General features: G+C 32.4%; 3 protein-coding genes and 4 long non-coding RNA genes across 11 annotated transcripts in view; 4 read left to right on the top strand and 3 right to left on the bottom strand.

The window, feature by feature from the left end:
- Positions 1–49,988: 49,988 nt before the first annotated feature.
- On the bottom strand, positions 49,989–55,995 carry LOC143075850 (uncharacterized). Its single transcript, XR_012978434.1, has 3 exons — positions 55,239–55,995; positions 52,850–52,933; positions 49,989–52,089 (listed from the first exon to the last, which is right to left on the bottom strand). It is a non-coding gene; the product is annotated as an uncharacterized LOC143075850 (long non-coding RNA).
- Positions 55,996–64,245: 8,250 nt separating this feature from the next.
- Positions 64,246–65,882, top strand: LOC143074523 (uncharacterized). The gene is made up of 2 exons (XR_012977908.1): positions 64,246–64,328; positions 64,998–65,882. It is a non-coding gene; the product is annotated as an uncharacterized LOC143074523 (long non-coding RNA).
- Positions 65,883–90,867: 24,985 nt separating this feature from the next.
- On the top strand, positions 90,868–95,907 carry LOC143075847 (uncharacterized). Its single transcript, XM_076251425.1, has 3 exons — positions 90,868–92,376; positions 95,214–95,275; positions 95,690–95,907. The coding sequence occupies exon 1, from the start codon at positions 91,037–91,039 to the stop codon at positions 92,363–92,365; it is 1,329 nt and encodes a 442-aa protein (XP_076107540.1). The 5' UTR covers positions 90,868–91,036; the 3' UTR covers positions 92,366–92,376; positions 95,214–95,275; positions 95,690–95,907.
- Positions 95,908–98,618: 2,711 nt separating this feature from the next.
- Positions 98,619–118,564, bottom strand: LOC143075846 (uncharacterized). The gene is made up of 4 exons (XR_012978433.1): positions 118,392–118,564; positions 110,550–110,639; positions 100,451–100,923; positions 98,619–99,367 (listed from the first exon to the last, which is right to left on the bottom strand). It is a non-coding gene; the product is annotated as an uncharacterized LOC143075846 (long non-coding RNA).
- A 6,596-nt stretch (positions 118,565–125,160) lies between these two features.
- LOC143075845 (G patch domain-containing protein 3-like) lies at positions 125,161–133,683 on the top strand. Its single transcript, XM_076251424.1, has 5 exons — positions 125,161–125,569; positions 129,890–130,443; positions 131,059–131,233; positions 131,989–132,349; positions 133,434–133,683. Exons 1-5 carry the CDS (start codon positions 125,194–125,196, stop codon positions 133,624–133,626), a joined length of 1,659 nt encoding a protein of 552 aa, XP_076107539.1. The 5' UTR covers positions 125,161–125,193; the 3' UTR covers positions 133,627–133,683.
- Positions 133,684–137,165: 3,482 nt separating this feature from the next.
- On the bottom strand, positions 137,166–231,719 carry LOC143075843 (calcium/calmodulin-dependent protein kinase kinase 1-like). 5 transcript variants are annotated; one of them, XM_076251420.1, is made up of 18 exons: positions 231,650–231,719; positions 229,249–229,309; positions 217,064–217,160; positions 164,795–165,365; positions 161,861–161,914; positions 156,930–156,981; positions 156,152–156,313; positions 154,104–154,125; positions 151,503–151,591; positions 149,298–149,371; positions 148,418–148,517; positions 147,715–147,740; positions 147,376–147,429; positions 145,913–145,986; positions 145,259–145,346; positions 143,868–143,996; positions 142,361–142,485; positions 137,166–140,707 (listed from the first exon to the last, which is right to left on the bottom strand). In XM_076251420.1, the coding sequence occupies exons 2-18, from the start codon at positions 229,256–229,258 to the stop codon at positions 140,659–140,661; spliced, it is 1,776 nt and encodes a 591-aa protein (XP_076107535.1). In that variant the 5' UTR covers positions 229,259–229,309; positions 231,650–231,719; the 3' UTR covers positions 137,166–140,658. The 5 variants fall into 5 exon arrangements, with proteins under 5 accessions (XP_076107535.1, XP_076107536.1, XP_076107533.1 ...); XM_076251421.1 differs by lacking the exons at positions 217,064–217,160; positions 229,249–229,309; positions 231,650–231,719 and adding an exon at positions 202,309–202,465; XM_076251418.1 differs by lacking the exons at positions 217,064–217,160; positions 229,249–229,309; positions 231,650–231,719 and adding an exon at positions 188,563–188,687.
- Positions 231,720–281,255: 49,536 nt separating this feature from the next.
- LOC143075844 (uncharacterized) overlaps positions 281,256–288,358 on the top strand; it is a 13,941-nt gene continuing 6,838 nt past the window's right edge. Inside the window, exons 1-5 of the long non-coding RNA XR_012978432.1 lie at positions 281,256–281,438; positions 282,691–282,732; positions 283,224–283,262; positions 283,834–283,872; positions 284,198–284,231. This is a non-coding gene — a long non-coding RNA (uncharacterized LOC143075844). The remainder of the gene's footprint in view (positions 281,439–282,690; positions 282,733–283,223; positions 283,263–283,833; positions 283,873–284,197; positions 284,232–288,358) is intronic.

The raw sequence follows: 288,358 nt of genomic DNA, 5'->3' as shown, positions 1-288,358 counted from the left end.
TTGGCCACAGTACCACTGGTGTTACAGGATAAATCATCTGACTGTGATATATTTACTCTGACGCCTTTTCTTTTGTTCAAGGTATCATTATTGTTACAGGATAAATCATCTGACTGTGATAGATTGACTCTGACACTATGTCTATAGGTCACGGTATCCTTATTGTTACAGGATAAATCATCTGACTGTGATATACTGACTCTGACAGTATGTCTATAGGTCACAGTATCATTATTGTTACAGGATAAATCATCTGACTGTGATAGATTGGCTCTCACACTATGTATATTGGCCAAAGTACCATTGTTGGTACAAGATAAATCATCTGACTGTGATAGATTTACTCTGACACCATTTCTATTGGTCAAGGTATCATTATTGTTACAGGATAAATCATCGGACTCTGATAGATTGATTCTGACACTATGTCTATAGGTCACAGTATCATTATTGTTACAGGATAAATCATCTGACTGTGATAGATTGACTCTGACACCATTTCTTTAGGTCACAGTATCATTATTATTACAGGATAAATCATCTGACTGTGATAGATTGACTCTGACACCACGTCTATAGGCCACAGTACCATTTTTGTTACAGGATAAATCATCTGACTGTGATAGATTGACTCTGACAGTATGTCTATAGGTCACAGTACCCTTTTTGTTACAGGATAAATCATCTGACTGTGATATATTGACTCTGACAGTATGTCTATAGGTCACAGTATCATTATTGTTACAGGATAAATCATCTGACTGTGATAGATTGACTCTGACAGTATGTCTATAGGTCACAGTACCCTTTTTGTTACAGGATAAATCATCTGACTGTGATATATTGACTCTGACAGTATGTCTATAGGTCACAGTATCATTATTGTTACAGGATAAATCATCTGACTGTGATAGATTGACTCTGACAGTATGTCTATAGGTCACAGTACCCTTTTTGTTACAGGATAAATCATCTGACTGTGATAGATTGTCTCTGACATCATGTCTATAGGTGAGAGTATCATTATTGTTACAGGATAAATCACATGACTGTGATAGATTAACTCTGACATCATGTCTATGGGTCACAGTATCATTATTGTTACAGGAGATATCATCTGACTGTAATAGATTGACTCTGACACTATGTCTATTGGCCACAGTACCACTGGTGTTACAGGATAAATCATCTGACTGTGATATATTTACTCTGACGCCATTTCTTTTGGTCAAGGTATCATTATTGTTACAGGATAAAACATCTGACTGTGATAGATTGACTCTGACACCATTTCTATTGGTCAAGGTATCATTATTGTTAACAGAATAAATCATCTGACTGTGATAGATTGACTTTGACATCATGTCTATAGGTCACAGTATCATTATTCATACGGGATAAATCATCTGACTGTGATAGATTGACTCTTACACCATGTCTATAGGTCACAGTTTCATTATTATTACGGGATAAATCATCTGACTGTGATAAATTGACTCTGACACTATGTCTATAGGCCACAGTACCATTATTGCTACAGGATAAATCACCTGACTGTGATAGATTGACTCTGACACCACGTCTATAGGCCACAGTGCCATTTGTGTTACAGGATAAATCATCTGATTGTGATGGATTGACTATGACACCATGTCTATAGGCCACAGTACCATTTTTGTTACAGGATAAATCATCTGACTGCGATAGATTGACTCTGACACTATGTCTATAGGTCAAAGTATCATTATTGTTACAGGATAAATCATCTGACTGTGATAGATTGATTCTGACAACTATGTCTATGGGTCACATTATCATCATTGTTACAGGATAAATCGTCTGACTGTGATAGATTGACTCTGACATCATGTCTATAGGTGACAGTATCATTACCGTTACAGGATAAATCATCTGACTGTGATTGATTGACTCTGACACTATGTCTATTGGCCACAGTACCACTAGTGGTACAGGATAAATCATCTGACTGTGACAGATTTACTCTGACGCTATTTCTATTGGTCACAGTATCATTATTATTACAGGATAAATCATCTGACTGTGATAGATTGGCTCTCACACTATGTATATTGGCCAAAGTACCATTGTTGGTACAAGATAAATCATCTGACTGTGATAGATTTACTCTGACACCATTTCTATTGGTCAAGGTATCATTATTGTTACAGGATAAATCATCGGACTCTGATAGATTGATTCTGACACTATGTCTATAGGTCACAGTATCATTATTGTTACAGGATAAATCATCTGACTGTGATAGATTGACTCTGACACCATTTCTTTAGGTCACAGTATCATTATTATTACAGGATAAATCATCTGACTGTGATAGATTGACTCTGACACCACGTCTATAGGCCACAGTACCATTTTTGTTACAGGATAAATCATCTGACTGTGATAGATTGACTCTGACAGTATGTCTATAGGTCACAGTACCCTTTTTGTTACAGGATAAATCATCTGACTGTGATATATTGACTCTGACAGTATGTCTATAGGTCACAGTATCATTATTGTTACAGGATAAATCATCTGACTGTGATAGATTGACTCTGACAGTATGTCTATAGGTCACAGTACCCTTTTTGTTACAGGATAAATCATCTGACTGTGATATATTGACTCTGACAGTATGTCTATAGGTCACAGTATCATTATTGTTACAGGATAAATCATCTGACTGTGATAGATTGACTCTGACAGTATGTCTATAGGTCACAGTACCCTTTTTGTTACAGGATAAATCATCTGACTGTGATAGATTGTCTCTGACATCATGTCTATAGGTGAGAGTATCATTATTGTTACAGGATAAATCACATGACTGTGATAGATTAACTCTGACATCATGTCTATGGGTCACAGTATCATTATTGTTACAGGAGATATCATCTGACTGTAATAGATTGACTCTGACACTATGTCTATTGGCCACAGTACCACTGGTGTTACAGGATAAATCATCTGACTGTGATATATTTACTCTGACGCCATTTCTTTTGGTCAAGGTATCATTATTGTTACAGGATAAAACATCTGACTGTGATAGATTGACTCTGACACCATTTCTATTGGTCAAGGTATCATTATTGTTAACAGAATAAATCATCTGACTGTGATAGATTGACTCTGACATCATGTCTATAGGTCACAGTATCATTATTCATACGGGATAAATCATCTGACTGTGATAGATTGACTCTTACACCATGTCTATAGGTCACAGTTTCATTATTATTACGGGATAAATCATCTGACTGTGATAAATTGACTCTGACACTATGTCTATAGGCCACAGTACCATTATTGCTACAGGATAAATCACCTGACTGTGATAGATTGACTCTGACACCACGTCTATAGGCCACAGTGCCATTTGTGTTACAGGATAAATCATCTGATTGTGATGGATTGACTATGACACCATGTCTATAGGCCACAGTACCATTTTTGTTACAGGATAAATCATCTGACTGCGATAGATTGACTCTGACACTATGTCTATAGGTCAAAGTATCATTATTGTTACAGGATAAATCATCTGACTGTGATAGATTGATTCTGACAACTATGTCTATGGGTCACATTATCATCATTGTTACAGGATAAATCGTCTGACTGTGATAGATTGACTCTGACATCATGTCTATAGGTGACAGTATCATTACCGTTACAGGATAAATCATCTGACTGTGATTGATTGACTCTGACACTATGTCTATTGGCCACAGTACCACTAGTGGTACAGGATAAATCATCTGACTGTGACAGATTTACTCTGACGCTATTTCTATTGGTCACAGTATCATTACTGTTATAGGATAAATCATCTGACTGTGATAGATTGACTCTGACACCATGTATATAGGTCACAGTATCATTACTGTTACGGGATAAATAATCTGACTGTGATGGATTGAGTCTGATACCATGTCTATATATAGGTCACAGTATCATTATTATTACGGGATAAATCATCTGACTGTGATAGATTGACTCTGACAACATTTCTATTGGTCAAGGTATCATTATTGAAACAGGATAAATCATCGGACTGTGATAGATTGATTCTGACACTATGTCTATAGGTAACAGTATCATTAGTGTTATATGATAAATCATCTGACTGTGATAGATTGTCTCTGACACCACGTCTATAGGCCACAGTGCCATTTGTGTTACAGGATAAATCATCTGACTGCGATAGATTGACTCTGACACTATGTCTATAGGTCAAAGAATCATTATTGTTACAGGATAAATCATCTGACTGTGATAAATTGATTCTGACAACTATGTCTATGGGTCACATTATCATCATTGTTACAGGATAAATCGTCTGACCGTGATAGATTGACTCTGACATCATGTCTATAGGTGACAGTATGATTACCGTTACAGGATAAATCATGTGACTGTGATGGATTGACTCTGACACTATGTCCATTGGCCACAGTACCACTAGTGGTACAGGATAAATCATATGACTGTGACAGATTTACTCTGACGCCATTTCTATTGGTCAAGGTATCATTACTGTTATATGATACATCATCTGACTGTGATAGATTGACTCTGATACCATGTATATAGGTCACAGTATCATTATTGTTACGGGATAAATAATTTGACTGTGATGGATTGAGTCTGACACCATGTCTATAGGTCACAGTATCATTATTATTACGGGATAAATCATCTGACTGTGATAGATTGACTCTGACACCATTTCTATTGGTCAAAGTATCATTATTGTTACAGGATAAATCATCGGACTGTGATAGATTGATTCTGACACTATGTCTATAGGTCACAGTATCATTAGTGTTATATGATAAATCATCTGACTGTGATAGATTGTCTCTGACATCATGTGTGTAGGTGACAGTATCATTATTGTTACAGGATAAATCATCTGACTGTGATAGATTAACTCTGACACCATGTTTATAGGTCACAGTATCATTATTGTTACAGGATATATCATCTGACTGTGATAGATTGACTCTGACACTATGTCTGTTGGGCACAGTACCACTAGTAGTACAGGATTAATCATCTGACTGTGATAGATTTACTCTGACGCATTTTCTATTGGTCAAGGTATCATTATTGTTACAGGATAAATCATCTGACTGTGATAGATTGACTCTGATACCATGCCTATAGGTAACAGTATCATTATTGTTACGGGATAAATAATCTCACTGTGATAGATTGACTCTGACACTATGTCTATAGGCCACAGTATCCTTATTGTTACAGGAAAAATCATCTGACTGTGAAAGATTGACTCTGACACTATGTCTTTAGGTCAAACTATCATTATTATTACGGGGTCAATCATCTGACTGTGATAGATTGACTCTAACACCACGTCTATAGGCCACAGTACCATTTTTGTTACAGGATAAATCATCTGACTGTGATAGATTGACTCTGACACTATGTCTATAGGTCACAGTATCCTTATTGTTACAGGATAAATCATCTGACTGTTATAGATTGACTCTGACACTATGTCTATAGGCCACAGTATCCTTATTGTTACAGGAAAAATCATCTGACTGTGATAGATTGATTCTGACACTATGTCTTTAGCTCAAAGTATCATTATTGTTACAGGATAAATCATCTGACTGTGATAGATTGACAATGACACCACGTCTATAGGCCACAGTACCATTTTTGTTACAGGATAAATCATCTGACTGTGATAGATTGACTCTGACACTATGTCTATAGGTCACAGTATCCTTATTGTTACAGGATAAATCATCTGACTGTTATATTTTGACTCTGACACTATGTCTGTTGGCCACAGTACCACTAGTAGTACAGGATAAATCATCTGACTGTGATAGATTTACTCTGACGCCATTTCTATTGGTCAAGGTATCATTATTGTTACAGGATAAATCATCTGACTGTGATAGATTGACTCTGATACCATGCCTATAGGTAACAGTATCATTATTGTTACGGGATAAATAATCTCACTGTGATAGATTGACTCTGACACTATTTCTATAGGCCACAGTATCCTTATTGTTACAGGAAAAATCATCTGACTGTGATAGATTGACTCTGACACTATGTCTTTAGGTCAAAGTATCATTATTATTACAGGAAAAATCATCTGACTGTGATAGATTGATTCTGACACTATGTCTTTAGGTCAAAGTATCATTATTGCTAAAGGATAAATCATCTGACTGTGATAGATTGACTCTGACAGTATGTCTATAGGTCACAGTATCATTATTGTTACAGGATAAATCATCTGACAGTGATAGATTGACTCTGACACTTTGTATATTGGTCATAGTATCATTATTGTTACAGGGTAAATCATCTGACTGTGATAGATTGTCTCTGACATCATGTCTATAGGTGACAGTATCATTATTGTTACAGGATAAATCATCTGACTGTGATAGATTAACTCTGACATCATGTCTTTAGGTCACAGTATCATTATTGGTACAGGAGATATCATCTGACTGTAATAGATTGACTCTGACACTATGTATATTGGCCAAAGTACCATTATTGGTACAGGATAAATCATCTGACTGTAATAGGTTTACTCTGACGCCATTTCTTTTGATCAAGGCATCATTATTGTTACGGGATAAATCATCTGACTGTGATAGATTGACTCTGACACCACGTCTATAGGCCACAGTACCATTTTTGTTACAGGATAAATCATCTGACAGTGATAGATTGACTCTGACACTATGTCTATAGGTCACGGTATCCTTATTGTTACAGGATATATCATCTGACTGTGATATATTGACTCTGACAGTATGTCTATAGGTCACAGTATCATTATTGTTACAGGATATCTCATCTGACTGTGATAGATTGACTCTCACACTATGTATATTGGCCAAAGTACCATTATTGGTACAAGATAAATCATCTGACTGTGATAGATTTACTCTGACACCATTTCTATTGGTCAAGGTATCATTATTGTTACAGGATAAATCATCGGACTGTGATAGATTGATTCTGACACTATGTCTATAGGTCACAGTATCATTATTGTTACAGGATAAATCATATGACTGTGATAGATTGTCTCTGACACCATGTCTATAGGTGACAGTATCATTATTGTTACATGATAAATCATATGACTGTACATATGATAGATTGACTCTGACGCCATGTCTATAGGTCACAGTATCATTATTGTTACATGATAAATCATCTGACTGTGATATATTGACTCTGACAGTATGTCTATAGGTCACAGTATCATTATTGTTACAGGATAAATCATCTGACTGTGATAGATTGACTCTCACACTATGTATATTGGCCAAAGTACCATTATTGGTACAAGATAAATCATCTGACTGTGATAGATTAACTCTGACACCATTTCTATTGGTCAAGGTATCATTATCTGTTACAGGATAAATCATCGGACTGTGATAGATTGATTCTGACTCTATGTCTATAGGTCACAGTATCATTATTGTTACAGGATAAATCATATGACTGTGATAGATTGTCTCTGACATCATGTCTATAGGTGACAGCATCATTATTGTTACATGATAAATCATATGACTGTGATAGATTGACTCTGACGCCATGTCTATAGGTCACAGTATCATTATTGTTACATGATATATCATCTGACTGTGATAGATTGACTCTGACACTATGTCTATAATTCACAGTATCATTATTGTTACATGATATATCATCTGACTGTGATAGATTGACTCTGACACTATGTCTATTGGCCACAGTACCACTAGTGGTACAGGATAAATCATCTGACTGTGATATATTTACTTTGACGCCTTTTCTTTTATTCAAGGTATCATTATTGTTACAGGATAAATCATCTGACTGTGATAGATTGACTCTGACACCATGTCTATAGGTCACAGTGTCATTATTGATACGGGATAAATCATCTGACTGTGATAGATTGACTCTTACACCATGTCTATAGGTCACAGTTTCATTATTATTACGGGATAAATCATCTGAATGTGATAAATTGACTTTGACACTATGTCTATAGGCCACAGTATCATTATTGCAACAGGATAAATCACCTGACTGTGATAGATTGACTATGACACCACGTCTATAGGCCACAGTGCCATTTTTGTTACAGAATAAATCATTTGATTGTGATGGATTGACTATGACACCATATCTATAGGCCACAGTACCATTTTTGTTACAGGATGAATCATCTGACTGCGATAGATTGACTCTGACACTATGTCTATAGGTCAAAGTATCATTATTGTTACAGGATAAATCATCTGACTGTGATAGATTGATTCTGACAACTATGTCTATGGGTCACATTATCATCATTGTTACAGGATAAATCGTCTGACTGTCATAGATTGACTCTGACATCATGTCTATATGTGACAGTATCATTACCGTTACAGGATAAATCATCTGACTGTGATTGATTGACTCTGACACTATGTCTATTGGCCACAGTACCACTAGTGGTACAGGATAAATCATCTGACTGTGACAGATTTACTCTGACGCCATTTCTATTCGTCAAGGTATCATTACTGTTATAGGATAAATCATCTGACTGTGATAGATTGACTCTGACACCATGTCTATAGGTTACAGTATCATTATTGTTACAGGATACATCACATGACTGTGATAGATTAACTCTGACATCATGTCTATAGGTCACATTATCAATATTGTTACAGGAGATAGATTGACTCTGACACTATGTCTATTGACCACAGTACCACTGGTGGTACAGGATAAATCATCTGACTGTAATAGGTTTACTCTGACGCCATTTCTTTTGTTCAAGGCATCATTATTGTTACAGGATAAATCATCGGACTGTGATAGATTGACTCTGACACCATGTCTATAGGTCACAGTATCATTATTTTTCCGGGATAAATTATCTGACTGTGATAGATTGACTCTTACACCATGTCTATAGGTCACAGTATCATTATTATTACGGGATAAATCATCTGACTGTGATAAATTGACTCTGACACTATGTCTATAGGCCACAGTACCATTATTGCTACAGAATAAATCACCTGACTGTGATCGATTGACTATGACACGATGTCTATAGGCCACAGTACCATTTTTTATAAAGGATAAATCATCTGACTGTGATAGATTGACTCTGACACTATGTCTATTGACCACAGTACCACTGGTGGTACAGGATAAATCATCTGACTGTAATAGGTTTACTCTGACGCCATTTCTTTTGGTCAAGGCATCATTATTGTTACAGGATAAATCATCGGACTGTGATAGATTGACTCTGACACCATGTCTATAGGTCACAGTATCATTATTTTTCCGGGATAAATCATCTGACTGTGATAGATTGACTCTTACACCATGTCTATAGGTCACAGTATCATTATTATTACGGGATAAATCATCTGACTGTGATAAATTGACTCTGACACTATGTCTATTGGCCACAGTACCATTATTGCTACAGAATAAATCACCTGACTGTGATCGATTGACTATGACACCATGTCTATAGGCCACAGTACCATTTTTTATAAAGGATAAATCATCTGACTGTGATAGATTGACTCTGACAATATGTCTATAGGTCAAAGTATCATTATTGTTACAGGATAAATCATCTGACTGTGATAGACTGATTCTTACACTATGTCTATAACTCACAGTATCATCATTGTTACAGGATATATCATCTGACTGTGATAGATTGATTCTGACACTATGTCTTTAGGTCACAGAATCATCATTGTTACAGGATAAATCATCTGACTATGATAAATTGACTCTGACACCATGTCTATAGGTCACAGAATCATTATTGTTACGGGATATATAATCTGACTGTGATAGATTGACTCTGACACCATTTCTATTGGTCAAGGTATCATTATTGTTACAGGATAAATCATCTGACTGTGATAGATTGACTCTGACACCATGTCTATAGGTCATAGTATCATTATTGTTACGGGATAAATAATCTGACTGTGATAGATTGACTCTGACACCATGTCTATAGGTCACAGTATCATTATTCTTATAGGATAAACCATCTGACTGTGATAGATTGTCTCTGACATCATGTCTATAGGTGACAGTATCATTATTGTTACGGGATAAATCATCTGACTGTGATAGATTGACGTTTACACCATGTCTATAGGTGACAGTATCATTATTATTACGGGATAAATCATCTCACTGTGATAAATTGACTCTGACACTATGTCTATAGGCCACAGTACCATTATTGCTACAGAATAAATCACTTGACTGTGATAGATTGACTCTGACACCACATCTATAGGCCACAGTGCCATTTTTGTTACAGGATAAATCATCTTATTATGCAATAAAACCAATTATATCAAGCATGTTTGAATAGATAGACCATCTTACATCATAGTACTATCTTACTACACAATAAAAATCAATTATACCAAGCATGATTCAATAGATAGACCATCTAACATCATAGTACTATCTTACTACACCAGAAAAACCAATTATATCAAGCATGTTTCAATAGATAGACCATCTAACATTATAGTACTATCTTACTACATCATGAAAACCAATTATACCAAGGCTATTTCAATACGTAGACCATCTAACATCATAGCCCTATCTTACTAAACAATAAAAACAAATTATACCAAGCATGTTTCAATAGATAGACAATATAACATCATAGTACTATCTTATTAGACAATACAAACCAATTATACCAAGCATGTTTCAAAAGATAGACCATCTAAAATCATAGAACTATCTTACTTCGCATTAAAAACCAATTATACCAAACATTTTACAATAGATAGACAATATAACATCGTAATACTATCTTACTACACCATAAAACCAATTATATCAAGCATGCATCTATAGATACACAGTCGAACATCATAGTGCTATGTTAATACACAATAAATAGTTGATTGTGTTCGACTAGGATGTCACAATTTCCTGAATAGAGTTTTACAAGGGCATGACTGGGGTGTTATATGAAGACATTATAAAAAAAGGTGTGATAGATACAATAGAACAATTATTACAAAGATAGGATGTCTATATGTATTATATAGTTGATTGTGTATGACTGGGATGTCCCAAATGCCTGACTAAGGTGCTATGAGGGCATGACTGAGGTGATAGATGAAGAAATTATAAATGAAGGTGTGATTGATACAATAGAACAATTATTAAAAAGATATGATGTCTGTATGTATTATATAGTTGATTGTGTATGACTGGGATGTCACAAATGCCTGACTAGGGTGTTAAAAGGGCATGAGTGGGGTGTTAGATAGGACATTATAAAAAAATATGTGATAGATCCAATAGAACAATTATTACAAGGATATGATGTCTATATGTATCATATAGTTGATTGTGTTCAACTAGGATGTCACAAATGCGTGACTAGGGTGTTACAAGGGCATGACTTGGATGTTAGATGAAGACATTATAAATGAAGGTGTGGTCGATACAATAGAACAATTATTACAAAGATATGATGTCTGAATGTATTAAATAGTTGATTGTGTACGACTAGGATGTCCCAAATGCCTGATTAGGGTGTTACAAGGGCATGAGTGGGATGTTAGATGAAGACATTATAAATGAAGGTGTGATTGATACAATAGAACAATTATTAAAAAGATATGATGTCTGAATGTATTATATAGTTGATTGTGTATGACTGGGATGTCACAAATGCCTGACTAGGGTGTTAAAAGGGCATGAGTGGGGTGTAAGATAGGACATTATAAAAAAAAAATGTGATAGGTCCAATAGAACAATTATTACAAGGATATGATGTCTGTATGCATCATATAGTTGATTGTGTTCGACTAGGATGTCACAAATGCCTGACTAGGGTGTTACAAGGGCATGACTGGGATGTTAGATGAAGACATTATCAATGAAGGTGTAATAGATACAATAGAACAATTATTACAAAGATATGATGTCTGAATGTATTAAATAGTTGATTGTGTACGACTAGGATGTCCAAAATGCCCGACTAGGGTGTTACAAGGGCATGACTGGGATGTTAGATGAACACATTATAAATGAAGGTGTGATAGATACAATAGAACAATTATTACAAGGATATGATGTCTGTATGTATTATATAGTTGATTGTGTATGACTGGGATGTCCCAAATGCCTGACTAGGGTGTTACAAGGGCATGACTGGGGTGTTAATTGAAGACATTATAAATGAAGGTGTGATAGATACAATAGAACAATTATTACAACGATATGATTTCTGAATGTATTATATAGTTGATTGTGTATGACTAGGATGTCCCAAATGCCTGATTAGGGTGTTACAAGAGCATGACTGGGGTGTTAGATGAAGACATTATAAATGAAGGTGTGATAGATACAATAGAACAATTATTACAAAGGTATGATGTCTGAATGTATTATATAGTTGATTGTGTACGATTAGGATGTCACAAATGCCTGACTAGGGTGTTACAAGGGCATGACTGGGGTGTTATATGAAGACATTATAAAAGAAGGTGTGATAGATACAATAGAACAATTATTACAAAGATATGATGTCTGTATGTATTATATAGTTGATTGTGTATGACTGGGATGTCCCAAATGCCTGACTAGGGTGCTATGAGGGCATGACTGGGGTGTTAGCTGAAGACATTATAAATGAAGGTGTGATCGATACAATAGAACAATTAATACAAAGATATGATGTCTGTATGTATTATATAGTTGAATGTGTACGACTAGGAGACACACATGCCTGACTAGGGTGTTAAAAGGGCATGAGTGGGGTGTTAGATAGGACATTATAAAAAATGTGTGATAGATACAATAGAACAATTATTACAAAGATATGATGTCTGTATGTATTATATAGTTGATTGTGTATGACTGGAATGTCGCAAATGCCTGACTAGGGTGCTATGAGGGCATGACTGGGGTGTTAGTTGAAGACATTATCAATGCAGGTGTGATCGATACAATAGAACAATTATTACAAAGATATGATGTCTGTATGTATTATATAGTTGATTGTGTATGACTGGGATGTCCCAAATGCCTGATTAGGGTGTTACAAGGGCATGACTGTTGTGTTAGATGAAGACATTATCAATGAAGGTGTGATAGATACAATAGAACAATTATTACAAAGATATGATGTCTGAATGTATTATATAGTTGATTGTGTACGACTAGGATGTCACAAATTCCTGACTAGGGTGTTATGAGGGCATGACTGGGGTGTTATATGAAGACATTATAAAAGAATGTGGGATAGATACAATAGAACAATTATTACAAAGATATGATGTCTGTTTGTATTATTTAGTTGATTGTGTATGACTGAGATGTCCCAAATGCCTGACTAGGGTGCTATGAGGGCATGACTGGGGTGTTAGATGAAGACATTATAAATGAAGTTGTGATCGATACAATAGAACAATGATTACAAAGATTAGATGTCTGTATGTAATATATAGTTGATTGTGTATGACTGTGATGTCCAAAATGACTGACTAGGGTGCTATGAGGGCATGACTGGGGTGTTAGATGAAGACATTATAAATGAATGTGTGATAGATACAATAGAACAATTATTACAAAGATATGATGTCTGAATGTATTATATAGTTGATTGTGTATGACTGGGATGTCCCAAATGCCATATTAGGGTGTTACAAGGGCATGACTGGGGTGTTAGATGAAGACATTATAAATGAAGGTGTGATAGATACAATAGAACAATTATTACAAAGACATGATGTCTGAATGTATTATATAGTTGATTGTGTACGACTAGGATGTCACAAATTCCTGACTAGGGTGTTACAAGGGCATGACTGGGGTTTTATATGAAGACATTATAAAAGAATGTGGGATAGATACAATAGAACAATTATTACAAAGATATGATGTCTGTATGTATTATATAGTTGATTGTGTATGACTGGGATGTCCCAAATGCCTGACTAGGGTGCTATGAGGGCATGACTGGGGTATTAGATGAAGACATTATAAATGAAGGTGTGATTGATACAATAGAACAATGATTACAAAGATATGATGTCTGTATGTATTATATAGTTGATTGTGTACGACTAGGATGTCACAAATTCCTGACTAGGGTGTTACAAGGGCATGACTGGGGTGTTATATGAAGACATTATAAAAGAATGTCGGATAGATACAATAGAATTATTATTACAAAGATATGATGTCTGTATGTATTATATAGTTGATTGTGTATGACTGGGATGTCCCAAATGCCTGACTAGGGTGCTATGAGGGCATGACTGGGGTATTAGATGAAGACATTATAAATGAAGGTGTGATTGATACAATAGAACAATGATTACAAAGATATGATGTCTGTTTATATTATTTAGTTGATTGTGTATGACTGGGATGTCACAAATGCCTGACAAGGGTGCTATGAGGGCATGACTGGGGTGTTAGATGAAGACATTATAAATGAAGTTGTGATCGATACAATAGAACAATGATTACAAAGATTAGATGTCTGTATGTAATATATAGTTGATTGTGTATGACTGTGATGTCCAAAATGCCTGACTAGGGTGCTATGAGGGCATGACTGGGGTGTTAGATGAAGACATTATCAATGAATGTGTGATAGATACAATAGAACAATTATTACAAATATATGATGTCTGTATGTATTATATAGTTGATTGTGTATGACTGGGATGTCCAAAATGACAGATTAGGGTGTTACAAGGGCATGACTGGGGTGTTATATCAAGACATTATAAAAGTATGTGTGATAGATACAATAGAACAATTATTACAAAGATATGATGTCTGTATGTATTATATAGTTGATTGTGTATGACTGGGATGTCCCAAATGCCTGCCTAGGGTGCTATGATGGCATGACTGGGGTGTTAGATGAAGACATTATAAATGAAGGTGTGATCGATACAATATAACAAAGATTACAAAGATTAGATGTCTGTATGTAATATATAGTTGATTGTGTATGACTGTGATGTCCAATATGCCTGACTAGGGTGCTATGAGGGCATGACTGGGGTGTTAGATGAAGACATTATAAATGAATGTGTGATAGATACAATAGAACAATTATTACAAAGATATGATGTCTGAATGTATTATATAGTTGATTGTGTATGACTGGGATGTCCCAAATGCCTGATTAGGGTGTTACAAGGGCATGACTGGGGTGTTAGATGAAGACATTATAAATGAAGGTGTGATAGATACAATAGAACAATTATTACAAAGATATGATGTCTGAATGTATTATATAGTTGATTGTGTACGACTAGGATGTCACAAATTCCTGACTAGGGTGTTACAAGGGCATGTCTGGGGTGTTATATGAAGACATTATAAAAGAATGTGGGATAGATACAATAGAACAATTATTACAAAGATATGATGTCTGTATGTATTATATAGTTGATTGTGTATGACTGGGATGTCCCAAATGCCTGACTAGGGTGCTATGAGGGCATGACTGGGGTGTTAGATGAAGAAATTATAAATGAAGGTGTGATTGATACAATAGAACAATGATTATAAAGATGTGATGTCTGTATGTATTATATAGTTGATTGTGTATGACTGGGATGTCCCAAATGCCTGACTAGGGTGCTATGAAGGCATGACTGGGGTCTTAGATGAAGACATTATAAATGAATGTGTGATAAATACAATAGAACAATTATTACAAAGATATGATGTCTGTATGTATTATATAGTTGATTGTGTATGACTGGGATGTCCCAAATGACAGATTAGGGTGTTACAAGGGCATGACTGGGGTGTTATATGAAGACATTATAAAAGTATGTGTGATAGATACAATAGAACAATTATTACAAAGATATGATGTCTGTATGTATTATATAGTTGATTGTGTATGACTGGGATGTCCCAAATGCCTGACTAGGGTGCTATGAGGGCATGACTTGGTTGTTAGATGAAGACATTATAAATGAAGGTGTGATCGGTACAATAGAACAATTATTACAAAGATATGATGTCTGAATGTATTATATAGTTGATTGTGTACGACTAGGATGTCACAAATTCCTGACTAGGGTGTTATAAGGGCATGACTGGGGTGTTATATGAAGACATTATAAAAGAATGTGGGATAGATACAATAGAACAATTATTACAAAGATATGATGTCTGTATGTATTATATAGTTCATTGTGAATGACTGGGATGTCCCAAATGCCTGACTAGGGTGCTATTAGGGCATGACTGGGGTGTTAGATGAAAACATTATAAATGAAGGTGTGATCGATACAATAGAACAATGATTACAAAGATTAGATGTCTATATGTAATATATAGTTGATTGTGTATGACTGTGATGTCCAAAATGCCTGACTAGGGTGCTATGAGGGCATGACTGGGGTGTTAGATGAAGACATTATAAATGAAGGTGTGATCGATACAATAGAACAAAGATTACAAAGATTAGATGTCTGTATGTAATATATAGTTGATTGTGTATGACTGTGATGTCTAATATGCCTGACTAGGGTGCTATGAGGGCATGACTGGGGTGTTAGATGAAGACATTATAAATGAATGTGTGATAGATACAATAGAACAATTATTACAAAGATATGATGTCTGAATGTATTATATAGTTGATTGTGTATGACTGGGATGTCCCAAATGCCTGATTAGGGTGTTACAAGGGCATGACTGGGGTGTTAGATGAAGACATTATAAATGAAGGTGTGATAGATACAATAGAACAATAATTACAAAGATATGATGTCTGAATGTATTATATAGTTGATTGTGTACGACTAGAATGTCACAAATTCCTGACTAGGGTGTTACAAGCGCATGACTGGGGTGTTATATGAAGACATTATAAAAGAATGTGGGATAGATACAATAGAACAATTATTACAAAGATATGATGTCTGTATGTATTATATAGTTGATTGTGTATGACTACGATGTCCCAAATGCCTGACTAGGGTGCTATGAGGGCATGACTGGGGTGTTAAATGAAGACATTATAAATGAAGGTGTGATTGATACAATAGAACAATGATTACAAAGATATGATGTCTGTATGTATTATATAGTTGATTGTGTATGACTGGGATGTCCAAAATGCCTGACTAGGGTGTTAAAAGGGCATGAGTGAGGTGTTAGATAGGACATTATCAAAAAAAATGTGTGATAGATACAATAGAACAATTATTACAAACATATGATGTCTGTATGTATTATACAGTTGATTGTGTATGACTGGAATGTCGCAAATGCCTGACTAGGGTGCTATGAGGGCATGACTGGGGTGTTAGTTGAAGACATTATCAATGCAGGTGTGATCGATACAATAGAACAATTATTACAAAGATATGATGTCTGTATGTATTATATAGTTGATTGTGTATGACTGGGATGTCCCAAATGCCTGACTAGGGTGTTACAAGGGCATGACTGGGGTGTTAGATGAAGACATTATCAATGAAGGTGTGATAGATACAATAGAACAATTACTACAAAGATATGATGTCTGAATGTATTATATAGTTGATTGTGTACGCCTAGGATGTCACAAATTCCTGACTAGGGTGTTATGAGGGCATGACTGGGGTGTTATATGAAGATATTATAAAAGAATGTGGGATAGATACAATAGAACATTTATTACAAAGATATGATGTCTGTATGTATTATATAGTTGATTGTGTATGACTGGGATGTCCCAAATGCCTGACTAGGGTGCTATGAGGGCATGACTGTGGTGTTAGATGAAGACATTATAAATGAAGGTATGATCGGTATAATAGAACAATTATAACAAAGATATGATGTTTGTATGTATTATATAGTTGATTGTGTATGACTGGGATGTCCCAAATGCCTGACTAGGGTGTTACAAGGGCATGACCGGGTTGTTAGATAGGACATTATAAAAAAAATGTGTGATAGATACAATAGAACAATTATTACAAAGATATGATGTCTGTATGTATTATATAGTTGATTGTGTATGACTGGGATGTCCCAAATGCCTCATTAGGGTGCTATGAGGGCATGACTGGGGTGTTAGATGAAGACATTATAAATGAAGGTGTGATAGATACAATAGAACAATTATTACAAAGATATGATGTCTGTATGTATTATATAGTTGATTGTGTTTGACTGGGATGTCCCAAATGCCTGATTAGGGTGTTACAAGGGCATGACTGGGGTGCCAGATGAAGACAATATAAATGAATGTGTGATAGATACAATAGAACAATTATTACAAAGATATGATGTCTGTATGTATTATATAGTTGATTGTGTATGACTGGGATGTCCCAAATGCCTGATTAGGGTGCTATGAGGGCATGACTGGGGTGTTAGTTTAAGACATTATCAATGAAGGTGTGATCGATACAATAGAACAATGATTACAAAGATATGATGTCTGAATGTATTATATAGTTGCTTTTGTATTACTAGGATGTCCCAAATGCCTGATTAGGGTGTTACAAGGGCATGACTGGGGTGTTACATGAAGACATTATAAATGAAGGTGTGATGGATACAATAGAACAATTATTACAAAGATATGATGTCTGTATGTATTATATAGTTGATTGTGTACGACTAGGAGTCACAAATGCCTGACTATGGTGTTAATAGGGCATGAGTGGGGTGTTTGATAGGACATTATTAATGAAGGTGTTATCGGTACAATAGAACAATTATTACAAAGATATGATGTCTGTATGTATTATATAGTTGATTGTGTGCGACTAGGAGTCACAAATGCCTGACTAGGGTGTTAAAAGGGCATGAGTGGGGTGTTAGATAGGACATTATAAAAAAAATGTGTGATAGATACAATAGAACAATTATTTCAAAGATATGATGTCTGTATGTATTATATAGTTGATTGTGTATGACTGGGATGTCGCAAATGCCTGACTAGGGTGTTATGAGGGCATGACTGGGGTGTTAGTTGAAGACATTACCAATGCAGGTGTGATCGATACAATAGAACAATTATTACAAAGATATGATGTCTGTGTGTATTATATAGTTGATTGTGTATGACTGGGATGTCCCAAATGTCTCATAAGGGTGCTATGAGGGCATGACTGGGGTGTTAGATGAAGACATTATAAATGAAGGTGTGATAGATACAATAGAACAATTATTACAAAGATATGATGTCTGTATGTATTATATAGTTGATTGTGTTTGACTGGGATGTCCCAAATGCCTGATTAGGGTGTTACAAGGGCATGACTGGGGTGCTAGATGAAGACATTATAAATGAATGTGTGATAGATACAATAGAACAATTATTACAAAGATATGATGTCTGTATGTATTATATAGTTGATTGTGTATGACTGGGATGTCCCAAATGCCAGATTAAGGAGTTACAATGGCATGACTGGGGTGTTAGATGAAGACATTATAAATGAAGGTGTGATAGATACGATAGAACAATTATTACAAAGGTATGATGTCTGAATGTATTATATAGTTGATTGTGTACGACTAGGATGTCACAAATTCCTGACTAGGGTGTTACAAGGGCATGACTGGGGTGTTATATGAAGACATTATAAGAAAATGTGGGATTGATACAATAGAACAATTATTACAAAGATATGATGTCTGTATGTATTATATAGTTGATTGTGTATGACTGGGATGTCCCAAATACCTGACTAGGGTGCTATGAGGGCATGACTGGGGTGTTAGATGAAGACATTATAAATGAAGGTGTGATCGATACAATAGAACAATGATTACAAAGATATGATGTCTGTATGTATTATATAGTTGATTGTATACGACTAAGAGTCACAAATGCCTGACTTGGGTGTTAAAAGGGCATGAGTGGGGTGTTAGATAGGACATTATGAAAAAATGTGTGATAGATACAATAGAACAACTATTACAAGGATAGGATGTCTGTATGTATTATATAGTTGATTGTGTATGACTGGGATGTCCCAAATGCCTCATTAGGGTGCTATGAGGGCATGACTGGGTGTTAGATGAAGACATTATAAATGAAGGTGTGATAGATACAATAGAACAATTATTACAAAGATATGATGTCTGTATGTATTATATAGTTGATTGTGTATGACTGGGATGTCCCAAATGCCTGATTAAGGAGTTACAAGGGCATGACTGGGGTGTTAGATGAAGACATTATAAATGAAGGTGTGATAGATACGATAGAACAATTATTACAAAGGTATGATGTCTGAATGTATTATATAGTTGATTGTGTACGACTAGGATGTCACAAATTCCTGACTAGGGTGTTACAAGGGCATGACTGGGGTGTTATATGAAGACATTATAAAAGAATGTGGGAATGATACAATAGAACAATTATTAAAAAGATATGATGTCTGTATGTATTATATAGTTGATTGTGTATGACTTGGATATCCCAAATGCCTCACAAGGGTGCTATGAGGGCATGACTGGGGTGTTAGATGAAGACATTATAAATGGAGGTGTGATCGATACAATAGAACAACGATTACAAAGATATGATGTCTGTATGTATTATATAGTTGATTGTATACGACTAAGAGTCACAAATGCCTGACTAGGGTGTTAAAAGGGCATGAGTGGGGTGTTAGATAGGACATTATAAAAAAATGTGTGATAGATACAATAGAACAACTATTACAAGGATAGGATGTCTGTATGTATTATATAGTTGGTTGTGTATAACTGAGATGTCCCAAATGCCTGATTAGGGTGTTACAAAGGCATGACTAGGGTGTTAGATGAAGACATTATAAATGAAGGTGTGATAGATACAATAGAACAATGATTACAAAGATATGATGTCTGAATGTATTATATAGTTGATTGTGTATGACTGGGATGTCCCAAATGCCTGATTAGGGTGTTACAAGGGCATGACTGGGTTGTTAAATTAAGACATTATAAATGAAGGTGTGATAGATACAATAGAACAATTATTACAAAGGTATGATGTCTGAATGTATTATATAGTTGATTGTGTACGACTAGGATGTCACAAATGCCTGACTAGGGTGTTACAAAGGCATGACTGGGGTGTTATATGAAGACATTATAAAAGAATGTGGGATTGATACAATAGAACAATTATTACAAAGATATGATGTCTGTATGTATTATATAGTTGATTGTGTATGACTGGGATGTCCCAAATGCCTGATTAGGGTGCTATGAGGGCATGACTGGGGTGTTAGATGAAGACATTATAAATGAAGGTGTGATAGATACAATAGAACAATGATTACAAAGATATGATGTCTGTATGTATTATATAGTTGATTGTATACGACTAAGAGTCACAAATGCCTGACTAGGGTGTTAAAAGGGCATGAGTGGGGTGTTAGATAGGACATTATAAAAAAAATGTGTGATAGATACAATAGAACAATTATTACAAGGATAGGATGTCTGTATGTATTATATAGTTGGTTGTGTATGACTGAGATGTCCCAAATGCCTGATTAGGGTTTTACAAGGGCATGCCTAGGGTGTTAGATGAAGACATTATAAATGAAGGTGTGATAGATACAATAGAACAATTATTACAACGATATGATGTCTGTATGTATTATATAGTTGATTGTGTATGACTGGGATGTCCCAAATGCCTGATTAGGGTGTTACAAGGGCATGACTGGGGTGTTAGATGAAGACATTATAAATGAAGGTGTGATAGATACAATAGAACAATTATTACAAAGGTATGATGTCTGAATGTATTATATAGTTGATTGTGTACGACTAGTATGTCACAAATTCCTGACTAGGGTGTTACAAGGGCATGACTGGGGTGTTATATGAATACATTATAAAAGGAGGTGTGATAGATACAATAGAACAATTATTACAAAGATATGATGTCTGTTTTTACTATATAGTTGATTGTGTATGACTGGGATGTCCCAAATGCCTGACTAGGGTGCTATGAGGGCATGACTGGGGTGTTAGATGAAGACATTATAAATGAAGGTGTGATCGATACAATAGAACAATTAATACAAAGATATGATGTCTGTATGTATTATATAGTTGAATGTGTACGACTAGGAGTCACAAATGCCTGACTAGGGTGTTAAAATGGCATGAGTGGGGTGTTAGATAGGACATTATAAAAAAAACAGTGTGATAGATACAATAGAACAATTATTACAAAGATATGATGTCTGTATGTATTATATAGTTGATTGTGTATGACTGGGATGTCCCAAATGCCTGACTAGGGTGCTATGAGGGCATGACTGGGGTGTTAGTTGAAGACATTATCAATGAAGGTGTGATCGATACAATAGAACAATTTTACAAAGATATGATGTCTGTATGTATTATATAGTTGATTGTGTATGACTGGGATATCCCAAATGCCTGATTAGGGTGTTACAAGGGCATGACTGGGGTGTTAGATGAAGACATTATAAATGAAGGTGTGATAGATACAATAGAACAATTATTACAAAGATATGATGTCTGTATGTGTTATATAGTTGATTGTGTATGACTGGGATGTCCCAAATGCCTGATTAGGGTGTAACAAGGGCATGACTGGGGTGTTAGATGAAGACATTATAAATGAAGGTGTGATAGATACAATAGAACAATTATTACAAAGATATGATGTCTGTATGTATTATATAGTTGATTGTGTACGACTAGGATATACAAATGCCTGACTAGGGTGTTAAAAGGGCATGAGTGGGGTGTTAGATAGGACATTATAAAAAAAATGTTTGATAGATACAATAGAACAATTATTACAAAGATATGATGTCTATATGTATTATATAGTTGATTGTGTATGACTGGGATGTCCTAAATGCCTGACTAGGGTGCTATGAGGGCATGACTGGGGTGTTAGATGAAGACATTATAAATGAAGGTGTGATCGATACAATAGAACAATTATTACAAAGATATGATGTCTGTATGTATTATATAGTTGATTGTGTACGACTAGAAGTCACAAATGCCTGACTAGGGTGTAAAAAGGGCATGAGTGGGGTGTTAGATAGGACATTATAAAAAAAATGTGTGATAGATACAATAGAACAATTATTACAACGATATGATGTCTGTATTTATTATATAGTTGATTGTCTATGACTTGGATGTCCCAAATGCCTGATTAGGGTGTTACAAGGGTATGACTGGGGTGTTAGATGAAGACATTATAAATGAAGGTGTGATAGATACAATAGAACAATTATTACAAAGATATGATTGTCTGAATGTTTTAAATGGTTGATTGTGTACGACTGGGATGTCCCAAATGCCTGATTAGGGTGTTGTAAGGGATGACTGGGATGTTAGATGAAGACATCATAAATGAAGGTGTGATAGATACAATAGAACAATTATTACAAAGATATGATGTCTGTATGTATTAAATGGTTGATTGTATATGACTGGGATGTCCCAAATGCCTTACTAGGGTGCTATGAGGGCATGACTGGGGTGTTAGATGAAGACATTATAAATGAAGGTGTGATAGATACAATAGAACAGTTATTACAAAGATATGATGTCTTTATGGATTATCAAGTTGATTGTGTATGACTAGGATGTCACAAATGCCAGACTAGGGTGTTTTATCATATTTTAAACTAGATACCCCAATGATGATTGTGGTCAAGTTTGGTTTAATTCGGCCCAGTAGTTTCAGAGGAGAAGATTTTTGTAAAAGTTAACGACGACGGACGACGACAACGACGGACGACGGACGCCAAGTGATGGGAAAAGCTCACTTGGCCCTTTAGGTGAGCTAAAAAAGAGACATAGGGATCCTACATTCTGACGTTGTCATCCACAACTACTGACCATGTGGTTAAGGTTTTTTGAATTATAATGACTTTCTTAAACTGTCCTGAATTTCTGCCAAACTGGGACAGAAACTTGTTAATGACCATAAGATAGTATCTAGGAGTAAATTTGAAAAAAAAATATCCTGTTTTTTTTTCATATTTAACTAAAGTGAACATATATTTTTCTGCCACGAAGCATTTCATTCACTCACCTGTTTAGGATCATAAAAATATCAAGAATAAAATTTTGTAAATTTTTTTCATTTTTTCCGTATTTTTTTCCTTATAAATCGACTTAGTTTTTCTCCTAGGAAACATAACATTCACTCTGCGTTTAAAGTCTTTAAACTTTTAATAATTTTCTAAAACTATCTTGTAATTATACCGGACTTGGCCAAAAGCTTGTTTATGATCCGTAGCTATTACCTAGCAGAACATTTTTGTTCCTGGTTTGCTGTATTTTACTTATAAATTGACTTAGTTTTTCTTCCAGTTAGCATTACATACAGTCTTCAGTTAAAAGTTTTTAAAACATTTATTTGATTCAAAATCTATCCTGAATTTTTACCAAACTTCTTACAATCAAAAGATACCCTATAGCTGTTTATTTTATTTTTTTGGGGTGGGGGTTATTTTCGCTTTTTTTTGGAGAGCATACTTTTGTTATTTTTTTAATTCTTTATTGAAAAGCACTTTACACCCATATGGGCCAATGGCTTAAAACATGATACATAATATACAATTTACATATATAAAACAATGAAAATAAACAATGTAGACACTTTGAACTATACTCCTTGTCTTTCTTTAAATCAATATATATATATATATAAGAGATTCAAATTATATCAAGGACTCCCTGTCCTCGGTCTTAGTGACTTTTTTAAGAAGGAGCCTAATTTGCAAGTGTCCTGTTTTGTTTCAGGATTGAGGATATGTTTTAATTTATCTATATCATTTAAGTTATTATATTTATTTTCATTTAATAGTTATAGTGTCTGTCGGTTGGTCAATAACAGTATAAGCTTAGTTTTGTACAACATAAACAGCTAGAAGCTCTAAAGAGCCTGTGTCTCTCACCTGTATTGACTGATGCTTTGGAAATCATGTAAAATAAGGTTAAAATCATAGTTTATAGTATTAGATATAATAATATCTAAGATAATAGCTAAAAACTGCAAAATTTCGGTACAAGTAATAGCTTTTCTCAAAAAGCTTGTCCCTTTTTCTCGCTTATTGCGCTGTAAAATGATTTTTAATTTTGTACACTCATAGGACAAAAGTGAGTTCTCATTCCAAAACTGTTCTACCATTTTACTAAAATCGATATGTACAAAAATATATTACTAATTCTAAAATGACGTGTTTCTTTCACTTTGTATACAAAAAATCTATACTTATGATATACATAATAATGGCTGTAACAATATACTTCCCATGTAAATCCACATTAATTGGGACATATTTGCAAACCCTTTGCCGATTTAATTGTTTTAAAAATTGAAATTAAATAAAGATACAATAACTTTTATTATTGCACCCCAACAGGTGACGTATTGTTATTCAACGTTTCTTTTTATTTTTTTTTATGTCACCCTGACGGAAAAATTGTTATTGTACGATTCTTTTTTTAATTTTTATTATTGAACACGTTTTTGTCCAGACTATTTCTCGGAATTGTATGGACCAATTATGATGGAACTTTACTATAATGTTAACCCTCTTGATGCCAGATTTAAAAAAAAAGTTTAATTGAGATATAATATAAATGATTAAAGACCGTGCACTCTTAATCTAGATGTTTGAAGCAAGCATAGGTCATCATATATACGTCTTAAAATTTCAAAGTGTCGGCATTTCACAAAAATTAACGCAATTGAGCTAATTTTTGATGCATCTGAAAGATAATGTAAAAGCCTTTAAGGATAATACCATAATTCAATGAACAAATAAGTTTTTTTCATAGAAAAATATATCATTAAAGTTTATGTATGCAGGGAAATGCATACTTAAACCCCGTGCCTACTTTGGTGAAATGCTGACTTATACGTAATTAAGAAATGTATCGGTTGTTCTAAAAATAGAATAATCTAAAAATATGCAATTCTACTTTCTACTTACAATATAGTATCTGTGTAAGACGATGATAATCCAACATCTTTTCGCCCTAGGGACCAAACTGAGCATATTATTGGTCTATACAAGGTGTCATTTTCATCGTAAAGGCCTTGGCTAACTTTATGGGTAGTTGCCTTTATGTTGGTCTTCTAGGCTTTTATGATGGTTTATCGTGTTTTCCGCTTAATAAAGCACGTATTTATATTGAAAAACACATGTTAAAGTTAGCCAAGGCCTTTACGGTGGAAATGACACCTTGTAAAGACCAATAATATAGTCAGTTTGGTCCCTAGGGTGAAAAGATCCGGGGTTGGTATGGTCAATACTGGAGTCTGGATTTTAAAATTGGGGATACGGGTCGATTAAACATTTGGTTGGCCTATGTTCCCATATTTTAGTATAAATACAGATTCAGGCATGTAGTAGACACCCTAAGCATTAGTTTGAGCTAGAATATACTCCAATGGCATGCCTGGGCGGCGCTGGGGGAAGATTTTCACTCTTATGGGTAGTTGCCTTTATGTTGGTTTTCTAGACCTTTATGATGGTTTACCGTGTTTTCCGCTTAATGAAGCACCTATTTATATTGAAAAAAAAAACATGTGAAAGTTAGCCAAAGCCTTTGCGATGAAAATGACACCTTGAATAGACCAATAATATGTTCTGTTTGGTCCCTAGGGTGAAAAGATCCGGGGTTGGTACGGTCAATATTGGCGTCTGGCTATCAAAATTGGGGGTAAGGGTCGATTAAATATTTTTTTGGCTTACGGTCACATATTTGAGTATAGGTAAAGATTCAACCATGTAGTAGACACCCTAAGCTTTAGTCTGAACTATACTATTCCCCTATGCCTTACCTAAGCGGTGCTGGAGGGAGATTTTAACTCTTGTCGGTAGTTGCCTTTATGTTGGTTTTCTAAGCTTTTATGATGGTTTAATGTGTTTTCGGCTAAATGAAGCACCTATTTATTTTGAAAACACATGTTATAGATAGTCAAGGCCTTTACAATGAAAATGACACCTTGTATAGACCAATAATATGCTCAGTTTGGTCCCTAGGGTGAAAAATTCCTGGGTTGGTATGACCAATATTGGCGTCAAGCTATCCAAATTGGGGGTAAAGGTCGAATAAATATTTTGTTGGCCTACGTCCACATATTTTAGTATAAATAAAGATTTAGGCATGTAGTAGCCACCCTTAGCATTAGTTTGAGCTATAATATACCCCAATGGCATGCCTGGGCGGTGCTGGGGGAAGATTTTCACTCTTATGGGTAGTTGCCTTTACGTTGGTCTTCTAGGCTTTTATGATGGTTTATCGTGTTTTCCGCTTAATGAAGCACGTATTAATATTGAAAAACACATGTTAAATTTAGCCAAGGCCTTTACGATGGAAATGACACCTTGTATAGACCAATAATATGCTCACTTTGGTCCCTAGGGTGAAAAGATCCGGGGTTGGTATGGTCAATATTTGCGTCTGGATTTTAAAATTGGGGGTAAGGGTCGATTAAACATTTTGTTGGCCTATGTCCACATTTTTTAGGATAAAGAAAGATTCAGGCATGTAGTAGACACCCTGAACATTAGTTTGAACTAGAATATACCCCAATGGCACACCTGCGCGGTGCTGGAGGAAAATTTTAACTCTTATGGGTAGTTGCCTCTATGTTGGTTTTCTAGGATTTTATGATGGTTTATCGGGTTTTCTGCTTAATGAAGCACCTATTTAAATTGAAAAAAACATGATGAAGCTAGCCAAGGCCTTTACGATGAAAATGACACCTTGAATAGACCAATAATATGCTCAGTTTGGTCCCTAGGGTGAAAAGTTCCGGGGTTGGTACGGTCAATATTGGCGTCTGGCTATCAAAATTTGGCGTAAGGGTCGATTAAATATTTTTTTGGCTTACGGTCACATATTTGAGTATAGGTAAAGATTCGAGTATGTAGTAGACACCCTAAGCTTTAGTCTGAGCTATACTATACCCCTATGCCTTGCCTAAGCGGTGCTGGGGGGAGATTTTAACTCTTGTGGGTAGTTGCCTTTATGTTGTTTTTTAGGCTTTTATGATGGTTTAATGTGTTTTTGGCTAAACGAAGCACCTATTTATGTTGGAAACACATGTTATAATTAGCAAAGGCTTTAACGATAAAAATGACACCTTGTATAGACCAATAATATGCTCAGTTTTGCCCCTAGGGTGAAAAAATCCTTGGTTGGTATGGTCAATATTGGCGTCTGGATATTAAAATTGAGGGTAGAGGCCGGTTAAATATTTTTTTGGCCTATGTCCACATATTTCAGTATAAATACAGATTCGGGCATGTAGTAGACACCCTTAGCATTAGTTTGAGCTAAAATATTCCCAAATTGCATGCCTGGGCGGTGCTAAGGGAAGGTTTACACTCTATGTGTAGTTGCCTTTTTGTTGGTTTTTCCAGGCTTTTATGATGGTTTCATGTGTATTCCGGTGAAGGAAGCACCTATTTCTGTTGGAAACACATCTTAAAGTTAGTCAAGGCCTTGACGATGAAAATGACACCTAGAATAGACCAATAATATGTTCAGTTTGGTCCCTAGGGCGAAAAGATATGGGGTTGGTATGGTCAATACTGGCGTCTGGATATTAAAATTGGGGGTAGGGGTCGATTAAATATTTTGTTGGCCTATGTTCCGATATTTAAGTATAAATACAGATTCAGGCATGTAGTAGACACCCTAAGCATTAGTTTGAGCTAGAATATAACCCTATGGCAAGCCTGGGCGGCGCTGGGGGGAGATTTTCACTCTGATGGATAGTTGCCTTTATGTTGGTTTTCTAGACTTTTATGACGCTTTATCGTGATTTCCGCTTAATGAAACACCTATTTATGTTGGAAAACACATGTGAAAGTTAGCCAAGGCCTTTACGATGGAAATGACACCTTGAAACGACCAATAATATGCTCAATTTGGTCCCTAGGGTTAAACGATCCGCGGTAAGCATGGTCAATATTGGCGTCTTAATATTAAAATTGGTTGGTAGGGTTCGATTAAATATTTTTGTTGGCTTACATTGACATATTTTCTTATAAGTAAAGGTTCAGGAATTTAGTAAACACTCTTAGCATTCGTTTGAGCTATAATATACCCCAATGGCATGCCTGTGCGGTGCTGGGGGAGATTTTTACTCTGATGGGTAGTTGCCTTTATGTTGCTTTTCTTGGCTTTTATGATGATTTATCGTGTTTTTCGCTTAATGAAGCACCTATTTAGGTTGGAAAACACATCTTAAAGTTAGCCAAGAACTTTTTGATGAAAATGACACCTTGTATAAACCAATAATATGATCAGTTTGGTCCCTAGGGTTAAAAGATCCGGGTTAGTATGGTCAATAATGGCGTCTGGCCTTCCAAATAAGGGCAAGGGTCGATTAAACATTTTGTTGGCCTCCGTCCACATATTTTAGTGTAAATAAAGATTCTGGCATGTAGAAGACTCCCTTAGCATTAGTTTGAGCTATAATATATACCCAACAGCATGCCTGGGCGGTGCTTGTGGAAGATTTTCACTCTTATGGGTAGTTGCCTTTATGTTGGTTTTCTAAGCTTTTATGATGGTTTATCGTGTTTTCCGCTTAATGAAGCACCTACTTATATTGAAAAACACATGTTAAAGTTAGCAAAGGCTTTTAAAATGAAAATGACACCTTGAATAGATCAAAAATATGCTCAGTTTGGTCCCTAGGGTGAAAAGATCCCGGGTAAATATTGCCAATAATGGCGTCAGGCTGTCCAAATTGGGGGTAAGGGTCGATTAAACATTTTGTTGGCCTCTGTCCACATATCTTAGTATAAATACAGATTCTGGCATGTAGTAGACACCCTAAGCATTAGTTTGAGCTAGAATATACTCCAATGGAATGCCTGGGCGGTGCTGGGGGAAGATTTTCACTCTTATGGGTAGTTGCCTTTATTTTGGTTTTCTAGGCTTTTATGATGCTTTATCGTGATTTCCGCTTAATGAAGCACCGATTTATATTGAAAAACACATGTTAAGGTTAGCCAAGGCCTTTGCAATGAAAACAACACCTTGTATAGACCAATAATATGCTCAGTTTGGTCCCTAGGGTGAAACGATCCGCGGTAAGTATGGTCAATATTGGCGTCTTAATATTAAAATTGGTTGGTAGGGTTCGATTAAATATTTTTGTTGGCTTACATTGACATACACTACAAACTGCTCAGAGTCTGAATTGACCAGTTTTTGTGCTCGACCAGTAAAATCGAGAACACATTTTACTTGAATAGTCTCGACATTGTCTCGACTGTACTTAACTGTACTTAAGTGTACTCGACTAGGTCTCGACTTTACTTAATTAGTCTGATTCAGTACTTGATGATCTTTGTGTAGTCTGAAATGGTCTTGACCAAGGCTCGACCTGTCTCGACCTGTCTTGACTAGTCTCGACCTGTCTCGACGAGTCTTGACCTTCAAATTTAGTTTTGACTGGTGAAAATCAGCCCATCTAACTAAATTAAATATTGATCTTACAAAATTCAAGCTTATTAGGTAGTTTGATTTATTGCTGTCAAATGAAAGAATTTAATTTTACAACAGGTAAAAATAAAAATTATTATATAAATTCAGATAGGCATCTTTATTTTTTTTTTTAGCTTTTTCAAATCATCTTGGATTTTCATCAAACTATGCAGCTATTTCAGAGATATATTAAGCTTACTGAATCCCATGTCATTTACTTTTTTGTTGTATTGCTGTAAAATTTAAGAATTAAAATAATCTTGGTAAAAAAAGCTAGGATTTGCAATTCGGACAAAATAGAGATAGTACACTTTAATTTTTTTAATAACTTTTTTCAAATCAACTTGGATTTTCATCAAACTATGTAGCTATCTTAGATATATATTAAGCTTACTAAATCCCTGGTCATTTTTTTTTTTTTTTGTATTGCTGTCAAAATCAAGAATTAAATTAATCTAGGTAAAAAAAAATAGAATTTTCAGTTCGGACAAAATAGAGATAGTACACTTTAATTTTTTTAATAACTTTTTCAAATCAACTTGGATTTCCATCAAACTATGTAGCTATCTTACATATATATTAAGCTTACTGAATCCCAGGCCATTTTATTTTTTGTTGTATTGCTGTCAAATTCAAGAATTAAATTAATCTAGGTAAAAATAGCTAGAATTTGCAGTTCGGATGAAATAGAGATCGTACACTTTAATTTTTTTAATAACTTTTTCAAATCAACTTGGATGTTCATCAAACTATACAGCTGTCTTACATATATAATAAGCTTACTGAATCCTGTATCAATTAGTTATTTGTCGTATTGCTGTAAAATTTAACAATTAAAGTTATCTTGGTAAAAAAAAGCTAGGATTTGCAATTCGGTCAAAATAGAGATAGTACACTTTAATTTTTTTAATAACTTTTTCAAATCAACTTGGATTTTCATCAAATTATGTAACTATCTTAGATATATATTAAGCTTACTAAATCCCTGGTCATTTTTTTTTGTATTGCTGTCAAAATCAAGAATTAAATTAATCTAGGTAAAAAAAAATAGAATTTGCAGTTCGGACAAAATAGAGATAATACACTTTAATTTTTTTAATAACTTTTTCAAATCAACTTGGATTTTCATCAAATTATGTAGCTATCTTAGATATATATTAAGCTTACTAAATCCCAGGTCATTTTGTTTTTGTCTTGCTGTCAAAATCAAGAATTATATTAATCTAGGTAAAAAAAAATAGAATTTGCAGTTCGGACAAAATAGAGATAATACACTTTAACTTTTTTAATAACTTTTTCAAATCAACTTGGATTTTTATCAAACTATGTAGCTATCTTAGATATATATTAAGCTTACTAAATCCCTGGTCATTTTTTTTTTTTTTGTATTGCTGTCAAAATCAAGAATTAAATTAATCTAGGTAAAAAAAAATAGAATTTTCAGTTCGGACAAAATAGAGATAGTACACTTTAATTTTTTTAATAACTTTTTCAAATCAACTTGGATTTCCATCAAACTATGTAGCTATCTTACATATATATTAAGCTTACTGAATCCCAGGTCATTTTATTTTTTGTTGTATTGCTGTCAAATTCAAGAATTAAATTAATCTAGGTAAAAATAGCTAGAATTTGCAGTTCGGATGAAATAGAGATCGTACACTTTAATTTTTTTAATAACTTTTTCAAATCAACTTGGATGTTCATCAAACTATACAGCTGTCTTACATATATATTAAGCTTACTGAATCCTGTATCAATTAGTTATTTGTTGTATTGCTGTAAAATTTAACAATCAAAGTTATCTTGGTAAAAAAAAGCTAGGATTTGCAATTCGGTCAAAATAGAGATAGTACACTTTAATTTTTTTAATAACTTTTTCAAATCAACTTGGATTTTCATCAAATTATGTAACTATCTTAGATATATATTAAGCTTACTAAATCCCTGGTCATTTTTTTTTTGTATTGCTGTCAAAATCAAGAATTAAATTAATCTAGGTAAAAAAAAATAGAATTTGCAGTTCGGACAAAATAGAGATAATACACTTTAATTTTTTTAATAACTTTTTCAAATCAACTTGGATTTTCATCAAACCATGTAGCTAATTTAGATATATATTAAGCTTACTGATTCCCAGGTCATTTTATTTTTTGTTGTATTGCTGTCAAATTCAAGAATTAAAGTTATCTTGGTAAAAAAAAAGCTAGGATTTGCAATTCGGTCAAAATAGAGATAGTACACTTTAATTTTTTTAATAACTTTTTCAAATCAACTTGGATTTTCATCAAATTATGTAGCTATCTTAGATATATATTAAGCTTACTAAATCCCTGGTCATTTTGTTTTTGTCCTGCTGTCAAAATCAAGAATTATATTAATCTAGGTAAAAAAAAATAGAATTTGCAGTTCGGACAAAATAGAGATAATACACTTTAATTTTTTTAATAACTTTTTCAAATCAACTTGGATTTTTATCAAACTATGTAGCTATCTTAGATATATATTAAGCTTACTAAATCCCTGGTCATTTTTTTTTTTTTTGTATTGCTGTCAAAATCAAGAATTAAATTAATCTAGGTAAAAAAAAATAGAATTTTCAGTTCGGACAAAATAGAGATAGTACACTTTAATTTTTTTAATAACTTTTTCAAATCAACTTGGATTTCCATCAAACTATGTAGCTATCTTACATATATATTAAGCTTACTAAACCCCTGGTCATTTTGTTTTTGTCTTGCTGTCAAAATCAAGAATTATATTAATCTAGGTAAAAAAAAATAGAATTTTCAGTTCGGACAAAATAGAGATAATACACTTTAATTTTTTTAATAACTTTTTCAAATCAACTTGGATTTTTATCAAACTATGTAGCTATCTTAGATATATATTAAGCTTACTAAATCCCTGGTCATTTTTTTTTTTTTTTTTTGTATTGCTGTCAAAATCAAGAATTAAATTAATCTAGGTAAAAAAAAATAGAATTTTCAGTTCGGACAAAATAGAGATAGTACACTTTAATTTTTTTAATAACTTTTTCAAATCAACTTGGATTTCCATCAAACTATGTAGCTATCTTACATATATATTAAGCTTACTGAATCCCAGGTCATTTTATTTTTTGTTGTATTGCTGTCAAATTCAAGAATTAAATTAATCTAGGTAAAAATAGCTAGAATTTGCAGTTCGGATGAAATAGAGATCGTACACTTTAATTTTTTTAATAAATTTTTCAAATCAACTTGGATGTTCATCAAACTATACAGCTGTCTTACATATATATTAAGCTTACTGAATCCTGTATCAATTAGTTATTTGTTGTATTGCTGTAAAATTTAACAATTAAAGTTATCTTGGTAAAAAAAAGCTAGGATTTGCAATTCGGTCAAAATAGAGATAGTACACTTTAATTTTTTTAATAACTTTTTCAAATCAACTTGGATTTTCATCAAATTATGTAACTATCTTAGATATATATTAAGCTTACTAAATCCCTGGTCATTTTTTTTTTTTTGTATTGCTGTCAAAATCAAGAATTAAATTAATCTAGGTAAAAAAAAATAGAATTTGCAGTTCAGACAAAATAGAGATAATACACTTTAATTTTTTTAATAACTTTTTCAAATCAACTTGGATTTTCATCAAACCATGTAGCTAATTTAGATATATATTAAGCTTACTGATTCCCAGGTCATTTTATTTTTTGTTGTATTGCTGTCAAATTCAAGAATTAAAGTTATCTTGGTAAAAAAAAAGCTAGGATTTGCAATTCGGTCAAAATAGAGATAGTACACTTTAATTTTTTTAATAACTTTTTCAAATCAACTTGGATTTTCATCAAATTATGTAGCTATCTTAGATATATATTAAGCTTACTAAATCCCTGGTCATTTTGTTTTTGTCTTGCTGTCAAAATCAAGAATTATATTAATCTAGGTAAAAAAAAATAGAATTTGCAGTTCGGACAAAATAGAGATAATACACTTTAATTTTTTTAATAACTTTTTCAAATCAACTTGGATTTTTATCAAACTATGTAGCTATCTTAGATATATATTAAGCTTACTAAATCCCTGGTCATTTTGTTTTTGTCTTGCTGTCAAAATCAAGAATTATATTAATCTAGGTAAAAAAAAATAGAATTTGCAGTTCGGACAAAATAGAGATAATACACTTTAATTTTTTTAATAACTTTTTCAAATCAACTTGGATGTTCATCAAACTATGCAGCTATCTTACATATATATTAAGCTTACTGAATCCTGTATCAATTAGTTATTGGTTGTATTGCTGTAAAATTTAAGAATTAAAGTTATCTTGGTAAAAAAAAAGCTAGGATTTGCAATTCGGTCAAAATAGAGATAGTACACTTTAATTTTTTTAATAACTTTTTCAAATCAACTTGGATTTTCATCAAACTCTACAACTATCTTTGCAATATATTGATCTTACTAAATCATAGGTTGTTATTCAGTTTTGTGTATTTCTGTCAAATTTAATTAATCTAGGTAAAAAAGCTGCGATATTAAAAATACATCTTTCCTCATTATTTGGGAAAAAGTATATATAATTATTTAATAATTTATTCCTTTTAATATATATTATATAAATATATCAAATAGTGATGAAACATTAAAGAAATTATTAAAATAGTTTTTCTGATTTGTGGTGATTTAAAAAGCAATACCTTTTGCTTGGGGCAAACTTATTAAAAAGATCACATCTACCAGTGTTTTAAATTCTAAATAACATTAATCAAAGTTGCAACATCCTGTTAAATCTAAATCGCAAGGCTTTTTTAATTTACTAGATAAGTAATACACGAGTTTAAGAAAAGAAGGGCTTTCTTTTTACCTGTAAAACTCACATGTACTGATGTAATTAAACCATGTATAGTGCCATGTCATTAAATTTGACCAAAATAATATTTTAAGATTTGATTTAAATAAAGTTTTACTGTAACTTTGAAACACATTTCTTTTTTTAAAAGGTTATCAAGGATTGTTATGAAAGTTCATGATATTAAATTTTTGTTTTAACAAAAAAAAGGTGTTTATTTGGTTTAAGCTGATTTGAAAAAAATTATGAAGTCTTAAAAAAGACACTTTTTTTTTGTTGTTAAAACAAAAATTTAATATCATTTAATATATCAGGAAAGATATATTTCTAATACCGTAGCTTTTTGACCTAGATCAATTAAATTCTTAAATTTGACAGAAGTACACAAAACTAAATAAAAACCTATGAATCAGTAAGATCAATATATGGCAAAGATAGTTGTAGAGTTTGATGAACATCCAAGTTGAATTGAAAAAGTTGTGAAAAAAATTAAAGTGTTCTATTTTTTTTACCTGGATTAATTTAATTTTTAAATTTTATAGCAATACAACAAAAAACTAAATTACATGGGATTCAGTAAGCTTGATATATATCTGAAATAGCTGCATAGTTTGATGAAAATCCAAGTTGATTTGAAAAAGTTATAAAAAAAATTAAAGATGCCTATCTGAATTTATATAATAATTTTTATTTTTACCTATTGTAAAATTAAATTCTTTCATTTGACAGCAATAAATCAAACTACCTTATAAGCTTGAATTTTGTAAGATCAATATTTAATTTAGTTAGATGGGCTGATTTACACCAGTCAAAACTAAATTTGAAGGTCAAGACTTGTCGAGACAGGTCGAGACAGGTTGAGCCTTGGTCAAGACCATTTCAGACTACACAAAGATCATCAAGTACTGAATCAGACTAATTAAGTAAAGTCGAGACCTAGTCGAGTACACTTAAGTACAGTTAAGTACAGTCGAGACGATGTCGAGACTAGTCAAGTAAAATGTGTGCTCGATTTTACTGGTCGAGCACAAAAACTGGTCTATTCAGACTCTGAGCAGTTTGTAGTGATATTTTATTATAAGTAAAGGTTCAGGCATGTAGTAGACACTCTTAGCATTCGTTTGAGCTATAATATACCCCAATGGCATGCCTGTGTGGTGCCTGGGGGGAGAGATTTTTACTCTGATGGGTAGTTGCCTTTATGTTGGTTTTCTTGGCTTTTATGATGATTTATCGTGTTTTTTGCTTAATGAAGCACCTATTTATGTTGGGAAACACATCTTAAAGTTAGCCAAGGCCTTTATGATGAAAATCACACCTTGTATAAACCAATAATATGATCAGTTTGGTCCCTAAGGTGAAAAGTTCCGGGGTTGATATGGTCAATATTGGCGTCTGGCTATCCAAATTGGGGGTAAGGGGTCGATTAAATATTTGTTTGGCCTATGTTCCGATATTTTAGTATAAATACAGATTCAGGCATGAAGTAGACACCCTAAGCATTAGTTTGAGCTAGAATATAACCCTATGGCATGCCTGGGCGGCGCTGGGGAAGATTTTCACTCTTATGGATAGTTGCCTTTATGTTGGTTTTCTAGACTTTTATGATGCTTTATCGTGATTTCCGCTTAATGAAGCACCTATTTATATTGAAATACACATGTTAAAGTTAGCCAAGGCCTTCGCAATGGAAACAACACCTTGTATAGACCAATAATATCCTCAGTTTGGTCCCGAGGGTGAAACGATCCGGGATTGATATAGTCAATATTGGCGTCTGGCTATCCAAATTTGGGGTAGGGGTCGATTAAATAATTTTTTGGCTTACGTTCACATATTTTGTTATAAGTAAAGATTCGAGCATGTAGTAGACACCCTTAACATTAGTTTGAGCTATAATATACCCAAATGGCATGCCTGGGCGGTGCTGGGGGGAGATTTTCACTCTTATGGGTAGTTGCCTTTCTCTTGGTTTTCTAGGCTTTTACAATGGTTAATCGTCTTTTTGGCTTAATGAAGCACCTATTTAAATAAAAAAAAAACACATGTCAAAGTTACCCAGGACCTTTACGATGAAAATGACACCTTGTATATACCAATGATATGCTCAGTTTGGTTCCTAGGGTGAAAAGATCCAGGGTCAATATTGTCAATAATGGCATCAGGCTGTCCAAATTGGGGGTAAGGGTCGATTTAACATTTTGTTAGCCTACGGCCACATATCTTAGTATATATAAAGATTCAGGCATGAAGTAGACACCCTGAGCAGTAGTTTGAGCAAGAATATACCCAAATGGCATGCCTGGGCGGTGCTGGGGGAGAGATTTTCACTCTTATGGGTAGTTGCCTTTATGTTGGTTTTCCAGGCTTTTATGATGGTTTATCGTGTTTTCCGCTAAATGAAGCACCTATTTATATTGAAAAACACATGTTAAAATCAGCCAAGGCCTTTACGATGAAAATGACACCTTGTATAGACCAATTATATTCTCAGTTTGGTCCCTAGGGTGAAAAAATCCAGGTTTCGTATGGTCAATATTGGTGTCAGGCTATTCAAATTGGGGGTAAGGGTCGAATAAACATTTTGTTGGCTTACGTTCACATATTTTCGTATAAATACAGATTCAGGCATGTAGTAGACACCCTAAACCTTAGTTTTACGCTGAAATAATCCCAAATGGCATGCCTGGGCGGTGCTAGGGGAAAGTTTTCACTCTATGGGTAGTTGCCTTAATGTTGGTTTTCCAGGCTTTTATGATGGTTTAATGTGTTTTCCGCTAAATAAAGCACCTATTTATGTTGGAAACACATCTTAGAGTTGGCGAAGGCCTTTACGATGAAAATGACATCTTGTGCAGACCAATAATATGATCAGTTTGGTCCCTAGGGTGAAAAGATCCGGGGTTGGTATGGTCAATAATGGCGTCAGGCTATCCAAATTGGGGGTAAGGGTGGAATAAACATTTTGTTGGCCTACGTCCACATATTTTAGTAAAAATAAAGACTCAGGCATGTAGTAGACACCCTAAATATTAGTTTGAGCTAGAATATACCCCAATGGCATGCCTGGGCGGTGCTGGGGGAAGATTTGAATTCTTATGTGTAGTTGCCTTTCTTTCGGTTTTCTAGGCTTTTTGATGGTTTATCGTGTTTTCCGCTTAATGAAGCACCTATTTTTATTGAAAAACACATGTTAAAGTTAGCCAAGGCCTTTACGATGAAAATAACACCTTGTATAGACCAATAATATGTTCAGTTTGGTCCCTAGGGTGAAAAGATCCGGGGTTGGTATGGTCAACAATTGCGCCAGGCTATCCAAATTGGGGGTAAGGGTCGAATAAACATTTTGTTGGCCTACGTCCACACATTTTAGTATAAATAAAGATTCAGGCATGTAGTAGACACCCTAAGCATTAGTTTGAGCTAGAAAATACCCCAATGGCATGCCTGGGCGGTGCTGGGGGAAGATTTGAATTCTTATGTGTAGTTGCCTTTCTTTTGGTTTTCTAGGCTTTTTTTGATGGTTTATCGTGTTTTCCGCTAAATGAAGCACCTATTTATATTGAAAAACACATGTTAAAATCAGCCAAGGCCTTTACGATGAAAATGACACCTTGTATAGACCAATTATATTCTCAGTTTGGTCCCTAGGGTGAAAAAATCCAGGTTTCGTATGGTCAATATTGGTGTCAGGCTATTCAAATTGGGGGTAAGGGTCGAATAAACATTTTGTTGGCTTACGTTCACATATTTTCGTATAAATACAGATTCAGGCATGTAGTGGACACCCTAAACCTTAGTTTTACGCTAAAATAATCCCAAATGGCATGCCTGGGCGGTGCTAGGGGAAAGTTTTTACTCTATGGGTAGTTGCCTTTATGTTGGTTTTCCAGGCTTTTATGATGGTTTAATGTGTTTTCCGCTAAATGAAGCAGCTATTTATGTTGGAAACACATCTTAGAGTTGGCGAAGGCCTTTACGATGAAAATGACATCTTGTACAGACCAATAATATGATCAGTTTGGTACCTAGGGTGAAAAGATCCGGGGTTGGTATGGTCAATAATGGCGTCAGGCTATCCAAATTGGGGGTAAGGGTCGAATAAACATTTTGTTGGCCTACGTCCACATATTTTAGTAAAAATAAAGACTCAGGCATGTAGTAGACACCCTAAATATTAGTTTGAGCTAGAATATACCCCAATGGCATGCCTGGGCGGTGCTGGGGGAAGATTTGAATTCTTATGTGTAGTTGCCTTTCTTTCGGTTTTCTAGGCTTTTTTGATGGTTTATCGTGTTTTCCGCTTAATGATGCACCTATTTTTATTGAAAAACACATGTTAAAGTTAGCCAAGGCCTTTACGATGAAAATAACACCTTGTATAGACCAATAATATGTTCAGTTTGGTCCCTAGGGTGAAAAGATCCGCGGTTGGTATGGTCAATAATTGCGCCAGGCTATCCAAATTGGGGGTAAGGGTCGAATAAACATTTTGTTGGCCTACGTCCACACATTTTAGTATAAATAAAGATTCAGGCATGTAGTAGACACCCTAAGCATTAGTTTGAGCTAGAAAATACCCCAATGGCATGCCTGGGCGGTGCTGGGGGAAGATTTGAATTCTTATGTGTAGTTGCCTTTCTTTTGGTTTTCTAGGCTTTTTTTGATGGTTTATCGTGTTTTCCGCTTAATGAAGCACCTATTTTTATTGAAAAACACATGTTAAAGTTAGTCAAGGCCTTTACGATGAAAATGACACCTTGTATATTCCAATAATATGCTCAGTTTCGTCCCTAGGGTGAAAGGATCCAGGGTAAGTATGATCAATAATGGCGTCAGGCTATCGAATTTGGGGGTAAGGGTCGATTAAAGATTTTGTTGGCCTACGGCCACATATTTTAGTATATATAAAGATGCAGGCATGAAGTAGACACCCTAAGCATTAGTTTGAGCTAGAATATAGCCCAATGGAATGCCTAGGCGGTGCTGGGGGAAGATTTTCACTCTTATGGGTAGTTGCCTTTATTTTGGTTTTACAGGCTTTTATGACGGTTTATCGTGTTATCCGCTTAATGAAGCACCTATTTATATTGAAAAACACATGTTAAAGTTAGCCAAGGCCTTTACGATGAAAATGACACATTGTATAGACCAAAAATATGCTCAGTTTTGTCCTTAGGGTGAAAAGATCCAGGGTAAGTATGGTCAATATTGGCGTCTTGATATTAAAATTGGTTTACATAAGAGTCAAACAACTGGATTAACACATAGAAACAGTAATATGTCCACATGAAAACCTGTCAGATAGAAAGTCAGAATGCCACTTAGTCATCAAAATTGAAAAAAAGGTGTGTAATGCTTATTTTGACCATATAATTCCAAAATTGGTAATTTGTGCAGAATTTCTAATAAGTGAAAGTTTAAATCCTTTAGTTTCTTTCTATTTGACAAATTGACACCGTCAAATCATTCAGGGAAGTTGCCAAAGTACAGATTCTATATTTACTGATTTCACCTCTTAAAAAAGAAAAAATTGACCAATCTTTATAAAACTAGTTATGACCAAAGCTTAGTTACTTATGAGACTGCTTACAAATTTCATGACAATAGGATATATATTACATACAATATGTTAAATTTTAAATTTAATTTGCGTGTTAAATTTAGACGTTAAATTGGAAAATTTCAACTATCAACATTTGGGAGTTTAAAAATTAAAATGTTGCAAAAAAAAATACTTCTTAAATGCTTAATATATAATATATCAAATATCAAAAGCAAAAAAGGACTCATTTGAGTAATCAGAGGTAGCACAATTATTCAAAAGTCAAACTTATATGAGCCTGTGGTTTAAAATTAAGGTTTTCCAATAAAAGGGTGTCTTACATAAAGATAAAGTATTTTCCAGCAATTTTAAATTTTAGGAGTATTTAAAAAAAAGAAAGAAATGAGGCATATAACATATCATATTAGTTTTAAAGGGTGTTAGGCCAAGAAAGACTGCAAAATATTTATTATTTTTGACATGTTTGGTTCAGTGATTTTGTAAGCAGTTAATTTATAAATATATGATTTTTTTTTATAATAAACACATAGTTTTTGATTAAACTAAAGTTTCATATTATCATCGTCTTACGCAGTTACTCTATTGTAAATAGAAAGTAGAGTTGCGTATTTTTAGATTATTCTATTTTTAGAACAACCAATACACAGAAGAGCACTATTTATAAATTCCGTACAAGTCAGCATTTCACCAAAGTAGGCACGGGGTTTAAGTGTGCATTTCCCTGCATACATAAACTTTAACGATGTATTTTTCTATGAAAAACTTATTTGTTCATTAAATTATGGTATTATTCTAAAAGGTTTTTACATTATCTTTCAGATGCACCAAAATTAGCTCAATTGCGTTTATTTTAGTGAAATGCCGACACTTCGAAATTTGAAGATGTATATATATGATGACCTATGCGCTTGCTTCAAACATATAACTTAAGTTTGCACGCACGCAAGCATGCATATATAAAGTACGAAAACATTGATATGATCACATGTGGGGAAGAATTTAAAACTCTTCAACACTACCTGTCAATTAATAACATTCAATTGTATAAAAGAAACCCAGAATATATGCATGCTTTAGAAAATAGAAGACTATAGATGTAAGGGGACGGGTTTAAATTACATGTACATTATGTAGAAATGAGACAATTCTCCACAAGAGACCAGATGACCTAGAAATAAACAACTAAAGGTCACCCCGAGCAGCATTTAACAATGAGCAAAGCCCATACCGCTTAGTCAGTTATAATATATAAATGTACATTATGTATAACGTTTGTTACAATGCAAATATTTTTATAATATAGCCGTCTAGGTTTTTAAAACGCGTATCATATGTAGAACAAGATTGTATGATTAAAAAATTAATGCTTATTTTAATAATTTGATTGAGTTGTAAAAGTGTTGACTGGAGCATAACTTGTACGAAGCGGTTCGTTCGAAAAATATTCACACGATCAACAATATAAAATCCCCCTTCTCTTTTCCCGTCAAAAAAATATACATAAAGAAGCATTCATTTCTTAAAACTATATTTCTATGCTAATAAGACAAAACAAAAAGTTGGATCAAGTTTTTCTTTTATATACCAGTGCACTTTTTTTGCAGCACGTATCAATTCGAATTTAACATATTATTTTGATATTCCTTATGTATTAATTCAATTTCAGACAAACTACTCGTAATTTCTTGAAAGTTTTTAATTACATTTCATTTTTTTCTACAAAATTTTAATATAACTTCCTTGCCAACAGAACTGCCGTTTTGTTTGTTTATTAACAAAGACTTCCGAAAAGAAATGTTATTCTTATCCTTAATATATACGCTGACTTTAACGACCTTATACTTGTTTAAATACAAAATCAAGAGATGTTCCGGTGATTGCGACTTAAGTAGTAATTTAACAATATTTTTTTTTTTAAATTGTATAAGAAGGCACAAAATTTAAAGTAGGCACGTATACATTTTGGAGGCCGAGTTTACACATTTCCCGATTTTTTATTGAGTTTAAAGTAACATATTTATCTTAAATTGTTATAAAAAACATATTGTACGTCCAAACAATATTAATATAACATCAAGATTTTCGATAATAACCGATTTCTTAAATTCTTTGAAAATGCTGAATCATGCTTACTTTAGTAGCTGTTTTAACGCATCGGGACTTTGGTAGCAATTAGTTAGTATATATATATATATATATATATATATATATATATATATATGTAGTTATAACACTAAATAATTCAAATTTGATGATTATATATGTAATGTATGCTGAATGCATCTGTCATGTCTATCCCATCCAACTTGATATAAAGGATACAACAGATACAGATACGTCTGCCTCATATCCTCTGACTGACATCTAGAGAAATTGATAATGAGGGTCGGTTGAAAACAACCCTTTTCGACAAAAGAGATGATTTAAGCTTCCCTTTTGTAAACTTTTCATTTCTATGTAGCAACATTCCATCAGCGCCACCATACAGATTTTATATCTGCCAGTGGATAAGATATTCCAGGGCTTAAATTTCTTATCATGTTTCCTTTTAGTGTTTCTGCTCACAAGGAAACTCTTTAAGTTTTAACCAAGATTTCCAAGTGGTTACGTTAAAATCATCTTTCCAAAAGATACCATCACGAGTTATTTATCTGTTATGGAGTATCCGTTTCACAATTGACAAGTAATATGTTCAATCTGGCATAACGACAATCCTAAAACATTTCCCCCGAATCTGACCTATCGAGTTGAACTTATTACTGAATTTGTACTAACAGGAGTCACACGACAGGTACCACTTGGGGTGCGAAATTTGCTCACACTTCCGAAGCATATTGAGTCCACCCCCTCCCCACCAGTGAATAAGAACAAGATATAAAATAGTCACTCGGCATATTGAATAGTAAATGGTTAACGCGTCAGAGACTAGGTGAAAGGAATTAACATAGATACAAAGATATAAAGAGATGTAGTAGAATTGCATACGAGACCAAAAATAAAATGACAGAAGATAACGAATAGCTAAAGGTCATCAAACGGTCTTCGGCAATGACAACACACATACCGTATAGTATGTATAAAGTCAAAACATTTTTTTTTTAATACATATGATGAAAATAAACAAATAACAACTACCGAATTACAGGGTCTTGACATAGGAAAGACACAGAACGAATGGGGCTTGGTTAAACATATATTTTTTTTGTAATTGTAGAAAATGTTGATTTAAATCCAAAATGTGTGTTGCAACAGTTTTGCTATCAATAAGCCTTAACAATTGAGTGGTAATTAGCTCTCAAATAGTTGCCACCAATAAAATTTCCTGAAATATTGTTTCATCTTGCAGATGAGATAGAACATATTGTTTGAGCATATTAAGGGATGATGATGACGATTTTGAGAAAAATTGATAAACCACAGCACCGGCATTTTCAAATATAATATTGAATCTAGTATGTGCAAATCTTTTCAATCTACAAGTTTTTCCTTTCGAAAAGTGATAAGTTTTAAAATCTTCTGGGCAGCCATACGATACGTTAACACCAGACACCAAAGCACTGCAAACAGTACGTATGCATCTAACAGCTGCACTGTCATTGTCAGATCTACTTGAAAATATGGGAAGCTGACTTTTTCCAAGTTTACCAGTGCCATCCGTTATAATTTTCTCATATTCTTTTAAAGCTTTATTAACACTATCACCCATATTCGCCAAAATGTGCAAGTGACAGATAAAATTGGTATATTTCAACCATTTTGTTTTCTTGTTCAATTTTCTGAAATTGTGTCCCAGTTACTTTCAAATTCAAAAATTCACTCCTCATTTTAACAAATTCATCATAGGAATTTTTATTAACAGATGTTGATCAGACATCATATTTTTAATACTGAGCATTAATATTGCATAATTTTCGTTGAGATCTCCTTTTGATTGTGACACTAAATTCGCTATCTCCAAACAAATGTCTTTAATTGTTTCGACCTTAATTTGTGTGTCACCTCGTACGTTTTCATTCAAAGATAACGATAAGTTTTCATGGTTAGTTGTCATTTGGAAGCCCAAAAAGTGTCGCTGTGCGTCAGATGTACCATGAAAACGTTATGTGTTTGCATTTTGACTGTGTAACAATGCTTTACCAATTTGCATGTTTGCTAGTAAGTTAGATTCCAAAATCATTTGAAGATTCTGACGGAAATTTCAGTTCATCTACCCCCAATCAATGCTTTACACTGAGTTGATAGTTTGGCCGATATGTTTAATTCCTACACCAAAAGAATGCAAATCTTGAATAATTTGATGGACAGCTGGAAGATTATTCCCATCGGAAAATGTATTAATAGAAATTTGATCATCAAGAAAAACAGTTACCTGTCCCGTTAAACTAGCAATGTTCCTGTATCTTTCGGAAACTTCTTTTTGGAGTTTTGATTTCAGTTGTTTTTGTCCCGAGTCGTTTTGTTTTAATTCATTATTTTGTCTCTTATAGCAAGTTAAGTTTTTCGTTTTTGAATAACAGTTGGGTACGTCACAATTTTTTTATTTTTTCAATCATACTCTTCTATACATTTTCTCTCAATAATAATTCAATGGTCTTTCTATTACTCAACAACCACTTTGGAGCAATTTTCCTAAAGACTTTCCGTGTGTGTGTTTTCAACAATCACAAAACTGCATACAAACCAAATTGTAGCTTACAATTATACCCTCAAACCACCGAGGATTAAAGAAGCACATGTCCCTTTTGTCATAATTGAACAGTTACAGCTAATGTGAATTGATACGAAGCAGTTATTTTAATCTTTTCATTCTTTTTCTTCCTATGTAACCTTTTTGGTCCATGATGGTTATAATTCTATTTGATATTTGTGATTGATCTTTCCTGATGGAGATACATTTTTTGTAAATCCAGGACAGCATTCCGGAGATATGATATTAATAAAGTGCCATATTCGTTTTCCACCTTGGATTTCCTAACGACGAAACTATTTCCAAATGATTATTTTCATTTGCCATGTCTATTGCTTTTTTCCGTTAATTCCTCGGTCGGCATCGTGTTCGAGAAGTAATGTTGCGACATCAAAGAAACCAAACTGACAAGCTAACAAGAGAGGTGTCGCATCATCTACTTTACCTATGTTGATAATGGCATTTTTGTCCAATAAGAGTTCAATGATTTGAATGCCATTTTTAAAACAAGACATATGCAACGGCGAAGCTCCCCCAATGATCTCAAGTACTTTATCTGGTTCTTGTTTCACATATTCATCAACAACAGGTGGGTAATTATCTGTAAACCAATTCAACCAAAATGTTATCTCTTCTTCCATTGTCCAAACCTCCACCATTTCCATCTTATTTCTTATTGTCTCGATTTTATAGAGACTAATGTTACAATTTGCTGAACTGTAAAGAAGTATCTTCAATACCTGTATGTTTTGATTAGTAGATAAGGCTAAAAGTAACGGAGTTGAACCATTAAACATTTGATTATTGATTAATCTCGATGTTGCATTAATAAATTTGCTACACCTACATTGATATCATTGTAACACCGTGAGGAATGTATTGGTGTCATCTCTGTGCCTCCAGATTTGTTGATATCTCCCACAAAACTTAATAGTTTTTCTATCATTTGTTTATTACTTACCGTACACGCTAAACTAGCTGGAGTCAAATTACTATTACTTTCAGCTTTATCAACTCCTTGTTTTAAAATCCAAGGAAAAAAATTGGTATATTCTTGGCGACAACATACTTTTAAGCAGCTTAAAAGGATCCCGTTATAACTCTGTGTCATCTTGGCAAGTTTTTCCCGTTCTGCTGAATCACGAAGCGCTAAATCAGTTAATAAGGCGTTCCTAAACTTTTCACTCTTCATATTATTATTAACAACAAACACTTTTCTTAATTTCTCTTTTGACCAGTCTTTGACAAGCCGGTTTAAATACAATTCTTATTTATCGTATGGAATTATAATGATATACTCGTCTATATCTCTATCCTGCTCATCAAGTATTTTGTTTCAGAGAAACCGTTCTTGGATCAAACTACTAACTGCGTGTTCAACAAGACAACTGAACATTTTGGTACTGCAGTAAGAAATCAGAAAATCAAAAAATTTATCATGGACTGTTTGGTACAAATTTCTTTCTTTCTTTAGATACGTATCTACTAGTGTATCCAATTCTTTGATTTTGACTCTAGAAGTTCCTTCGTTCAACCCACACGCTTCGCAAACATTATCTATGATAACACGGACAGTGGGATCATTGTTTGTAAGATATTTCTCTTCTAATTCTTTCTTATAAATTACACAAAGTGATAAAGCACATATCTTACATTTGCCATCTTCTCCTTGACAGTAACGACTGTCAAGCTCGTTCTCGAATACTAAAAAGGGTTTACTTAAGAATTTATTGATACCGACATTTTCTTGCCGACTACTAAAAAAGCAAAATAGAGGAAAAAACGTCAAAAGGACAATTCTCAACTATTTCATATCCTTTCCACCCAAATGAGCTGAGGCTATTTTCATACGTTTAGACTTTGATTACTGAAAGGTAGTTGAACTCATATCACAAGATTTGCAAGATTTAAATGGGACTAAAACACTAAATTTCTTATCTTTATAAACCACTGATCTACAAGACACAACCAATTTACAATCATCTGATTATATGTTTTCAACAACACCAAGTAATTGTTTCCAGCTGTCAATCATCTTTTGAGTAGCTGTAAAATTACCACAAATGTCATCAACAACAAACACTGTTTGTTTTCCAGGCTGGTAGAATTGTCTGATATCTGTTGGGACTGTTATAGGAATGACAGAATATCCTTTGACTTCAATCTTTAGCGTAACGTGCCTTGTGATCGCCGTTTTGCCTATCCCCGGGCTTCCAACAACAATTACACAGTTTTCATTTTCCAGACAATTTAATACAAATTAACAGCTATTGTGGGAACAGTTATAAAAGGATTAGTCATTACTCTATATATATACATGGGTTCAATGGGGTGAAGTTGAATTTATCACTTTGTAAATGTAAAGACGCCATCATGAATTTGTTGACCGTTATGGAATATCCATTTCAATGACGATATCAGATACTTATGCAAGAAATGACATGTTTACTGTTAAATTTATTTTTTAGCATTTTTACAGGCAAATTATTCTCACAAGAATTTTACGTGAATTTGAATCTATTTGAATTCCACGTGAAATTTTATTTTAGCTTAATCCTAAGACCTTATTGCGAATTTTCAGTATATTATCTTAAATACACTAATTCTTATCTTGAAAATTAAAGAATTTACAACATCATTTGCAAAACATTAATTATGCAATACTGCTTTGGTTTTTAAGTAAGGTGCAATTTTTGATAACATTACTTAATATTTAAGTAGAATCTATATCAAATTATAATATATCATTAGTCAATAGTTTAATTACAGCGGAAATGTGGACAAACCAGTGAGTGTAAGCTCTATTGATTTTTTATGCAAAGCCTAAAAATGTTTATCGCATGAGATTTTTAGTTTCAACTTGTATTATTGTCCTTATATTTAAATAACATGACACTTTTTCTTGTTATGACTTCAATTTACTAATTGTATCACGAAGTTTTCATTATACCTTTTATGTAAAGTAAAATTGATAAATAAATGCGAATACATTTTCTTGCAATTCAGTCGACTATGAGAAAATGTTTACCTCTAATATTCCTCCAAATCACCTCGGCTTGTTCGTTTATCAAACTGTCTATGTTCCTTTGGAGTGTTGAAACATTCCCCTGCACTATAATGAAAAACATACAATATTTCAATCAAAATGTAAAGACAACGGTAGAGGTTTAATAAACATTCATAGGTAACAATACGAGGCTGGCGTCTTGAAAGAAACTGTTTATGAAGAAAGAAAAGAAGTTAGTAGTATCCTTCAATTTTTACTTTCCGCTATATAGATGACGTTATAATACTAAATAATTCAAATTTGATGACTATATATGTATTGTATGCTGAATGCATCTATCATGTTTATCCCATCCGACTTGATATAAAGGATACAACAGATACAGATACGTCTGCCTCATATCCTCTGACTTACATCTATCGAAATTGATAATGAGGGTCGGTTGAAAACAGCCCTTTTCGACAAAAGAGATGATTTTAGCTTCCCTATTGTAAACTAAAGGTCATCAAACGGTCTTCGGCAATGACAACACACATACCGTATAGTATGTATAAAGTTACATTAATTTTTTATTACATATGATGGATATGAACAAATAACAAATACCGAATTACAGGGTCTTGACATAGGACAGACACAGAACGAATGGGCTGTCAATTGAAGTGGTTTAACTAAATTAAAACACATATAACACATGTGAACAAACACTGAACGAATTGCCTTGATATATGACACAATTAATGTAAATACAAAAACAATATAATAACGGGTGAATACATAAAGGCAACAGTAGTATACCGCTGTGAGATATTATTAATAAATAATTTCAGAATGTCAAACATAATCTTGATCAAAATGCCGCCAAATAAAATATTAAACACAGGTAAATGAAAATAAGTTTGTTGTAAGGTAAACAGTATAAATGGAGAAGTTATACAGATTTAGAAAATGACGATGACAGACACTTAAATTTATCATATATTTCAGTGTTTTTCTCTTCTGTAAAAAAAAGTATGAAAGGTTGCAGATTGCAGAACTATTTTCTACGATGATTGTCGTCAATAACAAATATAGATATATTTTAAAGTCGTCTGAAGGAATATTGATAAGAAATATCACACATATGTTCTTTTTATATGGAAATAAACTTAATACTCATGACCCATGAAAACGACGTATTAAAGGTTCGGGAAATAAGTAATCGAATAAAAGTATTCGATTATTTTCCGGCTTCAATTTATATGACTACTAAGTTGTATGTGAATCAATGAAAAGGCAACCTACTGTTTAAACGTAGACTATCTAGGTCTCGGTAAAAAAGTTCAATATTCATTCTCCACCTAGGATTTCCTAACAAAGAAACTATCTCCAAATGATTATTTTGTTTTGCCATATCTTTTGCTTTTTTTCCATCATTTCTTCTAATTTCCCGGTCGGCATCGTGTTCAAGCAGTATTGTTGCAACATCAGCGAAACCAAACTGACAAGCTAACAAAAGAGGTGTCGCACCATCTTCTTTACCTATGTTGATGATGGAATTTCTGTCCAATAAAAGTTCAATGATTTGAATGTCATTTTTAAAACAAGCCATGTGCAGTGGTGTAGCTCCCCCTATGATCTCAAGTATTTTGTCTGGTTCTTGTTTAACATATTCATCAACAACAGGTAAGCAGTTATCTGTAAACCAATTCGACCAAAATGCCATCTCTTCTTCCATTGTCCAAACCTCTACCAATTCCATCTTATTCCTAATCGTCTTACTGTCGTAGAGACCAATGTTACAATTCGCAGAACTGTAAAGAAGTATCTTCAGTACTTGTATATTTTGATTAGTAGATAAAGCTAAAAGAAACGGAGTTGAACCATTGAACATTTGATTGTTGATGCAGGATCGATGTTCCGTTAATAAATTTACTACACCTACTTTGAGATCATTGTAACAGCGTGAGGAATGTATTGGTGTCATTTCTGTGCTTCCTGATTTGTTGATTTCTGCCCCTAAACTTAATAGTTTATCTATCATTTCTTTATTATTTACTAAACACGCTGAACTAGCTGGTGTCAAATTACTATTACTTTGAGCTTCGGCAACACCTTGTTTTAAAATCCACGGTAAAAAATTGGTATATTCTTGGCGACAACAGACTTCTAAGCAACTTATAAGTGTCCCGTTATACATCTGTGTCATGTTGGCAAGTTGTTCCTGTTCTGCTAAATCACGCTGCGCTAAATCAGTTAGTAATGCGTCCCTAAATTTTTCATTCTTCATATTAATATTTTCAACAAACACTTTTCTTAATTTCTCTTTTGACCAGTCTTTGACAAGCCTGTTTAAATACAATGATAATTTATCGTCTGGAATTATAATGATAAACTCGTCTATATCTCTATCCTCCTTATCAAGTATTTTGTTCCAGAGAAACCGTTCATTGATCAAACTACTAACTGCGTGTTCAACAAGACAACTGAACATTTTGGTACTGCAGTAATAAACCAGAAAATCAAAAAACTTATCATGGACTGTTTGGTACATATTTCTTTCTTTCTTTAGATACGAATCTACAAGTGTTTCCAATTCTTCTTTGATTTTAACTCTGGAAGTTCCTATGTTCAACCCACATGCTTCGCAAACATTATCTATGATAACACGGACAGTGGGATCATTGGTTGTAAGGTGTTTCTCCTCTAATTCATTCTTATAAATAACACAAAGTGATAAAGCACATATCTTACACTTGCCATCTTCTCCTTGACAATAAAGGCTGTCAAGCTCGTCCTTAAATACTGAAAAGGGATTACTAAAGAATTTTTTGATATCGACGTTTTCTTGTCTACTACAAAGAAAGCACAAAAGAGGAAAGAAGTCATAGGGACACTTCTGAGCTATTTCATACCCAAGTTGGCCCAAGTGAACTGAGGCTATTTGCATTCGTTCAGACCTCGATAACTGTAATTCAGTTGAACTCATATTACAAGATTTGCAAGATTTAAATGGGACTAAGACACTAAATTTCTTATCTTTATAAACTACTGATCTACAAGACACAACCACTTTACACTTATCCCTGTTTTCTGTTAATATTCTTTCAACAACACCAAGTAACTGTTTCCAGCTGTCAATCATATTTTGATTAGCTGTAAAATTACCACAAATGTCATCAACAACAAAAATTGTTGGTTTTCCAGCCTGGTAAAAGTCTCTTATATCTGTTGGAACTGTTATTGGAATGACAGTATATCCTAAGCCTTCCATCTTTAACGCAACGTGTCTTGTGATAGCCGTTTTGCCTATCCCCGGGCTTCCGACAACAGTTACGCAGTTTTCATTTTTCAGACAATTTAATACAAATTGAACCGCTCTTGTGGGTACAAACTTATCATCATCTTGCTTCCATTTGTGTAATTCCTTTTCAATTTGATCTATAGAATAAATGGCTAACAGTTATAAAAGGATTAATCATTACTCAATATACGTACATGGGTTCAATGTGGTGAAGTTGAATTTATCACTTTGTAAATTTAAAGACGCCATCATGAATTTGTTGACCGTTATGGAATATCCATTTCACAGTTGATATCAGATACTACAATCATGATTTTGTTGTTAAATTGATATAGCTAACAAATAAAATTGTCAAAACGATTTATTGTATTATGCAAGGAATTACATGTTTACTATTAACTTAATTTCTTAACATCTATGCAGGCAAATTTTTCTCCCATGAATTTCACGTGAACTTAAATTCATTTGAATCCCACGTGAAACTTAATTTTAGCTTAATCCTAAGACCTTATTGTGAATTTTCAGTAAATGATTGGCAATGTAATATAAGTAATGGGCAATTTTTGATAACATTACTTAATATTTAAGTAAAATCTATACCAAATTAAAATATATCACTAGTAAACAGTTTTATTACAACGGAAATGTGGACAAACCAGTGAGTGTTAGCTTTATTGAATTTTTATGTCAAGCCTAAAAATGTTTGTCGCATAAAATTTTTAGTTTCGACTTGTATTATTGCCCATATATTTAAATAACATGAAACGTTTTTGGTTTTGACTTCAATTTACTAATTGTATCACGAAGTTTTTATTATACCTTTTATGTAAAGTAAAATTAATAAATAAATGCGAATACATTCTCTTGCAATTCAGTCGACTATGAGAAAATGTTTACCTCTAATATTCCTCCGAATCACCTCGTCTTGTTCCATTGTTACACTGTCTATTCTCCTTTGAAGTGTTGAAACATTCCCCTGCACTATAATGAAAAACATACAAAATTTCAATCAAAATGTAAAGACAACGGTAGATGTTTAATATACATTCATATGTAACAATACGAGGCTGTCGTCTTGAAAGAAACTGTTTATGAAGAAAGAAAAGAAGTTAGTAGTATCCTTCAAATTTTACTTTCCGCTATATAGATGAAGTTATAACACTAAATAATTCAAATTTGATGACTATATATGTATTGTATGCTGAATGCATCTATCATGTTTATCCCATCCGACTTGATATAAAGGATACAACAGATACAGATACATCTGTCTCATATCCTCACTTACATCTAGAGAAATTGATAATGAGGGTCGGTTGAAAACAGCCCTTTTCGACAAAAGAGATGATTTTAGCTTCCCTATTGTAAACTTTCCATTTCTATGTAGCAACATTCCAGCAGCGCCACCATACAGATTTTATATCGGCCAGTGGATAAGATATTCCAGGGATTAAATTTCTAATCATGTTTCCCTTTAATGTTGCTGCTCACAAGGAAACTCTCTAACCAAGATTTCGAAGTGGTTACGTTGAAATCATTCCTTCCAAAAGACGTCATCACGAGTTATTTATCTGTTATGGGGTATCCGTTTCACAATTGACAAGTAATATGTTCAAACTGGCATAACAACAATCCTAGAACATTTTCCCCGAATCTGACCTATCGAGTTAAACTTATAATTCATTTGTACTAACAGGATTCACACGACAGGTACCACTTGGGGTGCGAAATTTTCTTACACTTCCGGAGAATATTGAGTCCACCCCCTCCCCACCAGCTAAAAGTGAATAAGAACAAGAAATAAAATAGTCACTCGGCATACTGAATAGTAAATGTTTAACGCGTCAAAGACTAGGTGAAAGGAATTTACATAGATACAAAGATATAAAGAGATGTAGTAGAATTGCATACGAGACCAAACATAAAATGACAGAAGTTAACGAATAGCTAAAGGTCATCAAACGGTCTTCGGCAATGACAACACACAGACCGTATAGTATGTATAAAGTCACATTAATTTTTTATTACATATTGTAACGTGATCGAGGGGAGGTCAACACCGACACAGCCGGACGGACATAGCCATCTATGGCACGACAATATATCCTGTGGTAAATTCCCAGTAATTAAATAATACGGTATTGATATATACAAGTTTTTTAACAAATGTACATAACTTCAGACACATTGACAAAGTTTAAACATATAAACTTTAAATACAAGTCCTTCAGAATCTAACTGATTCAAGACTTCAAGGAATACACATCCTTACATTATCACAGCTGATACACAATCTGCTAGTCGCTTGACCAACTGACCTTATCATAGAGTTTAATTACTTCATCTCTAGACAAACAAATCGGCATAGCTAATTTTATTACCCTACACACCAGGACATCGTTTCTGGTCTTAATCACATCTGACAGTTCAACTTTAACTGCAGATAATAAACTAGCAACTTGTCAAATTAGCCTTGCGTCATTAATTTTCTCTGTACACAAAATAATCAGTTATAAAATCAAACTAACTAGAGGTCAATATTTACAAAATATTAAAATATTACAATATGATGGATATGAACAAATAACAACTACCGAATTACAGGGTCTTGACATAGGACAGACACAGAACGAATGGGTTGTCAATTGAAGTGGCTTAACTAAATTGAAACACATATAACACATGTGAACAAACACTGAACGAATTACCTTAATATATGACACAATTAATGTAAATACAAAAACAATATAATAACGGGTGAATACATAAAGGCAACCGCTGTGAGATATTATTAATAAATAATTTCAGAATGTCAAACATAATCTTGATCAAAATGCCGCCAAATAAAATATTAAACACAGGTAAATGAAAATAAGTTTGTTGTAAGGTAAACAGTATAAATGGAGAAGTTACACAGATTTAGAAAATGACGATGACAGACACTTAAATTTATCATATATTTCAGTGTTTTTCTCTACCCTTGCGATTTTTTTTCTGTAAAAAAAAGTATTAAAGGTTCGGTAAACACGATTGCAGAACTATTTTCTACGATGATTGTCGTCAATAACAAATATAGATATATGTAAAAGTCGTCTGAGGGAATATTGGTAAGAAATATCACACATATGTTCTTTTTATATGGAAATAAACTTAATACTCATGACCCATGAAAACGACGTATGAAATGTTCGGGAAATAAGTAATCGAATAAAAGAATTCGATTATTTTCCGGTTTCAATTTATATGACTACTAAGTTGTATATGAATCAATCAAAAGGTAACCTACTGTTTAAACGTAGACTATCTAGGTCCCGGTAAACTTCAGCAACGCTCATGGAAAGTTGTGCCTCGTGTTCAGCTAATTCGTTTAATCGTTTGAGATATCGTTGTTCTGTATCTTTGTCTATACAACAAGTTTCAGCAATCTCTATTTTTGACACAAATTCTTTTTCAGGCTTCGAAAGATATGACTCAAGCCTGCTTGCAATTCTCTGAAATGTAGAAAAATATTTGGCTAATTCAGAGTCTTGGACATTTGTGTTTCCTCTGTGAACTATCTCATTTCTTATTCGCCTAATTCGTTCAACGTCATCGCCTATTGTTATCTCAGAGGCAGATGGTGGCGTTTTATTATCCCAGCCTTGGGTTGGACTTGGCACTATGTTTAGATTTCTAATTATCTTGTACATAAGCGGCACATCACAATCATGATACGAGTTCTCTCGAACAGTTCTGATAATCTTCCATTCATATGCTTTTAAGTTTTTTAATAAGAAGGTGTTGGTATTGATGTGAGATTCCAACAGATGTGGAGGCTCTTTTATCAATAAGAGTTCTCGAAGCATATCCGGTAACTCATTTTGAGAAGCTAGTCCTAATCGTGCATAGTTGGCTATTGTTGATGACGTACTTACAATCGATGAGAAGATTTGCGTTGCCATAGTATGGAGTGCAGATGCAAATTTGTCTGTAGAACTTTGTTTAGAAAATGTATACAATGAGTTGATCACATGTTTTCTTCCTGTTTCATATCATTAACATATCATTAACATATCTACAAAATAAAGTTGTTTTTTTATCTGTTTTCACGAAATGTTTAAGAGTGATTGTGCTCATACATTCACAAAACTAAGGTCTATAACTAATACTGAAAGTAATACTTTTGCAAAAGACTTTGTCGATCTAATATTTCAGTGGAATGAAACTTATAATTTAAGCTGATCTTTGATCTATAAATGTAATGTAAATAACAAATTTATGGAGCGGGTTACCACGTTTTAATAGAACCAATCTTTTATCTCGCTGTACAATTTTAGTGAGATCTCAACCCTCTCCTATATCTCTAGCCAATGTAGAATAAACAAACACACATCATTGTATACAATGGTGTTATACGAAAAAAACATAAGACATCTACCAAAGATCAATGAACAATATAAATATTTTGACCAAATCTACTTTAAACCGCTTATAGGTTGCACTTTGTAAATACAGCTGTTTCTCAAAACACGCCTCTTTTGGGGTGTAATTGAATATTCATAGAAAATTCATTTGGTTTACATACTGGTTCCCAGTTATGCTCTCTGTGTTCCATATCGCAGAGACAGAACTTGGGAATGTTACCAATAAATAAACACGTGTATATTGTTTACATTTAAATCTGTGGTAACCTTTCATTCGAGGTAGGGTTAGTTAAGAAAATTAGTGTAAGTTTAAACTCTGAGAAGTTCAGGGCATATAAACGTTGAAAATATGCCGCACAGCCCTATATTTTGACCTTTGAAAAAAATTGTGGTGCATATGAACTTTCAATTCTAGGATAAGATTTTTTTCAAAACTTCATAGTAAAAGTGGTACAGTTTTAGCCGTAAAAGAAGTTCCTATGGGAAATTGCATTGTCAATATTTACAGAAATGCAACCTATAATAAGTCCAATCAGTCAACCACAGAATGACTTTGTGTTACAAAATGTTTATTTCATTAGTTTCATATTATATAATAATGATGTAGATATGTTTTACCTATAAATAAACCGTGCATGTCAAACGAAAAAAATGTGTGTATAAAGGACAATTTAATGCAAAATGATATAAATAAATTTGGTGTTTTTACTATCTTCTGATTGGTTACAATTATTAGTTTTATATTCAATGTTGTTAAGTTTGTTGGTGACACCCCCACTCTGATGTTGTGTATTCATACGCTAACATGTGTGTACGTTGTTATTGTTAATATAAATGATATAAAAGTTCTTTGAGCCTTATTTTTGATAGAAATTTATTTATAATGAATGGCAATAATTTATTTTGATTTTATTGAACCATAAAACTAATTTTGGACTCTTCACATTTTACATAATCCGAAAATAGATAATAGCCATTCATTAAATAAAATATAATATATACAAAAGAATTATATAGATATAAGAAGATGGGGTATGAGTTCTACTGAGACAACTCTCCATCCAAGTCAGAATTTTGTAAAAGTAATGTACTCATATTCATCTGAATAGAAGTATTATTAAACATCAAGTACGTCATACGCATGCGTCGTTGACGTTAATCTCGTCGGTGATGATTGAATCAAACTCAATAATTCCAATCGTTTCCATAATTTAAAACCCAAGAAGTGTTAAATTTTAGTTTTACATGATTTATCGAGTATCATAAGAATTTAAAAAAAATTATACATAAGATACCTGTAAAGTGTTGTTGCATTAAAAAATGTTCCTCCACATTTCCTTTTACATTAATTTTTGTTGTGTTTTTTGCTGTTGTCATGACAGGATATTGGACGTATCTTACCGTTGAAATAAACAAAGCACATTAATAATAAGTAATTATGAATCAAAACTCAATAACTTAAATCACATAATCATACTTTGAAACAATTTAAATGACAGTAGAACAAAGTGAATTATAACATGTAACATGTGCATTCACTCTTCAATAAACACGTATGTATGTGTCTTTAAAACAGTTCAATGTTATAATTTAATAATTAACAATGAACAAAACGTTATTTGTTTGAAAATATATGTCTTTATATATTATTTTTTTTTATTAATTTTAAATTCTTAGCGCTTCTTTTACTATCGAACAAAAATTGTGAAATGGAATTTTTGTACTGGAAGATCATGTTGATTGCGTAAAATCTAAATATGTTTTTTTTTTCTAAAACAAATCTAGTTGATTTCTTTTTAACAAGTATGTTTGGATGCGGTGCAAATTATTTTTTCTTCGTTTATCATGAAATCGCGAATAAGCTATCTATTCGTGTTTGCACTGACCATTTCCTTTCTAACATAGAAACGGATAAAGACAGACTTTTTCGGCACTATTTTTTACAAACACCTATTTTTTGAAAATAAAGGATATCTTTTTAAACAATTAACGGAACCATATATATTATTTGTTTATTTAGGCTCGGGATAAAATTCGACTATAATAGCCAAGGCCATGTCACTAGGATAACAAATATATGGCTTGCATGAATTATTTCGATTCTAATACTAGTAAGACAAAAACGGTAATTAAAAAATCTTAGGTAAAGAAAAGTGTACCGTATGTCTTTTACTTTACCATAAATATCAAATAAATATATGTCTTGCATGAATAATGTAACTGGGATAACAAATATATGGCTTGCATGAATTATTTCGATTCTAATACTAGTTAGACAAAAACGGTAATTAAAAAATCTGAGGCAAAGAAAAGTGTACCGTATGTCTTTTACTTTACCATAAATATCAAATAAATATATGTCTTGCATGAATAATTCCTTGAATAACCTCTAGAAATAATGTGTTGAATCCTTATAATTCAAAAACCAAACATGCGTTTCGTTGTGTACTATTTAACCGTCAAATTTACAGTTTAACTGCCGTAATTCAAGTGTGAGCTGACATGGTCACTTGCCGAAATCCGTAAACGTTATAATAGAATAGAAAATAAAATAAAACAGCACTTACCTCAGAAGTCCATTCAAACGCAATAGTATCCGAATTAAGAGCGTACATGTATATGTAAAGGAATAATCTTTCGTATTTCGTCATATTATCAAACATTTCGTTTTACATTTCAATATTAACACAACGAAATCGGTATAGTGTTAACAAATGTGTTACGATTTATGTGAATGAATGTTGGAGCTAAATTGTAACAGTGATATGTGGATCTCTAAGTCATATCAGACAAACATATTACGTTGAACTTCATAGTAACTTTTCTCATTTATTTTTACACCTTTTTTTAATCTCTCGTTTTCTAAGTCTTTGCTTATTCCACCAACAGCGAATGTATAAAACGTCTGTCCGCCTTGAATCTTCTCAGTTTTTGTATGTTATAGTTTGAAATCAGTGTCATCTAAAAAGACAAAAGATCTTTTGGAGGTCAGATATGAAGCTACTTTCTGTTCTATAATGTATGTTCCATATAAATAGTAGAAGATATAAGCAAGCAAAATCAAGGGAATTGTGCAAATGATGATACAAGCATGAAAATTAGCACGAAGCATCATTATTATATACATTTTAAGAAAAAACTGCTGGCCATAAAAAAAAAAAAATTTCAAGATGGCCACCACCTTTTCTAAAATAGCTGTTTTTTCAAGATTGAAATACTTATTTTTCTGGAAAACGTTTTCTTTGACAGTCTTGAAGTAAAAAAAAATATCAGGTTTGGTGGATTCCTTCTTTACATCTGACTATTTGGCATGTTATGGATTTGCGCATGCGTGAACATGTTACAAAATTCACACACAAACATTTGAGCTATTTATTACATGCTTAGCGCTTTTGAGTTTTTAATGATGTTATGAATTTGTTTGATGACGTTTTGTTAGGTTATGATATACATACGTTAAACAATTTTGCGCATGCGCAAACTATTTATAAATAAATAAAGAATAACAAGCACTACAGGTGCACAATGATGGAAATCGTAGGTCTTCTAACAGATGAAGATTTGAATTTCTTAAACATATCTTGGTCGTCATTCATTCTTCTAAGCATCTAGGCTCTTCTGTTCGAAAATAAAGTGTTACTTCTTTGACGCCACTGTTTAAAACAATAACTTTCAGTTGCAATGGTCAAGCATTCGATGGATAAGGTGAAAAAGGTGATTAAGTTTCTAAATATCGGGCAAACATTAATTATAGCTGCAGATAAACCCTTTGGTATTGGCTATGCAATTTCAGTTGGAATGGCCAGATTTGTTTATCGTCATGTTTGGTGGATTGTCCATGGCTTGTTTTAAAATTCTGAGTGATATATTGCGTGATAGTGGATGGACATGTGCCCTCACTGAAGCCGATATTGCAACACCTAGAATGGTCAAATGTTCAAATGTAATTAAGAATGGACACGCGCATCAGATAATTGCATGTGGTTTGCTTGAAATGATAATGCTAGTCGTTATGAAAGCGTAAACACAGAAAATATAGTTCATGGCTCTGTGACGTTCAAGTATGTGATCAACGGGTGTAAGGAAAGAGAGTCATATCGACCACAGTTTAATTTCTAGCGTTCAATAATGAATTACGAAATTCATGTGCCTTCAGTAGAACGCTCATATCACGAGTCAGATATCGTACTTTACAAACAGTCCATATCAAGCATGATACCAATCTTGTTCTTGACCGTGTAAAGTATTCAAGATATGGATTCCCTTCACAAACATCACCCACAGGTTGCAATAAAATTTGTAAATGGTAATTTTTACTGTACGTAAGAACAGCAAGTTGATTTCTTATATTCCATATGATCAGGCACAAACACAGAATAATGAGTCGTGAACGGCGATGTTGGTACCATGCGTTTAATCAAAGATCCTTTCGACACCACGGGTGGTAGCTGGAGCAGAAGTCAGTAGACTGGTAGATGAATTTGAAAGATTAAGTGGTTTGAGTCCATTTCTAGAAGAGTCGTCAGATTTGTACAAAATGAACTCCTTTAAGGAAATTGTTGATTCAGAAGTAGGTAAGATATGTATATAAACTCCAAGATATTGGATCCAAACAATATGATCTTTTGGAGCAAATATGAAACGAAGAGAATCTGCTTTTTTAACCAGATGAAAAAGAACGTTTCCATATAAAAGCCGTAAAATTAAACTGGAAACTTCTTTGTCAAAAAACAAAGCTAGAGAACCTAAACACGGATTGGGATCTTTTTTCTAGACTTTCCATTTCTTCTTTAGCCATTAAAACCAAACTGCCTCTCCGTCTTTGTGTCAGGATGAGGTATTAAATCGCAGCAATTGGGTATACTTGAAACATTCTGCGATTTGCCATTAAGTGATCATAATTCTGACGCATTTATCGTTGGTGTGGCAGCAATGGTTAATATATTGCCACCATTCGTGGCAAAACATATTTGATGATTATGCAAATGATATCATACTGCCTTACATAAAATCTTCCTTCGATAAGTATCCAAGAGTAGACATCGATTTGATGTTTACTAAATTCATTATTTAAAGGCTGGAACGAAAACAAAATGCAAAGTACTGGTGCTAGACGAAAAGTTGTTGGTTCTGGTAGAACGACAAGGGTTTGGAGTAGTTTTCTTTGTGAAGATGATAACAAAACGGAATTGTTCAAGTTTCTTTCCGACAGAATTGCTTCTTTAGAGACTAATGAATATGGTTATGCTACTCAAGGTGAAAAAAATCTTTGCAATTTCAATACGGATACCTCCCAGATATCCCCTTGTAACCATAAAAAAAGCAGATACACAAATGATTGTCCATGATAAGCATGCTGCTGTAATTTAAGTTTTATCAAAACTTGCATTGGATTATACTTATTACACAGCTTTTAAAAGATTTACGAAATGTGACCAATTGGATATGAAGCCATTTGCAAAATGAGCGGTGGCCATATTGAAAAAATGTTTTTTTTTATGGCCAGCAGCTGATTTTCTTTTAATATCATTTAATCCATCCATGCCAAATTTCATGCTTGTATCCCGATTTGCACAATTATGTCCATAATATATCCCACTAAAATAGTAAGGTAATCATAGAATAAATGGAACTAAGCACCATACCTTCTATTGGTATTGTAATAACGTTAGTCTTTTGTCTATGTGGGTTAGTCCTGGAATTAGATCTGTCTACATTCCTTGTTACCAAGATAATAGTACTAGTTTCAATAAACAAGAATTCTCCAATTACACTTAGTAAATACCACAAGAAATTGACTTCAAATAAATGTAAAATAAATATTACCCTTTTGCATAGTTTTTCGTTGTTTTTATGCCGTCACACAACCGTCCCTGGTTAGAGGATGGTTTGCGTCTACAAGCATGTTGACCTCCGCCATATACTATGTGTGTCTATCCCTAGTCAGATGTCAGATTGTTTAGGGTAACCATTGGTTCATGTCTGTCGTATTATTTGTCTTGGTAAATTGGTTTGTTGACAATAATTCATAGGGGCATGATTTGTTTTAATTTTACCACGAGTTGGACCTTTGTGCTATAAATATTTTACCATGAGCAATTTTTCTTATATGTAGAAATTATTAACTAACAACACATTTTATCGTCGCTTGTTTATGTTTCTTTGTTTTGATGACTTTTGGTTTCACAATGGTGGATCTCCCCGTAAATTCTTACGTTATCATTTAATGGCGTCGAGTAGCTCATTCATTAAAAACATTATATGACGTGGGAGTATAGCGGATCAGCCCAAGATATATTAATATTTTACCACGGGTGTGTACTCATCGCTTTTGAAGAACGTTGTATTTGATTATAAATTGTACTTTATCTCTTTATTTTTATAATGAAAACCAGGATTTTAAGCGTCTACAAAGAAAAATAATCATGTATTGTTAACCAGTTTCTAGTTTGATAATTGCGTGCCGTGTGCAGAATGTCGCATTCATAAAAAATCTCGCAAACGACTGTCGTCCAATTATAACACTCGTTACATTGTTCTTTGGTATAATTAGAATACGAAATAAACCATAATTATCTGGAAAATGAGATAACGGATTATCTGAAATTCAAATAATTAATTATCTGCAGATAAATTAGGATTATCTGAAATTCGTTCTGATAAACCAATATTTTCTTAATATTTTAAAATAAACCGGGATTTTCTCCAGATAATGATTTTTTTGTATTTTCTGAGATAAACTAGGATTTTCTCAAATTTGAATTAAGCTGTGATAATTTTAGTTTATCTGAGATAAACCTAGTTTATCTGAGATAATCTAAGATTAATTAATACATATAATAAAAGTTGATCAGGTGTGCCATACACATGCTCCCGAATACAACCAATTTTATTTAATACGCACCTGTTCTGCGTTTAACGAATAAATAATGAATTCTTATTATTGTAAATTGTCAAATAATATGAATACATGTTTTTGTTATGTGTGCTGGCTGGTAAAATAAATCTGGCGTTTTGCATTGTGCCGATTTTTCTTACCATTTGCGCCGATTTTTTTACAGGTAAATTACAGGTGAATGTTATTTTTCATTTATTATTATTGACCTCTTAGTTTTTTTTGTGAATTATCTTTGAAACTGATATTTGAAGTAAGAAAAACAGTAAAATTATGACCATGACCTGTGCAATTAAAGCAGATAGATGGCGTCACAAAAGTTTGATTAAGTGATTGATTGTTTGTGTTTATAAAGACGCTAAGAATCAGAAAAGCTACTGCAACAGGCTATGCAGTTGTTTGGAAATAAGGATATTTTCAATAACGTGTTACAATCCTTGCAAATACAATAAATTTAAAAATACACATAAAGAACATTGAACACCATGTTCCTACTACATTATTTACATATGGAATATAGAAATTAAGAACTTTTACTCTGTCTATATATACGAAAATTATATCCCATATGCAGGTGAAGATTGTATATTGCTACTAACGTGGGAAAATTGATAATTTCAAAATTAAACTCGTCTCGGCGCTTGTCATAGTCTAGATTTCGGTACTGAGATAACCGCTTATATTAAAGTCGATGTATAACACGCGCTAGTCTAAAAACGAGGCGGAGGAACCGTGTCAAAGCAATAGATATAAACGACAAATAATTGTTACAACACAAAATTTGCCTATTTTATATATATATATTTTCAATAGTAATCAATTGTAAAACTTTTATATGAAAACAAATGGGCTCTTTAAATGGATGTCGTATTCGCATCAGTCGAATACTATTTTACATGCATATCCTAGAACACTAATTCTTTTGACCTTTTGCGTGGATTAATGTGTTATCCTTTTTAAGACAGTACAATGTATATGGTAAGTATTTCCTGTAAGTTTTAATCACCATTTATTATCTACATTAAAAATTTACAGAATTAGATAAGAACAAAAGTTATAAAGGGAACAGCATTATCAGGTTAGTTTTATAACTTCTTTGTGGGTTTAATGGTATCTTATTTGTTAGTATATCATCTAAAGGTAAAAGCAAGAAAAAAATACTTATCTAGGTACTATGTGAATTTTTTTTTTCTAAATCTTTGTTAAACAGTATTAAATTGATCTTGGATGCCAAATTATTTAAAACGTTTAGTACTGTCAACATAGACATTTGCATTTAGATTTAACTTTTTAGCAGGAAACGCATATAAAGGGTTCGTCTATTAGATGTGTCATGCATTATTATATTTCTATAATTTACTTTTGGATATCATCGTTTTGTTTATCAGCCTATAGACATAATTTTATCATGTGACCTCGACGTCATCAAGAATTAAATTATAAGAACAGACTGTAATATTTTGTCTGCCTATTCGAAATAACATTAAAAAAAAATGTGGTGATCACTTTAAATAACCCGCTACGCGGGTTATGCAGTGTGCACCATATTTTTGATGTTATTTCTTCATAGACAGAAAAAATATTACAGTCATTCTTTAAATATACTTTGAATTTTAAGTATAACGTATTTGATCGACAAAGTAATTTAAAAATTGATATACTCGTCTCGCTCTTTTCATAACTCGTTTTGCCTTCGTGATATACATCTTAAGTGACTTGAAAACTATATTATGCTTACTTGTTTCAGAAAATGGGAAATTCTATGAATATAACAAATACTTCAGATACTACTATCAGAGTTCTTGTCGCACCAGATCCTGAATGGAAAATTTCTGATATATTTGTTGGAGCAAACTCTTTTACCGTTGGAAAATATGACGAGATTCATACTCTGAAAGACCTTTGGACTGTATGGAACAATATCATCGGACTTAAAGACTTTGAAAACAAATACGACATGGTGTCTCAAGTCAAATCGCTTTTTGATAAATATGGAATACAGGTTGGACAAGGAAAGATGTGTAAAATGTATGATTCTGAAGTTTTAAATGTTGTTGATGACATAAAACCAGAAGCATGGTCTGCAATGAAAGACACTCTTGAAGTTGCAGTTGCAGTGTTCGTTGATGACTGTAACGGTAGTTCAAAGCTTGTTTATTATCAATCAGCAAGCAACTTATCTTGGAAAGTTTACAACAAGTATATAACGCGAATCATACATGGTACAATGTGGGAAGATGGGACAAATTATCATGACTTCAAAAAGATGCTACGGAAGTAAAAGAAAGATGTCTTGATGCTTTGATATCTGCTACTCTTAATTAACTCGTAATAAAAAGAACAATAAACAGTTTACATGGTATATATTAAACAAATGCTTTTAAGGCGATGTTTGGAGATATTAGATTATAAGCAAAACAGTGCAACTTTATTCCTTTGTTTATTCATTTTAAATTGTTGTTTCGATCTGAATATATTCGTTTTGGTTGACACCAATTATTACTAATTAGAGATTCATGCACTTGTGGATCGGTCATTATCAAACAAACATGCAAAACTATGTTATTTGGTCTTTTTAAGTCACAGAAATGAAAATATATTAAAATAACACTTGCATATGTAAGATATGAAATTTTGTGTAACACTATATACAGTTTACAGTATGAAGTGTTATAAAAACATCCTTAATGTTTTCTTAAACCCTTGGATATAGCCAGAATTAACTGTTATGTTTAATTATAAATCCTTTCAGACCTGACATAAAACTATAATTTATATCATTTGTTATTAGTATTTATCAATAGTCATTGCATTTTGATACATACAAACAATTTTTATACGCCCGTCAAAATTTTGACGGGACGTATTATGGTATACAAATGTCCGGTGTCCGTCCGTCCGTCTGTCCGTCTGTCTGTCCGGCGTAAACATGTCGCACCGTAACTTGAGAACGACTTATCCAAATTTCATGAAACTTAACATAGTTGTTTCTTATGATGGTCAAATGATCTGTATACTTTTTGGTGAAAATAAATTAAAACTTTTTGAGTTACGGCACTTTGTAACTAAAACAAGGGTGTGTTTTTTTTTTCACATGTCGCACCGTATCTCAAAAACAATTCTTGATTATGGCTTTAAACTTTAAACACTTCTTAGTTATATTAATCTTAATATCTGTAAACTTTTTGGTGATGATTCAAAATTTTATTTTTGAGTTATTAAGTATTTTGTAAAAAAGGGGGAGGGTTTTTTTTACATGTCGCACCATATCTCATAAACGATTTATGATTATTGCTTAAAACTTTACACATGTCTTTGTTATATTAATCTAAAGATCTTTATACTTTTTGGTGATGATTCAAAATTTCATTTTGAGTTATTGAGTATTTTGTAAAAAAGGGGGAGGGTTTTTTTTACATGTTGTGCCGTATCTCAAAACCAATTCATGATTATTGCTTAAAACTTTACACACTTCTTTGTTATATTAATTTAAAGATCTGTATACTTTTTGTTGATGATTCAAAACTTTATTTTGGAGTTATTGGGTATTTTGTTAAACAGGGGAGGGTTTTTTTACATGTCGCGCCGTATCTCAAAAACAATTTATGATTATTGCTTAAAACTTTACAAACTTCTTTGTTATATTAATCGAAAGATCTGTATACTTTTTGGTTTTGATTCAAAATTTTATTTAAGTGATATTTAGTTTTTTGTAAAAAAAAAAAACAGGGTTAGGGGTTTCACATGTCCCGCCGTGTCTCAAAAACAATATATGGTTATTGCTTAAAACTTTCTCAGAAACTATTGATGATTATTGCATAAAACTTCCACACAAGACGTCGGGCGTATCATGTGCTCATGGCGCAGCTGTTTATTAATGATTTGGGAGGTGTATGTTGGTTTTATAATAAAAAATGTCAGTCAATGGTGTAACCAAAAGACAAATTGGTAGGGTAAGAGTTATCTTTCTCAATATTTCAGCATTTACAATAGTTTCTCCCTTGGCAATGTTACCTGTAAGCATGTTATGCCAAAGAAAACAAACATTTATGTTGAAAATTTAGTGAAAAGATCTTTAAATTAAGTAAAAGCTATATCGTAATTGGAAATAGTGTCCATGGTGTATCCTTTATAAAAATCATTTTCCAAAAGATTTCCTGAACTCTGATTTATGAAAAGATAAACATGCACCAGAAACAACTATAAAATAGGGGAATGGAACACTTATTTTGTAACTAAATTTTAAAAATACACCTGTAAATCAATAGTATTTATACTGTCAATGGTGAGACAACTTTAATAAAATAACACCACTGACCAGTTTAGTAACACCACCGAATATATTATGACAATCAGCATTGTGTGTGTTTCTTTCATGTTTAACAAGCGAAACATCATATTATTTATGAAAAACAATACTTATTTAACAATGTTTTAACAATATCATGTATTACATATACAAGGTTTTCCAAAACTTGTGTATGCTGGTAACACCAATGACACTATTTAGTAACACTATTGACATTTTTAGTTATTGATGTTATGTTGCATAATTTGAGATTTTTTAGGCTATGAATTATATTTTTTCTTTTTCTTTTGCCCTGTGTTCTTGGTTTTGTGTTCAGTACTTATTAAAAGTAAAGGACAAGGTATGATAAGGGCCGTTTCTGGCCCCCCTTTTTTCCAAATTTTTAAACTTTGAAGTTGAAACCCATCACGCCTGTGTTATGAACTACAGTATATGATCGTCCATGTAGAACCTTATTTTTAGGTGTTATGTACTCAAATATGTTCAAACTGAGACCTTGAAAAGCCCTAAACGACGAAAAGTGTAAAAAATCTACAATTTCGTCATGTTCGGAGACAAAATTTGACATCAGCGCCAACGTAGACCATCTTGAAATTTTCAACCATCAACTGTAGTCTTCTGTATCTTTCACATAATAAAATATCATGGTGGTCTACGTTGGCGCTCATGTCTAAATTTTGAAAAATAATCCGATTGTTTACATATTTTGACAAGTCATTATAGTACGTCAAAGTGAACGGCACGCGTACGAATTTATTCCGGGATTCATAATTGATCAGAATATCACGTACGGATTGTTTTATGTCGTATCCAGTCATCAAGACATGTCACTCTCTTTAAAAGAAATATGTTGTGAGTGAAATTAGACCCATAATGATCAAAATAGTCTAACACTTTGCAGCCAAATACAGAGTTGTGTCCCCTGAAATATGGTGAATTAATTTTTATTAATTTTAATTTTCAAATATTCAACGAAATCTTACAAAACTCTTTTTGTAGTTCTGAAGAAAATTATTTCATCAAAACGTATATATTTTGCACTTTGAAGTTTTCTATTTAACCATGTACAGAAAAATAGATTTATGTATCATATCCATTTCGTGCACATGTCTGTTACCATAAGGGTTAGAACCTGCACATGTGCATTGTCCATAATTAAGTAGTTATTTGAACAGAGAAATAAGAATATTTAAATCACTTGTTGTTAGACAAAACTCTGCGTACTGTACTAAGGTAATACGTTATGAATGTACACATGGTACAGTTAGTATTAATTCCAAAGTATGAATTGTAATTGTAAATATGATTCCAGGTAAAGAGCAGTTGATACTGATATTAAGTTAACTACACTTATACTATACTGTAAATTATGTATTTCCAGCCTATTCATATATCGGTACACTAATAATTTTTCTTATATATGTGTCAGAGCACTCTTTTGACAAGATGTAATCATGAAATAAAAGTACACATGTAGCATTCAATTGACTCAGATCCTATATGGATTATCAAATAAAATATATGCTATAGCGAAATTACTTTTAACATATTTTACTTGCATAAATACAAATTGGATAAGACCCATGGCAAACAAACTTATAAAGTATGCGCGAAAAAACATGTGTATTTGTTTGCCATTTCGAATGTGTATTTTGTTTTGAGTTCTATGTAAGTGACAAAATTTCATGCCAAACCTATACCGATTCCTGGAGTGCACTGGTACTTATTATCTAGCTGTTTAATGTACATGTAAACCATGTCCTCTTAATTCTATTTCACATTTCCCCTCCCCTCACGGGACAAAATTTCGAGCACGTTCGTTAATTTAGATCTGTCCGTCCGTCCATTCGTCCGTTCGTCTGTTTCTGTCCGGACATATACGTCTAGCTATCTCCTTCATTTTTTTACCTAAAAGCTTTTTATTTATAATAGAGGTGTGTATATCTACAGGGTTTGGATTTTTTTATAAAATTTTCTTTAAATGTCCGGTATTTTTGATACAAGTTATATATATAAAGACTGGGTTATCCTCCTACAGTTTTTGAGATACAGCTTTAATACCTAATAGGTTTATTGTACACATAATTGAAGCATGTATTGCCATCGGATTTTTATTATTCTTCAAATATTCTAAAAATGTCAGATTTTTGGACTTAGTCAATACTTCTTGCTACTTAAAAAACAATTTGGGTAGTTGTTGAATGTTCACCAAAAACGGTAGTTGAACTTGTTTTCCCTCTCACTTGCTATTGAAGGCACAACTTGCGCTACTAGTACTATAGTTTAATCATGTTAATGTCCCTAATGCAATAAATAAGATGTGTTTAGTAACTTCAAATATTTATTCAATACCGGAAAGGTTGAACTTGGTGAATATTACAGCCGATTTCATTGATTGTGAAGTCAAAGGTAATATGTTTAGTTAGCTTGCTTGTTAGATGAACCATAAAGTCATTGTTAGGTCAGGTTAACTACTCTCCTTTAAGAATATATATTAGTCCAGCAGATTACCAATCTATCTGTCTGATGGACTATGCTACTTGAAAGGAGGGTAGTAAACCTGACATAATAATGACTTCACGGTTCAGCTAACAAGCAAGCTTACCAAAGATTTTTACCTTTCGCTTCACACTTCATGAAATCGGCTGTAAATCTTGAAAGTTGAAACCTTTTGGCTGGACATTCAGTCCTGCAAGTGAAGACATTCAGAATGAAAATAATAAATAGATCAACATTGAAAGGAGAAATTAAGGTTGAAAACGTGTTCACCCGCACGAGTGGGGATCGAACTCACAACCTCAGTGTTGACTGGCTAGTGATTACAGAAGTAACTACTTAGATCACTCGGCCACCGAGAACCTTTAATGAAGTACGTATGTCTACGTTTCTAATCAAATTCGAATGTTTTGGGGTTTCATGAAATACTACTTACCAACAACTGTTTCTTTAAAAATAAAAAGCATAACATTTTGGATAAGATAAGAAGATGTGGTATGATTGCACATGATACTATACACCGGCGATCAATGTGCTTATTTCAGGATATATATCGTAGAAATAATATATTTTTAGAGAAGCTTGAAGATGTTCATGCACCTTTCATCTACATATCTTAATGAATTTTTAACGTCTTAAGCCCTGACCTCATCGAAAACATTGAATTTCAGTCTTTAAAATATTGTGTTAAGTGTTCAAAAGTTCACAGTGTACGATTCTTTAAGTGACAAACAATGACATTGTACAGGCTATGCATATTTACTATACATACTGTATAAATCTGATACTGAATCTTCAATAGTAGTTTTAATCCATTTGCGTTTTTTTAATGAACCGGAAATCATCATGTAAATGTGAAATGCTATATTCATAACTTCAACTATTATTTATGAATTATAAGTGTGCCACTTCTTATATAACTTAAAGGTTTTTTTTCAAATGATGCCCCAGTTATGGGCATTATGTTTTCTGGTCGGTACGTCCGTCTGTTCGTTCGTCCGTTCGTCCATCTGTCCCGCTTCATGTTAAAGTTTTTGGTCGAGGTAGTTTTTGATGAAGTTGAAGTCCAATCAACATGAAATTTAGTACACATGTTCTTCATCTTTTATATAAGCTTTGGTTTTTTCAAATATTTAGGCCACGAGCATCAGTGAAGAGACATGTATTGTCGAAATGCGCATCTGGTGCAGGAAAATTGGTACCGTTAATGTTATTCTCTATAATATGATATTTCTAATTTTAATGCCAAATTAGAGATGTTGCCCCATTTTCACGGTATACTTTACTGGGGACACATTCTTGTTTATTTTACCTATTAACTTGTTAATGTTTATACTTACTAATTATTATGTGACACTATTATTTGTATTTATCCTTTTTTTTTAATAAACCGACCATTTCCATGATAGCTATCTTTTATTTAATACTAAAATTGAGAATGAAATGGGGAATGTGTCAAAGAGACAACAACCCGACCATAGAGCAGACAACAACCGAAGGCCACCAATGGGTCTTCAATGCTGCGAGAAACTTCCGCACCCTGAGGCATCTTTCAGCTGACCCCCAAACAAATATGTATACTAGTTCAGTAATAATTGACGTCATACTAAACTCCGAATTACACACAAGAAAATAAAATTAAAAATCATACAACACTTACAAAGGTCAGAGGCTCCTGACTTGGGACATGCGCAAAAATGCGGCGGGGTTAAACATTTGTTTTTTTTTTTAGATCTCAACCCTATTTTGGTAACAACATATGATTTAATATTTACATCATTAAGATGTAATAATAATGCCAAAAACCTACTTGTGTTTACAAAAAAAAAATATTATTTAACCGTTGCTAAGCACTATTTTGGTTGCTAATCGTTTCATCAGCATGATATACAATTGACTAGCTTTCATTTCTTACTGCTAATTATTCTTGCATGTATTAACCAATCTAACCTGATTTTACTCTAATTTGTACAATTAAAAATCAAAAGGTTTTTTTGTAGTTCAATTTAATTTCTATCTTTTTCGGTTGTTACTAAGCAACTGTTAGGTTGCTATGGTCAATTTTATTTTCTTGAAAAAAAATAATTATGACTCAGACATCATATATATGAAAGAAAAATCATTTACAGTAGCTTAATCTTTAAATATTGCTATATTTATACCTCCTATGGCCGAAATTACAAATTTTTGAACCGTTGCTAGGCAAACATTTTGTTGCTAGGTTGTTGCTAAGCATTTTTTTAAACTGAAATTGAAGTGACTTTTTATTTGCAAACTTAAGTAAGTGTTAAGCAAACAATATTATTTTGAATTATGCTAATGTGTAATGAGAAAGCAATGCATATGTGATAATTTGGCTATTTATTTAAACCGTTGCTAGGCAACCATCCTTTCACCGGAACATAAAAAAATCATAGTTTTGAATAGTTTCTACACTAAGGCTATCAATGATGCATATATAAACTTATTTGGGAAGGGGGCCAAAAACGCCTCTTATCATACCTTGTCCTTTGAAATGTGTTGTCAATGGTGATACTTTTGTGTCATTAGAGTTACTAAAGGGTCGGTGGTGTTACTATATAAAAATGCAATAATTCTTATTTTTTATTAACAAATGAAAGTGTTTTCAGATTGTATACGGAGGATTCAATTTGGCATTATCTAATTATTCTGTCTTCAACATTTTACATATATTCCGTTTAATGGTATTTTTTAATATAAAAAAACGGCAATAATAAGGACAGCTTTTATACGTCAATTTATTCTGAAATTTATGTTTAAATAGAATGCATAGCTATATGAATAATGTCAATTAGTAGTAATTTAAACCTTAACAACAAATTGGAACAGTTGTTTGATATTTAACAATAATGTTTAGTACCTAAATGCATGTTTTAAATTGGTAACACCATTGACACGATTCTAAAATTGTTAAAAAAATTGAAGGAACTCTTCATTTTTCCCACTGCATATTTCTGAATATAGTTGCTACCATACTATAGAATAGAGGGACACATTTAAATGTTTTAAACAATAACATCATTTTTCCAAATATTCCCTGATCGAAATTTGCATGTTTTTTTTATAATGACCCGTATATTCTCTATTTTGTGATTTTAAACATTGATTTTTTTTGTTATATTTTTTGATTTTCTTCGGGGGTTTTTTTTTTTAATGATTATTTGTTCTTCATTGAACATCGAAATAATTTGCTGAATGTGTAGTACCCCCATCGCGAGAGAATATATGATTCAAGTAAAAAAGCGTATATTTCTTGTATATTCAGGACAATTATTTGTGTTGTCGTATTAACATACATCTTCTGTGTACTTGGCCGATTATATTATAAAGACTAATAAGCTGAACCGAAGATTTTATTTGGTGGTTTACAGAACAACTATCACAAAAACACGAGTCTACTATACAAACAAATTTTTCCCGTTATGAGTTTGAACCTATGACCTTTTGAACTAGTTATAAGTACACAAGTAGGATACTATCGATTTTATAAATAGGCAGGGGAATTCCGGTTAATGTACTTGAAACAAGGATCTCATTCAAGGATATTTTGTAAATCTAAAAAAAAGATATGTTGGTTTTACTTGAATCTCTACAAACCGAGTGGACATTCAACGAGACTTGCGTATTTAAAGATCAAGGCGGTCCATATAGCGTTGTTGTACAGCCATAAATCGTAGTTGACTTCTGCAATGAGATTAAAAAACAATAATTTTAGATTGCATAGTTATAATCATTTATCGGCCTTGGTGGCCAATTGGTCTAATTAGTCCACTAATTGAATCACTAGACTGCCGAAGGTTGATGGTTTGTACCACTGGTTTGATGCCACTGCTGGTGGACGGTCATTTTTATAAATTTTCTGTTTACAAAACTTTGAATTTTTCGAGAGTAAAAAAAGCCGTATTTTGCACAACTTTTGGGAATTTTGGATCCTCAATGCTCTTCAACTTTGTACTTGTTTGGTTTTATAACTATTTTGACATGAGCGTCACTGATGAGTCTTATGAGACGAAACGCACGTCTGGCGTACTAAATTATAATCGTGGTACCTTTGATAACTATTTACACCACTGGGTCGATGCCACTGCTGGTGGACGTTTTGTCCCCGACGGTATCACCAGCCCAGTCCCCGATGGTATCACCATTCCAGTAGTCAGCACTTCGGTGTTGACATGAATATTAATTATGTGGTCATTTTTATAAATTTTCTGTTTATAAAACTTTGAATTTTTCGAAAAACTAAGGATTTTCTTATCCCAGGCATCCATTACCTTAACCGTTTTTGGCACAACTTTTGGGAATTTTGGATCCTCAATGCTCTTCAACTTTGTACTTGTTTGGTTTTATTTTGATATGAGCGTCACTGATGAGTCTTATGTAGACGAAACGCGCGTTTGGCGTACTAAATTATAATCCTGGTACCTTTGATAACTATTGTAGCTTGCATGTAGTTCTTTTTGAGTCTTTGTGTCTCAAAATGTTTTCAATGTCCAGATCCGAGAATGAGCAGAATGTTGAGGCGGCCGCCATATTTTCCAGAGGTAAACAATAATAATTGAAATGATAATAATAATTCTGTACACTAACTTTCGAGAAAAAACATAGATACGAAATGTGAACTATCTTTACAATTCTTTTGTAAATTGGTACACTGTTCACTAAATTTCGTGAAAAAAATCCATAGATACGAAATGTTTATTCTTTTGTTTTTGTATCTCTTCGATTCAAAACTCTACCAACGATAGCTTCAGGTAAGTTTAGTTATAACCAGTTAAACACCCCGTCTCAAGGTGCATTTGTGGAATAATATTGTTCCTTAAATTTGAAACGACGATCGCGGCCTCTTCTCCCCGATTGTGACCTACCGAGTTCGACTGATCGTCTGCATGGTTTGTTTTTACCTGAACAACATATGAATGTCATATGCGGAGCAGGATTCCTTACCCTTCCAGGGCAGGCATCTAAGATTATCCTCATCTTATTGCTCGGTCTTTACGTTTTAAGTGTTGTGGTTTGTATATTATCTATTATTATATATATATTGTTTTTGTATCTCTTCGATTCAAAACTCTACCAACGATAGCTTCAGGTAAGTTTAGTTATAACCAGTTAAACACCCGTCTCAAGGTGCATTTGTGGAATGATATTGTTCCTTAAATTTGAAACGACGATCGCGGCCTCTTCTCCCCGATTGTGACCTACCGAGTTCGACTGATCGTCTGCATGGTTTGTTTTTACCTGAACAACATATGAATGTCATATGCGGAGCAGGATTCCTTACCCTTCCAGGGCAGGCATCTAAGATTATCCTCATCTTATTGCTCGGTCTTTACGTTTTAAGTGTTGTGGTTTGTATATTATATATTATTATATTATTTTCTTCCGCATGGCGTTGTTAGTTCGTTTTTGATTTATGAGTTAGAGTGTCCCGTTGGTATTTTTTGACTCTCTTATATTGTCTGAAAAATCAGTTGGGCGAATTCTGAAGCCTCTTGCACGTGTCATATAAGCAGGAGATTTTAGGATTTTACTTCTCTTAAGAGATTATTTTGGGAAAAAAAATGTTTCCAGTTTTGGGAGAAAAAAACAATTTGCTTTTTACCCTGAGAAAATAAAATTATTTGTTTCACCCTCAGCTGCCACTATATGTAATGCTAAAATTGAAAGAAAAAAAAATGTTTTCGACTTGTCGCCAAAAAAATAGATTGGTTTTCGACGAAGGGGATAAAAAATTTGTTTGGAAAAAAAATCCAAACATATTTACAACGTATCGAAAATTTTCAGTAAACCAAACTTTTATTATAGTTTATCTGCTTTCATAGTTGTTGGAACAGGCTTACTAATTTTAACAAAAGTCACGAAAGTACAATGCCAGGTAAGACAATTCTATTTCGTGTACAAGTAACTGAGTTCTAGACATTTTATATATATAATGTACACGTATATTTTACTAACTTTGTTCAATTACAAAAAGTTTATGCATTGTCGGTCAGCAATCGGAGTGATATATCAGAGAAGTTCTTGATTTTAGAAAATGCAATTATATTCAGTTCTCATCATTATTTCTAATTTGCGATACCAGTACCACGTTGTACCTCCATGTTTATCTCAAACGAAAAGATAACAAAATGTTTATTTTTAATTTTATTCTTCTTTAAAATAACCAGACTCAACTTTAAAATACGGCTTTTTGTAATTTCCAGTTAAAACAGGAAATCCGACATATTATAGATATTAAGACGATGTGGGATTATAGCCAATGAGACAAATCTTCATTTAAGTCGCAGTGCATAAATAGTTAAAATTACAGGTCCAAGTTCGGACTTCAAATCAAAGCATTATCTTTTCGTAGAAATCCCGAAAGGCTACGAAAAGATCTGTAATAGTTATAGATATGTATACATGTTATATGGATAGTTTTATTATGAAACATTTTTTTTCGGAAATCGACCGACAAATGATTTTTTTTTAAATAATATAATTTCAAGTTATGTTAGCATGGATAGAATACCACATTAAAGACGTCTTGTCTCGAATTTAAAATACCCCAGGAAACTTATTTTTATTTTAAAAAGGATAACATGTGAATTGCATTCTGTTTATTATACCTTCGTTTTCTAAAGGGATTCAGTATTATACAAAAAGGGGTGTCAGTCCGTCCGTTCGTATGCCCTTCTGTCCAACTTTTGTATCCGTTACTGCTCATGAACCGCTGGAGAGAAAGTACGGAATCTATATCTTATGGTGTATTTTTGCACCATCTATTTCATTTGCTATCGTAATGATTTTCGGTGTTTTCTATAGCTAAACCAAAGATTTTACGAGGAGCGTCGAAGGGTACCATTATGTGAGTTTGACTCGTAATATCTCTAGTAGTTATGATATTTCGGCTACAGTAAATGACATCTTGATAAGATTCTGGTTATGTGTCTTCGGGGCAGTTTAATTTAGAACTTTCGGAAATATCCTAAACAGTGTTAACAGACCTATAAGGATTTACTTTTATACATTGTGACTTGGATGGAGAGTTGTCTCATTAGCACTTATACCACATCTTCTTATTGTCTATTAACTCGCTGGGAGGTTCAGCTCCTTGTAAAATATGGCCAATATGATATGAAAAAGTGCTAACAGCAAATCAGAAAGAAGACACTGACTCCCTAGCCAATAGTGTGAGTGATGTATAGCCAGTTAAGGTCGTTAAAAACTTCCATTATCTTATGACAATCCGCCTGTATTTAATTTTAAAACATTTTAAAAGGAGAGAAGTCATTTCAAAGACTCGAAATCTTCGGTTTATCTTTTTTCACCTTGTTCACCGTTTTATAAATTGAAGCACTTGAAATGATAAAGAATAAAAAAGTATTTTCTCTTTCAAGTTTTAAAGATAACCACTTTACATACATAAGATACTAGTAAAATACATAAAATAGCAAAATTACTGTCGTCCATTTTGAATAGTTGAAATGCTAAAGTTATATTCGGATTGCTATTCAGTTTCTATGCCCCCATCCACTTTCTTTTCATTCATATCAGCTGATCGTTGCAGTAAATGTATGCATGTGATATTAGTCGCTGTACAATTGGCCTTTTATGAAATAAAATATAAAACAGCGGTTTAATCTTGTGTCTCTTTTTGTTGTTGTATACAAAGTATTGTTTATCTGTTTTGAATGATAAACGTCTTCCCTTTTATTTTAGGCGGAATTCATCCAGTAGGTCCGAGTACACAGTTATTTCGTAGTGCATTTCCTTTAGACAATAAATGGAAATAAAAAAAATCCCACCTGCGCTTTCTCCATAATATTTTTACAGTGTGTTGTACTACTTTTTGGACAAATTATATCAAAATTATAGAAAACTTCATCAGCTCTAACTCAAAATATGGACAATTTTATGTGAAGGGGGGCTTGAAATCTTTTGACAGCTTCCGAAATGCTAATTTTTGACCTTTTTCAACTGGACCAAATCACTACTTTACATTATAATTCATGAATCAAATTTTTTTACAGTGTAATTTTATCCCCCTTCTTGCTATTTCAGGCATAAAACATAAATAAATAAATTTGGAAGGGGTATAAACAAAATTGACAAGTAACACACTGTCCACACTAGGGACTATATTCAACGAAAATCAAGGGACGATAACTGTGTACTCGGACCAGTAGGAAATCCATCATCTAAACCAATGTATCAACCGCCACCACCATCCCCACCTTAGAATGTTCCAGTTAGTGATAAAAGAGGGACGCAAAATACCGGACCCAAAACTGTTCACACTTGCAATTGATAGTAGAGTCCAGAAATTACTCTTAAAAAATGTACATTTATAATATAGTGCCATGCATAGATGTTCTTACTAATAATCATATTGAAAAAGAGTGAAACTTTTATTCCATGTCGGCAAATACTTATAAATCTATCAAATTATTATTTTTCTGATGTAATTATTATTCAAAGTATGGTTTGACAAAATTTGACTGCCTGTATCAACTTGCATAATAACGTAATGTTATTGATAAAAAAAAAAATCTGTTCGAATCCTTTTATGTTTTATTTATAAATTCACACTTGTTTAAGATGATCGACTTAATTTGTATAATTTAATACCATATTTACTCCGCATTCATTTTTTTAACGTTTTTTGGTAGAATGATGCGTCATTTTCAGTTGTTGTTGTTACAACTTTGTTTAAAAAAAAAAAAGAATGCCCAACCAAATTATTACAAATAATTGTTTTATGAAGCGAGAGAACAAAAAAAAAACGGCGTTCATCCTTCATCAGTATGTTCATCCGCCCGACTGTTCGTCTTGTCTCTGACGTGTTCAATTCCTGGCAGGTTTTTATAAAACTTATAGGTTTATATCAGCAATGCCTTGAACAAGTTCAAAAAGCAGTGCCGACTAACTTCTTCTAAAATAATTACAAACTTATGCCCCTTTGAACATTTTATATCGACACTTGCATTGTTAGCGCTCTCATCTGCAAACCCTTGCAAGTATTTCATGAAATTTATATCATAGGTTTCTATCAGCAATATCTCGGACAAATTTGAAAATCAGTGACGATCAAATATTTTGAAGAGTGTGATACTATTTGGAAATATTATTTCTATGAAAAATTGTATTGTTAGTGCACTTACTTACACCCCCTCCTTTAAACGCAAAAACAAAATCATTTTTGCATTAAACCGTCCAAGAACTCTTTTGTCTCGCTCCGATCGGCATTTCTATGACGGGGAATTCTAATGATAAATGAAAAGAAAATAGCGCTTTATTCTTTTACAACGCGTTCTGGTGTATATAGAGGATGACTTTTTACCAAGGTGTCAAAGCATACAAAGGAGATAACTATGTTGGTCGCATCTATTCCACCAGAGACCAAACAATGAAGATGTTAACATTTATAGAGCACTATTCGGCATTAGACAAGGAGCCATAAAATCCTGTCATGCCAAGAGAAAGAAAAGAAAAGAAAAAAAAACAACGGCAATATATATATGCTAAAAACAATTAATAAAGGAACAAATTTAGACAGACATCATACAACAATAACTACTCCCTAGCGAGCTCCGGGCTTGGGACTGAAATGATGAAGCTGGGTAAAAACCGTGTTATGTTGTTATATGTCACTATTGTTTCAGATAATGGTGAAGGTTAGCACCTATTTAAACGTTTAAACCCGCTGCAATCTTTTGCACCTGTCCTCAGTCAGGAATATGAAGTTCAGTAGTTGTCGTTTGTTGGTGTGGTTCATAAGTGTTTCTCATTTCTTGTTTGTTTTATACACCATATATACAATAACAATCAAAAACCAAGGAGTAAACAAAGACTCACAAAACCAAAAGACATTTACATCAACAGTTATAAATAATAAATAAGAAACAACACAAACTCCACTAAAAACAGGGAGTGAAATCAGGTGCTCCGGAAGGGTAAGCATTTGTTTGTTTGATTTTCCCGTTTGAATGGTTTTACACTAGTCAATTTTGGGGCCCTTCATAGCTTGCAGTTCGGTGTGAGCCATGGCTCCGTATTGAAGACCGTACGTTAACATATAATGGTTTACATTTATGAATTGTGACTTTGATGACGAGTTGTCCCATTGACACTCATACCACATCTTCTTATATATATTAAATAAATTAAAGATCTTCTCTCATCTGATCATCACTAGAGCTACCATAAATCCAAAGGATAATAAAGAAAATTCTGTATGATTGCTAATGATACGCCCTTTCACAAGAGATCAAATACACAGAAAAGGAACACGTATAAAAGTTTAAAAAAAACATGGAACACAATACCGAGCTTTCGTGTTTATCATGTTTTCCCTGATAGAAGGTTGACGCTATTGAGCCATTGTTTATAATGGTGAAATTGAAGTCACCTTTAGAAAATTGTACTGAGGTCATGATGATTTTTTGGCCGTTATGGAATATCTGTTTTACAGATAGTCATGGATGTCATATGGTCTAAACCACAATATCGTCCTATTTTCTTGGGTGTTGCTAAACGGCGGAAACGAAAAACGGAACGGAAACGGAAAGAAACATTAATATAGACGGAATTTAAGGATGGAAATAAAGAACTATGAAAATCAGTAGATCTTGTCTTGCTGATAATTTTTGCTATTAAAAGTTTCTATCTATTTATCATATATTTCAACATAACAGGTAAACATGCAAGTGAAAAAAATCGTAATATAAGGTCGATAACTCCTATAAGAAATCATTTTACCGTGTTCATGTGAATAGACATTAGGTAGAGCTCAACTTTCTAATAAAATTGAGAATAAAAACTGGGAATATGTCAAAGAGGCAACAACCAGACCAAAGAGCAGACAACATCCGAAGGCTGTTATATAAATGAGATTAAATTAAAAAAATATACAAAACTTTCCTGACTTGGGGCAGGCACAAAATGCGGCGGGGTTAAACATGTTTTGTGAGATCCCAACCCTTCCCTTATACATCTAGCCATAGTAGAAAAAAGAAATACATATTAAGCAATACACACAGCGGTAAAACTAAATTTAAGCCATGTCAGCTTACTTGGCAGACAGGCAGGGTTATCCAAAACAGTTTTTAAACTAGATACACAAATGGTAGTTGTTGCAAACTTTATCCAAAACTATCAGGCGACTCCCTAAAATACATAATTTTATGTTCAATAACATTTGGCCCAGTAGTTTCAGAGACTGAGAAGTTTTGTAAAAGTTAACAAAGACGAAATTGGACGACGAACGCCAAGTGACGAGAAAAGCTCACTTAGCAGGGCCAGGTCAGATAAAAAAAAAAGTCTCTCAAAGTATACCACTAAAGACTAAAGCAGGTTTTAGTACCAGCAGAAAACGACCACGACAGAGCAAAAAACATTAAATGAACATTTCACTATAATTGTATCAACTAAGAAGACCTAAATATGTACCACTAAATAAACCGTTACATCCAAAATGGGAAGACATAATAACTTCAGTATGGGCGAGAACAAAATTAGAAAATGGATGCAATACATAAAAAGTATGAGGGCCAAAAGAAATAGGTCATAGAATGTAAAAAACAAAATAGTCTTAAAAAATATAAATGAATTAGCAGCTATCATAATATTATTCTATAATTTCTCAACAATCATCAATACCAGCTTGGTACCTGATGAATAGACAACAGGAGACATTTGTGCATTTCCGCTAATTAAGTATCTCAAACATGCATTCTCTGCAAGATGCTACAACACATAGTATAGTCAAACATAATACCGTCTAGATTAGTATAATATCATCAATGCTTTACGTCTTAGGTGCATGATTTTTTTAATCAGTTGTTAGTGGCTTTGAACTAGCTGTCAGTTAACTGCGAGTACTCGCAGATCTGTACCTAGTGTCTTTTTGTTATTGGGATGTAACAGTACCCGGCCACGTTTACTTGTATTTGTGTCTATCCTAGTGTCTTTTTGTTATTGGGATGTAACAGTACCCGGCCACGCCCACTTGTATTTGTGTCTATCCTAGTGTCTTTTTGTTATTGGGATGTAACAGTATCCGGCCACGTCCACTTGTATTTGTGTCTATCCTAGTGTCTTTTTGTTATTGGGATGTAACAGTACCCGGCCACGCCCACTTGTATTTGTGTCTATCCTAGTGTCTTTTTGTTATTGGGATGTAACAGTATCCGGCCACGTCCACTTGTATTTGTGTCTATCCTAGTGTCTTTTTGTTATTGGGATGTAACAGTACCCGGCCACGTCCACTTGTATTTGTGTCTATCTGATGAGTTAAGCCTTTTCAACTGATTTTTATAGTTCGTTCTTAAGTTGTTATGCTATACCACTGTCCCAGGTTAGAGGAGGGTTGGGATCCTGCTAACATGTTCAACCCCGACACGTTCTGTGTATGTGCCTGTCCCAAGTCAGGAGCCTGTAATTTACTAGTTGTCGTTTGTTTATGTGTAACATATTTCTTTTTCGTTCATTATTTTGTACATAAATAAGGCCGTTAGTTTTCTCGTTTGAAATGTTTTAAATTGTCATTTCGGGGCCTTTTGAAGCTGACTATGTGGTATGGGCTTTGCTCATTGTTGAAGGCCGTACGCAAGCAAAATGTCGTGGTAAATTGAACAACATCAAACAGGTCCAACATGCCTCGTGGTATATCAAGGAACTGTTCTGGGTCAGGTGTTATTTAGTAAATGATATTAGTGATATTTTGGAAAAACTTATGTACGGCCAGTAGAAACATCCAAACGATCAGATGCGTAGTGTGAAATAAAGTATCATTCCATCATAAAAAACAACAGAGCAGAATGAATTTTCAGTTGTCTTGACATAGCACCAAAATCATAAAAGACTACCAATATAAGTAACTTTCAAATTTCAATATTGCTTTTGTGTGAATGAATATGAATACATGTCTATGTTAACGGGTGTCACTTGTGAAGCTGGATCTATTTTCCTTCTGGAGCAGCTGAAATCACCCCAAGTTTTCTGTGGGGCTCGTGTTGCTCAGCTTTTAGCTTATATGTTGTATTTTCAATTTGTGTGCAATTGTTGGTCTATTTGTCTTTTGGTCTTTTTGTACATTTTTCTTGTTTATTCATGGCGTTGACGGTTTGTTTTCGGCTTCTGAGTTTGAATAACCCTTTGGTATTTTTCGCCTATCTTTGTATGTTTTCTGCTACTCTGAATGAGTGACACTATTTTCAATTGTAATATTATGAAACAAAATTCACGTCTGCTTGAGACGAATTGAATTTTCAAAGGAGAATTACGCGGTATACTATTTTAAGCAGCGTAGACAATTTGATTTTGAAAACCTTAGGACATTGACGTTAAGGGCACTGTGCAAATCGTATATATCCATGTAGGCTACTGATTGTTCGCCGCTTTTTGCACATCAATTCGTTTTTATTGATTTACATTCTAGAAGATACAATGTTTTTCTTATGTTAATACCAAACAGCATACTTCAATATTTAAAATCAGTCTCATTATCTCCTGGTAATTATTTCAATACTTTTTGCTTTAAAATCTTTTATTTTAGATTTATTCCTCATGCAATAAAACATGCTTATGTAGATAAAATACCCACAAAGAAAAGATGTTAAATCTTTCTGTTTCCGTTTTCCTTTTCCGTTCCGTTTTCCGTTCACGTTTTCCGTTCCGTTTTCCGTTTCCGCCGTTTAGCAACACCCTATTTTCTTCGATTCTGCCATCAACGAATGCAAATTGTCACTGGATTTGCACTTATTATTAGCAACACAAAGGTTGCAACGCGTAAAGCAGGATAATTTTACCTTCCTTGATCGCCTGATATAACTCTCGCGTTTTGTCGGTTTTCCCTTGACTTATGGTTTATGACTGTCCCCTCAGTGACATCTACTTCTCGACTAAAAACATGGTTGACACGAGATTGTTATGATACTTACATTTATCTTTCATTGTTATATTTAGATTGGTTTATTTGCGGTATATTGATTTCCTGAATTTTGACGTTTTTTGTTTTTTGTTTTGTTTTGCATAAGTATGACCAGACTCAAGCTAGCGACCAATCCTAGCGACCACTAAAGAACACAATAAGAATCAACTTGTCAAAGAATCATAATGTGGTATATGAGAAAACCACAAAACGACATATTGAAACAACGTTCTGTTAAAAATAAAATATGGCTACCAATACTAGTGGGAGATATTATGGACATAATTGTGCAAATCGTGATACAAGCATGAAATTTGGTACATGGTTGGATTAAATGATATTAAAAAAAAATCAGCTGCTGGCCATAAAAAAAACCCACATTTTTCAAGATGGCCACCGCTCATTTTGCAAATGGCGTCATATCAATTGGTCACATTTCGTAAATCTTTTGAAAGCTGTGTAATAGGTATAATCCTATGTAAATTTTGATAAAACTTAAATAACAGTTCCTAAAGTACAAAAAAACCAATACCTACATGAACAAGAAAGTGACTTCCGGTCCCAAAATGGCGGCAAAACGTTGAAAATGTTAATTTTATCATTTCTATCAACTTAACAAGAGATTTCACTGACTTTGTTAAGTTCAAATGCATATATAGTTTGTTTACAAAGACAGGTTGCTTATCTCCTAATTATCTGACAGTTACAAATACGCCAACCTGTACACGGAAGGCCAGAACGGTAGCATTTAAAGTTACCAACACAGCTGAATTTCTTGCATCTGCATTTAAAAAAATCATGATACGAGAATCAGCGGAAATTGTCATTGTTTTTTTTTACCCAACTCCTGTGTTCATGACTCGGTATATGAACCTGTCGAATACATAAATCCGGACGAGCCCAAACATGTCCACCTTGATATGCTTCTGTTTTTATGTGCCCAAGAAGATTAAAATCGATTGAAGGAAGTCGCGGCCTTATGATGCTATTCCGCCTACCACAGTTAATGATAATGATTTTGAGGTAGGCGGAATAGCATCATTACGCCGCTGCTACCTTGCAAACGATTTTAATCGTGCCTCCTTCACAGCAAACGGTGATGTTTCCGTGCATGATGCAAACAACTACTTCTATGATGTCATACAATTCGGGCAAAAACGTCCGTTAAATCTGATAATATTTCCAATGTCTGCCATGCTGACCTCTTCAATTTTCGATGACGTGCCGACACAGTGTCACACCCACTTAATTCATAGAAGAAGGAAAAATTGCTACACGAAGGCCAAACGCATTTGATATGACATATACAGGAAGCCATCGAATGTCTTTATTCCTTCAAAAACCTATCCACAATTTGTCCACACCTAATATTGCCAGTACTTTGCCTTTTGTTTTCGTCCAAGCCTTTAAATAATTAATTTAGTAAACATCAAATCATGTCTACTCTTGGATACTTATCGAAGGAAGATTTTATGTACGGCAGTATGGTATCATTTGCATAATCATCAAATATGTGTGCCCCAAGTGGTGGCAATACATTAACCATTGCTGCCACACCTACGATAAATGCGTCAGAATTTTGATCAGTTGATGGCAAATCGCAGAATGTTTCAAGTATACCCATTTGCTGCGATTGAATACGTCATCCTCACACAAAGACGAAGGGACAGTTCGGTTTTGATGGCTAAAGAAGAAATGAAAAGTCTAGAAAAGAGATCCCAATCAGTGTTCAGGTTCTCTAGCTTTGTTTTTTGACAAAGAAATTTCCAGTTTCATTTTACTGCTTTTATATGGAAACGTTCTTTTTCATCTGATTAAAAAAGCAGATTCTCTTCGTTTCATATTTGCTTCAAAAGATCGTCCTGTTTGGACCCAATATCTTGGAGTTTATATACAAATCTTACCTACATTACTTCTGAATCAACAAATTCCTTAAAAGAGTACATTTTGTACAAATTTGACGACTCTTCTAGAAATGGAGTTCGAAACTCGTTGATAACTTTAGAAAGCCTTTTAAGAGTCTTCATGCCTTTGTTCATCTGTTGTAAAATGACTCAAACCACTGAATCTTTCAAATTCATCTACCAGTCTACTGACTTCTGCTCCAGCTACTAGTACCATCCATCGTCTCGAAATGATCTTTGATTAACCGTATGGTACCAACATCGCCGTTCACGACTCATTATTCTGTGTTTGTGCCTGATCATTTGTAATATAAAGAATCAACTTGCTGGTCTTACAGTAAAAATTACCATTTACAAATTTAATTGCAACCTGTGGGTAATGTTTGTGAAGAGAATCGATATCTTGCATAATTTACACGGTCAAGACTAAGATTGGTATCATGCTTGATATGGACTGTTTGTAAAGTACGATATCTGACTCGTGATACGAGCGTACTACTGAAGGCACATAAAGTGCGTAATTCATAATTGAACGCCAGAAATTAAACTATGGTCGATATGACTCTCTTTCCTTACATCCGTTGATCACATACTTGAACATCATTTTCTGTGTTTACGCTTTCATAACGACTAGCATTATAAATTCAAGCAAACCACATGCAGTTATCTGATGTGCATGTTCATTCCTAATTACATTTGAACATACTTGAAAAGCATCTGCCATTCTAGGTGTTGCAATATCAGCTTCAGTGAGAGCACATTACCATCCACTATCACGCAAAATATAACTCAGAATTTTAAAACAAGCCATGGACAATCCACCAAACATGACGATAAACTTATGTTCTCCGTACAAATCTGGCCATTCCAACTGAAATTGCTTAGCCAATACCAAAGGTTTTATCTGCAGCTTTAATTGAAGTTTGCCCGATATTTAGAAACTTAACCACGTTTTTCACATTATCCATCGAATGCTTGATCATTGCAACTGAAAGTGCGTGTTTTCAAACAGTGGCGTCAAATAAGTAACTCGTTATATTCGAACAGAAGAGCCTATATGCTTAGAGGGATGAATGACGACCAAGATATGTTAAAGAAATTCAAATCGTTATCTGTTAGAATAACTACGATTTCCATCATTGTGCCCCTGTAGTGCGTGTAATTCGTTTTTAATTTATAAATAGTTTGCGCATGCGCGAAATTGTTTAACGCATGTGTATCATAACCTTAAAAAACGTCATCAAACTAATTCATAACATCATTAAAAACTCAAAAGCGCTAAGCATGTAATAAATAGTTCAAATGTTTGTGTGTGAATTTGGAGCATTTTCACGCATGCGCAAACCCTGAAAATGTCAAATATTCATATTAAGTATATTCGTTACATGTAAAGAAGGTATCCACCCAATCTGATAATATTTTTTACTTAAAGAAGGTCGAAGAAAACGTTTTCCAGAAAAATAAGTATTTCAATCTTGAAAAAACAGCCATTTTAGAAAAGGTGGTGGCCATCTTGAAAAAATGAAATTTTCTTATGGCCAGCAGTTTTTTCTTAAAATGTACATAATAATGATGCTTCGTGCTAATTTTCATGCTTGTATCATCATTTGCACAATTCCCTTGATTTTGCTTGCTAATATCTTCCACTATACGGTTTATATTGTTTTTTAACCTTTAAATAACTAGAGATATCCATCATATCAAGTCAGAAGGGACACTACAACATCTATGTCGTATGTAGCCTAATGTACTGACTAGTTTGTTTGCTAAATGTCAGCATCAATATAGATCAGTAAAGGGAGAACGTCCCAGAAAATCGTAAAAGGTCAAAATATCGTAATTCAATAGAAAAACTAAGGAGATAGGGTATCTTTAATCAGCAAATGCACAGCGAAAAATACACAGAAAGCAAAGGAACAATCTTTTTTTAGCGAACGATTTTTATTCCCCTAAATAAACACATACTTTATGTTATTATACAGTGGCGGATCCATGGCGGGGAGGGGGGGGGGGTTGGAACCCCCGTTTTTTTTTACGATCAATGCATTTGATTGGGAGCATATAGTTGGACCCCCCCCCCTTTTTACTCTGGGTTGGGAACCCCCCTTTTTTAAATGGCTGGATCCGCCACTGAAATTTATATATGTATTTATAGAATGGAAAGTGCGCTCCTCTACGTATTTTACTCTATAGGTAATGGCATATAATATATTTTGAGGTCTTCTTTACGTTTTCTCGGTTTTCCAAACTCTTAACCGAGATGGTAAACAAAAATCAAGGATTGCAAATAAACTATTGAAAACGGATAGTACATCCCCCAATCACATAATAGTTATATACGAGTAATTTAAGGATACGAAATGAGAATAAAAAGTAAACAAATTGAATTAGAAAAAAAAACAGTGGTTGTCTATGATGATTTGCTCGCACAATTATTTTTCATATTCAGAGAACCGTAAATGGTTTTAAAAAGAACATATTTTAATAAACATGTGTACCTAGTTTCAACTTGATCTGACTACAATGTCATCTTAGATTCAATCTAATACAGTATAAATGGATGGATACACGGAAAAACGAACGAACGAACAAACCTACAGATCAGATAACATTACGGTCTTTACTGTTGTAGGCGTAGCATATAATAACTATTTAATATGAGTTGACTTAAACTTGTTCCTGTGTACAATGTATAAGCTTTCAAATAAACGAAATAAGAAATATCTTATGTTCGAAAGAATTACCAATACTGGCTTTCTATACATTCGGCATCCTCAAATGGTCCGAGTACACAGTTATCGTCCTTTGATTTTTCGTTGTCAGTACACAGTTATCGTCCTTTGATTAGTCCTTTGTGTGGACAGTGTGTTAATTTCCATTTTTTTATACCCTTTCCAAATGTATTTCTTCATGTTTTATGCCTTTATAGCAAGTAAAGGGGATTAAAGCACACTGTAAAAAAAAATTGGGTCATGAATTTTAAAGTAAAGTAGTGATTTGGTCCGGTTAATTAGAAAAGGTTAACAAATAGCACATCGGAAGCTTTCAAAAGATTTCAGGACCCCATTATTAAACATAAAATTGTCCATATTTGGAGTTAGAGCCAAGGAATTTTTCTTTAATATTTGGATGTTATTGAGAAAGTGTAGGTGGGATTCTATTCCCAGAAGGGTTTAACCCCCAAAAAATCATTTCAGGGCCCTGCTCTGATTTATTGCCTGTCATTTGAGCCATGTCCGGTGGCGGACTTTACCGTATGGGGCTTGCGAGGCTTGCCGAAAGAATGTACGTTGGACACGAAAAAAATAACATCGCCACTAGGTGTGGGAAAAAACTTTGCCGTAGGGAACTGTACAGAAAGACTCAAAAATGAGCCCATACCCATAACTGTATAGGTACATCAGACTTTGGATGGCCAGTGTCAGGTGCACTTTCCCACCCAGGGATTGATACGAGTTGAAGATATGAATAATAGCTTTCTATCTAACCACCTGCGGTCAAGAACTTTGCCGTAGGGGGATGGGAGTAAAGCGACTGCTGCCACCACCCATAATGGACCAACATGAGAAATTGAGTATGTTGTTGTCAGCTTCCGGTGCACTTTCCCACATGGGCATTTTCTTGAATGAAGGGGTCTGGGACAAGCTTTCGATCCAACTAGGTGTGGGAAAAACCTTGCCGTAGGGAACTGTACAGAAAGACTGAAAAATGAGCCCATACCCATAACTGTAAAGGTACCTCAGACTTTGGATGGCCAGTGAAGCTTACAACCCAATACCCAATTTCTCATTTTGTCCATTACGGGTGGTGGCAACAGTGGCTTTACTGCCACCCCTCTACGGCAAAGTTCTTGACCGCAGGTGGTTATAAGGATAGCTTTTATCCATATCTTCAACTCGTATCAATTTCAGGGTGGGAGAGTGCACGTGAAGACTTCACTGTCCATATAAAGTCTGAGGTACCTATACAGTAATTGGTATGGGCTCATGTTTTCACTCTTTCTGTACAGTTCCCTACGGCAAAGTTTTTACCCACACCTAGTGGAATTGAAAGCTTGTCCCAGACCCTTTTATTCATGAAATTGCCCTGGTGGGAAAGTGCACCAGAAATATAACATTAATTTCTGGACCTATGGCTGGTATTGCTATGAAAATACGGAAAGTCAAAAAGAAAATAGCTAATTAAACATGTAAAAATAACATTGATGTTTTATAAACCATTTTTGAAGGCTAAATTAGTAATCAGCTGTCTGAAAATGAATTTTATTGCACAACAACTTTCATATATAAAAAATCCATCGGGGCCAAAATGCGAAACCAAACTCCTAACTGTGTATTGCTGTCTTCTGGACCCCCAGAAATTCCAGAAAAAAAACAGGTACTAAACCAACTATACAACGGGGGAAATATGCCCTGTTTTTTATTAATTTTTTTCTGATTATTATTCAACACGGGTCTTTGGTGATCCTAAATGAATACGCTTTCATTTGATACCAAAATGAACTAAATATTATACTTATTGACAAAGATTTATAAATATGCCTAGTAACTATTTTGTTTGATATATGTACTACTTTGTATATTCTCTTGATCGGGCCGATATGGTAATTTTTTATAAATGTAATAGGACTAGATTGTTTCCCTTTTCAGTTATTAATTATTTTCGACTGTTTTTTTTTTATTTGCTTATCATATTATATTTTCATTTTACTCATTCTAATTGAATATATTTAATAATTGAACAAGACTGACATTCCAGATCCTTTATTTATTTGACGTGTGTTATAATTTTGTAATGTTATTTACTTTTGCTTACCATTTTTTTAATACTTATTTAGATGAAATAATAATAATAATATTATTACGATGTATCTGACAGTGCAAGGGCTGTATAGCCAGTCAAGGTCGTTAAAAACTTCCATTTGTTGATGTATCTGATAATTATACGTCAGAAAAACTCATAAGATATAACATTGCAATTGCCTTCATTTATGAACTCTAATCGAGCTGTTTAAAGTAAAACCACTCAGGTGAGAAAAACAGCTCACCTGTGTACTATATAAACATACGTGTCACTTAAATACTCGCTTTCAATTTTAGCTCGCAGTCGAGATGTTCGGTAAGATTTAATGTTGAAAAAATAATATGGCTCAAACTCAATTAAACTCGCCCAGTTCTAGAGGGAAACATACTCCTTCTCGAGATTTGTTAGAAGATTTAGACTACTTGTCTGATGTTCAATCTCAAGATGAAGTTGAACTGTTTGCCGATGGTCAGTTTAGTGACCTTAGTGACTTTGAACATACCAATGAGGGTGTTGTTTCTAATGCCGATGAGGGCAATACTTATATGGGCAATTCAAGTGCCACAAAAGACAAACACAATGCCAAACAGGGCAAACAAAGTGCCAATAAGGGCAAACTTATTGCCAATAAGGGCAAATTGAGTGCCAATAAGGGCAAAACTCATCCACAATCAGACGATGGGGCGTCTGGGTTAGATGGTGAAAGTGACGAGAGGGCCACACGTAACTGGTTGCCGGATAAAAGAAATCCAGTCGAATCATCTTCTTCCGGTAAACGAAAACATGTGGAGGTGAACACAGATTCTGGTGATGAATCGGAACAGGAGACCGAGAATTCCTCCTCGGATAGTGGGGAAAGTTCAGATAATGATAATCTTTTTGATCCGTCTGAAATTTTGAAGAAAGATACCAAGGTACCGGGTAAAATTTCCAGATACATTGAGAAGTATGCCAATCAGGGCATCACAAAGAATGTTAGGTTAGAAGTCACAAAGAACTGTAACATACCTATAAGTAAAAAGCTCGCTTCCAAAGAAACGGATAGATATATAAAGAAACTATTTCGTAAGAAATTTAATCAAACTTTGAATGCCAAGAAAGAACGTTCTATTATTAACTCTGAAAACAGAATTTTAGATGCTACTGGTCCCTTAGCAATTTTATGGACAGAAGCAGAGAAAGCTAAGAAACGTGATCGTGGCTTGAATCCAGTAGATGTCATTGACATTGTACAGAGAGCATTAGTTTTGATTGGGAACGCTCACTATGTTTACTTAACTGATCGTCGTAGGTCTATGCTTGGTAGAGTATTACCAGAATGTCTAGATTTATTAACAGATAAAGATGGCAAGAAAGCGCTGTTAAAAAGCTCTAATGAACTATTTGGCCGTAAGTTCAGAAAATTGCTCACCGAAGAAAGCAAAGACAACAGGGAATTGTTTAGCTTGCTGCAAACAGTACGCCGTTCCAAAAACAAAGCATCTAGATTTGGAAATGGTAACTTCAGTGGTGGTCATGGAAATGGTGGCCGTGGCAATAACCAGTATTTTCGGCTCGAGCCCCCAAACAACCAGAATCAGCAGTTTGGGGGCCGAGGCAGGGGCAGAGGCAGAGGTCAGTCAAGATCGACACCAGGGATCCCAAGGAAGGGGTTCAATCCCAAGAATTAGACATACAACAGGTAAAGGTTCAAGAATTAGATTTTTTCCCCATTTCAACAGACCGTTTTGCTCATTTTCCTGTAGGGGGGAGAACAAAACTTTTTGTCCAGAACTGGGGTTGTTTGACATCAGATCCTTGGGTCTTAGATACAGTTCAGGGTCTAAAACTAGAATTCTGTCAAATACCGCCAAGACAAATTCAGTGCCCAAAACTATTTTTCGACAAAGAGAAAACAGCATTGATCAATCAAGAAATTCTATCATTGTTAGACAAAAAAGCAATATGTCAGGTATCCCAAAGTCAGAGGTATTTTCTAAGTCATCTTTTCTTGGTCGAGAAAAAAGGGGGAGGACACCGTCCTGTAATAAATTTAAAGCAGTTGAACAATTATTTGATATACAATCATTTCAAAATGGAAGGGATTCATTCGGTAAAAGATTTAATCCAAAAATCAGACTGGATGATAAAAATAGATCTGACGGATGCATATTTGACCGTCCCAGTGTTAAAACAACATCAAAAATATGTCCAGTTTCAATGGCAGGGAAAGACCTATCAATTTCAGGTACTTCCCTTTGGAATTTCAGTCGCCCCACTAGTATTCACAAAATTAATGAAAGTCCCAGCAAGTTTTCTAAGACGACTGGGTATACGTCTAGTGGTTTACTTGGACGATATCTTAATATTGAACCAATCAAAAGAGAAATGTCAGTTAGAAGCACAACTTACAGTAAGGCTTCTTCAAAGTTTAGGATTTCTAATAAACGAAAAGAAATCAGTTTTTGTCCTCTCAACAAATGCTTTTTCTAGGATTTCTAGTGAACTCGGTAGATATGAGTCTGTCCCTTCCAACCCCAAAAATTCAAAAAATACAAAAATTATGCAAGGAGGTAAAAAATTCAGTAAAAATAACAGTGAAAAAACTATCAGAATTAATAGGAAATCTGACAGCTTCAATTCAAGCAATTTTTCCAGCCCCACTACATTACAGACATTTACAGGTAGAAAAAAATCAAAGGCTCAACCAGACTCTCAGTTACAATTCAGAACTAGTCCTATCTCAAAAAGCTCAAAACGAATTAAACTGGTGGATACACCAGTTAATTCATTGGAATGGGAGGTCTCTAATTTCCATCCAACCATCTGTAATCATCCAAACAGATGCAAGCAATGTGGGATGGGGAGCAGTAATGAACAAAGTATCAATAGGGGGTCCTTGGTTACAATCAGAAAAAAGTTTCCATATAAATGCCCTAGAATTAATAGCAGTGACTCATGCAGTCAAATCTTTCTTAAAAGACAGACACAATTTACAGGTGTTGATTCAGACGGACAACATAACAACAATGACTTATATCAACAAAATGGGAGGGACGGTGTCCAAAGTTTGCAACAAACTAGCCCTAGAGCTTTGGACATGGTGTCTCCAGAAAGACATAGTGCTAAAAGCAGATTTCATCCCAGGTCGAGAGAATCTAATTGCAGATTGGGAGTCCAGACATCATTCAGACTCCAGCAATTGGAAACTTCATTCAAAGGTTTTCAATTCTTTAATGAAGCAGACAATGACCTGCAACATAGATCTTTTCGCAGATCGGTCCAACAATCAACTTCAAACATACATAAGCTGGCTTCCCGATCCAGGAGCATTAGCGTTCAATGCTCTCCTACATCCTTGGACGAGTTTCAAGGCTTACGCCTTCCCCCCTTTCTGCTTGATAGCTCAATGTCTGAAAAAAATAAAAGCAGAGAAAACAACTGTAGTTCTGATAACTCCTGCTTGGATGGCACAGCCATGGTATGCAATATTGCTGGAAATGTCAATACAACATCCAATTCTGTTGCCGACATTTCCAGGTCTACTACAGTCGTATCAAGGGGAACCTCACCCAATGATTCAAAACAAATCGCTTCAACTAGTCGGGTGGCTTGTCTCAGGAGATCATATCAAACAATGTCAATATCAGAGGAAGTTAAAAAACTTTTGCTCAGCTCCTGGGGGAAAGGAACTCAGAAATCTTACGATTCGGCCTGGAATAAGTGGGTTAGCTGGTGTTTGGAACGGGAAGTTGATCCCTTTTCAGCACCTCTAACTGCTGTTCTAGACTTCTTGGCATGGATGTTTCAAAAGGGTTTTCAATACAGAACAGTTAATGTCCATAGATCTGCAATATCCTCTATTCTTCCTCATATTGATGGGCAACCAGTGGGACAGACACAATTAGTTAAGAAATTAATGAAGGGCATTTTGAGGGAAAATCCACCTTTACCTAAATATCAAGAAATGTGGGACATTGATATTGTTCTGAAGTTTCTCCTTTCTCAATCTGTTAACCCTGATTTGGATCTTAAAACATTAACCAAGAAATTAACAATTCTTTTAGCGATAGCTGCTCCGAAAAGATCTTCTGAAATTGCTAGACTTGATATAAGATTCATGCAAATAAACAATGAAGGGGCTAAATTTCAGCTCCCAGGTTTATCAAAAACTCAATCTGATTGTAATTCAAAAGAAATATTTTATCCGAAATTTGAGGACAATCTTAAATTATGTGTAGTTGATTGTTTACAAGCTTATTTGAAACGTTCTGTAGATTTTCGAGAGGTGGATATGTCTAAGCCAAATCCATTACTTAGAACTTTAGTTAAGCCACATAAAGGTGCCTCGTCTAATACTATAGCTAACTGGATTAAGGATATTATGAAGTTAGCCGGTATTGATACAACTAAGTTTAAGGCTCATTCAACTAGAGGGTCCTCAACTAGTAAAGCTAAAGGTCAAGGAGTTTCTATATCAGAGATTTTGAAAATAGCTGATTGGTCAAATGCTTTAACTTTTAAAAAATTCTATTTCAGACCATTGCAGGAGGATAGTTCAAATGATCAGTTTTCAAAGAAAGTCTTGAGTTTACCTTCAGGTATGTTAATAATTATGTTTAACGCTTTGAACGTGCAATGTTATATCTTATGAGTTTTTCTGACGTATAATTATAGATTTCATGAGGACGCGAAGCGTCCAATATGAAATATAGATTATACTAAGAAAATGATTAAGATATAACATTGCAATTTCCCTCCCACCCAATACCCATTTAGATAATATTTGACGTGGATTAATACAAAGAGTCAATGTATAAGAGACTACTCATGACCAGAACTATATAAAATTATATACAAGATACACTATATATCATATATATATACACACACACACACACACACACACAAATCAAGATCCTTATATGAAATTGTGTAGTAATGATGATGTAACAATTGAATTGATAATATTAATTATGAAGAACAAGTTTATTATCATTCAACTTTATTTTCAGATACATCATCCATGGAGTCCTAGCAGTCAGAGAGATTGTGGTGATTGACTTTTGAACTGTAATTTACCCATGCGGGATATAATGTGGAAGAAACACTATGTTAAATTTCTTGTCAACAGAACTTTTATAGATTGCAATAGAGACATGCTAAAGTTTTGCAATACATTTTTTATATGTTAAAGATATATATTGTTGACATATTAAATGGTGAAACAGTATTCTTTTTATTAATCATATATAAAAGGAAAGGAAATTTGTACCAGCACTGGAAGTAGCAGCATAATTATACATTTCTTGTTTCAATATCTATGGTTTAGAGTTGTCATGGCTTATTATTGTTTTTGGTACATGTATGTTGATGTTTATAAAGGAGATCCTTATGTTTAGAAGTTCTGCTCGCAATTGAAAGCGAGTATTTAAGTGACACGTATGTTTATATAGTACACAGGTGAGCTGTTTTTCTCACCTGAGTGGTTTTACTTTAAACAGCTCGATTAGAGTTCATAAATGAAGGCAATTGCAATGTTATATCTTAATCATTTTCTTAGTATAATCTATATTTCATATTGGACGCTTCGCGTCCTCATGAAATCTATAATTTTACAGATTTGAAACTGAAAGATTGCAGACGTATCCTTTAAAGACAAAAAAAAAGATTGCAGATGTATCTATACGTATAACATATAAAATGTTATTTTAAATATATATGTTGAACGATTGAATAAAGATAAAATAAAAACAAATTGATACACAAAATCAACGAGATATATTTGAAACTTACCCCAATTACATTTGAGAAGATAAGAAAGAAGAGTCACACAACATTAGTTTTTGTCATTAAATCAGTATTTTTTCTTCACATTGCATTGTGTAATTGATAAAAAAAAAACGAATAATTTATCTAAAAAGAATGTATTGAATAAGGAATAATGTATAAAATGTTATCTGTTAGACAACTTATTACTCTTTTGTCTTTATCGGTCACTTTATTAATAACATGCTACATAATGTCTGAATAAAGGTTGAAACGAGAAAAAAATAAAAGTTGTATCATCACAGAAGAAATTTACTTAAGAGTTTAAACAGTCAAGTTGACCTTATCATGCTATTACAGTATAAAACTATTCTGTATGAATACTTGTGTGATGCAAGATGTGTGAGAAATGTTTTTGAGAAACTCTTTTTAAAGAACAACATTGTTGTACTAGAAACCGAAGGATTCATAACATTTATTTTCTAATTTTCGTGTTGATTATTTATGTCATTATACTTAAAACATTCTTGTGATATTTTTGAGTAATATGTAATATATCTGTTGTATATAAATGTTGAATTAAAGATTTTAAAAAAAATGCATCTCATTCTGGCTGAACGTAGTTTAAATGTTTTGACTTGATGAATGTTGCATTGAATAAATTTTGTTTTTTCTTTCTTATTATATTTTTATTTGTTTTACTGCTTTCAGTATTATCTGAAGTGCCTTGGACTATACCCATTATACTGTTTCGAGAACCACTCCCCTTAAACCTAAATGGTTTTGAGGAAATACTCGATATTTTTCTAGTTCCTTGTTCACTTAAACATTTTATTTATCTCACCGTAAGTTGACATTTGAACGGCTGTACTTAGATTTTTTTTTATTCTGTTTTACAATACTTACGAATATGATCCGAACCATATCAATATTTGGACCATATGCGTGCGGTCATGACCATATGCGTATACTCATATGATCTGACCGTACGCGTACGATTGGACCATATTAGTATTATACTCGTTTTATTATCAACAGGCCGGACCATATGAGGTAATTGGACCATAAAGGGTTTTTTTTAATATATAATCTGGAAACAGTATATCTAGTTAAAACAAAAATCTCAATTTGAAATTAATGTATAATACCGTATGTAATATAAAGTCTTCAAAAACTGAATAACTGATTTAGAATATTAGCCTCCAGCAAGCAAGCAAGCACTCTACTCATGTTTATTTTTTGGAATCCAAAATAAAATTAAAACAAAATTAATAGGTGTTTCCTTTTCAATGTTTCCTTTCCAAAGTATATTAAGTATGTATTTTTTCTATCAATAGCGATACATCACGTATTAAATATTAGTATAACGTTGTAGTATAATGTAGTTTTCAGACATATCTCGAAATGGTTCTGTTATGTGTTTAGGCTCAGTGTTAACTTAAGTGGTCGATAGAATTGGTCGCTAGCTTGATAGGTCGCCGCTGGAATTGGTCGCTAGCTTGAGTCTGGATAAGTATGCATAGGTTTTTGTTTCACGATTTCCGTTGCAATTACATAGTTAACAAAAATGTCAGGCCTTAATCGGCAAAGAGTGACATACATGCTCAGTGTGATTAAACATATATATGGGATTTTTTACGCGTCCCTTAATATACTTATCCGTTAAAGTGTGTACACATCAGTTCAACCAGAAGTTACTCCACGTAAATAACTCTATCAATCCTTGACGTCATTAAATATATTTGTTCAAGCCATCTTCCATGGAGTGTTTATACTTTGGTATATACTTTATTTCAAATTGTAAAACTGTTCAAAAAACACACGACTTTTGTGACAAAATGATTTAATGAAGGAATGCATACAAAATATTTTGATCACATGCAGCTAGTGGTTGACGGGAATGGTGTAATTGATCACGTGCAGCTAGTGGTTGACGGGGGTGTTGTTATTGATCATGTGCAGCTACTTGTTAACAGAAATGGTGTTATTGATCACGTGCAGCTATTGGTTGACGGGAATAGTGTTATTGATCACGTGCAGTTGTGGTTCATAGGAATGGTTTTATTAGATTTCATTGATGTTCCACTGCCATTCATTTGACTATTATTTATTTCTGATTTGATTGCTGTTATGTACCTATCACGATTTTTCTGATGAGAATAATATTCGGAGAAATTCGATGCAATGATCGCAATTGGCATTGCTAGTAGCAACAATCCACATACAGCACAGACGACACCCACTAAATAGCCAATCGTTGTTGACGGAACATAGTCACCGTATCCAACCGTCGTCATTGTGATAACAGACCACCACATGCAAATTTGAATACTATCAAATCCATCGTTAGCATGAATTTCTGCGTAGTATATGAGTGTAGAAAAAATCATTGTTGCCATTCCAAACGATATCAATAGTAAACATAGTTCTTTCATACTTCCTTTTATCGTCATTATCAATACCCGTAATGTACTTATTTGCCTCTCTAACCGCAGAAAAAGAACCAATCGCATCATGTTTACCGCTTTACATACGAAATACAACTCCCTTGTAGACGAATTAGCGGCAAGGTGTCCCTTAGCAAACTCCAGACCAAATGATATCCACATGCAAACTACTAAGAGACCATTTATAAGATTAAGTGGTCTTTTTAGGAAATTAACCTTTTGAGGACAAAATGAAAAATGAAGGGTCCACTCTATTGTAAATACAAGTAAGCAGAAAATTTCTAGTGCAAATAATGTCGGTATAGGATCCATTAAGATCAACTGTTTTAATTTTAAGCTAGCGCCACTTTTGATAAAAGGATAATCCTCTGGAGTTACAGCAGATAGGTATAATGTCGTCCTTAGTGAAGGCGTAGTCCACAAACAATAAACTACAGCACTCATTAAAAGAACTACCATGTAAAACCCATGCCATACCTAAAATAAAACTGTATGTTAAAATAAAAATTAAATGACAATAATCAAATACAATTCTTGCTTTTCATGCTACAACTTGATTTTTGACTTTGTGAACATCGCTTTACAGGGGCGGATGCAGGAATTTTCGAAAGGGGGGTGCTAACCCAGGGCAAAGGAGGGGTGCAGGGGGGGTGCAAAACATATGTCCCGATACAAATGCATTGATCGGCAAAAATAAAGGGGGGTGCGCACCCCCGGAACCCCCCCCCCCTGGATCCGCCACTGCTTTACCCAACCCACCTAATTAAACGTAACGATTTGTATAAAGTAACAGTAAAAAGAAACACCAAAACACAAACATAGGTTCAAATATCTCATTGTAAGTTTTTTGTTTATAAATTTCAATAAATATATGATATTGTTGACATGTTAGAAAATAAAGATACAGTGTCTAAATAAAATTTAAAACAATATGAGAGCTACATAGTGCGACGTTATTCGCAGTTAATAAATATAATGACGTGAACGATTTTAGATATCTGATAGCATATTAAGTCATTAACGTACTCATTTCAGCCGTAACACCAAAACAGAAAAAAATGTCATAGAATAAATAACTACTTTTTATCGGTAGTGCTAATTTTGAAGATATGTTCACCCTCTAAAAATTACATTTCTCTCGGCCAATGCCCGCGGGAAATATGAATTGCATGTCTTATCTGAGATCATCTTCATAGCTCCCTTACATAATTAGTGAAATAAATAAAATATGTTTTCATTTTTGTGTCTGAATAAACAAAGTGGATATTTCATAATTTTAGAAATCATCTATTTTATGATTTCTTTACATGACAACACTGACCCGATTGTAGGCTTGGTTTTACTTTTTTATGCGATCTTAAAATTGAGAATGGATATAGGGAAAGAGTCAAAGAGACAACAACCCGATCAAAAAGCAGAAAACAGTGGAATGCCATCAATGAGTCTTCAATACAGTGATACTTTATCGAATATCAGAATGTCCTACCTATAGAGTAGGTACCCGTCAAAATATTATAAACTCCGAAGTCACAAGAAGGGTAATATGAAATAGTATAATACCTTGGCATGTATTGATGACCCAGGTTGATCAAACATCAGCCATGCTTTGATTTTCCAACTGGTCTCTGTTTGTAAAGTCTCTGTGTACTCATACGCTCGTTTTATCTCCTCGATCATCCCTTGGTCTTCTTCAACTTGATAAAAAGTTCGCAAACAACATTCGGAAACTTTCTGATGAGGAATTTTCCAATACGTCATTTCCTCTTTCATGACCGCTCCACATACATTTTTAGGAATGTGTAATTTTCCCATTACATATAAATTAATAATAGAATTGAAGACATCCGGGTCCCTGTCAAAGAAATACTCATCTCTTGCCACGTCATAAAACTTTGAGTTCTTATCAAGAGACGATAGTCGAGTGTTAGGAATATTTCTCAACGTTGACGAAATTACCTCAAAACGTCTTCCTCTGACATTGAGTTTTATTTTTTCAAAGTTCAAATGTCGTCGATGATGCTCCATTTCTACATCTGTGGAGAGAAAAGAAAAGCTAAAGTTAACAAGTTTAACATTACTATCCATGTTTTTTTTCTTTTCTAAGTATCAAAATTAAAATGGAATATGCTTTCACGTCACCAGTCTACCATAACAGGTCTTTGATTAATGCGTCGATACAAATACTTATACAGCTTGTTTGTCGACACCATAACCTTAACATTTGACACTGGTCATTAATTTGCATTAAATAATCGATATATCTTTCAATAAGTATACATTCACTTCGTGTACTATACATTTCTTAAATGGTATTACAGTATCAAAAATATTTTAATAAAATTGCAAACTGTAATTGCCAAAAGAAATGAATAAAAAAAACGTGTATTCTGACTGACAATAGGGTGCCATATCCGTCCAGTAGTTATTGCTTTTTGTACAGACAAGATTTTAAATGGTGCATTGTAGTTGTTGCAATATTGCAATTTTAAAAAAAAGTATAAAGAATAACTTCAACTTATGTTTCAACTCCTTCAAAAATAAACTCATCATGGATACCAGGATAGAAATTTTATATTGCGCCAGACGCGCGTTTCGTATACAAAGGACTCAGCAGTGATATTCGAATCAAACGATGTGAAAAAGGGTCATATAAAGTATGAAAAACTATGGTTGTCATGTTGTATGATAAGCTGAAATATTGTCGTTATTTGTCTCTCTTGTAATGTTTCACATTTTGTTATCCACTACCTTTTGCAAATTTCTATACGGTTCATCGTAAAGGGAGGGGAGGAGGGGTCCTGATCCCGAAATCCCTGGCTTAAAAACATGAAATCTTGAGGTCCCGAATTTAAATAAATTTAAATCCCGACATCCCGAAATTCGAAAAAAAGAATTCACAGATCCCGAAAGGGTTAATCCCGAAATTCGAAAAAAAGTATTCACGGATCCCGAAAGGGCTAATCCCGAAATCCCAAGCCAAAAACACCCGCTCCCGGAGTCCCGATTAAGATCCTATCCCCCCTCATCGTATATATTGAGAGTTGCGGTCGCTCTCTAAAAGTTCAAGAGTACGGCTTGTGATAATTGTCTGAGGGGTCAGTAGGTGATTTGTTGCAAGACGCAATATCTGCCCCTATCAAACATACATACGTTTTCTTGTATCAATTCAAATATATCTCCATTTATCTGTATTTCAAAGTCTAGCTATTGTCTTAATTTTTAATTAAAATCTCGCCCTTAAAACAAGTTGCATCACTCAAGTATCAATCGATAAATTAATCAAATGCGTGTCAATATAAAAGTATAAATCATATAACTGTTCTTAAACTACAGATAATTTTAAAATTCAGTTTATTGACACTTAAAGTTCAAAATAAATCTGAAGTCAGACATTGTTTGCTGAAACACAACATTGGCAAAATGTAAAATAATAAAACTCCTATGATAATTCTAATCAAAAAGTCCCTAAGCAAATGGCAAAATCAAAAGCTCAAACACATTAAACGAATGGATAACAGCTGTCATATTCATGACTTGGTACAGGTATTTTTGTATGTAGAAAGGCTTCAAATATGTCATGGTTATCAACGGTATTACGGATTGTTCGTTGTATTACATATAAGTACCCATATGTTCCTGATTCGTTAATATTATAATTTAGGAGACATCATAAAACATCTTAATAACGACAGAAGGCTCCAAGACTTCCTCTTAGAAACAAGTAAATTTTCAAAACATATTTTCTTGTTATTCAAAAATGAACAAAATGTTTACACTTTTATAGGAATTTGCAAATGGAAAATAGAATGCTGTGTTTGAACAACAGTGATTTACCCGAATGTATTGGACACAGACAGAAAGTGTGACGGTCATCTGTCCAACTATGTGTTGGATACAAATGAGTGAGCCTTTAATTTTTGACTACTTCTGCGAACAACTATATTAAAGTAGTCGTTGACTGTTAAGGTTTATAAGAATTGTTTTAAAACTGACCAGTTTAAGCACATTTACTCAAACTCTTAGGATGACGAATGATTAAATTGAAAATTTATAGTTCGTTGAATATTACGAAAGTAGATTGGAACAGATAACGCGAATGGAAAAAAAAGTTAATTCAGATATCTACTTTCTCAAAGATACGGACTGTATGAAATATTTTCTAATGAAGAATATCATCTAAAAACTGTGCTTGCTAGCTCTGTTACATTTCAATCAGCAATGACCAAAGCAATGAGGTGACATTTTGCATGCATTCCCTTTCAACAACAGACATAAATAGTAATATTATATTTATCAACTCGATCAAGAATAAATTCGTATTAATTACTCCGTACATGGAAGTATTATATTGACAGGAACTCCAACGAAAAATTAGCACATTCCCATCCCACTGATTTCTTTAAGAAAATAAAAGGTTCGGACTCAGTTTGTCAAGTACGTGATAACTTCTTTGTGGGGTATCTGTGATGCCGCCTTCACCTGTTCTTTTAACTGAAGCTGGTCTTATCACGTGATTTGATATCGAGTGTCTTATCTACCTACCAATGTAAATAAACATGGAAACGCCCGTGGTTATTTGTGAATCGCCACATGAATAACAACACCTGTTTCTGTTCAATAAATGAAGAACAACGCTGAAAAGATCGAAAAAATTGGTCCATATTTAACAGAATGACATAAGAAAATTTACTGCATTCGGAAAGAGGGCAAGCTTATTTTTAGTTTTGTTGAGTATGTTTTAATCATTGGAACTTGGAAATCGGGAAATATCCGATTATGAAAATTACATTATTCTGAAGTAGAGTCTTTGCAGAAAATAATGTGATGCGCTTGTAGTGTGCCAGATGGTGCCAGATAACTCAAATTTTAAGTTAAAGAATGTAAACTTTTATCGAGTGTTACACAAATATTTTTGGTTTTCTCTATCGTAAAATGTTATTAACTTATTTATCAAATACACAAATATATCAAGAAACAGAAACATAAATTGCTTAGCATACGATGTAAGATGTTTTAGAACTGTAAAAGCTTTTAAACACATAAATAAATTCTAAATTGGTTTCCATGATAAAAAGAAAATAAACTGCTTAGGCCCATCATGGTGATCGTTCTTTAAATGCATCCAGAAATATTAAAAGCCATCCGTAAAAATAAGTCTGTCAGACGTCAGATCGAGTAATCTCGGACTAGGTTGAATGTTTAAGGTTGTTTACAACTTTGGAATTATCATAAAAAGTGTAACAATTCATCTGCATGTCTCGTAACCTGATATTGCTATGTAGAGGTCATCACATGCGTGTAATTATTAACCTCTTTTAGTCTTTAAAACATATTTGATAAATAAGTTAATAACATTTTACGATAGAGAAAACCAAAAATATTTGTGTAACACTCGATAAAAGTTTACAATCTTTAACTTAAAATTTGAGTTATCTGGCACCATCTGGCACACTACAAGCGCATCACATTATTTTCTGCAAAGACTCTACTTCAGAATAATGTAATTTTCATAATCGGATATTTCCCGATTTCCAAGTTCCAATGATTAAAACATACTCAACAAAATTAAAAATAAGCTTGCCCTCTTTCCGAATGCAGTAAATTTTCTTATGTCATTCTGTTAAATATGGACCAATTTTTTCGATCTTTTCAGCGTTGTTCTTCATTTATTGAACAGAAACAGGTGTTGTTATTCATGTGGCGATTCACAAATAACCACGGGAGTTTCCGTGTTTATTTACATTGGTAGGTAGATAAGACACTCGATATCAAATCACGTGATAAGACCAGCTTCAGTTAAAAGAACAGGCGAAGGCGGCATCACAGATATCCCACAAAGGAGTTATCACGTACTTGACAAACTGAGTCCGAACCTTTTATTTTCTTAAAGAAATCAGTGGGATGGGAATGTGCTAATTTTTCGTTGGAGTTCCTGTCAATATAATACTTCCATGGTAGTACTAAGATATACTTTTCTTGAGAAAAAACTTCCCAAAATAGTATTTCGTATTATCAATTTTATGATAATGTCATTTAAAGAACTTTGATTTTTTCTAGCAATATTGTCAATGATATCTTATGCACGTACTACTAATTAAATACTTAATCCTTCAATTATATAAGTGGTCATCGGGTAGTGGAAATATCCAATATCGTCCAATTCATGATCTTGTTACTGGAAAAGTTATACCTGTATTTGCGCGGTAGTTTTATTCAAATCAACCTTTCCCCTGAGTTTTAAAATAATTATACACATAATTATTGGGTTTAAGTATTATCGTACAAATGCATTTCCCTAATATACTGGGAATGCACTTTTTATATTGTCCCGGAATGTCTGATTGATCATTATGTACACACCTTATGTATTTTGCGAAGTTACTTAACATGTAAAGCTAACTTGCTTAATTTGGTATTCAGATCTTACTTTAATCACAGCACTTAGACAAATCCCGCCTTGATATTCACGAGGAAAATGGCCGCCGACCTTTTAACAGTAATTTATTTTCTACACATGATTGGACATATGATCGTGACACATCCTGCCTTTTGTTTGCAAAATCCTTCAAGAACACTTTTCATCCATTAGAAGCTTCAGTAGTCAGGTTAATGTACCTATATATTTATTCATGAACTTCATTTTCCATTTATTTTGTTTTCAACTGTAATGTTAGGTGCACTTTTAAAAGGGAATTTGAATATGTTGTCACATAAAGTCCTATTTCAACTCCATTTTTTTTTTTTTTTTTTACAAACGATTGTTTTTTTCATGAAAGTTCTATGCTAATATAGGCAATTTTGTCCAACTCCAGCTTAGAAAATAGCACGGTGTGGAGTATCGGCTCTTGCCGAATAACTAGTAATATAAACCACACAATAACTCGTATACAACAATTCAAAAGAGAAAAACAACGGCATAATTTATAAACAATATACGAAAACTAATATCAATACAGCAAAAAACAAAAGACATTGCCTGAACACCATTCCCGTTACACCATCGCACTTTAGCGTGTAAACCAACGTCTTTAAGCGTGTCATATACCATCGCACTTTAGCGTGGCATACCATCGCACTTTAGTGTATCATCTGATCGCATTGAAAAAACAAACAACCATCGCACTTCAGCGTCTGACACCATCGCACTTTAGCGTAGACCATCGCACTTTAGCGTGACCATCGTACTTTAGAGTACCATCGCACTTTAGAGTCCTAAATATATGATATTTAAGTCATATACAATATAGAACAAACAAAAACTTTATTTTTTAAATGATTAATGACTTAAAATTGAATTACTTTTTCACTAATTTGTTTTCTTCAAAAAATATGTTTTCCAAATTGTATGTCTTTTAAGAATGGTATCTTACTTTTATAGTGGATGGCTTTCAAGTTGTTCTTTGCGAGTGACACTGATGGGTCTGATGTAGACGAAAACTGAGTCTGATATAAGAAATGTTAAAGCTTAACTGAGTATTTTAAACACGGCTTACAGGTTTATATAAAAGATAACTGTTGATCAAATGTCAATTTTGAGTGGTTAAAAAAAACATCTGGCCGTGAGTATAAACATTTAAGCAACCTTTCTCTCTATAGTTAAAATCAGTCGGAGTTTTGAAATTATAATAATCTCTGACTGAAAACAATAAAAAATGAATGGAATGGTGCCAATCTATTTCCGTATCACTGTTTAAATTATCTTAAAATTCAAAATGGCCGTTCAAGACTACAATGTATTTACTAGTGACGAATTTAAAAAAAAAAATTCCTGCTAAAAAAGACACAATAATTTGGTAAACTTAAGTAGAAGTCCAAAGATTTATTAATGTTAAGTTAATATAAATAAATCTATGGACGTCTTTTTAAGTTGACCAAATTATTGTTACTTTTTTTGGCAGGAAATACAGAGTTAAAAAAATAAATCTGTGGACATCTACCTAATTTGACCAACTTATTGTTACTTTTTTGGCAGGCAATACATAATAGATGTATATCTAAGTCACTTTTATTTGCATTCATTTAAAAATTCGTCACTAGTAAATACATGGTAGTCTTGAAGGGTCATTTTTAATAGTATCTGAACCTAAATACGTTAAATCTTGTAAAGAGCTTATGTTAATTTCTGAAATGTTCTTGTTGTTTATTCAGTATTAATTGTTGAGACCTTTTGTTATAGACAATTTAGTACTGGTCGGTACGTTTTAAGACAATTCAGTGCATACAATGTATATGTTTTCTAGTACAGGTAAACAAAAACATTTAAATAAACACTGAACAGATCTTAATTTCTACAAGACAATTGTCTGAAAAGTACTGAATTTACAGTAGTGGATAAGTCTGACAATTGATCGAATTACTGGAGACTGAATGATTAAGTGTTAAGTTTTTTAAGAAGTTAGAGCTTTTACAGGTGAGCGCGTTATGGTCTTTTCAGCTTAAAATTGGTTTACAAGTTCAAGATATCATTTATCTGTGTTCATGCAAAATCAAGTAGCTCTCATCCAAGAGACCGTTAAAGTCAAAAGTGGTAAACAGAACAGGCAAAATTATAGGCTTATTAACCATGTTAACCTAAACAAAGTGTGTCAATAAATTTGTATACTGAGCAACTTCATGAATTTAATTTCTTTTGAACAAAATAAAATAAGGTGATGTGAGATATTTACAAACGAGATAACTAATTATAGACCACCTTACGACCTCCGTTCAAAAATTAATCTTTATAGTCACATGTATATGAAAGGTCGCGAAAATGATTAATAAAAAACATCATGGGCAATACGAAACCCGACTTAATACAACAACAAAAGTCTTCACAGAAATGTATGTCGAAAGTTCCATTGATATATTTCCCAACTGTCTTTGTGATGCTAATTGTTGCAGGTGTCATATTGATATCAATTTCCGTCTACCCTCTGTTAGTTTACTGTTTTATATTTGTTTTTAATGTATCTTTCTAATCCAACATGTATGAAAATGTATAAGTAAGCGCATGAGCAATTCCGACAAGGACAGTTTATATTATCAACGTATAGATTTCAAGTGCACAATGTAATAGGTTTACCATATAATCATGCTAATTGTGTATTAATTTTCTTTTTAACAGAAACTTTCATGGCATATTATACTATTCAAGTGATCTTGCTATGAATATAATTGTCGGATTAAACTCGAATTAGAAGAAAACAGAGGGATTTGTTTTTTACTGTTTTCCTTCGGAAAATGCAGAGGAAATATTATTTATTTCCGTAGTCTAACGTTGTCAAGTCTTGTAATGTCAGCCAAAAATAAACAAAGAATGACATTTAGAATAAAATGTAAATTCACAAATAAACCTGCACAGAAATCGAATCCATTCGAAAGGCAGATTAAGTTTTATAGATTTGTGCACTGTTAGGTAAGCCTATTTACAACAGATACTGTAAGTATTTAAGGAAAACAGGTATAAACCAGAGTTAAATGTTAAATGCTGTCACATTGATACATTGCCATCCTACTAGAGTATGTTTTTATAATCTCATATTTAAACAATTATAAACGCAAACAGCAATCCTTGACACAACAATTAAGATCAACGTAGAAAGATCTTGATATTGTTTTCTGAACAATTGTCAAGAAAGAGATACAGTAAAATCAGAAGTCGAAGAACTTCAAAAAGTTAAACAAAAAAATACTGAACTACCAGGCAATTCGCCGTTTCAGAATCTAATGCATCCTGGGTAATATTTTCAAAAGTGTACACCAAAACGTCGTGATTGGTTAAAAATGTCATAAACAATGGAAATTCAACCAATGACGTGACGTTATTTTAATTTTTGGGTACGAACAATGAAATTCCCCATGATTCTTTAGACTCTTAAACGGCCAATTCAAAACAGGAGGAGTCCATGAAAACAGACAAAAATTAAACACTTCAATCACGAAACAAGTGAAAAACAACTGACATACTTCTGACTTTATTCAAGCATTTTCCGAAGAAAATGGTTGGTGGGTTTTAAATACTGTATAGCTAGCGTAACCTCCCACTTGAATGATAATTGTTTATAGATCCTCTTTATTGACACACGTTGTGAGCAACCCAAGTATTCAGAATAGATTATTGTGACAATAATTGGGATCAGCTACCAAAACGATGTAAACAGTTATTTTACATTTGTCATTTCGGGGCCTTTTTAGCTGACTATGCGGTATGGGGCTTTGCTCGTTGCTGAATGCCGTACGGTGGCCTATAGTTATTAATACATGTGTCATTTGGTCTCTTGGGTAGAGTTGTCTCATTGACAATCACACTACAGACATTCAACACAACTGACTTAAAAGTTCAAACAAACATACAACTAAATCTAACAACAACGCCAATACCATGACAAAAAGGAAAACCACAGAAAATAATAATGACTCAGCCCTACAAAAACGGCGGTGATCTCAGATGTCTGTTCCGTTATAACTCCATGCATACCATGTGCATCAACACATCCTATAAAAAAATCGTATCTAAGCAGGAAAAAAATTACTTCAACATAAGTTGGTTTTCTAATACTTCTCATCAAACGTCCATTATCGTCATTGATATTCTTACGCATCTTATGAAATTATGTTGTTATTTTCTCAATGTATCCGATAAATCATGTAGCTAGTTGTATGCCTTGCATATAACCAGACAGTTCCAAACTCATATATATTCCACTCTCAACGAATTTCATAACTTGTAGAAAGTCAAGTATATTGATCCCGAGCATCCCTGAAGTTCATGAACTGGCTCAGTATTGTACTGGTGCGTTTCATATTATCATTTTCATAGTTCTAGATCTGACCATGAAGCTGATTGTCGAAGATGTAGCTGAGCGTGATATGTGATTCATTTCACAAAAGAATATGGATATATATACTTTAGTTGTATATTAGCATATGGTAATGCAAGTTACTATACAGAAAAACGCCTATGACTATACAAAAATGAAATTGGGCATATGTAATAATACATCATATCAGTAAGATGTAAAACTGTGAATGTGTTCAAAATCAGAAATTATTTCAAGAAAGCAAAAGGTTATAAAAATATGAATTAATTTTTAAAGAGAAATTTTTTCGCACCTGTCCCTTCGTACTGAATTTAAACAGAAGATGTCAAGGTTAGGTTACCACTCACTTGATGTGTTTGTGTCTCTCTGAACCACATTTTTTCGATGTATCTTTTACAAAAAAAAATAGATATTGCCCTGCATTTGAAAGCTATATATTTTTCCATAAATTTTTTTCTGTCTTGTTTTGTTGTTGTTGTTTTTTTTAGGTTTAACGAAACAGAATGGTTTTTTTTTTCTCCCACTCTCACCTGCCCCACCCCAACCATCACCTCTATCTCTTTTATCTTGTGCTGCCAACAACAATATTAATTAAAATTTAATCCGCTTGAGAACGGACATCCATTGTGTTTTCAAAAATAGTTAAATTTGGCAAAATTTGCATTACTAAAGTCCTCAACAGTAATATTAATACTCAACAATATTTTAACTTTATGGAAATATGTAAAATTTGCTGGAATAGGTATAGTATATAGATTCTTTAATAATCAAATTCGCGCAAATTGTAATCCAATTCTGATTTATACCTGTTGAATGACAACAAACCAAAGGGCTATCTATATCAATATAATACTTACCCTGTTTTGCAAATGCAGTGTTAACATCACAGGTAAAATATAAGTATCTTTCCTATTTGTATCGTCATGTCTGCATCTTTAGTAAACACACTAAAAAAATACATATGTTGCATACTGAAGTCAATATATTAATAATTTTAAAAAGCATTAATGTTATTTCACAGATGATAAGTAAAAGCAACTAATTGTTGATCATTTACTTTCCTAAGTGAGAATTTTTACAAATAGAATTAGTTTTATTATTGACTTAAATCTGCGCGTAACATTTTTATATTAAACAAGAATTTCTGCAATTTTGTAATTTCATTGTGATGAAAATGTATTTTACGCTGTATTTAGTCTAAAGCTTGATATTAGCACAGTATATGCGCATGGTATTACGTTTTGAAATGGGTATTCCTTGAAGTATTAATTCAGATAATGCATAGGAAAAACACGTATAAGATAGATGAAAATAAGTGGCTGTTGTTTATTGATATGGTTCATAAGGTTTTTCGTTTTTAATATAATTTTTTTTTTTGGGGGGGGGGGGGGGGGCAGTATTTATAATTTTTAACTTTTTATACCTTGGATGGAGAATTGTCTCATTTGGCAGTCATATATATTAGCATTTAAAATAAAAACAGCACCTTATCGGTATCATTACAGTTTGTTCAAAATGGTATTTTGCATCTATAATTATTCACAGTCAAATTATTAGTATCCTTTGTGAGAAGAAACTGATGACAATTCCGGAGCAACTTCATCCATGTTTTTGTGAGTTTCGTGTCGATTAGTCGTTAGTTTTCTATGCAATGTTTCGTGGACTGTTATTTGTATACTCGTCGTATTTTTGTTTGGGTGATGTTTGGTTTTATACGACATATTATTATTGCCTCGTGGATTCTACTCCCTCTTTTTATACATCTAAACCTGTGGAGTTTATACAATGTAAATAAAACATTTATTTCTGTACTTTAACATTTGTACTCTAAACAACAAAACAGAGCAATTTTGTTATACAATTATAGAGTTATAATGTTAACATTCCAACGTGTATACGAAACGTTCGATGTCGTTAGTAAATTGTTTCCTGAACATATGCGCTTTCTCATTAGAATGTTGAAAGAGATTATTGAATACAAGTAGATCCTCATAATATGATTTTTTACAAATGTTTATCTTTTGACTTCAGTTTACATCACGGTAAAGTTATATTCTAAGAATGCTGACTTTATATGTTTTATTTTAGTTTAAATTCTTACCAATTAAGCTTTTTTACGGAAGCCTGTTTTGAAAAGTAATTGGAATCGATTATATGTCATTTCACCGTTTCAGAATCTAATACATTCTGGGTATTATTTTCAAAATTGTACACCAAAACGTCCTGATTGGTTAAAAGTGTTATAAACAATGGAAATTTAACCAATGAAGTGACGTTATTTTCATTTTGGGATACGAACAATGAAATTTCCCATGATTCTTTAGATTCTGAAACGGCCAATTGGCTTTAGTAAGGACTTTGAATGAAACTGTAAAATATGAAATGTGAAATTTACAACCTTATTGCAATAGATAAATGACTTATCGTCCTGTATTTAACAGCAGAATTGGACCGGCATACTTAGAACCGCACGAAGCAGTAACTTTTTTATTCGAATTTGTTTAAGCTCAGTTTTTCGTCTGTCAAAACTATATTTTATATTTAAGTACAATTATAAGTTTAACTGTAAACCTTAAGATTAAGAAATCTTTAAAAAATGTGGATTTTTCTTTGAGTTATATTCTCCATGCAAAAATACAAGTGAAATGAGATCTTGAAAAAAGGGTGTTTTTTTTTTTTAAAGAATCGTTCATCAGAGGGGATATTAAACTGCGAGTATGTCCCCGTTATTTAGTATAACTAACACATGTGAAATAAAACAAAATGTTAATATGGCACGGATAAATAACAATCAACAGTACTTTACCGATACTTAGACCTCTCAATTTACAAATCCAATATAAATATATTAATCTAAAAACATTAAAAAAGAAATGATAATTGCATTATTTCCATATGAAAGACTAAGATTGAGTATTCTAACAACAGATGTAGTTGGACAAAGATTAAATTTGTTTTATCCTGAGGTTTTTGTTTTGAAATTGTTCATTATAAATGTAAGTCATATTTTCCTCTAATTTGTTTTAGTAAATATGCATCTGGCAATGAGTCTGGTTCTGTAAAATTGTTGCTTTGATTTAAATTTTTGAATTTCAGTTATGTTAAAGCAAAAATTAAAAAAGAAACATATTTTCTAAATTGAATTTAATAAGGACTGCTCAAAACTGATTATTTGAACGCCACTGATTTAGAAGAACCGAAACAGTGTGAGAGCTATATGAACATACACAGAAGAACAGATACTGTATTAGTATAAACTGAAAATGTAAAACAAACCAAAAATGCAAGAGGTGCAAAAGTACAAACTGATCGATTAACAAACTAAGAACAAAGCTTAAATAAACAATTGACACATTGAATAAAAGGCAATAGTTGAAAGTGTTTCTTTCCGCTTATTGTATTTTACTCCAATTTCTTACCCAATTGCTATTTGTTCTATCAAACGAAACTATTCAAATGGTCAGAAATGTTAATCAGGTCCTGTGGAGAACTACAACAAAGGCTTTAAACAGATAAACTAACGCAATTTTGTCATCTTACGAGACTTTAATTCTATTACATCATGGCTATTATGAAAGTGTTGCCTAATGTTCAATAGTAATTGTGGTATGTCATTTGAAAGGAAAGTACTAAAGACTCAAAACTGTCCAATTTAAATTATTGAACTAGTTCATTTAAAGCTTTGTATTTCTATACGTGATTGAAATCTGTCTTTAAAGTAAAAGATAAATTACCCTGGTCAATATACTTTAAGCTTAAATATTTCTCATAAATATTGTAAGTGAGACAAGAGAGTCTAGAATATATATTTCTGAAAAAGGTGTTTGAGATTTAGATTATCTCTTTATTTATACATAAAGTACCTCCTCAAAAATTTTACTGCGCAATTTTTGTTTAAATTCAAGTTGATTCTTATAAATATAGAAGACGTTTTTAACAGAAAAGTAAGAACACTTGTCATTTGCATAGCAATTACAGAATTGCCATCCCAAAATTTGAAAACTTAGTTAAAAAGATATATGTATAGAAAACTTAGGAATGCAAGTGTTAAAAGATTGTATGTGTGCTTATTTACTGTTCGCTGTGATGACTTGACTGTTGTTCTTCTACAGTAGTTAAATAAACTTTCTTATCAGTTGAATAGTTTGACATAATAAAACATAGTACAATGAACAGAGTTCATAATGAACTGCAGTAGGTAGAGAAAAACAAGTGTATTCGAGTCAAAGTTATTTCTGTGTAAAAGAGGGACGAAAGATACCAAAGGGACAGTCAAACTCATAAATCTAAAACAAACTGACAACGCCATGGCTAAAAATGAAAAAGACAAACAGAAAAACAATAGTACACATGACACAACATAAATAAACCAGATAAAAAAACCTGAGGTAAACGCGTATAATCTTCAACAGATCACGGTTAGATGCTTCGGAAGGAAAAGACAATCCTAATACGAAAGACGTCAATTATTCAGCACATGATAGTTTAAACTTTTTTTTCATAAACAGTACAAATTTTCGTGCACCAGATGCGGATTTCGACAATTAGTGTCTTGTCAGTGATGCTCGATTCCAAAATATAACTTTTTCTTTAGTTTATGTGTTGTATTTTGACGAAATGTTACATTTTATACCAATTTTGTAATTATAGAATATTATATTAAATAAATGATTCAAAATAACTTGTTTTGTATTTACAATGACGCCATTTCATTTTTTTTTTTTTATTCTTTCTCCTTCGTAAATTAGTCACATTAAAATTCAACATGTGTTAATATTTGTATTTTTATCTAACCATATGCAGAGAGTGACATTAACACTAACCAAAAACAAACAATTAAATCCCTTTACTCATGGATTATGCTTTCTGAAACCGATAAAGTTAATAACATGCAGTTCAGTAATATTTTAGTCTTGACATTCACATACAATACTATGGTAGCATTTGTTGTCGTCAGCGATATTATTTAATAAATCATATTGTATTTGCATCAAGAAAACATTAACTTATATCTAAACATTATCAATCGATAAATAAAAGCCTTATAATAATCACCGACAATAAGAACATTTAATAGCCATCTCGCTTTCAATAGCATAGAGAAATTTCTAGTTATATTCTTAATTTACAATAATTTTTCGACAAATGAAAAAACTATCATGCAAAACATTTTTAAATTGAAATTTAAAGAATAATAGTGTTAATAGATTTTTAATCAATAACTCAGATTTTATTGGAAACAAGAAAATTTTAGTTTTGCTTTTAAACTTCTTTATAAAATCAGTAACATATTTCCTGGAAACGTTCAATAGTCCTGTGTTTCTTGTTTGTTTTTTTTTTTTTTTTTTTTTTTAAATTAAAACGTTTCTATTCACACAAGACCTCACGTGCAGTAAAAGAATCTAATGGTATCTTAGTTGAAATAAGGGATCTACCATTTGATTTTAGGGGGAGGGGCAAGGATGAAATTTTAAAAAAGGCAGGACAAGAGTTTTGAGTAAAAAAGGCAGGATGAGACTCTATGAAAAAATAAATGTATGATGATAATTTATATAAGAAAGGTCAAGATACACTATTAAAAAAAAGGGAGGAAGGGAAAGAGTGAAAAATTAAAAGACAGGACAAAGATTACAACTAAATAAATGCTGGACAAAATATTTTATCTTACCGTCACCCCCCTCCAAAAAAAAAATACAAAATCCCCCAATCCCCCATATGAATCAGATGGTAGCGCCCTAATAACGAACTGTTCATATATTTAGTTGATAGAACTCATATATTTAGTGTATATTATTCTTACATTTAATGTATATTAGTTCCAGTTTGTATATGCTTCCCTGCTCAAACCGTTAACAAAATATCTATTGTTACGTAAGCAGTTAGGATCTTATAGATTTTTCCCTAGGATCGAAACCACTAGATGTAATTGTTTTCCGATGTGAAAATAATCATGTTAATAATAAGGCGTCCATATTGTAATAATTTTTCATGGAGTGATTTTGTCATTATTCAACTTATAGTATTTTGTTTTGAATATTTCCTGAAGTGGTTTTTCCATGTTGATCTTAAAAACACAGTGAGGAATTGCTCCATAAAATAAAATCCAAGAAGTAGTTAATATGTAGTATTGATATATAAGCCTTACTTTACTTTCAGTTCAATGCCTAAAAACTTAATCGTTGCGCAACTACTTATTAAACTCGACGTTGTTTTATTGATTCGTTGTCACATGCATTTAGATTGACCAAAATAAACAATTTCGGTCCAAAATTAGGCAAAATCATCAGATTTAATGTTATCACATTCGGTTTCATATGACAAAGGGTCGAAAAAGAAAATCGTTTGAATTTGAAATTAATCCTACATCGCATTGCAGAAAAAAAAATTAACCCGCGACCAAAGATATTGGGGCGTTTGTACTGAACAAGATGCAACTGGCTTTGTCAGTTTATTTTCGATTTGTGAGTTTGACTGTTCCTCTGGTATCTTTCGCCCCTCTTTTCTGTAACCATACCATGTATTTCTTTATTTGAAAAAAGATATAAAGTTTGCACATGTTTCACATTGTAAACTCAACAAAGGTTCATAGGGGAATTCAATTGCGGTATTATAATCTGGTATACTATTAATTGTAGAAATTACAAGAACCAAAAAATTACCTGTTTAGGGGTAAATATTTTCAGTTGAATAAAGTCGAATTTTGTAGTCGAAAATAGCAATTTGAACCAACAAAAAACTAAATTCAGAGCCAATCATAAAACTTTAATATGATTTTAGCGTTGAATTTATTTTATTGTAAGAACTTCCATCAAAGTACAGACTTCATGTTCGTCCACTAAAGTGCATTGTAATATTTCTTTCGAGATACACAAATACAAATCTATTTTTGGTCAACAGAAACAGATGGTCCGGGTTATGGTTCAATTGTCGTTATCACTATCTTGTACTCTTTCCTTGATCCCCAAATGACCCTTATCATTAGTTGCACACTAACCAAGAGACATATGAAGTCTTTGACTAGTAAAATATGATTTGTTTATTCGTCACAAGCACCGGATATTAAATCATGTATTTGTGGAGATTGCATCGCTTAATCTTTTGTTTTAATGTTGTGTAACACAAAACACAAATTTAATATCAAGTACCAGTACAAATGTAATGAAAAAACCTTTAGAATTACCTTATGTATTAAGGTGTTATCCCGATAAGAAATATTAAGTGCAGAGAGGCCAGTAGTTCGCTATTATAAGCGTCTTTTGATATGCATGCAAAATCATGTTCAATTGCGCAAATACAAAATTTAAATCCTGATCTTTATGATATGTTTATTTATATATTAGAACAAAAATAATGTTAATATTTTTTTTTTTTTTTTTTTTTTTTATTATTATTATTTTTATTACTCTTAACATTAAATAGTTCCATGTGATAAATTGGCAGAGGATACTAAAGGGACAATTAAAAAATGTGTTAAATGTAAAATAACAAAAATAGCAAACTCCGAGGAAATTCAAAACAGAAAGTACCTAATCAAATGCCAAAATCCAAAGCTGAAACACATCAAATGAACGGATGACAAGTGTCATATTCGTAAAATTTTATTGTGAGTATTCTTCTCATGCTGAGAATATTTTCATATACATTGTATTTGACCATACTTTGGTCTTCCATATGTTTGAATCAAAACGTAGTTTACAAGGTTTCTCAAATAAAATGCTTCGAATACAAACAACCCGTTTGGAGGAAATGTTGATGCTATTTGTGAATATGAATGGTTTATGTTCATTGATTATGATAGAGAACTTATGAGTTTTCATCCCTCAAACAAATATGTAAAACCGAAAATTGAAAAATTGAAAAAAAAACATATTTCGTAAGAAGAGAAGGAGGTGAAAATATTGATATATTTCAATGAGTTAAAGAAGATGTTCCTCTGCATGAAATTAAGTCGTTATCTTGTTTGATTTTCATTTTCTGACAAAACTTCAGTCGACAAAACAATTTATATTTTATATAACAATAAGGTAATTGATGTAGATTCCTATGATTTGCATAAAACAAAGAGGTATATTTGACTTTTTTTTTAAATTTCGAATTAGAGATTTTCGCTTTTATAGTTATTCTAATATGAAATGCCAAAAAGTACACGTTTTGGTGATAACACGATATTTGTTATGGTGCTGAAACTTTTATTGCGGCAAACAATTACTATAGCATGGTTATATTTTTTGAGTTTCTTGTTTGTTTGTATATTTGTTTTGTTCTGTTTTTTTTTCAAATTTTAATCGTGATGATTTTATTCATTGAAAGTATTTTACAGTAAAGTTAAAAAAAAAGGTAGAACCTTTTTTTTTAATGAAGCTGTATGCAAAATATCCATAGTATAGAACAACATTTGAATATAGGAATTTTAAACGTAAATGTGCACAAATTTAATGTATAAATGCGACAACACAGTTTATAGTGTGTCTCTTGTTACCTTCGCCCTTATGTTATTTAAAAAAGCTAATCATGCATCTTATAGGGTACAACGGAGAAAATATTATTATCCGATCATTTAAATAAACACGCATATCATTACTTAATAAAATCTATAAAACTAATATTATCAACGCTGTGCCAAACTTATGAAATTTAAAGACAATATAGTGAAAAATTCAAAGAAAAAAAGAGAAAAATTGTAAAATAAAAAAACTTACCACGTGGTTCCGAATGATATTTGAATACTTAAAGACACCAAAATAATACAAAATAAACAAAGCCGGAACACAAACGATGATGTCTCGTCGGTAAATGAATAGTACCACCTGTTACCTTCGATTACTCTGCATCAGTGAATATACCAAGTGAAGCCAATGTGACGTTCATAACAGATTTATAAGATAACACTTTCGTTAAACAGTCGATATTATGTGTATCTTATTAACCAGAAAATAATTAATCATCTACGTCTGGTTAATAACTTTAAAATGATTATAAAATATCAAAAACAAGATACTTTAAAAAAGAATATCCAATAATTGATATACGCCCCTTTTATTACTTGCGTTCTCGTAATCGATCTCTGAAATTGGCATGCATGTAAGTGATAGATATATGTAGTGCAAAAATTGATAGCATAATGATAATCAAACCAAAAAAAACGTCTCATCCCGATGCACGATAAGGATTTCAAAATCCCTACATGTACATTCAATTCTAGCCATTGCCATGTAGTGCTGTACATACATGTGGTTGACTTTAACATACGACAATGGATGTTCAAGAAAAAACTACATATGCATGGCTTAACTATATCCGGTTTCTAATCTAGGACGTGAGACAGGCGATTCGTCTACGCAAGACTCACAAATGTTGTTTTCCTTTAAAAATTAAAATTAGAAAAAAACACGTTTGAATGTCAAATCTATTACGGTCTGGAATTTTGTATCCTCGATGCTCTTCAAATTTGTACTTGTTTGGCTTTATAAATATTTCGTCACTGATGAGTCTTGTGTAGACAAAACGCGCGTCTGGCGTACTAAATTATAATCCCGATACCTTTGATAACTATTAAAGGGCAAATAAAAAACGAACGATTTTCAAACTCATCAAAGACATCAGGTTCTAATTTCGGATGCCAGACGCATGAATCGACTACGGGAGACTAATAGTGTATTTCTTTAAACTGTTGGAATTTCAAATCTATAACGATGTTAAAGCGTATTTATTATAAACCACATTTTATGAACACACAATGTTTGAACTTGTCAAAGATTTCTGGTTTCTCGTCTATGAAGCCAGACGCATGATTCATCTACGCAAGACTCAACAATGGTGATCTTATAAAAACCGTTGAAAGTCAAATTTATTTAGAATTTAAGAGCAATGTAAACCACAAATCAAGAACAAACGATGTTTATAATTAACAGGTAAACAAGTAAAACATAACAGGTTTCAAATCTATGACGCCTGACGCTCGAGCTGTCTACGCAAGACTCTTCGTCGGTGCTCAAATCATAATCGTTGGAAAGCCAAACCAGTAACGAAGTTAAAGAGCATTTTAAACTAAAAATTACAACAAAAAAAAATAGAAGAAGAAAACGTCGTTTATCAGTAGTCAATATACGAAAAAGACTGCATCAATGAAATCATTTCATGGCAGCACAGGGTGCTGACTATCAGGTGTTATATTACAAATGATGCTAGACTGAGGAAGACTGAGAAAGACAATACACAAACGATACATATATGTGTTCTGTAATTGTCTACATCATTGTCTTGATTGATAATGAATTGTTTGATTGGCAATCATACCGCATTTCCGTGTTTATATATCGATTGAAACTAGACAGTTGTAAAAACATATCAAACAGTGACAGAGTCCTGTAAAGTCTAACATAGCATGTTGTAGTTTATTGGCACAGATGGTTATTTATGACATACCTTTCAAGCTAAATATATAAGTCTTCAAATTCAAAATGCTAATACCTCTAACAGTATTATGGTCAGTTTCACATTCATTGTTTGAAATGATTGGTTAAGGGATTGCTCCAATTTTCTTACTAAGAACTGTTCAACGTATGTCTGGCGAACTCAATTATAAACTGATATCTTTGGTGAGTTACTTGTGTTCCACTTCTGCGAAGTAGTATTACGATCGTACAAACTGATGTAGTATGTGTATTTTCAAGTTGATACGAAATTTCGAGAATTGCACATTTCGTTCTTAGAGAATTTATTTGGTAAAAGGCAGCTTTTACAACAAAGAGTTTCTATTGGATAAATTGATGTTATCTCTTTGAAAGTTTAAAAAAGGATTAAATCATGAATTTGCTGATTGTTTTTGAATTTCTGTGTTGAAGATGGCAACGAACTCATACCGGCATTTTCCTCTTCCTTGTCAACAATCGTTTCCTTCGTTTTACATTAATTGTATGAAATCTCCAAATTAAACCGACTTGTCACTGGGTCATTGATTGTCCTGATTCAAATGACAATGTAGTACGAACCCACAGAAAAAAATATTCTTTTTTGTGCGTGTTTTTGCGTTACTCTATCATTAGTTATCTGTCATTTTTGTGGACTGCTTTGTCATTTTTCATCTTTTATCTTTCAGCCATGCATGGTATTGTGTGCGTTTTCTGACTCTTAGTTGTTGCTTGTCCCAATGATATTTTCAAAAGTTTTAGCTCACTTGGCGTCTGTCGTCATTATCGTGGTCGAGTTAAACTTTTTCTGCCATATTCTTATTTAAAACCAAATTTTGAGTAAAGCTATCAAATTTTTCCGAGACAACATTAATGTACGCCACGGTTTGACAATAAAGTTTATCGACATTTTGTCCTACGTTTAAATGGTCAAAAATTGTGGCCACCTTTTCACCACATACTTATTACTGTACTTTTATGAATCACAGTTTATGAACAAACTCAATAAAGACACACTAAAGTGTATTTAATTGATAAAAGGACAATTTTGCGTTTCATATTGTTAATTTTCCTTTTGTGGACGGTTAAGTTTGTTTGGCTATGGATGTTTCTAGAATGACGTTTTGGATTTAAATGAACACAATCTATGTAGAATTGGTATATTATCAAGTCAAGTATTTCGTTACCACAAATTACTTAAAACCTTTAACTTACTCTACATTTTCTATTATTGACATAAAGATTTGGTTTTGAGGTTTGGCTGTACCTGTACATGTGTATTTATCTTATTGCAAACGGGAGAGCTCGTCCAAATTTTTACTTTGATACTGTCTTCCGGGTCCATACACACAGGAGTAGAACCTGTAACCAAATGACCAGCCCTGTAAAGGTGTATTTCTAAAACATCAATTGTTTCAGTAAATATAATGATAATGAGTATGTATTGCATAGTTGATAAATAGACAATTATGCGTTCCCTATTGTTGATTTTCCTGTTATGGACGGTTTAGTTTGTCTGGCAGCAACTTACATGTTGTTTCTTGTGTACTATTATGTGTTTGTTTGTTTTTTTTTTTCATTGTTAGCCATTGCGTTGTCAGTCTAATTTCGATTTATGAGTTTGACTGTTACTCTGGTATCTTTCGCCCCTCTTTTGCAACATGTATAATTTGTAATAGTTGAATAAAACAAAAGTTGTATAACTGTTTCATAATTATGTCTTTTTAAGCCTTATATAGGAGTCGATTTTATTATAAGCAATCCTTTTATTAAAATGTGTCACATTCTATGAATAAATGTGTTCTAAAAGGATACCAATCTAACACTGTTATTGATGTTTGAATAGTGTGTTTGTCTTTGGACTAACTTTTAGTAATTGTTTGTACTCTCAGGTCTGTAATTTATGTTTTTTGTGTTTTTCTTAGCGTGATTTGTTTTCGGTGCTTGGTATCAGTTTGATGAGTTAATTCATTCTGAACTGATTTGTATAGTTTGTTCTGATGGTGTACTTTAATATCACAGTCCCGGATTAAGGGCATAGTTTGGCATTGGCAAAAATGTTCAATCTGGTCACCCTCTGTATCTGGCTCTTCCATGGTGTACTTTAGTGATTGTCGTTTGTTGTTTTCATCATATTTATTTTTCGTTTATTGATTTATACATAATCTAGTCATTTCCTTCCTCGTTTTAACTGTTTTACAATTGTCATTTCGGGGCCTTTTACAAATATGTGCGTTATGCCGGGTCGAATGGTTTCTCTGATTTAATTGATGTCAGTAAAAATAGAGACTCGGGAAAATTTCTTGCATTAATTAGTGATTTTTTTTTTAAATGTATGTGTTTTGATCTTCTTGAGTGGTGCTTATTACTTCCATCTTCATTGACAGTGGTCCTGATAGTGTTATTAAAAGCAAGCAGAAGATATCATAAATGACTGCGATTTATTGAATCTTGTAGGGTTATTCGGTGGATTTGCTATTTCCTATATTAATTGTTGGTTGCAAAAAAAATCGCAAAGGAGAAGAATAGAAGCGTATCACTGGGAATTTAAGAAAGTTGCTTAATTATAACTTCTCTCCACTTTAGATCTTGGATATGGAACTTTTAATTTCAAAGAAAACAAAAAACAAAAAAAATACATGATCTCAAGAATGGCAAGCCAAAAAGAAAAAAAATCATAAAAAAGGTCATAGTAATACCTTACTTTTAAGACAGTCAAATATGTTTAATTTTAAACCAGGAATTTGTTAGACAGCTTATCATATAAAATACGCTAGTACCGTAGTAAAGATATCGAGATGAAAGTATGGTGATAAGTATGATGAATTTGCAATTAGGGGTTTATGACGATCCCTATGACATCATCTTCAGTCATTGTTTCTTTATTTATAATATTAAAAAACGAAATTTGAATTTCACGAAAATCAATGTAGATAAAAGAAAACGCCAAGAAGTCGAATGTAACTACAGAAAGAATAACCATTAAAGTACTCAGTACTACCGTTCTGAAAAAAAAATCTATAAAAAAAAACGTGAAAAGAATTTATATCAAATTCTGTTTCGAGAATCTAGATATAGTTGTTGTCAATAAAATTATCAAATTAATATTAATAATTTTGCACTAGCTTTAAATTGTGTTTCCTTTGTTCCGTTTTAATTTAAAATCTGCACAGCATGTCAGACTTGTAATTATTAGCATGCATGTAACATTTATCAATTCTTATAATTTCTTGAAGACAATAAATGAACTAGAAGCAATTAATTCGAAACAATTAAACAGTTTCTGGCATAATAGACATTGTGTTTATGTATAATTACTTTATATGTAACTATGTTACATTAGATTCTGTAAATTTGATTGGTTGACAACAATCGTAAAGCACTAGCTTCTATATCAATTTTTATTTCCATATAAGCGATACTTATAACAGGAACATATGTAAGACATATATATGTTGTGTACAAGATGTAAGTTTGTACAAATTATAATTTGTACAGGGTTTTTGTACAAGTTATAAGCTTTTTGACACCTACCTTCTTGTAACAGGTGATACAGGTTAATCTTAGTAAAATGTACCAGTGTAATGTTTTAAATTCAAAAAAATATTCTTCGACCTAACATTTAGTGATATTCTTCTTGTCTTCAAACTGCAAATGAGGATACATGAATAGTTTAAATTCTAATTTTATTATTTTCCATATACCATATTCATATCCATACAAAATCTTTGTGTGGTTGAATCAATGCTCATTATTAGACTGTATCATGAAGTTGTGAAAATATGACACAAATATGCCAAGCAAAAGACTCTGTGCTTGCATCATCCATTTTTGTTCAGCAGGTCATAAACACTGATAACTTGTACAAAAAATCTGTACAAATTATAATTTGTACAACATTACAACTTGTACACAACATATATACTGTTTCCAGTTTATACTCACAGCTAGGGACTCGCGCGATCGGTTAGCAGATTGAAATTTTGTTTATGAATGTTTTTCGATGTTTTTTTTTTGTATTACCTGTCTATTTGTAATTACATCATTAACAATTCAATTAAATACTTTATTGTCATATAAACTTTACAGTTGTTGGCATATAACAAAAACAAATGAAGACAATAACTAGGTACTTGTTTCTTTGTCTTTTCTAGCAATGTGTAGTTTACTATATATATCCATATTCGTATACTAGTACTGAAAAATTATAGGATTTTTCAGTATACGGATATGGATAGTAAACTGCACATTGCTAGAAAACAAAGAAATAGCTATGCCAACGTTAATAATGTTATACAAATAGACAGTTAATAATACGTACGATCTTTTTTTTTTAAACATTGATAAACAAAATTTTAATCTGCTTACCGATCGCGCGAGTCCCTAGCTGTGAGTATTTATAAGTTGATAACTGGTACACATGATAGTGCTACGTCATTTTCAATGTTCAGATGAATACACTAAATGTTCTCAAAAACATATATCCAATCGATGATCAGTAATCTGCCGATATTTTCCATTCTATCGCACACTCTTATATTGATGGATGTACATCACTGTGACATTTATAAGCTTTAACGTCATACCGTCGGCCAAATAATTTTATACTAGTACTATTTTTCCCGTAGTAAATCCGTTATTCTTTTTTGTTTTTCATTAATTTCCATATTTTCGTGTTTACAGCATATTTTGAACATAAATATAGTAGTACTAGAAATAATTTGTATTCGCTATTTACTATGATCTACTATCAATTCCAAGTTTATTAACCAATGATTTGAGATAGTAAACTTGGAATTATCTGCATATATTCCTCCGGTTTCTGAGGAGCACTTCAGTCCTAAGGATTTTCAATTCAATGAAATTTACAAGGAAGAACTTGTAGCAAATCTTAACTTATTGAGCACCGCCACCTATAAATGTAACTTATTTAGCACCACCACCTATAAATGTAATGTTCACCAGAGACATATCTGTTTTGATACACATGATACATTAAGTAAACTTAATTTTCGCATATCCGGATTTTCTCTCATTTCATCTCCGTTTCAGATCTAAATATTATCGCCAAAGGGGATTTCCAAAGTCAAAAATGGAGACGAACCAAAACAACGAAATTGTATATGGAATTGTTAACAATATTCCAGGAACATATCATTCCTCAGATTTACGGAACTTTTTCTCACAGTTCATAGAAACAAATGGGTTTCATTGTTTCCACTTCAGACACCGACCAGAAAAACAAATGCTTCCCAAATCTGCAGATAAAGATATGATAAAAAACGATGTAAAGACGTTCTGTTGTGTGTTTCGTACAACCCCTGTTCGTTTAGATAACTTGATCAAAATGTACAACAGAAAACATTGGTTAGATAAAAACGGAGATTCGATATCACAAGTGTGCTACATCTCTAAAATTTCTGTATCCCAAACTACCAAAGCCTTTGCCTTGGGATTTAAGCCTGGAGGTATAAAAATTATCAGATCTATATAAATGTTTTGTTGTTAGTACAAGTACAGCTGACGCCTTTGAAATTATTTACACATTTTGATTCATTCAAAGATAAGAAAATATGTACAATTATCATCATCATCATTATACAAGACGTAGGCATAGAATTCATGTACAATATTAATTTGATCTAAAATTGAGAAATGGGGAATGTGTCAAAGAGACAACAACCCGACCATAGAGCAGACAACAGCCGATCTAGTTTTAATTTACATTTACAAAATGTAAACATTGTTATACAATGTACATTGTAAATATAAATTGTATTTATTCTACATGTACATGTACTTTATTAACATGTTTAAAATATTAACTTATTATTTTCATTCTTCAGACTTACACACATGACACATGTAGCTAGGGTTGCCTTGGTCTGATTTTCTTAAAATACATGTACATGCAAGTTGTTTTGGTCTTAAAGGAAAAATTTTCTGTGCCAGTTGTACTAAAATTAAAGTGCTCTTCACATAATTATATAAATATATATATACATGATCATGATGATATACATGTACATGATATTGTCGTGTCATATGTTTTCATATGTCATACATGTATGTATTCGTATCAACCACATTTTGTCGGTTTTGACTGCATATGCATACATTGTTCCGTGTTTTTCGGTTTCTATATTTAGAACAACAACACCATTACAACTTGACAAATTTAAAACATATTCAACGTCGCTTTTTAAAGACGTTAGAACAAATTTGATAAGACTGACCTATTTAGCCATTTTTATTTAATGTCAAAAATATGCATCACTAGAATAGTTGTGGAAAAAAATTCTGAAGGGTTGAAATAAAGTCCATATATGTTTTTTGCCTGTCAGACACCTGATCTTCAAGACATGTGACTGTCATGTGTTTTTTTGGCCGTTTTAATTACAAACCAGCGAGTTGAAATTGACAGGGTTCTTATATAAAATGGTTGTTCAAAATCTAATTATTCAATATTTTATTGACAATTCTTTTTGGTGGAAGAAGACGTCAAGTCTTCTGAAGACCTATGGGACCGACTTTAAACTCATTGAGCCTCCGTATGCCGCATTCATTTCTGTGTATATGTGAAGAAGCCTGTAGAACCATGACCTAAACATAAATAGTCTCTGAAAGCGTAAACTTTATGCAATACTATTTTATCAATCATGATTATTTTCATAAATTTACATTTGATTATTTAAAGAAATAAAATTATAACAATTACGATTTTAGATAAGAGATTCTACTCAGACATGCTGTGATCTATTTATAGCCAAATTAGTTTACCTGTGTGAAAATGTAAATAATTTGTTTACTAAACAAGTAAAGACAAACTATGGATGGAAGATAATAATTTACATAAATATTTCAGGACATTTGATTGATTTTAATAAATATAGGATTTAAAAACTGCAAGTGGAAACAAATTTAATCATTAACTACATAATCAGCTGATAATTTTTCTCGCAAACATCGTGGTGATGTAACTGATAAAAATCACTCCATCAATCCTCCAGCCCTTTCACATATTAAGCAATAGATCTACTTATTATTGTAGAATATTCATTGAATATACATTCATCGTCTAATTGAATATATCGGGTAATTGGATGTATATTTAGCTGAAATTTTGGGTATCCGATTGTCCGGAGTCTACTGTACTACCATAAACATGATAAAGATAGTAAATAGTATTTTTTTTCACTAATTTATTGACATAATACTGGTTGTAACATATTTTATATTTTTGTATTCAGGTTGGGACCCCCCCCCAATTATGAGTGGTGTTCCTTAAATAAGGGACTGTTCCTAAAACAAGGGGTCATTTTACTGTTGAAAAAAAAGAAAGAACATTTTTAAGATTTTTTTATTAAACTCAAAAGTGGAAAAATTCTTATATTTGGAACAACTTTTCTAAATGAGGGGTCAAGTTAATAAAGAAGATATAAGTTTAGAAACAACAGAAAATTCTTTTGACATATTTTGACCATTTAGTACTTATAGATGCATAGTTCTTGGGGGAAAGTTTCATCAAATAATATGAATAAAAATGTGCTCATTTTTTACAGTGGGTTGTAATGTTCTTCCAATAAGGTTGCCCCTCATTTGGAGTGTTGTTCCCAACCTGTTAAAGGTCCATCTTTGTGTGCATAATTCAAAATTGGAAATTTCAACAAGCATCTAATATTCTTACGCAAGAAAATAAACACTGATCTGCTAGCTTCATCTCTTCTATCGATTTAATAACTAGAATCATGCAAACAGACTTAAGAAAAAGGCATGTAAGTTCATCATACAAATATGACACTTTTTCTAGACAATCCAGATCGTGCAAAATACTTCGCTTAAAATTGTAACCTTAAAATTGTTGTTGTGCACTAAAAACCCCTATGGGAACTTTCAAAAGTTTGCGGGTATGTAACAAGCCTTACTATTTTTATGCTCCATTTATGGGCATTATGTTTTCTGGTCTGTCCGTTCGTCCTGCTTCTGGTTATAAAGTTTATGGTCGAGGTAGTTTTTGATGAAGTTGAAATCCAATCAACTTGAAACTTAGTGCACATGTGTTCCTTATGATATGATCTTCTTAATTTTACTGCCAATTTAAAGATTTTACCTAATTTTCACAGTCCACTGAACATAGAAAATGATTGTACGGATGGGAAGTCCATGTACTTATGACCTTTTCTTGTTTGAAGAAAAAAAAATACATCATAAAATTCATAACGATAATGGATCAAAGCAGCCTTGGTAAGTGGGGCTGCTTTTGTGGTAATTCAGGTTACCTTTTATTCACCTTCTTCCACCTCAGAGCTATCAGCTCTTTGATTATACATCCTTGATACATGAAGATGAATACAGTCTTAACTTTTTATATTTAATCCTAAATTTTGAAAACTGCTTTTTATTTTAGAAGAAAAAAAATGTATTTTGTACAAACCAGGTGCCAATCTGAAATTAATCAAAATCTAACAATTTCAGCACATGAAACACCAACCTAAAACTATTTAGTAGTAATTTTTAGCACTGAAAAGTATTAAATAACTTTTTTTATGATTCAAGTGATCACCAGAACCACGACTTTAGAAAATATTCATTTCTGGATTTTATAGTCATTTCCTGTCCGTTTACTGTCTACTGATCCCATTTTTATTTCATACGAAAACATATGACGCCGTTTTTTTGACATACAAAAATCGCAAAGTAATCGGAAACAGTAAAAAATCGTAGTAAGCCTTGACAAAAAAACTAGATACCTACATATAAAATCAATCTACAGCCTACAGGACATGCTTTTTAAATTTGAGTAAACCCCTGAATAAAAACTCTACAGTGAAAACCGTAAGTAGTGAAAATTGTTATTAGTACGAAAAAACATCAAACGATATATTTACATGTTTTGTAAAAACATTTCCAGTTAACAAAGCAACATGACCAGATGGTGCTAACATGGTTAACCGTTAAGCTGCATGTACACGTATACTATCACTTTTGATTTGTGAGGTCAAATACTGTTTATGTTCCATGAGTACAATATGCTCTCATATGACTAAAATAATGTTCAAGGATCCAAATTAGTGCTTTTAATGTTCGTAAACAACAATGTACTGTACCTGTAGACATGATAGAAAAATGTAACAGGCAAAACTGTAAATAAAAACATTGAACACAATACACAGTACATTTTAATTTTACTTCATGTGATTGGCTGTTATTTTCCCTGTTTTCAATCTAAACAAAGTCCAATATCAGCTAAAAAAACATGGCTGCTAGTACATCTTACCAATGACATGTACATACAGGGGTCGAATTTAGGGCTGGTCCGGTGGTCGGAGACCAGTAGAATTTGCATATGACCAGTAGATTTTGTCAGCTGGTGGTCCGGCAGACCAGTAGAAATTTTCCGATAAAAATCACTGATTGCTTCGCAATTTACCTGCGACATCATTTACGAGGGATACTAAGTATTACAGTTGATAAAGTTGTCAAATGCATGTCATTTTTGCATGACCAGTAGATTTGGAGCCGGACCAGTAGATTTTCAGTCCACTGGCCCGGCTGGCCAGTACACAAAAAAGCTTAAATTCGACCCCTATGTACATATATACATTTTTGTAAATGCATACATGTAGTGTTTTAAGTGGAAAAACCCTATTTTTTATTATACATGTACATGTACATCACATACATTTACATCATGTACATCGTCTATGCATTTTCTCAGTACATGTAGTTATATACATTGTACATGTACAAGCTAAACTTTTTAATATTTCATTTTCATATCTTTACAGATGCAGATCCGTTATATAAAAATAGAGCAGAAACAAAACAAATTCCTACAGATAGAGAAGACTTTACTGATGCTGATTTATCAAAACTACCAGAGTTACATCCCCCTGATGTGATGCCAAATGGCAATGTTGGCACACCGACCAAAGTATTTTTAGAACTTATCCAGCAATGTAGACTCCCCCCTGTGGTCATAAAAAAACTTGGGTTGACCTTTCCTAAAACAAGGACAAATAAGAAGTATGGAGATGTTCCATTTGATTATGGGAGAGAAATTGTTGAAACAGATTTTTCAGATGAAAGTGTGACATGTATATCAGGTCAAGGTCATAAACTTTTAAGTGAGGGAGAATTTCAAAAAGATGATGTGAACAATATTGCTGGACCATCTCAAAATACTTCAGAAAATGGAGAAAGTCTTAAACAGACAAAGCAAGAAGAAAAATGTGATAAAAAGAAGTCAGACAGACATTGGAGACGTGACCCAGAAACAAAGAAGAGAATGAAAGAAAAGATAGAAGAAAAAATGATTGCTGAATCAGATCACTCAGAAGGGGTAGGGAACACAATTTTAACAAGATATGGAAAAAACCTAGCAAACATTATGACAATGTACATTTGTATAAAAAATGACAGCAGACAATTTGTCTTGAATTGCATGCCAGGTTTTAAAATGACAAATGAAATTAAAGATGATACATTTTGTAAAAAAATCAGAAATAAGATGTTGTCATCAGTGATCTTATATCCAAACAATGATCATTAAAAGTCTTGTCTCATCAGATTGATACTAAGCACTTAAACAACTTACAAAAACATGAAAAAGGAAAAAAAAATTAGTACTGATGTAAAAGAACCATATTATATCTTTTCCATTTTTCTTTAAAAATTGGCATTTAATGATTGTTTACCATGTATAATATAATAATACATTAAATTTACATTTCTGTAATTTACTTTTTACTGAATATGATGAAATAATCTGATTTCCTTTCCATGCTACATACATGTATGTATATGTTACAGTGCCTAACAGATAAACATTGCCTACTCCATCTCCACTAAAATTATGTAACTGTATGAGGTGAGACAGGGAAATTCTTATGAACTGAAGTGTAAACCTGCTATTTGTTATATCATATGTAATACATGTAATAACTTTTTTTTTCAGGATAATGATAGTTGTGAGGAGTGGGAACGACATGAAGCTTTCCATGACGACCCAGATAACCAAGAACGGAATGAAGAAAGGTTATTTGAGAATGAGATAGAACTAAAGTGGGAGAAAGGAGGAAGTGGATTAGTTTTCTACACAGATGCACAATACTGGAAGGAACAAGAAGGCGGTAAGAATTATTTTATATTTCAGATAAAATTTGTTTATTCATGACTTCAGCTGGAAAATTGTGATTTACCCTAACTTCCTAATTAAGCAAAACATTTACATAAATATTAAAAAAGGGAGATTTCCATTTGAATCAAATACAAAAGAAATCAATTATGTTAAATGATACAGAGATGAAAATGTTTTTTTTCCAGAATGTTTTGTAATTTGGCCCTGCATTTGGAATTTAGAGAGAGGCATTGTTAAACTTTTCTCTGAAGTTTGGAAGTATAAGGGCTGTTCCAGAAAATACTATGTCCCCCCCAGGGACGGCACTTTTTTTTAACCCCCACCACCCACAGAAATAAAATTTAATTAGAACAGCACTCCCTTTGCATTTTGGTATTTCAAATACAACCACCCACATAATATTTAAAAAAATTGCCTTCCCTGGGGGGGACATAGTATTTTCTGGAACAGCCCTAAGGAGACAAATGCACTTTAAGAATTAATATTTTATTTTTTTTCTCAAATTAGCGCTGTACATAAAACCCAATTTTTACAAATGATTTGTGCATCATGATTGTAAAAAGCATTTGGAATAAACCAACTCAGAAATGTGTTGCTTGCATAATGGTAATGTCAGGTTTTACAAGAAGGTAATGACTGCATGTTGTAATTTAACATTAAAGAGGTGCATTTCTGATAATACAATGTAGTAAATTATAAATACCTGTAAGGTCAAGTTATACTTTCTTAAGATAAGTTTTATTTTAGATTTCGATGAGCAAACCACTGATGACTGGGATGTTGATATGAGTGCTTACTACGAGAAAGGTGCAGGTGATAAGGACATTAAGGACTTTCTAGCAATGAGACAGTCTCAAAGATGGAGGGATGGTATCGATAGCACTGATAGATTTAGTCTTGGGATTGCAAAAAAACGACAGAAAAACAATGTGTCTGCTGCTGATCAAGCTAAAATAGGAAAGTTTGAAGTTCATACCAAGGGCATTGGGCGTAAGATATTAGAAAAGCAAGGCTGGCAGGAAGGACAGGGAATAGGGTCTTCTACAGAGGGCATGACAGAAGCTTTAGAAAATGAAGGACAACCAGCTTCTGTCAAAACAGGATTTGGGTAAGAATGTTTACATTGTCTGGTAGATCATGATTAAACACAGTGATCAATTTAAGTGTTTTTAAAGGCAACAACCATGCAGCTGCTGTCTAACTATATAATGACATTTTGATGATGAAATTTTAGAAAAGTGAATGCAAAATAGAGCAGAAGAATGATCAATGAGCCATACTAATGATATCATTTATAGATAATAAGCAGAATGTTGTTTCAAATAAAGTTTGTTTACGTGGGAAAAGTGGTTGTTATTTTAATTAGTAGAGTATTTATAACCCTGCCCTGTCAATGACTTGTCAGTTTCGAAAGTTTGTATATTTCAAAAAAAAATCAAGTTACTTTGTCTTTGACTGACTAAAATTATTAAGAAAAGAAAGTTGAGAGTGATTGGTTTTACACAACCACAGGTTATATACAGGGTAATTTTGGTTAAAGACAAACTGATCCAGCTGAACCGCCGAACGGATCACTAGATAAAGAGACCCAGAACACAATTAAACCGTTCAGCCTCTGAAGAAGGTCCATTAAGGATCAAAGTTAGTTATGTTTTATTATCATCACACACTGTTATTAAATTGTAATGGCATATATTTTCTTTATTTATACAACAATTATTAAAATGCTACATGTAATAGCCCTTAAGATTTTATTTTAACTTTTGTTTCAAACCATAATATATATTTTATAAGTTGGACTGTCCCTCTTGTATCTTTTGTCCCTCTTTTAAGTTTGTTCATTTTGTATGATCAATCACAAAGTTAATAATAAACTTCAGTTATGTATAAAAATATGTATTTAAAATGAAACGTTTTTTGCTCTTTTATTTAAACCTGATAAGAAAAACTTATCTCAATCTCTTTTTATGGTCATGTCAGTCCAAGGGGAAATAACTTGATAAGAAAAAAGGGACATAATTATGAACTTCAAAAGCAAAAGCTTTTTCACATTGAAAGAAATCGCACAAATTTAACTACTTTTATATTAAGCATCTGTGCAATATAATAAATTTGTGATTGAGTAATATAAATCATTCACTATTTACTTGTACAATTAAACAAATCTCTAAAGGTTTATTGATTTTTTGTAGATACCATGGAGAAAAAATATCAAGAAAATCATCCAAGCCTAGAACTGCTGACAGGCAGGCTATAATAAGCACAGTTTATGATAGTCAAGAAGAATTACAGAAGTCAGAACCATTATTACGAAGACATGATCATTATACCATAACTTATAGAGACCCTGTACAATTTAAAAAGGCAGAGCCAGAAAAAAGTTGATAATTATTGTGTAATAAATTGTATATATATTGTTGATTTGAAACTTTCGTTACATTATGAATGTTATGTTGAATTAATGATAAGATTTTTATTACCTAACCTTCAGTGATAAATTTTCACAAATATTCAGGCTATGAAAACATTATACATATTATACATGTTTAACCCCGCTGCAATTTTGAGCCTGTCCCAAATCAGGAGCCTCTGGCCTTTGTTAGTTTTGTATGATATTTTATTTTAGTTTCTTGTGTATAATTCGGAGTTTAGTATGACGTCCATTATCACTGAACTAGTATACATATGTTAAGGGGCCAGCTGAAGGACGCCTCTGGGTGCTGGAGTTTCTTGCTACATTGAAGACCCATTGGTGGCCTTCGGCTGTTGACTGCTCAAGTGTCAGGTTGTTGTCGCTTTGACACATTCCCTTTTCCTTTCTTAATTTTATTATACAATAAATACAATTGGTAGGACCTGCAGAAATGAGTAGACTGGGATGTAAAAAAGAAAATTTCGACTGTCACTTGATGTTAGATTAGGGTAGAAATTTGGTCTTCCTAGAGGCCACTCAAAGAGTTGTAACATTGATTTTTAAAAGTGCATAGAGATTGATATAAGGCATTATATTTATTAAACATCACTATTTTAACCTGATGTGGCTGTATAAGTATACATCTTGCTCAGTCAAATGGAAAGAAAAAACCCTTTGGTATTTTTAAAAAGGGGCGAAAGATACCAGAGGGAAATTCAAACTCATAGATTTAAGATAAACTGACAACACCATGGCTAAAAATGAAAAAGACAAACAGGCAAACAATATTACACAAGACACAACTAAAGTTTGCTACTGGACAAGAGAAATCCATGTGACAATATATTTATATTTCGGTCAATGTTTGAGGTAGGATTGACAGATATAGGATAAATATCAAGGAAACTAGCTATCAAAAGTTCAATAAAGAAACATTTTGGGATCACCAAAAGTCAAGCTCTTAATTCCTGTAGTGTACATCAGGGACTTTCTATGACTAACAGGGCTCGTCTCTATTGATTTTAACTGATTTCTAAGCTGCCTGTTTAAAGCTACCACCCAACAATAAACTTAGTTTCGTATCTCTGATATACGATGCTAGTAGTTATTTGCGTATTTCACAGTACATTGTTGTTATATAATTATTATTATTTGTTAATATAAGATCTGAATATTAGCCATTTACGATGACAAAAAAATAAGATTTTGAAAGAATGATGAACTATTAAACTTAGACATATCGTTTTGAAGAACGTCCCAGTTGTGTAAAATGGTTTACATATCAAACAAGATGCCAGCGGCTACTGAAAATTCAACGAACAAATACCTCAAAGTTCAGAGATCAATATTTAAAAATGATCCAAGAAATCTTTTGAAAAACAGCATTTTGCAATGACAAAATGTATAAAATTTCATAAAACCGATTTTTTGTTAAACTTGAACATATAGTTATGAAAAAAACGTCGTGAATGTGAAATGATTTGCTATAAAGTCATGTGACATCAGCTACGGCCGAGATCAGTCTGATGATTTGTATAGACATCGTTATAAGTGACCAGCAGAGGCGGATTTAGAGGGGGGCCCAGGGGGCCCGGGCCCCCCCTTTTTGGGAAAAAATTTGGTTGCTTATATAGGGAATCACTGAAGCGGGCCCCTCTTAGGTCAGTTAGTGGGCCCCCACTTATGAAAATTTCTGGATCCGCCACTGACCAGTCCTGTTAGTATAGAAAGTCCCTGTGTACATGCATTGCGAATGCATTTTACAGAGCCAGTTATTGATCTGGTATCACCATATTTTGAACAAAGGAGAAAAAAGTAGTGACAGTAAGATTCCAGACTAACAACATATACAACATAACAAACCTAAGCTATCTCTATTTCTATTTAAAAGCAATCTTGACTTAGTTTCTATGGCTAAGTTTTCTGAGAGCAATGCATTAATGGATTTCATCCATTAAAAAAACATGTTTAACCCAGCCACATTCTGTATGTGCCAGTTATTCAGTAATTCAGTGGCTGTTTTGGGTTGCTTTCTGTTATATTTTTATGCTTATTGTTATGTCATAGATTAGGCCATTAAGGTTAATGTTGGAATTGTATTGGTTAAAGTCATAAAACTTTGCTTGGTGCTCGGAGCACAAAAATCATGCTCGAAACATGAAATCCAGTATTTTGATTGGTTGATTCTTGAGTCCGAGTACAAAAATCGTGCTCGAAAGTTTTATGACCGCAAGGCTAGGTTGTGATTGTGTTTTTGATGGCAGACTACAGTTTACCCATAGTTTTTGCTGATTGATGGAGGCTAAATAGTGACCTTATAATTACTTAAATCCTTGTCGTCTAAATTCTGTTGGTAAAACTTCAAAGTCAGACAACATAAGGATGATTTAGACCAAGATTGGTTTCCATTTGAGTATAGCCAAAGTAAAGATAACTCTATCTAATCAGCATAGAACATAGCTATTAGAAGTTTACAAATCTGACTCAGAGCAGGTTAGTTGTTGCTTTAAGAGCATAACATAAGATAGTAACTACATTTGCATAGTGTTTTTAATTTTGAAGGTCAATGAAACTTGAAATATTTTCCTTTAAATAAATCAAAACCAAACATTGTTGGTTTATCATGTATAATTATGAAGTATGTTAACCTGATTGTTTGTGCAGATATTATGGCATACTGTGGATTCAATTTATGTAGGTATTGGGGAACCACAAATTTTATTATTCCATGAATTACAAATTATTTAAAGGAATGTAAGTAGACTTTGCCAAAACCACGAAATAAAATATCCACCAATATGCAAATTTTCCTCAAACCATCAAAATTGGTACTCACAAAAATAAATGAACATAAAATAAAATAAACATTTAATTACATCCACATACTCTTCTTCTAGATGAAGTTAAAATAGGAAAAATATTCATTCTGATGTAACATTGAACCAGGGAAGGGTGAAAAATATAACAACAACCTACTGATAAATCTCTACCATACCAAAGTTCTCTAACCAAGGTAAAAATTAGGTCATAATATAAACTTTTTGCAATTCATCACAATTGGCCGTTTTGGAATCTAAAGAACCATGGGTATTTTTCATGTTCGTACCCCTAAATGAAAATAACATCATGTTATTGGTTAAATTTCCTTGCTTATGACATCTTTAACCAATTATCACGTTTTGGTGTACACTTTTCAAAATATTACCCAGGATGCATTAGATTTGGAAACGACAAATTACTGTATATTTATAAGGGTTGGTTGGATACCTATTTTTGTGGTAACAGGTGTACCATAAATCTAAATGTTCAATGAATTACTAATTTTCTATAGGCTTGTATGCAGACTCGCAAAACCATGAAAACAAATATCTACGAAAATGTTTCCTAAATTTAAGAACTTCTTGTAATAGATTTGTGCTTTAACATTTTGAGGGATCTGACAGAAATATATAAATTAAGGGATTTCACCATAGTTGTGGGAACTTTATCATTATTACTGATCAATAAAACATTTGAAAAGTTTAAAATTTTTATTGGAATGAAATATAAAATTTATCTATAATGAATAAATTGACTGTTTATATACAATAAAATACCCGAAAGACATTAAAATACATGTAGAACAAAAAACTAAATATACACAAATATATTAATCATAAAACATAAAAAATAAAAAACATTTAAAATATTTGGATTTCATAAAACTTTCATATTATAACAAAAACAGTTCATTAAGTTAGATATCATAACAGATCTTTTATTAAAAATATTGTACATGTAAGTATGTTCAATTTCGTAAAACATCCATTCGCAGCATTTCCGTACAGAACAACTATAAACATGTATGTTGATATCTTACAATTAGTAAACTAATTCTTCCTATAACAATTTTAACACCAATTTGGTTTAAGTAGCTGTTTCCCATTTCTAAATTGAATGCTTTGTACATTTCATTAGAACCTGATTATTTGATTGGTTACCTGAATGATAAGAAATGCACTTGTTCTGTATGGACTGCTTATAGAAGTTTTACCTTTACATGTATAAATAGTTCATTTTAGACATGACTGTTTCATACATATTTCCAATAGGAGTGTGAAAAGTTTCATTTAAAATGAGTCAAAATAATTGTGGGGAAAATGTCAAAATACCAATCTAGAAATGTTTTATTTCAGGAATGAATAAAAAAACAACAGTTGACCATAGGTCAATCTGTGGAAATGACGCCATTGAACAATCAGTTCTTACTGTGACTTAATATCATAATCACTGTGACCTAGGAAATGTATAGGAACGTGCTCGAAGTTCAAAGTCATTTATGAGACAGAAACCTAAAGACAAAGAAATATCAAGACATTTAAAGGTCTTTGTTTATTTGTTAATAACAAGATGGCAGATACTGAACATAAAATTGATCGCCTTAGCAACTGCAAAGTATATTTGGAAAGTTCATTTCCCAGTTAGTTTTCCCCTAAAAATGGCCTCTGAAAGAGATCTTAAACTCCTTCAATATGAAAAAATAAGACTTAAGGATGTACTTAGGTGAAGTCAGGTAAAAATTAAGAAATTAAGAAACTAAAATTGATACTTTAAGCTTGTAGAGCATCAATTAAGGATAAAGATAAGCTAAAAATATTGATAGGTCATGGACCTCCTTTTCAAGATATTTGATGTTTAAAATATGGCGGGAAAAGGCTGACTCAGATTTTTACCTTATATTTGCATTGTTATTATTTGGATCTCAAAACAAAAGAAAGAAAATCAAGAATCTTCTAAAATTTTGGTAAATGACCTATCATGAGTTATTAAGTCTTGTATGAAAAAATAAATAGGTGTTATGGAGCAAAATATTTTACATTGTATTGTATGGAAAACACCAAGGAGTCTGAACATTTGACACAAATTCCAAAACCTCACCTAAGTACATCCTTAAGAAAAATGCAGCTTTCATATTAAAGCTATAGCTTACAGGGTGTGCATTGGTTATATACCATTATATATAATAGTATCAGATGATTCTTTGTGACTTATGTTCCAGTACAAAGTAGGAAAAGTGTTTAAACATTACTATTTTCATGCAAAAGTACCTTTTGTGCTACAAAATAAAACACATAAAAATGAAACTTTTAAGACTGTGATTTTACAATTAAAATTCAATGTTTGTTATTAGATATCCAAAAAATAAACATGTAAAATGGAATTCAGTACAAGTTAAAATTAATAAATTGTGATTGATTAAAGGATGCTTAACATCCAGCAACTTTACATGTTGTTCAGGGTGACAAAATGTTACTGAGATATGAGTATACTTTGCTTTGCATGAGACCAGGTCAAATCTTATCATGCTAGCTTACAAAATTATGGTCTGAAGAAAGACACAATCTTCTAACTCCTAAGTCAACCAGCCATTGCATTTACTCCTAGATGCAGTATGCTTGGCAGGGAAACCACACAACACTCTTAATATTAAACAAGTTAGTTTAATAGTCAAACCACTATCCCCCCTACTTCAGGTTATGTTACCACAATACCCGTTACATTAAGTTGTGAACTATTTTGATTAATAAATGAAAACTCATTTGAAAATGTATACTTAAATATGTTTTTTTTTTTTAATATGAACGATGGTCAGAGCCATTCATCTAACACCCAACATTAAATGATCCAGCTCTCTGTATAAAATCAAAATAATCTCAAGTCATGTGTCAGATTACAGATATTCTCTGTTCATGTGTCATGCTTTGTGTTTTTAACAAAAAGATAAGGCTGCACAACATTTAGTACACTTCATGTTAAAATGTCAGTTTTTGATTGATTAATATAAGGGAGGTAATTTACTCTATCCCATGGCAAATTCTGTACTCTATTGCCCCTCACAGAGATGTTTGATCAATTGTGTGATTTATCAACTACAGATGGTTGTCTTTTACAAGACATTCTTATTTATCACTTGAGCTTGCAATTCAAAAGAGGGGAATAACAGAACATTCAGTATAATAAATTAGGTAACACATAGGGTGATATTTTTATCCCTCGTAAAATATTGTTATCCTTGGCTTAGCCTTGGTAATTTTCTTTTGGTAATAATCTGCTCTATCCCACCCACAGCTATGTGTTATTTACAGTGATTGACTTGTTTATAAAAATCTAAAAATAATTGTAACAGTTATAAGTACAGACGCAATTAAAAAAGGAAAATAAATTTTAACTAGCACTAGAGGTAGAGCCAGAAAAAAATCGCAATAATATTAGAAATTAATAACATACATATATCAAAAAGCTAACTCTAATTGTGAGACTGTATTAGATTTACATATATAATCCTTGTATGCTGTATAAAATATAAAAAAAGTGCTACTTAGAGTTAATGTCCTAATGCTTGTAGAGTAAAACGTTGGTTACCTTGCTTGCTTTGTTGTATAAACATTTCCTCAAGCTTTGTAATTAAGATTGACATCTTCAAGCAATATATATAGGCATAGTTAAACCTGTATGTATTATATTTAAATTTGATTGAACATTATTTCACAATTACAATTGTACAATAAACAAACAAAGCAAGTAAGTTAACAAGTCTTGCTCTACATGCATTAGGAAATTAGCTCTAACTATATTTTTTTTCTACTATCTAGTTATATAAAATGTTGTAATTTGATTAAAATTTACCCATTAGAAAATATGTACAAGTGTGTAATTAGTATAAAAAACATTTTAATATGAAAAGTTGTGCATCAACAATATGAAATTGCAAAATGAAGAATTTTAATTTGCATACATTAAGTATACCCCACATTATCATATAAAATATAACACACCCTCAAAGGTAGTGAATACAATAAAGCTATAACTGTTCAATATTAAAATATTGGTAGGTATATAAAATCTAGATAAAAGTCAAAGTTTTAAATATAAAACAATAGTTGTTTGTAAGACAAATATCACAACCATCAACCTGGCATCCACTCAGGACAAGTCAGTCAGTAGATTAAAGGGAGGTAATTCTGTCAGGACACCTCTTCAACACTAGACTCCATTTGGGATTCTGACATTTTTCTGAAATAAGAAAAACATGATTATAAAATCTGAAGATCAATTTATTTTAATATTTATTTATAAAATAGCTTGATCCTTATAAAAGACATACTCTGACACCACATGTTCCAAATAAAATCATAACATTATTACTTTTAATTTTCTTAGTGTTTCTTGGACAGAACATGACTCAAGGAAATATGACAGGGAATGCAACTCAATTAGATTGCATTTAAGACTTGCAATACTTTTATCCATAAAAGAGACAGAAATTGTATAAATTTAATGTTTTTCTAAATTAAGAATGTTTGCTTGTCAGGTTTTGGAATTTTTGTCAGATCTCGAAATCCTATGATTTTATCCATTCGAATGCCTTAAAAAACACTGCCACTTGACCCCCATTTTTCTTTTTATAAATCTTTTAAATGTATAAATATAAGCCATCTGTAAAAGTCTTATTAAATCTTTATTTTTAATAGGTTTATAGCACTTAAACTTGTCAATGATAAAGCTATGAAAAATCAAGAGAGAACATTTTCCTGCCAAATTTTCAATGTCTATTATCTCGAAAACAAGCACATTGACCTATATTTATTTTTATCTCTTTTGGTTCCTTTATTAATCCACTATCAATATACACTTGTGTTATGAAAAATTTGTTATTTTGAAACTAAGAAGCAAACCTCCTTAAAGTAGAATATTTGTCATCTCGAAGCTAAAATTAACTAGAGGCCCTCCAGAGCCTGTGTCGCTCACCTGTTACTGTATTTACTCATGTCGGCCATCTTGGTTGGTAAGCAGGGTCATTAGACACTTTTTTAAAATAGATATCCTAGTAATGATTGTGGCCAAGTTTGGTTAAATTTGGCCCATAGTTTTAGAAAAGAAGATTTTTGTACAAGTTACAAATATGACGAAAAGTTGTTCAATATTGACTATAAAGGACAATAACTCCTCTTGTATTCAAGATAATAACCAAAAACTGCAAAATTTCCTTAAAATTACCAATTCAGGGGCAGCAACCCAACAACCAGTTGTCCGATCCATCTGAAAATTTCAGGGCAGATAGATCTTGACCTAATAAACAATTAAACCCCGTCAGATTTGCTCTAAATGCTTTGGTTTATGAGTTATAAGCCAAAAACTGCATTTTACCCCTGTGTTCTATTTGTAGCAATGGCTGCCATCTTGGTTTGATGGCCAGGTCATCGGACACATTTTTTAAACTAGATACCCCAAGGATAATTGTGGCCAAGTTTGGTTAAATTTGGCCCAGTAGTTTCAGAGGAGAAGATTTTTGTAAAAGTTTACGGACGACGGACCCAGGACGACGGACGCTGGACGCCAAGTGATGAGAAAAGCTCACTTCACCTTTCAAGTCAGGTGAGCTAAAAAATGCACAACTGCTATTAATTATAATTATTTCTGCAATATGCAAAACAGAAATTCCTAAGGGAAAATTTGTCTTAAGTTAAAGCTATTTATATAACCAATACACACAATATTGTGTTGAAAATAAATCTTTGTTAAAAACCTATTTTAGAAATGTCACTAAACAATGAGTCATTTTCAGTGTTGGAATAAATCTTGGACTTTTGGTCAAATGAATGATAATAAGCAGATCAGTCAAATTTTGAACTTTATTGTCCCTTTAACTCATTATTACTCTGGTACCTTTTAACAACTTGAGCAAATGCATCCGGTGCTGAATGTGACCTGGATGTCTTCTTGTGGTCTCCATTGTCTTTGTGGAATGGATTCTTAAAGGATTTCTGTCTCAAAATACTCTTCACTAAGATCTGTAAAGTCAAAAATAACTTATATTAAAACTTAATTCAATATTTTCAACAACAAAAATTTAACCAATATTTCAAGTCAATGCAAAAGTGCTGACTACTGGTCTAGTGAAACTTTCGAGGACTAAACAAAAGCCTCTGGCCTTTGTTAGTCTTGTATTATTTTAATTTTAGTTTCTTGTGTACAATTTGGAAATTAGTATGGCGTTCATTATCACTGAACTAGTATATATTTGTTTAGGGGCCAGTTGAAGGACGCCTCCGGGTGCGGGAATTTCTCGCTACATTGAAGACCTGTTGGTGACCTTCTGCTGTTGTTTTTTTCTATGGTCGGGTTGTTGTCTCTTTGGCACATTCCCAATTTCCATTCTCAATTTTACATGTACCTCATATGGAAACACATTTTCAATATGATAGCCAGAAAAGTTACAATTAACATTTGCTATCTTTTCAAAATGATATTTTAAACATACAAATTTAAACCTGCATACTACATATATATTGTCTTTCTGGGTTTTATATTGAAAAGTGTTTTCATATAGATTACAGGTTAACAGATATATTGAAGATTACTTGCCATTTACCTTAATTTAACAATTTTCTACAAAAGTGTCTTTTTCTCTTCTGAATACATTTTAAGTGTTACATAAAAGTAATAATCATACACAATCTCAAGATGAATATCTATATTGAATAAAGAAAATGGTAGTATACTTCTACTAGACAGAATCAAATAACACCACAATCAATTGTAATTAAACATTGAGTTTTTAAGTGCCTGTCTTTGTAAGACTCACGCAATTAAGAAGAATTTCAAAATATTATTCAAACAAGCCTGCTGACCTTACCATCCTATTTTAAATTCATGATTAGGAATGAAAGGTCAGTTGTTTTTGGTTTCTGGTACACAATTTGAGATATCTTCAGATAACTTTTGGTTAGAATGGAAGATAGTAAATTTACGGAGTTAACTCCCCTTCATTAGCAATTTCTTTTGCATTTCAACCAAATTGTATCTTAAAATGCTAGAACATGTACAGGAAAAGGAAATAAATGTTATATTTTTTAACCTTATACATTATGTACATGCATTAATGTAAACTTAAGCAGGTTTTTGTTTGTCATTGTTTCACTCGTGCTTGAAAGCAGATTGTCAATTAAAATATTTTCTATTAATATGCTTTTGGCAAATGAACATTATACTTTGATCTTTTGTTGAATAGGATTGTCACTTTTCCTGACGAACATTAGTGTTTTTTCTCACAGGTAGCTTTGTTAATTATTCGAATCAGCAATAAAACCTTGCTGCTTAGCAAATTTAGCTCAAAATGACATTATAAACACCAGCCAATCAATTTATATGAACACATGATTGGTTTACTTACAAGTGTATCTAGTTTTGGCACATGTTTGACAACATTATCTATATCTTCTTCAGTAATGGTAACCAGTGTACAGTTCTCCTCCTCTGTTGGCAGGGAACAAGTTCCTCCTTTAGTTACCCATGGATTTAACTAAAATAAATAAACAAACACTTAAGATTTTATTTTCTGCAACAAATTTTACAAATAATCTTGCAAATAAGCAACTTTTTTACGGTACAAATGTAGTGTGTTAATTTCGATATTTTTAGTTTTGTACTATGCTTTGATATTGTGATTACTATATATTTGATAAGTGTAACAGTTTTAATTCTTAAGTACTTAGTGAGTAGTTTCTAGTCATGCTCCACTGATTATGTTCATTGTATGATCTTTTCATGGCTCAGTGAGTTTGGATTTATTGGTTATTTGGGTACTCTCTGGGTTTTACTAGTTTGTATTGTGAAACTTTCTCTTCTTTGTGATAATTGGCTAATTTAGTCATATGGTCATTTTGGAGGGAACTTCTATTGTTAGTTCAGAATTTACTCATACTTTGAATTGTATAGTTGTGTGCTGTTGTTTTGATATATTCATATATGTGGACATCATTGATTCTATTATCAGGTCAGTTTTCTCTATTTAATATTTCACATTTATACAAAAATACTACAATATGTTAAAATGTTAAGATGTGTAATTTATGATGAGAAAAATATTTCTCCTAGATAACATTCTGTGTAAATGGATTTGTGAGTCAAAAACATGGAAAACCATAGTTGTCTAGTAGGATTTATTTAATTATTATTTTGGTTCATACATCACGAGTCATTAAACAAAGATATGTTTGTAAACTCTCACTAAATATGAACGGTCAATGCGTTTGAAGATGAGGATTTGCAGCAAAGAAATAAAACTTATCAATTTAGAAGATAATCCCAAAACAGCATAATATATGTTTACTTTCCTTATTCCATCCATTGTTTTGAAACGCATGTTTTTTTGCCGCCGAGCATGCACAGATTTGTTTTCATATTTAAAATTATCATTCACCTGAAAAAAGATCAATTGCGATCGATCTAAGCGTTTACACTAAAAAAAGATCGCTTCAAATAAGATCAACTTTTTAAAACCACCTCTGGAGGTAGATTTTTTAAGTCCGATTGAAGATCAATCTTTCCCTTTTACATTAGACCAAAAATCGATCTCAGTAAAGATCCTTCTTCTTTGTTAGTGTAAACAGGGTCTAGTAAACAGGGTCTTCTTGGAGCATAATTGGTAAAATGTATTTTAGTTTTGTCAACGAAAGTGAACCAAGGCCTGGTGAATCTGTAGTACGATAGAGTCCCTGAAATGGATACCACGGGTAAGGAGGGTCATTATGATAAAAATATTTTTGAATTTTGTATACCAACCTTTATCTGAGGCAAGGTAATTCTGTTGTCAGGATTTTTATTTAACATCTTCTGTATTAAATCTGTTAGTGAATCTGTTATCTTTATACTGCCAAAAATATACATATATTGTATCAGTATAACATGCATAGGAGCCTGTAATTCAGTGGTTGTCTTTTGTTTATATGTTACATATTTGTTTTTCCTTCATTTTGTTTTACAAATAAGGCCTTTAGTTTTCTGGGTTGAATTGTTTTACATTGTCATATCGGGGCCTTTTATAGCTGACTATGCGGTATGGGCTTTGCTCATTGTTGAAGGCCGTACCTAGACCTATAGTTGTTAATGTCTGTGTAATTTTGGTCTCTTGTGGATAGTATTCATTGGCAATCATACCACATCTTCTTTTTTATATAAGTATTAATACAACGGTAAATGGATTTTTAGCATGGTAAAAGTTGTTTTGAATGTATTTAGATAATTGAAAAATATATATGATTTATCATCATAGATAATGCATTTAAAAATAGAAAAAGTCACTAAAATTGTATTTTGCTGAAATGAAAACACCTTGTTTTGATCATAAGCACACACATTTCTTTTTTCCTAAATAAAACATTTATGTAAATAAGAGAAATCATTCAAGAATATACTTAATAAAGTTATCTTACTTACTGGGTAGGGAACTTAACTGGGTCCTTTAATATTTTGTTGTGTAGTGCTAAAGGAAATTCATCTTTAAATGGAACCTGAAAATCAAAATATATAAATCTAAAAATTCCAATTAAAAGAAAAATAAACTTTACATGTATACCAGATAATTTATACTGTATATACCGATACTAATAACTATATGTTTTTCAATTCTTTATGTGCCTATCCTACTTCAGGAGCCTTTAGTTCAGTGGTTGTTGTTTGTTTTTGTCTGTCATATTTATTTTTCGTAAATTGTATTGTTATAAATTAAGCTGTTAGTTTATATTTTTCAAGTTGGGACCTTTCATAGCCAATTATACAGTTTAGGATTGTCTCATTTGGTGAAGGCTTTATGCATGTCTATAATTGCTAGCATCCACTTCAATTAAATTTTGGTGGATAGTTGTCCCATTTGCAATCATACCCCATCTCTTTATTTTCATATAGTTATTTCATAAAATACCATAAATTATCTCCCCTTATACTAACAATACATTTTTATTTTTAAACAACCAGAATGCAAAGTAGCAGATTATATAAGTTATATGGTTCGCTACTGACCCCCTATGGATTTATAGAGGGTTAGTGAAATTCATAGGGGTGAGGCCATAGGCAGAATCCCCTATGGATTTTATACACCCTCTATGGTCCATAGGGAGTCAGTAGCGAACCATATAACTTATATAATCTGCTACTTTGCATTCTGGTTGTTTAAAAATAAAAATGTCAGTATAACGAATTTATCGCATGCTGGACTTTTTCTGCTGCGATGAAACACAACAACTTTAATAGATGATGTCACCATTAACGCGTCATGAACCCCCTCTGAAATTTACTAACCCCCTAAGCTCTCATAGGGGGTCACCATGTGACAGCGTTAAACCAATCACATTTTACCTGCGGTGTGATAACAGGAAGTAGGTGTCATGCAGATAAAAAAAAAGACTCATAGTTATGCTGTTGATCAAATATGAAGTCATAAATATTGTGTTCAGTCCGAGCTCTTTTTTTTAAATTGCTTCAAGGAAATTTGTAATTGTAGACGATTAATCAAATCGAAAATATGTTTTTTTTTCAATTCATGTCATACTGCATATCAACATGATATATTGTAATATGTTAATGTTGTGTGTATTCAAACTTACCTGTCCATGTAATATGTTAATGTTGTGTGTATTCAAACTTACCTGTCCAAACACAAAACAGTACAATCTAATGTTGTGTGTATTCAAACTTACCTGTCCAAACACAAAACAGTACAATCTAATGTTGTGTGTATTCAAACTTACCTGTCCAAACACAAAACAGTACAATCTAATGTTGTGTGTATTCAAACTTACCTGTCCAAACACAAAACAGTACAATCTAATGTTGTGTGTATTCAAACTTACCTGTCCAAACACAAAACAGTACAATCTAATGTTGTGTGTATTCAAACTTACCTGTCCAAACACAAAACAGTACAATGTGATACCCATAGCCCATATGTCTAGTGCCTGAAATATATGATTAAAACCTTATTTTAATTTTTGTTATTTACAACAAACTAGCTATCAGAAACTGTGAGTTCTGCAGAATCAGCATTGTGTGTATCTTTTGTTAGATGATTTATGAACTTATCTGTTAATCTTGGAAAGTTAAAATCATTCCATAATATTTTGAAATGGAAGAGACTTATAAATCTTTAAAAGTGTTATGAAAGAGTCATCAATTCAAAGATATATTACTCCAATCTAATTACAATTAATAAAGGTAAGAACGGTATAAAATAAATCACATACCTTTCCACTAAAATTTTCTTTCTCTTCTGAAAATAAAAAAAGAGTATCTTTCTTTAAATAAAGGAAACAGTAGTTCTTGTTACTTTAAGTTAAACCTAGCTGCCCTGTACTTAGTTAAAAAAAATCATAACTATTCATATTTTCTTCTTTTGATATGTTCAATAAGATATAATATTTTTGATACAAGTCATTTTGGCTGCACACAATTTTCTCATTGTATAACTTTATTAGAATTTCAGCTTCTTACCAGACTTTCTTTTATTCTATAACAACTCTACAATTCAATATTTTTTTTTTTTTTTAATTATTTTTTTTAAATTGTCTTTATCTAAAGAAGTAACTGTTTATCTATATCCCTTTTTATCCCCCACCCTTTCCACCTCAAAAAAGAAGAGTGAATAAATAATCAAAACAAGTCAATTTTCATTGTTTCATAGTTTTTAAAGTAAGAATATCACATTTTGGTTCAGGTGTTTTTGGTTGGTCTTTTGTATATGTGACACCCATCTGGCTTACACAATTTTAGGCTTGGTATCTATGATGAGTTTGTCTGTGACCTCTTTTTCTTGTCCGTTTTTTTTGTGTTGTTGGGTTGATGTACATTTGAAGTTTACTTGTCTTCTTTTACACTTAATAATACCCTGATTTCGTTTTATACATCAATAAAATTTTAGAAAAATTAATATGCAGATTAAAATATTACCTCTTAAAGTTTCTGGTGCCATAAAGGCTGGGGTACCTGCAGTATTACTGAGTGATATATCAGTTCCTGTGAACTCATTACTAACACCAAAATCTGCTATCTGAAAGAAGAGAAAAATTAGTTATGTATTTTACGCGAGCTTTAATAGTATTTATTTACTCATGGGAATGATGGTGTCATCAAATTTCTTAATATTTTTTTTTTTTATCAGATGCATTAATTGGTACTAGTTCCCATTGTTTTTTTTTTATATAGATTAGACCATTGGTTTTCCCGTTTGAAAGGTTTTACACTAATAATTTTTGAGGCCCATTATATCTTGCTAGTTGGTGTGAGCCAAGGCTCTGTTTTAAAGGCTGCACCTCGACCCATAATGGCTTTCTTTTACAAATTGTTACTTGGATGGAGAGTTGTCTCATTTGCACTCATACCACATCTTCTTGTATCTATGCACATATCTATTATAAAGAATGGAAAGTCAATTGAATAGACTGCATAAACTATCCACTCTCATCTATCTAGGTTATATATGTATAGTACCAGACTCGCATACCAGAACAAAAAAGTTCAGTGACAGTTGAATTCACTCTGGAATGATGTTTCATAAATTTCGAGGTAATTTTTTTTACTGTTCCGAATAAATTTTTTGCCTTTTTCTAATGTTTCATATTCTCACCGTCTTCAGATGAATTTTTAAAACACAGCTAATTTTGTATAACATTGTGTTAGTGTACTAGTGTGAGCAAATCTCAGTTTGTTTATTCTCTTTGTTGAAACAGCATACAACTATAGCAAATTCAAGCTACTTTAAAGTATAATTTTCATCGTGAATTAGCAAAAGAATTTTAAATTTCTACCTGTCTTTTTATACTATACATACCTTAAGATGACCATCATCTCCTAACAACAGATTTGAAGGCTTAATATCTCGATGAATGATTTTTTGATGATGCACTGAAAGAAATAAAACATAAATTAATATAAAATCAAAAAATTAGCCTTTTCATTTAACTTTTCAAATAGAAAAGCTCACATTCTTAACTGTGGCTGTTTCGTTCTACCTCTGTTACCAGATCTACACATACAGTACACACAGAGAGGATGTAATCTCATACTCCCTACACTGTGTAAAAACTGGTGTCACACCAAGAAACTACAACAACACTCTCCAAATCTTGGGAGGAAATTGGGAGAAACTTGGATTAGTAATTCCTCCCTAAAACTCCTAAATTGTATGTTACCTTGGTGTATTTCCTCCCAACACCATGATTTTTATTGCTATGTTTACCTTTGAAGTGTGCCAGTAGTTGATGACTACAATAAACATTTCTTGTGTTTCCTGTCATTAAATGACAGTCACAAAAATGATGAAAAGTGTAAGATTTGTTAAATTTAATCAAAGACATATTATAATCTGATTTTATTAAAGAATCCTGCACACAACTTTATTTATTAAAATTGTATTCAGCATTTGTTCTGACAGTGTTGGTTTTTTATACCTAAGAAACATAATTAAAACAAACAAAACATCACCTGTAAGTGGAGTATAATTAATAGAAAATAAAGACATATATTTTAATTGAATTTATTCAATCTTTTTTTTTCTAAATTTAAATAATAAGAAATAAAGGAAGATTATATAAATATAATATATACTTAATTTATCTACATTATTTTCTTTTATTCATTATTTTTTTGGTATCATTACTATTATTTTTTTAAACCATGTATATATTAATATCTATGTGTTTAAACTGACTATAAGTACAACTTATTGTAAATATCAAGTTGACATTCTTGGTCAATATGAGATTATGAAAGAATGTAAATAATTTTCCAATCTAAAAATACATATTTGTATACAAATTTTAAAAATCATTTCATTAACCTTTTTTATTATAGCTTTCAGAAATAAAACTAAATAGGAAATCATTGAAATAGGAAGAAGTGAGATAATAGTTGACCTGTAATTATATGTCACTGCCAGACCATGCAGTCATGATTTGTTGAGTTTTATTACTTTTACCTGCAATCAACAGGTCATAAAACCCTCCCAGATGGGAGTAATTACTTGGTGTTTTTTGGGAGAGAAATCTGTGTTTCACAGTGTGAGACTGTGATACACTAGAATCGGTGTTGGGAGTATGTTATTACATCCTCTCTGTGTGTACTGTATTCAATAAACTACATGACTTTGTTTATATTCAATATTTCAATATACCAAACCCATCCACCTGTTCATGGTTAATTTTGAAACTTAAGAAAGTCATTCCACAACACTAATTTAACTCTTTATTTATGTTACATCTCTTTCCTATGGCCAGAAGCCCTTATTTGGAACTCTTCCAAATACTGTGAAACAACTAATATTTCATGAGCAATTTATTTTTGTGACTTTCACTGGTAGGAAAATGATGCAAATATTAATCGCTGTTAATGAATATAAATCAGATTATTCCTTCATTAAAGAAAATTTGAAAATTATGAAAATAAATTGCTATGACGTAGAAGAGAAATAAAGTATCTGCGAAAAAAAGTTGGTTAACAGTTAGCACAAACAGGTGCAATTAAGAATTGTTTTTTTTTTTTAAGTTTTATATACATGCATTTATTGAAATCTTTACATTTGTTAGTTTAAAACATCGATTACCGGTACCTTATCCTGGCCTCATTAACATTAGTAATGATATTTTGATATTTATATATAAAGGAGTTAGAAGTTGTTGGTAATATTCATTAAATATATATATATAATTTACTGGTATAAATATATGTAAGTTAAATGCTAACAAATATAAGGATAGTTCAACATAAATGTCTAATATAACAAACAAAAAATAAACAATTCTTTTGAATTATTTATGAGATATTATTTATTTTTGGATTTTAAAGAATCAAATAAAGATTATTAATCAAGAGTAATTTCATTTCTTTTTTCTTTTTCTTCTCAGAATTGTTGGCATTCAATCTAAGATCAAGTGTAAAACACATCTAGAACAGATTTTATAATACTTTCCTATTAATTGATTCATCTTTATTGTTCTTTTTTACTACAATTTTATTTAGTTAAGGCAGTCTAACTTACAATATTCTATTCCTAAAATGACATCCCTGAAGTACGACCAAGCTTGGTCTTCTGATAAAGGCTTCTCTGTAGGCACCGCCATAACCTCTCTATAAATACACAACAAATTATATTACTCATAATACATAGATATGTTCATTTTATCACATATACAAGTTCTATAAAAATATGCATATAGATTGAGTTGCTTATATCCACTTTATTGCGAGTATGGTCTTGAGGAAACGATGATAGGCTGACCCGTGTTAAGAGAGAGCCATATCTCTTGCACGTTAAAGACACCCTTGTAGATTTAGAAAAAGAGTAGGCTAATGCCGCTACAAGGCAGCACTCGCACCCGCAAAGTGGAAAGGGATTAATATAAGATGCAAAACTTGTTTCCCAATCCACTATAAATAAATATGTTTAAACTATATCCACTTTATTTAAACTCAGGTGGATAGTTTTCTCATTGACAATCATACCACTTCTCTTTAATTTTTATAATGTGAAACCTATTTTTCATCAGAACAAATCTGTGTTGAAAACTCTGTAAAAGATGCTACAGCAATAGACAGTGTTTTGTTTTATGGTGAATTATTTTGTTATAATTTAATTTTGGATGTAACGCGTCTTCTGATTGGCTGACATTATTTTTTTATGAGCCAATAGACATAATTTAGTCATGTGACCATGACGTCATCAACGTTTTTTCATGGTTTTCTACGGTTTAAAATGGAATTAAGAATTAAATTATAAGAAATGACTGTAATATTTTTTCTGTCTATTCGAAATAACATAAAAAATGTGGTGCACACTGTTAAATAACCCCCTACGCGCGTTTTCAGTGTGCACCAAATTTTTTATGTTATTTCTTCATAGACAGAAAAAATATTAGTCATTCCTTAAATAAAACAGGCAGTTAGTATTTTCATCTTTTTATTTTTTTCATGTCATTGCCTGTTATAGTGAGTATAGAATATGTGTTTTTCTCATTGTTAAAGGCCATACAGTTGCTTACACCCACTTGATTTGAAGTTTGGTGGATAGTTGTCTCATTGGCATTTCAATCACATCTCCTCAACTTTATAGAGATTCTAACTACACTATAGTTACAGCAGAAACTGAATTGATTCATGGATAAAACTATAAAATCATAATCTTAACAAGAGGCTGTCACAACGACAGCAAACCGGATTTATTAATATTTATTTGTGTCCTGGCAATATCACAAGAACCATTACAGATGAATGGTGAAAGTGAAAATCGTAATATCAAATTTGACCTCCATTTTGTCATCAGTATCAACATCTTAAAATTTGAAAAGCTTAGATTAAATGGTTCATGAGTAAATGCAACAACGTGAATGGAAACGCCATTTTTCAATCTTTCAAGAACCATAACTCCTGAAAGGTAAAAGTCAAAATTGTCATTATTGTCCTTGACCTCTATTTTGTCATCAGTAACAACATATTAAAATTTGGGAAGCTTTGGTAAAACAGTTCATGCCTAAATGCACAGACACGACTGGAAACACCATTTTTCAATCTTTCAAGAACCATAACTCCTGAACGGTAAAAGTCAAAATCGTCATTATTGAACTTGACCTCCATTTTGTCATCAGTAACAACATATTAAAATTTGGGAAGCTTAGGTAGAACAGTTCATGCGTAAATGCACGGACATGACTGGAAACTCCATTTTTCAATCTTTCAAGAACCATAACTCCTGAACGGTAAAAGTCAAAATCGCCATTATTGAACTTGACCTTCATTTAGTTGTCAGTAACAACATATTAAAATTTTAAAAGCTTTGGTTGAACCGTTCATGAGTTAATGCACGGACAACATTTGATTGCCGCCCGCCCGCCTGCCCGACCGCCCGCCGTACATCCCCAAATCAATAACCGACATTTTTGTCACAAAAATCCGGTTAATAAAAATGTCACTGTGCAGTTGTTTGGTTATGTCATCAAGATTTATGATGATGTAACTTTTCCTATAAAAACAGTGTAATAACAATGCAAGTATAAAACACTGTTTTGCAAAACATCATAAATGTTTTACAATTGATATTAAAACAGAGGAATATTAATGACTTTACAAATATCATTGGTACAGTACTGCTTTATGTTTCTCAGAGTTTATCATGAAATACAACTCTTAAGAGATTTAGATGACTGAGCCATATTTCTAGATTGCAATACATGTAGCTTGGAATTGCCAACTTTTTATAATATTTTTCAACATCTAACATTATTGCAAAAGAAATTAAACTTTTTCCACACAATGGTTTGTAGTTTAATTGTTAATATAAATTTTATAAGTCCGTGGAAAAGTGTCATTTCTTTTATATTACATATTCAATCTCATCTGGCTGTCATCCCTCAATGTAACAGTGTAAAATATGAGCTTTGCTCATTGTTAAAGGCCGCAAGCTGACCTATAGTTGTTAAATTATACATCATTGTGAAGAGATGTCCATTGGCAATTATACCACATCTTCTTTTTATATTACAACTTGCTTTTTCTTTTCTTATTCGCTATATGTCTGAGTTTCAAGTCAGTTTTATTAAATTTAATAACTTCTGGAATTTTTCTTGCCAGTTTTAATACAACTTACCCCTTTTCTACCAATTCAAAGGCTGAAAAAGAAAACAACTGCTGTTTAATATAAATATAATATAAGGAATAATTGTACATTTCTAGGGTATAAAAGATCGCATTCATGAAATTAAAACCCTGATGTGGCTGGCTTGATAGCAATATCTTCAAAGGATTAGCCCTAACAACATATTGTAGCATGAATAACTATTCTTTAGATCCTATGCAGCAATTTCATGCAATTTATCAACAAAATGTTCAGATATTGAAAATTATAGTGCATTTCAATATTAAACCATACTGGACAAGAATAGTGTTTCATTAAAAATGACATTGTTATAGAAAAAACAGGTTCAACTACAAACATACAATCATGGACAAAGGAAGATAACTCATGTCTTTAACATATAATTTGGCTAAATATGAAAGTTTCATTTTTTGTTTACATTTGCAAAAAAAAAGCAATATTTACCCTTGATCAACAGAAATAAAGTTGAATTGAAATTGAAATTAAATATTGTATGTCCATGTTTATGTATCTAAACCCCCCAAATCACTTAATCCTTGTGAATAGCATGTGATATGTCAATTTTCATGTCCCGTATTAACTGATTGTAACGGGGCAACTTTGTTCGAATTCTGTCTAGCAGTATTTAATGAGTTGCAAAATTATATCAAAGTGTCACATGGACCACAATACGAGACAACAATCTACATCAATGCTGACAGAAAACTAAATAATTATAGATTAAATCATCATTGATCATCTCACTTGAGCCCGTATGGCAAAAGTGAGTATTTACCATAATAATTGTACATCACTAGTTTACCTATGATGATGTTGTAAATTTTATTAACAACTCGTTTGTTCTTAGTTTCTAGTGATATTTTTGTCGAGCCTTCGACTTTAGTCGAAAAAGCGAGACTAAGCGATCCTACATTCCGTCGTCGTCGGCGGCGTCCACAAATATTCACTCTGTGGTTAAAGTTTTTGAAAATTTAATAACTTTCTTAAACTATACTGAATTTCTACCAAACTTGGACAGAAGCTTGTTTATGATCATAAGAAAGTATCCAGAAGTAAATTTTGTAAAAATAAAATTCCATTTTTTCCGTATTTTACTTATAAATGGACTTAGTTTTTCTGCGAGGAAACATTACATTCACTCTGTGGTTAAAGTTTTTAAAATTTTAATAACTTTCATAAACTATCCTTGATATGTACCAAACTAGGACAGAAGCTTGTTTATGATCATAAGATAGTATCAAGAAGAAAATGTTGTGAAAATAAATTTCCACTTTTCCGTATTTTACTTATAAATGGACTTAGTTTTTCTGCGAGGAAACATTACATTCACTCTGTGGTTAAAGTTTTCTAAATTTTAATAACTTTCATAAACTATCCTTGATTTGTACCAAACTTGGACAGAAGCTTGTTTATGATCATAAGATAGTATCAAGAAGAAAATTTTGTAAAAATAAATTTCCACTTTTCCGTATTTTACTTATAAATGGACTTAGTTTTTTTGCCAGAAACAAAACATTCACTCTGTGGTTTAAGTTTTTAAAATTTTTATAATGTTCTTAAACTATCCTGGATTTCTACCAAACTTAGACAAAAGCTTATTTCTGATCATTAGATATTATTCAGAAGTAAATTTTGTAAAAAAAATTTCACTTTTTCCGTATTTTACTTATAAATGGACTTAGTTTTTCTTCCAGTTAACATTACATACAGTCTGCAGTTAAAGTTTATAAAACATTTATTAGATTCATAAACTATCCTGGATTTTTTTACCAAACTTGGAAGCTTCTTTCAATCAAAAGACAGTATCGTGAGGGAAATTTTTATTGATGTTTTTCCTCATTTTTGTTGAGTGCGATTAACAGAAAAAGTAGGCGAGACACCGGGTTCCGTGGAACCCTTACGAATTTTTTTATATCACTCTACTGAACTGAAAAAGGAATTTATCAGTTAGTATGATCAGAGGAAAACTTTGTAAAATAGCAATAAAATAGTTTAGAATTGGCTACATCTATGTTGACACAAAACACAATTACACTTACCCATATATAAATTATCTTTATCTGGATCATCTAAAACTTCCACCAATCTAACAACATTAGGGTGATCCAACTTCTTCAGAATAGCGATCTCACGATACACTTTCTCTAGAGGTGTCACAGGTTTATTTACAGGTTTTCCATCGCGTGATGGAGGGGGGCGTCCTAAAATGTACCAAGAATGCATTCAAAAGAATTCTTAAACATTAAAAACTATGTCTTTATGTGTTTTAGATTTTCATCTGATATTGAAACGACATGACAAGTCCTTTAAAGAATAGGAAATTATCTTCAATTGCAAGCAGTAGCATGATGGAAACTGCAAATAAATCATTAGTAACTCAGTAGTTGTCGTTTGTTTATGTGTTACATATTTGTTTTTGTTCATTTTTGGTCTCTTGTGGAGCGTTGTCTCATTGGCAATCATACCACATCTTCTTTTTTATATTGACAGACAGGAACATTATTGGAATGACATAATAAATGTAAAAAATAATTTCAGACTTTTTTGGCGCAACATATTGTTTTCTAAACAGGTGCTTTTGGCATGTCATTTCCGTTTTTTTATCAATCATTTAAGTAAATATTCTTTAATACATAACTTTTTTCATGTGTTCTTTCTCTTATCAATATGATGTTTTCATTTTAATAATAATAAAAAAAAAAAAAAAAAAATGATAAGGGAAGCTTAATGCAGAGAAGTTTTCTTCCTCAAGTTCCATCTGATGATTTAACATGAAACAAATATTCATGAAATAATACACCTTCAAAGGTTGCTTACGGTAGAATCCAGCTTTCTTTATCAATCGTTTTTTGGAAAGTATTTTCATTGCCTGTAAATAGATAAAAAAAAAATTATTGACACATAGTTATTTTTGAATTTCATCACTTCAGATTTACTACATAATTGACATAAAGAATTTTGTAAGATTAGCTTGTGCGTGTGCATACTATAGGGGGAAATGTTTGAATAGTGCCACATTCTATAAGTTGAAATCAACTTTCAGATATGAGGCATTGAGACCATAACAGTGTCCATCATTTTGATTTCAGGTCAATCAGTGTAAAAGAATCTAGATACAACTGATTTAAAAAAAAATCTACAGATAAATATTCATATTAAAGAACACATGGGTTTGGGAAAAATGGTAAAGTAAACAAGTGTACAGTGGCGGATCAAGGGGGAGGGTTCCGGGGGTTAGATCTCCCCTTTTTTAAAAAGATCAATGTATTTGAATGGGGACATTTAGTTGGAACCCCCCCCCTTTTAAAATGGCTTGATCTGCCCCTGAGTGTATAACGTTTTATAAAAACATTATTTTCATTTCTTTATTTCTGTATAAAAAATTGACATTACAAGAAAAATCCATGATGTCAATACATAGTGCAAATCCCAGTGATTTCAAATTCTATCGACTTATTGGTGCCTGAAACTTTTGAATCAGTACATGTCAAACATCAAAAGATTTGTAATGGACAAACATTTTCATAATTTTCAAAAGTTGATTTTATTATATCCCTTTGTTATCGAGCACATTAATACACAGGTATAATGTAAATAAACATTACCATTCTGTTTATCAATAAATCAACAAAATGATGTAAAAGACATAAAATTAATGCTTTGTTGAAATCTGTTTAATGGCCATGTTTGTTGTACTAACATTTCTCTTTTATCCACCTAAATGTTCTGTTAATGTCTTTCATTTTTTTTTAACTGAAATCTGTCTTTTATCTACCTGAATGTAATATTGATGATATAGTACTGTATTTATTATCAGTCAGGTTAAACAAGAAATATAGGATTACTTAATGTGTTTATCATTAGCGTTTCATGAAACAGAATCAATAGACATTTATTTATACTTTGTTGTTTTTTATTAGTTTACAGACCATATTTATTTCATGTATTTTTCATATTTTGACTCCTCATATATTGAGATGAAAATCGAAAATTTTGACTTAATTCTTCTTTCAACTTTTATATATTGTTGAACACTTGTTCTTTCTGAAAGAAATTTTACAATTTCCTTCAAATTTTAAAAGAATGACAATTTGATGAGGTCTATCTGAGGTTTTACTATAGAAATGGATATTGCTCATTGTTGAACACCCTACTACTCTTACAACTAGTATTGGTACCCAAGTTGTTAAAAGGAAAATACATGAAATAATACCTTTGAGTGAATAGAAAATCAAACAAATTATAGATTTTGACAATGAAATATTTATAGAATAACTAATTGAAGAATTAAAAGAGAAAAATATTCAACGAGTGACCGAACAACACACTAATTCACGAATGCGCGTAGCCACGAGTTGAATATTTTTCGATATTTGAATTCTTTGATTAGTTATTCTTTTTATTACATTGGCAAAAGGCTTTTTTAAGTAAATTAAAGAAAAAAATGTAAGGAACTATATCTTTTTCTACGCGTTTTCATTTTGTTTTGATCTGATGTTATCGATAACGTCTTACAGACAACGCCTATTCTTGTATGACTTCAGAGAGTGAAATAACCTTGTTTATTTCACATGTGAAATTATCGGTTTTTTGTTTCACTGGGAAATCAATGTATTTCATTGCAACCAATGTAATAAAAAAAGATATCTCTTACATAAAATATAAAATAACCATTCAAAGATTTAATCTTTTTGATATTAACCTTTGATGAAGAATAGAATTAAGAAATTCTTTTGAATCCCCTTAGTTATCAAATCGTGAGTTCATGATGGTCGTTTTGACTATTGTTAAATACTATCAAGAGGGGGATAGGACCTTTAATCAGGTGTTTTTAAGCTCGGGATTTAGGGATTGACCCTTTCGGGATCTGGGAATTCTTTTTTCGAAATTTCGGGATGTCGGGATTGAAATTTATTTATTTTAATTCAGGACCTCGGGATATCGTGTTTTTAAGCCCCGGATTTCGGGATCAGAACCCCTCTTACCCCCCCCCTATCAACAACAATTAAGTTGGCTTTTAATTCACATAGTGCTTCTATAAGCTTCATTAGAGTTACTGTAAATTCATAAATTAATGTGAGGTTTTTATCATTGCGAAAAATGTGACGGAGTTGTTTACGCAATAATTTAAACTCGCATTTTCAAATGTTTTATATGAATTAACCAGGATTTTTCTCAAAATCGTAAAAATTAAAATCGCATTTAAGTCACAAATGACAAAATCACAATAATAATTAAATGCACGCAATAATTTCTGAATTTACAGTATTTCTAAAGAAATTTAAACTTAATATGAATTTGTTTTTTATATAAAGGTCATGTATACCACTTACATATATAGCATTAACATTTACTGATATACAATTCAAAATAACCTAGTTTAAAGACTGTAGTCAAAGACAATGACATAAATCTATGGTCAAATAATCCAATAGAAATTGTTCAAAGTATAAATATGCATAAATGTTTCCAGGAATGTACAGTTGCTAGGTACTTTTTAAGGATAACAGGTTCTACAAAAACTATTGGACAAACAATTTTGAACTATAGCCATAGCACAAATAGCTCGACTTGGCACTGATGGGGTATGTGAGTGAGTCTTGCAGAAAATGATCAATTTAAAACAAATAATGATTTCAAAGCAGTATAATTTAAGTAAATATACTGTACACTTTAAAAACATTAAGGTCAACCAAGTCCAATATTAGAAACAAAAATTAATTACAAAGAAACATATATACTCAAACAATAATCCATTTGCACAAAAGACTGAATTAAAACCAGATAAATATTGCAAAATATTCTCAAAATCAATAAGAAACGTGGGCCTTAGTTTCGAAGACAACAGAGTTATATTATGTTTATATCTCTGTATATAGGTTGAGTGGGTAAATGCTACATTTGTTTGTTCATTTTTAGTGCAGTGCTAAAACCATATTAGATTTTTAATGTTTATACAGAATTAATAAAAAGAAAAGAAAATGAATGAATTTTGCATGACGATTTCCAAGTTAATAATTCTATAAAATAAAAAGATAATATGATAGCTTGTGATTCTGTTACTCATGTATCAGAAGAATTCAAGCGCTAAATTTTTTAACATTGAACTGATATTTGCAAAAATGAGAGAACAGCAAAAAATGAAAAAAAAAACAACAGAAAAATAGGTGAAAAGCTGTTAAAGTTTTCATTACAAAATAGAAAATAGAAATATCAAAAGTTTGTTATTGCAATTAAAATAGGTTCCATACATGTATGGCAAATGACATTTCTAGTCTCATGGCTGTGCAGTGAGTGAGTGTGGTTTTAAACTGAGTTACATCTGATAAACACTTAGACTTCCGTGAAAATTAGTTTAACAGTTTGGTTCCGCTATTGACATACAGTACCAGGTATTCATGAAGGTAATTAACAGTTATACTGTTAGTGCAAAAGTAATCTTAAGGATGTTTGTGTCTTAAATTTACAAAACAGTACAAACAAGTTTATGATTCCCTTATCATATGAATGCCTATATCCAAATGCAAAGTATTTTCTCATATTTAAATGCTTGGGTATGATATCCTGAAACCTTGACCTTTGACATTGAAATTTAATAATATTTGCCATGCCTGTATCATGTGTATCCATATGTGAAGTATTTCCTCATATTTTTAAGTTGATGTTATCTTGTAACCTTGACCTTTGACCTTGAAATTTAATAATATTTTCCACATTGTCTGAGAATAAGATACAAATCTGTTATATGACTTGTCTAGTGTATCTTCTACCATTGGTCACAAAGTTTTGACCTACTAAACATTGTTAAGGCCTGATAGTGATTTTGAAGGAGACAGGATATCTAAATTGCATTCAAACTTTAAACTCCTAAGTTCGTTGTGATTTTGACCAAGAAATTAAGGACTCCTTATGGTAAAAAAATGACAGAGTTTGAGTTCAGGTGCAAAAATGCTGCTTATAATGTTGTATTGCACAGACAGATTGATGAAAAACACTTAACAAAAAGAAAAGACCTATTTTATTTGTATTTAGGCCAAGGCTCCAGACAAAACACCATTAATTTAATAGCCAACATTATACTTCACAATTTACAATACCATAGTTTATATCAAACATTAAATATGCAATTAAGATAAGAATATGACACTGATAATTTTTATGTGGTATATAACATTGCAGCATCTACAACCTGAGTCAACTATCTGTATGCAAGGTAATTTTATTGAAAACCAACATGGTCCGAAAAATGTAATATTATTCCTTTTAACATAACCTAGATGATATCAAAAGTGGTTTGCCATCTGAGGTTCAGGAGCAATAAATCCTTTTATGTATATTATCGACACTAAATTTCAAAACTATATAATGATTAATGTTATAGTTCATAAAAGAATTTAAAGAACTTTTAATGCATATGCTTACATCCACATCATTTAAACTCTGAAGGACAGTGAAATGTTGAAACATATTTCATTATATTTCATATAAATTTTACAGTTAAATCACTAACAGTCCTCTATGATTATTGAAAAAATTCAGTCAAATTCTGATTTTCATGAGAAATCAAATCTTTTATAAAATAATAAGTATACCACTTTTAAATTTTTCTATATCTACTACTTACATAAATGAACATCATCTTTTTCGTGAAAAAAATTCAGACAAATTCTGATTTTCATGAGAAATCAAATCTTTTATAAAATAATAAGCATATACCACTTTTAAGTTTTTCTATATCTACTACTTACATAATGAACATCATCTTTTTCGTTGTATGCTAATTTGACAATTCCATAGGAACCCTGTTAAAATAAAAGAATTCAGATAATTATAATCAGTAGTTATTTTAAACTTTGTCATCTCAAATGATAAAAGTCTGACTTCTTTGAGGCAAAAACTAAACTACAGGAACAACGAAAAATCATTTCTATAAAGGCTAATGACCTCTATGATATGAGGTGCACCTCAATTCATGTTCTAACATTTTGTAGGGTTTCAAAGATCTTGGTTTAGAACTGTATCAATTCAATTACTTATGGCCTACTGACCTAAAAACCAATTGCTAGGTTTATAAGCACAGTATACAGTTTATTTCTTGACCTTTAAGAGAAGGAAGAAGAACTACAATGGCACTTATTATCTACGAGTTTTAATGATATTTTATTGTTTGTGTCTACATAACTATGGTATCATTAAAGTTTTCTTGATGAATATTAAAGCTTTTTGAATCAACATTAAAGAATGATCCATTAATCTGAAAAGCCTGCAGGAATATGAATGATGTAGTCTGCTATGATTAAAAATGAGATCAATCCAGGTGAAATATAAATTTCAGTGCATGTTCATCTTGAAATCAACAGTTATAAAACAAGGAGTATAAGATCTATCATTCTTAATCATGAAAGACTAATCAGAAAAACATCAGAAGCACATGTCCATGTCACTGGAATTGACCATCTGGCAAAAATAGAATGACATTTAAAATATTTAACCAAAAACTATGATAAATGCATGTAGTGTTTATTTACTAAATCCTCGCAAGGTTCTATCAGTTCAAGTTGTATTATCATACAGGTTATGTCGTGAAATGTTCTCGACTCTTAATGGAGCTCAACCAAAGATAGTTCTGCCAAACTTTTTGGCTTAGCAGTGCATTACAACCAAATATGTCTATAACATGGACTTAAGGTAGACATGATACTTTAGGATATATATAGGTACAACCTAGGGAAGAATTTTTTAATTTGGCCTTAAAGTCATGAAATATATTTTACATAAAGATAAGGAATGAAGATCATTATGAAACTGTAGTAAAATTAAATATCTATCACAGATTGAATACTTAATGGTGTATTTTTTTTTAGGTCTAATCTGATTAATCTGGGAATTTGGTTTAACCCACCAATTAAGCTAGCTTGTAATATATAGGTCAGACATTCATCTGTTGTTTCACATTTTGTAGGTTTTCTGATGTTTCATATTTTGTTATGTATTCTTATGTTTCACATTTTGTGGGTTTTCTGATGTTTCACATTTTGTTATGTATTCTTATGTTTCACATTTTGTGGGTTTTCTGATGTTTCACATTTTGTTATGTATTCTTATGTTTCACATTTTGTGGTTTTTCTGATGTTTCACATTTTTGTTATGTATTCTTATGTTTCACATTACGGGGTTTTCTGATGTTTCACATTTTGTTATGTATTCTTATGTTTCACATTTTGTGGGTTTTCTGATGTTTCACATTTTGTTATGTATTCTTATGTTTCACATTTTGTGGGTTTTCTGATGTTTCACATTTTGTTATGTATTCTTATGTTTCACAATTTGTTATTAATTCTGATGTTTCACATTTTGTTGTAACTATATTTTGATGTGTTAACTTAATGATCCATTGATTGCTGTTGCCTCATGTCTAGCATTGCATGATTCCTGCATTTCCATGACAACAGCAAGTAAAACATGAATTGAACAAATATATATGAAATATCTATCACTGCACACATGGACATGAAAAAGCCCCAGAAAAGTCAAAATACTAATTTCAAAATGTAAGTTTTCAATTTTGTGAATTCTATTCTTTCCAAAATGTTCTCAATAATAATTAAATACAATGCACTTTAATTAATCTATTCAAAACATCCTATGATTTGCATTACACAAATGAACCAAAAAACAGGTAAATAAAAAAAAAAATGCTTTATATAATAATTACAATGCCATGTTTGATAACCTTTATATATATACAGAAGTAAATTTCTATGCATGACTTGTAATTCAAGATTACTCAACATCATTACTTTTTACAGGTTTAATAAAGTATGACCTGACACCTGACTTTAGAAAATGAAACAAAAAGCAGCCTACTGAAGTCTATTGAACTTAGCATTAAAGATCATGATAACAATTAAGTAAAGTTTGCATGTATTTTCAAATATCATAAAAGTTTTTTAAAAAGATCAGCTTTAAAATTTATAAATAATCCCACGGAAGAATGTTGCATTGATTTGCATGTGTTTATTTACAGCTTTCATTCAGAAATGCCCACTCATTAGATATAAATCCACTTACTGTAATAAAAAAAAAAAATATCAAATTAATTCTAACAAAATTTTCCTTTTGTTTTCAGGGGATAGTTGCTGCTTTTTTAAGGTGGGTTAACATAGCATCAAACAATTTTAATTTTATTTTTGGCCTTATGAGAAAGATGGAAGTCATTATAACCTGTGTTCTAAAGAAAAAATTTATGACCAACCTACATCATCATAATTCCATTTGATCTGGAAATTAAAAATATATTGCTATAATTCCAATTGTGTAAGATTAGCTTAGCTAAATACAATGTACTGCAAAACCTTTGATCTTCTAATTACATAAAATTACAGTTTCCATTCTGTAAAACTAAAATCTTATTACATGCATGCTTCCTACTCTTTGATCTTAGTCAATATATAAGTAACATGAACTTTTATGGAAGACATACGAAATTGCAGGTAACTATTCAAAATCTCATGACATAATGTGGCCTTATGATTCCACTGATAATGTTTATATGGTAAATTTGTATTTCTCAAAAAAAAAATGTGTTATGAGTAAACCATATTAAAAGCCCCTAGTTAATTTTAGGATAACCTGAAGATATCTTTTTAGTTTGTTTTTTTTAAATATTTTATATATATTACCTTTCCTATTTCATTCTTTAGTTGATACTGATTAAGTTGTGTGTAACCATCATTGTCAGTGACAGACACACGTCTTGTCTCCATCGTTGGCTGTCGTCTTAACCTTGGTGAGGACGAAGGGGATCCAAAGGGGGAAAGTCTACCTACATGGGGATGATCTTCAGACTGGCTATATACAATTTTTGGAGCATGTCTTGGAGAATATTGTAATCTATTTATAGACTGGTTGTCATCAGAGGAGTTGTCTTGATTTGATTCGTCAAGTTGAAGAGGCACAATGAGGTGATCAACACAAGGCTCATATTGTATAGTTTCAGAATTACAACTAACGTTAGAATTCTGTTTAACTAACGGAGGTTTGGATAATTTTAGGACAGCACCATTCCCACAGTTTTTCCTATGTTTATAGTCTTGTACAATATCTGAATCGTTATTTTTATTTTTATCAGAACTAGAATCAGCGATTGAGTTCCGATGATGACGATTTTCTTTCTGTAACTTTCTGTCATGTAATGTCACATGTGTTTCTGTTTGCTTGCCCAAAATATCCTCCTGGTCTCTTTGGCATCTCCTGAAATTAGACAGAAAAAAAAAGTTTAAGGTAAAATTTAAAGCTATTTCTATAAACATTAAAATAACATCTGAGTAGCCTGTAACATTGGGCAATCAGACAATCAGGCTATTCGTAAGATGTCAAGGCAATTACGTATACTTTATATAGTACCTTTTATCCTTTATATGTACCATTGGAAAAGTACTTAGCACCAGTACATTCCTAATGAACAAGTATTACTTGGAACAATTTCTATTTGATTGTTTGACCTATTTTTGATTTGTTAATTATTCAATGCTCAAGGATCATTTTAATGCAATTAAATCATGGTTTTATTCAATTGAAACATTTCTACAACACATCTTGACCTAGTCTCTAAACCAGGTTATTTTGATTTTAAAAATCCGTAAATTTCAATGTCAATGTCAAGGCTGAATGTGAATCTAATGACCTTTATGAAAAAAAAAAAAAAAATTACACTAAGATTAACTGTCTGTAGAAATTTTAATAAAATGAAGTTTATAGAAGAGATATATACCAAGAGGATTTTATTGGGCAATCAGATAAAAAAAAAAATTCACAGAATAAGTTGAAGGTCAATAATCCATTTGTGATTTATTATACTGTACATTCTTTTTATTTGTAGATATGAATTGTCCAGTATTAAAAGATCTTTTGCCTTGTTGTGAATTTTGATTTTGCAGGTGTTTTTTTTTTGCCATAAATCAATCTGCATATGCAACTCAATAACATTTGATATCAAACGAATTATGAATCCACACTGGTTTTCATTTTACTTCATATATTTGTCGTTTCTTTTCTAAACAATTTAAAAAATGTATGTTTGTATTCCTTCTCATGTATATAAAAGCTTGTATTTCTAATATATAATATTTTTCTTGAAAAATGACCCCAGAAAATATTTATACCATCATTTATATTATTATAACTCAAATTACATTCAACTGACACTCAATACATTAATTTGAATATTTATTAAATTATTGGATTATCTTCTGCTTTCAAGCTACCTTGAACAGGACTCGTCAAAGATAATCATAAAACAACACCATATATGGGCAGGAATTCGCTAGTGAAATTTTAGGGTCAATAGTGTTTATCCAATTAAAAAATAAAGAAATCATGCAAATATGGAGAATAAACATTGTTTAAATATCAAAGTGGGTTAGTCTTTATTGCCACATTAAAAAAAAAATGGATCCAATTAAAAAAATCAACAAAAAATCAGCACTTGTTATGTGCTGGCAGTTGAAAACTGTAGACAAAAAGTGTGACATTTCTGCAGTGGCAAAACCCCTAGTCATATTTAGAATATGCCTGAAGAATTGTTCTACTATAATAGTTGAAAATCAACTGCAAAATGATCGGTCTATCATTTAGAAGAATCCGATTATTGCTGCAAATAAAATACGTTTGAAAATGGACAAGTGCATGTAACTTTTCCCGTCAACAAATGTTACATGCACCTTTTCATTAGCTGATTAGCTTTGGAAACAAGTTATTGGTCCACCATGGCAAATTTTGAAAGGTGTCAACAATGGTTACAATTTGGATTTCATGATTTTTATCAATCAACTGAAGTTTGAAAAATATAGAAGGTAAGAAAAATTATTTCATTTTCGTGTCAATACTGCCCAATAATACTCATCTTTTTATAACAGTTGTATACTTTTTATAGTAAGCATTAACCTAATTATTTTTTTCACATTTCAACCCACTGACAATTACATTAAAATGTGGCTTTGTCATCTTTCACACTTGGCATCTACCAGTGATCAAGCAGATGATAAGAGAGTGGGACCAGGTTAATTTGACCTCACAATGAAGTGTTACATGCACTTTTTGTGTAAATTAGGTTCTTTGATAATGATGTGTGACTTGCTTTGCAATTTTGTCAAAAAATATAAGTTTATCTTGTATTTAAACAGGTTTGACCCTTACGATATTCATTTTATTGCTGGAGAGATTTCTGTACATAACATTGACACGAAAATATTTACCAAGGAAAGGTGTCTATGATACATGCAAAAGCTTTTTTTTGTACGGTTTGCCTTATCAATCTAATTTTTTACATGAAATACCACAGATTAATTGCCAATTTGATTAACTAGTACTTGTATTCATTCTCAGCATTATAAAGATAACTGGCCACTTAATTTGAAAACATAAAATGTAACATTGACACCAGAATAAAAACAATATTACTTTATTACACTTAAAGCATAATTGGCCAGTGCATAATATTAAATCAAATGTAAATTTATGCTGAATTCTTAACACTGAGAAGTTGTTGATCTTTCTTGATTTCTAGACTTTACAATATTTCCTTGTAATTCTTATCGTTTAAAGGCATGTAACATTGACACATCTTCTGCGTCCAGGTTACATGCTACAACCTAATAAATGTGCATACAATTATTCAATCAATAAAATCTTGTTGAAATTTAAATTTGCTTCATTAAAATGATATTAAAGAAATAAATGAGTTTTAATTATTTGTGTTTATTTTTTTCCTGATTGACTAGCAATTTTTCCTCATCATTTGTTGGTGTTCCTGTCAATGTTACATACATAACCCAGAATTATAATGTTTTAAAAGCATTGATTTCAAAACCTCTGTTATGAGCTTTAAAATGAGTTTATCTGAGTTTATAAATGACTAACATCTGGAATATTGTCATCACACAATTTCTTTGATGCTCCTATGATAACTTTATGAGTAACATGGACTACGATTTTTGTATCAGGTCTTTTTTGTGTTACATGAGAAGATTTTACTGTGTTGAAATCAACAGTTAATCTAATTTTTAATATTCAAAGTTATTATTATGATACTTATTTTAAAAAATAATGTATAAAGTAAACCCAAATTAAACTTTTTTTTCATTAAGAAATTGTGTATGTAACATTGACAGAGTCTATTATTTAGACTTTTACATGTTCAGGCCAGTGTTACATGCGTAAGCAAAACTTACTGCCATATGGAGCTATTATCTTATTTTTATTTTACAAAATTAAAGCGTTTTCATGTTTTCCTGTTTAATTTGTCTTTTAACACTAGTTAGTAACATTGACAACAATATTTTGTGTCAAGATTTTTTTATGTTACATGCAAAGGTATTACTTCCTTAAAGTCAGACATTTATATAACATTTTATAACCTAAATGATTAATTAGATATTACTGGGCAGCAATTATATTATTTCTCCAAAGTTGACTATTAAGCACACCACTTTCATCTTATGGTCTTCATGTATGTAACATTGACATACAACCTTTTACTTTTCTGTCAATGTTACACGCATGAACAGAACTGATAACATTTACTAACTCCTTTGCTCTATAAAGAGATTATTGATAATTTAACTTCTTTTACCACCATCAAACTTCATCTTTATTTCTAAATATAGATATTCTTTTTAGAAGTGTATTTTCTTCATTGACAACAAAATTGGTGTCAGTCTTGAAAATTTACATGCAATTTTTAATAAAAAAAATCTACAGGCAATATAAACCTAAGAAAGAAAAAGATGATCAGCAATAAATGTGATGAAGAAAATTCTCAGGAAGATGCTGCAAAAAGATACTGTCCCTGTCAACCAGTCAGATGGTGATGTCCCTGGCAGCCAGACAGATGGTGATGTCCCTGTCAGCCTGGAGGATGGTGATGTACATATCAGTCAATCAGTAAGTTGGTGATGTTCCTGTCAGTCAGTCAGTCTGTGATGTTCTTGTAAGCCAGTCAGAGGGTAATGTCCCTGTCAGCCAACAGATGGTGATGTCCTAGTCAGCCTGGCAGATGGTGATGTTCATATTAGTCAGTCAGTTGGTGATGTTCCTGTCAGTCAGTCATATGGTGATGTTCCTGTCAGCCAGTCAGATGGTGATGTCCCTGTCAGCCAGTCAGATGGTGATGTCCCTGTCAGCCAGTCAGATGGTGATGTCCCTGTCAGCCAGTCAGATGGTGATGTCCCTGTCAGCCAGTCAGATGGTGATGTCCCTGTCAGCCAGTCAGATGGTGATGTCCCTGTCAGCCAGTCAGATGGTGATATCCCTGTCAGCCTGTCAGATGGTGATAACCCTATCAGCCTGGCAGATTATGATGTCTGTGTTAGCCAGTCTGATTAGGTCCCTATTAGTGAGTCAGGTGGTGACGGTCCTTTCAGCCAGTCAGATAGTAGTGTTTGTCTGTGTCAGAAAACCAGATGATGGTGACTGTGTATGCAGACATACTAGTGATCTCCAATTTGACCATTCTACAGCAGTGTAGAAGATAGTTATTTCAAAATCTTGTTTATCTATCCATTTTCAATCACCAGTCAACACATGTATCATGTGTATTTACTGATGCTCATTATAGAAATCATGAGGAATTCAATTTGTAACATTTTTTTTTAATTGTTATGCCAATAATTGACATTCCAGAATATCTTTGCATTATAAGAGGTTCAGGCTCCTTCTGATTTCAAAATAATAATAATAAACTCATCATGGATACCAGAATTGAAATTTTGTAGGCCAGAAACGCTTTTCGTTTACAAAAGACTCTTCAGTGACGCTAATGAAACAAAAAAGTAAAAGAAGGCCAAATAAAGATAATAACAGGACTATGGTCTAGTGGGTGTTGGTTTTCTCTTCTGAATTGTTTTACACTGGTCATTATGGGGCCCTTTTTAAAATTGTGGCTTCCTGTAGTTTAGGTAACAAGTTTTCAAGATGAAATGGCATTGAAAAATCGAAGCAAGATATTTGAGCTCGTTTCTATATTATTGTAAATTTTATAATCTATGCATGGATTTTGGTTCTGATTGAGGGTAGATTAATTGTTGTTTTGTTTTTTTCTTTTTTCAGATAGATAGTTGAAGATGTTGGAGACAGGAAACAAGAAACAAGAAACTTGTTTTGAATGTTTGAAATAAAATTTATTGTTTAAACCTTAAAAAGTTATCATAAATGTAAGATTAACCAGCAGAAATAAAACGAGATATTGGGTAATATGTCTATCAGACAACAACCTCAAAAATGAAACCCAAATTGTTCTTTATAGAAGTTATGTAATCGATTGAAAATAAGATTCTCAATAAATGCAGCTGTATCAACCTCTCGTAGATTTGTCCATATTGTGTCTTGGTTTTTCATACTATTAGTTTTAAGTGTAACTGTGTCACATGAATGAGGGATACATGTAATCGTTTTGTACCCTTACTTTGTCAGTATTAGTTTTTGAGTGAGAAACTTGTGGATGCTGATGGTTGTGTGGTTGTCTTCTTATCAATCTCATCCCTGTGCATAAAAAAACAGGTTGCTTACTTACTGATATAAAAATGTTTCATGTTGTGGAAATTTTGGATGACTCCTTCATCAATTGATCTATCTTTGGTCTTAATTTTATTTTTCTGGTTATTTTGACATTTGAATATCTTTTAATTTAGCCTTCCATAGTGTACCACCATGAACAAGCATAACTACTGGTATAATTAAAAAAAATATGTCTGCTGTCTGAAATTTAGGTGAATGGTTTTGGTATTAACCACTATTTAAATAATATCATATATGAGAAATGTGGCAGTATAATTGTATAATTTACATTCAGATGGTTGTTTGGAGGCTTTTTATATCTTTTAAGGTCAATTCTGGCATGGTTCATTATTCATATTTTTTGTGTCCATGTTACATGCAACATTTAAGTCACTATTTTATGACAGAAATGAGATAATTGCAAAAATATTAATACAATTTTTTAATGTGAGGGTAACACAATGAAAAAGAGCCTTTACATGTTCAGAAAGAAAATGATTCTTACTGTATTTATCTCTAAAACATTGCATGTAACATTGACAGAAAAGTAGAGGAAACTTGTTTTCACAAAATTTCTGAAAGAAATGAAAATATACATTTTAGAGTTTTGATGATAGACAAGGTTTTGTGATCAATATATATGATATTGAATGTTGAATAAGTTAAGGAATCATTAATCTCAATTTGGAAAAAGTGTCCATGTTACATGCTCCAAATTCATTATTTGCTTTGATTCCAAACTGACGCAAGTTTAAAAATGATTTTTTTGGTTACAAATAGAAGGACACCATTTGTAGCAATAATTTGTAAAAAATTTAGAAGCTTATAATGATTTTTATTTTTTTCTTACAATGTCACACTAAAGTAGCATTAGTGAATTCCTGCCCATATCTGTGTAACTTAATATGGATGTATTCTTGGAGCACATTTTGCACATGACAATTGTTGAAGTCCAAATTGTCCATCACCACTGGTCACTATAGTGAAAATTACTATAATAAAAAGGCTAACCAAATTAACTACTGTTAACACCCTCTGTTTTATGCCAATAAAATGAACATGGTAAAAATATACTCCTAGCCTATTTTAAAAGTAACTTGGGAATGTCTTAGGAAATTGAAAACATTCTTTGCTGGTGTAAAAATGTCTCAAATCTAACTCAAATATTATATATTATTGGAGTCTTATAATTAGTACCACTCAAGGATTTTTGAAAGGAGGCATAAATCCAGAAAATGTATATATAAGATATAAAAAAACACTTTTGTACAAATCAGGCTTAATTAAAAATCAAATAAATCAGGAGAAAATTGAAATATTTTTTTATGGTAGTCAAAAAATGCATACGAATATATAGATATAGGATGATGTGGTATGAGGGCCAATGAGACAACTCTCCATTCAAGTAACAATTTATAAAAAGTTAATTTATTGTAGGTAAATGTAAGCCTTCAACATGGAGCCTTGACTCACACCGAACAACAAGCTATAAAGGGCCCCAAAAAATAGAGGCAAAACTTTTAGGAATTCTGGTCCTCAATGCTCTTCAACTTCGTACTTTATTTTGCCTTTTTAACTTTTTTGGATTCAAGCGTCACTGATGAGTCTTTTGTAGACGAAAACAAGTCTGGCGTATATACTAAATTTAGTCCTGGTATCTATGATGAGTTTATTTAGCACTCTACTCCATTTCCTAGATACGCGTAACTGTATAAAACATTGTAAAATACTTGTGACTAATAATCATCTCTTGAGTTCTAAGAAATGTACTTCATTTATGAAATCTGTGAAAAATGAATATTGAAAATGAATATTTAAATTAAATTTAAAACAATCTAGAGACTTCACACTTACAGACTATTAACAGACATGATCAAAACACTTCACTCCTTTAAATGAACGTCAATCGTCAATATAAAATACAATATAATATGTGCATGACATTTTATCAGGAAATGACTATTAATATTACACCTAATCTAAAAATATGTTCTTACACAAGGAAAAAATTAAGAAAAAGGCAGTTAAAAAGAAGCTTTTTATATGAATGAGGCTCACTAGGGGATTCATCAACATGAAACTTTTCCAAACTTGTAAGATACAAAAACTGTATGTTATTTTGCCATTGTGTATTATTAACTTACTTATATTTCATACCTTATTTCATAACCCATGAAAATGAAGCAAATAGGGTCATGAAGTTCTCTTTGTAGAGAAAATAATTCTTTATTAACTGAATTAATAGCAAATGGTATTGACTATCAAGAGAGATTTTTAGGAAACTGTTAGAAAAAAAGCACAAACCCAGGAATTCATTTCTTTTTAAATTTTAGTAGACTCTTAGGAATGAACCAGGCTCGACTTAAATTCTATTTTTAAAATGTATAATTAACAATATTTTAGGACTAAAATGATTTGACAAAACGAAACGCTAAAATATGCCATTCATAGTGTGCATGGAAGTTAAATAAGCTCCGGCATGTAATCTATGACAATGCTTAACTCTTTCTATACATAAATATTAAATTTTTAACACAGGCAACTTGGGAATATCAATCAAACTTGTATTTGAATAGAACCCAAACAAATCTTTTGGAAAATTATTTCACAAAAAAAAACCTTCAGGTGTAGAAGTAGCTCAATTATAATCCATGACAACAGGAATTCAGTGCAAACCAATAGATTCAAATTGTACTTTTATCTTTAATGAAGCTGTTACTCTGAAGTACCAGCAACCAGCAATAACTATCAAACTATGATCGTTAATCCTAGAAATGAGTGAATAAAAAACATGTAAATCTTTCACTTATTACCACCAAAACTCATTTCCTTCCTAATAACTGATGAAATAATCAAAGCGCTGTAAGCGCTGAAGGCAGTTAACCAAAAACCAAGGCAACCGTATATATATACGTAATTATGAAAACTATGGCAATGTTGCCTCAACATTAAACATTCATATATAGAACATTCATGTTTATCTAATGATTTATTTATTAAGGCAAATAATTTATATATTATCAAGGTTTCAAAAGCAATGCATATATCAATGTCAGGGGTTAAGAAATTTTGTTATAGCTCACTAGCCCAGGGCTAATTGGTAGCAGGATTTTACTAACCCTGTTGGAAGAACTACTAGCCCAATAAACTGACCTGCTAGCCCGAGTATGCCTCACAAAGTTTGCTGCAAAATACAATGAATTCTATAAACTTTACAATTTTTATCCATTGTACATTAGATTTTAGCAAATTGAATACCAAAAACTGATGTCAGCCAAAAAATATCCCATTAGCAGATATATTCAATTCGTTGATAATTGAATATTCCTTGACTGTACTTTAATAAAGAGTTGACCAAATCCCGATATGGTACAATTCTTGACCACTTCTATAGTAAATGGGTATACAAAAGGATTGGAGTGATTTTTATCAAATACATCATCACGTTTGTGTAAAAGAATTATCAGTTGGTTATGTGAAATGCTATATTTGTTTTCAGTTTTAAAATTCTCTTTATTAAAAGAAATCAAATATTTATGTGATTAAATATCACCATTCATAGTTTGTGTTTTTTAAATTGTTTTATAAAGGAAGTACGGTAATATCCATATATTTACATTTATCACAGGTAAGCTAATTGTGGGCTATAAATTGACTACAAACTGAGCAATCAATCTCTAAACAAAAAATTGTTTTTATTAATTTTATTTCTTTAAAATCGAATCCATTTGAATATCAATGAAGATAATCATGATTGATGACATATTATTGCACCAAGTTTAGGTTTTCTGAAGACTTTAAATGTTTGAGTTATGGTTCTGGAGGCTTCTTCAGTTTGCAAATAAAAACAAAATGGCGTTCATAACATCATGTGCACATGTTACAAATTTATATCTGACGAAAGTCAGTTTTTTACTGTCAAAAGGGATTCACATAAAATTGCAATGACAAATCGATATTGAAAGTACGGGATCCACGCCAAATTATTTGTTCTATATTAGAACTTTTACAAAATCAGTTCAAACTCTGGGAATCCCGGATGACGTAGTCGAATCTGATTGGCTAAGATAGAATGGTGATGAGGAGATTTTCCACTTTTTATTTTGAAAACGTCAAGAATGTTTTGTTACTAGTCCGTCGGGCATATTGGGTTATAAGTTTAGGTCGCCCGAGGCCCAAATGCTGTAGTCCCGGGCGTCGGGCTAGTGGGTTTTTTAACCCCTGAATGTATATATTTTTATGGTGAGTCTGCAGTGGTACAAGTTCCCAATGATTGCAGTTGTTCTACTTGGCAGTTAACCTTGGTTTTATTTGACTGCTAGAAATTCAAGTTGACTTAGTATGAACATGTAATAGTATGAATGGACTGGTTTCCCTGGAAAGAAAACTGAGTTTGTGTTCTATAGTACAAAAGTTATGAGACACGAATTAGATAAATGTTCACTACAACAGGGACCAAAGGTGAGGTCTGACTGACCTGCCCATAGTAAATGTAAATGATTTGTTATTTTGTCCCATACATATGAATATATAATTTAGGGATCTGAACGGTTTTCAAGTTCTCAAACAGGTAGGTTTGGGAAAAAAATTGGTTGCTTATATAGGAAATCACTGAAGCGTGACTGGAGCGGGCCCCCACTTATGAAAATTATATTTTATTATATGTATTATATATATATTGTCCCATACATGAATATATATGGTTTAGGGGTGGGGATCTCATTGGTTTCCAAGTTCTCAAACAGGAGGGGTAGGGTGACCCCAGGGACTCCATCTATATTTCATTTAATTAGTTATATTGGCCCATACATGAATATATATTGTTTTGGTGTGGGGATCTCAACCGTTTCCAAGTTCTCAAACAGGAGGGTTGGGGTGACCACAGGGACTTCCCCTATATATTATTTGTCTTGTTATATTGTCCCATACATAAGTATATATGGTTTAGGGGTAAGGATCTTGACCATTTCCAAGTTCTCAAACAGAAGGGTATACAGTGACCTCAGGGACTCCCCCTATCTTTCATTTGAATTGTTATATTGTCCCGTACATGAATATATGGTTAAAGGGTGGCGATCTCAACGGGTTTCAAATTCTCAAACAGGAGGGGGTGGGGTGACCCAAGGCACTCCCCCTATATTTCATCCGATTTGTTATATTGTCCCATACATGAATATATATGGTTTAGGGGTGGGGATCTGGACCATTTTTAAATTCTAAAACAGGAAGGGTGGGGTGACCCCCAGCGACTATTCCTATATTTCATTTGATTTTTCATATTGTACAAACATGAATATATATGGTTAAGGGGTGTGGATCTCGACCTTTCCAAGTTCTCAAACAGGAGGGGGTGGGGTAACTCCAGGGACTCCCCTAATATTTCATTTTATTTATTATATTGTCCTATACTTGAATATATGCAGGGGCAGATTCAGGGGGAGGGGTGTTGCGGGCTTGCACCCCCTTAAATTTGCAAAGCATGGGTTGTTCTCAGCTTAATAAAGAATATTCCGATAATTTTACCTCAAATTTTTTTAGCCTCGCTCTGCTCGGCGAAAATTTAAGTTTGTGCCCCTCCTAGCCTAAAAATCCTGGATCTGCCCCTCATATGCTTTAGGGGTGGGGAGCTCGACCGTTTCCAAGTTATCAAACAGTAGGGGGTAGAGTGGCCCAAAGAATGCCACCTATATATCTTATGATTTACTTACATTCAGGTATATATAATATAGTTGCATTATTTGTTAAAATAAAGAAAGAAACTTTCAGCTACTTTAATTGACCCTTCAAAATTGAGAAAAACAAATAACCCTTCGAAATTGCAGTAATATGTTTACACTTTAAAAGCATCTCACATGCATTATCATCATTTATCACTGATAAAGAAAATTTAGACTGTGACCATGAACATTTATATTGTTAGATATACTGTTCCCAGCTGTCACATTGTATTGGATTTTTAAATTAAAATTTGTCAAAAAGTAATTTTGAGTTTCTGTATAAAATATTTTTCTGCTTTTTCTTTCTTTTACATATATCTTTTGGTTACAATTCTATTGTTTATATTCATTTACCATGCATAGATTTATTTTTTCACCTGCTTTGATTTATTTTGTAAATGATCGCCAAACCCGGAATTATCCTTATCCGCTTCCGGAATCGGATCCGATACTGTAAAATTTTGTCTTCACAGCCGCCATTGTTATGTGTTTACAATGTTGTTTTTGTCAATCAGATACGATTTTATTCGAATTTATACAATATCTGTCGGCGATTTTCTGTATAAAGCTAGCGGTTGAACACAATGAACATCGCTGTCATGAATAATAATGATAAAAATAAGTTTTTAGCTCGTTTAATTGGAGTCTTTGGTGACTTGCATGGAAGGTTTGCAAAGTAATTTCTTATTTTCTTTCAAGTAGAAGGTGACTACGTCGGGCGTAGCTAGAAACCAACTATCCTGGTCAAAATTCCCCTTGCAAAAGTGGAAGGTCGCGGACCTCGGACCACCGCTAATTTGCACACCTGCCTCCAAATTGAAAAGCTACGAAAATTTCTTTTTCTAATTTGAAATTGCCGCCAACAGCGTGAACAGTTGAACTTATTATATAATAAGACTACTGACGTAATTGTACTACGTATTGATGACAAACAATATCACTACGACTTTTGCCATTTGGGAAATCTAAACTACTTGTCTTAAGAGATTTTCGGCGATTAAATATTTCATACAATTGTTCTTTGACATCTTAGCTAAAAGCACAAGTCATAATGAACTACACAAGGATTCTTAATAAGCACTACTTCCTATGTGTAACTTCAAAACTTTTGGATAAATCGACGATCATTTAAGGTTTTTCTGGTCATATTTTTTGTAATCCAGAATAAAAAGTATTAAAAAAGTGTTCAATTAGTTATATATAACATAGTAGCGAGCTAGATAATAACAATGGCAAGTATTTCAGCATTTATTGGGTAGAACACAAATCTAGGGCGCTCGCATAATGCAGCTTAACTGCATAAAAATCCAATCATACTGATTTCATATTCAATGTTCTCATTACCACACCAAACTCATGCACATGGCGGTAAATCATACCAACTATAAGTTATAAAACATTTATGTGATCTGCTAATTCCGAGTTGTTTATACCCTTGGTTATTTCGCCAATTATGGGTAAAGAAGTCATCGACAGCTAATTTACTGGAGAATGATTCCAAGGATGAGATTGAAAAAGTTAATTATTAACAACATAAAACAGGTCAAACACTGATGTGTTAGTCAATAATTTACATCATCGATGGGCATGGCTAGTACTACTGTAAAAATAATTAGGGTATTTCAAAGAAAAAAAGCAATAACATATGAAGTTAGTTTTTTATCCCTAGTGGTCAATTCTATAAAAGTGAAACTCAAATAGATAATTATTTTTATTAGAGGGAATTTTACTTTTTTTAATATATGTCATGAATTGTCAAAATTAAAGCCACCTTAAGCTGACCAATGTTTTCCTTCAGAAAATAATCAAATTCATACATTCACCTTGTGAACAAATCTGTATTTCAAGATCTGTATGCAGTAAATGTGTGTAGACATTTATTTTTGGTTAATTCCCTAAATTATTTCAACCATATGATTTGCTATTTGCTATTTATGTAACAAGTCTGAAGTGCTAGTTCACTGAGATAATTTTCTATGGAAATACCACTTATAGTCCCTTCAACACAGTCTTTATCTAATAAGTATAGTTTTAAGAATTTGAATATTGTTTCCAGGTAGAAACCTAATTTATCTTATCCTTAAATGCATTTAATCTACATGTTCTTCCTTTCTGGATACATTTATCATAAACTGCACATAGATTTAACTGCCCAGTGTTATTTTCTTGCAAGTTTTGATGCAATACTACAATAATTTATTTTTTTGCCTTAGTCTAGGTATCGATCAGTCTTATTAGATTCAGAGGGCCTCGGTGGCTGTGTGGTCTAAGTAGTTACTACTGTAATCACTAGCCAGTCAACACTGAGGTTGTAACTTCAAACCCCATTCATGCAAGTGCACTCAAGTCCAATCTTAATTGACTAGGATTGTTAGTTTTCCTATCAAAGGTCAGTGGTTTTCTCCAGGCACTCCTGTTTTCTCCACCAATACAAACTGACCGTAGGAAATAGCCTATATAAAATGCGGTGCTTAAAAGTGGCGTTAAAACACCAAAAATCAATTATTAGATTTAGTGTCAGCCTAAAAATAACCCAATTATGGTCATCCTAATTAAGTATATAAATTTTAAAGCTCTTTTCATATAAATAAACATATATTCTAAAGTAGAACTCAATGTTTAAAGACAGACTTAATCATTATTAAATAAGTTTAAAAGACAGACCTGGACACCGATTACAATTAATCCAAACCAAAGACTCAGCAAGTACACATATTACTTGTTTTTACAGACTACAAAATTTTTAACACCTCCATTTGAGTGTGAATTATAATTTATTCAAGGACTTCCACTCGACATCTGGTTATCACTACACTTTATCTTTGTCATTATTTTATAGACAAATTTTGAAGTGAAAAGAAAAAGGCAATACCTTTAACAAGTGGTATAGAAGTAATAGGATTACTTAAGGTGGTTTATTTAAATAAAACATCAAAAAACCATTAATCACATGTTTATATGCACAATTGCACATCCCCAGTTATCATTTGCTTATCGTTAAAATGTTATTACAGATTTGTAAATACTTTGAGCTAGGAGATATATTTTTTTCTAATACAAAATGTTTATAGATGCTACCACCTATTCAATTGACTTAAGAAAGTATAACTATTTATAAAAGTGGTATTATGTTATATGATTTTGAGAACAGAAACCCGATACTGAGTGAATAAAGTAAACCATAATACATCTTGCAACATAATGCAAGGAATACAATTCAGCAACATGATCATTATGAGGAATAGATGATGGAATGTATATATCAGAAACATATGTGCATTTTTTTTACAAGTAACACAGCCTCCCCGCTCCCCCCTAAAACAAATAAAAATCAAAGAGCAGATTGCTCTGAGGGATACGATTGCCATTGTTTTCATTGACACATGTATACATGTAGCTGGATAATATTATTTTCAAAACTAATTCAACTGCACATGTAAAATGTAATTTACGTCATCTGAATAGTTACAAAATAGCCAAAGCCCGGTTAAAAGTGTGTAACAATGTACTTAGGCCTATTGTATTTTTGTACTATCAATTCCAAGTTTACTTTCCACAGCAGTCACTGAAACTCAGAGTGAGAGAAGTATTTCACTTTGTATCTTATCACCAATTTTCCTACGTTAATTCTAGGAGGAACCCCATTCCTATCTCTTTATATATTTAATTTCCTTTGGGTCAGTGATCATGACTCCTTTCCGTACACATTCCTCGGTTTAAATTGCGATCGTTTTTAATATAATACGACGTTTCTTAACAGAACGAGTTAATTTTTCTCAATGTAATGTTTGGAATCAGAATTCATAGAAGTGACTTCCGGAAGGGAGACAACTCGAAACGATAATATGGAAGACTCCATTTCGCCTGGAGGGGTGTTGAAAATAACCCTGAACAATGGGGACTAATTTACTATAATTTAAATGATGCATATGATTTAAAATAATGCAACAACAATAACCCTCAACAGCAGACATACATAGAAAGGATCCCATGAGTTATAAATTAATCAATCGAGTGGGGAATCCAGAGCAACCATTTAACCTAGTACCCCTGGAAGTCAAGAAAACTATACGCATGTGCATAATTACCGAAACAAACCCTGTAGTAAGAACGTATATTAAACCTAAATGGTTCTCTATTTTTTATGGAAGTACAATATCAAATATCAGTTTAATAACGGTGACATATAAGTTAAACTCCACTTCAGTTCTTATATGACAGAAATAGATTTATCAGAATGCAGAGAACTCTCGCATTTTTATCACAACTGGGGAATTCCCTCTGACGTGTTTCTAAATTTATAAAAACACTAAATATAAATACTGCTTGATTCTGATTTTCCGTGTTGTTAAAAACACGCATATAAGGCAAGGGAAATATCAAACATGAAGATTATGAAAAGAACATTATAGGAAAGTTGTTTAAGTTCAATCCCTTTGTTTGTTTTTACCTTTTAAACCAAGACAATCATAAGAATCTGAGATGGTCCTTAATGTTTAGAATAAAACGGTTGACGTGAGGGCATTGTCCGAGCCACTGGTATAAGTCTACAGATTGCTTGAAAGCAATCGTATCCCAAAAATTACATCTGTCACATATCTAATACAAGACTATACTTATCTGATAAGCTTTAGCTGGTTTCTTTTTCTTTTTTTTTATAATTTTATGCAGACCATTTGAACCCCCCCCCCCCCAGTTTCTAGTTTCATGCATCATTACTGACGAAACTTCAAATTTACCGTTAAATATAATGATTTGATTGTGTTGACAGATTGATGTCAATACAATTGACTAACAAAGACTGACCAATAACAATCCTCTGTAAAGTACTGTAATCTATTTTTTTTATTATGAGATAAATTCCATAAAAAGTCAAATAATTAAATATAAAACAATATATATGGTTGTTAATTAAATAAACCTATTCTTTTTATAAGACCATATTAGGACAGTCATCTGTTATTAAGTAAAGATACGTCCTATTAAGGCTATTTCATTAAGAATTCTTTAAGCAGCAGCCTTAAATTAAACCAAAATCGAATAAAGATGGAATTATATATGAACTGATATTTAAATTGAATAAACTATAAGCATGTTAACTTAATTCAAAATGGAGAAGTCCTTAACAGCTGATAAATCAAATGTTATATATCAAACAACATGACAAACATGACAAGTGAAAAACAACTGTCATATTCAGGACTTGCTACAGGCATTTTCTAGGTTTTAAAGCTAACTAGATATCATTGAGATGGGAGCCATCTCTGTGGGCCCCGCTGTGAATAATGTGCATTAAAAAATTGTATCTTTACCATAGGACATGGGTTTGTCAACTGAAATCAAAGTTTTTGACCTTGACCTTTAACCTAGGAAGTTGTAAATAAATTATGACACACCCTTTGGTGTTGGTTTATAAACATGTCAAGTATAAACTTTGAAATGATAACGGTTCTCAAGATATAGAGCGGACACGATCTTTACCATAGGACATGGGGTTGTCAACTGAAACCAAAGTTTTTGACCTTGACCTTTGACCTAGGAAATTGCACATAAATTATGACACACCCTTTGGTGTTGGTTTATATACATGTCAAGTATAAACTTTGAAATGATAACGGTTCTCAAGATATAGAGCGGACACAATCTTTACCATAGGACATGGGGTTGTCAACTGAAACCAAAGTTTTTGACCTTGAACTTTGCCCTAGGCAGTTGTTCATAAATTATGACACACCCTCTGGTGTTGGTTCATATACATGTCAAGTATAAACTTTGAAATCATAACGGTTCTCAAGATATAGAGCGGACACGATCTTCACCACAGGACACAGGGTTGTCAACTGAAACCAAAGTTTTTTTACCTTGGCCTTTGACCTAGGAAGTTGTACATACATCATGACACGCCCTCTGGTAGTGGTTAATAAACATGTAAAGTATAAAGTATGAAATCATAATGGTTCTCTAGATATAGAGCGGACACAAAGTGTTACGGACGGACGGACGGAAGGACGGACGGACGGACGGACGGACAGACTGATCACTATAGGGGACCCGCCTTTGGCGGGGCCCTAACTAAACCTCCTACTTGTATGACAGTTGTTTATAGTTCCGACATATATAAATGATTTACACAGACTAGAATCGTAATCTTGCAGAATTTGATTAACTTTCCATTGACAGGAATCAAGACATGTGAAAAAACGATTGTCATTATCTATAATGTAATAGGGCACCTGACAAATCTACCGAGTCTAATAGTAGCAAAATAAGATACTATAAGTCAATCCTAATTATCCTAGAAAACTTGTGAAACATTAATTTTTCATCTTGTTCACAAGGGAACTATCAAATTGCTTGGGCATAAAGATCATTACCTTTATGACATTTTGGATTGAACTTTCGACAATAAAAAAAAAAGACCGATTAGGTTTCTGGAAATTCAGATATTTTTTAAGATTATTACAGCTTGTAATAGTATCGTGAATTTTAATCTAATTATAAATACCTCAAATTTTGTTTTCAAAAAATATTGATTTCAGAAAATATACAATTTTAAAAGTATTGAATTCATATTTTTTAAGTCTCATATGATAAGGGGAAGAAATGGCATGTTCTGGGGAAAGTGGATGGTTCTCTGCGGCCTTCCACCACTTACAGATACTGAATGCCACAAAATAGAACATTATTATGAGTGCTTAAAGTGGCATTTAAAACTAAAATCAACCAATCAAATTTCCGGAATTAAAAATTAAAATCTTGATTTGAATAATTCCTTGCGGAATGCTACAAATCATGAAGATTAGATTTGGAAATTAATAGATGATATTAGCACATTGAGTTTTAATTTCTGGTATTTAAACAGAAAATCTGTCGATCGGGGACCTGAGTTAAAAATAACATTTTTTCTTAAGAAATGCATCAGAATAAAAAATACATCAATTGTTATTCTTCTTTCATTATTTGAGACAATATGTACTTGAGGAATAAGTTGTTTATATTCATGCCAATCCGGCATTAATCCTAAAACATTTTATTTTTTTAATTTTCTCATCAATAGAAATCATGGTTAAACATAAAAATTAATAAAAGAAAAAAAATTGGACTGTTGTTCTCCATTACAGAAGCAATAACTAAGAGTAAAGAAAGACAAAGTAAATTTTTGTGTTGAATTGGAACATCACATTTTTCATTATCAAGCTTCCGGTGTACAAAGCCAACTGACAAGTGATAATGGATCTCGTCTAAGAATGACTGTCTAAGAATGACTGATGTATTAGCTGAAGAAACCTTTAATTCATAATATGTTCACCTTCAATTTTATTTCTTTGGGGGCGAAATTTAACTATTTCTTTTGTTGTTAGTTTTTAACTTTATGTTATTTAAGGAATGACTGTTATATTTTTTCTGTCTATGAAGAAATAACATAAAAAATTTGGTGCACACTGAATAACGCGCGTAGCGGGTTATTTAACAGTGTGCACCACATTTTTTATGTTATTTCGAATAGACAGAAAAAATATTACAGTCATTTCTTATAATTTAATTCTAAATTCCATTTTAAACCGTAGAAATCCATGAAAAAACGTTGATGACGTCAATGTCACATGTCTAAATTATGTCTATGGGCTCATAACAAAATAACGTCAGCCAATCAGAAGACGCGTTACATCCAAAATTAAATTATTAGCTTTTACTGTGAATTACTTATACTTATGTATTTTAGCTGCCTATCTGACTCCTGATTTACACCCTGGTTTTGGGTGAGATATAATTGTCAGATAATTTGGTGATCATGGATTATAGTTGTTTTGTTATTATCTCTTTATTTCATGATGTTGTTTGCATTTCTTTTCATTCCACCCCCCTTTTTTTGTTTATTGTATAGTAAATTTTTTCATTATATATTTTTCCTTCATAAAATATATGAAACACTAGCTAGCATAAAAAATTTGCAGTTTTATAATCCTCGACTTTACACACCCCCAGTAAAAAAGTAAACAATAAAAGGTTGTATTCTAATTAATTGCTGTTAATAAAATATATCAGTCCTTTAGTACTAACGCTTAAAATTAGTAAAACTATAATCACAAGTTGTACTTTAAGTAGATTAGGATTGACACAGCTGGAATTACTATAGTTGTTTAGTTTGCTTTCTCTCCTGGCTGGGTTGTAAAGAAATAGAGCCATAAATAGCTACATCTGTTGAAATTTAGAATGAAAAGAGAATTAAGTAATCACACAGCCATTGCAGTCATGGCAATCAATGTATTTAGATTCAGGAAGGTTTGTTAATGTATGATGCTTTACGTTTACTATGGTTCAAAACTGACAACTAGATTTGTAAATACTATTTTTTTTGTACTTTGATGAAAAAAGTCAGTTAACTGGCAGGGCTTTAATGTTTTTGTTCTTTAGTGTGCTTTTTGATTTGCACTTCATCCAATATATGCTTTGAACAGACAATGCAACTTAAACACTAACAAAATTACTAAAAGTATGATGCATTATATCTTAATAATAATCAAAATCAATTGAAATTAAAAAAAAAACAAAAAAAACAAAAACTCAAAATTAAGTGGCAGCTTAATAAAAAAAAGAAAAAGAAATTAACAATAACATTATGAAAGTATTTCTTGATTATCTAATTTACTCAAAATCTAAATTCTATAATTTGATTGATATGATTCTTAATTGAAAAAGGCATTGAAGCATTTAACATCAGGTATATATCAAAATGATTTTAGATAATTGTAAATTCTGTAACCCAGAAGTTCTTTCATACTTATGTACTTTCATTTTGGTAAAGTATGCCCTTCTTTATTAGAAAAAAAAAATTGCTGTCAATTTAATGGTTAATTTGCTGTACACAACAGTGCAACATTTTATTCTTATTTCTTATAAGAGTTATCTCCCATATTTGTTAATTTTTCAGTGCATTCTGCATAAGATATCTCTTAAATATAATGCTATAATACAAAAGAGAATAAGATTTTTCAAAACTTTACCTTACTTGAAATTAAAAAACAGTAATAATTAAAATAACCATGTTACAAATAAATGCATAATTTAAAAAAAAAAAATAAAAACTTACTGATCTCCATAGCTCCAAACTTTAGCGATCTCTAACATCCAAACAGATATGCTTCGTAGGCACATACTCTATAATAATATACCCTCCATTACAACTTATTCCTGTCCCTTTTCTATGACTTCTTACTTTGACAATGTTTATATGTAATCTTTCAGGTTATTGCTCTATCTCATAGAAGTGCAAATAAGTTTCTCCTTCCAATGAAATCAATTGTTTATAAATGACATTTTTATTAAAGTTTCTTTTAAAAATCAAATATAGCAGATGAATCCTTAAATAATATTTTCCCTCACGAGATTCTTTAACAAATGACGACACGTTTCAGTCAACAAGTCGTTTTTAATTAACTTGATTAAATTTTCCGTTTTCTACAATTTTAAATAGATACATAATTCTTAAAACTGACACACCCATTAGTAAGTATTCAATCTATCACAATCAATAATAAATCTGCTTTTAAGTCATGCAGCAGCTCAGATGAGTAGTCTAAACATAAACAAAGCCATTATTGAAACAATTATAAAACGCTTCATCCATTGGGATCAGCAAAACATAAACTTCATATCTATGCTTGAAAAGATTGTATAACATGTATAATGTTGCTATGATATAACTATAAACATCAAATAATAATAGCCTCAGTTTGTATTCAGGTAAATTTCAACTTTTTTCACTTCCTTCTCATGACAGTAAAATCAATCATTAATCAAGCAATCATAATGAAGCTAACTTCCAAACTATAACAATGTAACAATTAAAAGATTCCTCTTGTGTAAGATGAAGCTGGACAGTCCATTGATGATAAAGTTTGACCAAGAGAGTTCATGAACTCAATTAAAATTGAGAATTGCTTTAGTCCAGCTTCATCTAAACGGTAATAACAAAGTTCTGAAGCTCCTGAGTACATAATATGCCAAAGGTTAGCACAGAAGACTTCCTATTTGTTTGAAATTGAATTGTTCTCAATCCAGTCTAACTGACATAACTGAAACAGCAAAATCAGTTATATGTAATAATGATGCCAAATGTTAACCCAGTGTGATATGATTTGTTTTAAAATGAACTGTTTCTAAATCAACTAACTCAGACTTAACTATAACAGTACATATAAGTTCAAGCTTATCAGTCCATTATGTAACCTACAATGTAAGTTAATTCCAGTAGATTTTCGATCATTTGAAATTGAATTGTTCCAACTTCTCAATGCACTACCTGATTTTAAAATGAATTGATCTCAATCTGCAAACTAGACTATACTATAACAGTACATAACAGTTCAAGCTTATGTCAGTCCGTTGTGTAACTTTAAATGTAAGCTAATTCCAGTAGATTTCAGATTCCTTTAAAATTGAATTGTTCTTGTGAATCAACTACCTGATTTGAAAATGAATTTCTCTCAATTGGCCAACTGGCTTGCGTTAATATAACAGTACATTATATTTGAAGTTCGTCTATCCATTGTATATATACCAAAGTTAATTCCAGTAGGTTTCCAATTCATTTGAAATTGAGTTGTTCTCAATCCAATTATTTCATTTAAACAGGGACGTTAGTTAAAGATGGTTGCGGCGACACTCGGTATACAAAAGTTTAACCTAGTGTGTTCCAATCGGATTGAAATGGAATTGTTTCCAATGCCAATTACTTCATTTAAACAGATATATTAGTTAAAGATAGTAAGGAAGACATTGTATAATCCAGGTTTAACCCAGTGTGTTCCGATTAGTTTAAAATTGAATTGTCCTGATTCTACTAACTGACTTTACTTAAACAGCAACATTCTCTACGATTAATTATAACGTCTAGATACTAGTGTAAAGAATTTTGTTGTCGATACTTGTAATATGTTTTATCTGTAATTATAGTCATTAGTGTGAGTGGTGTCAACCCTGTAAATCAAGTCTGGTAAAAACTGTATCCAATGATTTCACAATCAGAATGCAAGACGTTGAAAAATTAATGTCCAAATTGAGTTTCTAAAAGCTTTTTTCTCAGTATCTAAATTGAACTGAAACCAATTATAAAACGTCTAAAATGCTTTTTTTGTCCTTAATTGACGAGCTTGTACTCAAAAGATGTTTAATAACACTTTAAGTGACTTTAAGTGAAACATGTTATACCTCGGGAAAAATAACAGCATGGGGCGAAAATAGGTCACATGTCTGAAAAAACACCAATAAACCTAAAAATTAATTTTGCTAACATTGATAATTTAGCATGTTGTTATTTTCACAATATCAATGTATAAACATTTTGTGAAGTGATAAATACATAATATATATATATATAACATCAAATATTGAACAAGAGCAGATAATCACTTCAATATTGTTCATTTGTAAATTATTCAAATAGGGCATACCATTGAAGTAATAATCTCAATATTACTTCTATGGACATACATAATTAGGATTATTATATAATTTCATGTTAAAGAAAATTAAGTTAATTAACCAAACTCCTGCATGAAAATTTCCAGGTCTTAAATAGTTCTATATTACAATTTTAAACAAATTCAATTCATGTAAATTAAAAACTTTAAACCTTATTCTCAGAGTGGCAATAATATCAAAAGACTGGGAAAAAAAAGTACTGACTTAAATTGGTACAGGTATTTTTTCTGTTTTTCTACCTGGCTAAACTCTCTCTTATATCTTTGATTTATACTCTTTCAAACAAGCCTTTAGAGAATTATTTTTTATAAATATAATACACTAAAGTTCTATAGTTTATGGTGCATTTAAACTTGTTAGATAATGTTTTGAATTCTTATATATAAATATTCATAATCAATGTATCGCGGTATTTGCATTTGTTGATCACAAAGGAATAAAATGAGAAATTTAATTGTATTTCAGAGAGTACGGAGAATACAAAAAATGCAATCATACTTCAATGACATTATGTCATGTCCTTTAGTCAATACCATTGACACAAAACATTAGTCTAATGTGACAATATTTAAAGTAATAACAATAATTGCCAAAAAAATCAAATTACAGTACAATTGGAAGATGGAGAAATGTCAATTATGATTATTTCAAAACTTTACTAATAAAAAATATAAAAATTTGACCTAAAAACTTACCTTATAATGAAATATTTACTGTTAAATTTCTGTCTTACAAAAATATGAAGCACTCTTGCCAACCCAGTTAAATGCTGGTTCCACACATGAAGATTAAATATGGAAGCCATCAAACTCAAATAACTGCATGTGCCACAATGTAAGAAATAACACCACTAACATTAATTTTCTGTGTTTCAATGAGGAACTGTTTCAACTTTAAAGTCAAACAAATCTTACAAAGACAAATTCAAGTATAAATGTTAAAAAAAAAACGTGATGGTCATTAAGATATATATGTGTGGAAGCATCACGTTTTTTGTGTAATCGGTCATCAACAGTTTTATTTAGTGATCGATTGTATATAAAATAGGTGATAATTGGAAAGTTAATACCCTGATTATCATTATCCAATACTAATTGATCTGTGTAGACAATTAATACACAGAATAATGACCTAGTATTTAGCTGATTTTACAGAAGTCGCCTACAGAAAACATTGCTCATGCTAATTACAAAACCGCATAAGAATAAAAGGCAAATTAATATAAAGCTCATATAATGCTCTGACCCAACCACCCCACCCACACATGACAGGTCTTTGAATGTATTACTAGTCTGGCCTAGTTTTATGCTAGATTAGATCTTGTTTAGGGTTATTACCAAATTAGGTTTTATGATATACTCTCAACTAAGCAGTACTGGATTCAAGACAGAAAGTATTAGGTACCGTAAATATTAAAATTCTAACTTCTTAGCAAGAATTTTAATCTAATTAATTTTATTTTGATTTCTAAGGCTAACTCCTTTTTTGGCTTAAAAAGTTTTCATGAAATTGTGCTAAAATTTCATTGATTTGACCAGCCAAATTTTAAAATAGATGGTTGAGAATTATCTTTGAAATCAAAATTGCCTTGTGGGAACCATTATTAAGTACATGTAGCTAATAAACTAAACAGCAGTTTCTCAAATAATGCTTTGTCTTAAAATGCATGAAATATATATGTTGCCACTGAATTCAACCATCTCTATTCAACCAGTGAAGTTTACTTTTAAAAGAATTATAGTTTTTTGCTGTATAAACCTATTTAATTCTATTTTAAAATTTAAAATTTTAGATCTATCAGAATTCAACCATGTCTATCGACAAGTGAAGTGACTATGAGCTGAATATTATTGCAGTGACTATATATGTAACAATAATTATTGAAATATATAATCAAATGTATGCACTGATTTCTCAAATGATATAAGTAGACATATATATGAAAAGTTCTGATTAGGTGAGACCACAATCAAAGAGTCAAAATTTGAATGATCCCAACATGATATATATGCTTTAGAGTCTCAGACAGCCAAACTTGTCCATCAAAGACTCATTTAGGGGAGATGTAAGGAAATTTAATAATTCCAATTATTCATGATTATTTTGAAAGAAACATTTATTAAAATCATAATTTTTGTTCTGTCATTTATCTTACAGAGACACCTTAAGAGCAATTTATTATTAATTCTCAAGATTCGATGGAACTTAACATCTTTAAAGTGGGCTCCTGCAGGAAACTGCTAAAGGTCCTAATGTAGAAAAATACAATAAATCATTACTGGCAGTTCTAACCATTAGCCCATTTCTCAGAAAATGTTCCAGTATAATTAAATTTACTGACAATTTAATCAACAGCAAGTAAAACATAATATATTACACCAAATAATTACTACCAATAATATTCTAACAAGAATTTTATACATTTTCTTTCCTGAGAATTGATGGCATAATGTTTTATTTCAAAATCTCATTACTGGGTAGAAGTATAGATGTTTAAACTTGAGGTCACAACTATTAAATCTTTTGCACATTTATATATGATTGATTGTTGGTTGCTTAAAGTGGCAAATATTTCATGCATACATAGGACAATTATTAGAACATTGAAAACCTTTCCTTAACATTGTGTCCATAATACATGGATGCCCTAATCGCACTATCATTTTCTATATGTTCAGTGGACTGTGAAACTGGTGTCAGAACTTTAATTTGGCATTACATTAGAAAGATCATAATATTTGAACATATTTACTAAGTTTCAAGTTGGTAGGACTTTAACTTCATCAAAAACTTCCTTGACAAAAAACTTTAACCAAAGCTTAAACTACTTTATCACGGATATATTATAATAATTATTTTCATAGTGTTGATAAGAGATCAGTGAAACAAAATACACAAAGTTGAATTTAAGTCATAATGAATGATTTTTCATTGTTTTGGTCATTTTTGAACCAGTTTTACTATAATGCATCCTTGAATTTATTTATTTATATAAAAAGTAACAGTGACATCAAATTGAATACAATCGAAGTTGAAATAAGATTATTTCTTAAAATCAATCATGTTTTTATATTGGAATGGCAAAAACTAAGTTAAACTGCTGTGTACAAATTTTTCTTTTTAGGCCAAAAAAGGTTGAAGCTTACCAAATAATCTTAGAATTTTTCATTGATTTTTTAAAAAGCCATACAGAGCTCCAGGATATTTTTTAATGTCAAACAACTTGTAATCCTGTTATTAAGCGATTGTCTTCTATCATCTGTGACTGCCTTCATTATGATAGCATTCAATCTCTGATAATTGAATTACTGATGGAATTTTATCACCTATTAGAGCATTAGCTAAGTAAATAAAAAACATTATTGGTGTAAACAATGCTAATGGATTACAAGGCCATGTATAGTTTTAAGTTGGATTAGATTCTTAGAACAGTCCTGATAATTCCTTATTTCAGGGCAACACTTGTATATAATTATATTGATTGAGTGAAATGGTAGAATCTGGTTCTCTCATAGAATTCTAAGCATAATGTTTTCAGAAGATTTTACAGGAATTCCCACAAGACAATTCAGGTTTTAGGATAAAATCGGATATTGGTCAAAATTATAGTTAAAAAAAAAATATGTTTGCCTACTTCAAGATAAGTTTTGAGAAATGATTTCTACAAACTCCAGAATCTCCACCCTCCACCCCCAGCCCCAAAAACCTTTTCCCTCCTTTCCACTCCTCTTGATCTATCACTGATTTACAAAAAAAGCTCATTTTTTTGCATGTATATAACCAAACATATAAACATCTTAACCCAATTATTGTGCTTTTCAAATTTGTTTTTCAACAGCACTGACTGTGAAAACACAATTATTTGACCTTAATACCGATTCCCTAGACTATAGAATTAGTTGAAGACAAAACAATGGCTAATGATGTGCATCCCAATAATACCATTCTATCAACAGATATTAACTGTAAAGCTCTAGGGATCAAACTTCATTATTTGTCTAACAAACTACAGCCAAGGGACATTACTCTAGCCTGAACCAATACAGTGAGTGGTAGTAAATGATACCAGATTTATTAACTGATATCATTGTTACTTTCAACACTCATCTATGGAAGTGTATCCTCATTTATATAATGTAATGTATAGACCAATAAAAAGGTATTTCAATGAAACACAATGAGAAAACAGCAGATGTTGGGGTTTAAGTCATTGAGACTAACAACAAAGAGAAATCCCAAAGTCAACACAGTCAGTGTCACCACAAGACAGGTGTCTTTTTTTTATAACAAGTTCTTAATTTTTAGATTGTCTACCAATCTCAAGAAAATACTTCAAATGCTAATGGGAGGTAACTCTTAATGAAGCCATTCTCAATAAAGAAAATACATTTGTAACTCTTTCTGAACAGAAATACCATAGTTGATCTTTAATTGTGAAGGGAGATGACTTCCACTTAAAAGTAATTGAGTTATCTATAAATCACCAGCATTTTAAATGTTTAAAGGTAAGGGGAAACAACTGTTTACAACAGGAAATTCTATGCATCACTTTGTTATTTTTTAATGAAAAGGGGAAATTATTGCACATTAATGAAGTGTTGTGAATTGCTTTAAAAAGAATTAACTTCGGAAATTTGAATAGGAAGGGGAGATAACTCACTAATAAAAAAAAGTTTTAAGTCAGAATCATAAGTAATCTGTAAAGGGGCATTTTTAATTGCTTCTTGTCAAGTGAAACAGTTATTCACTTTTACTAAGTGATTAGGATTTATAAGTAAGATTATTATCTATTAAAAGAATTTTAAATGCATAATAATACTATAACAATCCATATCTTTTTGTTTTAATGTCCAAATACCAGTATTGTCTTAAACTTGTTGAGAGAAAAAATAAATGTTGAATAATATCATTACTCCTTTGACATTAAGATAAATAAAGAGCTGCTGAACCAACAGCTCTTATGTTTTGTGCTGGTACTCACTCACTCACTCAGAGTTGCCTTAAGTGGATACCAGATGGTATGCAGGGTTGTCAGATAAAAAAAATCGAATACCGCTACATTGACAACAACGCTTACGTAAACTGCATCTTTTATTGTCGACATGTTTTGCCGATTAGATTGGCTTCTTCAGGACAAAGTATATAAAATTACACATTAACTTTAATTAACATTAAATAAAGAAAATAAACTGAAACACAAAAATATGTATAAAAGGACATGATAAATAGCCCTTTCTCCACCTAGACATGCATTCAAAAACTATGTGCTTTAGTTTTTGTGTCAATTTGAACTAATACCTCGATGTGAAACTACAGAGCTTGATTTCCCTACTTTTAGTCTTTTACCAATAATTTCATACTTTAGGAATGAAGTTATCAGAGAGATGAAAAACAAGATTTTAAGGTTAATATAACTCTACTACAATGACCTTAAATTGAAATTCTCAAATTGGTTCAGAAAAATAAATAAGCCGATATTGATTAAGACGTGACAATATTTGATCCGACACTTGACAGCCAACCAACCGATTGCCACAAGACTTTTCATACAGGAACAAAGACTTTCTTCCTCATTACATCTTCTTTATTGAATAAACGAGTGACAAATTCAATTTCAATGTTTTCTTCAGTAAATTGTATTTACTTGAAATGACGTAAAGCCCGGGCGGATTGTTACAATATGTGACCAAAACAATTAAAGTCAGTTCAACGCTGAGAACAACAATCTCTATCAATTTGTTGACTTATTTTACAAGAATTGGATTATAAACCACAAAATTGAAAGCCAAAATAAAATTAACAGGAACGACCTTGAAATCAAAACAACTTAATTATATGATTTAAAATGAAAACAAAATGTGTATGTTACAAAGTGTACTGTGTTTGTAAAATCTTTAAAAACAATTACATTACATGTTTGTTTCATTATCATGTGTTATTTTGATTGATTAACAGCAATCTCGCCTCATTTTGAAATGAAGGCTCATTTCAACCAGATGCTTCGCAGGGCGTAGCTTTATACGACCGCAGAGGTTGAACCCTGAACGGTTGGGGCAAGTATGGACACAACATTCAAGCTGGATTTAGCTCTAAATTTGGATTGTGATTAAATAGTTGACACAGCATAGGTTTCTGACACAGAATGAATGTGTTCTAATGAACTTAAAATTTTTGTTTTCTCTTAGAGCAATTCACTATGCTGTTGAATAATAATCCTCTCAAAAAAATGTTTGAAGAAATTTTCTTTTTTATTTATGAAATTTCAAATGAGAAAAATTGAACCCAATTTTTTTAATCACATCCCCCTTTCCCTTATTCCAAAACTAATCTCAATTAAAATTTCTAATGGAGTTTGCAACAATAACTACTGATTTAAATACATCATAAAATATTAAGATGTAAAAAAACTGCTTGTTATCACTGAATGGTAAAGATTATTTTAATTTATCAGTTGGTAGTAAAAAGTGAATATACATTGTATATTGTATATAACAAAGATTTAAGTTGATTCTGGACAAAGAAAGATAACTCCAATTAAAAAAAAATCTTGCTATTGCACAATATTTTGCAATTAGATATTTCTTGCTTACTATTCTGGACAAAGAAAGATAACTCTAATTAAAAAAAAATTTGCTATTTCACAATATTGTGCAATTAGATATTTCTTGCCATTGCGCAATACTGTGCAATTGAAAAGACTTGCTATTGCACAATACTTAATATAATAATTTTAGATCCTGATTTGGACCAACTTGAAAACTGGGCCCATAATAAAAAATCTAAGTACATTTTTGGATTCAGCATATCAAAGAACCCCAAGATTTCAATTTTTGTTAAAATCAGACTAAGTTTAATTTTGGACCCTTTGGACTTTAGTGTAGACCAATTTAGAAACAGGACCAAAAATGAAGAATCTACATACACAGTTAGATTTGGTATATCAAAGAACCCCATTTATACAATTTTTTAAGAAATCAAACAAAGTTTAATTTTGGACCCCGATTTGGACCAACTTGAAAACTGGGCCAATAATCAAGAATCTAAGTACATTTTTAGATTCAGCATATCAAAGAACCTAACTGATTCATTTTTTGTCAAAATCAAACTAAGTTTAATTTTGGACCCTTTGGACCTTAATGTAGACCAATTTGAAAACGGGACCAAAAGTTAAGAATCTACATACACAGTCATGACAGTTAGATTCGCCATATCAAAGAACCCCAATTATTCAATTTTGATGAAATCAAACAAAGTTTAATTTTGGACCCTTTGGGTCCCTTATTCTGTTGGGACCAAAACTCCCAAAATCAATACCAACCTTCCTTTTGTAGTCATTAACATTGTGTTTAAATTTCATTGATTTCTATTTACTTAAACTAAAGTTATTGTGCGAAAACCAAGAATAATGCTTATTTGGGCCCTTTTTTGGCCCCTAATTCCTAAACTGTTGAAACCAAAACTCCAAAAATCAATCCCAACCGTTCTTTTGTGGTCATAAACCTTGTGTCAAAAATTCATAGATTTCTATTAACTTAAACTAAAGTTATAGTGCGAAAACCAAGAAAATGCTTATTTGGGCCCTTTTTGGCCCCTAATTCCTAAAATGTTGGGACCAAAACTCCCAAAATCAATACCAACCTTCCTTTTGTGGTCATAAACCTTGTGTTAAAATTTCATAGATTTCCATTCACTTTTACTAAAGTTAGAGTGCGAAAACTAAAAGTATTCGGACGACGACGACGACGACGACGCCAACGTGATAGCAATATACGACGAAAATTTTTTCAAATTTTGCGGTCGTATAAAAAGGTAAATGTTTCACCAAAGGAAAATTGAGTTGTTGAATAGACATTTTTTCATATCTTTAACAGTTCTAGACCGCTGTCTTGAGCAATTCACTATGCTGTTGAATATAATCCTCTCAAAAAAATGTTTGAAGAAATTTTCTTTTTTATTTATGAAATTTCAAATGAGAAAAATTGAACCCAATTTTTTTAATCACATCCCCCTTTCCCTTATTCCAAAACTAATCTCAATTAAAATTTCTAATGGAGTTTGCAACAATAACTACTCATTTAAATACATCATAAAATATTAAGATGTAAAAAAACTGCATGTTATCACTGAATGGTAAAGATTATTTTAATTTATCAGTTGGTAGTAAAAAGTGAATATACATTGTATATTGTATATAACAAAGATTTAAGTTGATTCTGGACAAAGAAAGATAACTCCAATTAAAAAAAAATCTTGCTATTGCACAATATTTTGCAATTAGATATTTCTTGCTTACTATTCTGGACAAAGAAAGATAACTCTAATTAAAAAAAATTTGCTATTTCACAATATTGTGCAATTAGATATTTCTTGCCATTGCACAATACTGTGCAATTGAAAAGACTTGCTATTGCACAATACTTAATATAATAATTTTAGATCCTGATTTGGACCAACTTGAAAACTGGGCCCATAATAAAAAATCTAAGTACATTTTTGGATTCAGCATATCAAAGAACCCCAAGATTTCAATTTTTGTTAAAATCAGACTAAGTTTAATTTTGGACCCTTTGGACTTTAGTGTAGACCAATTTAAAAACAGGACCAAAAATGAAGAATCTACATACACAGTTAGATTTGGTATATCAAAGAACCCCATTTATTCAATTTTTGATGAAATCAAACAAAGTTTAATTTTGGACCCCGATTTGGATCAACTTGAAAACTGGGCCAATAATCAAGAATCTAAGTACATTTTTAGATTCAGCATATCAAAGAACCTAACTGATTCATTTTTTGTCAAAATCAAACTAAGTTTAATTTTGGACCCTTTGGACCTTAATGTAGACCAATTTGAAAACGGGACCAAAAGTTAAGAATCTACATACACAGTCATGACAGTTAGATTCGGCATATCAAAGAACCCCAATTATTCAATTTTGATGAAATCAAACAAAGTTTAATTTTGGACCCTTTGGGCCCCTTATTCTGTTGGGACCAAAACTCCCAAAATCAATACCAACCTTCCTTTTGTGGTCATAAACCTTGTGTTTAAATTTCATTGATTTCTATTTACTTAAACTAAAGTTATTGTGCGAAAACCAAGAATAATGCTTATTTGGGCCCTTTTTTGGCCCCTAATTCCTAAACTGCTGAAACCAAAACTCCCAAAATCAATCCCAACCTTCCTTTTGTGGTCATAAACCTTGTGTTAAAATTTCATAGATTTCCATTCACTTTTACTAAAGTTAGAGTGCGAAAACTAAAAGTATTCGGACGACGACGACGACGACGACGACGACGACGCCAACGTGATAGCAATATACGATGAAAAAATTTTTCAAATTTTGCGGTCGTATAAAAATGTATGAAATGTAACTTTCATGATGACACACGCTTCCAGAATAAAGAGTGCACAGGTAAAAGAAACAAGAATGTGTCCATAGTACACGGATGCCCCACTCCCACTATCATTTTCTATGTTCAGTGGACCGTGAAATTGGGGTCAAAACTTTAATTTGGAATTAAAATTAGAAAGATCATATCATAAGGAACATGTGTACTAAGTTTCAAGTTGATGTAACTTTAACTTCATCAAAAACTACCTTGACCAAAAACTTTAACCTGAACTTTGCACTATCATTTTCTATGTTCAGTGGACCATGAAATTGGGGTCAAAACTATAATTTGGCATTAAAATTAGAAAGATCATATCTTTGGGAACATGTGTATTAAGTTTCAAGTTGATTGGACTTCAGCTTCATCAAAAACTACCTCGACCAAAAACTTTAACTGGACGGACGAACGGAGGCACAGACCAGAAAACATAATGCCCCTCTACTATCGTAGGTGGGGCATAAAAATATGTTAGAATTCTTGTTTTATGATCATAGCAAAAAATGTAATTATAAGCACTGAATGCTTCTTTTAGTAATGTTATAGTGTTGTAAAACTTTTACACCCCAATAAATTTACAAATAGAAGCAATGTACAGATTCTTAATTCTAATGCAACAACGTTTGTAACGTTCATTTTGATTGGATAACGTCACTTTCTTACATGGTATCAATTGACAATTGATGCTATGAGACGTATGTGCAAGCGCAGACGGCATATGACAGATTTTAAATACATGTTTTAACGTTGTTTTCTGTCAGTTTCAGTAGAATGGAGATAACAATATTGTATTTTAAGCTCTGACGGCATCAATTGGGGATTTGATGGTCACAAATACCTGTTTACTGTCTCCGCTAACGCGTCGCCAGTTAACTTAATTTGCGACCATCAAATCCCCAATTGATGCCGTCGGAGCTTAAAATACAATACAGTTATCTCCTAAATGTAGTCTTAATGTCACCAATGACAGGAACTAGTTCAGTTGCAGTTAACAAATATTCATAACATTTCATTCCAAGCTAAACTACTTAGGAATAACAAAATTACAAAAAACATTTTGTCAGTACAACATTATATATATAAACTCTTACTGTAATAGTTCAATATATTCCCTGTCCATTACATTTTGTTCTGATTTATAAGTATCAATACTTAAATCATAAAATGGCAATTCATAACCTTTAGTCATAAGTGACAGTTTGCACGTATTATCAGTTAATATATAAGACAATTCTAGTTGCTTATATAACCTTGTTCATTCATTTTCGACATACATTATCTTTCACACCTTTATACTATGAATCAAGGATGAATTGAAGTCTTAAACATCAATTTCAGTAACCTCTCACAAATATTCAAACATCAAAGTTTCAACAACTAAGATAATTACACTTACTTTGTCTAGACTGATAAAATTCTTATTTTGAAAAAAAAAAACATATTTTTGTAAAAATCTAATTTCTAAATAATATGATAACTTAAAAAATATGTCCAAATCAACCTAGTGACACATACCTTAATACAAATGTTTTGAGATTTCATAGCTTAACATAAAGCAACAAAAATACAAGCATAACTTCAACCCTCACGATTTCAATTTCAAACATAACTTCGTTATGTTTTTAAGAGTTACTTAATGTTGTAGCAATGGTTTTATTTGATCCAATTTGAAGATAACAAACATTGTTTGTTTTGTTTTTGGTATTTTCTTTTATATTGTTACCATGATCATGTTTAACTTGGGCTATTGATAATAAGCATTGTTTATTTTCTTTTTGGGACATTTGTTTGGTTTTTGGGAGTTTCTGAATGTTGTAACAATGATTTAATTTGGTCTTTGAATAATAAATTGTTGACACAAAGATATGTTGAATTCATATTAAATCATACGCTATTATGACTAAGACGAATAATAAAATTGAGAATGGAAATGGGGAATGTGCCAAAGAGACAACAACCCGACCATAGAAAAAAAACAAAAGCAGAAGGTCACCAACAGGTCTTCAATGTCGCGAGAAATTCCCGCACCCGGAGGCGTCATTCAACTGGCCCCTAAACAAATATATACTAGTTCAGTGATAATGAACGCCATACTAATTTCCAAATTGTACACAAGAAACTAAAATTAAAATAATACAAGACTATAAACAAAGGCCAGAGGCTCCTGACTTGGGACAGGCGCAAAAATGCGGCGGGGTTAAACATGTTTGTGAGATCTCAACCCTCCCCCTATACCTCTAGCCAATGTAGAAAAGTAAACGCATAACAATACACACATTAAAATTCAGTTCAAGAGAAGTCCGAGTCTGATGTCAGAAGATGTAACCAAAGAAAATAAACAAAATGACAATAATACATAAATAACAACAGACTACTAGCAGTTTACTGACATGCCAGCTCCAGACTTCAATTAAACTGACTGAAAGATTATGAGACAATATTTGAAAACAAAATCCCATTATATATTGTGTTTCTGTATAAAGCGATGACAACAATCAAATTTATGTTCCTTATGTTGTATCATATTTCCGTTATCCAAGAGCTGTTATAAGTCAATATGATTTGACAATATCTCTTCCCAATTGTCTGTTACACAGAAACTAAATTAACAGAAGCAAATGTACAAATTGTACACTTAATCTAAGCATGTTTGTCACATAACATGAGAGGAATTAAACCTGATTGTCTACATGTTGTATAACTGATCCATTAGAGAGACAATCAGTAGAGATATATGTCAATAGAACATAGAAACTACATTATCTCGTCCTCACAGATTATGTATTGAATTTTGTCACTTTATAATCTCGCTTAAATCAGTCGCAGATCTTGTCTAATGCACAATAATTGTGACCTTCTTTGGGAAATCAGTCTATATGCAAATAAAGAGTATATTGCAAAATTGAAAGTTAAGAATTTTAAAATGGCGAGAATATTGCATCATTCGTATTAATTTGAAAACTTGTCGTCAATGATATTCAAACAGTCTATGATTGATACCATCTCAAAAGTTTTTAATATAAAATCAAAATTGAATTAACTAGAATTTCATGGATGGGAAGCAGACTTACTTCTTAAGTGTTAAGTAATTTCCAAGCAAGAGATGCATTATAAGACTCTTCACTATTCAGATTGTTACAAAATATTGCTTTAAATCAAAAGTTTTTTAACTGTAGAATCCATTTGGGTATAAGTCTAACATGAATTCATTCTAAAAAGGAAATACAGAATATATATCAATTAATGAGACAGCACCCAAACAACAAAACTACCCAAAAGATGTATAAAACAAATGATACAACAGTATCCTTTCAAATGACCATTTTGTTGTACTGTTATACCACTGTCCAACGTTTGGGGAGGGTTGGGATCCTGTTCTCATTTTTAACCCCGCCTCATTCTGTATGTATGTGTCTGTCCCAAGTCCGGAGCCTGTAATTCAGTGGTTGTCGTTTGTTTATATGTGACATGTTTTGTTCTTTCATTTTTTGTACATAAATTTGACTGTTTGTTTTCTTGTTTGAATTGTTTTATAGCTGACTATGTGGTATGGACTTTGCTCATTGTTGAAAGTCATAAGGTGACCTTTACCATTGTTAATTTCTGTGTCAATTTGGTCTCTTGTGGATAGTTGTCTCATTGGCAATCATACCACATCTTCTTTTTGGCTGTGGCAGATTCCAGATGTTCAGGGGTTTGAAACACACACACACACCTTTTTCTACTTTTTGTTTGACAACTTATGCTTTTGTATGAGGACATAAGGATGGTGATGGGTATTTTTAACGACCTTGACAAACTATAAAGCCCTCACAATGTTTGTGGGGACATATGGGATAATGGGACCTATCCTTTTTATATACAACTTGTATGTTTTGGAACCTGCTCTTTTTGTTTGATAACTTAAATGCTTTTGTATCATCAGGGGACATATGGTTAGAACTTGGAACCTCCCTTTTTATATAACCTGCATGTATTGGAATCTCTTTTAAAAATGACTGGCTGAGACTGCACCTGAATACACAAGTACATCTTTCCATTGTCTGAGGGGCTTATGAAGTACACAATATCATAATGGGGATTACCTTGCGTAATTGCATAGTTTTATCCTATACTCCTGGAAGAATCATGTAGGTGATTAATATTCTATAGATATAAATGTCAGACGTATCTTCTGGATAATCTCTAAATCTTTAATCCTCAATAAAATCATTGATACATGATACTCGAGACAATTCAATAACAAACAGTTCATTACAGTATATATATATATATATCAGGTTTGACCTTTTGAAATTGGATTTGACACATTGAATCTATGATACCAGGTTGGACCTTTTAAATAGGGTTGACACGTAAAATCTATGATACCAGGTTGGAACTTTTGATATTGGGTTTGACATATTGAATCTATTATACAAGATTTGACCTTAAGATACATGGTTTGACCTTATGATATCAGGTTTGACACTTAATGATTAAACATGGTATCTGAGATTTAACTCTAGGATATTGGGTTTGACCCTATGATATTGTGATAAGCACTCGTCAAACTATATTGAATACAATTTTATTCATTCATCAAGTCAATCACATCTCAGACTTAAACTAATTCACTTAATTCATGTAATGTATTAATTTCGAATAAAGAATGTACATGCATTTCTTTAAATTTTTAATTCAATTCATAATTCATAGGGAATATTTTTTTTTTATCAAATATCATTTTCTTAAATAAGATGAAAGCATATTTTAAAATGTTCAAAACAACAGTTTTGGAGCAAATTTATTTTGCATCACTTAGTGCCATCCCTTAATTAAATAATATCTTTCCAAGAGTTGAAAGGAATCACCACTTTTCAATCTACTGATGCATGTATTTCCAGAGCATTACATGTATATTCTGAAATGCAGGCTTATGGATTATTAAGATCACATTGTAGATCTTTTCATTTAAAATGTGATTTAAAAAATAACACATTAAAATTGTTAAAATTTATGAAAAATATATAAAAAAAAAGAAAAAAAAAAGTGTTTAAACAAGTTACCTGCATTGACTGAAGCAAGAATTCATTCCACAACAAATCAACACTTTCCACTTGTGTCTGCGTTTGACCTCCATTTTCTCCAGAACAAAACTCTTCAACAAGTCAAATGGCTTATTCACTCTTCTTTCAATGTACAATATTTCAAAACTTGTGTATCAATGGTGTGTTATGAGAGTTATAATGTCTACCTTGAGTCTTACTCAAACTAAAAATGTGTACTTTACTGTTCTCTTACTCACAACTCACTGCGTTTTTGTCTACGAAAATAATTTATAAACACGGATACAAATTTCAAAATAATTCAGTCTGACGTTAATAATGTTTATTTGAATACTACTACGTCTTTGTAAAACATTAATCTACGACAAAAAAGTAAATGAAGTTACACACTCGAATACAAAACACATAATTCTAATTACAAATTGCTTTATTCAACTTTGATTGCAGCGCTTGTTTACAACGGAGTTAACACCTTTAAAAAGCAAAATATCAATCCTTTTCAATTTAGATCAGTTTTATTCAATTTTTACGTACGTCAGATTTTTCAACAAAATGAATTGCTAGTGACATTTTCCATCGCAAGTTTTACCTCTTTCTCCCACACTTAGGGACGCCAACAAATGAATTGTCAAAAAGAGTTAACACTTTTCGTCACAGTTTAAAATTTGGTATCCTGTGAACACGCAACCAGAGTCCATTATGCGATAAAATATTCCTTTCTTTCCATCAATTTCCAATTTGCATGATCAGAATTCAACACTTGGAAACACGATTGTTTTTGTTATAACTGACATGCAACGATCGTTTAAAAATGACTAGTACTTAATCTTTAGGGTGTTAAGTATTACACCACTGAGGTAAATAATTTCCAATTGCAAATCATCATTCATCATTCAAATATTTGTCTCATAAATTGTTTGATTAAGTGCCTTCCTGCGTCTCCGTGGAAATTGTCACTCAATATTTACATTTATGCCTCCGTCAATTTTCTTGTTTCAATAGCAGATTTATATTCCAATGATTGAAATTGTAACTTGCATTAATATTACCATCAGTATTATTTTCAAAGTCATTAACGATTCCGTTGACATAGCTTTGTCTAAACACTAAAAATTCATATCAGATATCAATAACTGAAAACTGCTTCCTCAAGTATGAAAACGATTGCTTTTCACAACAAGTTAAGAATGAATAAAGTCCAATTTTTTCAACCTAAGGCGCCAACTTTTACATCATAAGCTATACTTATTTCCTGTACAATAGTTATCAGTCAAAATATTGACATCACTTGTCAACAAGCAGCTGTTTAACAAAAGATCAATTTGCATCGGAAGAAAAAACAAAAACATTAATCCGTAATGATAGCATAATCAAATAACATGATCCAAAATCTGATATCAGAATCGGAATAAATCATCAGTATCAAGTTTCAAATTCTGAAAAATTTGTCAATCAACAATTCTAGATTTTTCGTTTTTTAAACGTGTTATATATATGTTTCTAAAGAAAAAAAAATTACAAAGTCTGGATCAGATATTAAAATTATAGAAAAAAATACTTCAGTTTTATAATGACCTTTTCTTCTTTTAAAAAATGTGTTATGATACTAATGAAATAATTTCACGGAGCTTGAATCAAATATTAAAAGACTAGCCAAACAAAGTTCAGATTAATACTGACATTGATTTTTAATTTTTTTATAAAGGTGTAATGTTTCCAATGAAACAAATTTCACGGAGGTTGAATCAGATATTAAAACACAAATCAAATAAACTTCAGTCTTATACTGAAGAAGTAATATTGTCATTTAAAGCATAATGACAATTCTGTAAGAAGCAATCAGTACTAAGGACTGTTGGAATCGTTAATCTGATCCTTAATAAGGAAGTATATTAGATTATCTTTGCCCAATGGTAATACGCCATGATCATAACAAAGGCGAATGGTATATTTAATTGGTATTACATCATGATCATCTTGATTCATTTACTGTAAATTTAGGAATTGATATCCCCATGCAGTTATTATTGCAAATCAGATATTAATTGTAAAAATGTGAGAACAAATTAATGCAAATGTTTGATGGAATATAACTTACTGAATATTATCTTATTATTCACATTTTTGGCATAAATAAAAATATTGCAATAATTTCTGAATTAACAATTTCCCAACTTTATTTCTGTAATGGAACTTGATTTTACCAATTTATTTACTGCAAACTCCTATATTATAACAAGCTCCAAGTTTGTGAGCTAAATAGACACCTTGCTATATAAGTATGCAGTTAACTGTAAGTTGATGACGGATGGAAGTCAGAACCCATGCTCTTATGATTGATTGATTGAGGGATGGAAGTCAGAACCCATGCTCACATGATTGAATGATTGAGGGATGGAAGTCAGAACCCATGCTCACATGATTGATTGATGAGGGATGGAAGTCAGAACCCATGCTCTCATGATTGATTGATGAGGGATGGAAGTCAGAACCCATGCTCACATGATTGATTGATTGAGGGATGGAAGTCAGAACCCATGCTCACATGATTGATTGATTGAGGGATGGAAGTCAGAACCCATGCTCTCATGATTGATTGATTGAGGGATGGAAGTCAGAACCCATGCTCACATGATTGATTGATGAGGGATGGAAGTCAGAACCCATGCTCACATGATTGATTGATGAGGGATGGAAGTCAGAACCCATGCTCACATGATTGATTGATGAGGGATGGAAGTCAGAACACATGCTCACATGATTGAGTGATGGATGGAAGTCAGAATCCATGCTCACATGATTGATTGATGAGGGATGGAAGTCAGAACCCATGCTCACATGATTGATTGATGAGGGATGGAAGTCAGAACCCATGCTCACATGATTGATTGATGGATGGAAGTCAGAACCCATGCTCACATGATTGATTGATGAGGGATGGAAGTCAGAACCCATGCTCTCATGATTGATTGATGAGGGATGGAAGTCAGAACCCATGCTCACATGATTGATTGATGAGGGATGGAAGTCAGAACCCATGCTCTCATGATTGATTGATTGAGGGATGGAAGTCAGAACCCATGCTCACATGATTGAATGATTGAGGGATGGAAGTCAGAACCCATGCTCACATGATTGATTGATTGAGGGATGGAAGTCAGAACCCATGCTCACATGATTGATTGATGAGGGATGGAAGTCAGAACCCATGCTCACATGATTGATTGATGAGGGATGGAAGTCAGAACCCATGCTCTCATGATTGATTGATTGAGGGATGGAAGTAAGAACCCATGCTCACATGATTGATTGATGAGGGATGGAAGTCAGAACCCATGCTCACATGATTGATTGATGAGGGATGGAAGTCAGAACCCATGCTCTCATGATTGGTTGATTGAGGGATGGAAGTCAGAACCCATGCTCACATGATTGAATGATTGAGGGATGGAAGTCAGAACCCATGCTCTCATGATTCATTGATTGAGGGATGGAAGTCAGAACCCATGCTCTCATGATTGATTGATTGAGGGATGGAAGTCAGAACCCATGCTCACATGATTGATTGATCAGGGATGGAAGTCAGAACCCATGCTCACATGATTGAATGATTGAGGGATGGAAGTCAGAACCCATGCTCTTATGATTGATTGATGACGGATGGAAGTCAGAACCCATGCTCTCATGATTGATTGATTGATTGAGGGATGGAAGTCAGAATCCATGCTCACATGATTGATTGATTGAGGGATGGAAGTCAGAACCCATGCTCACATGATTGATTGATTGAGGGATGGAAGTCAGAACCCATGCTCTCATGATTGATTGATTGAGGGATGGAAGTCAGAACCCATGCTCTCATGATTGATTGATTGAGGGATGGAAGTCAGAACCCATGCTCACATGATTGATTGATCAGGGATGGAAGTCAGAACCCATGCTCTCATGATTGATTGATGAGGGATGGAAGTCAGAACCCATGCTCACATGATTGATTGATGAGGGATGGAAGTCAGAACCCATGCTCACATGATTGATTGATGGATGGAAGTCAGAACCCATGCTCACATGATTGATTGATGAGGGATGGAAGTCAGAACCCATGCTCTCATGATTGATTGATGAGGGATGGAAGTCAGAACCCATGCTCACATGATTGATTGATGAGGGATGGAAGTCAGAACCCATGCTCTCATGATTGATTGATTGAGGGATGGAAGTCAGAACCCATGCTCACATGATTGAATGATTGAGGGATGGAAGTCAGAACCCATGCTCACATGATTGATTGATTGAGGGATGGAAGTCAGAACCCATGCTCACATGATTGATTGATGAGGGATGGAAGTCAGAACCCATGCTCACATGATTGATTGATGAGGGATGGAAGTCAGAACCCATGCTCTCATGATTGATTGATTGAGGGATGGAAGTAAGAACCCATGCTCACATGATTGATTGATGAGGGATGGAAGTCAGAACCCATGCTCACATGATTGATTGATGAGGGATGGAAGTCAGAACCCATGCTCTCATGATTGGTTGATTGAGGGATGGAAGTCAGAACCCATGCTCACATGATTGAATGATTGAGGGATGGAAGTCAGAACCCATGCTCTCATGATTCATTGATTGAGGGATGGAAGTCAGAACCCATGCTCTCATGATTGATTGATTGAGGGATGGAAGTCAGAACCCATGCTCACATGATTGATTGATCAGGGATGGAAGTCAGAACCCATGCTCACATGATTGAATGATTGAGGGATGGAAGTCAGAACCCATGCTCTTATGATTGATTGATGACGGATGGAAGTCAGAACCCATGCTCTCATGATTGATTGATTGATTGAGGGATGGAAGTCAGAATCCATGCTCACATGATTGATTGATTGAGGGATGGAAGTCAGAACCCATGCTCACATGATTGATTGATTGAGGGATGGAAGTCAGAACCCATGCTCTCATGATTGATTGATTGAGGGATGGAAGTCAGAACCCATGCTCTCATGATTGATTGATTGAGGGATGGAAGTCAGAACCCATGCTCACATGATTGATTGATCAGGGATGGAAGTCAGAACCCATGCTCACATGATTGAATGATTGAGGGATGGAAGTCAGAACCCATGCTCTCATGATTGATTGATGACGGATGGAAGTCAGAACCCATGCTCTCATGATTGATTGATTGAGGGATGGAAGTCAGAACCCATGCTCACATGATTGAATGATTGAGGGATGGAAGTCAGAACCCATGCTCTCATGATTGATTGATTGAGGGATGGAAGTCAGAACCCATGCTCTCATGATTGATTGATTGAGGGATGGAAGTCAGAACCCATGCTCACATGATTGATTGATGAGGGATGGAAGTCAGAACCCATGCTCACATGATTGATTGATCAGGGATGGAAGTCAGAACCCATGCTCACATGATTGATTGATGAGGGATGGAAGTCAGAACCCATGCTCACATGATTGATTGATGAGGGATGGAAGTCAGAACCCATGCTCACATGATTGATTGATGAGGGATGGAAGTCAGAACCCATGCTCACATGATTGATTGATGAGGGATGGAAGTCAGAACCCATGCTCACATGATTGATTGATGAGGGATGGAAGTCAGAACCCATGCTCAAATGATTGATTGATGAGGGATGGAAGTCAGAACCCATGCTCACATGATTGATTGATCAGGGATGGAAGTCAGAACCCATGCTCACATGATTGATTGATGAGAGATGGAAGTCAGAACCCATGCTCACATGATTGATTGATCAGGGATGGAAGTCAGAACCCATGCTCACATGATTGATTGATGAGGGATGGAAGTCAGAACCCATGCTCACATGATTGATTGATCAGGGATGGAAGTCAGAACCCATGCTCACATGATTGATTGATTGAGGGATGGAAGTCAGAACCCATGCTCTCATGATTGATTGATGAGGGATGGAAGTCAGAACCCATGCTCACATGATTGATTGATGAGGGATGGAAGTCAGAACCCATGCTCACATGATTGATTGATGGATGGAAGTCAGAATCCATGCTCACATGATTGATTGATGAGGGATGGAAGTCAGAACCCATGCTCACATGATTGATTGATCAGGGATGGAAGTCAGAACCCATGCTCTCATGATTGATTGATGAGGGATGGAAGTCAGAACCCATGCTCACATGATTGATTGATTGATTGTTTGGTGTTTAATGCTACACTAAACACTTCAGTTGTGTTAATGGAAGGAAATAAAGTACCTATATTATATATCACAACTGCCACTTGTGGATTTTTAACTTATAACCTTATTGTTGACAAGCTTCAATGATATTAAGACTAAATGATTTGGACTAAACTAAGACCATTAATTGACCATTTTTCAGTCATGTTGACATATATGTGTTGGTAATTTTCAGTTCTTCAGGTTTTATTGTTCTTACTAATTATTAGTATTAAAGACATAAGGCAACCAGATGCTCCGCAGGGCATAGCTTTATACGACCGCAGAGGTTGAACCCTGAACGGTTGGGGCAAGTATGGACACAACATTCAAGCTGGATTCAGCTCTAAATTTGGATTGTGATTAAATAGTTGACACAGCATAGGTTTCTGACACAGAATGAATGTGTTCTAATGAACTTAAAATTTTTGTTTTCTCTTAGAGCAATTCACTATGCTGTTGAATATTAATCCTCTCAAAAAAATGTTTGAAGAAATTTTCTTTTTTATTGATGAAATTTCAAATGAGAAAAATTGAACCCAATTTTTTTAATCACATCCCCCTTTCCCTTATTCCAAACTAATCTCAATTAAAATTTCTAATGGAGTTTGCAACAATAACTACTAATTGAAATACATCATAAAATATTAAGATGTAAAAAAACTGCTTGTTATCACTGAATGGTAAAGATTATTTTAATTTATCAGTTGGTAGTAAAAAGTGAATATACATTGTATATTGTATATAACAAAGATTTAAGTTGATTCTGGACAAAGAAAGATAACTCCAATTAAAAAAAAATCTTGCTATTGCACAATATTTTGCAATTACATATTTCTTGCTTACTATTCTGGACAAAGAAAGATAACTCTAATTAAAATTTTTTTTGATATTTCACAATATTGTGCAATTAGATATTTCTTGCCATTGCGCAATACTGTGCAATTGAAAAGACTTGCTATTGCACAATACTTAATATAATAATTTTAGATCCTGATTTGGACCAACTTGAAAACTGGGCCCATAATAAAAAATCTAAGTACATTTTTGAATTCAGCATATCAAAGAACTTCAAGATTTCAATTTTTGTTAAAATCAGACTAAGTTTAATTTTGGACCCTTTGGACTTTAGTGTAGACCAATTTGAAAACAGGACCAAAAATGAAGAATCTACATACACAGTTAGATTTGGTATATCAAAGAACCCCATTTATTCAATTTTTGATGAAATCAAACAAAGTTTAATTTTGGACCCCGATTTGGACCAACTTGAAAACTGGGCCAATAATCAAGAATCTAAGTACATTTTTAGATTCAGCATATCAAAGAACCTAACTGATTCATTTTTTGTCAAAATCAAACTAAGTTTAATTTTGGACCCTTTGGACCTTAATGTAGACCAATTTGAAAACGGGACCAAAAATTAAGAATCTACATACATAGTTAGATTCGGCATATCAAAGAACCCCAATTATTCAATTTTTGATGAAATCACACAAAGTTCAATTTTGGACCCTTTGGGCCCCTTATTCGGTTGGGACCAAAACTCCCAAAATCAATACCAACCTTCCTTTTATGGTCATAAACCTTGTGTTTAAATTTCATTGATTTCTATTTACTTAAACTAAAGTTATTGTGCGAAAACCAAGAATAATGCTTATTTGGGCCCTTTTTTGGCCCCTAATTCCTAAACTGTTGAAACCAAAACTCCCAAAATCAATCCCAACCGTTCTTTTGTGGTCATAAACCTTGTGTCAAAATTTCATAGATTTCTATTAACTTAAACTAAAGTTATAGTGCGAAAACCAAGAAAATGCTTATTTGGGCCCTTTTTGGCCCCTAATTCCTAAAATGTTGGGACCAAAACTCCCAAAATCAATACCAACCTTCCTTTTGTGGTCATAAACCTTGTGTTAAAATTTCATAGATTTCCATTCACTTTTACTAAAGTTAGAGTGTGAAAACTAAAAGTATTCGGACGACGACGACACAGACGACGACGCCAACGTGATAGCAATATACGACGAAAATTTTTTCAAATTTTGCGGTCGTATAAAAACCTAAAAACAATGGTTAAAATTATAATTAAAGAGCAATAACTCCAATGATTGCAAAATAAGTATACAGAAGTCATTGACTTTCATACAAAATCTACTCTAAAACTACTGGGCCAGTAATCTGCCACATTGTTTAAAATAAATATCCTAATTATGATTATGGTTACTTTTATCTAAGTTTGGCCCAGTAGTTTCTGAGTAGATTTTTATGAAAGTTAATGAGTATGACAGACAACAGACGAACAAGGTGAGTTAAAAAAGGGTAAAAAATCTGTTCAATTGTTTTAATAAACTGTCATATGATATAATAATTATTTTACAGTAAAAGTTCATGAAAATAAGTTCTTAATGCTCTAGATCTGGTTTGGAGTGTTGACTTGAAGAATGACTGTTAAGTTAAATATTGGCGAGTGCATTACACAACGTAAATCTGCACTGTACCGGTATATGCACTTCATGACATATTATGCAATTCTACTTGTTTCGTTATAAATTTCTAACTGTTCATTATAAAAAGTGCAATGACATTTATGAAAATAAAACTCATACCAAAGTGCAATAACATTAACTAAAGGGAGATAATTTGATAATACAGGAATTCAAACAATGCCGAAGAGAAATGTAAACAAATTAAGTCCCAAGTCAAGTCTCAATCCACAATTAATGGAATTAACATCCACAAAAACAAGGGAGGTAATTCAATATTGACTGACACAGCTGTGAGTGACTGGAAATTAATCTTCATTTATGGATGCACTCCTACAAATAAAATTACCCATCATGCATCATAATTAGAATGTCACGTCTGCTGGACTGGAATTCTATCACCAAATTAATCCTTCTGGGATACCACATAATCCAATGGGAATTGACTATGTATCATCAAATTTAATTAGCAAATTGCACAAGTCGGTGGATGTTAATGACATGACATTATATTGTTCAGCCGAATTACAAATTCTGTTACTCAATCAACTATAATTATTAAGGGTTTTCTAGGCAAAATATTACATAATACCTCTTTTTTTTTTGTTTAACAAGTGTTAATGGTTGATGCCAAACAAATTTTTCAAAATAATCAATGCAAATTCTTAAAGCAAAACAGACGCACAAAAAAAGGAGTCAAGAACACAAGAAGCTCATACCAGTAAATAAGTACAAAATTCTTCAAAATTTATTTTAATCCATTCATCATTTGGTGGGTGTAAGATCAATTGTTGAGTTAAAAAAAAATTCAAACAATACACAGCAAAGTGAAAACAAACTAAAAATAATTGTTTGCATGTTCAAAATGTGAAATATATATTTTCAGGTCAAAACGATCATATTTTAGTTTTACAAAAAGAATACAGGGTTATTGCATGAATATTGGGGAATATTGTCCCGAGTAGAATTTTATATTGCACGAGCTTGCAAGGCAATATATGTTCTACGAGGGACAATATTCCCCAATAATCATGCAATAACCCTTTTATTGTATAGCAATATAATATTTGAAAGTAAAAATTGGTTAAACTAAGATTTTGTTGTTGATGACGTCATGAATTTTGAAGATTTATTGCACTAGCGCAATGTTGGAATTTATTGCACGCTAACGTTTGGTTACTTTCTGTGGGAAATATTATATTTCTATGCAATAAAAGCAATTATTCACACAATATTCACAAAAACAAAAAGTTGAATATGACTAATATTTTTTCTGCGTATTCGAAATAACATAAAAAAAAAATGGCATACCATGGGATACAAATTTTTGTGGATATTGTGGGTACATATGAACCCCAAATTATAATGATCATTGATTCAGTACTTTTTGTCAGTAAAGCATTGCATAAAATACATGAAAATACAATTTTTCTTCATTCTACTTTTAAAAATTGTTTCTCATGAACATAAAAGACTCCACAGTAAGGCTTGTCCAAACTACAGCAAATCAAAAAACAAAATATTGTGTAAAATCATCTTTACTATAATCAATATAAATATATGAGAAAATTGAATTTGAAAGACCATTTTTATCTTGACATTTAATCTAATTTTCTTTTAGCCCCAAAGTCCAATTGGTTATAGACAGTAAATAAGACTTGGCCAGGAAGGGAGGTATGTATAGTAAATAAAATTACAGACTGAAAATTTATAAAGCAAAGAAAAGATTAAATATGTCTGTCATGAGAAACTGACGACAACGACGCAGACCACGACGCCAACATCATACCAATATACGACCAAACATTTTTCAATTTTTGTGGTCGTATAATAAAAATGCAGACCGAAAATTTATAAAGCAAAGAAAAGATCAAATATGTCTGTCATGAGAAACTCAGATCTCCTTTATCATCTTTTCAAAGTTTCCCATGAACTGAAGGTATCTTAGTTACCTAGCTTTAATGCAAACAAAAATCAATATCTTCCTAAAGCTAAACCTGGGGGTGGAAATATCATTCATTTTCAATTCAACAAATTAATCTATTGTTCTTAGTGTTTTAATAAAGACCAATTAGTCAAATCTTTTAAGTGCAATTTCTGAATCCTGTATCAATATAAAACTTCCCACTAACTTACTTCTTTGGTTGAATTCATCTAAGCTTTATGTCTAGCAAGTATTATAGGGATTTTACAATGTTTTTTATTTATACATAGGAATTAAATGTTATCATAAAGAAGTAGGTGAAATCTTTGTTTCACTCACACATCTAGGTCAAAACATTCTACATAAATTCAAATTTTAGAAAAAAACATACATGTACTTTGTATATCCTATAGATATAGCAATTTTCAACAATTTGACATTATCTTTTATAAAATCAAAGTCTGACATACCTGACAATTAAATGCCCTAAGCATACAGCCTTATCGCGAAAACTCAGCTGGGCATGCACAAAAAATGACACTGGGTATACAAAAACAAAATACAAACCAGATCAATTTAAACTCAGGGAGATGTGTGGTAAATGTCTTCGAGACAGCAACCCAATAAGAAACATAAACAATAGACATCATTATAATAAGAGTTGATTTGGGGGGGGGGGGGTCAGAGGAGTCCTGATCCCGAACTTAAAAACACGAAATCATGAGGTTTCGAATTTAAATAAATTTTAATCCCGACAACCCGAAATTTGAAAAAAATAATTCCCTGATCACAAAAGGGTCAGTCTCGATATCCTGAGCTTAAAAACACCCGATCCCGGAGTCCCATATAATAAAGGTCCTAACCCCCCTTATTGTTACTGATTATACATATTTGTATTCAAACACAAATCTCTCAATTAATTCTATGAAAACATACTTAAAAGTAAGTACTGCTACCCTCAAGAAAATTAGAAACATAATGAATTGAAAATCCAGGGGGCGGTTAATGAATTGACAAAGCCATGAATTGCATGCTAATTATGTAATCATTGCATGAAAGTTTCGAAGATAATTTCACCACTTTAATGTAATAAACTGGAAAAGAAACCACTGACTGAGATTCTATCAAGGATAACACACATCCATTATGGATCGGGACTAGATCAGGAAGAGATCGAGCCGTGGATAACAAAAACAGTCTGTAGAAACATTACTTTGTCTACAAGTGGATAATTTTGTCATTAATGGATTAAGACTAACAAAACTTTCCTGTTCGGTATCATGCAATATTTAAGTCAACGCGAACAATTTTGTCTGTGATAACATTTCCATGTCAATCATAGGACAACTTCATCAATTATGGATTTTTATTTATCATTGTATCATGAAATATTTAATGTCAGCTAGACTCTGAATCAAAGAATTGTATAGGAGTTTATCACTAATGCTAATTTAGATATTATCTAATTATGGCTCCATAGAAGATCATTAAAATGTACAAAACAAGGTTTTCACATTAAAACTGGTCAATTTCAAACATAGATAAAACTTTGTTACTTAATATTTAATATAGAACAAAAATTTTGATTTAATTGGTCTGTTAGTATAATGTAGATATTACCTGTCAGTTGATTTTATAGAAAACAAAATCATAGTCATTAAAATAAAACTGAAAGTAAACATATTTCTGTTATTCTTAATATGTCCAAAATAAATGGAGAATGTGTCCATGGGACACAAAAGAGGGGGGTTGGAGGGGTCCTGACCCAGGAATCCGGGGCTTAAAAGCATGAAATCCTGATATCCAAAAATTTGAAAAAAGAATTCCCGGATCCTGAAAGGATCAATCCCAAAATCCAGAGCTTAAAAACACCTGATCCTGACGTCCTGAAAAAGGTCCTGCCCCCCTCACAAAATATGCCTCTGCTAAGCTTACAGAATCTTTTTAGAAGTGACCTTAAAAAAAGGTAAAGAATAACTAAGTCCTATATGCACTTTTAACTTCCTTCAACAGTAAACATTCCATTTGAGCAAAGAAAAAAATATGTCCAATACTGGAAAAAAATTCTTCCATTCCATTAAACTCTAAGTGGTACCATGGTTATGACTGACATTAATAATGTATTACATGACATTATATGTCCAATAATTAGAGCAATTTAAACCAGGCAATTATAGATTAGTTTCCCTGTCATCACAGCAACAGAAAAGTTGACAAAGCAGATTATATTGAATGTCCCTTTGGTATCCTTCATCAATCTTATACTGTGAAAGTACTTTAATTCGTGGGTATCAATTTTCGTGGTTTAAGCAAATTTACATGTTCGTGGGTTTTAGTTTTCAAAAAAAAAATGAAAAGGTGTTAATTAGGCCATAAACATGTAACCTAAAGAAAACAGTAACATAAACAAATGCTATAAACGTATCTTGAATTGTCAAATAATTCTTATCAAAATCAAGCCCAGCATGAAATTATTATTTCCCATATGTAGGAGAACTATGAGGATATAAAATGAACACTTTATCATACTAGCATACCAATACCGGAAATTTGACTTTCATCGATCAAAAATATATTTTATGAGATTAAAAGATCAAAAGTAGTACAGTTTAGGTTATTAAAGATTAAACGGGTATAATCCTACATGCGGTTGTGGTTCTGTGACTTCTATTAAAGTATTCTCAGATTTGGCGTTATTCAATATATTCTCTAGATCGTATCAGTAGTCAAACCTACCGATAGGGATCTTTCCACGTCTTGATTTGGACAATGGTTGTTTTATTTCCTTGGAAACTTAAATTCGTGGATAAAGTCATTGAAAATTGGTACCCCACGAATAAAAGTACTTTCACAGTAGTACATATAACTTCAAAAGTTTAACCTGAATTTGTTAAATACTACATTTCTTGTCATTTTATTTGAAAGCTGAAGCCAATGCACAAATACAAACACAACCTAAAATTGTGTCATGAATGTACTGTAGCTCAGCTTAGTGTTCCATTTGTCTTTTTTATTTGTTTGGTTTGTTAGTATTAACTCTTCTTTTTTTTTTTTTTTGGGGGGGGGGGGGTCTTACAAGGACCCATACATATGCATTATAGTGTACTGCTTTCAAAATTTTAAATCTTGACCTGTAAATTGTTTTCAATAAATAAAATACAGTACATTATAGTGAAATCATTCCTGTTACAACTGATAGGTCTGAAATGCATTTTACTATGAAGTTTATTTATTATAAAGACATATACAATTACAAAAGTCTTTTAAAAATTCTTAACTTTTCAAATTTACACCAGGTTTGCTTGAATTTTTGAAAAAAATTTCAAACACCAATATTATCACCTGCATTAGGTAAACAATAATCCCAACCATATAGTAATAGTTTCTCAATGATCCCATCATAGGATAATAGTTTCTCAATGATCCCATCATAGGATAATAGTTTCTCAATGATCCCATCATAGGATAATAGTTTCTCAATGATCCCATCATAGGATAATAGTTTCTCAATGATCCCATCATATAATAATAGTTTCTCAATGATCCCATCATAGGATAATAGTTTCTCAATGATCCCATCATAGGATAATAGTTTCTCAATGATCCCATCATAGGATAATAGTTTCTCAATGATCCCATCATAGGATAATAGTTTCTCAATGATCCCATCATATAATAATAGTTTCTCAATGATCCCATCATATGATAATAGTTTCTCAATGATCCCATCATATAATAATAGTTTCTCAATGATCCCATCATATAATAATAGTTTCTCAATGATCCCATCATATAATAATAGTTTCTCAATGATCCCATCATATAATAATAGTTTCTCAATGATCCCATCATATAATAATAGTTTCTCAATGATCCCATCATATAATAATAGTTTCTAAATGATATGTAGCTATAGCAATGTACTAGCATATATGTTTTTTAAATAGGGACTTTAACTTAAGTTAGGGAGCACAAATAATTATTGATCTTAATAAAGCAAGTTCAATCTGTAAGATGTGTCTTCCTACTAATAGGTGAACCTTCTTCATAATATGGTAATATATATATATATATATATTGGTTACACATCATTATACAAAACTGCAGCAAAACATTACCTTGAGGTACTACTGGAAGATGAGACTCGATTTTTCTTACGGGTTGGAGTCAATCTGAGGTGTGATACATCTGTGTACCCACATATACCACTAACTCCTGAAAAAAACAACACATTTACATAATCTAACTTTTACCAGAATATATTTTGTTAAATTTAAAAAAATTACTTTTAAGATCTTGTTTTTTAAACTTTTGTGTTTTTTTAATCTATTTTTCTTATTTAGATCTACTTTATAAATTATGTTTAATTTTCGTGGATGAACTGCATGTTATTTCCAAAACAGCCTACATGTAGCTATTTTTAAACTGATATCAAAATTCCTGATTTTAAATCATTTTACTAATCAACAACAAAGAACAATAAATTGGACATTTTTCTCCATTAGCTGAACATTAGTTCATTATACCAACTCAATTAGTGGAAATTCCTGGTATTAAAGTGTTGCACAAACTAAACAATTTATTCGAAATTTGAAGGAAAACAATGTTTCAAAACCGCAACGTAATTTTCAAATTGTTCAAACATAAATTAACCAATTCCAAGTAAACACTTCACAATTGCAATTATGCCCATCAATTTCTTAATACTGATTAAGTACTTGTTTGTTTGTTGTTTTCAAAATTTCTTTTAGTACACAAAAGCCACTCTTCAAAAAAGAAGGGGGGAAAAAATTAGTAAAGTAAAAACACAGCTTACCTCTGACAGAAGTTGATAAGAAAGCCTATATTATTCTGCCAATAAACTTTGGGCCAATACACATTAATTAAACATATTCCCAGTAGGAAATATAACAAAGTTGGTACCAGATACTAACCAATTATTTATTTATTAAATTGACGACTGTATTGTAATTGAAACAAACAAAATCCCCGTGACAATTATGCTATTGTTTGACGGGACGTCTGTTTTTTAAAAACCAATGATTTAAATTACATATCCACAATCAATGTAGATACAGATCATAGAACATAAAATAAAAGTTTTGTTTGATTAGCCCCAGATCATCTATATTTTATTGCAGTATTTTTGCAATATTATAATCAATACGCTCAATACCAATCTACTGGAATACAATTGTGTTGTATGCTGGATTCCCATGGTCATTTCACCTGAGTTTTCCTTTTTTATAAAATTAAGATAGTTTCTTTGGATTTTTATTCAAATTTCTAATCTGGAGTTATTTTCATTAATTTTGTGATTATGACAAGTCAGGAAAAAATATCACCTTTCCTAAATTCTCAGGTAAATAATTTTTCACCCTACTGAAATTTGATATCTCTGGTAAATATCACCTTACTGAAATTTGATATCTCATGCAGGTAAATATCACCTTACTGAAAATTTTATATCTCATGCAGGTAAATATCACCTTACTGAAATTTGATATCTCAGGTAAATATCACTGTACCGAAATATGATATATCAGGTAAATATCAACCTATTAAAATTTGATATCTTCGGTAAATATCACCTTCCCAAACATTTTATTATATATATATATAACCCGTTAAACACTGAGAAATTTACATGTAATTTGTTTAACTATGATTTTTGATATTGCTCTTAGTTTCGAAATTTACAACAAAATGAAACTCATTATAAAAGTTGAATCAATTCCAACAATTTGATTTTTCATATGTGTTATGCTGAATTATCATGTGCATGTAACATATTTTGAATAAACCAAAGATTGCAGTCAAATTCACCGTTTAAAGAAATGTACTGTTACAAACACTTTCCAATCATGACAATATTTCTATAACACATTATATGCATTGTAAGAATGAAGAATTTAAAAGAGCTTTATAGGATTGCACAAAAAATACAGAAATTTGATATCTCAGGTAAATATCACCTTACTGAAATTTGATATCTCAGGTAAATATCACCCTACTGAAATTTGATATATCAGGTAGATATCAACATGATCAACCTAACCTTAATCTGATATCTTAGGATATCCTGACCTTGAGGTAAAAGGTCAAGGTTTTTGTGACCTTTTGTATGGGCAATTCTAATCAAAGAGCAGATAGCTCTGAGGGATACGATTGCCATTGTTTTCATTGATACATGTATTAGTATTATTTTCAAAAATAATTCAACTGCACGTGTAAAATACTCGCAAAATATAATTTACGTAATCTGAATAGTTATTCAACTTTAAAAATAGCCAATCCTCGATACAAGTGTATGAACAATGTACTTATTGTCTTTCATTTTTGTACCATATGAATTCCAAGTTGACTTTCTACAGCAGACACTGAAAGTGAGAGAAGGTATTTCACTTCGTACCTTATCACCTATTTTCCTACGTGAATTCTAGGTGGGTCCCCTATTCCTTACTCTTTGAATATTTAATTTCCTTTGGGTCAGTGGGCATGACTCCTTTCCGTACACATTCCTCTGTTTAAATTGCGATCGGTTTTAATATAATACGACGTCTATCGACAGAATGAGTAAATTTTTCTCAACGTATCGTTTGAAGAAAGTTACTTACGGAAGGGAGACAACTTGAAGCGATAATATGGAAGACTCCATTTTGGCTGAAGGGGTGTTCTAGTTACACCTTTACGTTGTGGACTACATTTATTTTAATTTAAATGATGCATATGATTTAAAATTATGCAACAACAATAACCCTCAATAGTAGACAGACATAGAGAGGATCTCGTGAGTTTCGAATTAATCAATGGAGTAGGGAATCCAGAGCAACCATTCAATCTGATACCCCTTCAAGTCAAGAAAAACTTTATGCATGCGCATAATTACATAAACAAACCCTAGACATGTGATTTGTAGCAAGGACGTATATTAAATGTTAATATCTTTTAAAACGACCTCAATTTCTTTATGGAAGTACAATATCAAATATCAGTTTTATAACAGTGACATATATATGAAAACTCCACTTCAGTTCTTATATGACAGAAATAGATTTAGCGATCGCAATTCAGATCATTCTCGCATGTTATCAAAACTGGTGAATTCCCTCTGACATGTTTCTAAATTCATAAAAACACTAAATATAAAATTATACTGCCTAATTCTGATTTACCGTGTTGTTAAAAACATGCATACAAGTCAAGGGAAATATCAACACATGATGATTATGAGAAGAACATTATGTGTAGGACAGTTGTTTAAATTCAATCCTTTAGTTTTTTATACTATTTAAAGCAAGACTATCTCAAGAATCTGAGATGTTCCTTGATGTTTAGAATAAAACGGTTGACGTGAGGGCATGGCCCTGAGTCAATGGTATAAGTCTACAGATTGCTTAAAAGCAATTGTATCCCAAAAATGGGCCTCTAAGGGCTAAGACCTCATTAGAGCCAGTCATTTAAACTTAAAATATAGGTCATATGAAAAGTGTGATGTGGAGTATATATCATAAATCAATGACAGCAACCCAACAACCATTAAAAGATATCTATGTTTTTCAAGGTAACCAAACTTTGTTGCACTGATTAAAAGCTTTAGAGGGAATTATGTGTGATATCTTAATACATTTCTGAGACTTTAAATCCCCATTATAATTAGCCACAGTCTCTAGAATGTTAATTATATATAAACAGACTTAGAAAATGGGTCATCAATATATATATGCCAATGTGTGACACATGGATAAAAGGAGATTTGGAATCTAAGTCAGACATAATAGCCTCCTACCTAACACAATATCTTATATTACTTACATTATGTAGGGCTGCTACTATTATCAGAAAAAGAAGTGACCTGGTATACGATATATCAATTCTTATTAAATGTACAAATTGGTACATTTTTCAAAACACAATACAAAATGGAAGTATTTTTTGTTGGTATATAACTATATTAGTTTTTCAAAATGACTTTTTTTCTGCAGTTCATTAAGGTGGTGATGAATAAGAAAAAAGAAATACTGTGAATTCATTAATTTTCTTTGGATACCAATTTTCCTGGATTTGGGTAACTCGAATAATTCAAGCCCTTTCCGTGTCTGATTTTCTCCCACACGAGGGCTTGAACTCCTTATGATCATTGGCCGCGTCGCCTGCTCTCTGTGAGAGATAGCCAATCAGTGGCGATCAGGATAATGAGTCTGCGCAACTCTCTTGTAATTGCCTTACCAAACACGTGTGTTCAATTAACACAAATCCGATAATAATTAATTAACATCAATTAACATCAGTTTACATCATTTAACATCAATTAGCTCCGGAACTCCTCCTTCTTTAGCTGCCAATTTAAATCAAAATTCCCATATTGCAAAGCGGTGTGAAAATTCCGGTTGACGGTCTTGATCGAGGAAGACGTTCAGGCGTTAATGTAGCCTTCGTAGATCAGCGGAATATCACGACTGAATTATTCGGGTTAGGATTTGGGTGGTACAGGCTAGACGAACCACAAATTTAAATGTATGCATACTTTTCCAAACCATGAAATTAGACATCCACGAATATGCAAGTTTTCCTTAAATCACGAAAATTGGTACCCACAAAAATAGTAGAAACCACAGTAGTTGATTCTATATTATAGCATTATTACTGTGACCGTAAGTTGACTGTAAATGTTGTTCTTATGACCTTATAATAATAGCAGTTCAGTCAAAATTATAACCAACTTGGCATTTGTTTTAAAGTTTAAACATATTTTATTGTTCAACCAGATGCTCCGCAGGGCGCAGCTTTATACGACCGTAGAGGTTGAACCCTGAACGGTTGGGGCAAGTATGGACACAACATTCAAGCTGGATTCAGTTCTAAATTTGGATTGTGATTAAATAGTTGACACAGCATAGGTTTCTGACACAGAATGAATGTGGTCAAAGAACTTAAAATATTTTTTTTGCCTTTGAGCAATTCACTATGCTGTTGAATATTAATCCTCTCAAAAAAATGTTTGAAGAAATTTTCTTTTTATTTATGAAATCTGAAATAAGAAAAATTTAACCCCCTCCCCCCCCCCATTTTTTTTTTCACATCCCTCTTTCCTTTTTTCCAGAACTGATCTCAATTCAAATTTCTAATGGAGTTTGCAACAATAACTACTCATTTAAATACATCATAAAATATTAAAATGTAAAATGAAGTGCTTGTTATCACTGAATGGTAAAGATTGTTTTAATTTATCAGTTGGTAGTAAAACTGAATATACATTGTATATTGTATAAAACAATGATTTAAGTTGATTCAACTACTATTCTGGACAAGGAAAGATAACTCCAATTGAAAATTTCTTGCTATTGCACAATATTGTGCAATTAGATATTTCTTGCTATAGCACAATACTGTGCAATTGAAAATATTTGCTATTGCACAGTTTCAAGATTTCTTGCTATTGCGCAATACTGTGCAATTGAAAATTTCTTGCTATTGCACAACACTGTGCAATTGAACATTTCTTGCTATTGCTGAATACTGTGCAATTGAAAATTTCTTGCTATTGCACAATACTTAATATAATAATTTTGGATCCTGATTTGACCCAACTTGAAAACTGGGCCAATAATCAAAAATCTAAGTACATGTTTAGATTCAGCATATCAAAAAAGCCCAAGAATTCAATTTTTGTTAAAATCAAACTTAGTTTAATTTTGGACCCTTTGGACTTTAATGTAGACCAATTTGAAAACAGGACAAAAAATTAAGAATCTACATACATAGTTAGATTTGGCATATCAAAGAACCCCAATTATTCAATTTTTGATAAAATCAAACCAAGTTTAATTTTGGACCCCGATTTGGACCAACTTGAAAACTGGGCCAATAATCAAAAATCTAAGTACATTTTTAGATTCAGCATATCAAAGAACCCCAAGGATTCATTTTTTGTTAAAATCAAACTAAGTTTAATTTTTGGACTCTTTGGACCTTAATGTTGACCAATTTGAAAACGGCACCAAAAATTAAGAATCTACATACACAGTTAGATTTGGCATATCAAAGAACCCCAATTATTCAATTTTTAATGAAATCAAATAAAGTTCAATTTTGGACCCTTTGGGCCCCTTATTCCTAAACTGTTGGGACCAAAACTCCCAAAATCAAACCCAACCTTCCTTTTGTGATCATAAACCTTGTGTTTAAATTTCATTGATTTCTATTTACTTATACTAAAGTTATTGTGCGAAAACCAAGAATAATGCTTATTTGGGCCCTGTTATGGCCCCTCATTCCTAAACTGTTGAAACCAAAACTCCCAAAATCATTCCCAACCTTCCTTTTGTGGTCATAAACCTTGTGTCAAAATTTCATAGATTTCTATTTACAGGGGTCATTTTAACTAAAGTTATAGTGCGAAAACCAAGAAAATGCTTATTTGGGCCCTTTTTGGCCCCTAATTCCTAAAATGTTGGGACCAAAACTCCCAAAATCAATCCCAACCTTCCTTTTGTGGTCATAAACCTTGTGTCAAATTTTCATAGATTTCTATTTACTTAAACTAAAGTTATAGTGCGAAAACCAAGAAAATGCTTATTTGGGCCCTTTTTGGCCCCTAATTCCTAAAATGTTGGGACCAAAATCCCAAAATCAATCCCAACCTTCCTTTTGTGGTCATAAACCTTGTGTTAAAATTTCTTAGATTTCTATTCACTTTTACTAAAGTTAAAGTGCGAAAACTAAAAGTATTCGGATGACGATCGACGATGCAGACGACGACGACGCCAACGTGATACCAATATACGACCAATTTTGCGGTCATATAAAAAGGACAATTAAATGGATTGGACACAAGTTTTTAATTTGTAACGTCTTCTGCATGCGCAATTATTGTTTTATTGAACCAAACTGTTCAAGTGGTCAGAAATTTTAAGGGCATGTACGATACAGTTACGGGGGAGGTCATGACGTTGCTAACGTAAAATGTTATTTTCGTGACGTCAAACTGTGACATACCTGGAAAAGATGCATTTTTCGACTGATTTATATCATTCAAACTGATTTTATATGAAAACGAGTGCATGGACCCCTATTTTTTAAAACAACATTTTGTTTCATTTTGCAGGGAGATTATGTGAACCAAATTTTATAAAACTGTAAATAGTGCAATTTTTTGTTTTGATAAATATACAGCAAAAAATGACGTTTTTTTCGTAATTCATGACCATTTGATACATATGAGTTATTTCTGAATAAAAAATGCATAAGAGTTTAGGATACTTATAAAATACAGAAATTACAAATTATTTAACAAAAAACAATTTGTGTTTATCTTTTAAAACAAAAAAGTTATGGCTTTCTTTTGAAAGGGAAAATACGGCCACAAATCCGAATTTTTATATATCAAATATAAAAAATTTCGACCTCATTTAACTCAAAATCTAGCACATGAAGGTATATTTTTTATTACATATTTGATTTAATCAGGTGAAAAATAGCCTATATGGAAATTTTCATCAAACTGTAAATACGGGATCAAAACTGTATCGTATGCCCTTAATCTACTGTTAAGTACAAATGGTAGACATTCTTTTTATTTGCATTATGCTTAAATTGTTAATAAATCTGACCATGTACAAAATGTAGGAGGTATGTACTTTTATAAACTTGTCTTTCCTAGACGTCTTAACTTTACTAAATAAACTGTATTACACATGGATTATCCGATGATTGGATTGCTAAGCTAAAATTGTCTGCGTTTCTTATTATCTAAAATGACATAATCGCTGTCCAAATGAAATAATGACAATATATCACTTTTAAAGTACAAAAAAATTGAACCTGTTTCAGGACTGAAGATTTGTTCAAATTACAAAGGATTTGTTTTAAAATTTTTTACATCTTACTAATATTCATTCTAGTATAATATATACATATATAAATATCAGTTAATTTTTATAAGAATTGTATCTAATTGTTAATGGCATTATTCAAATAAAATTGCGGAAGGATGTGACCTTAAAATGTTTGCAATGACTTAATTGTTAGATTAAAAATGAAAAAAAATCACAACATTTAACAATCAATTTTTTTTAAATGTTAAATGTTGTGAATTTTAAAAAAAAATAAAATCTAAATTGTGAAAATCTTGGGTCACACCCGCAGAATACAGGTCAGTTGACAGACCGTGTATGAATATTTTTTTTAAAAAGATTAAGAATATTATCTATTGATCAGTTCAATGACAAACTCCGTCTTTTTCTATTGAGTATTGTTTTTTAAATATTAACCTTCACTTAGTTCAAGGTTCGGATTTTTTAAATCATCATTTTAGTCAAAAAGTCATTTACATATGCTGATATTCTATTATATAATAAAAGCATAAATGGTCATCAAACTTGATATACATGTAGGTGGTTTGCACTTTTATCATGTTTATATACTTTTAAAACTGTTTTTCCTGGACCTCTTAGCTTTCTTATATTTATACCATATTACACATGGATTATCCAATGAATGGATGCTTGATCAAAAGTTGTCTGGGTTTATCATCAGACGATCATCTATTACTGTCCAATGAAAATATATTTCATCATGAAGTACAAAGAACTGTCTTAACTTACCCCCTTTTGGGACTGAAGAATTTATTCAAATTACAACCACTTTTGTGACTGCAGAATTTATTCAAATTACAAGGTGTGTTTTCAATAAAAGAATTACTTACTTCCTACAAATATTCATGCTTGCCAGGGTTTCTGATGGCGGACGCCAATTTTTATATTTTGCGAAAAAATAATAATTGTGACAATTAAAATTCATCTTTTGTAAAGGAGTTTAGAGAAAGAAATACACATCCATCAAGTATTACTTGCACGATTTACATGTATTTTAATTAGAATCATGTCTAATTATAACCCAAATTGTTCACTTTAAAATATGGAAGGATGCATACAGAACTTTTATGAGCAATAAAAATTGCCAGATTAAATTAAAATTCATAACATTTAATGTCTTTAAATATCCATTTTCTGACTGCTAACTTTTGATAAGGTCAATGAAAATTTCAATTTTTTTTCTATTGTTTTTAAGATCAACCTTCACCTAGTTCAAGGTTGCATTTTTTTGAATTGTCAATTAATTCAAAAAGTCATTTACATTTAAAGTTTCACTGAACTCGTTTTGGCTTTCTGCTTCAATTAAATTCTTTAGTTTAATTGTTCTGAAATGATGTACATATTCATAACCAATCCAGTGGGATCTATAATTTCCATCCAAATTAAGTGAACCTAGAATCCTTTTATTTTACCAGAATATTCTCCAGCATGGAATAGCAGAGACAGATTTTTACAATTCCCAGAAACCGAGTCAAAATCTAGGAATATTCAACCATAAAAACATTACCATAAATTCAGAGTGTAATGTCCTGTTGGATGCTGTCAATCATAATTCAATATTAATTAATGTTATTCATGTACTTCAAGCAGAAATCAAAATACATTGAAGTTTTAATTATTTCAAAGTTCATTCAGTTGGTTTTTCACAATAACAAAAACATTCCATTAATTTCCGATCTGATTAAAATGCACATTTCTGTGTTAAATAACACTTTGTTTACAAGGATCTGATACAAAAGAATGTTTTTGTTTTCCAAGACATTTTCCAACCCTAAGGTTTTGTCATTTTAATACACATCATCAAAACTTACAGGAACAAATTGGTTGATATGTTTCAAAATAAAAAGAAGAGGGAGTTGGTCAGGTTTGAGTAATGAAAGCGCGGGGAAAAATGATTAATAAAAATAAAATCAGAAATATAAAATATATAAATAAGATGTGGTATGATTGCCAATGAGACAACTCTCCAAAAGAGACCAAATGACACAAAACTAACACTTATACAGGTCATTGTACATCCTTCAACAATGAACAAATAAAATTGAGAAAGGAAATAAGGGAATGTGCCAAAGCGACAACAACCCGACCAAAGAGCAGACAACAGACGAAGGCCACCAATGGGTCTAATAAGCCTATACATGTATATAATAATAAATAATTAATCTATAACTATCAAAAATAGGGTTATCTAAGTGTTTTTAGTCAACATCATGAACATAGGGTTTTTTTAAAGGGTCTTTGACATGCTCTGTAAACAGACATTTCAAAGGTATAAAAGGTCAATAGTTCTTCAAGAAAACAAATCTTGACATACAAATGTAACATTTTTAATTTTTGAGAAAATGAGAGACAAGCATACTTATTTTAACAAAAAATCACAAAACACCAGTGCAAGTCAGTAAAGTGTTAATTGTTTGTTAGTCAAAATCATTTAAACAAAGCAGATATCCAAGACAAGTTTACAATTTCAAAAAATTTATAAAAAGGGGGGAGGTAATGCTGCAAATTAAAGGTAACAATAGGTTACAGAGAACTTTACTTAACCAAATAAAGAAAAAACCCAGATGCTTGACATAGACTGAGTAGCAAACAACTGTCATGGACTCATGGTAAAAGTTATAAGATTTTTTTCACAAATGCATGAGCCAGTTAGTGTCTAATTCTTTCACTGTTTGGACAAATTCCTCAAATGAAATATAAAGCTAAATTATGCCAAAGTCATGGATTTCTGATGTATCCTTATAACACATGAGTACTCACATTATTTGCTTGACTGAAAATTATATATTTCTATGCAAGAATGAATAAAAATCAGTTAAATTTACATTTATCTATCTGCCTAGCACTTGATGCTTTTTAAATTCAAGAATAAAATTACATATATATTCAATCAGTATCCTTGGTGGATTTTTTCGACAGTGATTCACTGAAACTTGTCTCTCTTTAATAAATCATAAAAGGAGTAGGTCCGGTAAGGGCCGATTTTGCCTCAAATTTCATGTTCATCTGACGAAAGATTTTGACCACTTTTTAAACACTTAAGTGTCTATTTTATATGAATCAATTAGTTTATGTGAAAGATTTTAACTGATTTAGTCATAAAAAACGCACCGATTCAAGCTGAAATATGAAAAATCTACCAAATATGCCGAAAAATGTCATTTTTCAGATGGTTTTTGTCAAAAATGAAAGTGGCCGCATCCGTGTTCATCCTCAACCTTTATATATGTTATGTATTATCATAAAATACATCTAATATTTCAATATTAAGGATGAACACGAATGCGGCCACTTTCGTTTTACACGAAATTCGTCTAAAATTTAACTAAAATGCTAGAATTGTGAAGATTTCAGTAATTTAGTATGACTTAATGGTGCCAGTACCCGATATATGTGCAATGTATTGTCAAAATCAGTCCAAACTTATGTAGCAGAAGCAGTCTACTGTCCAATGAATAAATAAAAGTTTACATTTTAACAGTTTTGTAAAACTGCTATATTTTGGGGCCAAAAAGGGGTCTTACTGGACCTACTCCTTTCAAAAATATTGAAAAATTTGTTGATAGTATGAGTATACATGTAAATAAATCGATACATGCAGTTTGAAAATGATAACTGTATGCAAAGGGAGACAATCAATTATTTTTTTTCAAAATTAGCACCACAAAAACCAATTATTTGCGATAAGAATTAAGATGTGTGTGAAAAAAAAATTCTAAAACAATCTACTCACACTATATGAAATCAAACTGCAAAAGTAAATATTCTTAATGCAGAAGTATTTCTAGATAAAGCAAATATAAATACTACATTGTGTACATTCATTGATCATAAAAAGCAATTCTAAAGCCTTAAATTGACACAAGAAATATGAATATAATATTGTCATAAAAGGTAAGGCCAAATAAAAAAGTATATGTGGTTCCAGTTACATCTGAAAAAAAGTTAGGGTAGGTAGGTAGGGATTTTTTTTTATTTTATGTTTTTTTTTTACATTGAGTCTATGGGAGCAAGATTCTGACTTAAGCAGTGCTTAATGAAAAATGACAATAAAATCTTTAGGGTAGGATATGTTTAAGCCGAAAAAGTAGGGTAGGTAGCTATAGGGTGACTGGAACCACACATATTTTTATTTGGCCTAATAGAACAATTGAGATCATGCATTCTTATTAACAATAAATTCCCACAATGACTTGACATGTTATTGTGGATTCATTAATATTCTTGAGATAAATGTGCCATATTTCATGCATATAGGCCTAGGTAAATCACCAATTAAAAAGTTTAACTAAATGCACATTTTCTAAATTAAAGTATTGTATGAAGACATTGCATGAATATCCATGAATATATATAAGTTTTCAACTATCTGAAAAGACACATCATCCATTTACATATTGTCTACATGTGCAAAATAACCCACTTACCAGAACCCATTTCATTTTCTTCTCAGACAGAGTTGTCTCCCATTGTAAATGTGGTCATAATCTAAAACAAACAAAAAAAGCATTTTTGTTAAATAAGAAAATGTGAGGGTGACTCATTTTTTAATCAGATCTAAAATTAAAAAAAACAACAGTTCATGTACAAATGTATATATCTTAACATTTCTATTAGGCTGGTCATCACTCTGTTCACAATCTGACTCCCTAACCATAAACTGGATCCCTTGTGTTCACTTATAGCTACACTAACAACAGGTAAGGCCTAAATCCAGCATTCAGCTTTCAGTCTATATGATTTTATGATTTAGCCAACACTAGTGCATCATATGATGTATTTATTATGTATTATATTGATAGGAACTCAAACGCCAAATAAACACATTTATATACCTACTGAGTTCTTAATGAAATTAAAGATACGTGGTGCAATTTTTTCAAAGAATATGATAAGACGCTCGTGTGGAATATATATCTGCCCTGCCAACATGAAGTTTATTAACAGATTCTTATTTATTTTGTGACATCACTGTATTTACTTTTGAGGTTAAATTCATGACATATAATTGGTCAATTTTGTAGCAAATCATTATATTTATAAGGATCGTCCCATTAAAGGCAATGTGACAATGGCTCCAACCCCTTCCTTTGGTGCAAAGCTTTAGATGGAATGGTGGACCATTTTATCCATACCACTCTCTACTTTACTGTCTGCCTCACGTTCCATAAAACATTTTCTTTCTCTTCCTCTGTCCTTCACCCTAGATTTCTAATTCAACCTATGTCTCTAATGAAGTTTTATGGAAATAAACACTAGTACATTAGTTAACATTACATATACATACATGTATATATATTTATATAAATACATGTCTGAATAGTATAATACACGTATATTGTACATTGTACACTATGGTAGGAAGATAGCTACATGTAGGTATAGCATTTTCATATTATTTAGATTGACTTTATTTGCCAATGATCTGGACATTGCTTTGGTGCTTATTCAAAAATGTATTGATGTTTTTAATGCTTATCCAGAACTATCCTAAAATGTATTAGGGTACATGTGTACATACATGTAGGTAGGGAGTCGGTATACTGAACTTTATTTATTTTTCCTCTGATAAATTATATATATATTATTCTCCCCAGATATTTCATTTAGCAACCTGTAAACAGGGGGAATTGAAATACCATCTTGTTTCTAAAAATTTTAGCATCACATCCAGTACATAATCTAAAAGAAAACCACTTCAGATAGCATCACATTTAAGATTATAGCAAGGCCCTGGGGAGAAAATCAACATGATACAGAATATTCCAAACTCCAGCACTGGAGTCTTTCCCATACTAGGAAGAAGAAGAATGTGCATGGTATAAATCTTATACTAAATGTGTACTCAACATTTTAATTTTAAATACATTATTTTATATAACTTGTTAGTTGTTACATGTAAATGTATATGCCTTTAGCTACATTATGTAGGTACAAATGTATCGGTAACTGTCAGTACTCTCTAATCTTTTCTTTGTGTACATTTGTACATGTCTGTTAGTTGTGATTGGTGGATGTATAAATTTAATAATTTTCTGCCACGTCCAGTCTGTGTTTTAGTCAGTTGTTTTTTCAGCTTTGTATTGATCTGATGGGCTTTTAAACTGATTTTTAACCCCTATATATTCTAAATGTCAACAGTTCTTGACATTAGTTTTTTTAGTTTATTGTTTATTTTTATTCGTAAATCAAACCAGTTTTCTTGTTTGAATTGTTTTCATTTGCCATTTACAATTTAGGGCACTTGTTTCTATTTATGGGCAGATCGACGTAGTCCAAATAATTACATGAATTATGAGGTCTTCGACAATTGTTGAACATGTTGAAAGGCTATTCTAATTTTTTTCTGTGATGGTCCCAGAAAAAAAATAAAATAACCATTCAAGACATCATAAGTATTTGGACTATGATTAACATATCCTTAATATAGGTTGGCAGTGGGTTTTCCAATAGAAAAAAAACAAGTGCCTGTGATTTAAGAGCCTTTCAAAGCACACTATCAGTATCATGACAACCTGGTATGGACTATGGGTTTTGCTCATTTTAGAAGGCAGTACAGTGGCCTATAGATTCTATATTCTACGTCATTTGGACAGCTCTGGTAGAGAATTGTCTCATTGCCAAAAATTTAATCACATCTTATTTTTAATTATTATAAATAAAAGTTAATATTGAGTCTTTTTGTCAGATTTTAAATCTCAACACTTGCTGTTTTCGATTATTGTCTGTGTTCTCGGAAATGGGAAGAGCTTGTTCGTATAATCTTTGCATTGTCAACATTTCATTCTGAGACTGTCACTTGATTTAAATTTGAAAGTTACAAGATACCTTGATTTTTTTTCTGTCTCATGTGTAAACAAACAGCGGAACCGGATATGTAAACAGAACCAAATCTCGCGGGAACTTTAAGTTTTATGGCGCGAAAATTGACAAAATTACAAAATGTAACAAATGTGTTCGGACATAAGTATTTAAGGTCAAGTGAACGCCGTCTAGCGGATTCCGCGAAATATTGCGACGTTTTGTACGAATTACGTCCCTTTGACCAGATTTTGCAATGTAAAAATTGCACTCGGGACTTTTCGATGGGACAACGTCGACGGTAAATTTGACGGAAAGTATGTTACTTCTAGGAGAATGGACTTGTTTTTCTAAAATTAAAAATTGAAAATGAATATGAAAACAGTCCTGAAGACGATCTTCAAAATGAAAATCAGGACGTAGCCTAGGGTGGTAGAGTTTGTATATCTGCCGACCAGTTAAAACAAGTGTGAAAACTGTTGCTCACTACTTTTTCTACATAATTGTGATGAGAAAAAACAGTGTGGTCTCGGAAGTATTCTATATGTAGTATGTCAAAACTGTCCTTTCAAAAACCCTATATTCACTGGGAAAAGACATCGTCTAGCAGAAAATAAGCAGAAGGGGTGCAAGTTTGGGACATTAATACTAAAGTTTTAAAAACTTAGTATTGTACGGTAAGACTATATATCCCATATTTTGAAAATTATCACACCAGTCGGAACAAGTAAAAATATTTTCAAATTAGAGAAAAGGAAATGAACCACATAAACTAATACTGGTCATAAATTTGCCGCTGCTGTCAGTCAGTCATAGATGGTACTAAACTATAATACACTTAAATTAATTAACCTTGTGCACGGCTGGAACAATAGTTTAATATTCATACACAGTTTTTAGACTATAACAAATTAAAAATAAACAAAAATATTGTTTCACGATCATTAATCCATCGCTACATTTTGTATTCTAACGTTTTTTTTTTTTTTGTAATGGTGTTTTCTTTCACGTCCGCAATTTCGATGTTAAAAATAGAACACAAATCTTTAAATAGATACATGTATAAATGGTTTGAAGATTTATACATGGCTTAGTATCCTAATAGTATTGATTCGTATGGTTGTCTTCTCAAAGGAAATTTTTATATATATATGGGTAAAAATTAACCGAATAAAAAAAATGTACCCTAGCTGAAAGTAGCATCTCAAATATACAAACTGATCTCAGTTCTATTTCACTCATAAAACTTGAAGGTTGAGAACGAGATTATATCGATCACCTCTATATCATAGTACTACTATGTATTTATAAAACGACAGAAAAATATGCACAGTGTCACAATGTAAATCCCGTAAGTAGTCAGTACTTCAATAAGACAGCCACCAGACAACAACAAAAGGCCAAAAGAAAAATTAAAAAGGGAAAGACATCTTATGATATGCATTTTACGGGGGGGGGGGGGGGGGGGGAGGTGACAGGGGTCCTGATCCCGCAATCCCGGACTTTAAAACATGAAATCCCGATGTTCCAAATTTATAGAAATTTCAATCCCGCCATCCCGAAATTCGAAAAAAGAATAGCCGGATCCAGAAAGAATCGCTCCCGAAATCCCGTGCTTAAAACCACCCGATCCCGGATTCCCGTTTAAGGTCCCCCTCATTTGTGTAGATGGACTAAATAGCAAAACACAATATTACCAGTCATGTCTCAGCTTGTGTGCGATTGTTTTTTTCTTGGGTTTTTTTTTCGGTTGGGGGGGGGGGGGGGTATTTTTGTAGGCATATTAAAAATAAATATGTACATCTGTTTTTATGTCATATCGCAACCTCCGTATATTTGGTTTCCTCGGAAATGTTTTTACACGATGTATTTTCTGGAAAATAAACTGTACTACAAAGACTGTGCAATGTCTTGAGAGAAAGCGAAATTCAGAGAGAGAAGCACATTAATTTATTGTCTCATATAATTAGATCTCAAAGGAAGTTGAATAACGGATACTGGCGAAATTCAAAAATTGAACAAAAAAGTTTGCAAAATTATAAAGAATAACAACGGAAAATAAAAAAATATTTAATATAATAGTGTAGACCATGTACAGAATTAAGAAATCATGTAATGATAGAAGAATTTTACAAAATCGTTAATTGAAGATTTTACAGAATAAACGTTGTATTTAAAGATAAAGAACATTTAGGTCCACAGTTCATATGGACCCTTAAAAATCGTTGGATTATCTCGGTGTTGCTGGTCAGTAATGAATAAAAAAAATCACTGGTCAATTTAAAGGTTGTTGTAAGTGATGCAATATATTCTTATTTTCCTGTTCCCCTTATGTAACTTCCAGTTTTATTAAAGTTTACATCCATCAAAGCCTTAGTTAAATTTAGTTTCCTGTCATTACTACCCCCCCCCCCCCCCCCGCCCCTTTATTTGTCGCATGTTGTGTATCATGTATTGATTCTATATATACTTCGAGCATACATATGTACACTTATGGAACAATAACCATTTAGTACTGTAAACCTTTTTAAAACGTTTTTATAGACTTGTATACAATAAATTCTATACAGAATAAAAAAGATATTAACAAAGATGTCAGTTTGTCTGCGTGTTTTACTTGTTAACATGAAGATGTATAAATAACCACACGACACTCTTTCAAGAATTTGTAAAATCATTGATATAATGTTTGTTTATATATGCGATGTTAAGCAGCAGTATATGGACAGAACACGTTCTGTCGTGATATAGTACCAAAACACAAGCTATTACATGCTCCGCTGCTAAAAAAAAATGTTTTTTCAAAAGTGGCCAAATCATATATCGGAACGGAGAAAAAGTGTAAACAGATGACTTACAATGATAGTCTAAGAGATTTATGAATTCGTTACCCAAAAATGACAAAGTTCAGCTGTCTCTCATTAGAGCAAATATTAATAAAGATCAAAACCTTGACCACATGCAAACAGACAGCAAAGTACGTTCTATGATTCAAACTGTAGATGTTTTGCGGATAACTATAAACTATTAAGGGGGACAGACGGACGGAAGGACGGGCGGCCAGACGGAATGAAGGACGGACAGACGTACAGGGGTAGTTGAGGGGGGGGGGCATAAAAAAATATAGCTTCAATAACATCTTTTATTGTGTCAATTTGTAGACAGTAACCCTGATGATTTCTATTTTTAAGTTTTTACCATTTTTTGCGTTCATGTACTTACAACGTTTTTTTGTCTGAATTAGTAATTGTTTTAGATATGTATATTGATAATGAACATACATGTATCACATTTTTTACAACGTATAATTTCTTTTCAAAATGTTCCATAAAAGAGGGTCTGATTGGGGTTTACGGAATACAGAATAATGGGCAAAAATTGCAGAATAAAATGCAAAAATTGCAGAATAAAATGCAAAAAAGAAAAAAAAAAAAAAAAGTGTATAATGGGGTGCTAAAATATAAAGAATAAAGAATATCTTTGCAATACTAAATAAAAATTTATGATAATTATCCAGACTCTTATGATAAAAAGAATCTATCAATACGAAACACATAATCATCGTGCATAATCAACACGAAGAACGTTGGAAATTATTTGCATGATAACTTGACGTTATGTAATAAAAATTACGACGTCACGAATTTTGATGGGTTTTTTTTTTTTGCCAAAATGTTGGGTTTGCGTCGCTTCTACCGGGAAAACGAAGTCGGTGACCATATTTTTTTTTAATATCATCTAATTCGTAAGACAAAGAGGAAAAAAATATTAATTTAAAAAAAATTTCTATGGAGCGGTTCGCGTGATTTATACCAGAAACCAAAAATTGTAGAAGAAAAATATAGATTTACCCTATATATTCAATGTAATTTAGTACCCTCTCGGACCATTTTAAAAATGGATTTTTCTTGAAAACGAAGTCGGTGGCATATACTTTTTTTTTACATTTTCTGATGTATATTTTCAATATCTAATTGAGTTCTAAATTTAAAAAAAAATCTATGGACTAGTTTATTTACTGATCCTTGACCTTAACTAGATATTCCACAGATATTCCAACACTTCAATCAGATCAAGGACTTATAACTAACATCTAATATACGTCCTTGATCAGATTAAATCACGCGAAGTATTTAACTAGAAATTCCAACAATAATGCGATGGCATTAAACTTGACTGTCCAGCATATAAATGACTTTTCTCGGATTTATTTCTTGATAGACTTGATAGCTTCTGATCGAGATTCTGATATTATATCATATATTTGTAAGCGTAATTTCATTCCCCCGGGTAAATTGTTTTCACTACAGAATACTGGATGTGAATAGTGTGAATTAAAACATCGATGTTGGTCCCAGTGAAAGAGGGATGATTGATTACAGAAATATAGTGACACTGCTATTTTAACTAGCCACGAACTCGATGGGGGTTCAGGTCCCGGATCCCGCTTACTGGTTGTCAGATTCCCGTATCCCGCTAGACGTTATTTTACAATAACCTGATTTCACGTGTCACGTTTACTAAAAAATCGGCACGCGTCACGCCGCTTATTTTATGCTTTACTCTGGCATATAAGTAATTAAACTACAGTTCAAATTAATAATGTTCTATTCTTCAAAACACATCTACATGGAATGGTAACAATAAATCAAGAGAACAAGACAAACTAACATATAATACAATTACGGAATGCAATCCGCATATGAATATCCCAAAGACTGGTTAAGGAGGGATAACTGTCATAAAAGTATGTGAACTTTACCAAACGTCCTGACCATACCAAACTAACATATATACACACATAGACCCCAATGAGACCCACTTGATGGCATTAACCATATGTGGATTCTTAAAAACTCAAAAGAACTTCTGGAAAATTTTAAATCTCGGTCATTAAATTTCTGAAATGAATTATATTATCAACGATCTTAATTTTTTCTAATCCTTTACCACCCCCCCCCCCCCCCCCCCCCCCCCCCCCATTGTCCTTTACAACACCATGTCATATTAAAATTAAAACCCTGTATCAAAAATTGAGCCCGAAAATAAAAGCTGCCACACTGAAACACTTGATTATTATGCTGGTGTTCTTAATGACATCATGATATTTGATGAATTTTCATGCATGTTGTCGGCATTTCTATGGGAACCAACTGATGAACATCTTCTGGCCAACCTTTTCTTAATATCTCTTAATTTTAAGTTATTTAAGTTGATTTGGAGTTCCTCTATAGAGATCTATAGACACTTCACGGTAAAAATAAAACAAGCTAGATTATTTTTTCAATTTTAATTTCACATACAGCTATATTGATGATGTTCTTTCCATTAACACTCAAAACGTTTCTGATTGGGTACCATTAATATATTGCTACATAAACTGAAGGGGGAAAAGAAACACATAGTGTACAGCTTTCTCTGTCTCATTTTCAGACATTTACCTCAAATTTGACATCATGGGTCATCTCAGTAACATTATCTGTTACAAACGAGACTATTCAATTGGAAATTATAAATCTTTCTCACCATGCTCACCTTAGCAGCAATATACCAACTTCAACAGCATATAGATTTTACATTTCTCAACTCTAAAGTAACAAATAATAGTGTAATAAACAAAATTTGTAATGAAAAAAAAGTATGTTTCATTTTTTGCTGAATTGTCTGTACCCTCGAGCCTCCTTAAATGGGGAATTCGTTTTACCCTCTTTTGTGTTTTGAGATACAGAAAAGAAGATAGTGAAAAACTAAAAAGAATGAATGATCAGCATTACGAGATCATCAAAACAGCATTTTTTGCCATGAAATCTTTTGTCGTCTACAATGCTGAAGAGTGTATTTTGATGAATTTACACATAGACCAAGGTGAGCGACACAGACTCTTTAAAACCTCTAGTTTTCATTTTCATTTTACCTGATTTATAGACGTTATGGAAAACATCATTTCCAATGTTTCATTTTGCAGGGCGTGAGCTGTCCCTTTGCATTCGGGAATACTGCAGTCGTAAGTTATTGTTTTATGTTGTGTTATTTTTTTTTAGAATTAGCGTAATTGATTTAAGGTGGTACCTAACAGCAGGTGGCAGTTAGGTCCGCTGCTGTATGCCCTGAGGTAATCGGTGTCCTGAGGTAATCATGGTAATGCGTCATTGATTAAATACGCACGAAAATATAGTTCTTATTTAGATAGATCTTAATACCAAATTTGAATGTGACCAAATACCAAAGATGTCAACAAACTTCCCAAATGATTTTATTATTTGTATTCACCGATCGTTCATTTCGTATGTACGTGTAGGGTGGGGATGGCTTGTAAAATTATAAACTTCTTTTTTTTTTTATATATAAAAGTTCAATTAATGATCTGAAGTATTCATTCATGACAGGGTTACCTGAGGTAACCCCAATTATAACAACAAATGCAACCATTAAACTCAAGTCAACTGGGGTAACTTTATATATAATCACATAAACAATACAAATCTATGAAGTCCTACATTCTAAATTAAGAAATTGTGTAATTAAAATATAAATGTATACACTAGCAAAGTATGTACTAAAAATTCTTTCATAACAGGATAACCTGCGGTAACGCAAACAATAACAGTAAATACAACCTATTTAACTCAAGTTAATTCAGATCACTTTTACATATACATCACATAAACAATATAATTTCAATGAATTCCTACATAACAAAAGAAGAAAGTGGTTTATTACAGCATAACTGCATATACTAGCAAAGTATCTACTAAGTATTTTGTTATGACAGGGTTACCTCAAGTAACCCATAAAATAGCAACAAGTATTATCCATTGATATCAAGTAAACTAAAGTCGCTTTTCCGATATATCACATAAACAATACACATCTATGAGGCCTACATGTAAAATACAGAAATTGTTTGATTACAACATAAATGTTTTCACTAGCAAACTATCTAATAAGCATTCTTTATAACATGGGTACCTGAGGTAACCCCAGACATAATTACAAATATAACCCACTTAACTTAACTGAAGTAAACTGAGATCACCTTTACATGTACATCAAATAAACAATACAACTTTCACGAAGTCCTACATTTAAAATAAAGAAGTTTGTTTATTACAATAAATGTAAACACTACCAAATTATCTACGAGGTATTCATTCATGACAGGGTTACATGAGGTAACCCCAATAATTACAATAAATACAACCCATTCAACTCAAGTTAACTCAGGTTACATTTATATATACCTCGCATACACAATACAAATTTATGAAGTCCTACATTTTAGATTAAGAAATTGTGTCATTACAGCATAAATGCATATACCAACAAATTATCTACGAAGTATTCTTTCATAACAGAGATACCTCATGTTATTTCAAAAATAACAACAAATATCCATTCAAATGAAGTTAACTAAAGTCGCCTTTCCTGAATATCATATAAACAATACTTATCTATGAAGTCCAAAATGAAAAAGTAAATGGTTTATTAGAAGTTAAATGTATACTCTGGAAAACTATCTACGACGTATTCTTACGTGACAGGGTTACCTCAGATAACCAAAACAATCACAACAAAGATAACCCATCTAACTCAAGTTCACTCAGGTTACCTTTAAATATATATACATCACATAAACAATACAAATCTATGAAGTCCTACATTTCAAATTCAAAAATTGTGGAATAACAATATGAATGTAAACACTAGCAAAGTATCAACTAAGAATTCTTTCATAACAGGGTTACCTGAGGTAACCAAAACAATAACAGCAAATACAACCTATTTAACTCAAGTTAATTCAGATCACCTTTACATATACATCACATAAAAGATATAACTTCAAAGAATTCCTACATTAAAAATTAAGAGGTTGGTTTATTACACCATAAATGCATATACTAGCAAAGTATCTACTAAATATTCTGTCATGCACTGTTACCTCAGGTAACTCATTAAATCGAAACAAGTATTATCCATTCATATCAAGTTAACTTAAGTCGCCATTCCAATATATCACATAAACAATACCCATCTATGAAGTCCTATATTTAAAATAAAGAAATTGTTTGATTACAACATAAATGTTTACATTAGCAAACTATCTAAAAAGCATTCTTCATAACATGGGTACCTGAGGTAACCCCAGACATAATTACAAATATAACCCACATAACTGAAGTTAACTGAGGTCACCTTTACATGTGCATCACATAAACAATACAACTTTCATGAAGTCCTACATTTAAAATAAAGAAGATTGTTTATTACAATTAATGTAAACACTACCAAAGTGTCTACGAAGGATTCATTCATAACAGGGTTACCTCAGGTAACCATAACAATAATAACAAAGATAACCCATCTAACTCAAGTTAACTGAGGTCACCTTTATATATATACATCACATAAACAATACAACTTTCATGAAGTCCTACATTTGAAATAAAGAAGTTTGTTTATTACAATTAATGTAAACATTAGCAAAGTATCTACAAAGAATTCATTCATTACAGGGTTACCTCAGGTAACCATAACAATAACAACAAATACAACCCATATAACTCAAGTAAACTCAGGTATCACCTTTAAATATATATGCATCACATAAACCATACAAATCTATGAAGTCCTACATTTTTAAATTAAGAAATTGTGTAATTAAAATATAAATGTATACACTTACAAGGTATATACTAAGAATTCTTTCATAGCAGGGTTACCTGAGGTAACCAATACAAATACAACAAAAACAACCTATTTAACTCGAGTTAATTCAGATCACCTTTACATATACATGTACATCACATAAACAATATAAATTTTTTTTTAATGAATTCCTACATTAAAAATGGAGAAGTTGATTTATAACACCATAAATGGATATACTAGCAAAGTATCTACTAAATATTCTGCCATGACAGGTTACCTCAGGTAACCCATGAAATAGAAACAAGTATTATCCATTCATATCAAGTAAACTTAAGTCGCCTTTCAGAAATATCGCATAAACAATACAGATCTATGAAGTCCTACATTTAAAATAAAGAAATTGTCCGATTACAATATAAATGTTTACACTAGCAAACTATCTCAAAAGCATTCTTCATAACATGGGTACCTGAGCTAACCCCAGACATAATTACAAATATAACCCACTTAACTGAAGTAAACTGAGGTCACCTTTACATGTGCATCACATAAACAATACAACTTTCATGAAGTCCTACAGTTAAAATAAAGAAGTTTGTTTATTACAATTAATGTAAACACTAGCAAAGTTTCTACGAAGGATTCATTCATTACAGGGTTACCTCAGGTAACCATAACAATAACAACAAAGATAACCCATCTAACTCAAGTTCACTGAAGTCACCTTTTAAATATATATACATCACATAAACAATACAAATCTATGAAGTCCTACATTTCAAATAAAAAAATTGTGGAGTTACAATACAAATCTATACACTAGAAAAGTATCTACTACGAATTCTTTCATAGCAGGGTTACCTGAGGTAACCAATACAATAACAACAATACAACCTATTTAACTCAAGTTAATTCAAATCACCTTTACATATACATCACATAAAGAATATAATTTTAATGAATTCCTACATTTAAAAAGAAGAAGTTGGTCTATTACACCATAAATGGATATACTAGCAAAGTATCTACTAAATATTCTGTCATGACAGGGTTACCTCAGGTAACCCATGAAATAGAAATAAGTATTATCCATTTATATCAAGTAAACTTAAGTCGCCTTTCAGAAATATCACATAAACAATACACATCTATGAAGTCCTACATTTAAAATAAAGAAATTGTCCGATTATAACATAAATGTTTACACTAGCAAACTATCTCAAAAGCATTCTTCATAACAAGGTACCTGAGGTAACCCCAGACACAATTACAAATATAACCCACTTAACTGAAGTAAACTGAGGTCACCTTTACATGTGCATCACATAAACAATACAACTTTCATGAAGTCCTACATTTAAAATAAAGAAGTTTGTTTATTACAATTAATGTAAACACTAGCAAAGTTTCTACGAAGGATTCATTCATTACAGGGTTACCTCAGGTAACCATAACAATAACAACAAAGATAACCCATCTAACTCAAGTTCACTGAGGTCACCTTTTAATATATATACATCACATAAACAATACAAATCTATGAAGTCCTACATTTCAAATTAAAGAATTGTGGAGTTACAATGCAAAGCTATACACTAGCAAAGTATCTACTAAGAATTCTTTCATAGCAGGGTTACCTGAGGTAACTAATACAATAACAACAATACAACCTATTTAACTCAAGTTAATTCAAATCACCTTTACATATACATCACATAAAGAATATAACTTTAATGAATTCCTACATTTAAAAAGAAGAAGTTGGTTTATTACTCCATAAATGGATATACTAGCAAAGTATCTACTAAATATTCTGTCATGACAGGGTTGCCTCAAGTAACCCATGAAATAGAAATAAGTATTATTCTTTCATATCAAGTTAACTTTAGTCGCCTTTCAGAAATATCACATAAACAATACACATCTATGAAGTCCTGCATTTAAAATAAAGAAATTGTCCGATTACAACATAAATGTTTACACTAGCAAACTATCTCAAAAGCATTCTTCATAACATGGGTACATGAGGTAACCACAGACATAATTACAAATATAACCCACTTAACTGAAGTTAACTGAGTTCACCTTTACATGTGCATCACATAAACAATACAACTTTCATGAAGTCCTACATTTGAAATAAAGAAGTTTGTTTATTACAATTAATGTAAAGACTAGCAAAGTATCTAAGAAGAATTCATTCATTACAGGGTTACCTGAGAGACAGGGTTTCCTCAGGTAACCTAATAATAACAACAAATACAACCCTTTTAACTCAAGTTTACTCAGGTAGCATATATCTATACATCGCATAAACAATACAAATCTATGAAGTTTTACATTTTAAATTAAGAAATTGTGTAATTACAACATCAATGCATATACCAGCAAAGTATCTACGAAGTCTTCTTTCATAACAGGGTTACCTCAGGTAACCCCAAAAATAACAGTAAATATAATCAATTCAAATAAAGTTAACTTAAGTTGCCTTTCCTAAATATCATATAAACAATACACATCTATGAAGTTCAAATTTATAAAAAAAAAGTAAATCGTTTATTACAACTTAAATGAATATTCTGGAAAACTATCTACAAAGTATTCTTACATGACAGGATAACCTCGGGTAACCATAACAATAACATCAAATGAAAAATACAAATCTATGAAGTCCTACATTTTTAAATTCAGAAATTGTGTGATTAAAATACAAATGTATACACAAGCATAGTATCTACTAATATTTTTTTCATAACAGGGTTACCTGAGGTAACCCAAGCAATAACAGCAATTACAACCAATTTAACTCAAGTTTATTCAAATCACCTTTACATTTACATCACATAAACAATATAACTTCAATGAATTCCTACATTGAAAATGAAGAAGTTGTTTTTTTTACACCATAAATACATATACTAACAAAGTATCTACTAAGTATTCTGTCATGACAGGGTTACCTCAGCTAACCCATAAAATAGCTACAGGTATAATCCATTTAAATCGAGTTAAGACAGATCGCATTTTCTAAATATCGCGTAAGCAATTTACATCTGTGAAGTCCTACATGTAAAATAAAGAAATTGTTTGATTACAACATAAATGTTTACACTAGCAAACTATCTAATAAGCATTCTTTCATAACAGGGGTACCTGAGGTAACCCCAAAAATAATTGCAAATATAACCCACTTAACTCAACTGAAGTAAACTGAGATCACCTTTACATGTACATCAAATAAACAATACAACTTTCACGAAGTCCTACATTTAAAATAAAGAAGTTTGTTTATTACAATAAATGTAAAGACTAGCAAAGTATCTACGAAGTATTCATTCATGACAGGGTTACCTCAGGTAACCCCAATTATAACACCAAATACAACCCATTTAACTCAAGTGAACTCGTGTAACATTTACATATAATCGCATAAACAATACAAATCTATGAAGTCCTACATTTTTATAAATTAAGAAATTGTGTAATTACAGCATAAATGCATATACCAGCAAAGTATCTACGAAGTATTCTTTCATAACAGGATTACCTCAGGTAACCCAAAAAATAACAACAAATATAATCGATTCAAATCAAATTAACATAAGGTTGCAGTCTTGTTATTGACTGCTCCATAGGCTCACATGCAAAACAGCTGATCTTAGAAAAAATTCATGTTCATATCATGGATGTACCAAAGTGAAATTGTGATTTAATTGAAAAAAGGGGGTCTTGCCACGAAGAATAAAACGTTACGCAATCCTGAAGTCAACTCATTTTTTTCTACTTTCTGTTTGCTATTTTTACTAGACCTCACCTCTTCAAGTAAACATGATATCCTTCCACTTTCCTGGAATGATATCCCCAAAAGATGCAAGATTTTTTAAAAAGTCTATATTTATGTTTCCATTCACTATAAACCTATAAACAAACAGAAAAAAATGAGTTCAGAAAAAAATTCAGTCTACTAAATTATCTGTAAATCTCATTCTTGTCTATCTTTATGAATAACCTGACCATGCACAGTTGTACAGTGGTTCCCCGAGGTAACCTGACCATGCACAAGAGTACAATGGTTCCCTGAGGTAACGTGACCATGCACAGTTGTACAGTGGTTCCCTGAGGTAACCTGACCATGCACATTAGTACAATAGTTCCCTGAGGAAACCTACCATGCACAGTAGTACAATTGTTCCTGAAGTAATCTGACCAGGCACAGTAGTGCAATAGTTCCCTGAGGTAACCTGACCATGCACAGAAGTACAATGGTTCCCTGAAGTAATCTGACCATGTACAGTAGTACAGAGGTTCCCTTGGGAAACCTGACCATGCACAGTAGTACAATGGTTCCCTGAGGTAACATGACAATGCACAGTATTACAATGGTTCCCTGAGGTAACCTGGCCATGCACAGTAGTACAGTGGTTCCCTGAGGTAAAGGTAACATGACCATGTACAGTAGTGCAATGGTTCCCTGAGGAAACCTGACAATGCACAGTAGTACAATGGTTCCCTCAGGTAACCTGACCATGCACAGTAGTGTAATGGTTCCCTGAGGTAACCTGGCCATGCAGAGTAGTACAATGATTCCCTGAGGTTACCTACCGTGCACAGTAGTACAATGGTTCCCTAAAGAAACCTGACCATGCACAGTAGTGCAATGGTTCCCTGAGGTAACCTGACCATGCACAGTAGTACAAAGATTCCTTGAGGTAAACTCACAATACACAACAGTACAATGGTTTCCTGAGGTACCATGACCATGCAAAGTAGAACAACGTTTCCCTGAGGAGACTTGAACATGCACAATAGTACAATGGTTACCTGACAATGCCCAGTTGTATAGTGGTTACCTGGTGTAACATGACCATGCACAGTAGTACAATGATTCCCTGAGGTTACCTACCATATACAGTAGTACAATGGTTCACTTAAGAAACCTGATCATACACAGTACAATGGTTCCCTGCAGATTAGTATAATGGTTCCCTGGGGTTACCTGACCATGCACAGTTTTACAGTGGTTCCCTGAGGTAACCTGACCATGCACAGTAGTACACTGGTTCCCTGAGGTAACCTGACCATACACAGTAGTACAATGGTTCCCTGAGGTAACCTGACCATGCGCAGTAGTTCAATGGTTCCCTAAGGTAACCTTAAAATACACAGCGGTACAATGATTCCCTGAGGGACCATGACCATGCACAGTAGAACAATGATTCCCTGAGGAGACTTGACCATGCACAAGAGTACAAAGGTTTCCTGCACAGTAGTACAATGTTTTCCTGAGGTTATCTGACCATGCCCAGTTGTACAGTGGTTCCCTGAGGTAACATGACAATGCACAGTAGTATAATGGTTCCCTGAGGTAACCTGACCATACACAGTAGTACAGTGGTTCCCTGAGGTAACCTGTCCATCCACAGTAGTACAGTGGTTCCCTGAGGTAACATGACCATGTACAGTAGTGCAATGGTTCCCCGAGGAAACCTACCATGCACAGTAGTACAATTGTTCCTGAAGTAATCTGACCAGGCACAGTAGTGCAATTGTTCCCTGAGGTAACCTGACCATGCACAGAAGTACAATGGTTCCCTGAAGTAATCTGACCATGTACCGTAGTACAGAGGTTCCCTGGGGAAACCTGACCATGCACAGTAGTACAATGGTTCCCTGAGGTAACATGACAATGCACAGTATTACAATGGTTCCCTGAGGTAACCTGGTCATGCACAGTAGTACAGTGGTTCCCTGAGGTAACATGACCATGTACAGTAGTGCAATGGTTCCCTGAGGAAGCCTGACAATGCACAGTAGTACAATGGTTCCCTCAGGTAACCTGACCATGCACAGTATTGTAATGGTTCCCTGAGGTAACCTGGCCATGCAGAGTAGTACAATGATTCCCTGAGGTTACCTACCATGCACAGTAGTACAATGGTTCCCTAAAGAAACCTGACCATGCACAGTAGTGCAATGGTTCCCTGAGGTAACCTGACCATGCACAGTAGTACAAAGATTCCTTGAGGTAAACTCACAATACACAACAGTACAATGGTTTCCTGAGGTACCATGACCATGCATAGTAGAACAACGTTTCCCTGAGGAGACTTGAACATGCACAATAGTACAATGGTTCCCTGAGGTTACCTGACAATGCCCAGTTGTATAGTGGTGACCTGGTGTAACATGACCATGCACAGTAGTACAATGATTCCCTGATGTTACCTACCATGCACAGTAGTACAATGGTTCACTTAAGAAACCTGATCATACACAGTACAATGGTTCCCTGCAGATTAGTATAATGGTTCCCTGGGGTTACCTGACCATGCCCAGTTTTACAGTGGTTCCCTGAGGTAACCTGACCATGCACAGTAGTACACTGGTTCCCTGAGGTAACCTGACCATACACAGTAGTACAATGGTTCCCTGAGGTAACCTGACCATGCACCGTAGTTCAATGGTTCCCTGAGGTAACCTTAAAATACACAGCGGTACAATGATTCCCTGAGGGACCATGACCATGCACAGTAGAACAATGATTCCCTGAGGAGACTTGACCATGCACAAGAGTACAAAGGTTCTCTGCACAGTAGTACAATGTTTTCCTGAGGTTATCTGACCATGCCCAGTTGTACAGTGGTTCCCTGAGGTAACATGACAATGCACAGTATTACAATGGTTCCCTGAGGTAACCTGACCATACACATTAGTACAGTGGTTCCCTGAGGTAACCTGTCCATCCACAGTAGTACAGTGGTTCCCTGAGGTAACATGACCATGTACAGTAGTGCAATGGTTCCCCGAGGAAACCTACCATGCACAGTAGTACAATTGTTCCTGAAGTAATCTGACCAGGCACAGTAGTGCAATTGTTCCCTGAGGTAACCTGACCATGCACAGAAGTACAATGGTTCCCTGAAGTAATCTGACCATGTACAGTAGTACAGAGGTTCCCTGGGGAAACCTGACCATGCACAGTAGTACAATGGTTCCCTGAGGTAACATGACAATGCACAGTATTACAATGGTTCCCTGAGGTAACCTGGCCATGCACAGTAGTACAGTGGTTCCCTGAGGTAACATGACCATGTACAGTAGTGCAATGGTTCCCTGAGGAAGCCTGACAATGCACAGTAGTACAATGGTTCCCTCAGGTAACCTGACCATGCACAGTAGTGTAATGGTTCCCTGAGGTAACCTGGCCATGCAGAGTAGTACAATGATTCCCTGAGGTTACCTATCATGCACAGTAGTACAATGGTTCCCTAAAGAAACCTGACCATGCACATTAGTGCAATGGTTCCCTGAGGTAACCTGACCATGCACAGTAGTACAAAGATTCCTTGAGGTAAACTCACAAAACACAACAGTACAATGGTTTCCTGAGGTACCATGACCATGCATAGTAGAACAACGTTTCCCTGAGGAGACTTGAACATGCACAATAGTACAATGGTTCCCTGAGGTTACCTGACAATGCCCAGTTGTACAGTGGTGACCTGGTGTAACATGACCATGCACAGTAGTACAATGATTCCCTGATGTTACCTTCCATGCACAGTAGTACAATGGTTCACTTAAGAAACCTGATCATACACAGTACAATGGTTCCCTGCAGATTAGTATAATGGTTCCCTGGGGTTACCAGACCATGCCCAGTTTTACAGTGGTTCCCTGAGGTAACCTGACCATGCACAGTAGTACACTGGTTCCCTGAGGTAACCTGACCATACACAGTAGTACAATGGTTCCCTGAGGTAACCTGACCATGCACCGTAGTTCAATGGTTCCCTGAGGTAACCTTAAAATACAAAGCGGAACAATGATTCCCTGAGGGACCATGACCATGCACAGTAGAACAATGATTCCCTGAGGAGACTTGACCATGCACAAGAGTACAAAGGTTCTCTGCACAGTAGTACAATGTTTTCCTGAGGTTATCTGACCATGCCCAGTTGTACAGTGGTTCCCTGAGGTAACATGACAATGCACAGTATTACAATGGTTCCCTGAGGTAACCTGACCATACACATTAGTACAGTGGTTCCCTGAGGTAACCTGTCCATCCACAGTAGTACAGTGGTTCCCTGAGGTAACATGACCATGTACAGTAGTGCAATGGTTCCCCGAAGAAACCTGACAATGCACAGTAGTACAATGGTTCCCTGAGGTAACCTGACCATGCACAGTAGTACAATGGATCCCTGAGGTAACCAGACCATGCACAGTAGAACAGTGGTTCCGTGAAGTTACCCGATCATGCACAGTAGTACCATGGTTCCCTGAGGTAACCTTACCATGCACAGTAGTACAATGATTCCTTGAGGTAAACTCACAATACACAACAGTACAATGGTTCCCTGAGGTACCATGACCATGCATAGTAGAACAACGTTTCCCTGAGGAGACTTGAACATGCACAATAGTACAATGGTTCCCTGAGGTTACCTGACAATGACCAGTTGTATAGTGGTTACCTGGTGTAACATGACCATGCACAGTAGTACAATGATTCCCTGAGGTTACCTACCATGCACAGTAGTACAATGGTTCACTTAAGAAACCTGATCATACACAGTACAATGGTTCCCTGCAGATTAGTATAATGGTTCCCTGAGGTAACCTGACCATGCACAGTAGTACACTGGTTCCCTGAGGTAACCTGACCATCATAGTAGTACAATGGTTCCCTGAGGTAACCTGACCATGCACAGTAGTTCAATGGTTCCCTGAGGTAACCTTAAAATACACAGCGGTACAATGATTCCATGAGGGACCATGACCATGCACAGTAGAACAATGTTTTCCTGAGGTTATCTGACCATGCCCAGTTGTACAGTGGTTCCCTGAGGTAACATGACAATGCACAGAAGTACAATGGTTCCCTGAGGTAACCTGACCATACACAGCAGTACAGTGGTTCCCTGAGGTAACCTGTCCATCCACAGTAGTACAGTGGTTCCCTGAGGTAACATGACCATGCGCAGTAGTGCAATGGTTCCCCGAAGAAACCTGACAATGCACAGTAGTATAATGGTTCCCTGAGGTAACCTGACCATGCACAGTAGTACAATGGATTCATGAGGTAACCAGACCATGCACAGTAGAACAGTGGTTCCTTGAAGTTACCCGATCATGCACAGTAGTACCATGGTTCCCTGAGGTAACCTTACCATGCACAGTAGTACAGTGGTTCCCTGAGGTAACCTGGTCATGTATAGTAATTTACAGATGACCTAAGGTAACCTTGTCATGTACAGTAATTTACAGATGACCTGAGGTAACCTTGTCATGTACAGTAATTTACAGATGACCTGAGGTAGCCTGTCCGTGAAAAAAAAGAACATAGATGTAATCTGGACTGACTAAGCTGGCGAAGGGAGTTATGAACATTCAATTGTGGTAACCTGAGGTTTGTAGAAAATTAGCGTTTTGCAAAGTTTATCTGTGGTAACATGCAGCTGGTACAATGACCATGAAGTTGTGACCTTAGGTTACCTCAACATATTCTTATATACAGAGGTATTCTGAGGTTACATATTTATATACAGTAGTTAAGAAATGACATTAGTTAACATGTGCACTTGGCCATGTATAGAAATGCAGAAGTGCCCTGAGGAAAACTAAAAAAATAGTGTTTTGTAAAGTTTATACAAAGTGTGGTAATACAAGTATGTGCAGTAATACAGAGTAACCTCACCATGTACAGCAATACAGAGGTAATATTAGGTAACCTCACAATGTTCAATCATACAGAGGTGACCTGAGGTAACCTCACCATGTGAGCAATCATAGATATGATCTGAGATACAGGAAATACACAGTAATTTAGAGATGACCTAAGGTTATCTGACCATGTACAAAAGTCCACTGGAGATGTGAGGTTTTTCCTTGAAAATATCCAACATCTCTCAAATAAGATTGATAAAGACAATTAACATTTTAAAAAAGCAGTTATATACTATATAAAATGTGCTTGTAACTACGTTACTTTCAAAGTAATGTCAAATGAAAAAAAATTAGATTACTGTTCGTACTACAATGTTTCTCTTTTTTAATACTGGTGAATAAAATCCTTACAGTGTGTACTGGCTGGTCATCATCGCGTATGATACGATTTTGATACTCATACACAGTTAAAATTATGCATGAATATAGATAAGATCAGCACGTGTAGCCATAGACTGAGAGTTGTAGATTTGTAGTGTAAATATATAGATGCCGTTTATAGAATACAAAATTAGATCAGAAACATAGTTATTAAAATTTAGAAAGGAAATGGTGAATATGTCAAAGCGACAACCACCCGACCATAGAGCAGACAACAGCCGAAGGCAACCAAAGGGTCTCCAATGTAGCGAGAATTCCCGCAGCTGTAGGTGTCCTTAAGCTGACCCCTAAAAATATGCATAATAGTTCAGTGATAATGGACGTCATACTAAACTCCAAATTATAGACAAGAAACTAAAATTTAAAATCATACAAGCCTAACAAAGGCCAGAGGCTCCTGACTTGGGACATGCGCAAAATTGCGGCGGGGTTAAACATGTTTATGAGATCTCAAACCCCCCCCCCCCTAATACATCTAGCCAGTGTAGAAAAGTAAAAGCATAACAATACGCACATTATAATTCAGTTCAAGAGTCCGAGTCCGATGTCAAAAGATGTAACAAAAGAACATAAATAAAATGACAATAGTACATAAATAACAACAGACTACTAGCAGTTAACTTACATGCCAGCTCCTGACCTCAATTAAACTGATTGAAAGATTATGTGTTCATCATATGAATATCAGGCACAATCCCTCCCGTTAGGGGTTTAGTATCATACTATCATAAAATATATGAGAAGAACATAACCCGTGTCATGCCAACAACTGTTTTTTAGAAATAGATGTGTTTAGTTCCGATTCAAAGACTCTATCAGTGAATCAATATTAAAGCCAAAATATGCAATCTTTAATGACCTGACAACAGTATCGTAACTATATCCCTTTTTAATAAGTCTATTTAAAGGTTTTGTTAGTTTCTGAGGAGAATACTGACATTTTTGTTCTTTATTTAGAATACTTCCATAAAAAATTGGATGTGAAATACCCGAACGTATAAGATGTCTGCATGTTGAGTTATATTTACGAATTATTTCCTTATACTGATGATAAAATTTAGTAAATGTTTTGACCAGTTTGTGATATCGAAAACCCTGGTGTAATAATTTTTTAGTAATACATAAATTTCTCTCGCTAAAATCTAATACGTTGTTACATACACGAGAGAATCGTACAAGTTGAGATATATAAACACCATAAGATGATGACAAGGGAACGTCACCATCTACAAATGGATAATTTACAATAGGAAATGAAAAAACATCTCTCTTATCAACAATTTTTGTATTAATCTTCCGTTTATGATATAGATATCAAGATCGAGGAAAGGGCAGTGGTCATTGTTATCATTAGCTTTAATTAAAGTAAGTTCTACAGGATAAATTTCTTTAGTATACATACGAAAGTCGTTATTATTGAGAGCCAATATATCATCCAAATATCTAAAAGTATTGTTGAATTTTTGTTAAGGAACACCAGAGATAACATGTACAACAAATGACAATTTTCTTATTTTCAGTACATTAAAATATCGCCAACCTGCTAGTAAAAGGTAAAACCAGCTTTAAATATTCAGGTCGGTCGTTGAGGGAGGTGGATGTGCCCCCCCCTTTTTTTTCTTATCAGAAATAAAATATTATTGGTGTTTGAAAATGAATCGAGACTTTTTCATGTTTTTAATTGTATAAACATACCTTTGTTTAGGTCTTTCTCCATTAGTTTTGCTGTTGTGTTCTTTTCCGCCATTTATACAGCTATATCGGATTTGATAAAACTGGAGGTCCTCGCTCAATTCCCTTTTAATTCCCCTTTTCCTTGCGGATTCAATTGTTCTTGAATCCCTTTTATAGAATTCGATATTGTTTTGTACTTCATACTGTCGAATTCGCGTGTTAAGAGCTGAAAAACTGGAAAATTTATCCCCGACATTAAGGACGACATTAATACCGCCGTGTTCAGTCATTATCCCAGCATTTCGGTGATCGGGTTTCACGCTGACCCCTGCTGCTGCTGCAGATAATATTACGTCATACGCGCAAGTATATGATGAATTTGTGACATGCGCATTGCAATGGCCGGACAAATAGTCTCAGCACTATTTGTCCGGCTAGCCGGACAAATAGCCACTCCGTTAATTAAAGTAAGTTCTACAGGATAAATTTCTTTAGTATACATACGGAAGTCGTTATTATTGAGAGCCAATATATCATCCAAATATCTAAAAGTATTGTTGAATTTTTGTACCAAATATTGTTTAGATGGGTCTTTGCTAATTTAAGTCATAAATTGTAACTCATAACAATACAAAACAGGTCCGCAATAATTGGTTCACAGTTAGTCCCCATTGGAATTCCAATAACTTGACGATGTACGGAATCTCTAAAAATAACAAAAATGTTATCAAATAAAAATTCAAGCTCATAAATAGTATCAAAGCATGTCCAATTGACATAGTTCTTTTGTGTATTGCTACTAAAAATGATCGCAAAGAGTTTGAACATATGAACTCGCATTCCGACTTTTTAAATGCCCAGTTAATTAAGGATGTGATTTTTTTCTCAATAAGAATATGAGGCAAAGTGGTATATAGGGTAGAAAAATCAAAACTTTTAACAGATTTAAAATCACCAATGTATGCATGCAATTTATCAAGTACTTCCAACGAGTTTTTGACACACCAAAAGTAATTAATTCCACTATTTTCAAAGGCCTTATTTGAACAATTTATTATCAGGTTTTTTATTGTACCAAGTGTACTAGTAAGTAAAACAGACAATTTAGTAGTTGAACAATGGACAGTGGCGGGTCCAGGGGTGTTCTGGGTATAGGAACCCTTTTTTTTTGGAGATCAATGCATTTGAATGGAAACATATAGTTGGAACCCCCTTCTTGTGTCCTGGATTGGGAACCCCCTTTTTTAAATGGATGGATCCGCCGCCGCCCCTCATGCAGTCGGACAAGATGGACTGATTTTCATTAACCTATCTATTAAATGTTATCGTTTTCTACTTATGTTACTTTAAAAGAAGTAACCAAAATCAATATATGCGTAATCTGTCCATATGTAAGTGTCATATATTACCAAACACAATGATAGTCAAAGTTTCAACAGGACATTCACGAAACTTAGGCAGCAATCATTTCATTTTCAGGGGGGGGGGGGGGGGGCTATGGTTTTTTTAAAGTTTGTTTCTAATTGTTCTGTCACTATATGTAATGCTAAAATTGAAATGAAAGAAAAAAATGTTTTCGACCTGTCTCCAAAATATTTTCTTTCGCCGAAGAAAACAAATCCATAAACCCCCCCCCCCCCCCCCCCCCCCCGAAAATCAAATGTTTGCTGCCTTATGCATGTGTGGATAACTTTTATTCTTTAATAGTTAGTTTAAATAATTATATATACATTTATTTACATAAGTCTCTATGAAACCAGTTTTTGACAACTATTATTATAAAAGTTTAAATCGCCATTCAAAAAGTGTTTTCTTTTTAATTATTTTAAGTCATTTACGTTTCACTAAATAAAAATCTGTTCACGTTGCACTGATCACAAATAAACCAAATATTTGGATTTTTTTTCGTGAATTATTTTTCGTAACTTATTGTAAAAAAATGTATGTGTTCCTGTTTTCTCCTATTTTTCGCACATATACTGTCAGTCGAAATAGAAAGTACAATGATGTATTTTTAGTTTATTCTATTTTTAGATCATGTTATTACTACGCATATGGGCACTATTGTCACGATTACCTGAGGGCACCGATTACCTCAGGGCATACAGCAGCGGACCTAACTGCCATCTGCTACCTAACACTACAGGGAGATAACTCTGTAAAATCAGCTAAACGTTTTAATTACGTTGTGTTGTTAAGGGAATATTAAGCTTCTCAATGATCAAAATAAGTGTTTGTCAAACTGCTATATAACCAGTGTATTTTTTCTGATAAAACGGTTGGTTCAAAATTTTTGATTTTTTAATATTTTTGTAAAAGGGTCAAAGTAAATACTTTGTCAAAATTTTAAGAAAATTAAACGAGCCAAATTAATTTTAGTTAAAGTGTTGGGTACCACCTTAATTTGAAGAATAAAACAAGCTATACCTTCAAATATGGTTGTCTGATATACAAATAAAAATGATTATGCTGTGAATGTTTAATGTGTGAGACTATATTTGATTGATGATTTGTATTACGTTGTCGAATTGCGGCACTGACGCACATTTTTCGCATTGAGTGCATGTTTGTATGCTTTTTAGAAACTGCATGATTTAAGGAAAGTAGTTATGATCTATGTTTATATTTCATAAAAAATCGTTAAACATGGTAAATGCAAATATAATCACCATCAGTTACTAAATAACTTCTAATGTTAATGAAAACTGGATGAATAAAGAAATATCAATTAATTATGTTTATCGTTGACTGAGAAGTATATCTATTTGTTTTTAATTTCCATCAAAGGTAGTAAAATTGTATGTTTTTTTTTAAATATATATTATTCAAAAATACTAAAAGCTATTTTCATAAGAATAAAGAAGTCATATCTTTAATGAAGACATTTAGTTAAGATAAAGTTCATTTATAGAAAAATATAGACAAATCCTATATAAATGATTTAGACCCGCGAACCCCCTTAAATCAAATTAGTGATTCTAATATTTATTTTCATAAATTGCTGAGCATTCCGATGATGTAAAAAACGTATACCATTCTCTAGGACGTTCGGTGTGTGTTTTTGTTTATAGATTTTTTTTTCTGCTGTGTATCGATCGGATGAGTTAAGCTCTTTTCAACTACTTTTTATTTGTTCTTATGCTGTACTGTCACATCACTGTCCGAAGTTAAAAGAGGGCGGGTTGGCGCTTACAGGCATATTAACCCGCGACATTCTTTAAGTGCATGTCCCAAGTCAGAAGCCTGTATTGCTGTGTTTGTCGATGGTATATGGCTTTTTTCGTTAATTTTGTTACAAATTATATAATTAGATCATAAGGTTTTCTCAATTGCATTGTTTCATATTTTCCATGTATGGCATTTATATCGATGACTATGCGTTATGTGTTTGCCCAATTTTGAAGGCCGTACGGGGTGAACTGTATGTGGTTACTTCTATTTCCTTTGGTCTCTGGTGCTTATATATACCACATCACAGGATTGAATGCCCACTAACATGTTTGACCAAGCCACATTATGAATGTGCCTGTACCGTGTCAAGAGCCTGTAATTCATTGGTTGTCGTTTGTTGCTATGTTACATTTTTTCCCGGTTATTATTTGGTACATAACTTAGGTCGTTAGTTTTCTCGTTTGAATCGTTTTACAATTATCATTTCGGGATCTTGTATAGCTGATTATGTGGTATATGGGCTTTGCTCATTGTTGGAAGCCACATGGTGACCTATAGTTGTCAATCCTGTATCATGTGGTCTCTGTTGGGGAGTTGTACATTGTATCATAAGCAATCATAAAACCTCTTCTGTTTTTATATTATCGAGAGTAGCAACAACTGAGTAGTCAGTCCTTTAGCACTGACATAATTTGAAATTCCTTTTTTTTAAATTCTTGGTTAATTTTTATTGATTTTCTACTTCTTCAAGCAATGTTTACCTTAACTGATATCGTCTACTTTATGTGCCGTTATTGGTCATATAGCTCCTAATGTGTTTACTTATTTATGTGTATGAGGGTTCCTGGTCAGAGTTTGTGTTATTTTCTGATTTCATCCGTCGAACAATCATGTAAGTGTCACAAAACAAATTTGGCAGTTATTTTCCTTGTTTGAAACTGGAATTGATGAATTGTTTATGTTTGCCCTTTTTTCGTCTTAAGATGGTAACATTCTCGTGCTCTGATCAATAATTGTTAATTGGTAATCAAACATCATCTCGTTAATCTTATACAAAACTTCATGAAACGAAAACAACATGTTATAAAATGTGTACAATACGAAATAGTAAACATGAACCCGATTAATTTTGTGGCAGTTGATTTATAACGCATTTTTCAGAATTATGTAAGATACTAGCATCACTTTTTCCCCCAGTAACAAGTGTAGTTATTTTTGTTTTTGGTTCAGTTACTCTAACCATCATTCTCATAGGTTATATTATTTATGTGGTGTTTTGTAGGCTGTTGATGGTCTTTTAGTCGTTTTTCGTTTTTTACAATTGCATTTTCAACATATGAGTTTGTTTATCACTTTGGTATTTGGCTTGACAATCTTGAAAACCATTGTAGACAAATGAAATCTTACAAGGGTAAAATGTTTCGTATTTCGATAAGCCTACTGTCTATTTCTATCAAAACTATTAGGTTATTTCTTACAGGAGTTATTTCCGTTAAATGACGAATTCATAAACACGTACTATGATCAAGATAGTAACTTTAAAAAGTAGACTAATAAGCAATAAAGATCTCCTTAAGAATTGAATGCTTCTTTTTGTAAATTTATTGGGGTGTAAAAGCGTAGACCGAAGTACATTTTGTATGAAGCGCGGAAGCGCTTCATTCTAAAAATGTACGCACGGTCAACGCTTTTACAACCCTATAAAGTTACAAAAAGAAGCATTCAATACTTATAATTACATTTTTTAGCTATGATTATGAAAACACGAATTTAATATATTTTATTATTTAATTCACCTGTGCACTTTATTGTTGGAGCACGTGTTATCATGAATGAAAAGTTGTATTGAGCAATGCAACTGCTTACGGAATAACACGTGATGTGCAGTTAGCCATCAGAATAAAATATTATAATGAAACATACATCTTATGTAATTATTTATAAGTACAACATCACCTAAATCGTCTGTTGACTTATACTTTTGTACAATGACAACATGGAGGAGTAATTGCCCATTTTCCTTCATGCCAAAACTATTGTTATTTAATTGACGAATGGTCATTATTTATTTTTTGCATATTTTTGGGACAAAACATTTATAGATAAGATGTAATCAATAAAAGATGTTCAGCAACAAAAGTCAGCAAAGCCGAATCTGGCAGCCGATTCCTTGTATGGGTTATTGTCTATAAAAGACGATCTTTACTTTATTTTTAGCTTGGACAAAGCTATTGAAAATAGTCACAAAACCTCTTCGTGGAAAAAAATATATCAGGAAGACACGATCAACAAAGAGGTCAGCAAAATTGAAATTGTTTGTCCATTTTTTTTGTAGTTATTGCCCATCATTGACAATTTTTTTTTTCTTATTTTTGTGTTTCGGACCCAAAACTATTAAATTTAATATAGAGAATAGAAAAACAAATAGCAGTTATACAAGAAATAACTAAAAAGATTCATTCATGAATTATGTAATAGTCTTTCGGAAGGTGCTGTAAATGCAAATAAACCCAGATGAGCACCACATGTTCGAACTTGTAAGGGAAGAATAGGAAATAACTAAAAAATTCATGACTTGGATTAGCTATTATCAAAAGAAATAGACTGAGAAACGCTGACAGGTTACAAATTCTCCAAATATAAAAATACCTAATGCCAAGAAGTATAAGGTAGTTGTTTTGGGTCATTGCACCCGTTCCTCCCCAAATAAAAAGTGTTGTGACGTAACCTTATATAATCGAATGTTGTGTTATTTAACGTAAACAGATATGTTATGTAATAAGCTAAAACACACATGGCTGATAAAAAAGTAAAGACAAGAACAATTAAAACAATTTTTTAAAAATACATGTACGCTATTTTTATGATTCTTTGTACAATCAGGTGAATGAAATATAGATAAATGGCAATATATAAACTGATATATGTTGTAAATACATTTGATGAATGTGATTATATGGCAAATATTTTCGACCCGTTAAAATCATCGCATTGTTTACACTGGGATGTTTCCATAGTTAACATGCTTAGCTTGATTACAAACAGAGTTTAACAAGTATTTTTGCACAATAAGTTTCGATTTGAATATCAGATGCTGGGTAAAATATCAATCCATCAAATCCAACAAAATTTGTTGCAAATTAAAAAGCCCAGCATATTGATGGTAGCTTGAGTGGTTTAAATGTTTTGTGTTATATGATGATGGAAGTTTGTAACGACCTTGACTGGATATATACAGCCCTTGCACGGTCAGTTGGTTCTACACATAAGTTAGAGATAACTTTTTCCGTCGAAAGAATGCTAGTAAATATTTTAGAATTAACCTTGTATTTACAATAAATGCAACATCATGTTGTCTTTTTTCTAAAAACACACGATTTCACCTATTTTTGAAAAAAAACCAACAACCTTGTATTCATGAATGAGACCGATCGATTATGCTGTCATTGTTTTTCAATACACCTGATTTCACTTGGTTTTAAAATAACCTTGTATTTACAATAAATGCAATATATCGATGTCTGTTATTTTTCTTCACATAGAAAAACAAACTTTACATTTTATAGTGTAACTTTGTTAACACAAACCATTACTTTACAAGAAATGGTATCTTGATGTATCCTTTGACTGAACTAAGAAAACAAAATGAAATTATGTTCATGAGATCATTTGTTTAGTATATATTTAATTTGACCTTGTATGAAATCACACTGTCATTGATTTATAAAATGCAGGTGTAGGAAACAATTATATATATATTTGTTATTTTACAACGGAATGCATTGAGTGTGTAGGTAAAGATAATATATTTGGTTAGCTTGCGTGTCTCCTGAACCGTGAACTCATTATAAGGTTAGGAAACAACCAAGCTCCTTTAAGAGTAGACTACATCACGGTTCAGCTAAAATTAGTTTGTGATTCAGCTCGTGCAACATACAGAAGCAATTTATAGATCACAAGACTCGATAAATTCACATCTATATGTTTGACCTCTGAAACCAATCCCTCATATCTTGAACATATATTGTAAAAAAAATATCCAGAACAGTGTTTATAAGGTATGGATGTCAATTTGGTTCAACATTTTACTTTCAACACTCAGTATTCAAATCTGTTTTATCTAGAAAGTGGTTTGATTCCAATTCCTAGAAGTGTACAAGGAGAAGATATTTTGACTATTTTATTTATTATGTCTGTTTAGTTCACGTATCATTGTAAATATAACAGAATGTGATGAGACTGTCGTACAAGGTAAGAGGTTTAGCGCTATAAAACCAGTTTTAATCCACCATTTTCTACATTTGAAAAGTCAGGAATATGACAGTTGTTGTCCATTCGTTTTGATGTGTTTTGTCATTTGATTTTGCCATGATTTTCCTCTGAGTTCAGTATTTTTGTGATTTTACTTTTTAACATTGCCAAATAAGCAGGAGGTTTGGTTAGCCATCAAACCAGGTTCTACCTACCTGTCCTGTAACAAGTCAGGAATGTGGCAGTTGCTTATTTCTATGTATGTGGGCGTTTTTCAATAAAAACGTATTTTCTTGTCCCAGCCACTTTAAAAAAAAAAAGTGTTTGATCTTTGCAAGTAATTTTTTGTGCAGTCAGTACATTGAATTAGATTTAACATTTTTAAGCAAAGAAACAGTTTATTTTTAGAGGGATTGATAAGATATTGACTCCTGAATGGTCCAAAACAACCAAAATGGCATGTCCCTAGACCGCCTGTTCAACATTCATACTCTAAAATATCGTAAAAAAATGAAGAAATAAATGTTATTTTTACTTTACATAAGTTCTTTAATAATTCAAAAGTATGTTCAGAGCCAACATATTTTAATAAACAGCTTTCAATATAGGATTTTTAATTTCAGAAGGTGTGTCCCTAACAAAATGTCCACTACGAAACGAAGTCATTAAAATTTGCCAATAAACAGTTTTATAAAATCAATTTAATTTTTGTTTGCAAGAGATATAAACATTAGGGTCTTACAAAAGAAGTGATGCTTTTATAACGGCAATTAAATTGTTGGTAAGAAAAATTGAGCACATCAAATGGACCAGAGTGATACCGTATTTTTGTTAATGTCCACTACGAAACGGGTCAAATCTCCTTCAGTATCTGGCTTTAAAATTATGAAAAAAAATATCAGTGTACAGCTTAATAAATGCTTTGATGAATACAATCAGTCTTGTTACTATTGCAATATCGGGATTGTGGGGAAAAAATAAAACATGCGAGTATGTCCCCTACGAAACGGTCCCCTAAGAAACAAGTAGGGGAGAAAAACGTTTCGTAGTGGACACTACCATTACCATGCAGTCTTTTTTTAATCTTTTTTCAGTTATATTCGTGCAAAACAAATAACAAGGGTTAGTTTCATGTAATTTTTATTATGTTTTTATTAACATACAATAGGGTTGATGTCAACTACGAAACTTTTTGTCCACTACGAAACGGTTTTTTCCACTACGAAACGCATCAAAATGTCCACTACGTAACATGAGTTGTACCTTCATATGTGAAGTACTGTCTAATCTTTATCGATAAAAATGGTTTGCCAATTCAGAAAAAAATGAGATTTTTCTAGTATTTAAAATAAACAAACTGGAATGTCTATAGGAAACATTTAAAATTGCAAAAAATATGTGTATTTAGAAGAAGTTTCGTAGGGGACAAAACTCTTGAAATTAAATTTTAGACAAGTTGATTTTCCATTTTTTTTAGGTCTGAAAGTTACGCTTTTATTGAAAAACGCCCTTGTATGTTGACGTTTGTTGTTGTTGTTCTTCAGTGATCTTGTTGTTACTTTTCTTCCTCTATAGATGTGTTTCCCTCGGTTTAAGTTTATAACCCGGTTTTTATTCTCACAATCGATTTATGACTTTTGACCAGCGGTATACTATTGTTGCCTTTATTTTAAATAAAAAAAAAAACAAAACAATGACGGATGGATAGGAAAACTAACTTGACATTTTGGATAAATCATATCTGCTGGAACGAATTCCTATATAAATTGGAGAGAAAGTGGTTCAGGGAACAAATAAAGGCAACGGTAGTATACCGCTGTTCAAAATTCATAAATCGATAGAGAAAAAACAAATCCGGGTTACAAACTAAAACTGAGGGGAACGTATCAAATATAAGAGAACTACGACACAACACCAAAATGTAACACACACAGAAACGAACTTTGATGTAGCAATGGCCATTTTCCTGACTTGGTACAGGGCATTTTATGAAAAAATGGTGGGTTTAACCTGGTTTTGTGGCATGCCAAACCTCTTGCTTTAATGGTAGTGTTAATTATATTATTAAAATGACAACATTACACGGCAGGGTTACAATAAATAAACAGATAAATGGGAGAAAATATAGGACAGAGAAACAAACGAATAATAGCCACCAAAGGTAACAGGTTAAAAAATATTTTCATACGCCAGACGCGCGTTACATCCACACAAAACTATGCTCAGATGTAAAAAGTTTGAAAGCCACAACAACTAAAAAGTTGAAGATCGCCGAGGACCAAAAGTTTGAAAAAGGCCAGGGTTATCCGCCTGGGTCAAAAACATCATTATAATCAAGAATAATACATAGTTTTGCAAACAGTAAATTTTATAAAATGACTATATAATAGATATACATGATTAAACTGAAGTGATGACTAGCTATAGAATAAAAACGAACACATTACAAAATCACAGCCCTGTTATCCATAGTTAAAAGAAATGTCAAAAAAGGCAAAACAACAACAATAATAATTAAAAACCAATTGTTCAGAGAACAATTGAAGGTCTTTCCACCAAAACAATGTATTTTAATATGAAAGGTGTAAAAATAGGTTTAAAATGTCATTTCAATCGTCAAATGATAGCTTATTGTACGCTGATTCCAAAAATATATGGTTTCTAAACAATATTTTTTTAGATAAGGGAGATAATTTCTTACTTCCGGTTTGAAAAACTCTATTTCCGATAATATTTGACTATTTACTTGACACTGATTCAAAAAATATCTTGTTTTTTTATACTTTTATGTAATAAAGTACAATAAATAGCTACTTCCGGTTGTTTTTTTAAGTTTAAATGGTTTGATACCGTTTGTCAAAAAGTCTCATGACTTTATTATGTATACAGATGGGGTAAAAGCAAAGGTCAAAATCTAGAACGTCAAATTAAGCTATGACCTTGTGATCAATTTCAAGGTCATTAACCAAGAACCTCAAATCAAAAGACCATAGGTCTTAATTATGTTTAGTTAATGAGTTATATCACCATACGCGTATTTTTAAATACCAAAGGGGAGAAAACTCCCTTTCACATTCAACGTACCCTTGCAATCAAAATTTACGTGTTACGACATGTCACAACAAACGATTTAGAAAAAATAATTTGTCGATATCTTAAACGTTTTTTGGAAATGAGTGGAAATGAGCCATATTCAAAAATTAGAATATGACCTTGACCTTTGACCTTGACCTAATTTTCATTTTTTTGGACCAAGGACCTCAAATCAAAAGATCCTAGGTCTCTATCAATTATGGTTTACCAGTTAGAAATGCAATTCACTTATATCAAATGAATAAGGGGAAATAACTCTCGTATGGAGCATTCATATCACTTCGGTCAAAATAGGACAAATCATGCAAAGGATATAACGAGCAATTTTGTAAAATAAATTTGTCATAATATTTTACGTTTGCGAAGGAGTTGCGCTCACAAGGAAAACAGTGTTTGGGGAGATTACTCCTACAAAGAAAAGTTTTCGGTTACGCAGGGTAAATTTCAAAAGCGCATCAAGTGTTCGATATCATATACCAAATATATAAGCGACATATTGCAAAACAAATGTTTATCGCAAGAACAAAATTAGGCGGCAGAAAAAAAAAAAAAATTCAGAGAACAATTGAAGGTCTTTCCATCCTTTTTGATATGAAAAGTTGTGAAACTAAGTTTAAAATGTCATTTCAATTGTCAAATGATAGCTCCTAGTAAGCTGATTCCAAAAATATATTGTTTCCATATATTTTTTTTTAAATAAGGGAGATAATTTGTTACTTCCGGTTTGAAAAATGTTACTTCCGATTATATTTAAATATTTACTTGAAACCGATTCCAAAAATATCTGGTTCTATATACTTTTATCTTAATAAAGTACAAAAAATAGCTACTTCCGTTTTACAAAAGGTCACTTCCGGTTGTTTTTTTTCAAGGTTAAATGGCTTAATACCTTTTTCTAAAAGTTGTATATCTTTATCATGTATACATATAGAATAAAAGCAAAGGTCAAAATATAGAACGTCAAATTAAGCTATGACCTTGAGATCAATTTCAAGGTCATAAACCAAGGACCTCAAATCAAAAGACCATAGGTCTTAATTATATTTAGTTAATGAGTTATATCACCAAATGCGTATTTTTTAATACAAGAGGGGAGAAAACTCCCTTTCACATTCAACGTACGCTTGCAATCAAAATTTACATCTTACGACATGTCGCAACTAACAATTTAGTAAAAATAATTTGTTGATATCTTATACAGTCTTTGGATATAAGTGAAAATAAGCCAAATTCAAATATTAAAATATGACCTTGACCTTTGACCTTGACCTAATTTTCATTTTTTGGGACCAAGGACCTCAAATCAAAAGATCCTAGGTCTCTATTACTTATGGTTTATAAGATAGAAATTCATATCACTTATATCAGATGCATAAGGGGAAATAACTCTCATATGGAGCGGTCATATTGCTTCGGTCAAAATAGGACAAATCATGCGAAGGATATAACGAGCAATTTTGTAAAATAAATTTGTCATAATCTTTTACGGTTGCGAAGGAGATGCGCTAACAAGGAAAACAGTGTTTGGGGAGATAACTCCTACAAAGAAAAGTATTTGTTTACGCAGGGTAAATTTCAAAAGCGCATAAACTGTTCGATATCATATACAAAATATCTAAGCGACATATTGCGAAACAAATGTTTATCGCAAGAACAAAATTAGGCGGAAGAAAAAAAAAAAAAAAAAATAATCAGAAGAAAAACAATAGGTCTTTCCACAGAAAAGTGGAAAGACCTAATAATACTAATGAAAAAGAACTCAACTGTGAAGTATCTAACTAACTACTTTATACCTATAGGAGTCTCTTAATGATATTACCTGTTACTTAATATATATGGAGAGTTTCAAAAGCATTTGAAATATATAGAGAGATAGCAATCTACTGCTGAGAAATTGGTAGCTGATAATGGAAATGTTGAACTCATCACGTTTGTAACAGATTCTTGTTTGATGTCCTGTATTTAATATAAAAAAGAAGATGTGGTATGATTGCCAATGAGACAACTATCCATAAAAGACCAAAATGACACAGACATTAACAAATATAGGTCACCGTACGGCCTTCAACAATGAGCAAAGCCCATACCGCATAGTCAGCTATAAAAGGCCCCGATAAGACAATGTAAAACAATTCAAACGAGAAAACTAACGGCCTTATTTATGTAAAAAAATGAACGAAAAACAAATATGTAACACATAAACAAACGACAACCACTGAATTTACAGGCTCCTGAGTCAATATCAAGAAATGAAAAAGATGTGAAGCAGTACATGTATCATTAGTATCCTTTAATGATTTAATAATCTCAGGTTCACTACGATATTTGATATTCAACAACTTACTCACTGAAATATGACACAGGAATCGGATGCTGGTGATTGGTGTGGTCAATGGCACTGTATCCACTGATATAAATCCAGGCGACAGTAGTAAACAGATCTTGTAAATAAATCAAGGGCACAAAAAAATCTTAGACACTCGAATTAACTCAAAAGATAAGGGTAAGGGTCTTCTGCTATGCAGACATCACCCGCTATACGAATTCCGAGTCAGACAAATGTCAAAATGTAAAATATGACCAAAAGTGAAATCAGAGAAAGCGTACTGAAACTAGTAAACATACATTGATTATTTGGTAACTTATATGTAAAATGACCTATATTGCTCACATATATTTACGCAGAGTCCTAATTCAATTAAATGAAATGACACTGTTCAACAATGCCTTGTTTCACTGAAGTAAAAAAAGAACCACGAATATGCTTGTTTTTTTTAGTCAGCTATATCAATCATAATTCCACAAAAAAAGTTAATGGGAGTTGTCATCTGGTTTACCACACGTTTTGCTGTCTTCTTTTCATTAATGTCACCCTCTTTCATTCAAATGGAGGCGGTCATCTCTTTTTACAATTTTATAATTCTCAAAAAGAAAAGTATATTGTGCTAGCTATTTTAAACAATCATTTCTTTTTAAGAATTGATGTCAGTGTAAAGAGTAAAATAACAAAAATACCGAACTCCAAGGGTTATTCAAAACGGAAAGTCCTTTATAACATTGCAAAATCAAAAGCTCAAAGACATCTAACAAATGGAAAACAGCTGTCACATTTCTGACTTGGTACAGGCATTTCCTTATGTAGAAAATGGTGGATAATGACAGTATAAATATCAATTGTAAAATTTCTCTTTATTAACGACGACATCGATAACAATAAATTTACATGTGAAGTATTAATGAAACAGCAATCCACGAATACCATTCACTACAAAAAGCGCCTACTAGCTGAATTCAACAAGAAATCAGGGTCAATATCATGTTTAAGGTCTAAATCTCTTGAGAAAAATAATACATTCATTTTGATATGTACTGTATAGAATCTATTTGTCTTTTAGTAATTTAGTAGTTTTGAGTGTGATCTTTATAATATTTATTTCAAACAACTGAAATTCATAAACTAATGCGAGTTTGTTTTAATACAAATGATGCGACTGGGTAAGTATCGCAATAATAAGAACTCGCATTCTGACATCTGATGCATACATCTCTATGTATCTTTCCCTGAAATCGCAATATCTAATCTCGTATTTTGGTCCATTCTTTGGAATTCGCAATACTAAATGCTCGCCAATAAATTCTGAATTTATAGTAATTAATACCACGCATGTAGATTCATTCGTACAGCTGTCACCATTACAAATGTAAATGGTCGAAGTTATTTTTAGCTTGACATATTGTGTCAATATTTGTAAGTAAAGACCATATGTTTACCATGTTTAGCATGTTTACCTTGAATATCTTTTTTTTTAATCGTTCGGTTGTTGGATTTATATTGATTTTCACTGTAATTCATTTTAACAGAAATCAATTTTAAAAATTAATCTGTAAACTCCCGAACGCCTATAAGACAAACGTCTTTAGATAGAAGATAGAACATACGACCGTACGATGTTCGACTTTGGACGTATATATTATCATCTGGCAGGGCTAAACTAGCTGAGTAGGCACTCCAACCTAATATAAAGCCGCAATGGACTAATATAAGATAAAAACAAAAAAGTGAAACAAAAATCTCTCCAGCTTTTATATAAAAACATCAGTAAAATCCTCCGTAACACAATTATATGTTACTGTTCCTCAAGCACAATTGAACGACAACAAACTAATTTAAGATAAAATGATTTTGATTTTAAAATATTATGAATCTATGGTTATTTCTGCACTGCATACAATTTGTATAATATGTTGGGGGAAAAAGTATGACGTGAACACTTTAAGAACTGCTTCGATGCATGGGTAGTATATGTGATTTTCCTTAATAGTTTTGGTGGGTTTATCATTTTTTTTATAACCTGAATTGCATACAAACCAATTTTAGAATATCATATTTCATTTTCTAAAAGCGAAATATAAAATATAAATTATATGCTAGAAGATATCCCAAATGCCCTTGTTTCTCAAATAACAGAAACAATATTTTCTCATTTAATGCTTCTAAGTGGGATAAAAAAAAAATCCAGCATGTTGTATTTATTGTAAATGCATGCATGGCTATTTTATTATTTTCTTTGAAAGGTAAGTGAACCCGGACCAACATGTTACAGGAAAAATAATTGTAAAAGAAACACTATCGTATTGAGAATTATTTATACACTTTTGTACAGCTTCTAAGAACTTTTTTTTTTGGTATTCAGCTTCTTTGACGTTATGAACACGCTTGCTACCTTGTCGCTATTAGTTGTATTATGTTGTACTCATCAAGTCTCGGGTGATTCAAGTAAGTTACAACTACTGCTATTTCGAATCATTGAAAAAGTTACAAGATTAGGGACGAGTTTGATAACAAAATCTAGGCTTTTACATACTTGTCAAATGCATCTTTTTTTTAACCTCGTGTTTTAAAAAATGAAAATATAACTGTTTCGGGCGTAGTACAGTTTCCGATTTGGCCGATTTACTTTGTCTTAAGGACAACAACTTAGATGCAAGGCTTCATAATTCAGTGCTTTTATTTAACAAAACAATTTTGTATTAGGACTCATGCTCACGGAAGGCAAAATATCTGGTTAAGTAGTTCATCTGCTGACGCTTGATTCAAAACCACAAGACTTTTATTTAGTTAATAAAGTTGCAACTACGTCAATGTGTTATTGAAATTATTTCACTTGTTTTTACTGAACAACTCATTCATTGAAGAAGTTCAGCATTGCATCAGGTAGATAGTTTTTAACATGTATAATCAAAATTGTTTTCATTCTTAGATAGTTTTTAACATGTATAATCAAAATTGTTTTCATTCTTTGAGGCATTACTTATTCACATGAACTTGTAAGTTCCATTACAATAAATTAATCTAGTACGAATTACGTACCAAAGTATAAATCAATAAATGACTACGAATGAAAATCATACACAAACTACAAATACAGCGAGAAAGTTTGAAAAAAAAATATTTTACAAAGCGAAAATGAGAAAAAGGCAAGGAAATCATAATTGGAATAATTCTTATATTGGATTAGACTGATGTGTCAGTTTCTATTTACCATTACTGTAATATTACAAGGGCTGATAAACACATGCACTGATTCTGATTTGTAAATTTTGAATCTAGGAAATATCTGACGATTGTCCCTATTTGAGTTTTACGACTTTTAAACTAAGATTAAACTAACTTAAAAATCGATATATAGGATATATAGGATTCAACGTACGCCAAATTCAAGATATTATAGATTATGCTGAAAACTTTAATATTGATGGAGCTATACTATTTATTGACTTTTCTAAAGCGTTCGATTCACTCGAATGGGACTTCATGCTGGAATCATTAAAAAAATTTGGATTTAATAAGTCGTTTCAAAAGTGGGTCAAAACACTTTATTATGATATAAAAGGATGTATTTTAAATAACGGGTGGATTTCTGAAACCTTCGGGATTCAACGGGGAATTCGTCAAGGATACCCTTTAAGCGCGTTATTGTTTGTTTTATCTGTTGAAATACTGGCTTGTAGAATAAGAGATAATAAAGATCTGAAAGGGATACAAATGAAAATTGATAAAAAAACTCACAGCCTAAAAATCTCACAGCTAGCAGATGATACAACTCTCTTTTTAAGATCTAAAAATGAAATAAAACATGCACTTAATTTAATAGAAACGTTTGGATCTTTTTCGGGATTTAAACTCAATAGAAACAAAACAGAAGGTATATGGTTAGGTAAACTAAAACACTGCAAAGACAAATTTGAAAGTATCAATTGGAAAGATAAGGTGAAAAGTCTTGGCATTTATTTTGGCCTTAACAAAAAAGAATGTGAAACACTAAATATAGATAGACAGTTTGAAAAACCCGAAAGGATACTAAATGATTGGAAGAAAAGAAAATTGAGTATGATAGGAAAAATAACTATAATTAAAACACTAGTTATTCCCAATATAACATACGTTGCTTCATTGATAAATCTAAGCAGTGAAAGTATAAGTCAATTTAAAAAAATCTTATTTAATTTTTTATGGGAGGGTGGTAGCGAGAAAGTTAAACGCTCAGTGTTAAGAAAAGATTATAATGAAGGGGGATTAAAAATGACAGATATTGATGCATTCATTGAGGCTATTAAAATAAATTGGGTTAAAAGATTAACTGATGAAACTTGCGCTAACTGGAAAATCATACCTACTTTTTATTTTAGAGAGTTTGGGGAAAATAATTTAATATTTAAAATGAATCTTTATACTCATAAGTCACTAGAAACCTTAAAAACTTACCTACATTTTACTTTGAAATTTTGAAATGTTGGATTAAAAATGGAGGTGGGAAGACAAAAGTACCTGATAATTATAGGGATATAAGAAAACAAGTTATATGGGGAAACCAATATATAAAAACATGTGGTAAAAGTTTATATTATAGTAATTGGGTAAAGGAAAACATAATTTTTGTTAATGATGTAATTGATGATAAAGGAGAAATTTCTCATAAAATATTAGATTAACTTAAAAAGAAACAAAATTGGATCGCTGAAATATGTTCTCTTCGAAAAGCTTTACCCAAAAGTTGGATCCAAAAATTAAAGAGAAATATATCAAAACATACTAAAATCAACATAACACAAGACATTAAGGTAGATAGGGTGTCTTCCTCCATTTTGGATTTTGAAATACTAGAAAACAAGGTCTAGATCTTTGATGAAATGTGCAAATTTTTATAGTAGTCGGTAATTCATGTGTAAGAATTTTCATCATGATATAGAAAATGCCATGTTTGATCATATTTATGATTGTATTTTACAAAAATAAGAATTCTTTTGTTTGATTAATTTTTTTCCAACTTTGTCAAATAAGGGGAGGCAACTCAAATGCAAGGGCAGATAATTCAGATACTGTTACTTTTACAATAGAATGTGTTAGAAATTTACCCATTTTTACACGTAGCAAGAAAACGAGTCCGGTGACCCCATTTTTTCCTTTTCTTATCTGAAAGCATAATATTGGAGCTATCTTCTCATATTTTATCTCAAAATTCTATGGTGTGGTTTGCGTTTTATGGCGGAAAAAGGGGTTTTTCATGCATAATCTATACAAAATCTTTACAATTTTGCACAACCTGTATTGTGAAAATAAGTCCGGTGACCCATTCTTTTTATTAATGTTTTTAAACAAGCAGGATATGAACTACATTTTGGCAAATTATTAAAAGATTCTATGGATTATAATTTAGACACCCCATCTACCTTAAAATGTTTTGTAATGGATTGTATTACAATCTAGACAAAATTAAGTTTAAAGAAATTTATAATATTATAATCAGGTCAAATAAAGAGCTTCCAGTAGGTTTTTACTCATGGAAAAACAATCTATCAGGTGAAAATGTTATATATTTCATTAAGAAAAATTTATCTTTTACCTTTTTTTTTTAAAAGATAATAGATTAAAAATGTTTAGATGGAAACTACTGCATAATATTTTAGCTATTAACCATAATCTGTATCGCTGGAAGGTAGTTAATAGTGAAAATTGTGAACTATGTTTCAAATCTGATAGCTATAATCATTTTTTCTTTGAATGCACATGGGTAAAAAATTATTGGACATTACTACACAAAATATTTATGTATCTTAATATTTTGGTCAACATGTTTTTTGTCTGAAAAATCTTGTAATAGGGTACAAAATTGAAGATGTGGAATATTATGTACTTAATCATATTATAACAATTGTTTGCTTTGTGATTTATAAATGCTTTTATTTATCAGAAAAGAGAACCAAATATGTGAATATGATGTCAGTCCTAAAAACGAAATTGATATACAAATTTTATATCATCCGGAAAATTCCTTTTTGAGAAAATTTTAAAGAAAAATTTAAGAAATTTGATTCTCTGTCTTTCTTGTTTATATTTGATTGACCTACATTTTTGAGAATCACAAAAATTTCATTGAAATAAAAAGAAGACAAATTTCTAAACAAAATTGCTTTTTAATTTTTTGTTTGAATATCAGATATAGTATATTGTTCAATGTTTAGTGTATTTGAATGCTAAGATACTATCTAAAAACTATCAAAATTCAATTATACTGACCTCTTGATCCGATCAGAAACCATGCTCTTTCACTTTCGATTAATCCAAAACTAAAAGCTAAACAAAAGAATGTCAAAGTTCCGTTTTCTTTTTCATTGTAAAATAAAGTATATGTTGTAGACAACTATTACTCTGTAAATTGTAACTAACACGCAATACTACTTGTATGTAAAATTATAAAAAGTTTGCCAATGAAATCCCCTGGTTTTATTGGTAATTAACCATACAGGGCAGAACCTTAGTACCATTGTTGTAACATAAAGGGGCTTTGTTAACAACTATTATAGTAAAATAAAGTATCTGAAGTTGGAAGAAAAACAAAAAAAACTTTTAAACTAAGATTAATACATGTTTGATATTTCAGTGCACACCATGTGTAACTGGTACGCTCGCAAAAAAGTAGAGCATCAAAATTAAACTAGTACATAGTTTGTGTAATCGCTACTGAACAAAATATTATATAACAATATATATTTATCCATCCAGGTCTACCAGATTGTATTCTATTCTGCAAAGATTTTCCACCAGGTAAATGTCTTTTTTGTAACGTTTTCAGAATCCAAGATTCAATTTTATACATGTTATAATATATTACAAAATGTATTAGGTTATACACTATTGTATTTTAACATACAAATTAGAATTGTAAATCAAATTATTATCTGGGATGGTACCCTAATAACAATTCATAATGCTCACAAAAGTAACAGACAAATAAAAACATGTCAAACAATATGATAATCTAATTATAAACAAGCCACATTATTTATGTATGTGCCTGTCCCAAGTCAGGAGCCTGTAAATTCAGTGGTTGTCGTTTGTTTATGTGTTGCATATTTGTGTTTCGTTCATTTGTTTACATAAATAAGGCCGTTAGTTTTCTCGGTTGAATTGTTTTACATTGTCTTATCGGGGCCTTTTATAGCTGACTATGCGGTATGGGCTTTGCTCATTGTTGAAGGCCGTACGGTGACCTATAGTTGTTAATGTCTGTGTCATTTTGGTCTTTTGTGGATAGTTGTCTCATTGGCAATCATACCACATCTTCTTTTTTATATACTCGGAATAACGGAAGAATAGCAACATGTTTTGCCGAAAATAGTTAAAATAAATAAGCTTTAGTAAAACGGTAATATCTAACTTACATCGGAGGAGGAAAAGTCTTATTCTTTGTAGCAATGCCGAATACATTTTGCATTAGTATTTAATCAAAATTCTTCAGTAAATGAAAGACGTTTTAGTTGACCTTTTATCATCGATATATATATATATATGCGTGTAATTACTCTAAATATCAGTACAACAATGTTAAATCTTCAAATTTTCGGAAGTAAATTTTTATTCTTCCCTCCCGTGCTATTGAGATATCGAGACAACACTGCCTGAACTCTGTCCACCGCTCTAAACTACACAGCTACCTAAACTGAACTAATTAGTATACTCAGCGTTAGGTGGCCTAGTGTTACCTTTCGTTGTCAGTAGAATCTATAGTTGTAACACAGTACATGATATTAGGCATGAAGATGGAATTGATTGCAGATTAACTAAATATCCATCGTAAAGGATCGTAGAATACAATCACAATACTTCGAGACAACACTGCCTGCACTCTGTCCACCGCTCTAAACTACACATCTACCTAAACTGAACTAATTAGTATACTCAGCGTTAGGTGGCCTAGTGTTACCTTTCCTTGTCAGTAGAATCTATAGTTGTAACACAGTACATGATATATTAGGCATGAAGATGGAATTGATTGCAGATTAACTAAATATCCATCGTAAAGGATCGTAGAATACAATCACAGTACGTCTTAACAAGGGTCAACTCTACGACAGATCCATCCATTGGATCACCAGAAAAAATGATACACGGCTGAAACAGTATTATATTCATAATTACTCTAAATATCAACACAACAATGTTAAATCTGCAAATTTGCGGAAGCGCATTTTTGTTTTTCCCTCAAAACGTTGATTAATTTAGTTATAAATGTCATCTTCTGTTTTTGCAGGTTTTATTCGGGCCACATGCATTCGAGGACTCTGTAGTTGTGAGTTAATTATTCATGTTACCTTACTATTTTAACAAACTAACTTAATTTATTGATATGTTTAAGTTAGTAAAGAAATTCTATGAGACAAATTTATTTGGTGGTAAATTTGTTTTTTTTTAAATTTTGATACTGTCGATTTTTTATATGCAACGCAATATAAACTTGTGTCCTATATGGATCCTTAGTGAAAGTATTTCGCAGGTTTGGATTCGATATTTCGATTCGAATTAATCAGTGAAAAAGATTTGGTTTCATTTTTTTAAAGAAATCTCAAAAGCATATTTAAATTAAAATAAATTATAATCACGCATGTTTGATGAAATTGAATTTAGTGAAGAATAAAACGTCAATCGTTTATCTGAGCAGTTGCAATACCTGCATGGTTAAGGTAATCAATTGACTCTTCTGTAATCTACAAAGAAGATCACTCGTAGACTATAAATGTAATTTTTCTGTTCATGCTTTGAATTATATATTTCCGTTGAGAAACAGCTCGATTACTATGTTAATTTACGCATGAATCTGTCCGCGTACAACATTTATGTTAACATGCATTTCTGAATGTTCATACCCAATATAATATTCTATTTTGTAGTTAGAACATGTGTGAAATTTTGTAAATCCGGTCCCAAAGGTAACTATTTTTTCAGATTTATTCCTATATGCATATTTTTGGAATATTTTCTATGATATATAAGTCAACGATGAATCCAGGCATTCGTTAGAACCAAAAAAATGTAATAGATAGCTAACGACAGGAAGTATTTATTTGAGTTCTAAGAATAAAAATAACAACAAACTGAAATTGTTCAGGTGAATTAATCGTTTTCAGTTTAATAATATATTTGTTCATGTACATGTAATATCATTATCTTATAAAAAGCTTACTTCTTAAAAGTTTCAGTTTTCTCCCTTGATTTATAGTACCTTAATCATGTTAATCATTATCTGTTTTCTTTGTTAAAAATTGAAGGGAAGGAGTTTAATCAATGCCTTAAAGGTTGCAGGTAAGAAAAGAATACAAATAGGCAGAGTTAAACCTATATACATTATACTTCAATTTGATTGGATGTTATCCTGGAGGTTAGGAATCTAAATATAAATATATACAGGTTTAACTCCTCCTATTTATTTTGTTTGAAGATGTCAATCTTATAATTACAATGCTTCACCAAACATTCATACAAACAAATCCAGCCAGACAACCAAAGTCTTACTCTACAAGCATTAGGAAATTAGCCCTAATACATATATGATGTTATAATTTCAGCAAGCTTCATGAAATACATTTCATCTATAATTGCTATAATTAGCATTTCATGAATTTTTTTGGCCTACACATGAACTTTGCAATGCAGGCCTTAGGAAATGTCACATATCTTACAAGTTTATGGAAAATGTCTCACTGTGTATGTGTAATTGGCGATTGAAAATGTGTAACTTTGAGTTATATCATAGGTAAGGCTTTTTTTCTGTTAAATATAATGCAAATGTTAAACATGTTATATGTTTTGGAGTTTAGTGTGACGTCCATTTTCACTGAACTAGTACACATTTTGTTTAGGGACCAGCTGAAGCCCGCCTCCGTGTGCAGTATTTTCTCGCTGTGTTGATGACACATTGATGGCCTTCGGCTGTTTTCTGCCCATTTGTCGGGTTGTTGTCTCTATGACACATTCCCGTTTCCATTCTCAATTTCATATCGCCCATTATAAATGAAAAAGACAAATGACTAATAAATCTATTTCTAAAGGTTTTAAAAGTCTGTCGCTTCTCCGTACATTTTTTAGTCAAATAAATAAGGGGTCTTGTCGTCATTGATCCTTTTAATTTTTAAAAACCATGATATCTTCATTTTGTAGTTTTACAGTGCTGCTAATAAAAATCTTACCGGAGTTTTTGATATGTTATTTAACCGTCATGTAGTGTCATCATTCCAATGTTATTTCAGATTTAGTATATATAGTACTAGTATGTTTTCTGTGTTTCATAGCCTCTAACCAAATTACTAAATAGTTTGTAAACTGATTGTCCTTTGCGTGTCATTCAAACATATGTCAGTGATAAAAATATGTTTCAATTATGTTTTGATTTTGTTATATATTATTCCTATATATTGAAACGTATTACCCATGAATATACAGTTATGAAGATGACATGTTAAACAATTTTGCAAGATCATTCAATGTGGTAAAAATATTGTGTTTATGTGTTATTGTAGCTATTTAATATGTTGAAAAATATATTTATAACGAATACTTCTTTTTTTGTTTCCGAGATCCAAAATAAAAAGAGAAGAAGCCATGAAATACCAAAACGAAATAAAATTTGCATACCTACAATGTATATCTTATCTTTTACATACAGATAAAACTAAACAACTATTCTAATCCTTCAGTTTGCATCTTTTGTCTCTCTTCTACTAAATGGTGTGCATGTTCATGTTCCTAGTCTGGAATAATTGTAAATACATGTTATTTCTGAATATTTACTACCATTCTTTCTTCGATAAAAACACGAAAAGATGGTTAGCATTGCAGTGTTCATGTTTTTTTTATGAAGCTCAAATAGTCGGACTAAAAACTCAACCAATCTAAATACTGGATTTGATGTTTCGGGCTCAAATTGTGCTCACGGAGTACAGTTTTATTATCACAACCCCCGTTTATGGTAGTTGGGGTGTCTTCTTCCATCTTGGATTTTGAAATAGCAGATACAATCGGTATTGATCTTTAATGAAACTTGCAAATGTCGATAGTAGTACGAAATCATGTGTAATACTTTTCGTGTTAATATAGACAATTATGTGTTTTATCATATTTACGGCTGTATTTCTGTATTTTACAAAAAAACAGAACATATTTGTTTGATTCATTTATTTTCAACTTTGCCAATTAAGGGGAGATAACTCAGATATAAGAGAAGTATTTACATCTGATCAGATCAAGTACTTTTTATAATAGAATGTGTTGTGAGTTTACCTATTTTATTATGTAGCGAGAAAAAACGAGTCCTGTGAACCCCTTTTTTCTTGTTTTTATCTGAAAGCATATCATTAGAGCTATATTCTCATATTTTATATTAACTTTCTATGGTTGCACAACCTGTAGCGTGAAAAAAAGCGCGGTGACCCATACTTTTTATTATATTTTTGAAGTACATTAAAACGGCGTGTGTCCGACACGAGCCTGTTCCATGACCGGAACCTCGTATATGTACGTCTTTATGTCATGATCATGCTGGGGATTTTCTTTTGCATCAGTGTTTAGAAACCTTTATATTGTTATATACCTTTTGTTGACCATAAGTTTATTGTTTTTTCTGTTAGTAAGTTTTCTCCTCATTAGAGTATACTCCATTATATCTCCTTTTTATACTTACATCTTAGAAGACTCTTCATGGTAATTTTCAGTTTCACATTTAGTTCGGTCTCTTGATTATCGTTTTAGACTATATTACAGGACATATCAAGTCGATTTCGGTGCATTTACGGTGAATGATTTATAAGTTAAGACAATCAGAAATCGCGGTTAATACAAATATATTTGATACAAAATTGATGAAAATATCAATACGTCTCGAATTTCAAATAAAGCTTCAAAAAATTCTCTGAAAATATTTCGTTAAAAGGCATCAGAGAAATTTTCTAAAGTTGAAATAGCGATACCTCTTTTATAGTACATTTCCATGAATAATATGATTAATATGCATGAATTAAATTTGAAAATGTGTCGAAGAAAATAATTAAAAAAAACTATTGAAAGTGCACATAAAGTTTTAAAAGATATAGTAACACAGGGTAATTATATATTTCAAACACACCTATTAACTCTGCAATAATGTCTGATAACAAATGTGTTTCACTTGATTTAAGCTACTGAAACATTGTAGCCCTTGTCCAATATTTCTGCACTCATCTACCTTCTATTTCTCCTTCTTCCTCCTTGTGTCAGAACAAGGACTTCACTTCTACTTGGATGAAGAGAAATGCCTTTGTATCACGTATTCCAAAACAAAAAATGCTGCTATGTCAAAAATATTGTGAAGTCAAGAATAAGACAGTTTAAAAGGTTCAAAAATGTCAAATTCTTCACAGAATGTCTTTGTATAATTAACAATCAGATGTTATCTTTTGTATCAGAGTCATTAGCTATTAAGTTGTTTTAAGAAACTACTTTACACGATCGTCAGAAGATAATGAATGCAAAGCAGCTTCGTGGCCTTTTTACATATACAGATCGTTTGCAGATTGTTTGACTCTAGAACTCGAGATTGCAAGCGTCCCTGTTTAGGGTAAATCCAGAAAACGATTCTGTCCTTAAAAAAAGAGGCAAAAGATACCAAAGGGACATTCAAACTCACAAGTCGAAAATAAACTGACAATGCCATGGCAAAAAAAAGATCAAAAGACAAACAACTGTTCACAACAAACAATATATAACACAAAAGACCGAACAACACGAACCCCTGCAAATATTGTGGATGATCTCAGGTGCTCTGGATTAAGCAGATCCCGTTATTTCCGACTTATGAGTGTAAATGTCCATTTGGTATTTTTCGTCTCTTTTCCCCACATTTTTATATGAATCAAGGTGTTGTATATATATTTGCTGGTTAATTTTGCTTTATGAGGCATTTTTCTGAATTATATTATATGTTTTTTTTCTACATGATTTCCCAGTAATATGGTTTGGGTATTGTTGCTCAAACATCATTCTCATAGGAAATATTCGTACTGTGTTGTCGATGGTAAATATTTTCGAAATCATAAAGGTTTATACATGACTATATGTGTATATCAGATGATTCGACCTATTTCTTTCAATGTCCACTCTTCATAAATTCCTTGAAATCATCAAAAATGTATTAATCCATACAACATACTTTTGTTTAATTTTTTTAGAATTAGTGTTAAAGATCGATTAGAACAAGCTGTAAATTCATTGTAACATATGCATGCTATTGTTGTATTCAATCCCACATTTGTGCTGAATAAGTGAATTTTTACAACATGTATTCGAAAAATATTAAAGTAGTTCTCAAGTTCAATAACATATTTTCATGGATTTTTACGATTCTTGTAATCTAAATGTGTATACAAAACAATATCCCGTAAACAAAATAAAATAAAATGAAATAAGATAAGAACGAAACAAACAAGAAAACAAACAAATACCAACAAGAGTGCTCACGCTGAATTGTAGCGACTGCTCTTCTACCATTGATTGTTTGTTGATAGCTTTACTACAGTATCACATTAACTTATCATGATCCAAGAAAATGAGGTTAAGGTCAGATAAATCAAGCCAGAAAGGCATGTACACCTCACAATCATTTCATACATTAAATAGAGTTGACCTATTGATTATAGTATACAAGAAACAGAGCAAACTACGAAAACTTTCCATATACTTATGAACCAGGAATATGAGTTCAAGGTCAGATGAACCCTGCCAGACAGACGAAACACTTTATAATCATTCCATGGATCAAATATAGTTGACGTATCAAATATACTATCTTTGATACAAACTTAACCACGAAAACTTATCATTGACCAATGAACCATGAAATTGAGGTCAAGGTCAGATGATACCTGCCAGACAGACATATAAACAAACAATCATTCCATACATATAATTGACCTATTGCTTACAGTTGAAGAAAATCAGACCAAAACGCAAAAACCTTACATTTAGCAATGAGCCGTGAAAATGAAGTCAAGGTCAAATAAAACCTCCCAGACTGGCATGTTCATTTTAAAATACTAGTATTTCCATACACCAACTATAGCTGACCTTTTGTATACAGTATTAGAAAAATAAACCAAAACACAAAAACTTAACTTAAAAAATCACTGAACCATAAAAATGAGGTCAAATTGAGATACCACTGCAAGTTGGACATGTACACCTTACAAACATTCCATACACCAACTATATTAGACTTATTGCTTATAGTATCTGAGAAATGGAATTGACCACAACTTAACCTTGTTCGCTGATCCATAAAAACAAGGTCAAGTGAAAAGTGTCAGACAAGCATGGAGTGTACAAGTTATGCACTTACCAAATAAAGTTATCCTATTACCCATAATACGAGAAACTAACATTACAAACACGTTGCTTTCTTTAAAAGAAGAAATACAACCGTGAACCTAAATGCCCGTTTGACATAAAATATCAGATAATTATTAAATAAATATTTATGGTTTTAAATTTTTGTTGTATAAGAAATAGAAACTGACATGGATTTTTAATGTAGCTGCTGTTCAATGTGGGGCAAAATATTATTGTTAAAGGAATAATTTCTATATTTCCGGTCCCTCTTTCTACAGAAAGACAACATTACAAAATGCTAAATAGGAGTCACCCACCGGATGTTCCATTTTGAGGTGCTGTTTTTGAAATAAGCAGAATTCAAACAAAAATGTCTCAAGGAGAAGAAAAAGCATTTTGACTAGTTCTTTAATTTTACTTTCACAGATTTATTAATGATGTCCTGTCACTCGATAACCCACTTTCCAGTGACTGCTTAGATAGCTTGACGCTAAGTATAATATCGAAACTTGAGGGTATGTTTCATAGCAGGATATTTTCTTGCCACAGATGGACAACTCAAAACTAAGCCACAAGTGCCAGTAAACTGACTAAGTATAGATACATTTGTACCAGGCTTTAAATTTGTACGCCAGATTCGCGTTTCATTTACAAAAAAAATCATAAAAGACGCTCACAAGTGTTTACAAGAACCCAAAACATTGTATTAACAAAATGTATGATTAAATCTTGTCATATATATATGTGGTAATGTCACATGCCAAACACATTAACTTGAGTAGTTCGTATGGAAAATTATACAGTATGTATGCTATCTGAAGTAATCATTATTATTTTCTGGTCAAATTGTAAAATGTCTCTGTAGCAACGATAACAGCAATATCAATGAATTGATAACCTGTCACCCATTTATACAATTAACAAAATAAAAATTAAAATAATAACCTATTGAAATTAACAATAGACCAGAGTAAATACCAATTTCTGGCTCTAATTCTTTTAAGATGGGCTTTTAATTCAAAATGTATTTTTACCTTTACATATTTATCAATATTTTTATGTTCGGAACATATGTTTACCTTGAATATCTTTTTTTCAAATCGTTAGGATGTTGGCATTATATTGATTTTTCACCTCTAATCAACTTTAATTTATATTAACAGAAACTGATCTTTAAAAAAATCTGTCAAATCCATAAACACCTACGAGTCAAACGTCATTATAAAGAAGACTCATATCATCAATTGCAAAGGACTAATATAAGATAATAACAAGACAAAAAAAACCCCACAAAAATCTCTCCAGAAGTATCTGAAAAAGTCAGAAAAAAAGAGACGTCAGTAACAGTAATGTCCTCCTTAACTCCGTCATATGTAGCTGTACGCCAAAACACAGTTGACGACAATGCTTTTGATAGATACATCTGAATCTTATTTAATTGACATTTACTTTTAAAATTGTGTACACAATGTATTTAATCTATTAAAAAAGAAAAATATGACGTGAACACTTGATAAACTAATGCATAGGTCATAAGGATGATGTTCGGTAAGGATGGTAGCTATTATAGCTTTTGGTGGGTTTTCTCCCAATTCAATTTACACTATATTTTTTTTTTATTTATTTCAAATTGATACATGCTAGTAGTTATTCCGAAGGCAAATAAAGCTAAATATATATCACAAATGTACCAGCACAAATGTCAGATGTCAGTTTGTGTTCTGTGAATATGATCGGAAAATAAAACTTCAATATATTGTATTCAGTGAAGATTCAAAGTTGTTTTGTGCTTTCATTTCAAAACCAAGTAAACCATAAAGGACATAAAATGCTGCATCTATTATAAAATTATTCTAAAAATAGAAATAATATATTCTCAGTTAAAGTTTTAAAGTGCAATTACATGACAACATGTTGTATTTATTGTAAAAACATGGTTATTTTATCTTGTTTTTACTAAACTAAGTAAACCCGGAACAACAAATGAACATGTAACAGCAGAAATATTAATATAAAAGAATCACAATCTTCTGTTCAGAATTAGTTATACACTTTCGTACAGCTTACAAGTATATCTTGCGATATCCAGCTACTGTGACGTTATGAACATGCTTGCTACATTGTCGCTATTAGTTATATTGTCATTTACTAAGCAAGTCTTGGGTGAATCCGGTAAGTAGCATCTTACAATATTAACTGCTATTATCGCTGTTTTGTGTATTTTTGCTTTGATCTTATCTATGATAATTTTTCATATCGTTATACTCGCTTACGATAGACAATTATCTCTAGAAACTAAGGGCCCACGTGCCGTTATCAATGAAAACATCACCGACGTCATAGGCAAAATAGCGATAGACAGATTATCAATGGTCTTTTAAACTCGAGGATGTTTCTTGCATCTCATCTCTGGGATGTCGCCCTTCGAATACATTGTACCTGAGAAACACCCTCTCGTTTGAAAAACCATCGATTATCTATAATTACGAACCATTAAAATGATTGTAAGATTACTGACCAGTTTGATAATCAAATGTTGGGCTTTCCACATAAAAGATATCTTTTTCTAAACATGCGTAATACGTCTTCCGATTGTCGAAATTGCATGACCAGCAAATTAGATGCCAGGCTTCTTAATATAGTGCTTTTTTTTTAAAACTAAACACGTACCAATTTGTAATTGACAAATGCCCACGGAAGGAAAATGTCTAGTTAAATTGTACATCTGCTGACGCTTGATTCATAATCACAAGACACTATTTTACAAAGATGCAACTACGTCGATATGTTATTGAAAATATTTAATGTGTTTGTACAATTCAAAAATTGATGGAGTTCAGATTTGTATCAGAGAAATAGTTTGTACATGTTTAATCAAATTGTCATTCGTACCCAAGCTTTGCAGTGCAACTAAAACTCAGAGTCTTGTCAAGCTCACTTGTGATTAATTACTCTAGTAGGTGAAATTCGTACAAAGTAAAGAAAAGAATGGTCCGGAATAAAAATCGTACTCAAAATACTGATGGGTCCGATTGAAAGTTTTGTACTACAGTGAGGAAGTTTAAAGTCCGAAAAAACCCAAGATTTTACGAAGTTAAAACATGAAAAAGCCAAATGCAATCATAGAATTCTTTCATTGAAATTAGACTGATTTTGATATACTAATTCAATAACTGTAATATCACATTGGCAGACCAAACAGACTGATTCTGATTTGTAACTTTGGGATCATAGAAATACAGATTGTCCCTTCTTCATTTTTAAAGCATGTAACGTTAAATAAAGTAAGAGTACGATACACTTTTGCAGTTTTCAGCGCTCCACTCCAGTTCCTTGAATGGCCAAAATTTTGAGCCTACAAATAAAGCATGTACATAGTTTTTATAGATAGTGTATTCGCTAACTTAATATTTTATGCATACAGATTTAAAAGAGTGCTTTGACTTCTGCAGTATGAAACCAGCAGGTAAATGCTTTTTGTTATAACGGACAAAATATTTTCATTTATAGAGTTCTAGATTCAATTTTATAATATATTATGTTATATAATATTGTAACTTAGCATCTAAATTAATTAGATTGATACATACAAAATATATTCTACTCTAATAACATTCTGTAATGCTTACAAAAGTAATATACACACAGAAACTTGTCTTACAACATGACAACCCTCTGTTAAGAAACACTCACAATAACTGAACAATAAATAATAGTTTTGCACGAAATTGTTTTAACAATTCAGTATCAGAAAAAACGGTAAAACTTAACTTAAGTTGAAAGACAATAAGTCGTTCTATTTGCAGCCAAGCAGGAAAGCAGTTTGCATCAGTATGTTAAAAACGATTGTCAATTAATCAAAAGACGGTTTTATTTTCTATTTTCATTAATATATATGCATAACTACGTTTAAAAATTGATTATTTAAATTGTAAAGGTCATCTTTTGTTTTTGCAGGTCTTGAACGGTCCAAGTGCATTCGGGAGAATTGCAGCTGTAAGTTAGTTATCCATATTGCTAACCCTAAAGTATCCACATGTTTTAGTAAATAAGTATTACAAAAAATGTATTCGTATGGTAGAAAAATATACAATGGTGACGCTGTCGATTTGTAATATACAACGTTATATACCGGTACACTTTTGAAGGAGTCGTGTATGGAATCCTTGGTCCAAATATTTCTCAAGGTTGAATTCCTAATTTCGATTCGATTTTAAAAACGGCTAACCGTATTTGGTTTTATTATGTTCTAGAAATCCCAAAAGCAAATAAATTGTTATTCATACATTATGTACATGTGTGATTGAATTGAATTTAGTTGCAATGCCCGGTTAAGGTAATCAAATCCCCTACATGCATACTCCTGTTTCTGTTTTCTTCCATGAATACCACTCGTAGACTAGAAATGAAACAAATTTATTAAAAAAATAATACCTTTCAGAAGAAAAAAAAAAATGAATGACTATGTAAATTTTAGCACGCGTTTGTCCGCTTACATCATTTATGTCACACATTCTGAAATATCTGGCCCAATATGATATGATATAATATCAGTTCTATTTTGTAGATAAGTTATGTGTGGAGTTTTGTAATACCCTCCCAAAAGGTAACAATGTTGTTAGATTTATTCTCTAATGCATATTTCTGAAATTTGATAATAATATAAGTCTACGATGTATCAAGTAATTCATTAGAACACAAAAAAATGTAAACGATAACTTATTACACGACGTCTTAATTTGGGTAAATTCTAAGAATAAAAATATTAACAAACCAAAATTGTTCAACTCAATTTTTCAGTTTAAGAAGTTATTGTTTGTTTATTATTGTTTACTGACAAACAGCTTATTTCTTAAAAGCTACAGTTTTCATCCTAATTATGTATTGCATAAACCTTAATCATTGTCTGTTTTCTTTATTTAAAATTGCAGGAAAGGAGTTTGGTCAATGCATTACCGGTTGCAGGTAAGAACATTCGGGAATACACTGAAAACTGCTTAAGTTCCCTTCCAAACTCTTTGATAATAGATAAAGGCCTAAACATAATTAAACCTGAATTCCTCGTATTCAGTGATTGTAATTTTTATTTTTAAACTTATTACATGTTTGATGTTAGAATTTAAGCAAGGTCCATAAAGCAATAGATATGTAATGAATATGGATAACACCAGTTTACTCGGAACTACACATACTTGGGTTTAATATTACATATGTACATTCGGAAGACTACTACGTCATATCATGGAATTCCGGGTTTCCCTATGATATATTTGACAGTCATATAATAGTTGTTATCCTGATCGGACGTCCCCATTTGATGAGCGGCCTAAAAGATAACCATTGACTCAAGCCTAGGATTGTGATATTATAGGTAATATATTGCATACACTATCCCTATAAAATCATTACAGTGGTGTCAGAAGTCGGCACGAATCCACTGATTTACACTGTTAATCGGTGACATCCATTCGCGCCATATTTTCATATTTTTTCTTTGTTTTCGCGAGAGGAAAATCTTTGTTTCTTCTCTCCCGCGATTGTTTTATTTCATGGCGCGCTGATTTATCAGTACTATTGATGTTTGCGCGAGTGATATATTTGTTTCATATTTATATTGTGATTATCAGACTTTCCGTGTGATAAAAATCCCATCCCCCTTTTTGTAACACATTTAAAAAATACACAGATTTGCATACACCTTGAGAATAAGACAATATAATCTTATAAACAAACTACTAGTGGATAGTTTTTGATTATCTATTTGGTTTATTTCAGGTTTTGTTTATCTATATTAATACAAATCAACACATTTCTCTTTTCATTCATTGATATTCCGTTGAGCGTCAGATCTTCTGATGTCAGATATCATTTATATGTTTTTCTTTTGTTTTTCATAAATTATTGATACAACTGTGTGCGTCAGATCTTCTAATGTCATAGTTGTTATCAAAATTTTTTTTTTCTCATTTTGTTTAATTGTCTGGTCGGTTTTACCGTCTGAAAAGTGTTCACTCATTAAAGAATGTGTTGATAATAAAACTTGTACTGTACTACTATTTGTTTTGAATTGTGTATACATACGTCATTGTTTACAATTTCATGCCTGTGTTTAAATAGTTGGTTTTTTTCTGAGTTTACGAATTTGTATATTTGATATTAAAAAGAAACATATTTTCTTGTGCAAATTATATGTTTATTTACATTTATGCATATGTGGAAGTTTTGAATATTCAGGTCCCTTGACTTATATGATGATATAATCAGGGTTATTAAAATTAGTAAATATCTGAATCAGCTTTGCGCGTCAGATCCTCTGATGTCATAGGTGTTTTCAGATTATTATTTTTTATATACACTTGTGTTTTCATTTGCAAATCAGAATAAAATCAAAATACCAATTTTTCTAAAATTGTGATTGTATGTTCAGGTGTTTGTGATTTTGTTTTTAAATCTTGTTTGTGGGTGTAGTGTTTTCGTATATTGTAGTGTTACACAATTTGTATTGTATATATGTTGTGTGTAATTCCTTGTAATTTTCGGTTTTTAAAGCTTTTAGTGTAATCTTAGTTAGTAAATCACAACTCAACTCAAAATATGAGTAACTCAGGTAATTTTGACGGAACAGCGCCGCTCGGATGGTTCCTGCTGAAAGCCGATATAGAGTCTACAGCTTTTTTGAAAGGGTGGAACAGTGAACAAAAATTACAAACCTTGGTATCGAGAATTACTGGAAAAGCACTGAAATTCTATGAGAACAGGTCATATCCAGTACAAGCAGACTACGAAACCATATGCAAACTCTTTAACGAACGATTTGACCCAGTTGGCTACCCCTTACTCATTATGGAAAGTCTAGAGAATGTCTGCCCATATCCAGATGAGTTATTGGATGAATTTACAGACAGGATCGAAGAATTGGTAGAAGGGGCATTTCAAAATGGATCAGAAAATGTGAAAGAACATCTGATTATAAAATACCTCACTAATGCTTGTTGTGATGAAGAAGGGAAAGAACTGGTAAAAGCTGTTGCCGAAGGTTCGGTATACGAAGCAAAACGCTATCTCTGTACATTAAGTAAAGTTACAACTGAGGGATATTTAAAGCTGAAAAGTTTATGGGAAACTAAAACGAAGAAAAGAATAGATGATATTAATTTCAAGATTGAAAAGACCGGAGACCATGATCAAATTGTGAAAAGAAAAGAAACAGACGAAAATGTTGGTTCCGGAGAAACAACTAGAACAGATATCAACGATGAACCAGAATGGTATACCCCATCTAAACATTTGAGTGAAGTGGAATGGAATGAGGCAAAGAAAAATAAAGGAGCTGATACCAACTTTAAGATAATAGAGACGGAAGATCACAGGTCCGTTATATTAGAACAAAGAACAGAACAAATGGCTGCCGCTCAAACAGGAGAGACAATCGAGAAAACATCAAACCCTGTAATAGAATACTATACAACACCATGCAATTCCATAGTTGTGAAGGAAGATGCAGTTTACACAATGGAAAGTCTTAGTCCAAAGTACGAAACAGATTGGTTAGGTGATGATGATAATAGAAAACAGACAGAAGAAAGTCTTAGTTCAAAGGACGAAACAGATTGGTTAGGTGAAGATGATGATATAAGACAAAGAGAGGAAAGTCCAAGTCCCAACTACAAACCAGATACAAAATCTGAAGACGATGGAAACGGGCGGAAAACACCTACCAATTCCTACTGTTTCAACGAACACATACGTGATTGTGATAAGAAAATAAATCCAAGTAAAGTCAATGCAGGTAAACCAAAAGAAACATCAAGGTTAATAACTCGACACAAACTCCATCTACTTGTTCAATCAATGGTCAAAGAAAATAACAACTTAGATAAAAAGAGGTCAACAAGCAGACAGGAATATATTTTAGAGGAAAACATAAATGTAAATGAAGATTCACAGGGTATACTAACATACGACCAGGTCAGGCAAACTCAAACCAAACACGAGAAAGGAGAAAATAAAGACCAAAAACAGTTCCACAGTGTAGATACTATTCTGTACGCTATCCGGAAGTCGCGATTTTCGAAGCGAGAACTTTTTGGATAGCATGTGAAATTTGATGGATATACTGAATAAAACGGAAAGTGGATCATCTGTACATTGCTGAATGATTAATTCAGCTGACATCGATATTCTCAAATGGTTTAGAATTAAATTTAGCACATTCATTATTCGTATCTCTGTCTTAATCAATAGATTTTCAAGTGCATCACTAAGGACAATCAGTCTGTGAACCTAAAAACAATCTTTTTACCCTCTTAGTGTACAAATTAACGTAAATACCAGACTTAATTAACTAAATGAAATATATTTCAAGTGGTGGTAAAAGTTTCAACCAGATCTTTGAAGCCAGAAATAAGAAAATAACACTTGTTTGAATTTCTCACTGTACGATCAGTCTCGCTTGTATATTTTGAAACTGTATGATCAGTCGTTATTTCACTGTATTCTAGTAGTGATTTCAAAGTTATTTACGATACATTTAGAAGGTGTCATTTTTCTAAATAACACAAATATATTTCAATAAATTCACATCCTGAAAACTTATATGAAACATGTTTAGCTTAATAGGGTGTACTCGACTTACTACATTCAGTATAAGGATGTTAAATGTTGTTAAAATCTTTATTTCACTGTATTCTAGTAGTGATTGCAAAGTTATTTACGATACATTTAGAAGGTGTCATTTTTCGAAATAACACAAATATATTTCAATAAATTAACATCCTGAAAACTTATATGAAACATGTTTAGCTTAATAGGGTGTACTCGACTTACTACATTCAGTATAAGGATGTTTAAAAATTAAAATGTTGTTAAAACAAGAGGAAGGTTTGTTGTATGTATAAGTTTCAGAATTGTCCTCCGTTATACTTAAATTGTACAAACGCACAGATTTAATTGTAATACAAAAATGCATGTATTTACACACATTCGAGGCCGCACTGTAGCCTATAATTGATCACAGTTACTTCACTTTGTTTTGGGAGTAGAGCTATTTCTGTGACACCCAATTGTACAACACTTTGCGGGGGTTTATAATG

The sequence above is a fragment of the Mytilus galloprovincialis genome, chromosome 5, assembly GCF_965363235.1.
Source record: "Mytilus galloprovincialis chromosome 5, xbMytGall1.hap1.1, whole genome shotgun sequence".
Taxonomy (NCBI): Eukaryota; Metazoa; Mollusca; class Bivalvia; order Mytilida; family Mytilidae; genus Mytilus; species Mytilus galloprovincialis.
This window is presented reverse-complemented; position numbering and strand designations above follow the sequence as displayed.

Coding starts and splice junctions, on each gene's coding strand:
- LOC143075847 (XM_076251425.1), top strand. CDS start 91,037: ATGGCTCAAACTCAATTAAACTCGCCCAGTTCTAGAGGGAAACATACT.
- LOC143075845 (XM_076251424.1), top strand. CDS start 125,194: ATGGAGACGAACCAAAACAACGAAATTGTATATGGAATTGTTAACAAT. Junction 131,234..131,988: donor CTGGAAGGAACAAGAAGGCG/GTAAGAATTATT, acceptor GTTTTATTTTAG/ATTTCGATGAGCAAACCACT. Junction 132,350..133,433: donor TCTGTCAAAACAGGATTTGG/GTAAGAATGTTT, acceptor GATTTTTTGTAG/ATACCATGGAGAAAAAATAT.
- LOC143075843 (XM_076251418.1), bottom strand. CDS start 188,672: ATGGCTTCCATATTTAATCTTCATGTGTGGAACCAGCATTTAACTGGG. Junction 143,997..145,258: donor TTACCTTGCCTCAGATAAAG/GTTGGTATACAA, acceptor TATTTATTTTAG/TTAAATCCATGGGTAACTAA. Junction 142,486..143,867: donor TGCCAAAACTAGATACACTT/GTAAGTAAACCA, acceptor TTGACTTTACAG/ATCTTAGTGAAGAGTATTTT.